General features: G+C 37.9%; 5 protein-coding genes and 1 non-coding gene across 16 annotated transcripts; 5 read left to right on the forward strand and 1 right to left on the reverse strand.

Moving 5' to 3' along the window:
* Positions 1 to 9,705: 9,705 nt before the first annotated feature.
* Positions 9,706 to 43,076, forward strand: FYTTD1 (forty-two-three domain containing 1). Its single transcript, XM_044252129.1, has 9 exons — positions 9,706 to 9,944; positions 15,881 to 16,009; positions 26,437 to 26,585; positions 32,178 to 32,290; positions 33,847 to 33,943; positions 34,378 to 34,439; positions 36,367 to 36,441; positions 37,678 to 37,804; positions 40,634 to 43,076. The coding sequence occupies exons 1-9, from the start codon at positions 9,839 to 9,841 to the stop codon at positions 40,730 to 40,732; spliced, it is 957 nt and encodes a 318-aa protein (XP_044108064.1). The 5' UTR covers positions 9,706 to 9,838; the 3' UTR covers positions 40,733 to 43,076.
* A 4,753-nt stretch (positions 43,077 to 47,829) lies between these two features.
* Positions 47,830 to 168,421, forward strand: LRCH3 (leucine rich repeats and calponin homology domain containing 3). 7 transcript variants are annotated; one of them, XM_044252122.1, is made up of 21 exons: positions 47,830 to 48,108; positions 100,252 to 100,396; positions 102,338 to 102,464; positions 105,755 to 105,860; positions 109,909 to 110,045; positions 111,330 to 111,439; positions 119,975 to 120,068; positions 121,027 to 121,147; positions 125,473 to 125,621; positions 129,598 to 129,674; positions 135,537 to 135,588; positions 135,990 to 136,139; positions 139,096 to 139,146; positions 140,638 to 140,691; positions 145,383 to 145,454; positions 147,361 to 147,409; positions 147,923 to 148,030; positions 149,755 to 149,873; positions 150,517 to 150,654; positions 159,029 to 159,106; positions 162,483 to 164,587. In XM_044252122.1, the coding sequence occupies exons 1-21, from the start codon at positions 47,847 to 47,849 to the stop codon at positions 162,681 to 162,683; spliced, it is 2,400 nt and encodes a 799-aa protein (XP_044108057.1). In that variant the 5' UTR covers positions 47,830 to 47,846; the 3' UTR covers positions 162,684 to 164,587. The 7 variants fall into 7 exon arrangements, with proteins under 7 accessions (XP_044108057.1, XP_044108060.1, XP_044108058.1 ...); XM_044252125.1 differs by lacking the exon at positions 162,483 to 164,587 and adding an exon at positions 165,467 to 168,421 and having other exon boundaries at positions 47,842 to 48,108; XM_044252123.1 differs by having other exon boundaries at positions 47,842 to 48,108; positions 149,806 to 149,873.
* On the forward strand, positions 159,553 to 159,691 carry LOC122910927. The gene has a single exon (XR_006385301.1). It is a non-coding gene; the product is annotated as a U4 spliceosomal RNA (small nuclear RNA).
* Positions 168,422 to 169,359: 938 nt separating the features above from the next.
* On the reverse strand, positions 169,360 to 215,151 carry IQCG (IQ motif containing G). Of its 3 annotated transcripts, none has more exons than XM_044252131.1 (11): positions 214,885 to 215,151; positions 210,038 to 210,106; positions 208,246 to 208,513; positions 202,429 to 202,643; positions 197,776 to 197,904; positions 191,900 to 191,981; positions 182,689 to 182,850; positions 181,630 to 181,704; positions 171,685 to 171,816; positions 170,672 to 170,773; positions 169,360 to 169,821 (listed from the first exon to the last, which is right to left on the reverse strand). In XM_044252131.1, exons 2-11 carry the CDS (start codon positions 210,043 to 210,045, stop codon positions 169,684 to 169,686), a joined length of 1,311 nt encoding a protein of 436 aa, XP_044108066.1. In that variant the 5' UTR covers positions 210,046 to 210,106; positions 214,885 to 215,151; the 3' UTR covers positions 169,360 to 169,683. The 3 variants fall into 3 exon arrangements, with proteins under 3 accessions (XP_044108066.1, XP_044108065.1, XP_044108067.1); XM_044252130.1 differs by having other exon boundaries at positions 214,806 to 215,151; XM_044252132.1 differs by lacking the exons at positions 181,630 to 181,704; positions 182,689 to 182,850 and having other exon boundaries at positions 214,806 to 215,151.
* Positions 198,075 to 199,252, forward strand: LOC122908851 (heterogeneous nuclear ribonucleoprotein A3-like). 2 transcript variants are annotated; one of them, XM_044252135.1, is made up of 2 exons: positions 198,076 to 198,112; positions 198,176 to 199,252. In XM_044252135.1, exons 1-2 carry the CDS (start codon positions 198,107 to 198,109, stop codon positions 199,238 to 199,240), a joined length of 1,071 nt encoding a protein of 356 aa, XP_044108070.1. In that variant the 5' UTR covers positions 198,076 to 198,106; the 3' UTR covers positions 199,241 to 199,252. The 2 variants fall into 2 exon arrangements, with proteins under 2 accessions (XP_044108069.1, XP_044108070.1); XM_044252134.1 differs by having other exon boundaries at positions 198,075 to 199,252.
* Positions 215,152 to 215,242: 91 nt separating the features above from the next.
* Positions 215,243 to 218,549, forward strand: RPL35A (ribosomal protein L35a). Of its 2 annotated transcripts, none has more exons than XM_044252136.1 (5): positions 215,243 to 215,304; positions 216,036 to 216,083; positions 216,488 to 216,640; positions 217,719 to 217,863; positions 218,510 to 218,549. In XM_044252136.1, the coding sequence occupies exons 2-5, from the start codon at positions 216,073 to 216,075 to the stop codon at positions 218,531 to 218,533; spliced, it is 333 nt and encodes a 110-aa protein (XP_044108071.1). In that variant the 5' UTR covers positions 215,243 to 215,304; positions 216,036 to 216,072; the 3' UTR covers positions 218,534 to 218,549. The 2 variants fall into 2 exon arrangements, with proteins under 2 accessions (XP_044108071.1, XP_044108072.1); XM_044252137.1 differs by having other exon boundaries at positions 215,304 to 215,349.
* Positions 218,550 to 220,691: the final 2,142 nt, after the last annotated feature.

Here is a 220,691-nt window from a genome sequence, read left to right on the forward strand (position 1 = left end):
CTCGCTCTCTCTTTCTCTCTGTCAGATAAAAAAATAAAATCTTAAAAAAAATTAACTAACCAAATAAAAATGGGCCATGCATGGAAGATGATGACCAAAGTATGTCATGAACCAAGGATTGTTAGTACAATATTGTGCTTCTGAGGCCCAAATGCAAAAATTTCCAAATATGCAAAAATATCTAGCATGAGTATTCAATAAGTCACATAAATGTAATGGTCTTACTTAGAACTGCTTGCTGAGGTAATATTTTAGAAGTCAAAAAACCTGAAGAAGATTGTTTGATCTTGATCAATGTTTTCAAGATCACCAGGATGCTAGTTTTATACAAACAGTAATAGGTCCTAGAGTACCAATGGCAGAAGGCCAAATTCACTCAGAATCAATTATTCAGGGGGTGTCTGGGTGGCTCAGTGGGTTAAAGCCTCTGCCTTCGGCTCAGGTCATGATCCCAGGGTCCTGGGATCAAGCCCCACATCGGCCTCTCTGCTCAGCAGGAAGTCTCCTTTCTGTCCTCTCTCTGACTGCCTCTCTACCTACTTGTGATCTCTGTCAAATAAATAAATAAAATCTTTTAAAAAATCAATTATTCAAATAATGGATTTTTAAAGCTCATTACATTTACCAATTTGCTAAAATTTGGTTTCAAGTGGTCTTTTTCTAATTTTTTAAGTTTATATTCAATTTAGTTAACATATACTGTATGTTAGTTTTATGGATAGAATTGAGTGATTCATCGTTTGCATATAACATCCTGTGCTTATTACAAGTGTCCTCCTTAATACCCATCACCCAGTTACCCCATCCTCCCACCCATCTCCCCTCCAGCAACCCTTAGTTTGCTTCCTAGAGTTTAGCATCTCTTCTGGTTTGCCTCCCCCTCTGTTTTCATCTCACTTTAAGAAGTAGACTTCTTAGGGGAGCCTGGGTGGCTTAGTGGGTTAAGTATCTGCCTTTGGCTTGAATCATGATCTCAGGGTCCTGGGATTGAGCCCCGCATTGGGCTCTGCTCAGCAGGGAGACTGCTTCCCCTTCTCTCTCTGCCTGCTGCTCTGCCTGCTCTCTCTCTCTCTCTCTCTCTCTCTCTCTCTGTGTCAAATAAATAGTCTTTTAAAAAAAAGTAGTCTTCTTAAATATATTAAATATCAATTAAATTCATGAATATGTTCTTTTCATTATATTCACTAAAATTACTCTTAGCAACATTTTAAAAAATATTTAAATTTTAAAAGCTAAAGAATGGCTCCCACTGGCCAAGTCAAATGAATTTGAGCATCAAAATGAGTTAATCCATGAAATGTATACATATCCACAATATTTTAAAAGGCAAGCATGGCCCTTACACTCTTTACCCCTTTACTTTTCAAAAGAGAATTTTTGAACACAGGATGAGTCTGAATTTCTATGGAAACTTACATGCATTTATAAATAAGTATGCAAATAATAAATAAATAGAAAAGGGAAGAAAGAAAGAGGGGAAGGGAAAACTATTTTCCGCAGTAGAATGTCAAGTAATGAATGCAGATGAATGATAGACTTCGAAAATCACTATTTTGGGGCGCCTGGGTGGCTCAGTGGGTTGAGCCGCTGCCTTCGGCTCAAGTCACGATCTCGGGGTCCTGGGATTGAGTCCCGCATCAGGCTCTCTGCTCAGCGGGGAGCCTGCTTCCTCCTCTCTTTCTGCCTGCCTCTCTGCCTACTTGTAATCTCTCTCTGACAAATAAATAAATAAATAATCTTAAAAAATAAAAAAAAAAGAAAATCACTATTTTGTAGCCATCACTGTAATAATTGGTTCATTCAAGAATTGTGGATGGGGGCGCCTGGGTGGCTCAGTGGGTTGGGCCGCTGCCTTCAGCTCAGGTCATGATCTCAGGGTCCTGGGATCGAGTCCCGCATCGGGCTCTCTGCTCAGCAGGGAGCCTGCTTCCCTTCCTCTCTCTCTCTGCCTGCCTCTCCGTTTCTCTCTGTCAAATAAATAAATAAAATCATTTAAAAAAAAAAAAAGAATTGTGGATGGATGCTAAAGCCATTAGTGAGTTTGCTCTGAAGTAGGATATTTATACAGTCTCAAAGTATCTCCCCACAGATCATTTACTCACTAGAAATGAGGAAAAGAGGTACCTTTACAACGGAGAAATTGGCAGACATAGCCTTAAGTGATCAAAGTTAAAATTACCCATAAGACAAGATGACATCTTGTGCCTCCTAATGTTAAGTCCTGAGGAGGACACAACATCACATACATAGTACTTGTGATAAAAGTGTATAATCTGAATTTAATCACGGGCTAACAATAAGACAAATTAAAATGGAGGACAGTCTAACAAATGCCTTCAATCTTCAAAAATATAAATAACATACAAAACTAAGAAAAGCTGACAAATTTTATGAGATTAAAGGAGACAAAAGAGGCAGGACAAATAAATGCAAAATGTGAACCTGGGTTAGATCTTAGTTTGAAAAAAAAAGCTATAAAGAATAATTATTTATTAGAATAATTGGCAAAATTTAAATATAGACTGTACATCGGAGAATAGAATTGCATCAATGTTCTATTTTCTGAATTTGATCATTTTAGCATGGTTATATAAAAGAATATCCTTAGAGATATATTCTATATGATGTCTGCAATTTACTCTCTTATTGTCCAACAAAAACAAATAAGAATTACAGCCATCTGGGGATGCCTGGGTGACTCAGTCAGTTAAGTGTGTGCCTCAGCTCAGGTCATGATCCTAGGGCCCTGGGATGGAGCCACAAGTCTTTGGACTCCCTGCTCAGAGGGGAGCCTAATTCTCCTTCTCCCTCTTCCCCTCCTCCTGCCCCTGCTCGCTCGCTCTCCCTCTCTCAAATAAATTTTTAAAAATCTTTTTAAAAATTAAAAGAATTACAGCTATCAGTGTATCTGTATACTAATCTGCCTCCCCTTACAATGGGGTTCCATCCTGATAAATCCATTCTGAAATGAAAATATCATTAATTGAAATTGCACTCAATAGACTTCAACTGGGGCACTTGGGTGGCTCAGTTGGTTAAGCATCTGCCTTCAGCTCAGGTCATGATCTCAGGGTCCTCGTATCAAGACCTGCATCATGTTACCTGATCAACAGGGAGTCTGCTTCTCCCTCTGCCTGCCTCTCCACTCCCTGCTCATGCTTACTCTCTCAAATAAATAAAATCTTTTTTAAAAAATGCACTTAACCTACTGAACATCATTGCTTAGCTCAGCTCACCTTAAAAATGCTCAGAACATACCCATTTATTAGCCTACAGCTAGCCAAAATCCTATAACACATTAAGCCTATCTAATAATAAAGGGTTGAAAATCCCATGTAATATATTGAATACTGAAAGTGAGAAACTAAATGGCTGTATAAGTGCAGAACAGACGTAAATGCATCAGTTGTTTACCCTCCAAGTCAACTAGCTGAAAGGGAGCTGTGCTGCTGCCCAGCACCATGAGAGAGTATCTACTGAGAGTATCAATAGCCTGAGAGAAGATCAAAATTTAGAACACTAAGTTCAGTTTCAACTGAATGCATATCACTTTCATACCACCCTAAAGTCAAAAAATTCTGTCAAAACATAAGTTGGGGATTGTCTGTATAGAGAAAGCAAATGTGGCAAAGCTTTAATAACTGGTGAATCTTAGTGAAGGATATAGGGGTATTACACTATGTTTACAACATTTTTCTAGATTTGAAAATAAATATGGATTTTAATATGGTTTTGTTTTCTCGTAACTGCATCCTCAAATCAATGTAATTAAAGTTTTAGTATTTCACATGGAAATTTCTTCATTTATAATGATTAATTTTGAATATCTTTCTAAGTTAATTTCCATTTTTCCCACAGTTTAGCATTTTAAGAAGTCTTTAGCCAATTTTGCCAAAACCAATACACTGACTTTACTGAATTTACTGATTTACCAAAATTCTTTTTTTTTTCCCCCTCTTCTCTTCTTTAATAAAGCTTACAGGGCTGCCAGGCTGACTGGGTCAGTAAAGCATACTACTCTTCATCTCAGGGTTGTGAATTCAAGTCCCCCATTGGCTGTGGAGATAACTTTTTTTTTTTTAAAGAGTTTATTTATTTACTTGACAGAGAGAGATCACAAGTAGGCAGAGAGGCAGGCAGAGAGAGAGAGAGGAAGGGAAGCAGGCTCCCTGCTGAGCAGAGAGCCCGATGCAGTACTCCATCCCAGGACCCTGAGATCATGACCTGAGCCGAAGGCAGCGGCTTAACACACTGAGCCACCCAGGCCCCCCTGGAGATAACTTTTTTAAAAAAGTTTCATTTGATATGAACTGCTATAAGCTTTATTTTTTAGTAAAGATTATATTTTTTTAAAGTAATTTCTACAACCAGTGGGGGGCTCAAACTCACAACCCTAAGGTCAAGAGTCACATGTTCTACCAACTGAGCCAGCCAGGCACCTCTCAAATGGGATGATTTTTAAAGCTTTTGTAGAATTTTGTGAGGTCTTTATTGACTGGTTCTATTCTGTCTTCACAGCAACTTTTCCACCCACTTTAATATTTAGTATTCATTCATTTATTCAATTATATGGGAAAGCTCATTGTCTTCCATGAGTAATACATACAAATTCAGAAATTAAGAAATTACAATGAGGAGCGCCTGGGTGGCTCAGTGGGTTAAAGCCCCTGCCTTCAGCTCAGGTCATGATCTCAGGGTCCTGGGATCGAGCCCTGTGTTGGGCTCTCTGCTCAGCAGGGAGCCTGCTTACTCCTCTCTCTCTGCCTGCCTCTTTGCCTACTTGTGATCTCTATCTGTCAAATGAATAAAATCTTTAAAAAAAAAAAAAAGAAATTACAATGAAATTTTTAAAAATCTTATTTCAGGGCTAAGGAAATCCTTAACACACTTGAAGAATATTCTGTATGTCTCTGTCTCGGCTCTCTGAAACTCTAGCTGAATAAACCTGAGCCAAGAGAATGGATCCTCTCCTGAGGGAAAGAGAAAGTTGAGAGTCCAGCCATGGCTCTTGATCCCAGAAGAAGGAGGCCAAAGTGCAAATGGAGAAGAAGCATGGGGAGAAGAAAGAATGCCTCAAGGCCTCATGACTCTGGAATCCTGAATTTCTAGAGCCTTCCTAGACCACCAAACTGTCTAGTACAAATCAAGGATATACTTTTTAAAGGAAACCATGGTGTTAACAAGGAGAAACTGTGACTTACATAAATATGTGTAGCTTTAGAAAATTCCACAACTAGTCATTCAGTGAACTGACTAGAATTCTTGATTGACAGGATGCCTACCCTGCCCAGAGAAGACAAAGCCTAATAAGGAGTGAACCAGAGATCCAACCCATGAGTCCATGAAGAATCCCCCTTCAAGTTCCCCTGCCCGCCTAGATTAAGTTCTCAAGTCAGAGAAAACTGATGGTCAAGGACATGGAGACCAGTGATGCCTTTGGCTATGCCTGAAACCCAGCCTGTCATGTATCTGCTGTTCTACTCTGTTTTCTCACTGTACTTTAGCAGTATCTGGCACATAGTAGGAACTCAAACTCTGAACATATGAATGAATCCTAAGATTAAAAGGCAGAAGACTAGAACAGCTAGAAAAGCTAGAACAAAGGAAAAGGGCAACACAAGGAGGAACAGGAAGCTATAGCAAAATGACAAAGAAAAAGCTACTGCAGCAGAGACAGTGGCAAATGGGGTAGAATAAAAACTGAGCAGCTATGAGAAGAAAAACTGTACTCTGGATGCAAGTAGCTTAAGGGAGTCAAGTATACTGATAATGATTATACCTACCTAATACATACTATACCTACAGGTGATAAAAATTATACCTAGCTCACTTAATATGCCAGTGTAATATAAATTTTACAAATTTCCAAAAATACAAAAATCCTGTCCTGAAAAGCAAGTGTTGATACCAAAATCAAAATACCTCAGTATCACTCACGAGGGGTGCCCTGGTGGCTCAGTCGGTTGGGTGTCTGCCTTGGGCTCAGGTTATGATCCCAGGGTCCTGGGATCCAGCCCCGAGTCAGGCTGCCTGCACAGCAGGGTATCTGCTTCTCCTTTTCCCTCTGCCCCTCCAGCTCCCACTGCTCTCTCTCAAATACATAAATAAAATCTTTTTTAAAAAATCACTCATGAAAAGAAAAACCATATTCTTGACAAAGCATTAACAAACCAAATCCAGCAATAAATAAAAAGGATAGTACACCAGGACCAAGTAGCTTTCTCCTAGAAATGGAAGGGTAGCTCAACATTTGAAAAAAAAATTCCTTTAAAACCCCATTTGCTCATCTCAATAGATGCAGAAAAATATAGATAAAATTTGATGTTCACTCATGATTAAAACTCTACAAACCAGGAATAGAAGGAAACTTCTCCAACCTGATAAAGGGCATCTACCAAAAAAACCCCTAACTTACTGGTGAAAGATAATGCTTTCCCCCTGAGGTTTGTCATAAGGGAAAGATTGTCACTTTCACCTCTCCTTTTAAATATGGTACTGGAGGGCACCTGGGTGGCTCAGTCGTATAAGTGCCTGCCTTTAGCTCAGGTCATGTTCTCGGGGTCCTGGGATGGAGCCTTCATCAGTCTCCCTGCTAAGCAGGGCGTCCGCTTTTCCCCCTCTCCCTCCCCATGCTCTTTCTCTCTCTTTCTGTCTCAAATAAATAAATAAAATCTTTAAATAAATAAATAAATAAATAAATATGGTACTGGAGTCCCCAGTCAGTGCAATCAGGCAAGCAAAAGAATAAAAGTCATACAGATTGGAAACAATTATGCTGAGTTTAAGAATCCAGTTTTAAAAAAGAGTATATACTGTATGACTCTACTTATATAAAATTCTAGAAAATGCAAATTAATCTGTGGGATCAGTGGTTGCTTAAGTAGTGGTTGGGGAAAGGATTATAAGGGAGCACAGGAAAACTTCTGGAGATGATAGATACATTTATTATTCTTTTTATGGTGGTGTTTTTGCAGGTTTATACACCATACGCCCATATATAAACTGCACACTTTAAATATGTATCTTTTATTGTCTATCAATTACCCCTCAATTAAGCTGAAAAAAGAGGAACTTAGGAGAAATGTAAAACTGATAGAAATTACTTAATGACTGAAACACATGAATTGTGCTTACCTTTGAATAGAATGTAGATTTCCATGCACATTGTGAGAAGAGACTCACAACATGTTGATAGAAAGGTATGATGTTAAGGTTGCTGGATTTAGCGAAAGTAAAAATACAAGACTCCCAGTTAAATTTGAATTTCATATAAATAATGAATAATTGTTTAATATAAATATATCCTAAATATTGCATGCAACACCCTGTAGTAAAGAAATTTGCTGTTTATTCATTGTTTATCTGAAATTTAAATGTAGCCAATCTTGTAGTTTATCTGACAATACTAGATGTTGCCTTATGTGTAGTATATGAAATCAAGCCTCTAAAAAGGGTAGTTACTTGAATTCTGTGTTTATTCTGACTTAAATGAAGCTGCTGAGTTAATGTACTCCAGACAATGGCTATATGTTCAGTGTCTGGCATAGTACTGTACTTATTCCCAGTAGGTGCTCAAAAAATTTTTTTTTGCTCTGCAAGCTGTATGAAGATAGGGGCTGGATCCATCTTCACTTACATTTTATCCCCAGAGCCCATTACAATGTCTGGGGCTCAATGTGTATAATTAAATGAATACCTGCCTCTCATGCCCCAGAAAATGCAGGATTGGCCTTTTACCTCCAGCCCCTGTGGCTGGCAGATAAACTTCTTAGACAATCCCCAGTTCCGATTTCTCAGTTTGTCTTCCACTTCACTTTTGCTGCAGATGTCTCAGCTGCTGTTTTGGTTTCTACTATTTTACGTGTGATTGACCTATCCTTACACAATGCTACTCATTTCCTTGTTTTTCCCTTTGGAATCTGGGTGACTGCTCTGAGATTCAGACCCTCAGCCTGTGGGGGAAATCTCAAAATCTGAAATGCAACAGCTAGGGTTGCTTAATGAAATATTGGGGCATGTTCCCTTTAAAGTTAAGAAGATTTGGAGTTGAGCTTCAGTTTTGGGGAGAAAATCAGGATAAAAGGGAATCTTTATATGAATTGGTGGAGGGTGGGATTTTATACATTTGGGATTTTTCTTATCTGTCTTATCTGAAGTACAAAATGCATCCATATTCTAAATGCATTACTTTTCTTCCACAACATTAAGAACTTAATGTTCTTTCCTGTAGATTACTCCCACAAATTAGCAGAGATTACAGAAATTATTTCTAGGGAGAGAATGATAGTGTGAAGAAAAATGTTTCATGCGTAGAAGATTTTAGAACCATAAGAAATCCAAGAATAATTACCTATAATGCATGTAGTTAGTATAACTACTTGTTTTGCAGATGAGTATGAGACCCAGCTTCCCAAGTTCGTACAGTGAATGACTGAAGTGAGTGAAAAAGGTACCACTCAGTAAAACCTAGATCTCTCATACTTTTCTCTCTAGAACCCATTTTCCCTGGTTTTTAGTAGTTGGGGGAGCGGTGGTGGCTGTTGGGTGGAATAGTAATAAAATCATGCACATTGTTCTAAGAGCATATATGTTACTCTCCTTGACATGCCAAGTATTGTTCTTGGGATTTTTCATCCAAACTTTCCTCTACCATTAAAGTTTCTTGTACCCCCTCGCAGGTGTGTCCTGACCTGATTCACTCACCTATGGTTATAGATTTGGTTTTGGGGGAAAATAATTAAGTACAGGCTACCGTGGTTTTGGGATGCTTAAGGTCACTGGTTCATCTCCATGCAAAAAGAAATTTTAGGAAGAGGACAGGAGGAAGGTGGCAGAGATTTCTAAATGGAGGGAATGCCTGTCCCTGTTTTTTTCCTTAGATGCAAATGTCTTAGATAGTTGTAAACTTTTATGAGGGTGATATAACCTAAATGCTTCCATACAAGCACATTGCTTTGGGGGAAGAGAAAGAGGTAAGAAGAGGGAGAATATCATGTTTTGTAAATAGGAAAAAGAAAGTTATTATGCAGGAATTCATCAAATATTTAGTTTTCCTACAAGGATGATTAGAAAGAAAAGCGAATCCTATCAATTCCCAACGCAAATGAATTAGAGAAAAATGCAGCCAAACAAGCAGAGGTACTTACCCCTCTCCTAAGGGAAGGTGAAGTGTTATTAAGGTATTTTGGGAGTGTCAATTGAGAAGTGGTACAGATGCGGGGGACGTTAGCATTCGCTTTTATTGGTAAGGTGACGCAAGAATTGTAAATGCAGCTTTGCTCTGCACCAGACGTGGAGACTTCGCATGTTGCAGGTGGAGGAGCTGCCTGGGAGAGGGGAGCTGGGATGTAGTTCTGCATTCTAAGCTGTATGGGGTCTCTCCTGCCTCTGAGGCTGCATTGCAATGGGGTGTGAAATTTTCGCGTGTACCAAAGCTTAGGGGGCCTTTCTGAAGCAGGACGAATGGAAGGTGTCGGAGGAACACAATCTCATTTATGGTATGCGATCCCGAGGTGCTCAAGGTCCAGTATCCCCCAGTTGGGGCAGAAAGGCGAATAGCTACAATAGCCGCCTTTGTAAGCGTCCAGAGCCGCGTGTGCAATGTTTCCTCCTGTCCGGGAAGGGCCGCTAGGAGCAAGCCCGGGCGTGGGGCCGCTCTCGCCGGCCGCTCGTCTCTGTAGCCACTCCCCCTGGCCGCAGCCGCGGGTGGGAGAGCGAGGGCTCCGCCAGCACGCGTGCGCGCTCCCTCGGTGCAGCTAGTCTGCGTGCGTGAGTGGGAGGTGGCAGGCCTTGGTCTCCGGCCTTCTCCGCTGACTGTTCCAGCGCGACGTCCCCAGCCATGAACCGGTTTGGTACCCGGTTAGTGGGAGCCACGGCGACCCCGCCGCCGCCGCAGCCGAAAGCCCGCAGCAATGAAAACCTTGACAAAATCGATATGTCTTTGGGTAAGGAGCCGAGTTGGACCGAGTTGGAGTGGGGGGAGGGTGTGGGTGGAACCAAGTACCGCGGTTTGTGGGGGAAGGGGCGGTTGGCCGCAGTTCTCGGTCGAGTTTTTCCTTACGGGTGGGCGGAACCAAGTGAGGGCCCGCGGGGACACGGGGTGCGCCACCTGGTGCGGTGCTTGAGCCAGAGGGACCCGGGCGTCCCCTCGGCGGGGCTGTGTTTGAGGAGGGGCGGTGGGAGTGGGCGGCGCTGCGGGCTGGCGGGGTTTGGAGGGTCGAGGGGCGCTACCTCTTGCGGACGACCCGGGCTCTTTGTGAGGAAAACTCGGCGGCTTTCCCCTCAAGCGTGTTCGTTCGTTGGCGCTGTCGGGATCGAGGGGAGAGGTCCGACCGAGCCATCCTCGCCCAAGAAGCCCTTGGAGAGCCCGGCTGGGTCTGCGTTCGGTTAGAGTCGCTGTTCAGCGGAGGGCTTAGTTGGGCATTTTGTGCGGCCAGGCCTGTACGCCTGGCGCGGTGCGGGCAGCGCAGAGACGCCCCCGAGAGCTGGCCATTTCTGCGGGGCGTCAGACCTCGGGGCCACCTCGGGCGCCCACCCTGGGCGTTTGCCAAAAACCATAAGGCAAGGGCTTCATCGGATGGTGTTTTATTAGGAGGTACCTAGAAAGGCGAGCTCTCCTTACCTAAGCCTCAAAGTTAGCTAATTAGGAAAAAAGAAAAAACTGAAGCAGAGATTGGCAAGGATTAATAGGAAACCGGGTGAAGCATGGGGTCCAGCCCCTGTAAGGAAGAGTGGGGTGGTTTGGGGAGGATTTTGTAAAAGGTAGGAGGGTCGGTGATTCAATTAAGCATACAGATCTAATCCTAGTGAGGCACTAGCCTCTGGATTAGCTGGTTTAAAATTTTTTCTCTTTTTGTCAAGACTCAAGTTACTGTTATCAGATGGGATTCTCTGCCTGCTGTTTCTGTGGGCATTAGTTTTTCGAATAAGTGTTTGAAAAGTACCTGACAGGTGGATACAGAGGTGTTAACTTTTCCAAGGAAGGTATTTTTCTTTTTTGCTGTGGTTTATTTGCGGAGTTTTAAGTAAAAAATCAAGAACTCTTGGATTGCTGCGATTACCGCACTTCAGAATCTAATATATGAATTAAGTAAATCATCAGAAATAGTAGGTTTGGCCTCAAGTCTTGTCTTACTGATTATCGTGAACTCTAAAGAAATGAGAAATCTTTTCAGCCAAGACCAAGAGGAATTTAATAACGAATTTTTATTGAGTGCTTACCATCTTGTAGGCACTGACCTAAACATTTTGTGTGTTAACTCGGTTTAGCTTTGTAATAACTCTGTGAGTTATTAGAGATAACTATGTGCTCCTAGTGATAAAGAGCATGGAATCCAGAACCACACTGTCTTCAATTCAAATCCTCTGCCATTTAATAGCCATGTAGTTACAGGCAGAGTATTTCTCAGTGCTTCATGTGTAAAAAGTGATAACAGTGCTTGTCTGTCTTAGAAGGTTGCCCTATTAAATGAGTCAAAAGGCATGTATAATCTGCTTAGAACAGTACCTGGTATAGAGTAAGCTGTATGTGTGTGTGCGTGTGTGTGTATTTCTTTTCAGTGTTCCACAATTCATTGTTTATACACCACACCCAGTGTTCCATGCAATACAGGCCCTCCATAATACCCACCACCAGGCTCACCCAACCTCCCACCTGCCTCCCCCCAAACCCCTCGGTTTGTATTATATTTACATGAACATGCTAGATAAGCCTTTGCTGTTATTCTTGTTGTATAAAACCTGAGGCATAGAGAAATAACTTGCCCCAAATCATACAAATAAGAAAACCGTATAGATGTCGCAGGGAGTTTTAAACATGTATTATCATAACCAATACATTTCTTAAGTTTCTAGGTTTTTTTGTATGTATTTTGTTTGGTGGTTAGGATGTTCAAGTGAAGAAAAAGGAGGAATAATTGTCCTTGAAGGTAGAAATCAAGCACTATGATAGATAGTTAAAATAGACATCAGTGTCTTTTCTTTCTTCCAATAATATATAGCATTCTTTCAGGTTCCTTTTTTTATTTTTTATTTTTTTAAAAAGATTTTATTTATTTATTTAACAGACAGAGATCATAAGTAGGCAGGCAGAGAGAGAGAGAGGAGGAAGCAGGCTTCCTGCTAAGCAGAGAGCTCAATGCGGGGCTCAATCCCAGGACCCTGGGATCATGACCTGAGCCGAAGGCAGAGACTTTAACCCCTGAGCCACCCAGGTGCCACAGAGGTTCCTTTTTTTTTTTTTTTAACGAGAATTTTACAGAAAAGGGATGAAGAAATGGTACCTGTTTTTTTTTAAGTTTATTTATTTATTTTTTTAGTACTTTCTACACCTGACCTGGGACTCAATTTTTATGACCCTGAGGTTAAGAGTTGCATGCTTTTCTGACTGAATCAACCAGTCATGGTTGATTCATGAGATGATACCTATTTTAGGCAGTTATGCTTTGTGAATATTCCACTTTATCGGGTCTACAGTGGTTTAGAATCTGATTTTTGTTTGTTTTAAATTGTGGCTGTACAAATATATAGAATATCTACCAAGGTTACCAATAGCTGGCCTCATTGGCTCAGTTTCTTAATTTGAAAATGGGTGTTATAATACTTAGTAGAATTATTGTGAGAATTAAATGAGTACTTGTGAGAGCAACACTTCTTAGTTACTACTGTTTTTATTATCATGTATGTATATTCCTAATGTCATGGAAGAAACTTTTTCATAAAATACCTCATCATAATGGTTATTTTGGATTTTTGTTTGTTTTGTTTTTGATACATAATCTCCTACCTGAGCAGGAGAAAGTCATTTTTTTCTTTTAGATTGGAAGAATGCAGTTGATCATTTAACATGAGGATTTAGATAATAAACATTTAAAAATAAAGCAATTTCATATTTTATATGCTTTATTACTTTTAATTTTGTTATGTTTAAACATTTAAAAATAAAGCAATTTCATATTTTATATGCTTTGTTACTTTTAGTTTTGTTATGTTTATTCTTTATAAAATGCTGTTTTAAAATTAACCTGGTTAGTCAAAATTATATTTTGTCTTTTTTTTTTTTTTAAGATTTTATTTATTTATTTGACAGACAAAGGCCACAAGTGGGCAGAGAGACAAGCAGAGAGACGGGGGGGGGGGGGGGGGCGGGGGGGAGAAGCAGGTTCCCTACTGAGCAGAGAGCCCGATGCGGGGCTTGATCCCAGGACCCTGAGATCATGACCTGAGCCAAAGGTAGAGGCTTAACACTGAGCCACCCAGGTGCCCCTGCCCCCCCCCCTTTAAAAAATTTTTTTAAAAATGATTCCCAGAAAATTCATTTTTTTGGTGTACTCTCATGGCTCTGAGGTTTCAGACTTCTGGTGAAGAATAAGTAGCACATGGGCGCCTGGGTGGCTTAGTGGGTTAAAAAGCCTCTGCCTACAAACCATAAGTGACTCTTAATCTCACGAAACAAACTGTGGGTTGCTGGGGGGAGGGGGGTTGGGAGAAGGGGGGAAGGTTATGGACATTGGGGAGGGTATGTGCTTTTGGGTAAATTGGAAGGGGAGATGAACCATGAGAGACTATGGACTCTGAAAAACAGTCTGAGGGGTTTAAAGTGGCGGGGGGGGTGGGAGGTTGGGGTACCAGGTGGTGGGTATTATAGAGGGCACAGCTTGCATGGAGCACTGGGTGTGGTGAAAAAATAATGAATACTGTTTTTCTGAAAATAAATAAATTGGAAAAAATAAATAAATAAATAAAATCTTTAAAAAAAAAAAAAAAAGCCTCTGCCTTCAGCTTGGGTCATTATGCCAAGTCCTGGGATCGAGCCTCCCCCCACTACTCTCTGCTCAGAGGGAGCCTGCTTCCCCCTCTTTCTCTGCCTGTCTCTCTGCTTACTTGTGATCTCTGTCAAATAAATAAATAAAATCTTAAGAAAGCAGTGTTTGAAGAAAGCAGTGTTTCAGAAGTGTTTAAAAGTATTCCCTTTCTGTGCCCCGAGAATATAACACGTTCATATATCTGACTTCATGAAATCTTTTTTTTTTTTTTAAGATTTTATTTCTTTATAAGAAATAAAGAGAGAGAGAGAGTACAAATGGGGGGTGAGGAGGGGCAAGATCTTGGAGAGGGAGAAGCAGATTCCCGGGTGAGCAGGGAGCCCGATGTGGGGATGGGTTCCAGGACCCTGAGATCATGACCTGAGCTGAAGGCAGACGTTTAATTAACTGAGCCACCCAGGGGCCCCAAAACCCTTTTATTTTAAAACAAATCTTTTTGAGTGTCTTTTACTTGGACAAATTTATTTTAGGGGAAGGACTGACCTCAAGAAGACAACAAAGTACTTTGGGGAGATTTCAATTATTCTAATGAATATTTGTGTTAAGAGTCTTAAAGATTACTGGGACGCCTGGGTGGCTCAGTTGGTTGAGCAGTTGCCTTCGGCTTGGGTCATGATCCCAGCCTCCTGGGATCGAGTCCCACATCGGGCTCCTTGCTCGGCGGGGAGCCTGCTTCTCCCTCTGCCACTGCCTGTTACTCTATCTGCCTGTGCTTGCTCACTCTGTCAAATAAATAGATGGAATCTTTGAAAAAAAAAAAAAAAGAGTCTTAAAGATTACTGATGGGTTAGGTAGTGTATTATATAAGAAAGGGGTCCTGTAATATGTAATTCCTTCTTTTACTTCAGAAAAGACTAGTTATATTAATATAATTGTTAGGTTCTTGTGTTTAGAGCAGTTTGGAAAAAATAATTGAGGTTAATTAGTTTTGTGAAATTTTATTAAGTTGTTGACCAGGCTTATTTTCTTTATCAGTCATCAAAATTAATATTGGAGTTGGGACTGTGGACAGAGTATTTGGATATTTCTTAAGTGAGTATTTTTGGCTTCTAGAAATCTTTTAAATTTGTAAATAGAAATCTGAAGTACATTTAGTTTCCTGATCTTCATATTGTTGTGCTGTGGTATTAGAGCAGTGTGATGTTTGTAAATTACTTTGGGAGAGTTTAAAAGTGTTTTTGGAAACAATAAGGATTTGAAAGATCAGGTAGAAAGCAAAGTAAGGTAACCCTGAATTATTTTTCTAGAGGAGTGGATTTTTTTTTGTATTATACCTTTATTATGTACTTATTTTATTTCATATTAGCTATTTACTTGTCTGTTTCCATCAATAATTTTAAACTTAACTGAGGATAGGGACCATATTTTACTTTTGTTTGTTTTCACTGTAGCACAGCCTGTCACATACATTCATTGCACGCAGGTATGCTCAATGCATATTTGCTGAATTGAGGTGGACTTCTTCAGAAGTGTACTCTTAATTGAATGATTTATTTATTTTTTACTGCCTATGGTTTTATTGGAAGGTGGTCTTTAAAAACTAGACACTTCTGTGATTATGGAAAGTAAATATGAGTAATTTTTGTAAATAGGCTTTTGCTTATTTATGTGCATTAGATAAAGAAATGCTGCGGATAGGGGCGCCTGGGTGGCCCAGTGGGTTAAAGCCTCTGCCTCCGGCTTAGGTCATGATCCCAGGATCCTGGGCGGGGCAGGGAGCCTGCTTCCTCCTCTCTCTGTGTTGCCTCTCTGTCTACTTGTGATCTCTGTCTGTCAAATAAATAAATAAAATTAAAAAAAAAAAATACTGTGGATAACAGAAATCTTCATTAATTGGTAGACCTGCTTTGGGTTATAAATTGAACTTTTCCTATAAAACTTCTTTGGTACTGCAAGTATTTTGGCTGATTTGAGTTTTTATCTTATTTTTGTCTTATAAACGTGCTTTCAAAGTAGCAAAGAAGTTAGGGACATAGGACTATTAACTAGAAAATGAGACTGAGTAATTGAGTCATTAGGTTAAAATGAAAATAATCATCACATTTCCTATATCACAGATGATATCATCAAATTGAATCGAAAGGAAGGAAAGAAGCAGAATTTTCCGAGACTAAATAGAAAACTCCAACAAAGTAGTGCCCGGCAATTCAGGATGAGAGTACGATGGGGACTCCAACAGAATTCTGGTAAGTTTTACAAGTAAGCTTTAATAAGGAGCTATTCCTTTGGGTCACAGAATGCTATTTTTAGGACATACTTAAAACATGGAGGAAATACGTTAGTACCCTTTGTGATTTGCATTTTTTCTACTCTCAAGTTTTTGTTTAATCTTGAAATCTGGTAAACATTTTAAGTTGCTTTAAGTAGGTGATAGCCCTATTTCTTAAAAATATTTTTAAGGTACACTCAGTATATAAATAGTGTAAATTATATTTAGGGCTGCAGATTACAAAGGATTTTACATAGCATGAAGTTTTATCTCCTTCCCTGTTAGGTATTTCTATAACAGTCTATCTGGTGGGTAATTACATAACTCCAGCATACATATATCTAGTGAATGAACATACTACTTCATAAGACAACTCCATTATTGGAGACAACTCTATTTACTAGGAAGTTTTCTTAATTTGAATTAAATCTTTCCCAACTGTTAACTCTACATAGAGTTACAGGAAGCAAACTCTCTTTTCTTATAAGAGAACTTTTTAAGTATGTGGAGACAATTCTGCTTGGAAAATACTTTCAGATTCTTTTTATTATCATCTAAGGCTTTAGGATTTGTTATATATTCCAGAGGTAACACTCAGAATTGGATGCCTCAGATGTGACCTAATGATCTTGGAAGTCTTAGTTTTGGCAGTTTGGAGGCTTATTTATTTACAGCCATCTTGTTCCAAAGTGGATTTAAGGTGGTAACAGAACCCTATTAATGACTCATTAATTTTTTTAGCAGTTATATCAGTGTTTTAGAAAAAACCTTAACTCAAAAAACTCTAGCTCTTTTTTACACATGTAAAAAATGTTTGATGAACTAGAGCCTAAGTTGACTTTTATCCTGTATGTTAAAAAGCATAAAAAACAATTATCTGTGGGCTGAGGATGATTATAACTAGTTCTATTATCTAATAGTTAATATGCCATCATACCCTCAAAATATGTCTGTAACTGAGGTTAGACCCTACACAAAATTTTATTGTTCTCTAATGTCTTTCTTTAAAAAAAAAAAAAAAGACAGGGCGCCTGGGTGGCTCAGTGGGTTAAAGCTGCTGCCTTCGGCTCAGGTCATGATCCCAGGGTCCTGGGATCGAGCCCCGCATCGGGCTCTCTGCTCAGGGGGGAGCCTGCTTCCTCCTCTCTTTCTGCCTGCCTCTCTGCCTACTTGTGATCTCTGTCAAATAAATAAATAAAATATTTTTTAAAAAAAGATTTATTCATTTGAGAGAGAGCATACATGTTCTGTGCATGCATGTGTGCACGTGAGTGATGGAGGGGCAGAAGGAGAGAATCCCAGGCAGACTCCCTGCTGAGCACAGAGCCAGATGCACAGCCCGACAAGGAACTCCACCCAGGGCTAAACCCCATGTCACATGAGATCATGACCTGAGCTGAAATCAAGAATTGGATGCTCAAGTGACAGAGTCCCCCCAGGTGCCCCTTCTCTAGTAATTTCTTAAACAGCTCAACATGAACAAGTAAATTTTGGAAAGATACTTAGCTATAGCAAATGAATGTTTAATTCCAGTGATTTATATTTAAAGATTCTTTTTTTTTTTTTAATTTTATTTATTTATTTGACAGACAGAGATCACAAGTAGGCAGAGAGACAGGCAGAGAGAGAGGAGGAAGCAGGCTCCCTGCTGAGCAGAGAGCCCGATGCGGGACTTGATCCCAGGACTCTGGGATCATGACCTGAGCCGAAGGCAGCGGCTTTAACCCACTGAGCCACCCAGGTGCCCTGTTTAAAGATTCTTAAAACTTACTCAGAATACCATATTTTATACGTGATTTGCTTTAAAATAATTTCAGAGTTCACAGAAGCCAGAAATATATTTGTTTACACTAGCCACATGTTAAATACATGATAAATACCCTGAACTGACCAGGTTCTTTGGGTATTTAGAGTTGTGATTCTTTACTTCAAGGAATTTCTAGTAACAGAGATAGGACAAAAAACATGGAGTTGAGAAATGTCATGAGAGAAATTCCAACAGTATTATAGGACTTTAGATAGATTTTGTGCTAAGAAAATCAGTGGTGATTATGGATAAGGTGAAATAGGATCTGGTCCATGAAGGATCAGAAAAGCTTTCCTTTTATGGGGGTTATGATAAATGATACCTAGGGGCAGCTTAGGATCTTATAAGATTAAACTTGTGCTTGTTTGTTCTCCAGTTACATGTGGCAGAGCCTAAAATAGAACATCTGCTTCTGTCATTGAATGTGCAGAGAGATGGAAGATTGTCTCAAACTCTGATTGGTTGAAAGTTCAGATTTCCACATTGTAATGTCAATGAGCATGTTAGCTTGAGGTAAAATAACACATAAGATAGATAGCCTTTAGCAGACTGTCAATAAATTATTTTTATTTATTTATTTATTTATTAAGGTTTTTGTTTTGTTTTGTTTTTTAAGTAGTCTCTGCACCCAACTTTGAGGCTTGAACTTACAACTCCGAGATAAAGAGTCCCATGTTCTACTGATTGAGCCAGCCAGGCGCCCCTCTGAGTCAATTATTTTTGATGGCTGAACAAATAAGTGAATAAAATCTTACAACTCTTGGCCCAAAATGTAACTTAGTCACTTACTTAAATATTTGTATAAACAACCTGAATATTCTTCGGTGGTAGAATAGTATACAGTTTTAGTTCTCAAAGTGTTGTCCAGGGATCCTAGGGAATCCCCAACACTCAAGGGATTCACAAGGTCAAACTATTTTTATAATAGAACTAAGACATTAATTGGGTTTTCACTGTTATCCTCTCACAAATGTTTTCCAGAGTCTACATGACGTGTGATAATTAAATTGAATGTGGCATATATGAGAATCTAGCTGTGTAGACACCAAAGAGATTTTCAAAAGTACAGAACAGTGCTATCATTCCTTTTAAATAGTTTTGGGTTTTTTTTTTTGGAAAGTAATTGTTCTTTTTCTTTAAAAATACGTTATTTGCCCTGTATTGGGTTTATTATTGCTTTAATGAAATAAATAGTTAAATGTTTTAGTTTTCATTTCTAGTATGATAATGTCAATAAATATAAACCCACAGAAATAAAAATTCTGAAGTTCTCAATAACTAAGAGTATAAAGGAGTTGTGAGGGTGCCTTGTTGGCTCAGTCAGTTGAGCGGCTGCCTTTGGCTCAGGTCATAATCTCAGGGTCCTGGGATCCGGCCCCACATCAGGTTCCTTGCTCAGTGGGGAGTCTGCTTCTCCCTCTCTTTCTGCCCTTCCCCCTACTTGTGCACTGTCTTTCTCTTTCTCTCTCAAATAAACACATAAAATCTTAAAAAAAAAAAAAAATCAGAGGTCCTGAGACCAAAAAGTTTGAGAATGGGGTTTATTTTAGAGGTAGAAGAGATTGGGGAATATTTGTATGTTGCTTTGGAAAGGAGCCAGTAATATTGCATTCACTTTGTGATTTGACATTTCCCCAAAACCCCTCAAATCTTTGTGTAAGTGATCAGACTCCATAAACTACTGAGGCAAGTTGATAAGTATATGAGAGAAATTCATGAAGGGATTGGGGTAAGGATTCAAATGTAAAATGAAAATTCCTGTCTCTAGTTTTTCATTGTCACACCTGTGGAGCTTTATAGTATATGTGCTGCTGAAGCGAGCACCCTGTGGAGCTTTATAAACTAGACTGATATTCTGGCTACACTCTGTTTTTACTGAAGCAGAATCTGCAGAAGTTGGGCCTAGGGATTTTATTTATTTATTTATTTATAAAAGATTTTATTTATTTATTTGAGAGAGAGACAGTGAGAGAGAGCATGAGCGAGGAGAAGGTCAGAGAGAGAAGCAGACTCCCCATGGAGCTGGAAGCCCGATGCGGGACTCGATCCCGGGACTCCAGGATCATGACCTGAGCAGAAGGCATTTGTCCAACCAACTGAATCACCCAGGCGTCCCTAGGGATTTTTTTTTTTTAAAGCTCCATACATGGTTCTGATACATGGCTAGGGTTAAACTGCTGCTCTAGTATAGCTGAAAATGTGAAAGAAAGGGTCTTCATAGTGGTAGTAGTTAAAGTAATAAGAATGAAGATGCTCTGAAAAGACGGGAGAGAACTTTCTAGAGGGGCAGGAATGGATGAAAACTAAGAAAAGGTGGGGCTTCTGGCTGGCTGAGTTCATAGAGCATGCTACTCTTTATCTTGGGGTTGTGAGTGCAAGCCCCATGTTGGGCATAGAGCTTACTTAAAAAAATAAAACTAAGAAAGGACTTACTATATTAGATGATGTGTTTAGTACCCCATAATGCTTTTTAGAATATAAGACACAGAAGGTAAGTGGGGAGAGGGGAGAGAATTGGACAGTATGTATAGGTCTGTCTTTATGAAATGTGACAATGAAAGGGTGAAAAATAGAACCATTGCTAAAATTGAGGTACAGCTGGTGAAGTTTGTTTAAAGGTATAAAGGGAGGGAGGGGAAATGGATGATCTAAACTTGCTAGAAGGTAGAGAAGCCACTCATAGAAATAAAAGTGGAAAGGATAATGAGTATGGTAACAATGACTACAGCAGTCAGAAATAGAAGGCAGTCAGGAATAGAATTCTATCTCTTACTTTCTCCTTTTAATCAGTTTCATTCTTGTTAGTGAGACTTTTCTCATGAGTCTTTCTCATCTAAACTGAAAGCTTTGGTATAATAATGGATTCCTTCTCACTTTAATCTTTCTCTTTGCTAATTCATTCATTCTTTTGAAATTTCAGATTTCTTTGTTCCACTCTGCATTTTTTATCATGTCACATTTGAGTACTATAGTAGCATCTGAAATGGTCTCATTGCCTTCTTTCTCCCTCTTTTTTTTTTTTTTGAGAGCTTAAAACAGAAGTTTATTATTTAAAAATATCATTTAAAACCAGAAGAAATTATTGTAGTACATATTTGAAAAAAATAAAGAAGATTATTAATTCTTTTTTTTTAATTTTTAATTTTCTTTCTCCCTCTTTGATTCAAAGATACTGCTTCAAGACTGATGTAACTTGATCATGAATTCTTTGACCCCTCATTACTTGTCACATACATTCTTTATCCCCACATGAAGCCCTCTGATTTGAGGACACAACATTCATTTATTTCTTATTCTTTTCCCTAGACTGTATCTCATTATGTTGTGGTTAACCATGTCTTTGTACTTGTAAGTTTATGTTTATGTTCCTAATCAAATTTTGCTGTTTTATAATGCCTAGCTGAGAGCCCACTTTTTCTATAATAATTGTTTTTTTCTCTTTGGAAATGTATCCTAGCTTATATTTTTTACCTTTTATTCTTTAGTTTTTATATTACAGTTTGGAAAGTTTTCAGGTTTTGGAGCCACACTAACCTAGATTGATGGCTGTGCCATTTTGTAACTGTGACATCTGGGTAGTTACTGTGCTTCACCTCACTTTGCTCTTCTGCACAATTAAGATGTTGTCATCAGCCCATCAAGTTCTTGTTTAAAGTACTCAGCATAGGGGCACCTGGGTGGCTCAGTGGGTTAAAGCCTCTGCCTTTGGCTCAGGTCGTGATCCCAGAGTCCTGGGATCGAGCCCCTTGTTGGGTTCCGTGCTTGGCGGAAAGCCTGCTTCCCCCTCTCTCTCTTCCTGCCTGCCTCTCTGCCTGCTTGTGATCTCTGTCTGTCAAATAAATAAATAAAATCTTAAAAAAAAAAAATACTCAGCACAGTGTGTTAACAGAGTTAATGGTATCTTTCATATTTAATACAGATAAAAATAACAGTAGTTGTAGATTTAATTTAAGTGTACAGGTTCCCTCAACATGCTTAATCTTTATTTGGTTTCAATTCTAGAAGGAAATCACACATAGAATAACAATAATTTGGTTTCAAAGAGCACCTGGCTGGCTCAGTCAGAAGAGTGTGTGATGCTTGATCTCAAGGTCATGAGTTCGAGCCCCACATTGGGTGTAGAGATTACTTAAATAAATACCCAGTAATTTGATTTTACAATTTAAAAAGTTGTGTCTTTATTGCTTTTCCTCTGGTTATAAAAGTAATCAGTACTTTAGGACTGAGGCAGAGTACCCAACAAGGGAACAGATCTGGAAGAACTCTGTCACACGGAGTTGCCGTTCTGGTGGAACTCACTAGGAAGCCACCTGTGGAGGTGATGCAACTTAAATTCAATGAAGGATGAGTAGGGCCAGAACTAGTGATGGCTAGGACTAGATCCGGACAGATGCCTAGGGCCCAGCATTTAAGGTGTAATTCACACTTAGATTTTGTGCCTTTAGTGCTTCTTGTGCCTCACCAGTCTCATCTTACAGGGGAGGGATAATGACTGCCACTAGGTGTTCTGTGTCCTAGAATAAGTCTTTGAGGGGTGCACTGGAAACTGAAAGAAAAAATCCTTTCTCTAGAGTCTCTCCAGTGCCCTCTATTTAGAAAACTTAACACTGTGCCCGCTGGTAAGAGAAATGTTCCTATAATAGAAGCAGGGCAGTAAAAAGTGAATTGGGAGCTGAAGGGCAGTAAATTGGTAAATGGTTCAGCCATTAAAACAAGTTTTCCTGTCTTGTTGAACTCCGTTCTCAAAATATGCACACTACACAAAAGCATTCTGGAGTTAGGTAAGTTTGGGAATACATACCCTATTATCCCCAACTTAGAGATGGAACACACACATTAGTCCTAAGAAATCCTGTAGTAAAGAAAGCCAGTTGTTGTTGTTGTTGTTGTTTTTCCATTTGGCTGTGAAACTTTTCCCTTAGAAGACCTGTTACCATATTGCAGGTGTGTCGTACTATACAGGATACCATTCTAAAGACATTCCCCCCCCAAAATTAGAATTCCAAAATAGAAGTGCACAGGGCATCTGGGTTGCTCAGTTGGTTAAGCCTTTAGTTCAGGTCATAATCCTGGGGTCCTGGGATTGAGTCCTTCATTGGCCTGCCTGCTGAGTGGGGAGTCTGCTTCTCTGTTTCCTTCTGCCTGCAGCTTTCTCTGCTTGTGTTCTCTCTCTGTCAAATAAATAGATAAAATCTTAAGAAAAAAATAAAAATAAAAGTGCCCAATACCACAATTGTTACTTAGTATGGTTCTCTGGAACTTCTGGCCATTGCATTAAGAAATAGAAGAATTTGGGGTGCAATTAGAAAAAAGACTACCATTTGTAGGTGATAACAGTTGTTGCTCAGAAATCCCAAGAAAATAATTCACTTTTCCCCCAAGAAAATAATTTGAAAGACCATAGAACTAAAAATAAGTTCAGTGCAGGGCTCCTGGGTGGCTCAGTCATTGAGTACCTGCCTTTAGCTCAGGTCATGATCCTTGGATCCTGGGATCAAGCCCTGCATCTGGCTTCCTGCTCTGTGGGAAGCCTCCTTCTCCCTCTCCCACTCCCCTGCTTGTGTTCCCTCTCTCGCTGTCTCTCTCTCTGTCAAATAAATAAAATCTTAAAAAAAAATAATAAGTTCAGTAGGATGGCTGATTAAAAGATATTAATTAAAAACTTAATAGCTCTTGGTATCCCAGGAGTGACACTATGAAAATTATTGTTAGAAAAGGGGTCTTTTTGTGATTGACAACAAAATACATAAAATACATAGTAATAAACTCAAGAAAGACATAAGACTTACGTGAGGAAAAGTTTAAAGCTTTACTGAGTTTAGTGATGAGAAGACTTGAATAAAGTGGCAAGACATACTTTGTTCATGAATATTGTAAAGATGTCAATTCCTAAAAAATTAATTATAAATTTAATAAAATTCTTTCCAAGTATCAAAAGATATTGGGGCATCTGGGTGGCTCAGTTGCTTGGGTGTCTGCCTTCGCTCAGGTCATGATCCCAGGTCCTTGGGACTGAGTCATGCATTGGGTTCCTTGCTCGGTGGGGAACCTGCTTCTCCCTTTCCCTCTGTCTGCTCCCACTGGTTGTTCTGTCTCTCCCTCAAATAAATAAATAAAATCTTTAAAAAAAAAACTATCAAAGGATATTAAAACTTGACCCCAGGAAACCTGCTTATGACATGACAGTTCATGGATGGTAGAATAGCAGTAGCCAAAAACACATGGAAAATGTTCATTCTCAATAGTGAACTACCAAAGAAGACAAGATTTTTTTTTTTTTTTCAAATACTAAGTGAGAAAGATTAAAAAGAACATTCAGCATTGTCAGTGATGTGGAAAAAGTTGGCACCCTTATGTTCCTGGTAATATGAATAAATATAGTCATTCTAAAGGAGATTTTTTACTACATGAACCAAATTCCTTAATTTGTTTTACTATTTGATATAGCATTTCAACTTCTAGAAATTTATATCTTGAAGAAATGATCAGATGTGTATGAAAATATTACCTCTAGAAATCTAAAGAAATGTAAATTTGACTAGCTATATAGTATTGATTAAATGTATGTCCTTCTCGGGGCGCCTGGGTGGCTCAGTGAGTTAGAGCTTCTGCCTTCAGCTCAGGTCATGATCCCAGGGTCCTGGAATCGAGCCCCACATCAGGCTCTCCGCTCAGCAGGGAGCCTGCTTCCCTTCCTCTCTCTCTGCCTGCCTCTCTGCCTACTTGTGATCTCTGCCAAATAAATATATAAAATCTTTTTTAAAAAATTTAAAAATTAAAAAAATAAACGTATGTCCTTGTAACAATGTTCTTAGTCCATATTACTGATACTTTGCAACTTTGTAAAGTCAGAGGTAAATATATATATAATTGATAAAGTAGGGTTTTTGAAATTGTCCAGTAGAAAAAATAATCCTGAAAATCATGCTCCCTCCACCCCTGTAAGGCATTTTCCGGTTTTGTGTCTTCTTATAGCTATCTTATTTAAATATTCCTTTTGTCTGCCACTGAATATAAAATCCTTTGGACCTGGATTCGTTTCCCTGCTATGCTTTTATTAATGAGTTAAATAAAAGTTTGTTGCATCTTCACCTCCCCCCAAAAATGTTATTTATAATAATTTAATATTAGAAGTAATTGAAGTGGTCATTGTGAGGTTTTTAGATCAAGTAAGGCACATTGTATTAAAAATAATACAATGAGGGTAGCCTATTGTCTGGCTTAGTTTGTAGAGCATGTGACTCTTGATCTCAGGGTCATGAGTTCAAGCTCCTCATTGGGCTTGGAGCCTACTTAAAAAAATAATACAATGAAAGAATATTAAAAACATGGGATAATATTTACAATGCAGTGTTAATGCACACTACAAAATAATACACAGACTATGAAGTATTGTTGCCAGGAAGATCGATTCAGTGTACCTTCTAGATGGTACTACAAAATTGTGAATTAGCTCCATGATAGTCTTTTGAGTTGCTTAAAAAATAGTTGAAACTGAAAACGTTAATTTTTTAAATGTGTAGGAGTAAAAGAAAAGACTAGCAAGAGCTGGAATGTTAGTGGTTGTCCCAAGATGGTGGGATAATGGGTGACTTTTATTTTCATTTGTACTTTATATTAAGATGTCTGCAATGAACATGTTCATTTTTTTGTAATTAGAAAATACTTAGGGGCACCTGGGTGGCTCAGTCAGTTAAGCAGCTGCCTTTTTGGCTCAGGTCATGTTCCAGGACCCTAGGATAGAACCCCTCTTCGAGCTCCCTGCTCAGTGGGGAGTCTGCTTCTCCCTCTCTCCCCTGTTTGTTCTCTCTCTGGCTGTCTCTCTCTCTCTCAAATAAATAAATAAAATCTTTAAATAATATATTAAAATAAATAAAATATACAGTGGAAAGACAAAGTCAAGTTGTGTCACATGGCTCAGAGATTAAGATATATTCATTGGAACTCAATAGGGTCTTTAACAAAAGTAGTTTAAATACAGTAGAAATGAAAATAAGCCAGATTGCAACATAGTAAATGGGATATGAGATAGTGACCCACTCAAGTTCAGTGTCCTTCAATAGAAGTAAAATGTGAGCCGCATATGAATAATATATTTTATTTAATGCTGTGTATCCAAAATATCTTTGTAGCATATAATTAATACAAAGTTATTAGTGAAATACTGTACCTTTTTATTACATCTTAATTCAGACTAGTCATATTTCAAGTATTTGGTAAGTGCATGGTAGTGGACACCACATTGCCCAGGGAAAGTTGTTCATTGAGAAAGTAACGCAAGAGAGAGGGTAGCTACCAGGGAGATAGGAGAATCTTACAGTCCCTTGCCATCCATTACACCAACAAAACCCTTGCTGGTGCAGTTTATTACCTCTTTAAAAATGAAATATGTAATTTTGAAATTTCAAAAATTTCAAAAGTACTTGTAAATAATGCAATAATATATAATAGTGATATAAGAAATATTATATAAATAATAAATGAAAAATAAAACCCTCATACCTTCCACTCTGCTTAAGAAATAGAATACCCTATGACCTGTGTGCCCTTCAATTGCATTCTTAGATTGATTTTTTTTTTTTTTTCCAAACCTACAGGTTTTGGCAAGAATAGTCTGAACCGTAGAGGAAGAGTAATGCCTGGAAAGAGACGTCCTTATGGAGTTATCACTGGCCTTGCAGCTAGGAAAGCAACTGGAATTCGAAAAGGAATTAGTCCTATGAATCGACCACCTCTAAGTGATAAGGTAGGATGATGGCTTAATCCTGCATCAGGTACCCCTTCCCTTTAGTTGTGTTAATATTTCTGTGAATGAGTGCAATGTTTCCTTGAGAGAGTATTTCATTTGAATATTTTGATTTTTTTTGTCTAGTGCTTTGGATCTTAATGTAAAAAAGAAATCATTGTCATTCATGAAAAATACCTAAATTTCCATGTTCTTATATAAAATCAATGTGAAATTTTTTATAGGTTTCTGATTTCCTTTGCCTGTGTGTGTTTGTGTATGTACAGTTTTTAACAGGTCATTGAGGTTTAATTTTATACTATAAAATGCATCTTTTTAAGTGTATAATTCAGTGAATTTTAGAAAATTTACAGAGTTGTACAATTATCACAACTATCTAACCTTACAATAGTTCTGTCACTCTAAAAAGAAATCTCATGTCCATTTGTAGTCATACCTCATCATTTGCCTCAGGGAACCATTAATGTACGTTCTGTAGGTTTTGTTTTTTTTTTTTTAAGGTTTTATTTATTTATTTGACACAGAGAGAGATCACAAGTAGGCAGAGAGGCAGGCAGAGAGAGAGGAGGAAGCAGGCTCCCTGCTGAGCAGAGAGCCCGATGCGGGACTCGATCCCGGGACGCGAGATCATGACCTGAGCCGAAGGCAGCGGCTTAACCCACTGAGCCACCCAGGCACCCCCGTTCTGTAGGTTTTCTATAAACTTGTCTTTTCTGCACATTTCATATAAAGGGAATCATATGACAATATGTGATCTGGCATTTAGTTATGATGTTTTCCTTTTTGTATTGCTGAATAATACTCTGTTTTATGGATATACCATATTTTATTTATTCATTCACCAGTTTCTGGACATTTTGGTTATTTCCAGTTTTGGGTATTGTGAATAATGCGGCTGTGAATGTAAGTAAGTCTGTATGGTCATAGGTTTTTATTTCTCTGGGATAGATACCAATTTTTAATTAGATTACAATGGTTTACCCATTGTAAGTTAACTAATTTTCAAATTTTTTTTTTTTTTTTAAAGATTTTATTTATTTTGAGAGAGAGAGACAGTGAGAGAGAGCACGAGCGAGGAGAAGGTCAGAGAGCAAAGCTGACTCCCCATGGAGCTGGGAGCCTGATGCGGGACTCGATCCCGGGACTCCAGGATCACGCCCTGAGCCGAAGGCATTTGTCCAACCAACTGAGCCACCCAGGCGTCCCTCAAATTTTTTTTTTAAGATTTTATTTATTTATTTGACAGAGAACACAAGTAGGCAGAGAGGCAGGCAGAGAGAGAGAGAGAGAGAGGAGCAGGCTCCCCACTGAGCAGAGAGCCCGATGCGGGCCTCGATCCCAGGCCCTGGGATCATGACCTGAGCTGAAGGCAGAGGCTTTAACCCACTGAGTCCCCCAGGTGCTCCTACTTTTAAAATTTTAAGTGAAGGTTTATTTACTTCTCAATGAGTAATTTTTGAATTGGCTGAAACATTCCTTCAGATAGTTTCACAAGTATTTTTTTTTTTTTTTTTTTTTTTTTAGTATTTTTTCTTCAATTCTTAAGTTTAGTAAGTCCAAGCCACCAAGGATGTCCATGTTCTGCTCTTCTGTTTTTTAATTTTTTTGGTTTCTCTGATCATGCAGGTGTAATACATACTTGTAAAAAAAAAATCAGGACCTCATTCCTTATATTGTTTTTAATGTGCATATTCTGGTTAAGAACCACAACTGTCTTAGATTCCATAACTTTTCAGTTCTGCCACCACCGGCAGTCGTTTTTGCCTCTAAAACTTTTATCACACAGTTTACTGATTGTTAAAAATAGGAAAATGTTAATGAGATATGGATACTGGAAGGGAGGTTGGGATTAACTGCTATCTAATTACTTTTACCCAGTAAAAATACTAAATTACTACATGTGGTCTTTTTAGTTGTTAGAAAATAGTGAAAATTGAAAATGTTAATTATAGAATATAAGAATGTACTGAATATTAAGATATATTTATTCAAAGTTGAATGATTTTGGCAAAGGTAAAGTTTGAAAAGTGCTGTTTCTTAAAACCCTTTTCAGCCTGAATAAGATTAGTAGTCTGATTAGGATAAAATACAGTACTTGTGAAGCAGATTATTTTATAGCAAATTAGAAACCTTTTTCCATATAAATAACTTATTATCTTTTTCTGTTCTTTAAACATATACCATAATAGCTTAATTGGCCTTGAATTGTTATATGTACTTAGGAATTTTACACCTTAAAAAAGTTCTGACGATAATTAGATGTTGTTACTTTATCTCTCATTTTCCATAGCTTATGTGAATTAGTGAGATTTTATTTTGATAAAAATACATTTTTTAAAAGATTATTTATTTGACAGAGAGAGAGAATGAGATCACAAGTAGGCAGAGAGAGAGGCAGAGAGATAGGGGGAAGCAGGCTCCCTGCTGAGCAGAGAGCCTGATTTGGGGCTCCATCCCAGGACCCTGGGATCATGACCCAAGCCAAAGGCAGAGGCTTTAACCTACTGAACCACCCAGGTGCCCCCAAAATACATTTTCTTATCTGTGAAGGGAATGACTGGGAAGATAGCCTACCATTTATATAACTAGTATTTACTGAGAGCAAGTAGCTGTGCCAACAGGGGAATGGTTGCCTCCAGTAATGAGGTTTTTTTTCCTCTTTGTTGTTTAGAGTCAATTAAAAATAACCCATCAGGTTAAAGTTGTGTTTATGTTCTTTAGAGGTTTTTCCAGTGACATATATAATTTCGTCAGTATCAATTCTGTAATTTTTTTCTGTTTGATTCAGAATTTCCCAAAGCTTGAAGAGTATGTTATGTTCCACAGAACTTTAAAAAAATGTTTTTAAAATTAAATTAAATTTTAAAATTTAATTTTAAAAAATATTTTATTTATTTATTTGAGAGAGAGAGAGAAAACACGTAAGCATGGGGGAGAGGCAGAGAGAGAGGGAGAGGGAGAAGTAGACTCCCCACTGAACAAGGAGCCTGATGCGGGACTTGATCCCAGGACCTGGGGATCATGACCTGAGCTGAAGGCAGACACTTAACCAACTGAGCAACCCAGGTGCCCCTGTTTTGTATTACTTTTAACTTGACTTTGGTAATAGTAAACCATTTAGTACTTCTGTCAACTTAAAAAGTTGTGTTGCTGGGGTGCCTGGGTGGCTCATTGGGTTCAGCTGCTGCCTTCAGCTTGGGTCATGATCTCAGGGTCCTGGGATCGAGTCCCGTGTCAGGCTCTCTGCTCAGGAGGGAGCCTGCTTCCCCCCCTCTCTCTCTGCCTGCCTCTCTACCTACTTGTGATCTTTGTGTGTGTGTGTGTATGTCAAATAAATACATAAAATCTTAAAAAAAAAAAGTTGTGTTGCTGTTGTGTATGTATAGAAGCTATTTCCCACTAATGGGTGGTTTTTTTTGTTTTTTTTTTTTAAGATTTTATGTATTTATTTGACAGAGAGATCACAAGTACACAAGTAGGCAGAGAGAGAGGGGGAAGCAGGTTCTCCGCTGAGCAGAGCCTGATGCGGGGCTCGATCCCAGGACCCTGAGATCCTGACCTGAGCCAAAGGCAGTGGCTTAACCCACTGAGCCACCCAGGCACCCCTTAATGGGTGGTTTTAATCACTTGTCTGGTTTTAACAATGAAAATAAATGTCTCCATACTATGGAATTCTATTTAGCAATAAAAAAGGAATACATCAATGTATATGACAGCACAGATACACCTCAAAACATCATGCTAAGCAAAAGGAAAACATAGTACTATGTTCTCTATGATTCCATTTATTTGAAATTGTAGAAAAGGCTAAACTGTAGTGACAGATCAGTCATTGCCTTGTGGGGAGTAAGGTCATGGAAGGGAATTGACTGCAGAGGGGCACAAGGAAATGTTTTAGGATGAGTGCAGTGTTCTATATCTTGATTTTGATGTCATTACGTGATTATATGTAATAACTAAAATTCATCAAATTGTACACCTAAAATTTTACTGTATGTTAAATAATGCCTTAGTAAAATTGACATAAAATTTGAATACCTTAAAGTTTTTCCACTCAAGGTATAATTTTTTATATCAAAATTATTGTGAAAGAAAAACTTACCTTTTCACATTTATTTATTTATTTTTATTTATCCATTTGAGAGAAAGAGAGCACAAGTAGGGAGAAAGAAAGAGAAGTGGACTCCCCACTGAGCTGGGACATGGGGATCATGATCTGAGCCGAAGGCAGACACTCAACCAACTGAGCCACCTAGGTGCCACCCCCCTTACACTTTTAAAAAAACACATTTATGCATATATACAAACGTTAGATCCATGGAATATGTTCGGCATGTATTAATGGATTGTAATTATCTTAGTCTGTGTTTTTATCATTTAATTAATGTGGTTGGGTACTGACTATGTGCTAGATGTAAGGAATTCTGCAGTAGCTCAGTAGAATATCCCTCATGGAGAGCTGAGATAAACATTAAATAAGTTATCATACAAATAACTGTATGGTTGAATATGGGAGGTATTTTGAAGGAAGAAAACATGTGACAGCAGCATAGAGGGAACTTACATTTACCCATAAAATGATACTTGGTGTTGTTATTAAAGACAGAATACAAAGTTTGAAATGGGTTATTAGTCTAATTTCCTAACATTTCCTCTATACTCTTGATATTCTTTATCCTTGACTTTACATTTACTTCTTTTCCAAATGTTCATGAAAATGAAGACTTACAATTTTTATGTTTTTTTAGTCAGTTGATGTTTTTGAAATACAATAAAGTAATCTAGATTAAGTTTAAGATACTGTTTATAGGTTGCCTGTGTCTGCCTTCGGCTCAGGTTATGGTTCCATGGTCCTGGGATCGAGTCCCACATTGGGCTCCCTGCTTGGCAGGAAGCCTGCTTCTCCCATTCCCTCTGCTTGTGTTCCCTCTCTGGCTGTGTTTCTCTGTCAAATAAATAAATAAAATCTTTAGGAAAAAAAGAGAACATTTTGTATTGCCAAGAACTTTTGAAAAGTCATGGAAAATATGACAATCTGAATTAGGCTTTAATGCTGGATTGAATTTATATATGTAAGGGAGAAAAAGTGTACATTTCACATGCTTATTTTCTTGATTCCTTTTCTTCCTTGTAACTCTCTACTCAGACTTCTTTGCTGAGGTAACCACCTCAGCATATGACCTCCTGTCATAACCTCCTTTTTTTCACACATTTGTTTTGGAACTTGGCCCTCTTATCCTTCACTTGGTAATCAAAAATCATGTTTATAAAAGTGATTCCTTAATTTATGTTTCTGGCTTCCTGATTCTTCTCTTGAGCTCTAGGGCCATGTTTCCCTGTGCATCCCCCAGAATACCTAAGTGAACATATCCAGAATAGAAAAAAGGATTCTTCTTTTGCTGAAAGTATTTTAAGTATGGATGTGGTTGCTATCTTTTTAGTCCCTTAGACTGGAGATTTTCAAGTCATTTTAGCTTCTCTAATAACGTGTACATCTCAGCAGTCTCTGTTTATTCTGCTTGAGAAATGTTTATTGTAGTAGGGTGTATAGCAAAAAGCAATCTCTTAACATAGTTTTTTGCCTTCTGAAAGAATATAGAACGATATTTTCCAGCATTAAAAAGGAAGGCCAGCCTTCTGAGACAAAATGAAGTACAGAGAAAAGCAGTTGCAGTTCTCAAGAGACCTAACCAGTTAAATAGAAAGTAAGTACTCAAATATGGTAATACTGTGTTATCCTGAATAAATAAAGATAACACTTCTTGCACCTAAATGATCAAATGAATATATTTGTAATGGTCATTTTCAAGACACATATTTGGGATGTCTCTTTGAACATCCAATGTGGAAGCATTCAGTAATGGCTTTCTTAATTTCTTAGACCCACTATTATTGATGAATTTAACAAATTATAAACTTAAAGAAGCATCTGTCTGCTTTAATATCTCTGTTTGCATATAGAATAAAATTATAAAATTGATTGCTAGGTAAAAACAACTCTGCAGGAATTATTCAAAATTGGGAATTCTAAAAGTCAAAATTGCTGTTTGGTCTCAAGTACTCTTAAGAGAACAGTGTACTTGTTGAAAAAGCAAACTACAAAGAATTCTTCATGAATGCTTCTTAAGCTGAATTTTTTAAAAAGTAATCTTGATGTGTAATGTGGGGCTCTCAATCACAACCCCAAGCAAGATAAAGAGTTAACATGCTCTATTGAGCCAACCAGGCCCTCCATAGCTGAGATTATTATGTTAAATGGAAAGCATAACAGAAACAAAAATGTGACCTATTGTTATGACATTCTGTTTTCCGTAAGGATAAAATGGGCAGAAAGGAAGTTGATAAACTGCTAAGTGTCTATATTATTTTAGTTTCAAATACCACTTATTCATCTCTTGTGGAAGATAATTCAAAAACAAAAACTAAGTAAAGTGGAATGGCTGGAGTTTCAGTTTCACTTAACTACCATCTCTTTTTCTTTTGAGAATCATTTGGTGTAGTAGCTTTTGGAAAATGGAACTTCTTAAATAAGAACTTGTCCATTACATGAGGCTTTAATGACCCATGTTAATTGTGCTAGCTAGGAAAATTTGAGTCTCTGTAAAATTGGAGATAAGATTAGGCAGTCTGTTAAGTGTTTATAAAAAATACATACCTAGATAAATACGAAAAATTTGTTGCCTCATATTTTACTGACCTCACATAGAGATTAGAAGGGAATTGGCAAAAGTCAAGTCAAACATAATTGAGAGTACATTGCCGTGTGTGAAGGAGCAAGCAGTGGAAGACTGTAAGTTTCTGTGTGATTTATATTAATATATAAAGGTTTCTGAGTGAGAATGGAAAACTGTAGTTGTTATTTTTCAAGATTTTCTCTTTACTTTTGGGTTTCAGCAGTTGACTATGATATGCCTAGCTGTGATTTTCTTTTTACTAATCCTGTAAATAAATCTGTACATATGTTTTTCAGCAAATTTAAGAAGTAGCATTAAAAATGTTATTTTTAATGTCTTCAGAAGAGATATTCTATGTTGGAATATTCAGAATTAACTAGGTTGTTATGTAGCATGCTACAGAAAGATATTTATAAATTGAATCTCAATAGCTTTGTGTAAATAAGAAAATAATTCAGAGTCTTTATGTTTAGTGTACCTCAAATGTCCAACCTATGAATTTAACTATTTTTGCTTGTTTTTTCTCAGGATGTTTGAGAGTTGTTAAATGACTGAGACTATTCACTATGTGTGTGTTTTTATTGCAGAAATAACATTCCAGCCAATTTTACCAGGAGTGGAAATAAATTAAGTCATCAGAAAGATACTCGTCAGGCAACTTTTCTTTTCAGAAGAGGCCTAAAGGTATTAAAAAAAAACCCCTTGCTGGTGCTTTCTTTTTACTCAAGGGATCTTGAATATCTTCCTTTAGTAATAATCCTCAATCATAGGATTGAATAATCCTCAATCATAGCTCATGGTTGAGGTGTAGGGGTTGGGTTTGGGATATGGAGACTATGACAGATTAGTTCTTTTGGTTGTTTATTTTTTCTTTTCTCTCTCTTGTTGTCATCAGTAGCAGCATCTTAGGAGTTTAAGGTGCTACTTAGGTATAAATTTGTTTTACCACTTGTTCTGATATAGGAACCCCAACAAAGAGGTATTGCCAGAATAGTCACATGCCTCTCTTGCATTCATACACACACCACACTGGGTTATAAAGTTACAGAGCAGGATCGCTTTTTGGATTCAAATCCTCTGCTTTCTATGGGATCTACTGCTTTTTTTTTCCCCTTCAGGTTCAGGCCCAGTTGAACACAGAACAACTGCTAGACGATGTAGTAGCAAAGAGAACTCGTCAGTAAGTTTCAATTTGTTTTTCAAGATGTCATTTCAAAATTCCCAGAATACTAGCAATCCAGAAATTAAATGAGACCAAAAGTATATTAACCCTTGACCTGAAATAGATGAATCCATTTTGTTCTTTGTTTTTTTCCCCTAAGAGCCTTTTATATTATCACATGTCCATGTTATGAGTTTTAGCAACAAATACATCACTCTATTTAAAAAAAAAAATAATGACCTATTCCATTTTAATGAAATAGATCTTTATTATCTGTAACTGCCTTTATATAAGTGAACCTATTCAGGGAATAAATATAAGAAAATCCAATCCAATAGAGATTTTAGAAAACTTGTAAACCTTTAATTTTATAATAGGATGTTTTTCCTCCTCACATATTCTTTTTTTATCCCCTAACCCCATAAAAAAATTTTTTTTTTTTCTTTAAAGATTTTATTTATTTATTTGACAGAGAGAGATCACAAGTAGGCAGAGAGAAAGAGAGAGGAGGAAGCAAGCTCCCTGCTGAGCAGAGAGCCCGATGCGGGACGCGATCCCAGGACCCTGAGATCATGACCTGAGCCGAAGGCAGCGGCTTAACCCACTGAGCCACCCAGGCGCCCCCCCCATAAAAATTTTTTAAAAATACATTTTTTGTCTGTTAGAATTGCACTTCTGACGTGTGAGTTGTAATACTCTAATTCCATCAATAAGATCAGGTTTTGAGATTAAATTATTTGGAACTATGGCTACTTTTTGAAAAACAAAATGTATAAAACATGGTGTTAGTCCAGATGTGATGCCAGCTATAAATGAGCAGAGTGTAAGAAAAGAAACTGTTTGAACTTGGTATTCACAATACTCTTTTGCATGGGAGTCATGACATTGGGAACCATAAGGAAAGAAATAATAATAAGCTGTTTGCTTCTGCAATGAACAATGCCTATATAATTGTAATAATATAAATGCTGTTTGTCTTGAACTTTTTTTTTTAAAAGATTTTATTTATTTATTTGACACAGAGAGAGAGATCACAAGTAGGCAGAGAGGCAGGCAGAGAGAGAGGAGGAAGCAGGCTCCCCGCCGAGCAGACAGCCTGATACGGGGCTCAATCCCAGGACCCAGGGATCATGACCTGACCCAAAGGCAGAGGCTTAACCCACTGAGCCACCCAGGCACCCCTGTTTAGAACTTTTGGGAATAAACCTGTAGGGGGAAGAAAGCACATAATACTTTATTTGGTTAACAATATGGTGAAAATGTCTGATTTTGAGTAACATAAATACAAAAGTAGAGCTGATTTAAAAAAATAGGTACCAAGTGGGAGAAGAGGTGGAAGGAAGGAATAGAGGTACCTACTGTTCTTTCATACAAAGTTGGGAGGGGATGGTGTTGAGAGAGATTGAAAGAAAGAGATTTAAGAAACTGAGAGAGATTTAAGTATATATGAAGTTATAATGGAGGTAAAATAGTGATACATAGATATCAAAATGTTCAGAGGTAGGTGGGGAAACTAGAGGATAGTATGATACCTGAAACTTTATCACAGCAAAATATTACATACACATCTTGAACAGTGAACTGGAGGAACTAGCAAACAGTAAAAATAGGAAAGGTTAAAATTCCTGCCATTGGAGATCAGGAAAGGTATACCTCTGGGGAGCAGTAAGTTGGGAGAGAAAACTGGGAACTGTTACTTTTCATTAGAATCTTTTCTGTATTTAATTTAATGTACATATATTTATTACACTGAAAAATACTTAATAAATTTAAGTGTCTGATTCCTATACCCAAGATGCTGATTAATTATATTATTGTGGGGCTTAGTATATTTTAAAAGCTAAGAAAAAGTGATATCTACTTTAAAATGCATGTTTTTATATGAAATACACTACAAGTTTTATAAACTTGCACTTCAATGAAGTTTTTGGTTTTTTGAAACTAGATGGCGGACTTCCACCACAAATGGAGGAATTTTGACTGTCTCTATTGATAATCCTGGAGCAGTGCAGTGTCCAGTGTAAGTCCTCCTTTTATTGTGCAGAAATTATAACCTCTCAGGGGTTACCTATTCAGTAGGTAATAGAAAAGCGTTGGACTTCTGCTCATGATATCCAAGTCAAGATAAACTGAGGCAAAGATAAAAGTAATACTTGTAGTACGGGGTGGAAATAGTATATTATAAAGTTAAAATTTTCTTGATTCCTGGTTCTGTAGCCCCAAAGTAGCCACTTTTAACAGTTTCATGTTTTTATTAAAAAAAAAAAAAGGTGGTGCATGTATACTAAGTAGTATATACATTTCTTTTTTATGTATAATGATAAATGAGGGAATGCTATATATGTATTTGCTATTTTCTCCTGTGTCTTTACTTTTCAGTACCTACAGATCTGCCGCCTTTTTAAAGACTTCCTCGTGTGTTCTTTTATCTGGATGACCTTAATTTAGTTAACCATTCCATTATGTTTATTGCATTATAAACTTTATAGGTTTGTTTTGAATTTGATCTCTTCAGCCATTTTAGTAAATGAAGAAAACAGAGGTTGAGTCCCCAATCATTCCAGATTGTTGAAAGTTTATAATTCTACTTAAAGAGGTATTCTATGAGTGATTATAAATTTTAGTCTCTAGATTAGTCAAGAACCAGGTACAGTAGTACCCCCTTGTCTGTGATTTCACTTCTCATGGTTTCAGTTACCCAGTCAGCCATGCTCTGGAAACAGATGGTCCTCCTTTTGATGTATTGTCAGAAGGTCAGTAGTAGCCTGACAACTACAGCACAATTCCTACATTAATCACCTCACTTCATCTCATCATTTAGGCATTTTATCAGCTCACATGGTGAGTACAATAACATTTTGAGAGAGGAGACCATTTTGAGAGACATTTTCGCACAACTTTTATTACAGTATATTGCTACAGTTGTTCTTTTTTATTATTAGTTATTGTTAATCTCACACCATTCCTAATTTATAAATTAAGCTTTGTCATAGGTATGTATGTATAGGAAAAAAATTACAGTATGTGTAGGGGTTCAGTACTATCTGCAGTTTCAGGTATCTGCCAGTGGGGGTGAGGGGCAGTTCAGGAATGTATACCCTATGGAAAAGGGAGGACTGGTGTACTTTTTTGAGGACACAGAATAGCCCTATCCATTGGTGTGTACAAATCAAGATGTCTTATGTACCAGATAATTTATTTTTCTTTTTTTGATTATTAAGCTTATCTGATTTCATACTAACTTTTTTCCTAACAGAACTCAGAAACCACGGTTAACTCGTGCTGCTGTACCCTCATTCTTGACAAAACGGGAACAATCTGATGTAAAGAAAGTCCCTAAAGGTGTCCCCCTACAATTTGACATAAATAGTGTTGGAAAACAGGTAAATTTTTTTGTTAGTTTGTATTTCTGTGGGCCATTGATTGAGAATATCTTAATTAATTTTAAAAAGTATGTAATGAATTAAATAGGGTGTCCTAAGTCTCTTCAACCCTGGGAAGCCACTGATGGATCTGCTTTCTTTTTTATTATTATTATTATTATTATTATTATTATTTTATTTAACTTTTAAAATTTTGATTTCTTAATTATTTGTGAGAGAGAGCGAGCACAAGTGGGGGTGAGAGGCAGAGGAAGAAGCAGTTTCCCTGCTGAGCAAGGAGCCCAATGTGGGATTCGATCCTGGAACCATGGGATCGTGACCTGAGCCAAAGGCAGATGCTTAACCAACTGAGCCACCCAGGCATCCCTACTTTTTGTTTCCATAGATAAGCCTATTGTATACATTTCATATGAATAGCATCATAAAATATGTGGTCTTTTGTGACTGACTTCTTTTACTTAGCGTAGTATTTTTTTAATTTAATTTAATTTAATTTTTTCAGTGTTGCAACATTCATTGTTTATGCACCATATCCAGTTAACATAGTATTTTCATGTTTCATCCATAGGGTATGATCTTTTTATTACTGAATAATGTTCTACCATATGGATATACTGTATTTAATTTTTCATTCATCAGTTGATAGACACTTGGGCTATTTCCATTCTGTGGCTGTTGTGAATAATGGTCATCTGCACATTGATGTACATTGATGTACAAAGACATTGATGTCTTTTTTTTTTTTTAAGATTTTATTTAAAAGATTTTATTTTAAAGATTTCTTTATTTGACAGAGATCACAAGTAGTCAGAGAGGCAGGCAGAGAGAGAGAGAGAGAGAAGCAGGCTCCCTGCTGAGCAGAGAGCCCAATGTGTGGGGCTCCATCCCAGGACCTTGGGATCATGACCCAAGCCGAAGGCAGAGGCTTTAACCCACTGAGCCACCCAGGTGCCCCGTACATGTCTTTTGTATGAGTAGGTGTTTCCATTTCCCCTGGATAAAAACCTACTAGCAGAATTCCTAGATCCTATCATCTATGAACTGCCAGACTTGTTTTCCAATTTGGCTGCACTGTTTACATTCCTTCCAGCATGTATGAGAGTTCTAAATTTCTCCACATCCTCATCTACACTTGTTATTGCCTGTCATTTGATTATTCCAAGTGCTTGTAGGTGGTGTGTCTCACTGTGGTTTTGACAGTTTTTATATTACATTCAACTTTGTGTCTTGTGATTCTTGCTAAAATTCACTTAACTACTTTAGCAGTTTTGTAGATTCCTTAGGATTTTCTTTGTAAACAATCATGTCATCCTTCAAATTCCTTCTCAGTCTTTAAACCTTTTCTTTTTCTTCTTTATTGTGATGGCTAGAACCTTCTGTACAGTGTCGAATAGAAGTGGTGAGAGTGTGGTATGCTTGCCTTGCAAGTCCCCAGGCATGAGGAGAAAGCATGAAGTATTTCACCATTGTGTATGATGTTAGCAGTGGGTTTTTAGTAGATTCTCTTTATCAGGTTGAGGGAGTTCCCTTTATTCATAATTGACTGAGAATTTTTATCATGAATGGATGTTGGATTTTGTCAAATGCTTTTTTTTTTTTTTTTTGTATCCATTGATATGTGTGGAATTGAAATAGGGTGTATGGACAGAAGTTTGACCAAGTTTGTTTTACTTTTTATTTTTTGTCATGGTTACATTTCTTTCAGAAATGATGACATAGGGGTGCCTGGGTGGCTCAGTTGGTGAAGTGACTGCCTTTGGCTTGGGTCATGATCCCAGGGTCCTGGGACTGAGCCCTGTGTTGGGCTCCCTGCTCAGCAGGGAGCCCACTTCTCCCTCTCCCTCTACCTGCTACTCTGCTTGCTTGTGCACTCTCTCTCTGTCGTTTAAATAAATAAAATTTAAAAATATGTATATATACATACATATTTTTTTAAAAAGAAACAGTGATATATAATTTGGTTGTTAATCAAAAACCAGATGTTGATTGGAATTTCTGTGAGGAACTCACAGAAATCCAAAAACCCATAGAAATTCAAGAAAGTATGTTTCAGGGATGCCTGGGTGGCTCAGTCAGTTAAGCTTCTGCCTTTGGCTAAGGTCATGATCCCAGGGTCCTTAGATCGAGTCCCACACCGAGCTCCTTGCTCAGCAGGGAGCCTGACAAAATCTTTTGAAAAAAAAAAAAAAGATTTCGGGGCACCTGGATGGCTAAGTGGGTTAAGCCTCTGCTTTCAGCTCAGGTCATGATCTCAGGGTCCTGGGATTGAGCCCCACATCAGGCTCTCTGTTTGGCAGGGAGCCTGCTTCCCCCACTCTCTCTCTGCCTGCCTCTCTGCCTACTTGTGGTCTTTCTCTGTGTCAAACAAAAAAATTTAAAAAAAAATTTAAAAAAATAGGTTTCAAATATTCACAAGTAGATTTTGTCTTTTATCAGAGACATCACTAGAATTTGTGGCAATGTTTGTAGAGCCTAAAAACAATTCATATAGAGAAACTCTTGGATGTATGACTTGTAGGCATTATGGTAATGAGTTTTATATAGTGTATAATGTAGGCATTTATAGGGGTTAGGAGGTAGAGATTGTGAGTCAGATCACTAGGTTGAAATTCTGGAGCTGCAAGTAGGCAAGTTAACTAACTTCTCTGAACCTCACTAAATGCACCTATTTCATATATGTGGTTTTTGTTAGAGTTAAATGAGTTTGTATGCATAAATATTTAGGAAATGTTAGTTGTTGCTTTGAATTACCATTATGATCACATTATTGTTCTTAAGCAAATACGGCTAATAGTCAAGTTGTTAATTTTTTTATTTTGTTTTCTCTAGACAGGGATGACTTTGAATGAGCGATTTGGGATCCTGAAGGAACAAAGAGCTACTCTCACATTCAACAAAGGAGGAAGCCGTTTTGTAACTGTGGGATAGATCCATGTCAAAGGGACTTTTGAGTGATGACTCTGTTTTAAAAGTTGAATTGCTTGAAGAGTTCATCACAAAAATTCAAGAAACTTTATTTCAAAATATTCACAAGGCTAAATAACTCTTATTTTTATTTTTGAAGTGTGTTTTTTTTTTTTTAAACATGTATAAATAACTCCCTGAAAGAGTAACAGGGAATATACCTATCTGTTCTTAAGATTTCATGGTCCAGACAGAACAATTCTCTGTTTGACTTCTTTGGTTCCTCATGAAGCAGAAAGAACACAGAATGATAGAAATTAATTATTTTTATGATAGTGGTATTTAGGATCTCATCACTTTTGTTCATTTTTTACACTTTGCCATGGTAAATCTTGGTCTTCAGAGATATGAGTAGGTCCCTTTGTTGCTGTCACCTATCCTTTAATAGTGTTGATGTAATAAGTGCAGTTGACTTTTCTTCATTAGATATATTAAAAAAAAAATCACTAGAATTCCAGTTTTGAGTTTTAAGATTTTGGGGAATATCTGGAATTTGGGTTACTTTTCAGATGACATTAGGTTAATCCTCCAGAGTTGTTAATTTGTAATATTGAACTTTTAACAAGAAATGTGACTCTAGGCATTAGTCTTTGTTTAAAATGTTGATATTTAAAGGCTATAAATAAATGTGTGTTTACAAAATTACCTTGGAAGAGAAGGTCCAATGTAAAAACCTGAAAATTGTGTTTAGAAAATGAAGAAAACAGGAGGAAGTAGCAGGTTGAGGACAGAGAACTGAGGTGAAAAACTTCAAAACCCAGGACACAGATATACTGTTTGAATTTAATGTAGCCTTGCATCTAATGTCCATGAAGAATTCTTCGAATGATATTTAGAAGAATTAAAATTACCAAAATGGATTGATTCTCTTAGATACTTTGATGGTTAAAATCAATAGCCATAAAGTCCTAGACTTACTCAAAAAAGTTAAATTTCATAAGCTTTTTAAGCTTGCTAATGACACAGTATGCAGTTTCAAAATAAAAAACATACTTGTATGTGTCACAAAGAAAAATATCCAAAACGGTAATAGAGTTACATTGTAACCTTGTTTCATACCTTTCTTATATGTATAAAGTTTAGGCATTTATGGTGAGAGGGTTTTTTTTTTTTTTCTCTCCCACACACTAGAGGAGTGGGAGGAATTAATCTCTTGTGCCAAGCTAGGCTGAAAGTCCTCAGATGGTTGTATACTATAAGTTACAGTATAATGCCAAAATGCAGTAACACAGTCCAGCTACAAGTCCAGTCATTTTGAAGCTTAACCTTTTGTTTTGCTATAATGTTAAAACCTCTAAGTATAGGTGTTAGTTTCCCTAGAGTATATTGGTGTTGATTTTCCCTATAGAACAAAACAAAACATTAAGTCATTACTCTTGCCTGCCTTGCATTGTATATTAGATGTCACTGTTTTCTCTCATGCTCCTTGGGTTACTTTGGTTTATGCTAGCCACGGAAAAGTATCACCTAACAGTTTCATGCTTATACCAAAGAATTAAATCTGATCCTTAATACCTGGTATTTTGCCAGTTAAGTCTACTGATAAGGGATTATTGGAAGCCAGTCACACAATTTGAAAATAAACTCTAGTCTCCTTAGGCCAAGGACTCATTGCAAAACATTTTTGCAAGTACAGATGCTTAGATTTCATCCATTAACAGTCCATCTTATTTTAGACTGGTTTAGAATTACTGATAGCTTATTTTAAAGCAAAGGAAAAACAACTGAGCACAGATTTGCTGTCTTTAGAACAGTTCATGAAAATATGGTATAAAGATGCTTTCTTTTTTTTTATTTTAAATACTGTACAGAGCTATTATTAATGCCATTTTTCTTGAAAACCTTAAAAATTGTCCCAAATACTGACATTAATTGCATCAAACAGCAGTGTCTTTGGTATATTAAACTTTTGCTCTTTGTGCATCTCTAATTTCGTTTTCTTTTTAAATATGAAATTTTGCCTTTGTTATAACTAAATTAAAATTCTTGAGTGCTAACATTGTATATAAACAAAAGAATATGGTTTATTGGAGGAAAATTTCCTTTCTTGGGATGTGGTTGTAGTCATCCTTTTTCAGTTCTTAAATTTTTTTTTAAACAGGACAACTTAAAATTTCCTTTGCATCAAGGTGTATGCAAAACATTGATGCAGTGCATCACAAAATGTAAGTTTGTATTTAATGAGGAGATGCTTTACACTGTACTTTATGGTGTTTTTTGGAAAAGTTACAAATTTAGATCTATTCTGAAGCTGTTCATTTTTAACAAATAAAATCTTACAGGTCTCACATTTATTCTTAGCTATAAAGATCGAGTTGTGGTTTTTAGATTGTTCTGTGTTACAAAGAACTTTGTAGTGATTATATTTATAATTTTGGGGGTTTGAAAAACTACCAGTTAAATTGTTAAGTCAGTCTAGACTCCTATTCTGACTGCCTTTTGACCATTTCATCTGTAAGCTCCAAACAGGAAGCCAGGAGGAGTTTAAAATAAAGAATCAAATTTACTTAGAATGCAGAATTTCAGGCTAGATGAACCTTTCAAGATCATCCATTTCAACTTCTCGGTCTGTATCTTAGTTAAGTGAGGCTCAGCTTTTCAAGGCTTACATGTGGCAGAGTCATTTTCTGAGCTCAGGTCTTTTAATTCTCATGTCATAATAAACTGCTTCTGTGACTTGAACATCCAAAGAAAGTAGTGGAATGATGTTTGGTTGTCAGATACCTATAAGAAATGGTAATAGCCATGCTTTAGCATTTGTAGCATGACAAGTAAATCTACTCTACCATGATTTTGAGACTTAATTATTTTGGTATTAAAGTTATGTAAATGTCTTAGAAAAGGCCAGTGTTCCGAATTAGACATTACATATTTTTTTCTAATAGGCATAAATTTCACAATTTAAATTACAAACACATCATAAAATACTTTTAAGTATGAAAAAATTTGTAGGCTGCATTGCCCAATGATAATTTTTTGTTCAAATAAATATGTTTTACTGTCAGCTTTATAATTCACACAGTATACACAGTTTCAGGACAACTTTTAATTTAATTTAATTTTTTAAAAATAGTTTAATCACCTAGTACTCCTCATGACAAGTGCCCTCCTTAATCCCCATCACCTATTTCACCCATCCCTCTACCTATCTCACCTGTGGTAACCATTTCTTTATAGTAAAGGAGTTTGTTTCTTGTTTTTTCTCTTTTCCCTTTGCTCCTTTGTTCTGTTTCTTAATGTGTCTAGATTTACTACTTTAAAGAGATAAAAAAAAATAGCTGACTTTGGACTACAAAGAACGAAAACCATACATTTTGAATACAGGCAGTTATCAGGGCAGAAAATGATTTCTTCATTTCTGATTTTTGAAGTTTCATCAGAATTATTGTTCTGTTGTCACTGTATATAAAAAAGGCAATTTAAGCTTCCTTTTAAAGACAGTTCTTACATAGATCAATTTGAAGCTATTCCCTTTTAAAAGTGAGAACAATAAATCCCAAGCATTTATAACAGGAATTTTATACTATTGTGGGCCATTGAATAGGGATTTAAAGATTTTCTTATAAATGGTTGACTTCTTAACACCTCTTTTTCCCTGCTTTATGTTACTTCTATCTATTACCAAAAAGCTTGGTGAAACCAGGAAGTAATACCATGCTGGAGCTGGAAATCCCTTGTTCTGAGTTGTATTTTGGATGAAGTTTACTGATGTTTAAAGATGAATAGGAAATTATTTCCCTAGTGTGTATGTGTCTGATTTCTACTATTTCCACTTCCCTTTAATGAGAAGAAAATCATACTATCTAAATTTTCTTATATAAGTTTTAAAAAGTCAGTTATTAGCACTGCTTATTAAAGGAGTCAGAAAGGGATTTATAAAATGTATTCATCAAGCCAGTTCCTGTGCTCTACATTTGAAGAGGGTAGGATTGGTCAAGATTTTAATACCACTGCTTTGAGTTTATAAAAATGGAGTCTAAAAGGAGTGACCACAACGTACATCTAGTGAGTAGAAGGGGGAAAAGCCTTTGTTTCTGCATGAGGTAGTGAGATACAGAACTGGAAAACTCTTGAGAGTAGAGTGAAACTATTGCCCCTGGTATTCATTCAATGAGTTAACTTTCAGATAATCAGGAAGTTCTCTGTATCAATTCCTAACATTCATTAACCCTCACTGCCCATTTTTTTCAGCTCCTGCTTCCAAACCACAGAGCAGCTGTAGAATAAGTTAGAGGCCCCTGTAGCCCTTTGCTTTTAGCCTTTTTGCAACTGTTTCTCATCACCTTAATTCATCACTAGACACTTTGGTGAAATCCTCACCATGATTCCATTTCCTGTATCTTATTCTCACAAGATGATGATCTCACTTATTTTCTGGGGAAGACTGAAGGAGTAGGATGAGAATTCCCTCATAATCTACCTTTGTAGATAACTGAAATCCTTATAAGTCTTAAAAATTAACACCTTGATTACTTTTCTTCCAGCCTTTCTTTACCTAGGACTTGTTCTCGTGATATATATAGCATCTTCATTTCTCTTCCTATCCACAGGCTTTTCTTTTGGATTTCAAATACCTATAGGTTTATCTACCCTGTTCTAAAAATTTTTTTTTCTCTCTCTAACCAAGCTGCCATTTTCATAGTAATATATAACCTCTGCTGTATTAGTACCTAACTCATCTGTGTCTGCTTCCATTCATCCTTAGCTCCTATTAAAATACTCAGCTCTGGAGTATGGAAGGTAATTACAGACTTTAATGTATTAATGACCTTAAAATCCAGTTTAATAGACAAAGTAATGTCAGTCTATAAACTTGGTCAGAAGTTTAGAGACCAGGATTAGCATGGATGTTGCAGTTATGAGATACATGTGTAGGTAGGTAGGAAAATGAGGCCATATTATGGAGAACTTGCTAGAAGAATTGAGTGTAAATGTAGAATGTAATAGGTAATCAAATTCAGATGACAATGGTACATTTTCTAAAGATCTGATAACTTTAGCATTGTAGCATTTAATATGGAATATATGATGGTGCTTTAGTCACTGTAGTTGAAACATTTCCTGAGGTTGAAATATTTCTTTAAAAAAAAAATACAAAATGGGGTCCTGTTCTTAAATACCTTAAAATCTTTCTAAGAAGAACAAAACATTTAGAAAGATCAGAATAACGACAACAACAAAAAAATCATACATTGGATTTGTTTTGAGCTGACACATCACTTGCCATTGTAGTAACCCATACTCATAACAGACATTGATAATAGTCATGCAACTTGCTGCTGAAGAACCTGGAGTGTAGTATTAAGAGTTCATAGAACAACTCTCTGAGCAACTGTTACTAACCAACTTTGTTCTCTAAAATTAAGTGTTTTTGCAATCTCTTCCATCTAGTAGTTGGGGGAAGTGCTAATCCAAGTTTCATTGAAGAGTTGGGCTTTGAATGATAGGTAGGCTGTCCAACCCTATTTTCTTCTGCTGGCTCATGAAATTTTTGGCTTTGGCCCTAAATGTTCTCCACATGGACCATTATAAATCTTACCTGTGTGTGTTCATGTTGATACTTCTCCCAATCTGGAATATTGCTCTTACCTTGCCTATTTCATAGTCCTTCAGATTTAATTCAAAAGCATTCATTCATGATAGATTTCCTTTTCTCTGAATTCTGATAGCTTAACCCCACTACCTCTACTTAGCCTTTTGTTTTGTCTTATTCTCTAATTGGTATATTTGCCTGATGATTAGATTGTAATCTCCTAGGGAAAGGGCCCTGACAGCCTCTTTTATTTCCCATAAATACTAGTTGGTTGATTGTAGGGGAATTTACATCATGTAGCAGGAATGGCTTATCCCCAATTTACATATGAAGAGGCACTGGGAATTTACAGATGAGGAATCCCTCAGAGTAAGTCATGTAACTAGTATTAGTGGTAGAATTTCAGCCCAGGTCCATCTAACTCTTTTCTGTCTGCTATACCATAGAACCTCCCTGTGTGCAGATAGATATTAACTGTTGCTGTTTTTATCTGAATTCTGATAGCTTAACCCCACTACCTCTACTTAGCCTTTTGTTTTGTCTTACTCTCAAATTGGTATATTTGTCTGATTATTAGATTGTAATCTCCTAGGGGAAGGGCCCTGACAGCCTCTTTTATTTCCCATAAATACTAGTTAATTCATTGTAGGGGAATTTACATCATGTAGCAGGAATGGCTTAAATGTGTGAAAGAATATGCTAGAGACTGGTTGCAATGTAAATGAGACCTAACTGGTTTAAAGTGAAGTTTCCAGTTTTTCAGTTAACTGTTTTTTTTTTTTTTAATCATTTCTTCCATTCTATTTCTAATTCCCACGTGTAGATTATACTCATATTTTCTTTTCCTCAGTTTTGGTTCCAGACAAAAAATTTAGACATTAATGCTGTTCATCCTGATTTGTTCAACAATAAAATCTCGCCTAAAGGACAAATACTATTTAAAATGTTTGTTTTATTTTTGTTAAGATTTTTTTTTTTTTAAAGGGAGGGAGTACCCAAAACATTTATATAACCCTTTCAATGAGGATCATGAGTTTGGTAGCCAGGTTAGCACTTACTTTTACCTCTGACAATAATAGTTAATAAATCCACGTCTCCATCTAGATCCACCTGGCGTGTAGAATGACAGCAGTTGGGAAAACGTTTTATATGTCGCGTCCCAGGGTTGCCTCTCAATGCGTATGTTTCTGGTAGCAGCAGTGTTGAGAAGCTTTAATTTAATGTTTAATCTAACCCTCCCGTATTGCGGGAGGAAGGCAGAGAAGTTTCTGTGAGGAGCGTTTTCTAAAAGATATTTTCGTAGAGGCATGGTAAAAATGCTACGGGGAGTCTAGAGGAGGGGGCTGGTCCAGATATGTGAGTTCCGCTTTAATTTCCCTTGAAAACCTCGATGTAGGCGGAGGCAAGCGCCTGGATGTGCGGAGGGGCGCTGCAGCCCTGCCCATCAAGAGAACCGTCCGGGGTCTGTCTGCCCCTTTCCCCGCCCACCCATCAGTTCTGGCAGCGCATGCGCTGAGCCGGGGGCTCGAGAGTTGTCGGCTGGAAATGGCGGCCGCGGGCTTGGTTGCTGTGGCCACGGCTCCAGAGTACTCTGGCCCAGTAGCATCGGGAGGTAACCTCTCCGGTGTTAATTGTGGCCCAAGCTCCGGGACAGGCCCTGGTCCTGGCCCGGGTTCGTGGAGCCGCTCCCTCGATCGAGCGCTGGAGGAGGCGGCAGTGACCGGGGTGCTGAGTCTGAGCGGCCGGAAACTGAGGGAGTTTCCCCGGGGAGCGGCCAACCACGACCTGACGGACACCACCCGCGCGGGTGAGTGGGGCATGGGGCATCTCTGCCGACGTGGGGCCCGGGGCGCGGCGGGAGGCCCCCCAGACGGTGGCAGGACTCGGAGATAGTTAGAGCAACCGGTGCCATAGCGCCTGCTTGGGACCCGGGTAACGGGGCGAAGCCGACTGCCCCAACCCGGCCAGCACCCCCGGGCCTGCGGGCCAGACCCCGAGCCTGGGGCGAGGCGGCGGACTGCAGCATCTCTCGGGGAAGAGGACCGTAGGGATAGAGGACTACTGTTTTATTCTCCTAGAAAATTAACTTCTGCCGCTGCTTAAGGTGGACCCTTGCCCCGCCCAGGTTTCTGCAGGCCTTTCAGATTTGGGATTGTTATCTCTCTTAATAGAGCAGAGCAGCGTTGGTCACTGCGTTGTCGGGGAAGCATTGATCTGAGCACTGACGTTTCTTTGAGAGTTGTTTTTAATGTGAACCCTAGGCTGTAACTTTTCTTTCTCTACCTTTATCTAGTTGGCTTAGGAGAGTTGTGAAAATAACTTAAGACTCCCATTACTTTTCTACCTCCTCACGCCTCCCAGAAAAGTTGAGGGAAGAAAAGACACATATTGTTTACCGTATCTGTATTTAATGCTTTTAAAAATAAACATTATTTTGTTTTTTACATGGTTTGAACACAGGAAGGGTAATAAGGAATTGAGTATTATTTGGTTTTCTTAGTTGTAGAGAACAATGTCTGGTGACTGAGGCATTCAACGTGATGTTTTTCTTGTGTTTAAAATATAGCTTCCTTAGGGAGTAGATTAAAAACCGAGTCTATTCATGTTTAACACAAAGGAGGGGAAAAATCCCTTATACAGGTTTGTATAGTATTTGATTTTGATTTAGTGGTTTTTTGATATAGTGAAAGAATGTGTAGTACTTTATGTCTTATTCCATTTTACTTTATTTCAGAAATTTAAAATTTAGAGAAAATTTAATATAAATTTAAATAAAATTTAAAATAAAATTTAAAAATTTATTTTAAAATTTGATTCAATAATTTTCTTTGTGCACTCGTTACAGATTGATGAGTATTACATATGATTTACTCGTGTTAAAAAAAATAAATGTAATCCGTTAAACTACTTCAAGAAACTTCTTTCTAGAGAAATTTTCACTCTAGTGTAAAATGGAAGAAATTAAATGTCTAATTATTTAATCTCTTTCTGGAAACAGTTGTGCTGAAGATAGTTTGTATTTTTAGAGAATGTTACAGAAATTAAACTTTTCTTGCTAAGGTAAATATGAACAGCCTTTTGCATATGTTCTGACAGACAACATCTAAAATTGTCGGTCATCCCCAGATTTCCTGATTCTATTCAGGAGATGGTTATATGGCATATGATTGTTCAGGAGATGGGTAATATAGTGATTTTATATTGGTGTGAGTCATTTCACTATTACTACATTAAGCCTGAAGCTAAAGAACAAGTTGATTACAGGAGTTTATCTGGTTCATTATCTCACCTGCTTTTTTTTTTTTTTTTTAATATTTTTATTTATTTATTTGACAGAGAGAGATCACAAGTAGGCAGAGAGGTAGGCAGAGGGAGAGGAGGAAGCAGGCTCCCTGCTGAGCAGAGAGCCCCAGATGTGGGGCCCGATCCCAGGACTCTGAGATCATGACCTGAGCCAAAGGCAGAGGCTCAACCCACTGAGCCACCCAGGTGCCCCATCTCACCTGCTTTTAAAGAGTTCTAGGACTAACATGTTTTGCTTTGAAGAAATATTTTATTAAAAAAGAAAACCCAAAGCTATTTGTGAAGAAAAATAACTAATCCCAATAAATTTTTCCCTTACTGTGCTCTGAATTATTTTTTTAGTTTTAATTTTCATTTATTTATTTGAGAGAGAGCGAAAGAGAGAGAGAGAGAGCGCATGAGAGGGGAAAGGTCAGAGGGAGAAGCAGGTTCCCCGCTGAGCAGGGAGCCAGATTCGAGACTGGATCCTGGGACTCCAGAATCATGACCTGAGCAGAAGGCAGTTGTTCAACCAACTGAGCTACTCAGGTGCCCCGAATTATTTTATTTTTAAAATTTTTTATTTTTTATTTTTGGAGAGGGAGAGGGGGAGAGAACATCTTAAGCAGGGTCCACACCCAGTATGGAGCTGACAGGCTTGATCTCAACAACCCTGAGATCATGACCGGAGCCAAAATCAAGAATTGGTTGCTTAACTGACTGAGTCACCCAGGCGCCCCTTAAATGTTTTAATATTAAATAATCTCTACACCCAATGTGGCCTTAACTCACAACCTTAAGATCGAGTCATGTGCGACTGAGCCAGCCAGGTGGCCCTTTGAATTATTGTAAACAGATAATTTAATGTGGATATCATCATTTATTGAGTATACACTGTTTGCTCTTCCTGGTTAGGTGTTTTAAAATACATTGCCTTGTTAAATGCTCAAAATAACCAATGGACTAAGCATTATTATCCCCAATTTACATATGAAGAGGCACTCGGAATTTACAGATGAGGAATCCCTCAGAGTAAGTCTTGTAACTAGTATTAGTGGTAGAATTTCAGCCCAGATCCATCTAACTCTTTTCTGTCTCCTGTACCATATAGCCTCCCTGTGTGCAGGTAGATACTACTGTTGCTGTTTAAGGTTTGGAGATGTTAGATAATTTGCTTGAAGACCTGTAGTTAAAGGCCAGGAGAGGCAGTATTAGCCAGGATTTGATCCTAGTGTGAGGTAACTCCAAAACCATAGTGTACCTGTAGTATTAGGTACTTTGATAAATTCAGATATAATTTAAGTTAGCTAAAATATTTTGTTTACATTCTTTAAAATTTAAAACCAGGAAAATTATTTGAATATTCTATCTATATATAAATATATAGAGAGATATATAGGTAGATACAGGTATAGGTAAATATTATAATATCTAGTATTAATATAGATAGTATAATACCTATAATTATAATATATATTTATATATAATGTATGTATCTGATATATATGTATAATATATAGAGATACAGATATATATCAAAGTTGCCATGCATTCTGTTCTCTCATAATGTATAGACTATATCTGATAAGCCTGCTGTCCTTCAAGAGTTTACCTTCTAAGAAAACAGCATATATTAGCCATACCATTTATAACTTGACATGATTAGAATTCATCAGGAACATTTTCTTGAGGTTTTTCACTCATTTGTTTTTTTTTTTTAAAGATTTTATTTATTTATTTGATAGAGAGAAATCACAAGTAGACTGAGAGGCAGGCAGAGAGAGAGAGGGAAGCAGGCTCCCTGCTGAGCAGAGAGCCCGATGCAGGACTCGATCCCACAACCCTGAGATATGACCTGAGCCGAAGGCAGCGGCTTAACCCACTGAGCCACCCAGGCGCCCTTCACTCTTGTTTGTTAAAAAAACAAATAGCTCTTTAGGAAAAAGGAAATATTTATTTGGGAATAGGTAATTTGATCCAGTGGATAAGGAAAATCTTGGAGATCACCGAAGATTTTTTAGGGCAGAAGGGATGTAGCTTAGATTTGGATAGGCAGGAATAAGAAGGAAAGCCATTGCAGGCAGTCGTGGACAACATGCAAAATAAATCCTGGAGTATATAGCACATAAGTTAATTTTGCCAGTCCATTATGCATTCCCCTTTCATTTGATAACAATACTCCAGTTTTCCTAGGAAATCACCCCTCTCAGTTTTATGGGTGCCCTGCCTTAACACAAAGGTGTGGACATGACTGAGGCAGGCCTCACCAGTCAATGTAGGCCATCCTTCTGGCCATAGTGATTGTTCAGAGATGGGCACATTTCCAGTCACTGCACATGTCTGTTAATTGTGAATGATTTATTGAAACTATTGAGAAAGAGGCATGCTTTGGACTCTGCAGTTGCTGAGAGAATACAGTGTAAGCCTGGAACTTAGAAGGCAGAGCCAAAAGATGGAAAGAATGAGACCAAGTTCTGATGATAATGTTTGAATCTTTGGATCAGTAGTCAGGCCTTAAGTTAATGCTGTCCTTGAGCTTTCAAATTATGCTGACTAATAAATTCCCTTTTCTGCTTAATTTGAGCAGAATTTTTTGATACAAAATCAAGAGTCCTGACTGATACTATGAGACTGCTCTTGGTAATATTGTGGTCAGGCCAGTTTGGTCAGAATAAATGGTTGGATTTGAGAGTGTATGGGCTACCTTCTGTATGTGTGGAAGCTAAATTGAGGATAGGTTTATTGGGATTGAGATAGGGAGACTAATCAATATTCATTCGTTGAACAGACATTTGCTAAGGAATTTGGCAGGTGCAGATAGACAAAAAAGAACAACACTTTCTGCCCTCAGTGAACTCAAGGGATCTAATGGAGGAATATGTAAATAAATGTAAAGATTATGTGACCTGTCTAGTAACAGCAAAACTTTTATGTGTAAGGCATTGTACTAGCTAATATAAAGGAAAAATAAGAAGAGGGTTTAACTTATAAGAGTTAAGAAATCTAGTAATCTAGTTGGATGGCTGCAATAATAATTAAATCTTTGAAGGAATGAAAAATAGAGATCATATTGGAAAATGAAAATATACAAATGCTGATTGAATTTTTTTTTTTAATGACAGAATGCACCAAAAATGACTGAGTTGTTAAATCTGGAGAACTAGGAAGATGGTGATGCTATTGATAATAATAGCTAATATTTATTGAGCTGTTAGCATATTTCAGGTGTTGTTCTAAGCTGTATATATAAAATGTGCACATACAACAACAATATGAGTTGTAAGTACTATTTTAAACCCCATTTTACATAAAAAATGGAGACTTGACATTAATTTGATCAAGTTACACAGCTAATAAGTGACAAAACTGGAATTCATATTCAGATACATCTAATCCTAAAACTTGGTTTTTTGTTTTTTTTTTTTAAAGATTTTATTTATTTATTTACAGAGAGAGATACAAGTAGGCAGAGAGGCAAGCAGAGAGAGAGAGGGGGAAGCAGGCTCCCTGCTGAGCAGAGAGCCCGATGTGGGACTCGATCCCAGGACCCTGAGATCATGACCTGAGCCGAAGGCAGCGGCTTAACCCACTGAGCCACCCAGGCGCCCCTAAAACTTGGTTTTTGATCACTAAGCCATACTGACAAGTTTGCTACACAGAATTTCTTTGATTTGTTTGACACCTTTAAAGGGGTTGTAGCATATCTAGTTAATTCTGTGCAATGAATAGAAATGTACATCTGGAGCTTTTTAAAAAAAAAATCTTTAAGTAAATTCTTTGCCCAATGTGGGGCTTGAACTCATAACCCCAAGAAAGTCACATGCTCTACCAAAGGAGCCAACCAGGTGCCCCTAAATCTGGAGCTTTAAGAGTGAAGTCCTGGCTACCCCATTTATTTCAGAGACTCCTAATGAAGAGTTATGAGATTCTTGGAGAAGGAGTGTGGAGAATGGAAAAGTTGGTCACTCTTCAGTCATGGGATACACCAGCATTTAAAAAGGGAAGAAATAGAATCTGCCTGAGAAAAGAAACCCAGAAATAAAGTGCCATAACTAGACCTTTACTAGAATTCAAAGACTCCTAAAGCTGAAGGAACCATAATAACCATTTAAGTTATTTTACAAATGAGAAGTTTATAAAAAAGTTTGTAAAGTTTGTATCTCAGAGGTTAAATGATGTTTTTAAGATTATATAGTGACATGGTATTTCATGGTATTTCATGATATTTCACAGAAGGCAAAAAGTGGTCATTGTTGAAGCTGTGAAAAATCTCTTCTGAGTAGAAGACAGAAAACAAGAAATTAAGGACTCAGCTTTGGGGAACAGCCTGTAGTGGAAGGCAGGAGGGAGAGACTAAGATTACACCACAAAAGAAAACAAATTTTAGATGTAGTGGGTGAGCCAAGATAATGCAGTGTTACTAATGCCACAAGAATTGAGACTTTTAAGAAACGGATGCTTATTTCCTAGGTAAAGAAGAATGAGGATTGTTAAAAGACAATTTAATTTTACAGGAAGCAGCCTATAATTTTTCAAGGTGGTAATCTGTAAAATTATGGTTTCATTAGTTTTTGAAATATGTACTGGAGTGTAGGTCTTTTTCTTTTTTTAAAAAAAAGATTTTATTTATTTATTTGATAGAGATCACAAGTAGGCAGAGAACAGGCACAGAGAGAGGGGAAAGCAGGCTCCCTGAGCAGAGACCCTCCCCCGCCAAGGCAGTCATGGGATCATGACCTGAGCCGAAGGCAGAAGCTTTAACCCACTGAGCCACCAAGGCGCCTCTGGAGTGGAGGTCTTAAGTGGAAATCATATTGCTCTTGGATTCTTACATATATCTTTATTGACCACAGTATGTACTGTGAACTTTTCTGGAATAGTGCTATTCAGTTGGGTAGCTACTAGCTATAGGTGGTTATTAAAATTAAAGTTAAAAATTTAGGGGTGCCTGAGTGGCTCAGTCAGTTAAGCGTCTGCCTTCAGTGCAGGTCATGTTGAGCCCCACCCACATCAGGCTCCTTGCTCAGCGGGGAGTCTCCTCCCTCCCGCTCTGCCTGCTGTTCCCTGCCCTTGGGCCCTTTATGTCTCTGTCTCTCTCTCTCTCTCTCTCTGTCGAATAGATAGATAAAATCTTTAAAAAAAAAAAAAAGGTTAAAAATTTAAATTTGGTTTCTCTGTCACTCTAGCCACATTTCAAGTGCTTAGTAGCCACGTGTATCATTGGACACAGCATATTAGACAGATCCACTTCCTGTCATATTGGACAGCACAGACAGTAGAACCTTTCCATCATTACAGAAAGTTATATTAGATAGTGATGTCGGGGCACTGCTTTGACGGGAATTGAAATTTGTTTTCTGTGTCATTTATTTTCTAATCATATTTCTTTTGGCAAAGTTTTTCTATATCCACAAAGACAGTAAGACATCCTGGTGTGTACAGCTAAAAACACTGTGCAGTAATGATGAGAAGGCAGAGGCAAAGAGAGGAGGTGGTAGCAAATGACATCAAATCATACTTACATGATACTTGAGAGCATCTCAATGTTGGGGGGATATATAATTTTTTCTTTCAGAAATAAGATCTTGTTCATGGAGACTGCCATTTTTAAGCATGTCATTTTTGTTAATGGCGGCATTAATATATATTTGACACATTTGCCACCCACTGAGCATTAGTTGTTCAAATCGGAAGAATATTCTAAGAGCCTCAGAAATGAAGAAAGAGTAGAAAAGAGTAAAACTAATTTTATTTGATTAATCAGACTGGTTCAGTTTAGTAGACTTTAAAAATCATTTCTGATTTTACAGGTTTTACATGTTCATTGTGATATGAAAAGTTTTAAGTAGGACATTAAAGATCATTTGTAATTCCACTTACCAGAGATGAATTTAGTAGTGAACACTGGTTGGAATGCTGCCAAACATTTTCTTCATAAATGTACGCATTCTTGAGCATCAGACTCTTAGTCTCAGCTCTATTCATGATCTCCAGGGTCGTGGGGTGGAGCCCTGCATTAGGGCTTTGCCCTCGGCAAGGGGGTGCTCAGCTTATCCCTCTTCATTCCCCTCTGCCCTTCCCCCTGCTTGTGCTCACTCTTTCTGTCTAGAATAAATAAAAAAAATCTTTTTTAAAAATGTATATGCATTGTTACTTTTTAAAATATAAAAATGGGATCACAAAAGGCTCTTTTATCATCTATATATTTTTTTACTATATGAGATACAATACCAGAAAATAGAGACCTGTAACATAATTTTTATTTTTAAGATTATTTATTTGTTTGAGAGAGGGAGCATGTGCACACACACAGGAGCAGAGGGATGGGCAGAGAAAGAGAGAGAGAACAAATCTTTAGCAGACTCTGCCCTGAGCTCCCTGAGTGTGGAGCGGACAGGCCTAGATCTTGGCCCTGGGATCATGACCTGAGCCAAAACTAAGAGTCCCTCACTTAACTGATGGAGCCACCCAGGTGCCCCCAGTACATAATTTTTAATGGTAGTACACTGTATGATATGCTGTCTTTTAATTTATCCTCTTGATGCACATGTGATTATTTTTTCATGTAACCTTTGTTACATGTGATATTCCTGAGAACAGCCTAGTAGGTATATATTTGCATACTTGTCCAATTATTTCTTCAGGATAAATTCCTAGAAATAGAATTGATTGGCTAAAATGTATGCACAATTTAGGTTTTCTGAAAAATACACATTGTAAAATTGTCCTTCTAGGATTGTTCAGCTTTGATTTGTATCAACAATGCATGAGTTGTCTTTACTTTGCACCCGCTGATCTTCTCATTCCTTTTGTTCTGTTTCATTCTGATAGATGAGAGATGATATCTCTTCATTCTGTACTCAGTGCATCTTGAGGAGTGTAGTTTTTTCTACAAGAAGAAAATAAATTCAGGGAGAAAAGATTTACTTTTTCTGTTTCTACCTTGTGTCATAGAACCAGCTGGTAGCAAAGAATTAGGAGCTCTTTGTGTTTATATATAACTATATATTAATTTAACTCTTATAATTGTAATACATGTTTACTGTAGAAAATCTGATAAAACAATACACAAGGGAGAGAAAGGGAAAAAAGGGAATGGTACTACTGTATGGATAACCACTATGGACATTCTGACATATTCTTCTAGGCTTTTGTTTGTTTCTTCTTGTAGGGTTTTTTGTTTTTTTTTTTTAAGATTTATTTATTTAAGAGACAGATCACAAGTAGGCAGAGAGAGAGAGGAAGAAGCAGGCTCCCTGTTGAGCAGAGAGCCCGATGCGGGGCTCGATCCCAGGATGCTGGGATCATGACCTGAGCCGAAGGCAGAGGCTTTAACCCACTGAGCCACCCAGGCACCCCTGTTTTTGTTGTTGTTGTTTTTTAATGCATGTACATATATATATTGAAGAAGATGGTATCAGCTTTTTGTAGTTTTTTTTTTTTCCATCTTATAGCATATTAGAAATACTGTGTCACATCTGTTAACATTTTCTTATTAATAGCTGTGGCGTATTTAATTAAATCTTTGTACTTAGCCAGACCCTTTTTATTGGGCATTTAAGCTATTTTCAGATTTTTCATTATTATAAATAACACTATGAACATTTTAAAATATAATTCTTTGCTTATATCTCTTATTATTTCCTTTGGGTTAATTCCTAGAAGTGGAATTTTTCTAACAAATTATATGTAACTTTAAAAACTTAAGCAGTTTACTGGGGCACCTGGGTGGCTCAGTGGGTTAAGCCGCTGCCTTCGGCTCAGGTCATGATCTCAGGGTCCTGGGATCAAGTCCCGCATCGGGCTCTCTGCTCGGCAGGGAGCCTGCTTCCCCCTCTCTCTCTCTCTCTCTGACTGCCTCTCTCTCCATCTACTTGTGATCTCTCTCTGTCAAATAAATAAATAAATAATCTTTTTATTTTTATTTATTATTTTTTTTAAGATTTTATTTATTTATTTGACAGAGAGAGATCACAGTAGACAGAGAGGCAGGCAGAGAGAGAGAGAGAGGGAAGCAGGCTCCCTGCTGAGCAGAGAGCCCGATGCGGGACTCGATCCCAGGACCCTGAGATCATGACCTGAGCCGAAGGCAGCGGCTTAACCCACTGAGCCACCCAGGCGCCCCATAAATAAATAATCCTTTAAAAAAAAATACTTAAGCAGTTTACAAACAAATTCAAAAGCAGAAATAGTGTTATTTCTCATAGAAATAGTGTTACATATTGTATGTAGCCTGGATAGGTTTATCGGTCACACACACAAACCTAGTATTTTTTTTCCTAAACATGAAAGTTGGCTTAACTCACATTTCAAACTTGTTTATACCTAATAGCGATGGTCTCCCACGTATCTCTCTGTGTATAAAGATGGGACTACTTCTAACCTTAGAGAAGGTCTGGGGTGCAGAGCTTGAAATTGCCTCACTAGGGACCTTGAAATTTGAAGTCTTAGAATTTTCTTAAGAATTCCACTCTAGGGGTACCTGGGTGGCTCAGTGGGTTCGGCTCAGGTCATGGTTCCAGGGTCCTGGGATCTAGGGTTGGGCTCTCTGCTCAGCGGGGAGCCTGCTCTTCCCCCCACGCCCCCACCCGCCTATCTCTCTGCCTACTTGGAGCTCTGTCTATCAAATAAATAAATAAATAAATAAATAACTCTTGAAGAATTCCACTCTATATTTTTCCTCCTTCCTTCCTTCCTTCCTCTCTCCCTCTCCCCCTCCCTTCCTTTCTTTCTTTCTGGATTTTATTTATTTATTTATTTGACAGAGAGAGAGAGAGAGAGAGAGCAAGAGAAGGAGCACAAGCAGAGGGAGTGGGAGAGGATGATGTGGGGCTTGATCCCAGTATCCTGGGATCATGACCTGAGCCAAAGGAAGATGCTTAACAACTGAGCCACCCAGGTGCTCCTCCACTCTATATTTTCATGCTTGTTTTAATGACAAATCTATGGCTTCAAATTACCAGCTATTAGGATAAACCAAACCTAGTAAGTTTCTGTGTTTATTTTGTTACTTTTCTGTAACACTGCCCCCCTTGCCAATTCATATCCCAGTTTCAGATATATATATGGATATAATATTTTTTTTAAAGATTTTATTTATTTATTTGACAGAGATCACAAGTAGGCAGAGAGGCAGGCAGAGAGAGAGTGAGAGAGGGAAGCAGGCTCCCTGCTGAGCAGAGAGCCCGATGTGGGACTCGATCCCAGGACCCTGAGATCATGACCTGAGCCGAAGGCAGTGGCTTAACCCACTGAGCCACCCAGGCACCCTATGGATATAATATTATATATACTATTATTCTTTGTAACAAAGTTGCTGTGAAAATATGCGTATTGAATTGGAATGTGGGATACAGACTACTTCTCAGAAAATAACATTCATATCCCTCTTACAACTTACCCTCCATTTGAAATGAGAAATCCTATAGCTCTAATATATTCTCATCCACATGCTTCTTCCTTTCTCTTCTGCCTGACAAGCAGCACAATTCTATATTATACCAACACAGTAGGGAAGACTGAAGGAAGACCTGGTGTCCAAATTGATTACTCGTGGAACCCTTGGTTTCTGCTTAGGTTGTGATCTCAGGGTCACAAGATTGAGCCCTGCATGGAGCTCTGTCCTCAGCATGGAGTCTGCTTGAGATTCCTTTCCCTCTTTTTCCCCTTCGTCCCCTTCCCCTGCTCATGCACTTGTGCTCCTTCTCTCTGAAATAAATAAATAAATAAATAAATAAATTCTTTAAAAAAACAAAACAAAACAAAACAAAAAACAACCAATAGGGGGACGCCTGGGTGGCTCAGTTGGTTAAGCAGCTGCCTGTGGCTCAGGTCATGATCTCAGCGTCCTGGGATCGAGTCCCACATCGGGCTTCTTGCTCGGCAGGGAGCCTGCTTCTCCCTTTGCCTCTGCCTGCCTCTCTGCCTGTGCTCGCTCGCTCTCCCTCTCTCTCTGACAAATAAATAAATAAAATCTTAAAAAAAAAAAAAAAACACACAACCAATAGGGAACACTGAGGTAAAAAGACCCGTTATTTATCAATGCACACACGTACACAGGCATGTGTGCTTTATATAGTTAGGCAGAGACCATGGGGAAATCACGACTGTTAGGTATAAAGGCACCTGAAATAAGACTTGAATTTGTTTCAGGGGGAAATCTGGACTCAATTGTACTGGCATTTTTTAGAAATATGAAAGGTGAATTTTAAGATGGCACCTTCAGATGGGTTCAGAAGATTTGTCTTGGATCACCACTAAATGTTAAGACTAGAGGAATGGCAGCAATATTGGGGTCAAGGATTTCCTAGGCTCCATTTCTTTTTACTATGGTTGTATTTATGGGCTGGACGGTTAATGTTATAAAATATTATAAAATGAATGAACATGTTCATTATTTTTTTCAGTTTACTTGTGAAACAGTTATTCCATTCAAGCTGACAAAAAAATATGGTAAATATGGTAATTCACACAAAGGAACATTATTTTGAGTTCCTGAAGTAGCCAGCAATATCAAATGCAATGTAGCTAATTTTAGAATCATAACTAGTCCTAAAAATTTAAGGTATTTCTTTATTCACTTTTAGCTTTCTTCCTTGCTCTTTTAAATTTCTAGAGTTTTATTTTTCGAAGAAAGTATTTTTTTCCCTCTTTTTTTTTTTTTTTTTAAAGTAGGTGCCACACCCAGCATCAAGTTGATGCTGGGGCTTGATCTCACAATCCTGAGATCAAGACCTGAGTTGAAATGAGGAGCCACATGCTTAACCTACTGAGCCACCCAGGTGTCCCTGAAGAAATTCTTAAGCCATGGATTTTAACTGATTTATTAAACTTATTTCTTGCAAAAACTAAGTAATAGATTTTTTCCATTAAAAACAGGTTTTAAACTTTTTTTAAAAAATATTTATTTATTTGAGAGAGAACATGAGGAGGAAGGAGGAGCAGAGCGAGAAGCAAACACCCCACTGAGTAGAGAGCCCTATGTGGGGCTCCATCCCAGGACTCCAGGATCACAACCTGAGCCAAAGGCAGATACTTAACCAACTGAGTCATCCAGGCACCCCTAAATACAGGTTTTTAAAAAAATGATCTCACATCAGAGAGAGTGAGAAGATAAACCACAGAGTAAGCAAAAGATTTCAAGTAGACACACCAAACAAACGATATCTGGAATATGTATAGAATTTCTGCAAACAAGAAGACAAATCAGTAGAAAATTGAGGAGAGATTTAAACTAGTACTTACTAAAGGGGAATCCTAAATGACTGATAAATATGTGAAAAAAGTACTCAACCTCATTTATAATCAGAGGAATGGAGAATAAGACCAAACCTAGGTACTGCTTAAAAAACTGACAATACCAAATACTGGAAATATGTGAAGCATTGGGGACACACATACAAGGCTGATGAGAATGTTAATTGATATGTTGACTTTGGAAAATACTTAGGAAAATTAAAAATACACATACTCAATACTCAGAAATTCCAGATTCTGAGATGTATATGTCAAAGAAATTGTGTATAAGTGTACCAGGATATATTAGCTTAAAACAACACCGATTTACTATCTTTCAGTTTATAGATCAGAAGACTGGACTCAGCTGAGTTATCTACTCAGGGTCTCACAAGGCCAAAATTAGTATGTTGGTCAATCTGGGGACTTTGGAGAAAGTATTTCTTCCAGCATCCTTCAGAATTTGGCAAAATTCATTCAGTTCTTCACAGTTATAAAACTGAGGTCTCCATTTTCTTGCTGGTTGTCGGCTTCAGGTCACTCTGCGTCTTGGAGGCTACCTGCATTCCTTACAGTGGCACTCTTCACGTTCAGGCCAGCAGTGGTATGTCAAATTCTCATGCTTAGAATCATTGACTTCTGCTACCAGCCAGAGGACTTGTGTGATGAGACTGGGTCTAGCCAGATCATCTCTCCTTAGTTTAATTCAAAGTGAACTGATTAGTAACTTTGATTATATCTACAAAATCCCTTCTGCCATGTATGGACAAAATCAGAGTATATTTTGTATGTATAGTCCCAGGGAATCGGGCAGGAAATCTTGGAGGACCATTTTAGGATTCTGCCTACCATAGAGAGTTCTGTCTTTTTCTCTTTTTATTGTACAACATGTAGTACAATGTCAGATGCCCTTTAAGAATTTTTTGAGAGGGTGAGTGGATGGATTAATGGATAAGTGAGTGAATGAGAAAGTGAAAACAGGAATGATTTAGTCTATTCACTTTCTTAGCTTTGAAAGTGACAACTTGGGGTGCCTGGGTGGCTCAGTGGGTTAGCCTCTGCCTTCGGCTCAGGTCATGATCTCAGGGTCCTGGGATCGAGTCCCGCATCGGGCTCTCTGCTCAGCAGGGAGCCTGCTTCCCTTCCTCTCTCTCTGCCTGCCTCTCTGCCTACTTGTGATCTCTCTCTGTCAAATAAATAAATAAAATCTTAAAAAAAAAAAAAAGAAAGTGACAACTTGACTTCTGTGTGACTAGGTTTAGTGGACACCCTTGGGACTTCAGTGATAAAGTAGAATTCAGTCAAAACATTCTTAAGGGGGCACCTGGGTGGCTCAGTGGGTTAAAGCCTCTGCCTTCGGCTCAGGTCATGATTCCAGGGTCCTGGGATCAAGCCCCGCATCAGGCTCTCTGCTCAGCAGGGAGCCTGCTTTCCCCTCTCTCTCTCTGCCTGCTTCTCTGCCTACTTGTGATTTCTGTCAAATAAATAAATAAAATCTTTTAAAAAAAAAAACATTCTTAAGGATAATACCAGTGAATATATTTCCCTTTGATGTCTAAAAGTCAAGCATTCAGACCCTCTTTAATTGGTGTCATAGAGGGTAAGAAAGATAATGCATGTGCTAGAAGTCAGTCTCTTGGGGCGCCTGGGTGACTCAGTTAACCATCCAGCTCTTGATTTCAGCTTGGTTCATGATATCAGGGGCCTGGTCTTTCATCCATTTTTAGTCTATTTTTGTGTATGGTGTAAGGAAATGGTCCAGTTTCATTCTTCTGCATGTGGCTGTCCAGTTTTCCCAACACCATTTGTTGAAGAGACTTTTTTCCATTGGGTGTTCTTTCCTACTTTGTCAAAGATTAGTTGACCATATCAATTATCATATGGTTTCACTTACATGTGAAGCATAAGGAATAACATGGAGGACATTAGGTGAAGGAAAGGAAAACTGAATTGGGAAAACCAGACGCGGAGACAAAGCATGAGAGACTGTGGACTCTGAGAAACAAACTGAGGGTTTTGGAAGGGGGGGGTGGAGGGATGGGTGAGCCTGGTGGTAGTTATTACAGAGGGCACATATTGCATGGAGCACTGGGTGTGGTACATAAACAATGTATCTTGGAATACTGAAAAAAATAAAATTAAGATGTTAAAAAAAATTAGTAAGCCATAGGTTTGAGGGTCTATTTCTGGGATCTCTGTTCTGTTTCATTATTCTATGTGTCTGTTTTTGTGCCAGTACCATACTGTCTTGATGATTACAGCTTTGTAATAAGGCTTGAAGTCCAGAATTGTGATGCCACCAGCTTTGTTTTTCTGTTTCCTTTGCCTCTTTTTAATCAGATTATTTGTTTTTTCGGTGTTGAGTTGTAGAATTTCTTTAAATATTTTGGATGTTAACCCCTTATCAGATATATTGTTTGTGAATATTTTCCATTCAATAGGTTGCCTTTTTATTTTGTTGGTGGTTTCCTTGGCTGTGCAAAATCTTTTTATTTTGGTGTAGTCCTTATAGTTGATTTTTGGTTTTATTTCCCTTGTCTGAGGAGACATCCATAAATATGTTGCTAAGGCCAAATGTCCAGGAGATTACTGCCTATGTTTTCTTTAAGAAGTTTTATACTTTCAGGTCTTAAACAAGTTGGGGGAAATCAGAGGGGGAGTCAAACCATGAGAGACTGTGGACTCTGAGAAACAAACTGAGGCTTTTGGAGGGGGGAGGGGTAGGGAATTGGGTGAGCCTGGTGATGGGTATTAAGGAGGGCACGTATTGCATGGAGCACTGGGTGTGGTGCATAAACAATGAATTTTGGAACACTGAAAAAAAAATTAAAGTGAAAAAAAGGCATTTCATCCATTTTGAGTATGGTATAAGAAAGTGGTCCAATTTCCCTAGCGCCATTTATTGAAGAGACTTTTTTCCCACTGTATAGTCTTTCTTCCTTTGTCATAGATTAATTGACCATTAAAGTGTAAGGGCTCTCCAACCTATTCCATTGATTTCTGCGTCTGTTCTTGTGCCAGTACCATGCTGTTTTTATTACTGTAGCTTTCTAGTGTATCTTTTAATCTGGGATTGTGAGAATGTCAGCTTTGTTCTTCTCTCAAGATTGCTTTGGCTAGTTGGGGTCTTTTCTGGTTCCATACAAATTTTGGGATTATTTATTCTAGTTCTATGAAAAATACTATTGGTATTTTTTATAGGGATTGCATTGAATCTGTACATCGCTTTGAATAGTATGGTCATTTGAACAATATTAATTCTTCCAATCCATGAGCATAGTATATCTTTCTATTTGTTAATGTCATCTTCAATTTCTTTCATCAATGTGTTGTAGTTTTCAGAGAATGGGTCTTTCACCTCCTTGCTTAAATTTATTCTTAGGTATTTTATTATTTTTGGTGCAATTATAAATAGGATTTTCTTAATTTCTCTTTCAGGTATAGAAACTAAACAGATTTTTATATATTAATTTTGTATCCTGAAACTACTGAATTCATTTATTCTAATAGGTCTTTGTAGAGTTTTTAGGGTTTTCTGTACATAAGTATCATGTCATCTGCAAATAGTTTTACTTCTTCCTTACCAGTATGGATGCCTTTTTTTGTTTTGTTTTGTTAATCTCCATGCCCCTTATGCGGCTTAGACTCATCACCTCAGTATCAAGAGTCACATGCTGTAGCAACTGAGCCAGCCAGGAGCCCCCAGCATGTAATTTTTCATAGTATTCTTTTATAGTCCTTTAAATTTTTGTGGTGCTGTTTGTATTTCTACTTTTCTCATTTCTGATTTTATTTGAGTCCTCTCTCTTTCTTTTCCTGAGTAAGCCTGGCTAAAAGTTTATCAGTTTTGTTTATTGTTTCAAAGAACTAGCTCTTAGTTTCATTGTTTGTTTTTGCATTTTTAGTCTCTATTTCATTTATTTTCACTTTAATCTTAATTATTTCCCCACTTCTACTAATTTTGGGCTTCGTTCTTCTTTTTCTAGTTCCTATAGGTGTAAGGTTAGACTGGAATTTTTCTTGTTAATTGAGGTACTTCTCTTTTGTAACTTCCCCCTATAACAGCTTTTGCTGCATCATATAAAGATTTTGGACCATCATTATGTTTCCATTTTTGTTTTTCTCCATGTATTTTTTAAAATTTTCTCTATTTTTTGGAACAGTAATTTTTCTAAAAGTGTAAAACACATCATTTTGCAGCATTGGGCACTTTAGTATAGAATAAATACTTGAAAGACTGATTTGTTTTAACGGAAGTGTCACTGAAAAACTTTGTTGACAAAATCAAATTACATGAGATGTAAACTGTTAAAATTGAGCATTAATGGTTACTTAGCATTCTTAGTTATAAGGAACAGAAATCAACTGTGGTCGTGAGTAGCCTACCAAATCTGTGGAAGGATTGGGGAACCAAGCTGGAAGAATAGGTAGCCAGAAATAATACCCAAAATCATATGGCAGAGGTTGCCCTTGGAAGATACCACCAGCAGTGGTATCTTAACTGTGATAGTCCCCAGCTACTATGATAGACCCCTCAGTTTGCATTACCAACACCAGGGATAATGGACAGACACCACATACCAGCACTGGAACTTTTGCTGCCACTGCCTCTGGATACTGGGATGTATTATTACTATTCTTCTTTCAATTCAAAGTTGGGGAAGGATGTGTCTGTTTGGGGTAACCTAGGTTATATAGCCATATCTCTCGGCCCAAGAGAGGCTGAGAAAGCAACTATACTGTGTGGCTGATTTCAGCTTCTGTTGAGGAAAGAACTCTATTTGATAAAGTCTTGCTTGGATTGCCCAAACATAATAATAATGTTTAGAATCTGGGTAGCCTTAAAAAATGGCATGTGTCTACTACAAGTTGTATTTACTACTAAAATCAAGTAACCAAGTAAGCCTTTAATAGAGTATATAATTATTATAATGAACACTAAACAAGCTTTAAATGATAAGCAGTTTACTGACTGTAATTATAATGATTTTTCTATAGCCAGACTTTATTTCTTGGTCCAACTGGAAGAGGAGGAAAGATTTAATAATTAGATTTTTTTCTAGGAGTACCTTCAGTTTTTCTTTTCTTTTTTTTTTTAATTTGAGAGTATCCTGAATATCTTTTTAGCCTGCATTAACTTGGGGAGACAAAAGATGAACAATGTTGCCTAGCTCTTTTTTTTTTGGTTTGTTTTTGTTTTTGTTGCCTAGCTATTATCCTTACAGATGTCTGCAGTGTCCCTAATCCCAATACCTCGGGATAGTATGCTGTCATTTTAGCCAGTGGTCCCTATAGTAAAAAAATTTTTGACAACAAATTGTGTGTGTGTGTGTGTGTGTGTAAATAATATGTATGTACTAAAGTACTAAAATTATATGTGTTATAAAATATACATAAAATACAAAATTTTAAAGGAAAAATTAAATATAAATAGAAATGAAAGTTCTTATGTTTTTCCTTCATACTCCAGGGGGAATCATTTTGTGTATCCTCTGGATAATAGTCTCACTTTCCTCCCTTAGAGACTACTGATTCAAACAGTGGTTAGCCTCTTACTGATCTTTGAAAACATCATAGGCACTACTTTGAGGCAGTTTGGGAAAGGGGAGATAGTCTGAGATATGGAGTCCAAGAATAGAGAGCTATTACCTGCTCAAAAGAAAAGGATGTGGGACTCCTGGGTGGCTCGGTTGAACGGCTGCCTTTGGCTCGGGTCTTTATCCCAGCGTCCTGGAATCGAGTCCCACATGGGGCTCCTTGCTCAGCGGGGAGCCTGCTTCTCCCTCTGCCTCTGTTGCCACTTGGCCTGCCTGTGCTCACTCTCTCTCTCTCTCTCTGGCAAATAAATAAATAAAATCTTTATTAAAAAAAAAAAAAAGAAAAGGATGTAAGAAGATAAAGATTGAAGAAATGTCCTGAAGCAATGCTGTACATGAGGATGGACTCCTTGCATAGCACAGGTGAAACAAACCAATGTGTAAATGAAGTGGGGGATGAGATATTTAGTAATGGCTGAGCTGCTTATGTAGATTTGATGGGGGGATGGGGCAATGTTACTTCGGAAATAAGGTGATTTACATGTTTTAGCCTTGATTCATTACTGTTAATTGTTTGGTTTAAGACAGTCTTTTATTATCTTTCCTCATTTAGAAAATAAAAAGGTAGGTTGGATTGGAGTTCTTAAGATTTAGGAGGCCTAGGGGTTTTGGGGAATCTCCTCAGAGGTTGTGCTTTGGCCTGGGTGTGAGTTAGGTTGTGCCCTATCCCCCAGACTGACTTCAGCTAGTCAACTTTGAATCTGTGTTGTATTCATTTAACAAATAATTTTAGTCTTGACCTTGTGCCTGAGCCCCAGACTTAACATATTTAGTTGCCTACTTGATATTTGCACTAGATGTTTTAAGAGGCCTCTCAGATTTACCTTGAACAGAAATAACTCTTTTTTTTTTTTTAAGATTTTATTTATTTATTTAACAGACAGAGATCACAAGTAGGCAGAGAGGCAGGCAGAGAGAGAGGAGGAAGCAGGCTCCCTGCTGAGCGGAGAGCCCGATGTGGGGCTCGATCCCAGGACCCTGGGATCATGACCTGAGCCGAAGGCAGAGGCTTTAACCCACTGAGCCGCCCAGGCGCCCCCAGAAATAACTCTTGATTTGCTGCTCCTACTTTCTCCCCCGCCAAAAAAACCAAAAGAGAAAGAGAGATGGAGTGAAGAAACTAACATCAACACCCTGTTCTCCTTGTAAATGACACTACTATCCATTTCTTGAAGTAGGAACTCATGTCTGAGTGTTACCACCATTTGTGCTCAGGCCCTATTATACTTTATTCTCTATTTCTCCTTCCCTTTTCAATCTAATAACAAAACCTATTTACCTCAGTGGATCCTAAATCTGTCCACCTATGTGTTTCCCCTGCTTAAGTTTTAGCGCAAGCCCTATCATTGTTGCCATCAACTGCTGTAGTTGCCTCCTAACTCCTCTTCCAGTTTCTACTCTCACCTCTCGAAAGCACTCTACATACAACAGCCAAAAATGATACTTTTGAAATGTCAATCAGATCATGTCACTTCCCTATAAAATCAAACAAAATTCTGTAGTAGTTATCTGCTGCCATATGTATAAAATGCAGATGCTTTACTGGGGCCTGAAAGGCTTTATGTGTGACCTCTGCCTATTTCATAAGCCTTAAGTTGATTCATTTTTGGGCCTAGCTCAGTATATTTTAGTTCACTTACACTTCTTCCTTTTCATCAAACTTATTTTCCATCCGTGTCCTTTGTACTTGCTATCAGATCTTCATGGAATGCCCTTCTTCCAAATCTTTGTGTGACTGGATGCTTCTCATCCTTGGATTTTTAGCTCAAACATGAATAAATACATATAAAGTATTTAGAGTTAATTCTTAGCCCATAGTAAATGAACAATAACTGTTATGAGTCCCTTACCCTCAAAACTCACCTCTTTGTAAAGGTTAATGATAAGCCCTATTTAGATGTCCTGAACCACTTTCCCTCTAGTGCTGCTCTTTATTTCCTTCTTAGTATGTCCCTATTTGGGGATGTTTTATTAAGTTGATTGATTACTCCATTTTATTTTATTTATTTTTATTAATTTTTTTAAAAGATTTTATTTATTTATTTATTTATCGGGGCGGGGGGGCACAAAAGCAGGCATGCCGAGTGGCAGGCAGAGGCTGAGAAAGAAGCCTGCTCTCTACTGAGCAAGGAGCCTAATGCAGGATTCGATCCCAATTCCTGGGATCATGACCTGAGTCGAAGATAGCAACTTACTGACTGAGCCACCCAGGCGGCCCTGCTTACTCCATTTTAATGTAAGCTTCCTTAGAATAACAGCCTGGTCTGTCTGTAGCCCTAGCATTTATAGTAGTGTGTGCCACACAGTAGACTAGACTTTTTTTTTTTAAGATTTTACTTATTTATTTGTCAGAGAGCAAGAGAGAGAGCATAAGTAGGGGGAGCTGCAAGCAGAGGGAGAAGCAAGCAAGAAGCCTGATGTGGGACTTGATCCCAGGACCCTGGGATTATTGCTTAAGCGCCTGAGCCTCCCAGGCATCCCTAGATTTTTGAATAAATAAATGATTGACCCCTTACTTGATGTATCATAAACTTGTCTAGGTCTGTTGGCATTGAATTCATTCAGAATTTTTGTTTCATTTTGTCTGAAAAAACACAATTTTCTTTTTTTTTCCTCTGTTGCAGAATTCTTGCTTTGCAGGGCTTTCACCCTTCCCCATTTCAGCACCTTAGAAGTATCAGTATGGGATGCTCAGGTGGCTTAGTCAGTTAAGCATCGGCCTTGGGCTCAGGTCATGATCCTAGAGTCCTGGGATTGAGTTCCTCCTCAGGTTCCTTGGTCAGCAGGGAGCCTTCTCATGTCTGCGTTTCCCTCTGCCTGGCATTCTCCCTACTTAAGTGTGTTCTCTCTTTCTCTCCTCTCTCTCAAATAATAGGATCTTTAAAAGAAAAAAATAGCAATACATCATCTTCTGACTTGCATCATTTCTTTTGAAAAATCAGCTTTCAGTTTATTTTGTTAATGATAGATTTAAGATAACATGTTTCTTCTCTTGCTGCTTATAAGATTTTTTTTTTTCTTTGTCTTTGACTTTCTTTGTATTTATCCTACTTGAGGATTGATGAGCCTTTTACATCTGTGGTCTGAATAATTCTTAGTCATTATTTGGTTTCAGTAATAGAAGTTTTTCTGTTTTCTTTGTTGATAAATATTGTTCAAAGTCATGATTATTCTTTTAAATTGTTCTGCCTTGCTTTTCCTGGGATACTACTACATAATGTTTTCTTCTGAAATTTTCAGGAAGCTCTGTGGTCTTTTAAAGTTTTGTTATTCAAAGTATGGTCTAAGGACCAGAGACATGGCATCACCTAGGATCTTATAAGAATGCAGAATTTAGGAGTACCTGGGGTGGCTCAGTTGGTTGAGCGTCGGATTTCAATCTGAGAGTGGTAAGTTCATACCCTGAGTTGGTCTCCATGCTGGGCTTGGAGCTTTCCTGAAAAGAGAGAGAGAGAGAAATGCAGAATTTCAGACCCTATTGTAGAATTAGAATCTGCATTTCAATAAGATCTTCTAAAAACAGTACAGTTTGAGGGGCACCTGGGTGGCTCAGTTGGTTAACTGACTGCCTTTGGCTCAGGTCATCATTCCAGAGTCCTAGGATCAAGTCCTGCATCAGGCTTCCAGCTCCATGGGGAGTGTGCTTCTCCTTCTGACCTTCTCCCCTCTCATGCTCTCTCTTGCGCGCTCTCTCTCTCTCAAATAAATAAATAAAATTTAAAAAAAATAATAAAAAAATTAAAACAGCACAGTTTGAGAAGCACTGCTCTAAAGTTAATCAGGTAATCGAGGTTGCTGTCTTTTCCCAGAGGTTCTCTAGGCCCCAATTATTCTAACCCTATGCCACAAATACTGACTAAATTGAGCCCTTTAACACCAGTCTATTTAAAAAAAAAAAGAAGAGGGGCGCCATAGGTGGCTCAGTGGGTTAAAGCCTCTGCTCTGCATCAGGCTCTGCTCAGCAGGAGCCTGCTTCCTCCCCTTTCTCTACCTGCTTCTCTGCCTACTTGTGATCTCTGTCTGTCAAATAAATAAATAAAATCTTAAAAAAAATTTTTTTTTTTTTAAAGAGAAAAGACTGTTTGGGGAAGTACAGTAGTCAGAGAACAAAGTTATGACACTAGTTACCTTTTCCTAGGATATGATATATATGCTTATCATTGGTCATATCATGGATATGTATTTGGCTGGAGTTAATTGTGATATCAGCAAATCCTTTTGAACTGTGCCTTGGCTTAGCTGGGCTCCTGCCAAAGTTTATGCTGAAAAGGTAAAAAAGCCTTTGTATGTCATCTTAGTAGGTGAAAACACCCCAGCCTGTGTCCAGAGCTCAATCTCCTTGTGTTATTTTGTCCCTACTTCTATTATGAGAATTGGGGCTTTCTATCAGAATTGTTATACTATAAGCAGGCCTTTAATTCTCATTGGTATGTTTGTTTCTGATATTTGCTTTAAAAAAAAAATTTTTTTTTTAAAGATTTTATTTATTTATTTGTCAGAGAGAAATCACAAGTACGCAGAGAGGCAGGCAGAGAGAGAGAGGAGGAAGCAGGCTCCCTGCTGAGCAGAGAGCCCGATGCGGGACTCGATCCCAGGACCCTGAGATCATGACCTGAGCCAAAGGCAGCGGCTTAACCCACTGAGCCACCCAGGCGCCCTAAAAAAATTTTTTTTAAGATTATATTTATTTATTTGTGAGAGAGAGAGCACAGCAGGGGGAGCAGGAGAGGGAGAAGCAGCCCATATCTTAGGACCCTGGGATCATGACCTGAGCCAAAGGCTGACCCTTAACCGGATGAGCCACCCAGGTGCCCTGATAACTGCTTTTTAGAGGCCTTATCATTACTAGCTCAATTGTTTGATTTGTTTAATGACAAATTGTTTATCGTTGTTTAATAACAATAGGAACTGAACATTCCTCAGATGAACAGATCAACAATGACCAGCATAGGTTTATTAAATTTTCTGTCTTATCATAGAACATACAGTTTGTAAACACTTCTTTATTTTACAACATAAGGTAATGACAAATAGAACCTAAAAATATTTTCTGTAGAACGTATGTCTTGATTATCCTCTTCTTTTGTCACAAAAGAATAGGTACTGATTTCTTTACAGCTCCCTGCATGTTATCTTTCCTTTTCAGGATCCTTCTGGACTTACGGTCTCTTAGAGATTGAAGATGTTTACATGGGGCTGTTTCTAACTCTTGTATTCTGTATATTAGTGTTACTGCCTGCATCCTTCATGTGTGGTGACCTTCCTCTTGGACAGGCCTCTTTCCCCATGCCAGCCAGCACTGCTGCTGAGAACTTAAAACTTGTGTTTCAAGAATAGAAAGATATTCTAGATCCATCCTGTTTCCCCCTCCCCTAGGGAAGGCATTTATTATCCTTAAGGAGCCATGACTTCTTTTAATGAAAAGTAGGGTACAGGATTATATAGCCTGTCTCCTGGAACCTTGTTTTGTATCATTTCACATGACAACTGATACTAGATAGGATGGCATCAGGGACAGCTTAGATAATTTATGTGAAGGAGCAGGAGCCTTTCAAAGTCATGGATATGGACAATTTTAACCCTCATCTGACCGAATCCTCTTCTTACTCTAACATTAAAGCTTTTTGGTTGATTCTTACTTATGTTTCATCTGAGTTAACAGCCTTTCCTATCTTTCATACCAGTATAGTCAAATTTTACTGTGTTAGTTATTAGTACTGTGTTACTGTTTATTACTATACCAAACTATATTTTGAATTAAAATACTATCAAAGGTTTTAGATGAGGACCTGGGTAGCTCAATCGGTTAAGCATCTGCCTTTGGCTCAGATCATGATCCCAGGGTCCTAAGATCAAACCCCATATCTGCATCACATGGGGACTCCCTGTTCAGCAGGGAACCTCCTTCTCCCTCTCCCTCTGCTCCCCACCCTGTCTTATGTTCTCACACACTCTGCTTTCTCCCTCAATACTTTATTATAAGTAAATAAATAATCTTAAAAGTTTTAGAAATACCAACATCTAAATGCCAACTTGTGGCTGCTCATTTTCAGTAAATCTCATTTATGTGATGACACTGAAACTATATTTTTGAAGTTTCCTGAGCTTAATTTCCTTTCCTCAACACTAAGTCAAATTTTACATGTGTTTCCAGCAGTTTAATCAAGACCAATTTCATTAAAGATTTAATATCTTTCTTTAAGCAAAAGGAGTATTTATAGTCCATATGCATAATGACTTTATAGAAAAAGATATTTAAACAATAAGTAATTTAACAATGCTTACTTAAATTAGTATAAAATAATATTATTATCCAGAATAAATAGTACTGAATTACTTCATATTATCTGTTCCTCTGTGAGCAATTACAGTTTTAGCAGAATACAATATATTCTTTGCTATCATATGTTATGCTGTCTTGTCCCAAAAGCAGTTTTTTACTCTTCCAGGTTCTTGGTATGACTCATAACTTTCCATTTCTCTCTAACTCTTTGTATTGCTATTACCATTAGAGTATCTAAAGTTTGAATTATTTTTATTCTCATATGTTTCTGGAGTAAGAAACCTACTGCCACAAACAGTTACAGCTTTGTAGTAATACGTGTTCGTTTCTTGATATATTTCTTAATGTGGGCAAATACAGAAACAAAAATAATTATAGAATTCCAATCTTTTAGCTTTTCTCAGAAAAGAAAAAAAAACTATTGCTCTTGGTTGCAGATATTCAAATAACATGCAAATATGCATATTGCAAATATTCAGATAATACTAAAATTATTGTCTTGGGCTAGAAATTGGATTCTTTTTTTTTTTTTTTTTTTAAGATAGATTTATTGGACAGAGAGAGACCACAAGTAGGCAGAGAGGCAGGCAGAAAGAGAGGGGAAAGCAGGCTCCCCGCTGAGCAGAGAGCCCAATGCAGGGCTCAAGACCAGCAAGCAACAGCATCACCTGGGAAATTGTTAGAAATACATATTACTGGGTTCTGTCCCGGACCTATGTATACCAGGATTAAATTGGTACATTGTATTGCCATGGTTCGGAATTGACATACCCACCCCCGCCCCCGCCCCAAGGGGTAAGATGATTGATTGTTAGCACTGGTAATTGGTATCATATTTTCCCCAAGGTTTTTTTTTTTTTTTAAGCAATTTTTTTTTTTTTTTTTTAAGATTTTATTTATTTGTCAGAGAGAGAGGGAGCGAGAGCGAGCACAGGCAGACAGAATGGCAGGCAGAGTCAGGGAGGAGCAGGCTCCCTGCCGAGCAAGGAGCCCGATGTGGGACTCAATCCCAGGATGCTGGGATCATGACCTGAGCCGAAGGCAGCTGCTTAACCAACTGAGCCACCCAGGTGTCCCTCCCCAAGTTTTTTGTTGGTCATTTTTTGTAATGTATGATTTAATTTCCTCCTGAATTTACTTTAAGAGTTGTATTTTACTTTGTACTTTTTGATTATCATTTTAAGGTTTTCTTTTAAAACTTTCTGGAAAAAATCATTATCTTAGTTATCTTTAGAATTTTCATTATTTAAAATGAGAAGTTATCAAATAGTAATTTTATGCTGGCAACAAGGTTTCTATCATTAATAATAATGCCTTGTGTTTATATAATAACTTTTTCTAAAAATGGAGTTCTTATCCTTTTTCATTACCTAATTTCTGCATTTCACAGTTAAGTGATTTGTGTATCATCCTAGTCCAGCCTATGTCACCAGCAAAACAAGAGTAGAACACAGGTCTCCAAAATACAAGGATAGCTTTCTTAGATAAATTAACATACAGTTCAAAGTTTGTTTTTTCATTCCTCTTGTTAAATTTCTTTAATATTTTTCTCACAGCACAGCTTTAGAACTATGTACCAAAATTTTGTCAGCCTACATGCATTTTTCAGCATCCCACTCTTCTAGGATATGTGAAAAACATAACTGTGGAAAAAAAGCTGCTTTTTCAAGTTATTCGGTGTACATTATTTTCCTGAGAAAATGTATGAAAACTGATAAAACATGATGCATGGGCCTTCTTGGACTTAGACACTGTTAATAGCTCTTCCAGTAAGCCCTTTTTTGTGTTTATTAAGTACCCAGCTCCAAACTTTGACTGCTCACAGGCAGGTATTAGCTCTTGGACCTGGTGCATCCTCCAGATGGTGGACAGCAATTGGATGGAAGTGTCCAAAGAAATACAGTGCTTCATGGTGTTACAAAAACGAAACCGTTACTCTGGCAATAAGAATTCACATATCAAAAGTGACAGTTGTCAATGTGACCTAAAGATTTTATGAGCATGCAGAAACAGTTGCTTCTTTTTAAAAAACTTTCCATTTCTACATTTCTCCAAAGAAGACACCCAGATGGCCAATAGACATACGAAAAGATGCTCAACATCACTCATTGTCAGGGCACTACAAATCAGAACTATAATGAGATCACCTCACACCTGTAGGAATGGGTAAAATAAAAAACACAAGGAGCAAAAAGTGTTGGTGAGGATGTGGAGCAAAAGGAACCTTTGTGTACTCTCGGTAGAAATGCAAATTGATGCAGCCACTCTGGAACACTATGGAGTTTCCCAAAAAGTTAAAAATAGAACTACTGTACCATCTGGTAATCATACTACTGGGTATTTACCCCAAAAATACAAAACACCAATTCAAAGGAATGCCATGCACCCCTGTGTTTATAGCAGCATTATTTACAATAGTCAAGATATGGAAGCAGCCCATGTCCATATGGATAAAAAAGATGTGGTGTATATACAGTGAAATATTATTTGGCCATAAAAAAGAATGAAATCTTGCCATTTTCAACAGCATGAACGGAGCTAGAGAGTATAATGCTAATAATCAGTCAGAGAAAGATAAATACCGTATGATTTCACTCATGTGGAATTTGAGAAAACAAATGAGCAAAGGGGAAAAGAGAGAGAAAAACCAAGAAACAGGTGCTTAATTATAAAGAACAAACTGATGGTTACCAGAGAAAACATGGTGGGAGGATGGATGAAATAGGTGATGGGGTTTAAGAAGTATACATTGTGATAAGCAGTGCGTGATGTATGGAGTTGAATGGCTGTATTGTACACCTGAAACTAATATACTACTTATGTTAACTATACTGGAATAAAAAAAATTGGCCAGTCAAGAAAAGATCAGAAGACATGAACAGACATTTCTGCAAAGAAGACATCTAAATGGCCAACCAACACATGAAAAAAATGCTCAACATCACTTGGCATCAGGGAGAATGTAACATGCACAAATCAAAACCACAACAAAATACCACCTCACACTGGTCAGAATGGCTAAAGTGAACAACTTTTAGGAAACGAGATGTTGGTGAGGATACAGAGAAAAAGGAACCCTCTTACACTATTGGTGAGAATGCAAACTGGTACAGCCACTGTTGAAAGCAATATGGAGGTTTCTCAAAAGACTAAAAATAGAACTACCCTAAGACCCAGAAATTGCACTACTAGGTATTTATCCAAAGGATACAAACACAGTGATTTGAAGGGGGCACATGCACCCCAATGTTTGTAGCAGCAATGTCCAAAATAGCCAAAATACTAAAATATTTTTTACTTCCAGTATAGTTAACATACAATGTTACATTACTTTTGGCTATACAGCAGAGTGATTAAACAAGTCTATACATTATTTTATGCTTACCACAAGTGCAGCTACCATCTGTTACCATACAACCCTTTTATAATACCATTGAATGTATACATTGGGCTACACATTTCATCCCTATGATTTATTCATTCCACAACTGGAAGCCTCCCTTTACCCATTTTCCCATCCCCCACCCCCTCCCTTCTGACAAATCTCAATTTATTCTCTGTATTTATGGGTCTGTTTCTGCTTTTTGTTTGTTTTGTTTCTGCTTTTTGTTTTGTTTTGGTATTTGTCTTTGTCTGATTTATTTCACTTAGGATAATGCCCTCTGGATCCATGTTGTCAGTGTTGACAAGATCTCATTCTTTTTTATGGTTGAGTAGTATTCCATCGTGTGTGTGTGTGTGTGTGTGTGTGTGTGTCTCACATCATCTTTATCCATTCATCTATCGTTGGACATTATTGGTAGCTTCCATATCTTGGCTATTGTAAACAATAGGGGTACACACATCTTTTCAAATTACAGTGTTTTCATTTTCTTTGGGTAAATACCCAATTGTGGAATTATTGGGATATATGGTATTTCTATTTTTAATTTTTTGAGGAACCTCCATACTGTTTTCCACAGTGGCTTGTACCAGTTTGCATTCCCACCAACATGCACAAGGGTTCCTTTTTCTCCCCATCCTCACCAACACTTGTTATTTCTTCTGTTTTTATTTAAGCTATTCTGCCAATTGTGGGGTAATGTCTTGTTATTGATTTGCATTTCCCTGATGATCTGTGCTGTTAAGCATCTTTTCATGTGTCTGTTGGCCGAGGTGCTCAGTTTGATTTCACAATTATATTACGAAGAAATCATTTCTGGAAAACCGATTAAAATTATAAAGAAGGTAGTAATAATACATTTAGCCAAGAGAGAAATTCTGCATACATTTCAGAGAGAGTTTTACATGGATGTTGTTCTAAACAAATGTTTATTTCATGCAGTTAAAATAAATTTAGGCCAAATATTTAAAAACCAATGTGGGGCCTGGGTAGGGGGAAATATATATTCAAATTAAATACTGTACCAGAATACTAATACCATTATGAAAGAAGACTGTTGATACAATATCAAGTACTAGACCAAAGTTAATCCAGTCATAGTAAATTATAAATTCAAGTTTGAAATTCTTTCATTAAACTGAAATGTCAAAATTTTGCATAAAATAGTCTAAAGTGAGAGTTAAATATTTTCATTTTATGGTATTTATTGAGGATATAACATATCCAATAAGAAATTTCTGTGAAATTAAGTGTAAATATAGGACTTGAAAATAGGTTTTAAACATTTAATTAAAGATAAACCCTATGCACCTAAATATATTACCAGTTTATTGTAAATTCTTCCCTTTCTTACCTGCACTAGTAACAAGATACTGGTATCAGTATTTTAGATGAAAGTATACCATAAACAGAGCAAAGGATTACAGACTCTATGGCTTAGAAATATGATAGTTTATGCTAAGAAAAAGGTAATACTGGTAACAACAAAAACCTTTTTCTTCTTTTTAAAAAAATTTTATACTTATTTGAGAAAGTGAGCATGAGTAGGGGGAAGGAGAGAGGGAGAGGGACAAGCAAAGTCCCCACTGAGCAGGAGCCCCAAGCAGGGCTCAGTTTGGGTGCCTGACCCCAGGACCCTGAGATCATGACCTCGGCCGAAGTCAGACACTTGACTGACTGAGCCATCCAGGTGCTGCATCAAAGCCTTTTTTTTCCCCTAGAGATTTTATCCATTTATTTGACAGAGATCACAAGTAGGCAGAGAGGCAGGCAGGGGTGGGGGGGAAGCAGGCTCCCTGCTGAGCAGAGAGCCCATTTTGGGGCTCAATCCCAGGACCGTTGGATCATGACCTGAGTCGAAGGCAGAGGCTTTAACCCACTGAGCCACCCAGGTGCCCCTACCAAAGTCTTTTTTTGGTTAAAGCAGACATGCAACCACAAACCGATTAATAATCTGTTTTGCTGATTGATTACTGATTAGTAATCAATAATCTAGACAGTCAGTCTTTTTTTTTTTTTTTTAAAGATTTGATTTATTTATTTAAAGCAGAGGCTTTAACCCATTGAGCCACCCAGGTTCCCCTACCAAAGCCTTTTTTTTTTTTTTTTTTAAAGCAGACATGCAACCACAAACATATCTCAAGTAATCTAGATACTTGGTCAGCCTTTTTTTTTTTTTTTTAAAGATTTTATTTATTTGACAGACAGAGATTACAAGCAGGCAGAGAGAGAGAGGAGGAAGGTGGCTCCCTGCAGAGGAGAGAGCCCGATGTGGGGCTCGATCCCAGGACCCTGGGATCATGATCTCTGAGCCAAAGGTAGAGACTTTAACCCACCGAGCCACCCAGGTGCCCCTTGGTCAGTCTTTATACCAAAAAGTACGTATTAGTCTTTAATGAAAAAGGGATATGTAGAAATCTTTATTATATATATATTATATAATATATATAATCTATATTATACTTTTTCAGATGTACATGTGCAAGTCATATACTAATACTAATATTCACAGATATTTTAAAATGGGAGGACCGGTTGCCTCTGTTTTTCTGATAATATCTTACTTACTCTGTTAAAAAGATTTGACAGCAGATTCATTTAATGTGATGATCTTAATTTCAACAAATACCTGCTAACAACAAATTGAACCTCCTTGCAAAGAAATTTTTTTATAGAATCATGGCCAGATTTTCTAATCCTAGCAAAGGCCACAGTGAAGTAGGCCAGACTTGCTGCCATTAATTCGTTGTGATGAGATTGTAATATTTTTGTTCAAAGCATTCATAAAGTTCTGAGTTAGAACTGTTAAACATGAAACTATGTCATTATATCATTTAAAAACATGACTGTTATGATCATAAGATATACTTTTTATTTTCCAACTGGTTAAAAGTAAGACCTGCCACATAATGAGGCAGAGTTTGGTATCTCTGTAAATACTACATGAAAATAAAACAAGGAAGATAAATTGTGATAGTTAAATTCATAGCTTTCACAGAAAAATAGATATTCCCTGAACTGGTCATATCAAGTGGTCATCATTCAGTATGAATTCCAATATTATAAGTAAAGTAAGACATTAATGGATTTTCTCTAATTCCCTGTTCTGATACTCTGCTTCAAAATGTGATTATCAGCATCTCCATCATTGAATTCCTGGGTCCTTCTAGTTCAAGTTGTTTTTGACTTTTTGGGGTTATGACTTACAGGGACTGGATCTTGTTAAAGTACTTGCTTCACTCAAAAGTCAAATAGGCTCAGTGGTACTTTCTCTTGGAATATGCCTCTCTCATTTTTTCACACTATCTCAGTAATGACACCATAGTCATGGTGGTCTGAATTTTTAAACTCTAATGCAGAACACTTAAAATTAGCATCATGTTGAGATTTTGAAAATTTTTCAGTCCTTGACATTTTAACTACATACCCTGTATACTTCCCAGTCTTTTTTTTCCTCTGAGGAACTGAGATTTCTTCATGGCCCTTACTTTCTGAAAAGGAATGGTAATCTTAGAAGAAGCCATTTGTCTTTTCTTTCTGCCTCTCCAACTCCTGGACAATGGTCAAAGTCCTGACTCTACTAGTCCTCCTCTGACATCACACCAGTAGAAGTTGGAGGGTGCATCATTATTGCTGGGTAGGGGTGGATGTCCAGGTTCATGTGGTCTCCACTGACTCTGCATGGTGGGGAGGGGGGGCCACATGACCTTCTGGCAGGAGTGAAAGTCCCAGCTCCCTACCAGACCTTTGCCCATACCAGTGGAGACTGGGGAGGAGCCACAGAAATCCTGAGTTATCTAGTCCTGCAAGGCTGGAAAATCAAATTTAGGTTCCCCACTCAGCCTTTTTTGGCATAGGTGAGGGTGAGACCGCAATTTTTTTGAGCTATTTGGCTGGAGTAGGGCAGTTATTGTTTAATTTGCCCCTTTCATGGTCCTTTGGCTAGAGAGAGTAGGCTTTTGTTGGGACCTTTTAGCTTCTTCTTCTTCTTTTTTGGGTCTCTGCCCGTGGATATTTTTGGGCTGCCAACTTGGAGACAACAACTCCAAGTCTAGGATAAATGAGGCAAAAAGAAAACCCAGGGAACTGATCACTATGTTGTTCCTTGGGTCTTGAAGTTCCTTCTTTTAACCCTTTAGAGTCTTCTTATGTTTATGTTAGAGACAATGGTCACTGTTTAACTTGCACTTAACAGGTGGAATAGGGAACAATATATCTGTTCTGTCTTACTGGAAGCAGAAATCTACTTGGCATTTAAAATTGTATAAATTTACTGCCTTTGATAAAAAGTTAAAAACAATTTAAAAAAGAAAACCTGGGGTGCCTGGGTGGCTCAGTTGTTAGGTGTCTACTTTCTGCTCAGGTCATGATCCCAGCGTCCTGGGATCAAGCCCCACATCAGGCTCCCTGCTCAGCGGAAAGCCTGCTTCTCCCTTCCTCCACTCCCACTGCTTGTATTCCCTCTTTTGCTGTCTCTTTGTCAAATAAATAAATAAAACCTTAAAGAAAAGAAAAGAAAACCCAAGAATTATATACAAATATTGTGACTTTAGAATGAAAAACATTAGAAAATATTCTCATTTCTGACCTCCCTGGGTTACATAATTTTATTAATAGTTAAGATAAAATGATTTTTATTGCATTATCTTTCAGTAAAATTTTCACGGGAATGACATAGCAGTTGAAAACAAAGGAAAAATACCTGAGTATAGGGTGTGTGTTTTTTTTTTAATGTGGCAAATTTAAAAGAAGTTTTCAGAAGTGTAACAAACTTTTTATCAGGTATCACAGTATCTTCAGTTAATGGACAACTGTGTATGGTCTTTCTCCTTGGTATTTGTTAGTCTGTGGGAAACACCATGGACAGACAGTATCATTGTGGTTTGTTAAATGGTTATCAAATCACATTTAAAATTAATACTTTTACATAATTCTTTAGGGACTTGATCTTATATTTTATCTTGAATATGTATTTTAGAATTTTTTAAGAAATTTTTCTTATTAAAGGATATTATTATTATATTATGTTAAAGCTTACATTGTTCAGCGTTAAAAATCTCTTAACAGAGAATATTTGTCATAGTCTTTTTAACATTCATGACAGCAACTGTTCTCATAGAAAGTGATAGTACTGTATATGTGGGTATTGCAGAATGGGCTTTATCTGGTAAGGATGATGTCATTGCGTGGAATGGCCTGAAGGAATTATTAGAAGAACATAGAACTTTTGACTGCTAACGTTTCTTAATAAATGCCATACTGTTGAAAACATTCGTGTTTGGACTAGAATGAACTTAGGTTATCCTGGCTTGACTCTAAAGATTTAAAGAGATAAATTCTGTCATAATTACGTAACTGAATACAATGAAATGTTGGACATTTTTCTCTCTGGGAAAGAGAAGTGGAATTAGGAAGGAAAGAAGTTAATAAACAACTGACATTCTCTTACACAGTTGTGAGACTAACTTTTGAGATTTGATGTTCAAGGATTTTGGAATTTGCGTTTCTGTCATTTCTGTATTATTTAGTTTATTGCTGAGTTGTAAGATATCATTATTAGAAAAGTTCATGGTTTTATAAAGAGATTTTTAAGGTAGATTTTTAAATATAGGCAGATTACATTGATTTTGTTACTTTGAGTACTAAACATTCAACCTGTTAGTGTGGTAAGATGTACATAACCTAAAATTTATTACCATCTTAACTATTTTTAAAAGGTACAGTTAAGTACATTCATATTGCTTTCCAACCATCACCACTATAGCTATCTCTAGAACTTTTTCATCTTCCCAAACTGAAACTGTATCTGTTAAACAGTAACTCTTACCTCCCCTCCCAGCCTGTGGTAACCACCCTCCTTTTCTGTCTCTATGGGTCTGACTGTCCTAGGTACCTCATATGAGTGAAATACACTATTTGGCCTTTTGTGTCTAGTCTTTTTCACTTAGCACATATTTTCAAGGTTGATTTACATTGTAGCATGTATCAGAATTTCATTCCTCTTTAATGCTGAATATTATTCTGTTGCATGCATTTACTACATTTTGTTTATCCATTCATCTTTAATGGACATTTGGGTTGTTTCTACCTTTTGTCTCTTGTGAATAATGCTGGTACAAATATTGGGGTGCAAATTCCTATTCAAGTCCCTGCCTTTAGTTCTTTGGGATATAGTACTCAGAAATGTAATTGCTAGATAATTTTATGTTTAATTTTTTGAAGAACCACCATACTGTGTTTTTTTTTTTTTTTTTTTTTAGATTTTATTTATTTGTTTGTTAGAGAGAGTGTGTGCGAGCACAGGCAGCAGACAGAGTGGTAGGCAGAGGCAGAGGGAGAAGCAGGCTCCCCGCCGAGCAAGGATCCCGATGCGGGACTCAATCCCAATCATGACCTGAGCTGAAGGCAGCTGCCTAACCACCTGAGCCACCCAGGCGTCCCCACCATATTGTTTTTGTAGCAGCTGTATGTACCATTTTACCTTCTTACCAGCAAGAACAAGGGTTACAGTTAACCCCATCCTCATTAATACTTGTTATTTTCAAGCTTTTTTAAAAAAAAAATACCCATTCTAATTAAGGAGTCAATCCCATTTACAATTGCACCCAAAACCGTAAGATACCTAGGAATAAACCTATCCAAAAAGGCAAAGAATCTGTACTCTGGAAACTATAAAGTACTCATGAAAGATATTGAGGAAGACACAAAGAAATGGAAAAATGTTCCATGCTCCTGGACTGGAAGAATAAATATTGTGAAAATGTCTATGCTACCTAAAGCAATCTACACATTTAATGCAATTCCTATCAAAGTACCATCCATCCTTTTCAAAGAAATGGAACAAATAATCCTAAAATTTATATGGAACCAGAAAAGACCTCGAATAGCCAAAGGAATATTGAAAAAGAAAGCCAAAGTTGGTGGCATCACAATTCCGGACTTCAAGCTCTATTTCAAAGCTGTCATCATCAAGACAGCATGGTACTGGCACAAAAACAGACACATAGATTAATGGAACAGAATAGAGAGCCCAGAAATAGACCCTCAACTCTATGGTCAACTAATCTTCGACAAAGCAGGAAAGAATGTCCAATGGAAAAAAGACAATCTCTTCAATAAATGGTGTTGGGAAAATTGGACAGCCACATGCAGAAAAATGAAATTGGACCATTTCCTTACACCACACACGAAAATAGACTCAAAATGGTCGAAGGACCTCAGTGTGAGAAAGGAATCCATCAAAATCCTTGAGGAGAACACAGGCAGCAACCTCTTCGACCTCAGCTGCAGCAACATCTTCCTAGGAACATCGCCAAAGGCAAGGGAAGCAAGGGCAAAAATGAACTATTGGGATTTTATCAAGATCAAAAGCTTTTACACAGCAAAGGAAACAGTTAACAAAACCAAAAGATAACTGACAGAATGGAAGAAGATATTTGCAAACGACATATCAAATAAAGGGCTAGTGTCCAAAATCTATTAAGAGCTTAGCAAACTCAACAACCAAAGAACAAATAATCCAATCAAGAAATGGGCAGAGGACATGAACAGACATTTCTGCAAAGAATACATCCAGATGGCCAACAGACACATGAAAAAGTGCTCCATATCACTTGGCATCAGGGAAATACAAATTAAAACCACAATGAGATAATCACCTTAAAACAGTCAGGATGGCTAAAATTAACAAGTCAGGAAATGACAGATGCTGGCGAGGATGTGGAGAAAGGGGAACCCTCCTACACTGTTGGTGGGAATGCAAGCTGGTGCAACCACTCTGGAAAACAGCATGGAGGTTCCTTAAAATGTTGAAAATAGAACTACCCTATGACCCAGCAATTGCACTACTGGCTATCACAAATGTCGTGATCTGAAGGGGCATGTGCACCCAAATCTTTATAGCAGCAATGTCCACAATAGCCAAACTATGGAAAGAACCTAGATGTCCATCAACAGATGAATGGATAAAGAAGATGTGATATTTATACACAATGGAATACTATGCAGCCATCAAAAGAAATGAAATCTTGCCATTTGTGACGACATGGATGGAACTAGAGGGTATCATGCTTAGCGAAATAAGTCAAGCAGAGAAAGACAACTATCATATGATCTCCCTAATGAGAAAGTGGAGATGCAACGGGGGTGGGGGTTAAGGGGGTAGGAGAAGAATAAATGAAACAAGATGGGATTGGGAGGGAGACAAACCATAAGTGACTCTTAATCTCACAAAACAAACTGAGGGTTACTGGGGAGAGGGGGGTTGGGGGAAGCGGGGTGGGGTTATGGACATTGGGGAGGGTATGTGCTATGGTGAGTGCTGTGAAGTGTGTAAACCTGGTGATTCACGTACCTGTACCCCAGGGGATAAAAATATATTATATGTTTATAAAAAATTTAAAAATACCCATTCTAATTGATGTGAAGTGGAATCTCATTTTGGTTTTGATTTGCAATTCTTTAATGAATAGTGATGTTGACTGTCTCGTTTTGTGCTTATTGGCCGCTCGTGTATCTTCTGTTTGACTCCTTTGCCCAATTTTTAAATTGTGGTGTTGTTTTGTTGTTGAGTTTTAGGATTTTTAAAAATAATATGTCTGGAATATTAATCTCTTATCAGATAATCCATTCATTTTTAAGTTGTGTTGCAGAGAGTTGGTAGTGATGTGGTTGGAATCTGACCTGGTCTGTAGGTATGTCTCCTACATTTCCTCTACTAAAGATCCTTTCTTATAAATCCCTTCATGGAGCCCACATTTTAAAAATTAACTGGTTACCCACCAAGTAATTTTTTTTTTATTTAGAAAAGATTAGTTTTTCAGTTTTTAATAAAAAACTAGGTAGGTTAGGTAGGTAGAGATTTGTTCAGCATGAAATAACTGATGTTAGCAGGTTGAGTTACCTTACTTCTAGCAATTAAAATTGACCTTTTAATAAGTTAGATGTTGTGTTAGATGCAAAAGACACAAAGATCTTCGTCTCAAAGAACTTAAATTCTAATGAAGAATTAGCAGTACCATGTGGTGATTACTGTAGTGGGGTAATAGAAACAGAAAATAGAAACATGAATGCCTAGACAAGTCAAGGAAGGTATAAGGAAATTATGTTTGAGATAGCTCTTGAAGGAGGGACAGGAGTTACCAGGGTATAGAGATTGACAAGATCCCAAAGTTCAGTGACTTCCTTTGAGACTGTTTTTAGGATTAAGAATGACTGGTCTATATAATTCTGAAAAGGAGGAGCCAGCCCCTGTGAATGAGACGAATTAGGAACATTGTGAACTAAGCAAACACCCTAAAAAATGTCTTACTGTATGTGTGTATGCTAATAAGCAGTACACAATGGCCAAAGCATCTAATTTTTTTAGATTTTATTTATTTATTTGAGAGAGACAGAGAGAGAATGTGAGCAGAGGGGAGAGTAAGCAGAGGGGCGAGGAAGAGGAAGAAGCAGGCTCCCCACTGAGCAGGGAGCCTCTGCTGGATTCCAGGGGCTGGATTCCAGGGTCCAGGATCATGACCTGAGCGGAAGGCAGACAGACACTTAATCAACTGAGCCCCCCAGATACCCCCAAAGCATCTTTTTTAAAAGAGAAGTTTGGGAAAGATACTCCTTGGTCCATCTTCCCTGTGTGCTTTTTTTTTTTTTTTTTAAGATTTATCTATTTATTTGAGGGATGCCTGAATGGCTCAGTCATTTAAGCATCTGCCTTCAGCTTGGTCATGGCCCTGGGGTCCTGGGATATAGCCCCACATCAGGCTTCCTGCTCAGCAGATAGTCTGCTTCTCCCTCTCCCTCTGCTTCTGATGCTCTCCCTGCATGTGCTCGCTCTCTGTTAAATAAATGAATAAGATCTTTTTTTTTTTTAAGATTTTATTATTTATTTATTTGACAGAGAGAGATCACAAGTAGGCAGAGAGGCAGGCAGAGAGAGAGGAAGGGAAGCAGGCTCCCTGCTGAGCAGAGAGCCGGATGCGGGACTCGATCCCAGGACCCTGAGATCATGACCTGAGCCGAAGGCAGTGGCTTAACCCACTGAGCCACCCAGGCGCCCCATGAATAAGATCTTTAAAAAAATATATTTATTGAAGAAACCACCTATTAACCCACTGAGCTATCCAGGCATTCCCCTTTTCCCCCTGTATGCTTTAGGTAACCTGTTCATGCATAAGAGCTAGAAACACTTGAAAAAGTTCTTTATAGATGAGTAGGTTCAAGCCCATCTGTCATGATATGGAAAACTTAAGTTTAAGTTCAAGATATTTGTATTAATTGATTCAACTGAATTTAGCTTACTCTGATTGTGATTCAAATAAGTGGCTCCTATTAACAGATACACCATCACATTATTTCTTCTGATAGCTTACATGAGAATAGGAAGAAAAACAGAGGGTCAGAAGAGAGATTGAATTAGATCTGGTGTCAAAGGAAATGATCCCAGTCAGTTTAGTATAGAAGTCGGACACTGAGAAAAGTCTGAGAAAAAACAAGGTTGTGTCGGGCTTTGGGCTGTCCTAGGAGTTGTTCTCTGTGGAGAATGGCAATTGTAACAGTTTGAAAGAAGGAGCAACACTGAGCAGATTCCTAAGAACAGAGAAAGAATTTGTTGAATTAAATGTTTGAAATACCACTTAGATGTTTATAATTGTTTTCTTTTAAGAGATTTAAGTTATTAACAAGTTTTTAGATTAGGGATTTTTCTTTTTTTGCTATCTTATCAGAAGTGAGCAATAAATACTGTATTAGTAAAATGATTATGTTCTTTTTTCTAGATCTTGTGACTTTCATAGTCTCAAACATTCTCATTTTACATTAATGAAAAGTTAATAAATTAGCTGGGAGGAAAATAGATAAATGTTGTTTAAGGAACCATACTACTGTTAGGTCTTTGGGCTCTAAGTTTGTCCCCTGAAAGTAGGAATTAACCACTTCTAATTCATAAAATCATAAGTTTCTTAAACAGATAATGGAAAAGATAGACTTGGGAGAAAGTACCTCTTAGTATGCTTCTTACCTGCAAAAAAAGGTAAAATAATTGAAAGCATCTCAGTGAAAGTGTAGAGTAAGAGATTCTGAGATGTTCTAGAGATTAAGATGGTAAAAAAATGGTAGAACTAGGACTAAAATCTGACTAGATTATGTCTCATTTAAGATAGTAGTGTTTCTCTAAATTTTATTGTTTCTGGGTATGGTTTTTTTTTTTTAAGATTTTATTTATTTATTTAACAGAGAAATCACATGTAGGCAGAGATAGGCGGCGGGGGGGGGGGGGGGTAGCAGGCTCCCTGCTGAGCAGAGAGCCTGATGCAGAGCTCAATCCCAGGACCCTGAGATCATGACCTGAGCCAGATGCAGAGGCTTAACCCACAGAGCCACCCAGGCACCCCTCTGGGTAAGGTTTTGAAAACTTTTTTTTTTTTTTTTTAAGATTTTATTTATTTATTTGACAGAGAGAGATCACAGGTAGGCAGAGAGGCAGGCAGACAGAGAGGGGGATGCGGGCTCAATCCCAGGACCCTGAGATCATGACCGGAGCTGAAGGCAGAGGCTTTAACCCACTGAGCCACCCAGGCGCCCCTGGTTTTGAAAACTTTTATTGGCAGAGTATGTGATAAACACTATTTCAAGATGGAAGCAAATACAGTTGGCCCTTGAACGACATGGAGGTTAAGAAAACTGACCCCCAGCACAATTGAAAATCTATGTCTAACTTTTGACTCCCCGCAGTATTTAACTACTAATCCTCTACTGTTGATGGAAGGTCTTACTGATAATATAAATGTGTTAACACATATTTTATATGTTATGTGTATTATATACAGTATTTTTACAATAAATCTAGGGGAAAGAAAATGTTAAAATCATAAGAGGAGATACATTTTCTACATTTGTAAAAAAAATCTCTGCATTAGTGGACTTGCACAGTTCAAACCCAAGTTGGTCAGGGGTACACTGTGTTATAAGAATTCAGTCACAGTTAGGGATGGTCTTTATAGACTAAATAATTGAGTTTGTTTCTAATACTATGTGAAACTGAAATCCATTCTAGGCAGAAATTCATGTTCTTTACTATGCGAGCAAAAAGGATCTTTTAAGTTGCTTAATGTTTTTTGCTTTCTCTACATTATTTGAAAAGGAAAAATGTGTAATATATTTCTAAAAATAAGGGAGGGTAATTAGTAAATTGCAGGAATATATTTATATGTGTGTTGTAAATATATGTACATCCTTTCTCATTAAGATTTAATTATACTTTGTTGTCATCTATTTTTTTTTTAAGATTTTATTTATTCATTTGAGAGATAGAGAGCAAGAGAGCACAAGCAGGGGGAGAGGCAGAAGCAGGCTCCCATCTGAGCAAGGAACCCCATGTAGGACTCGATCCCAGAACCCAGAAATCATGACCTGAGCCAAAGGCAGATGCTTAACCACTGAGCCACCTAGGTGCGCTTGTTGTCATATATTTCTTTTTTTTTTTTTTTGAAGATTTTTATTTATTTATTGGACAGAGAGAGAGATCACAAGTAGGCAGAGAGGCAGGCAGAGAGAGAGAGGAGGAAGCAGGCTCCTCACTGAGCAGAGGGCCCGATGTGGGGCTCGATCCCAGCACCCTGGGATCATGACCTGAGCCGAAGGCAGAGGCTTAACCCACTGAGCCACCCAGGCGCCCCTATTTCTTAACTCTAATGTGTTTCACTAGAGATAGCCACATGTATTTATGGTGATTTAAACCCATTAGGTACCCTTTCTACCTACCAAATTACGGCAGGTTCTAGTTTCTTTAATTGTTCTCCCAGAATTGTTATGCTGGGACAGAACTAGGGTGCCCTTTTCTCCAGTCTTCAGTAGCATTTTTTTCATTGCCCTTCCTGCATCACTAACATGCTCTGTGAGGCCCTTAGGGCCACTTCTTGATGCCTTCTTTCTCTTTCATTTTTTTTTTTAAAGATTTTATTCATTTATTTGACAGAGATCACAAGTAGGCAGAGAGGCAGGCAGAGAGAGAGAAAGGAGGAAACAGGCTTCCCACTGAGCACAGAGCCCTGATCCTAGGCTTGATCCTAGGACCCTGGGATAATGACCAGAGCCAAAGGCAGAGGCTTTAACCCACTGAGCCACCCAGGTGCCCCCCTGATGCCTTCTTTTAAGCCAACAGCAGGTGTTCTAAGTTTTTGTTAGAGCACACTTCAGTTCCAGGTACCAATTTCTGTTTTCTTGGTTATTGCTGTGTAACCGACCACTATAAAGCTTAGTGGCTTACAAAAAACCCCAACAACCATTTATTCTGTAACTTTCCTAGGGGTTGGAGGCTTTCCCTTCTGTCTCCTACCCCCATCCTCCAAATGTAACTTGCCACAGAAGTTTGTTACACAAGAGTGAAAGAGAAATCGCTGATTGCAGAACTGGGACATGGAAGCTTACAAGATAAACCTGGAACATCTTGTTGTGTTAGAATATGAGGAAATGCTCAAAAAAATGAAGATGGGGGGCAGCTGGGTGGCTCAGTGGATTAAAGCCTCTGCCTTCCGCTCAGGTCATGGTCCCAGGGTCCTGGGATCTAGCCCCCCATCGAGCTCTCTGCTCAGCGGGGTACCTGCTTCCTCCTCTCTCTGCCTACTTGTGATCTCTGTCTGTCAAATAAATAAAATCTTAAAAACAAAAGCAAAAGCAAAAAAATGAAGATGGCATATCAAAAAGATACAGGGGTTCTCATAATCAAATCTGGCTCATAATGGATTATAACCCTTTAAATAAGATGAAAATCTGCGTCCATGTAGCAAATAGGACTACAAATCAATGTGCAAATTTTTATAAATAGGAAGAAAGGGAATATCATAAGTTAAAAACATTTTATATTTCAAAATGGAACAAAGGTCCAGTGTTATTATTTTATATACCTAAAGCAGTCTTTTATAGCTGTAACCTATTTCAGCCTTTTTAAAAAATTATAAAATATTTGGGGCACCTAGGTATCCGACTTTGATTTCAACTCAGGTCATGATCTTGGGGTCCTGGGATTGAGTCCCATGTCAGGCTCCACAGTCAGCTGGGAGTCTGTTCCACAATTTCTCTCCCTCTTCTTTTGCCCCTCCCCCCACTATCTGTCTCTCTCTCTGTCTTTCTCTCTCTCTCAAATAAATAAATCTAAGATGCTTATCTGTAGTTGATAGACATAACAGTTTTTCCCTGTAAAGTTGAATTTGCTTCATTTTATGTAAGTACTTGTTTATTTATTTATTTTTTAAAAGATTTTATTTGTTTATCTGACAGACAGAGATCACAAGTAGGCAGAGAGGCAGGCAGAAAGAGAGAGAAGGGGAAGCAGGCTCCCCAATGAGCAGAGAGCCCGATGTGGGGCTCGATCCCAGGACCCCTGGGATCATGACCTGAGCTGAAGGCAGAGGCTTTAACCCACTGAGCCACTCAGGCGCCCCCAAGTACTTGTTTAGAAGTAAGTTATTTTCAATCCAGGTTATGTAATACTTCTTAAAACAGCAAAAAAATTAAGGAAGATCAAATTGTGATTTGGCCTTTCTTAGCTATGTTAATCATGTTACAGTCTTACTGTAGCTGAAGCTCTATAGATAAGGGAGGACAGGATTTTTACTCATTTCTGAGTTGACAGTTTTTGTTTTATCCATTTATTTGCTCATATTTTGAACGAATATTTTATTGAGCTCCATACTATGTGCAGTGGAACTACTAAGTGCCAATTGTATGGAGTCGAACAAAGCAGACATAGTTCCTACCCTTATAACGTAAGAGGCTCACTGAATATTTGGTGTATGAATCTAGATTCTTATATCATAAGAATGATATAAGATGCTTTTTACTATTTTTTAGGATTTTTTCTTTAACATATTATTTTAAAACTCAGCAGTATCTCTGAGTTGAATTTGACATTGAGGGTAAGACTTTCATAAATATGGAAAATAATTGGGCATTTTATTACAAACATAATACACTAGAAATTTTTTATTGAAACATTTAGTTATTTAGTTTAGTTTAGTTATTTAGTTTAGTTATTGAGACTTCATGATTTATCCTTTAGCCAAAACTTTCCTCATATTTTTATCAGGCCAAAGTGGGTTTTTTATGCTTTGTTTAATTGAATAATACATCCAAGGTCTTTGCCAAAGAGTGGTATAGTTGTTGGCTCATGTCACTAGCATTAGAAGAAAAGATAATGGCTAGTGAAAGACCAAGGCCACGTGGAGGATATGATACATAGGAGTAACTTAATAACTTAATTGCAAAGTTTTTTATTATCCAGTTTGTGGCTTTTTGTAGTACTTGGCAAATCTCAATTGAATTAGTAGTCTAGAAAACAAGCTAAAATGGATTACACAGACACAGAGTTGGAATATTAGGAGGTTTGTGTGACAATAACTAGTCTTGTGAGTATGTGTGAAATCAAAAGCTTACTCCAGTAACACAAAGATACACAAACCTTTGTGCTTATTTAACCTCACTGAAAGATAAGGAAATTGTTTTAAACATTTTAATGTAAATCATTAAGTAAATGTTTTCTGCATTTTTGTCTTTTAGAAGTAGGGTATACTGAATGCAATATTGCTTCATTTTGGTGACCAAAGATCATAAATTTTTTTTTTTTTTTTTTTTTTTTTTTTTTTTTTTTTTAGATCATAAATTTTTATATTGCACTCTGACCTTGCACAATTCCATATAATTTGGGGAGTTTTGTTACTTGTTTTTGTTGTATTGCTCTCAACCCTAGGAAGCTGGCTTTATGTGTGCCTTTTTGTGTTTTATAGTTTATGAAATAATTTTCTACGTGTTGTTTTATTTGAATCTTAGATTAGGCAATGACAGAGGAGATAAAGAGAAATGAATGGGTTCAAGATACATTTGGACCAATAAACTGATAGTGTTTGTTGATGGGTTTAGATTAGAAAAAAGTGATTCCAGAATTCTGTCCTAAAGAACTGAATAGACAAAAGCATTTCCATCATGAGATAGAAAATACTGGAAAACTGATATATTTGCAAATATATAGCATTTCTTTGGCATTATTGTGTAAAGATAGTTCTCAAAGCTGAAAAGTCTTTTTCCCTCTTCAGAAAAACATGAGGTCTTGGGGCACCTGGGTGGCTCAGGGGGTTAAAGCCTCTGCCTTCAGCTCAGGTCATGATTCCAGAGTCCTGGGATCAAGCCCCACATCAGGCTCTTTCCTCAGTGGGGAGCCTGCTTCCTCCTCTCTCTCTGCCTGCCTCTCTGCCTCCCTGTGATCTCTGTCTGTCAAATCAATAAATAAAATCTTGAAAAAAAAAAAAAAAGAAAAACATGAGGTCTTTTGAAGCATTTGGTTTATATACAGGACTCAGGACACTGCCTGTAAATGATATTTTCATACATTAATTAGTCACTAAGTCAAATGTAGTTAAATTCTATATCCATATTACACTAGTTTGAACTTGAGTGATTAAAAAAATTGGAAACTGAGTCTGTGTTCTAGCTGAGTACCTCACTGTTTTGAACATAATTGAGATTTTAGCAATAAAGAAAAGAGCATAGATAATCAAAGAGCTGGAAATAACATGACTGTTTTAAAAATACAAATACACTGGGTAATTATGTTAAATATAGAGTGTTTCAGTTGAAAGATAAAGATTGTTGGGCAATAAAAAGAAAGCAAAATCTGTATGCTGTTTATAAGAGACACATTCAAAACATAATGATTGAGAAGTGTTGAAAGATATTCAATAGATAAATTAACTATATTGTTCCCTGTGCTTTAACAAACTATCATAAACTTAGCAGTTAAAGAGCTTAATGGTTCCTTTGGATCAGGAGTCTGATCAGGTGTCCAGGCACAGCTTAGCTAAGTCTGCAGCAGGGTTCCAATCAAGGTGTTGACAGGGGCTGTGTTTTCATCAAGAGGCTTGACTGGGGAAGGGTCTGCTTCCAGTCCCTTCAGGTTGTTGGCAGAATTTGTTTCCTTTCAGGGGTAGAATTCATGATAGCTTGATTCTTCAAAGCTGCAACAGAGAGAAACAGATAGATATAACCACAGGAATGACATACATTTCCTTTGCAATCTTCTTTTGGTTAAAGACAAGTCTAAGTTGATTTTTAACAATAAAGGTTTGCACTGCATGGGTCCACTTAAGTGCAGATTTTTTATAGTATGGTACTATAAATATATTTTCCATAAGATATTCTAAACATTTTCTTTCTTCTAGATTACTTTATAGTGAGAATACAGTATATAATACATATAACATACAAGGTGTATGTTAATTGACTGTTTCTGCTGTTGGTAAGGCTTCTGATCAACAGTAGAGTATTAGTAGTTCAGTTTTGAGGGAGTCAAAAGTTATACCCAGTTTTCAGCTGTGTTGGGGGATGGCACTCCTAACTCACCCACATTGTTCAAGGGTCAAATGTATATTGGCTACTTATGAAGTCCCACCCATACTCAGTTAGAGGGGTTGTAATACAAGGGCATGAACAGGTTGGTTTGGGGGACTGATTTTAATGGGAGTCACATTAAAATCAGTCCACCAAACCAACCAAATGAAGAAATTTCAAAGCAAAGAACAATACTAGAAATAAAAGAGGTAACTTAAAGGGGCACCTGGATGGCTTAGTCAGTTAAGTGTCTATATTTGGCTCAGGTCATGATCCCAGGGTCCTGGGATCAAACTCCACATCAGGTTCCCTGCTCGTGGGGAAGCCTGCTTCTCCCTCTCCCACTCTTCCTCCTTGTGTTCCCTTTTTCACTGTTTCTCTTTCTGACAAATAAATAAAGAAAAATCTTTAAAAAAAAAAAAAAGAATAACTTAATTATAAAAATTTGATTTATCAGAAAAATTCAATAATTTAAAATATCATAGGAACACAGTAACAAAATCCCAAAATATATAATGAAGAGGCTAAAGAATTACAGAGAGAAATAGACAAGATAGCAATAGTAATAGTAACAGAAGACTGTAATATACCTTTGTCAGCAATTGATATAAAAAAACTGCCCCAAAAAAGTAAAGATGAGCCTTAAACAATGCAGTCAAACAAATAGGACCTAATAGACCTAACTAAAATACTATGTGCAATGTAGAAATGTAGAATACACATTCTTTTCAGACTCACACAGAATATTTATTAAAGTGGACCATATGCTGATCCATAAAGAAAATGCAGATAAATATCAAAGGATTGAAATAACATAAGGAGTCTTTTCAGACTCACAGAATATTTATTAAAATGGACCATATGCTGATCCATAAAGAAAATGCAGATAAATATCAAAGGATTGAAATAACATAACATTTTAAGATTTTTATTTATTTATTTGACAGACAGAGATTACAAGAAGGCAGAGAGGCAGACAGAAGGAGGAGGAAGCGGGCTCCCCACTGAGCAGAGAGCCAGATGCAGGGCTCAATCCCAGGACCCTGAGATCATGACCTGAGCTGAAGGCAGAGGCTTTAACCCACTGAGCCACCCAGGCGCCCCAAGAGTATTCTTTTACTATAATAAAGTTGTTAGAAATCAACAAAAAGGTAATTAGAGTGTCCTTACATGTTCAGAAATTAAAGAATACATTTCTGACAGAATAAGACAGAAATCATAATGGAAACTAGATAATATTTCTAATCTAATATACTTATAAAACATTAATATAAGTAAAGATAAAAATTTATGATCATCTCAGTAGAACTGGGGATAAAGCAAGTAAACAATGTGTAAAGCCCTCCTGAGGAAAATTATTAAACTTTATTAATAGGTAAATTAAAGGTGTCTTTTATTAATTAGTGGAGATGTTCGTGGATTGAAAAATTCAATATTGTAAAGGTGTTATTTCTTCTCAAATTGATATTTGACTCACTGCAATCTCCAGCAAGTGTTTTCATGAAATTAAGCCCATTCTGAAGTTTAAAAGGAGATGCAGAGGACCTAGAAAGCCAAGAAATACTTGAAGAATGATGAGGTAGGAATACCTTAGCAGTTTAGGAACACATCACTCTGCTAGATGGCAAGAATTCTTATCCTGCTATAGTAATTAAGATTGAGTAATACTGACAATAGTGCAGTGTATTAGCCTTCAAGTAGACCCATACAAATATAGATACTTGGTATATGACAAAGGTGTTATTGGCAAATAATAGGAGGGAAGATGATCTTTTCAATAGTGGTCACTGGGATAAATGGATATCCCTGTAGGAAAAATTGAAATTGGCCTCCTAACTTCATATCATACTAGAAAAACAATACCTGGTATGGTAAATGTGATGGTCAAACTATAAAACTTTCAGAAGAATCTATCTTTTTATAAACTTAAGGGAAGGTTTTCCTTTAAAACTGTAAAAACCACTAACCATAAAGGAAAAGATTAATAAGACATTTTACTGTATTAAAGACTGTCATCAGAGATACCACAAAGAGTGTGGAACTTCAAACCACAAAGTGAGGGAAGAGATTTGCAGCAGATATAATTGATACCAGATTCATATTCAGAATTTATAAAGATCTCCAACAAATCAAAAGACTTTATAAGAAAGGAAATCTATGGCCAATAAACAAATGAAAACTGTAGAACCTCATTAATAATAAAGGAAATGAAAATTAAAATCACAATGAAATGCCACTGTATGAAAATCTTTAAAACAAAATGAACATATTAAGACATCTCATAATAACAAGTATTGGAAAAGATGTGAAACCATAAGAAGTCTTCCACACTGCTAGTAGATGTGTAAATTGGTGCAACCACTTTGGAAAACCATTTGTCATTCTCTTGTGAAGTTGAAGATCCCTACATCTTATTATGGAATTTTCACTCCTAGATATTCATCTAGATCAATGTGTAATTGAAGTGTTCATCATTAGTAGGATAAGCAAATAAACGGTGGCATGTTTATATAAAAGAGAACTATGAAGACAGTGAAAATGAAGGAACTATTGCATGATACACCTTACATGAAAATAGAAGGAAACAAATTCTCCCCTAAATCTCCAAAAGAAATGTAGCCCTGCCAACACACCTTTATTTTAACCCAATGAGATTTATTTCTGACTTCTGATCTCCAAAACAATAGGTAGTTAGTACTAAAAATTATAAAGTGTTAAAACTATCAAGGAAATGATTATCACTAAAATCAGTAGATTAGTTTCTCTTTTGGCAAGGGAAAAGATTATGATCAGGAACAGCTACATTGGAGCTTCTAGGGTACTGGCAATATTTTTATTTCTTTGAATGCGTATATGTTTTATGCAGTCTTCTCTCCATATGAAGTTAGCATCATTGCTTTTATAACCAGAAAAAGAGGTTTTTTTTTTTTTTTTTTTTTTTCAGAAAAAGAGTTTTAAGAATACTACATACCATAGTTTTTTAAACTGAAGGTTATTTCTTAAAGGCTTTTTAAAAAATTTATTTATTTATTTGAGAGAGAGAGTGAGAGAGCACACAAGTGGGTGTAAGGGCAGAGGGAGAGAATCTTGAAGCCGACTCCTTGCTGAGCTGGATTTCACAACCCATGAGATCATGACCTGAACTGAAACCAAGAGTCATACTTAACCAACTGAGCTACCCAGGCACCCATGAAGGCTTTTTAAAACACATTTCTTTGATTATAAAATTATTTCTTCCTTGAGGGAGTGTGACAAAAAATATTTTTTATAAACTGTTAGCACTTTGCAGTATTTTCTGTAATATGATCATAGATTTATAGCCTGTAAAAAATTACTTAGTTAACATAAGGAAGTAGCTACTTGTCTTCTCAAATTGAAATAAAAATACAATTTAAGTGGAAGAATTTGTAAGAACCCTTATCCAAAACTCTGGTTTCAAAAATAGATTATATCTTAAATTTGCTAAATATTAAAAAATTAAGGAGTACCATTTATTGAAATGCGTCTAAGCCTAGTGTATATCTTGCTGTTATTTTTTCCCTGCTTAACATGGGGATAAAAAAATGTTGGAAGTTATTTGTTTCATTTTTCTGGATTTTAAGTAATTTAAAGATTTATTTATTTATTTATTTATTTATTTATTTGAGAGAGAGCACTTGAGTGGGGAGGGAGGTAGAAACTGACTCAGCAGATTTCCTGCTGAGCATGGAGCCTGATGCAGGGCTGGATGCCAGGACCTGCCAAAGGCAGATGCTTAACAGACTGAGCTTAAATTATGGTTAAGGTTCAATTTAAGCTTAAATCAATTAGGCAGCGTAATCCCTGCCTAAATTGAATCTGTTGCCTGGAGCTGTCATCTTGGAGGGTTAAATTTAAATAAGGAGCAGTTTGCAATGAATTTAATGTCTTTAATTTCTTCAACTTTTTTTAAAGTTTATGTATTTGTTTAAATAATCTCTGCACCCAATGTGGGACTCAAACTCATGATCCCGAGATCAAGAGTCACATGTTCCTCCAACTGAGCCAAACAGGCACTCCTCATTTCTTCAACTTTTAAAATTATATTAATAAAATTTAAATAGGAATTGATAAAAAAAAAAGAATTCTTACTGCATTTAGTATGAAAGAAACTATTTATAATGCGATTTTTTAGGAAATTTTTAGTCTTAAGTATTTGATGGTCTCTGTTAACTAGGGCATTAAAACTTTTTCCTAATGAATACAATATGGGGAGGCATTTTGGCAAGATAGTGATCTGTTTCCCAACTTCAGTTATAACTATCACTTGAGAATGAAACAGCTCTGAGGCATGTAGGCTGGAGGGGCCTAGAGGGAATATGTGAGTTTGGGGAATATAATGTGATCCAAATGAAAACAAGAGGCAAAAAGCCTGTGGGGCAATTATCAAAATTTTTGAGTCCTCAGAATGAACTCTGCACTTGAGTAAAAGCTTACTTCCATCCCATTGTAGAGGTTGCTTCTACAATTTTGGTGTTAACTGCCTTTCAAGGGACTCCAAGCAGCTTGAAGGATGATGAAGCACGATGATGCAAGCCATGAATGGCAAACGAAAACAGTTCACTTAAAGGAACACCAGCGGCCAGAGACAGGATGAACAAAGATTGCATCTGGAACAAGTGATTTCAGTGAAATAGAACAGTAGAAACTTCTGTTCTATTGACAGATTTAACAGGCAGAACAAAATAAATTATCTTAGATTTTCAAGAGAAACAGAGAGACATGCTTCTAATCAGAGGATAAAAGAAAACAAAAAGCGGGGAGCTTTTTTATATATTAACTTGTGGAAAGGGTGATTATTGGTGAGACTCAAATTCCTGGTCTGATACATTGAGTAGAAGAGTATAGCCAAATGGGGTAATCAGTGGGGGTATAGATATAGATATAGATATAGATATAGATATAATGTGTCTATGAAAGGAGAGAGAACAAATGGAGGAGGTGCAGTAACTAAAGCTATACTAGGCAAGCATGTCTCTGGTTTGAAGAAAAACTGAAAGAGCCTGCTGAGTTCCAGACCAAACTGTTGAGGATGGTGGGGAGACAAGAAAAATAAGCTGTTTACTAAGGAAAAAATCATCGTATATGTGCCAGACTACTCCATGTGATCCTGGAAGCTAGACGGTAGTAAAATAACATCTACAGGTTCCTAAGAAAGGACCTGTGCCTATACCTAAGCAGGTATTATTCACATGTTGTGGTGAAAGCAAGATATTTGTGGACACACAGTAATTCAAGTCCTCCATTTAGGAGACGTTCTCAGTAAATGATTCTCACCAATAATTGCCAACAGAGACTTTGAGATCGGGCAGAAGAAGAGAGAAAACAGTGGTAAGCAAGTGAATCTCACAGTATATTTAACTAGATCTAAATGGATAATGATAGAGTGACTTTATTTCAGCAGATGCCTTTGTCTTCTCCATTTCCTGAAAGTTAGCAAAAGCTTCAGTAGATGTGGGTTCTGTCCCTCTGGCAAGACCATAAGTGATTTTCTATTCTTCCAGAGGGAGGCATACAATTTCTGATTGTCTTGTTGTTTAAAAAAACGGGCGCCTGGGTGGCTCAGTGGGTTAAGCCTCTGCCTTCAGCTCAGGTCATGATCTCGGGACTGAATCTTCGCATCGGGCTCTCTGCTCTGCAGGAAGCCTGTTTCCTCCTCTCTCTCTCTCTCTCTGCCTGCCTCTCTGCCTTCTTGTGATCTCTGTCTGTCAAATAAATTAAAAATTTAAAAAAATTATTAAAAAACTGTTAATACTCAATTCTAGATCCATTAATTCATTGAAGGTTGCAAAATGGTGACATTCTATCATTTTTTATTTATAAGGCGAACACTTTTACAGACACTTCATCTGTTTGGTTACTCAGTGATACAGTTCATATAGGAAAGGCAAGTTAAATGTTTTCCCCTTACTTTATCAGTTTATGAGATAATGAATGGGTTCTCTATCATCTTTTGGGGGAAAGGGCTAGATGTCATTATAAACTAATATAATTCAACGTATGTGATACATTGGAGTCCTTTGCAGTTATTGTCTCCATTGAAGCTGAGATTTTTCTCATCTTTGGCCTAGAAGTAGAATGGTTCCTGACTCCTTTTGACATGACCCTGATAATCTTTGACGATAAAGAAAGGGGCAGTATAAAGGGGCACCTGGATCGCTCAGTCAGTTAACCATCTGCCTTCAGCTCAGATCATGATCCAGGGTTCCTGGGTTTGAGGCCCATGTCAGGCACCCAGCTTAGCAGGGAGTGTGCTTTTCCCTCTCCCTCTGACCATCTCCTTTACTCATGCTCTTGCTTGTTCTCTGTCGCTCTCAAATGAATAAATAAAAAAAACCTTAAGGGGGGGGCAGTTTTTTTTTTTTTTTTTAAGTTTTGTTTTGTTTAAAATCCCAGAATGTTGTCTATGCTTTTGGGAAGGTGGTTTTTAGGATCTATTTGTTTCCTAGGATATTTGATACTTAGTATGATCTTTGGTGTAATTGTAGACAGATATGCCTTAGAATTTGTGTTACTTACAAAAAATACTGGTTTTATTTTTTAAGTATATGTGGGTACTCAGAGAAGGAATAAGTATTTCCCAGCAAAAAGATGGAGAGGAGTATGTTAAAATGTTTTTTTCAGTTGAATAATAAATATTTGAATGTTTACTCTAGACCATTCTTCACAATGGAAACTCTTGGGAATTCAGACAGTCATGAAACCTGCTTATTTATCTAACATTTTGGTAAAATAAGTTCTAATGTTTGACCTTAAAACTTAATTTATTTTTTCTTTCAGATCTGTCACGAAATCGTCTCTCAGAGATTCCCATAGAAGCATGTCATTTTGTTTCTCTCGAGAATCTCAACTTATACCAAAATTGTATTCGGTATATACCAGAGGCAATTCTAAACCTACAAGCTCTAACATTCTTAAATATTAGGTAAGGATGCTGTTTCTTTCTTTTTTTTTAATTTTTAGTTTTATATGGTATTTTCAGTTCTCTCTTCCCTTTCACTGAAATTTATATTATCTATTCATATCTGCAGTATCACTGAAATTTACATTATCTATTCATATTTACATTATCTATTCATATTCATTCTTAGGCTGAATTAACAATATTTCCTATGTGCTTCTAGTTTTCTCCCTTGGCCTTTAGCTTTGCAATAATTAACAAACTGTAAGGGTCATTGGCCTGATAGGCTTACAGTAGTCTTGTAGTGATTCTTCAATTACATTTTCAAATAAGCTTTCTCAAATGAGAATAGATCTGAAAGTACTTTCATTGTTGTGATTTTGCATTTTTGTGTACTAAGTTCTGAATGTGTGAATGCATTTATTTAACTCCTTTCTATTTTTTCATTTCTTGGAATACTTCTTTCACTATTTTTTTTGGTTATAAAAGTTATATTCACTGGAAAAAATGAGCAAATGTAGAAAAGTATGAAGAAAATTCATCAAAATGTTGTATCTGAGTTATAATTATAGGTGATGTTTTCCTTTTTCTCTAGGCTTTCAATCAAATTTCTAAATGAGATTTTTCCCCTTGGCATGATATACTCTTTGGAAGTATTTTTGTATGTGAAGATTTTATTCTATAGTTTATATACTTCTAAAACTCATTTTCTCTCTCAGATATTTAGTTTATTTCAGGTTTTTGCCATGATAAAAGTAATACTGGCAGAGACTCTTGTATGTAAATGTTTATCTTTCTCTTTCCTTAAGATAAATGTCTAGGAATAGAATTGTTTCAATATTATTATTATTACTAAGATTTTATTTGAGAGAAAGACAGCGACAGAGATAGTGAGAGAGCATAAGTGGGGAGGAGAGGGAGAAGCAGGCTCCCTGCACTTGATCCCACGGCCCCAGGATCGTGATCTGAGCCAAAGGCAGATGCTAACTGACTGAGGCACCCAGGCATCCCGGAATAGAATGACTGATTGAAAAAGTTTTAAAGGCTCGTGATCTATATTAGTCAAATCAGCAAAAGGTCTTGGAAATGGGGTGAACTGACCCTAGAGATGAAAAGGTTAAATCTATATAAGTAAAATTTTAACTTATTTTTATCCTAATGATAGATGTGTATTTTCAGTACTGATTTCACATATTTTTATATATATAAAAGATTTTTTTTTTAAGATTTTATTTATTTATTTGAGAGAAAGACTGAGAGAGAGCATGAGAGGGGAGAGGGTCAGAGGGAGAAGCGGATTCCGCTTGGAGCTGGGAGCCCAGTGTGGAACTCGATCCTGGGACTCCCAGATCATGACCTGGGCCGAAGGCAGTTGCTTAACCAACTGAGCCACCCAAGTCCCCCATAAAACATTTATATACCTATACTTCAGCTGGTGTGACATATTTGAAATCACAGCCTGTCACTTGTTTTCCATAGAACTATATTTGGATCATTTATATGCATTTGATTATAATGTATGTAATGGTGAGGGAGTAGATACAACTACTTTTATGTTTATAACTCTTGTTTGGAAGACAGGAGAGGATAACAGTCATCTACTGTATTTTTAAATCACTTTATCATTCATAACAGTAATTTAAATAAATAATATATGCTGTGTTTATATAGCACATCATTATTTACAAAGGAATTTTATGGTACAGTGTCCTGTAGGATAGGTAGAAGAGTTATCAAGATCCTCAATTTATATATGAGGAATCTGTGTAAAAAATGAATAATGCTGTGCTTAAAATCACAAAGGTGATACGTGAGGAAATGGAGGCCAGAATCCAAATCTGATATCCTGTTTGTTCCTTCCAAGACTTAGGTTTGTCACTTTACTGAGTGTAGAATAGGAAAGATGGAAATTTCTTTCTTGAGTGGTGGGTTCTTACTCCTCTCTTTTCCTATTTATCCATTTAGTCGGAACCAACTGTCAACGTTACCAGTGCACTTGTGTAATTTACCACTGAAAGTCTTAATTGCTAGTAATAACAAATTGGTGTCACTTCCAGAGGAAATTGGACATCTCAGACATTTAACAGAACTTGTAAGTTAATGTTTTACTTTTTCACTGTCCCACATGTATGTATATCCATAGTCATACCATAATCTGTCATGTGATAAAGACCCATTATTAAGGTGTGTTGTTTAGTTTTCTTCAGGTATGAATAGTGAAGTTTTGCTGGTTGATCAGTACTGAAGTGCTTCAGGACAGAGTTAAAGTACTTAAAGTGCAAGTCTAATAGGCCCACGTGGACTGGGAGAAAGTCATTAGAATTAAATTTTAACCAGTATTCATTGATTTCCACGTTACTAAACTTTTGAGATATAAGTTAATCATGCATTTGAATTTTTCCAAATCTTTTTTTTTTTTTTTTTTTAAAGATTTTATTTATTTATTTGACAGAGAGAGAGAGATCACAAGCAGGCGGTGAGTCAGGCAGAGAGAGAGAGAGAAGCAGGCTCCCGCCAAGCAAAGAGCCCGATGCGGGGCTCGATCCCAGGACCCTGAGATCATGACCTGAGCCGAAGGCAGCGGCTTAATCCACTGAGCCACCCAGGCGCCCCAGAATTTTTCCAAATCTTAATAGTGTCAGTGTTCTGATTTTTGGTTAGCCCCTACAGGGAAACAGGCACTACAAAGATCAGGCTTATTTTTTTTGTCTTACGTGCTATCTCTAGCACCCCTCTCCTTCCATAAAGTAAGCTATTCTTTACTGCCTTATAGTTTCTGAGAAGCTTGACTTTCATTTACTACTCCTTGTTACTCTTTAGTACTTATGTTCTGGGCATGGGAATGGAACTTTTCCAGTTAAACACCACAGTAACATTATGAATTAAGTATTATAATTATCATATTAAAGCCGAGGAAAGTAGCACTTAGATAATTTGCCCAAGGTTCCATAACTGAAATAGAATTTGAAATCAACCTACCTTAACTTCAGAACCCATGTTTGTATTTCTGAAATGCTCAAATACAATTTTATCCATTGAGATTTGGAAGGATAGTTTCATGTAGGTTTATTAACAAAGATATACATCATAAACAAAAAATGCACATGTAATTTAACTGGACCACACATTAGCTGTCTCTTTTTTTCGGGTGGATTATAAATATAAAAGGTCACATGTAAAAATACACAAATATATTAAATCTGGAGTATTTAGACTATTTATTTAGAGACAATAAGATCTAGGAAATAAAGTCCAAAATACAGGTTTGTTGACATTTCTTCAGAGCTTGGGTTATTAACATGAACTAACAGTAAATTTTGCTTGTGATTCAGATTCTGATTTTTCAAACCAGAACTTTCTGTATCTGCTTATTGAATCCTAAATACCTAAGCTATATCTTGTAGAAGGAGCTTTTAGCTTTCTACAGAAGAGGTAAATTGATACCCTCAGTTGTATAGTTTGTGCCAGAGTGAGAATTATTATTATTTTTTTATTTGAGAGAGAGAGAGAGAACATAAGAAGAGGGAGGGTCAGAGAGAGAAGCAGACTCTCTGCCAAGCAGGGAACCCGATGCAGGACTTGATCCAGGGACTCCAGGATCATGACCTGAGTCGAAGGCAGTCGCTTAACCAGCTGAGCCACCCAGGCGCCCCAGAGTGAGAATTAATAATCCCAAAGCTCCTGATTTCTACTTGATAAAACATGTTTTCACAACATCCTTATTGCTTTTTTCCTTTATTTCCCTTTTTTTTTTTTAAAGTTTATTTATTTAAGTAGTCTCTATAGCCAACATGAGGCTTAAACTAAAGACCCCAAGATCAAAAGTCACATACTTCTCCAGCTGAGCCAGCCAGGTGCCGCTATTTCTCTTCGTTTTTTGTTTTTTGGTTTTTTCCTTAAAGATTTTATCCATTTATTAGAGCAAGAGAGTGAGAGAAAGCACAATCAGGGGGAAGGGCAGAAGCAGAGGGACAAGCAGACTTCCCACTAAGTGGGGAGTCCCATGCGGGGCTGAAGGCAGAGGCTTAACTGATTGAGCCACCCTTCCCTTCATTTTTAAGTGAAAGTAAACTTCAGTCTTTCAAGATATACATTTTCCAAGAGAAATATTATAAATTACTATTACCTTCTGGCTCAGGTTTAGTTTTCCCTATCCTTTCAACTTCTCTTCCTTTTAACTTTGATGCCCAGAGCATTGGACTAAAAAGTATAGCTACTGATTCTACTTCAGTCATTAATTGGTAGGAAAAGTAAAGTAATATTTTCTCTAAGAGTATTATGGGAAAATATAAAAATAATGTTTGAAGATTATTGAAGTTTTGGTAAGTGGTCTTTTCAAATAGTAAGTCTATTAATATTGTCTTTTTACTCATATTCTAAAGGAGTTCTAAGTGTTAATGTGGCATCTTGGAGCTTTTATTAACCTAGACAACTTCCTGCTGTTATACATGGAAAAATGCTATACATTTTTCTGGCTGGTCTCAGAATTAGGGAATTCTGAATTTGTCAGTCTTGGAATCTCTAGTCAGCCTCTTCTCAGAACTAGTGGCATCAAGATGTTGACCAATATACCAGAAGGCCCACATAATACTTGTGTTGGTACCAGCTTGATCAGATGCCAATAGAGCAGTGCCTATTTTTTCCATGGCCTATGAGTTTTGTGTACTTCAGTATTTTTTTCCCTCACTTTCAGTTTGATAAAGAATTTTTTGAGCTGTCTTCAATGCATTTTTTTAAAGATTTTATTTATTTATTTGAGAAAGAAGGAGCATGAGAGGGAAAGGGGCAGAGGGAGAAGCAGATTCCCTGCTGAGCAGGGAGACTGATGGGGGACTCAATCTCAGGACTCCAGGATCATGACCTAAGCCAAAGGCAATTGCTCACCCAACTGAGCCACCCACATGCCCCTCTTCAGTGCATTTTTATTTTACATTCTTGAGCAGGTGAGCTGGTATTTTGAAAATAGGAGTTCCTTTCAATTAATTTTATCATTATAATTTTTATTATTATTTTGTTTTTTTCTTCTAATTTCATTAAAACACATATAAAATATTGCCCTAAATAGATCTGTTGATATACTTTTTTCTAATTTACCTTTTCACTAGAATTTTCATTTGATTTGATCCTAGGCCTTCTGTCCATATCGTGTCATTTAATTTTTGTTCTGCCTTATAAAATTGGTGTAGATCCATGTAAAGTGTGTAAAATCAGTCAGAGGCCTTTACGGTTTTAGAATTAACAAGGGGACACAGAATTTTTTTTTTTTTTTACAGTTAAGACAGATCATAGTATTACTTTATCAAACCTCATTTTACACATGGTTTAAAGTGGACAAATGTGTAATATTAGAACAACTCTTTACCTTATATCTTTTTGAGATAGGATGTGAGCTGCAATGAAATTCAAACAATACCTTCCCAAATTGGTAATTTGGAGGCCTTGAGAGACCTTAATGTAAGAAGAAACCACTTAGTACGTTTGCCTGAAGGTAAGAAACTGAAATAATTGTTTTGTTATTTCTTGTTTTATTTTGAAGATCTCTCAGACTGATAGGTACAAGACAAAAATGTATACGAGTTATAGGCAACGTTGGAGATACAGTAGTTCAGCTACTTTATAGATTTTAAAGTTGGAGTCTTCAGTGAAAAACTCCAATAGCTATTAACCAGTGATTGTATTTTTAGATCGTGTCAGAATTAATTAATAATGCAAGGTGGGGTCCCTGAAAGTTTTAGTACTTGCAACTATTGGGAGAAATAGATCATGTTTTTGATTAGGAAATAGTTTAGTGTAATGAAAAATATTCCTGCAATTTGCACTGACTTAAAATAGACTTAACTTGAACTTAATCTTCCCTGGAAATGTTCAGATAGAGGCTAATTAATGGTTGTGGCTAGTTAATGAGGTGATGTGTAGAATGAATAATGAATGCAGTGAGAGACTGCACTGGGAGGCTGGTTCTCTTGGGCTTACTATAGGCTCTGGTATATGTATCTAAATGATAAAAACGATTAAACAAATTAAGAATAATTTATCAATCCTTCAAAATATGAATTCATGAAAGAAGCCATAAAAAGAAATGAAAAATGGGGAGAACTTAGATCAGAGTATATATTTCTTTAATTTTATTATGGAAAATTTCATATGTAGATGAGAGCAATGAATATCCAGCCAAAGTAGTGATCAGCTCCGGGAAACTTCATCTGTACTCCCATCCACTTTCCCTTACCTTTGTTCTTTAGAAGGTATATTCATGACTATGATGCTGTAGGTTCTACGAAAATCGACTTGTATAGTAAATAATGAAATAACTAATGAAACTTTTGCTTCACTGTGGAATCCAAATGTTAACACCAGTTTAATCCAGTATGATTTTTAGTTCTAACAAATTTTTAGTTCATACAAGTATGACTTTGACATTTTGGATGTCAAACTGTCTCAGTAAGTGACCTTTTAGTCCACTTTTATACACTTAGTGCGGTCAGACTAGCCAAAATCCTGCATAACTTTCATCTTACTCACTCAGTAACCTCTACACCTTTTATTTTTAGAGCCCTTCCTCATTTCCTTCTGGGTCTACTTTTACCCCCTCAGGAATATGAATGAAGGCCCCCAGCAGAACTGATCAACATCATGCCATAAGTCTCATAACCCAAAATTTCTATCCAAGATTACCCTTCTACTCAGGACCCACTTACGGTGATTGATCTTTAAAGGCTTATTAATATAATAATATGGACTTACTACAAAATCAATTAATGAAAACATTGGGATTTTAGTGAAAATGAAAATTCAGAGTTTTAAATGACAGTTACAGTCTAATAGTTTTATCATCTAATTGATTTCTCTATCAAAATTTAAATATATGTTACAAGAAAATGGTGAGTCACACATATAATTTTAAATGGCTTTAAAGCTTATCTTGTAATCTCAGCATATTCAGCTAAACTGAGATGGGAAGAAAGCTTTATTCCAGTAGCTATATATGTTAGTGTGTGAGTTCATGTTCATTAATTGGTGGTTTGGTAGGTAAGATGTATGTCTCTTATTGCCATTTTGATTTTAAATTTTAATTGTTATAAAGTAACAATTTAAAGTTTGTGCCAGAGTGAGAAACTGGCACAAATATATTGCTCAGAAAGTCAAATAATATAAAAATATATATAGTATAAAATAGTATAAAAATATATCATTCAGAAAGTTGAGTATAAAAAGCTCAAAATCAATAATGGCATGGGGCACCTGGGTGGCTCAGTGGGTTAAGCCACTGCCTTCGGCTCAGGTCATGATGTCAGGGTCCTGGGATTGAGCCCCGCATCGGGCTCTCTGCTCAGCAGGGAGCCTGCTTCCTCCTCTCTGTCTGCCTCTCTGCCTACTTGTGATCTCTGTCTGTCAAATAAATAAATAAAATCTTAAAAAAAAAATAATAGCATTCTGCTGCCTCAACCATCTCCCTCCCCAGTTGTTGTTGTTGTTGTTGTTGTTGTTTAAAGATTTTTTATGTATTTATTTGACAGAGAGAAATCACAAGTAGATGGAGAGGCAGGCAGAGAGAGAGAGAGAGGGAAGCAGGCTCCCTGCCAAGCAGAGAGCCCGATGCGGGACTCGATCCCAGGACCCTGAGATCATAACCTGAGCCGAAGGCAGCGGCCTAACCCACTGAGCCACCCAGGCGCCCCCAGTTGTTGTTTTTTAAGATTTTATTTATTAGAGAGAGTGTGCTTGCACGTGCACATGGAGGAGGGGAAGAGGGAGGGAGAGAGAGAGAGAGAGAGAGAATCTCAAGCAGACTCCCTGCTGAGTGCTGAGTGTGGAGCTGCCACATGACTCGATCTCATGACCCTGAGATCATGACCTGAGCTGAAATCATGAGTTGGACCTTTAACCAACTAAGCCACCAGGCATCCCTCCACCTCCCCAGTTTTAATGTCTGGAAGCATTTACCTTTTCTGCCTTTGACTATTTCCACTAGCATTTGCTGACAAAATAGCGGGCTTTAACAGCTTTACTGGATTTATCAGTCTTGACATTTATTTATGTCAGCTCCTGTTATGGTAGATGACTTTATTTTTTTTATTTTTATTTTTATTTTTATTTTTTAAGATTGTATTTATTTATTAGAGAGAGAGAATGCACAGAAGTAGGCAGAGCGGCAGGCTGAGGGAGAGGGACAATCAGGCTTCCTGCTAAGCAGGGAGCCTGATGTGGGGCTCAATACCAGGACCCTGGGATCATGACTTGAGCCATAGGCAGATGCTTAACTGACTGAGCCATCCAGGGAATCTGATAGACGATGGTTTAACTTTCTTACACACTATCACGATCATAGCTTTACTTCCCTCCTACTGTCTTCCCAGTGTAGTTTTATCACAACTTTTGATCCAAGTATTATTGTTTATGTTACTACAACTATATAAATGTTGTTCCCTGCCAATTCAGTTGATATACTCTGATTTTATTTCTTTTTTCTACATCTTATTTTTGTTGCTGTTTTCATCTTTTTTTGTTTTGTGTTTGCTTAGTTTTTTTATGTGCCTATGGCTAATTCCTCCCTCCTTTTCTAGCAGAGAGACCACATTCATGTAATTTTTATTACACTATTGTAATTGTTCTATTTTATTATTAGTTATTGTTGTTAATTTCTTAACATACCTAATTCATAAATTAAACTTTATCATGTATATGTATACAGGTATGTATGTCTAGGAAAAATCATAGTATATATCAGATTTGGTACTATCTGCAGTTGCTGCATCGCTGGGGGTTTTGAAACATATCCCCCATAGATAAGAGGGGAATGACTACAGGCATTCAAGAGCTAAGGATGGGATGGGGTTGGGTAGGAAAGTGCTGAGGTCTCTTCACTGCGTAGTCTTCCTCTTTTTTTTTTTTTTTTTTATTAAATTTTTTTTTTTTTTTTAATTTGACAGAGAGAAATCACAAGTAGATGGAGAGGCAGGTAGAGAGAGAGAGGGAAGCAGGCTCCCTGCTGAGCAGAGAGCCCGATGCGGGACTCGATCCCAGGACCCTAAGATCATGACCTGAGCTGAAGGCAGTGGCTTAACCCACTGAGCCACCCAGGCGCCCCTGTAGTTTTCCTCTTAAATCCTCTGTTTTCAACTGGCAGCTCATCCTGACTTTCCACTGTGCTTGAGATTCCTGAATTCAAAGGCTTTTGATTCAGTTTCACTAGAGAATAACTTATTGACCCCTGTGGTGATTGGAGAGAGGTTGTGCTGCATGAGTTGAGATTGGACTCTTAGGCATTTAACTTGTTCTTTGTACACACTATCATCTAATCCATTGGTTATGCCTACGTTTCTGTGGTATCAGGCCTCTGGTTTCTGTAGTTCTGTGAGAGCTTTTCACTAGTATTCCCATCTGTGAGCAACTAGATTTCATTTTACAATATCAGTTCATTATTAGGAAAGGAGATAAGTACATTAAGTTTGTTATTATTTAACTAGAAGCTCCTGTAAAAATTGTCTAGCTTTGAAATATCATGAATTGTTCATTTCCTTCTTATCACCCTGCAGAGCTGGCAGAACTGCCATTGATACGATTAGACTTCTCCTGCAATAAAATAACAGCAATCCCTGTTTGTTATCGGAACCTCAGGCACCTACAGATAATCACCCTAGATAACAATCCACTACAGTCTCCTCCCGCACAGGTAAACTCTAGTGGGTCTGAAGTATGTTGGAAACTTTTTCAACAAAGGGTGAATTTACAAATTGAAGTTCTATGCATTTATCTTTTTGTTGGAAATGAAATTCTTTTAAAATAAACTCACACACATATGTATTCTTTAGAAGCCCTGAATAAATGGGATGAAGGGCAGGTAATATTTCCAGAAGTGTTTCGGCTTTCATTAAATTGACTTACTTTTTTAGGCTGAAGGGTTCTTCTTGAAGTTTCTCTAATATAATTTGAGTTAATTTCTTTCTAGTAAAATTTTCATGTAGGCAATGTAAACATGAGAGACACGTAAAAATACTTGGTTTTCAGAATTAAAGATTATCAGTGCATTTCTTCTGACCATTGTTTTTGTCCCTTTTTATTTCTAAAATCTTAAGTTCCTCGTTTAGTTAATTTGGTCATTTGTTTATCAGTGACAGATACGAAACTATTTAATAATAATTATAAGGTAACTTTACATATAGATTCCAGCCATCCCATGATCTGAAAAAATTTGCCAGTCTGTATATTTTTGAATTTAATTTAATTTATTCTTTTATTACGTTCAGTTAGCCAACATATAGTACATTATTAGTTTTGATACAGTGTTCAGTGATTCATTCGTTGTATATAACACCCATTGCTCATCACAGCACGTGCCAGCCTGTATTTTTCACTGTAGCATTTGAACTCTATAGTTGATGATGGTCTTGTTCAGACCTCTAGATGGCAACTATAAAGCTTTATGAGTAACCTTCATTCCTATAGAAGGATCTCATAATCCTAAAGAATTTGTATTTTGACTTCCATCAACAGAAATAGAATTTTAATAATTAATCATTCTGCTTTTCTCTCTTACAGAAAGTAGGATTCAAAACATAATTGTGCATGATTGTTGAATTTCTAAAAGCAAAAGTTACCAGTGTAATCCGTGGGGTACAATGCTTTAAATCCCTGACTATGCCTAACTAGTCAGGATGATAAGTTTATTTAGTATTCTCTCAGTGTTTATAATCATAAGTTACTTATTTTATATGTTACTGAAAACTTTTCTTGACCAGAAAACAAAAAATCTGTATTTATATCACTTAAACACATAGAATAACTAAAAATATGTTATAATGAGTATTTGATTTCTAATATCGCTATATGTAGTTGATAGAAATGCCTGCTGTTTCTAATATATAATAAATAAAAAGCTGATTGTGATTGTTAACAGGGAACACCTACATTTCGGATGAGTAATAATTTGGTTGTGTGTATATGTTACTTTTTTTAGATATGTATTAAAGGCAAAATTCACATATTTAAGTACCTGAACATACAAGCATGTAAGATTGCTCCAGATCTGCCAGATTATGATAGGAGACCCTTGGGTTTTGGCTCCTGGTGAGTATATTTTATTTTTTTTTTTTATTTAATGTAGTCCATCTTATAGGGAGTCAAACTGGACCCTTAAATCTGCCTGAATTTTTAACTAAAGAGAAATAACCTATTTTGACACTGCTTTTCTCAGAATGTTTGTATTAAGTAAACAGTTGATTACAGATATCTGACAAAGTGTAGTTCTAAGTTAGGGTTTCTCCACCTCACACCTGTTGATATTTTGGGCAAGATAACTCTGTTTTGGGAAGCTGTCTTGTACATCAGAAGATGTTTATCAGTATTCCTGGCTTCTGTAGCACCTTCCCAGTGTGACAAACAAAAATGACTCCAGACATTGCCAAATACCTGCTGAGGGGTCCCTACTTGAAAACCTACTTGAAGTCTCAGTGACTTGAATGCCAACCTTGGCTCTTTTTTAATTCTGTGTTAATTCTGTGACTTAAAACACGTCACTCAAACTTTTGGGGGTTCATTTTTTCTTTAGGGAGTGGAGAGGTTGGATTTGATGACCATTAATGTCACTTCAGGATCTTTTAGTTGATGAATCCTTCAGCTATATAACACTTGAATTACAGGGTTATCTCTTTGGCATTCCCATCCATCTGGAACAATCTTAAGCAGCAGTAAATAAATTCAAAAGGCCTTTTAACAGACAAAATAGATGTCTCAGTGAAGGTGCCATAATGCATATAGGCCTTATTCAAAAGAGAACCCTTCTGGCCTTCTCTTCAAACCTGTCACATTTTACGTAAGAGCACAGTCCTAATGAGCTTGCTTCTCAGTATTCTAGTCTAAAACAGATCAACAGATTTCTCTTTAGGTAGAGTTTCTAAAAGCAGACATATTAAAAGCACAAATAATAATTTGAAAGGAAAAATAAAACTATAAAAAGCAGACACATATCAAAAAATTCAAGTTAGTGGTTAACTCTGAGAGGAAGGAAGATTCAGTCTGAGAGATGCATAAGGGGGCTTTAAAGGTATTAATATCTCATAATGTTTTAAAAGCTATGCCTGTTTTATTCATTTTTTATCTGTATGACATATTTCATAATTTTAACAAGATGTTTAAAAGCAGTAACACTCTAAAAACAGTGCCTTGATGCCATTAGGCATATATGCAAAGAACCTTCCATATTTCAGTAATATTTTAAGTTACTGCCATGTTAGAGCATAGTACCATAATTGATGCTCACCATGTAAATGCTAAGGTATGTTAGATATATCATTTCCAATAAAGGGAAATGTGCATTATGTTTAAATTTTAAATTTAGTTTAAATTGTTTTCATCAGAAATTGTTAGAATTAAATAAGTGCTTATGGTATAAAGGAGTAATTTCAAGCTGTCTGAAAATACAGAACCTTTTTTTTTTTTTCCTTAAAGATTTTATTTATTAGAGAAAAATGAGTGAGAAAACGAGCACAAGCTGGAGTGGGGGGGCAGGCAGAGGGAGAAGCAGGCTCTCCACTGAGCAGGGAGCCCAACACAGGGTTCCATCCTACGACTCCGGGATCATGACCTGAGCCAAAGTCAGATGTGTAACTGACTGAGCCACCCCACCCAGGTGCCCCCAGAACCAAGAAAATTAAGTATTACTCCAAAAGAACTTGACTTCTGCCCTTTGCCACAGACCATTTTCTTCACCACTGTATCCCTTAGTTCAGCTGAATGTTTGGCATACACAGTAGATACTCAACAAGTATTTATTAAAGGAATAAACAGTGAGTTTGGTCACACAAATGTTATTTACCTCCTAACTTTCCTCTGCTTAAAAGTTATCAGAACAACTTTGTAATGACATTCTGGGGGTTTTTTGGTCTGTCTATTAGATTGAAAAGTTTCATAGACAGAATGAAGGATGTTTAAAATACTAGTTCTAATCTGGTGGTTTAAGCATACAGTAATACAAGTTTTAGTGTATTCATACAAATACACAAGGAGAAATTAACCAATGTTATACATACCATAAAGGATTCCTACAAGAATATCTCAGTTCTAATACTTTTTTAATTCTGAAAAGACTAAAAGCAGGTATGTGATGTTTAAGGTTAAGAAATAAAAGGTTTTGACAGATGGTAGGGATTAGCTCTGGTATACTCTGTGCTAGTTCTAGGCCTCTGTTGGAGAATGGACTTTGACAGTGGAGAGAATTTGAAGGGATCCAGACCATTATATTGCCAAGAATTTTTAAATTTTCTCTATTCATTATATCCTTTTCTTTCTACAAGTCTTTTTCCCCTTACCTTGGTAAATGGCTTATAATATAGAACTGTTGTCTTATTTGTTGAAAAAATTTTGTTTTTTTCTATTCAAAATTTTCATTAAATGTGTTCTAGTCCTGTGCTCTTGAAAAATGTACAGCAAATAAACATAGGGACACTTGGGTGGCTCGGTTGGTTAAGGGTCTGCCTTCGGCTCAGGTCCTGGGATCAAGTCCTGCATTGGGCTCCTTGCTCAGCATGGTCCCTGCTTCTCCCTCTGCCTGCTTTTCCTTTGCTTGTACTTTCTCTCTCTGTCTGTCAAATACATAAATAAAACCTTTAAAAAAAAAAAAAGGTAGCTTTTATTTTACATATACACTAATTGACTTTTCCCCTTGGAGTTAATCATCTTTGTTAAGAAAATGTTTTCCTCTCCTGAAATAGAGGAGTAGGAACACAAACTGCCAATGCGGCCTTTGAGATTTGAGTGTCCGTCATTTCATGAAGACTTCTGGGGACATGTATGTGAGGGTATGTCCAAAGACTAAAGAGGAAGCCCTAGCCCGTATTTGGATAATGAGCTTTGATTAAGGCCAGTGGTGCTAATTGCAGAGCCTGTTTTTTTTTTCTGTCATGCTCTCCTTAGTCTTGAGAAGTAATTGGTCTTGGCCTAATTTTTTTTTAATATAGAAATCCTCATCACAATACTTGAAAAACATAAAACTTCTCAAAATAGCCTGGTAAGAGACATGTGTATTTCCTAAGACAAAAAGGCTTGAATCCGTGGAGAAGTATATCCTAAAAGGAAAGTCTAAATAGCATAAACATGTTGTATCTCTCCAGAGGAATTAGTAATTATAGATCTGATGTCTTTCAGTCCCTATAGTAATACCTCACCGTGCTTACTAGATTAATCTGTATTCTGTATTTCCCATTTTTTTGGAGTTATATTATTTGTAATTGTTTCAGAATGTGCTAGATAATATTTTTATATATAATACAAATAAAACATTTCCTTCAACTCCTCATGCAGTGGTGAATGGTATATTGTACCTTCATGTCTTTTTTACTGAGATACTGATTCATGAAATTGCACTATAGTTAGCAGTATCTTTATTCAAAATGCCACCATGGAGTGAGACTCTCTGTACTATTGGGCAGTCCATTTAACCTCTCTGGACTTCAGTTTCTTCAACATGATCTTTATTTACCCCAGTTATAACCTAACAGTAGTTATAGGATTGAATGACTTGTTTCTGAAAATGCTTGGCTGACCATAAAGTCCTATGTAAATATTAGGCTTTATAGTTTCTAGCTATCCGTGGTGATCTAGAACCAGTTTAGTCCTAAGAGTCCTGTCTTGGCTAAAGAGAATTTTTCTTAATCCTGTAGCTCTTCAGGTGTTCAGTGCAAATTAGGTGGTACTTTCTTTCATTCCTTACATGTAACTTCCTAATGACTTTTGCATAATAAATAAACTACAACCAGTCTTCCTTATTTTATAAAGGTCACAAATGTTTTATTTATTTCTAGATATGTTTCTAACTCCTTTAGCAAGTTGCACTTTTGTGATAACTTTTAAGTTTTACACCGTGGACATCTGTTTTTCAGTAGTCATCTGTAATGACCTATGCTTTTTTGCTGACTGGCTATATATTACAGACTAAATATATTCATGTATGGTAGTGTGGCAGTGAACCAAATCTGAGGAAAGACTAAGCCACTAGTAAGAAAAGCCCTGCTTCTGCAATCTGAGTAACAGAATTAATTCTCTCCAGCAAGCTCGAGCCTGTGAAAGCAATGATCATCCTTTACTCATATTTTTATTCTTAGCGTCTAGAATACTGTGTGACATTTGGTAAATGTTTGGTGAACTAAACCCAACATTTGGTGAACTAAATGTTTGGTAAACTAAATGAAGCAGATATAGTGACTTGTTGTAACGGCAAATGCTCTCTTTAGGGTACATTTTTTATAGAAACAATAATAATGAGTTTTATTTAGTCCTTTGTAATAGTATTTGTGGAAATCCGTAGCCTGTATTTTCTCAGTCTTTATAGCAAATCTGTGAGGTAGGTGTTACTAATCTTTTTTTTTTTTCCTTTAACTTACAAGGAAACAAGTTGAGAGAAGTTAAGCAAGTTAATTGACGTCACAAAGCTAGTAAATGATGGTGCCATGTCATCGGTCCAGATCTGTTAAACCATGAAAATAGCCATGTTTTATGCTCCTCACTGTACTCTACTGACTGACTTGCAGTGCAAGTTCCTGCTACAGAAAAGGCACTTACACATCTGAGTCCATGTTATGCTAGGTAGTTTATTAAGGAGTTTGGACTTTCAGATAGGGCATAGCTGGAGCCTGGCTGGCAGAACTCTGCCAGGCCTCCTGAGGGCCACATTTATTCATTGGGTGACCTCTGTCCTGATTTGCTTGTGACTAAGGGTTTTTCTGGGACACAGGACTTCAAGTTCTAAAACCAAGAAAACCCTGAGCAAATTCAGGGATTTGTAAACCTGCATATCCCATTTTAATCTTATCAGTTTAAACTCTGAATAAGAGTATGTGGAGAAGCTAAAAGTAACAAATAAAGGAGATAAATGAAATGATAGCTAATGCAGAGATTCTATTAATTCTGTTTATGTTACCCACTTGAAAAATACTGCAGTAAATTGAGGCTTATCTCAGTCGGCCACTTGATAGAATAATTGTTATATAGAACAGTGTCCTCTAGAAATTGGAAAATCTTTACTTGGAAAAAACACATAATATTTTAAAATACTTTTCAGTAAATCTTGAAATATACATACATCTTTTCGCAGCTGCAGAATTTTAAGTGTGGCTTAATGTATAATTTCATTAGAAAGCTTTTAAAATTGGGTACCTCGGCCTGCCTTTGCTATGATAAAACATATATAGTACCTATGTGAAAGATCTGGACTCTAAAATAAGCATAAAAGCAGACCTATCACATAGACGCTATAAATAAGACATTTTACTTCACTACTAACAATTAGGAAATATAGATGAAGGGCAAATGGATATTCATTGTATTGCTCTCCTAACTCTTGTATAGATACGAATTTTTCCAAAGTAAAAAGTAGGGAGAAATTAACTACTTTCTTTTAGAAAAGTAAATTTTTGTTTGTTTGTTTTTAAGTAATCTCTACATCCAACATGGGGCTCAGACTCATGACCCTGAGATCAAGAGTCACATGTTCTTCCAACTGAGCCATCCAGACACTGCTAGAAAAATAATTTTAGAATTCTGCTAAGAGACTTTCTTTTGCTAAATTATCTCAATGGGGGAGGGTGGAAAAATGAGGAAGATAACCAGAAGGTACCTGTATTTTTGGATCTTCATAATCAGAGCATATTTAGTACATTGGACAAATAGATGTATATATTAATTACTACATTAAAAGTAGAATCTTTATCCGTAAAGTGATGTTACAAAGACTGTCTTTTGTTCACATAGGGTTTTTTTGTTTTGTTTTTAGTTGACATAAAGCTTTCATTTATATAAAGGCATGTGAGTAGAAATGGTTAACCTCCTTTTAAAAAAATTAAGGTTTTTGAACTATGTAAGAATATGCGGAATACAAAATTCAGTACCAGAAGAACATAATTTTAAATTTGTACTTTTGAAAATTGCTTTTCAACCCCATGCTTATAAAATAAAATGCTAATAGACCATTTTTTAAAAATAAGCCTGTTGTGTTTTAGATTTCTAATTCATCTAACTTTTAAAAGTATGTTTAAGAATAAGCAAAAACTACAGCTATAAAACTTTTCAAAGAAAGTGTAAAAGAATATCATTGTGACATGGGATAGGCAGTGATTTCTGAGGATACAGAAAGCAATAACCATTAAAAAAAATGATAAATTAGAGTTCAGCAAAATGAAAAGTGTATCCTCATGAAAGAAAATACTAAGAAAATGAGTACACAAACCACAAACTGGGAGAAAATTTTGCAATATATGTATATGACACATACATATGACAGAGGACTTATATCCAAACTATAAAGGGTATCTGCAACTTAATGCTAAAAAGACAAACAACCCAATTAAAAATTGGACAAAAGACTTGATTAGATATTTAACAAAGATATACAAATGACTAATAAGCACCCAGAAAAGTGCTCAGTATCATTAATCATCATGGAAATGTAAATTAAGGCACAAGACTTTATTACAGTCCTACTAGAATGACTAAAAACTGACAACACCAGATGTTTAGTGGGGGTGTGGAGCAATGAGTGCTCTCATACACTGCTTGCAAAATTGTAAAATGGCACATCCCCTTTGACAAGAGAATTTGAAGATTTTTAAACAGCTTTATTGAGATATAATGTACAAATCATAACATTTATCTATTAAGTGTGCAGTTCAGTGTATTTTGGTAAATGATGCTGTCATGAGACTACCAACACTATCAAGACAGCTATCATTTCCATCATCTGTGGGCCCCTTTACAGTAGATAAGTCCTTTCCCCTTCACTCAGCCCCAGGCAGCTACTGATCTGCTCTCAATCAGTACAGTTTTACTCTTTTAGAGTTTCATATAAATGAAATCAAACATTATGTAGTGTTTTGTGGCTGACTTTTTAGCAGACTATTTTTGAGATTACTGGTATATTTAGAAATGGGCAAAAGAATGGACCTTTCACAAAAAGAAGATAAATGAATGGCCAACAACCCACACAAAATTAGACTCAATATCATCAGTCATCAGAAAAATACTAATTAAAACAACAGTGAGATGCCACTTTTCGCTCACCAGAAGAGCTGAGAGGAACGACTGACAACACAAGTGTTGGCAGCTGGAACTCAGATACATTGCTGGTGTGAGTGCAAAATGGTACAGCTACTTTCAAAAGCAGATTGGGAGTTTTTTTTTTGTTTTTGTTTTTAAGTGATGCCTACACTTAAATAATTTATCTATTCTACTTGAAGGTATTAAAACCATCAAGAATTTCACTGACAGAGTGCTTAACACAAAAAGCCAGATTAGAAAAAAATTATATATGATTCTATTTTTTGAGTTCCAGAATAAGCAAAACTAATTGTATTACTTTTTCATTGCTGCCATAACAAATTACCACAAACTAAGATTTTTAAACGCAAATTTATTATCTTATGGTTTTGTTAGGTCACAAGTCTAAGTCTTGGTCTCATTGGGCTAAAATCAAGATGCTGGCAGAGCTTTGTTCTTTTCTGTAGGCTCTGAGTATAGGATACATTTCCTTGCATTTTTCAGCTACTGGAGAGAAGCTGTCCACATTCCTTGTCTCTTAACCAGAAGTCATCTTCAGGCCATCATTTTCCTCTTCCACTTTTAAGGACCCTTTTGATTACATTATGTCCATTCAGATAATTTAAAATAATCGCCCTATTTTAAGATCACTGACTAGCAGTCTTATTTTTACTTTCAACCTTAGTTCCCCTTTGCCATGTAAAGAAACATATTTATAGGTTCCAGGGGTTAGATCTTAGACATCTTTGGGGATTGTTATTTTGCCTTTCATCCTAATTTAATGTGAAAAAATCAGAAGAGTGGTTATCTCTTAAGAGCACACTATAGCATGATGAGGGGAACTGACTGTGGAAAGGGATGTGTGGGGATTTTCAGGCAAAGTAGAAATGTCCTACATCATGAGAGAAGTGTATATTACAAAGATGAATTCATTTATCAAGTATGTAGCTAAGGTGTATACATTTCAGTGGATATGAATTTTATCTTTAAAAAGCACTATTGAGGGGTGCCTAGGTGGTTCAGTCAGTTAAGTGTCTGACTCTTGATTTCAGCTCAAGTCACAATCTCAGGGTCATGAGATTGAGCCTTGTGTCAGATTCCATGCTGGGTGTGGAGTCTGCTTAAAATTCTCCCTCCCTCCCTCTGCCCTTCCCCACTCATTCTCTCTCTCTTAAAAAAATAAATAAAAGGAATTGAAGGGGGCACTTGGGTGGTCAGTTGGTTAAGTGTCTGACTCTTGATTTCAGCTCAGGTCTTTGTCTCAGGGCAGTGAGCTCAAGCCCTGCATTGGGGGACATGGTAAATGGGTTAGAAGCATAGATGAAACAAGAATGGCACTGTTGACATTTTTGAAAACTGAATGAATGCTGTTATATTGGTATACTGGTATACATTATACTGTTTATTTTAGTTTGGAATTTTTAGTATTAAGTCAAAAGAATGCCCATTTAATTCTAAGTGAATTAAATCAATAAATGCCATGGTAATGTTTATTAGTAAAATTGCATTTAATTTATTTCAAATGTTAATTTTAAAACCTCAAACTACCCAGTAACAACTAGAGTCTCTCTTTGGCAGCCATGAAGAACTGTACTCAGGTCGCCCTTATGGAGCCCTTGATTCAGGTTTCAATAGTGTGGACAGTGGTGATAAGAGATGGTCAGGGAATGAAGTAAGTTGTTTCTTTTATTCTGCATGTTGTAACACCTGATTAAGAGACAATAAAATGATGAAAATGAAAAGTATCTTAATTGGATTCAGTTTCTCATTACATAAAATATGGAAAACCCAAGGAAGATATAAAACCACAGAGTACTGCCATCCAGAAATGATGCTCTGTTTCTTTGCCATCTTTTTACCACGCATTTTACATGTTTGTTACCTTACTGTCTTGTATAAATAGTTTAATATCCTAGAAAGCCAAATGGGAATTGAGCCAATTATAACCGAAGCCTTAAGTTTGTAGGGCTGGGTGACCTTGAGCAGAGGTTGCAAAAGGGGTGCTTCAAGGTGACAGGATAGGACTATAGGCTGATGGGTAATAGGACAGGAACCTTAGCGAAGACTATTAACATGATCAAGATAAATAATTGTCTAATTAATTATATCTTTTTTCTCTTGTGTTTAGTTATTGTTATGCTTTCTTTTTTTGCTCTCAGTTGGGTTAAATGATGAAATAAGCTTTTATTAGCAAGACTGATAACCTCCCATTTGTAGCACTATTTCATTCTTTCCAAAGCAAATGAACTTAAGACCACAGCCCATTTGTAATTTGGAATTGCTTGTGTATGTACCAGGAGATGTGTTCATAATCATATCTGTATCGATGCAGATACGTAGATAATTTAAATTCATGTTTATTTGTAAAGTGATGTATAACCCTCCATCGCTTTTTTAAATTATGTAAAATAAATATACATAACATAAAATATACCATTTTATTCTTAAGTGTACATATCAGTGACATTAAGTACACTCACATTGTTGAGACAGTGTTACTACTGTACTATTCATTTCCAGGAGTTTTTTGCTATTTCTTCTTAAGTATAAATTCATATCCATGCTTTCAGTACTGTGTTGTCTAAAGTTTGAAATGATGTTTTTAAACAGTACCACTTTTTTTTTTTAAGCCTACAGATGAATTTTCAGATCTGCCTCTTCGAGTAGCAGAAATAACTAAGGAACAAAGACTGCGAAGAGAAAGCCAGTACCAGGAGACTCGGAGCAGTTTAATAGTAACAAATGGTGGAGGTGAGTGGAACTCCTGACCACAGCCAGTCTTTACAGTCACTGGCATTTTTAAGTGGTCATTTTCACATTCATTTCTTTTGTTTGTATATCTGTAGCTTCTCCAGCTCTTACTTAATTTTATTTATTTATTTGAGAGAGAGCACGAGCCAGGGGAGGAGCTGAGGGAGGAGAAGCAGATTCCCCACTGAGAGGGGAGCCCAACGTGGGGCTCAATCCCAGGACCCCAAGATCATGACGTGAGCCGAAAGCAGGCGCTTAAGTGACTGAGCCACTTAGGTGCCCCTGCAGCTCTTCTTTTAAAGACTTCCTCATATGATTGGAAAAAAGTTGTTTTCCATTGGTATTAAATTTTAATTTCTCTAAGTTTTCAGGCTTGCAGTTAAAATACAGTATTTCTTGCGCCTGAGTGGCTCAGTGGGTTAAGCCTCTAACTTCAGCTCAGGTCATGATCTCAGGGTCCTGGGATCGAGCCCCACATTGGGCTCTCTGCTTGGCAGGGAGCCTGCTTCCCCCCTCTCTGCCTGCGTCTGCCAACTTGTGATTTCTCTCTCTCTGTCAAATAAATAAACAAAATCTTTAAAAAAAAAATACAGTGTTTCTCACTTATTTTTATCTTGGAAGGAAACTTCATTAAAGACTATTTACCTGGAATAGATCTTTGTTAATCCTGATTTCATCATGATTCTCTTTTAAAGTACTATTTCCCCTTTTTTTTGTTTTTAAGATTTTATTTATTTATTTGACAGATCACAAGTAGGCAGAGAGGCAGGCAGAGAGAGAGAGAGGGGGAAGCAGGCTCTCTGCAGAGCAGAGAGCCCAATGTGGGGCTCGATCCCAGGACCCTGGGATCATGACCTAAACTGAAGGCAGAGGCTTTAACCCACTGAGCCACCCAGGCGACCCACTATTCTCCCTTTTTAAGATTCTCCCTTTGGTCATTCTTTGACCACTTCCAGGAATTCAGTGCATTTCTTAATATTCACCTTTTCATTCATCTTAGATTGTATTCTTCAACAGCATCTGAATCTAAGTTTTATTTATTTTGATATTTAAAATCGTGTAATTTAGGGACATCTGGGTAGCTCAGTCATTAAGTGTCTGCCTTTGGCTCAGGTCATGATCCCAGTGTCCTGGGATTGAGCCCCACGTTGGGCTCCCTGCTCAGGGGGAAGCCTGCTTCTCCCTCTCCCTCTCCCCTGGCTTGTGTTCCCCTCTCTCTCTCTCTCTCTTTCTCTCTCTCTCTCTCTGTGTCAAATAAATAAATAAAATCTTTAAAAAATAAAAAAATGAATAAAAATGTGTAATTTAAATTAAAAAATTCTTTTTTAAAAAAAATATTTATTTATTTATTTGCCAAATCACAAGTAGGCAGAGCAGCAGGCAGAGAGAGAGGAGGAAGCAGGCTCCCTTCGGGGCTTGATCCCAGGACCTCGAGATCATGGCCTGAGCCGAAGGCGAGGCTTAACCCACTGAGCCACCCTATACTCATCACAAGTGCATTCCTTTAACTCCCATCACCTATTTAACCCATCCCCCATCCAACTTCCCCTCTGGTAACCATCACTTTATTCTTTGTAGTTAAGTCCTTTTCTTGGGCCTGGGTGGCTCAGTTGGTTAAGCATCTGCCTTCAGCTCGGGTCATGATCTCGGGGTCCTGAAATTGAGCCCCACATCAGGCTCTCTGCTCAGCAGACACACACACACATGCACACACACACACACACCACATCTTCTTTATCCATTCATCTGTTGGTGGGCACCTAGCTGCTTCCATAATTTGGCCATTGTAAACAATGCTGCAAAAACATGGGGTGCATATGTCCCTTTGACTTAGTGTTTTTGTACTCTTTGGGTAAATACCTAGTAGTGGGATTGCAGAATAGTAAGATAGTTCTATCTTTAACTTTTTGAGGAGCCACCATACTATTTTCCACAGTGACTATACCAGTTTGCATTCCAACCAGTCGTGCATAAGAGTTCATTTTCTCCACATCCTCGCCAACACCTGTTGTTTCTTGTGTTGTTGATTTTAGCCATTCTGATAGGTATGAGGTGCTATCTCATTGTATTTTTGATATGCATTTCCCTGATGATGAGCATTTTTCATGTGTCTGTTGGCCACCTGGATGTCTTCTTAAGAGCTTTCATCCTTGAATGATGATTTCAATTAAGTGACTTGCTCTCTTTTTTTTCCTTACCATTTTATATTCTGTACTCCTGTTACTTACCATTCCATGCACATTTTAGTGGTTTTCTTTTTAATCTTGCTTTAATATGAGATATGTTTCCCCTTAGTTTCAGACTTAAAATACTTTTGTTCTGATCAGTGCTGTCTAGTATGGTAGCCACTAGAAACGTGGTTATTGAGCATTTGACATGAGCCTTTCTAACTTCTTTTTTTTTTTTTTTTTTTTTTTTTTTACTTTTCTTTATTGAAGTAATCTTCACACCTGACCTGGGACTTGAACTCACAACCCTGAGATCAAGAGTTGCTTGTTCTTCTTACTGAGCCAGCCAGGCGCCCCTGAAATGAGGCCTTTCTAAATTAAGATGTACTATAACTGTAAAATACACATGGAGTTTTGAAGAATTTAACATGGCGGGGAAGAATGTATAATATCAGTAATACTTTATATTACTTACATGCTATAATGACACTATTTTAGATATATTAGACAAAGTAAAATCTATTATTAAAATGAGTGTCACATTTTCTTTTGACTTTTTTTAAGGTGGCTACTAGATAATTTTTATTACTTATATGGTTCACTTTTATGGCTTGCATTCTGTTTCTCTTGGACTGTACTGATCTAGATATTGTGTAAAGGTGATGTTGCTTTCTTGGGAAGTAGTCCTAAAATGAACCATTAATTATTTAGTCACACAAATTGTAGCTCATTGAAAAAGATGGATTTATGTACCTGGTTTCTAATGTGGATATAGATTTATAACCTTTGTATCCTTTTACCTGTTATTATTAACTCTGGTAACTCAAAATTCATTTTTTTATTAATGGCCAATATGGAAATTTTTAGAAATAAGTAAATCTGAGGGTTTACTTATGGTTAGGTGGTTAGGTGTCCGACTCTTGATTTCAGCTGAGGTCATGATCTTAGGGTTGTGAGATTGAGCCTCATTTGGTCTGTATTCTCAACACGGAATCTGCTTGAGAGTCTCTCTCTCCTTTTCCCTCTGCTCCTCCCCCTGCTCTTTCTCTCTCTCCCTCTCAAATAAATAAAAACTTGTTTTAAAGAGGAAAGAAATAATTAAATCTGAAAACAGAAAAATAAACTTCTCTGAGTTCTTTATTCCCAGCAACTGTCACTTATAAGTAGTCTGATGAACATCATACAATAATGGTTGGGGTTTAGTCTCTGGAGAAACCTTAGAAAGCTTAGTAGCAAGGTTTTTGCCCCTACTATGCCATTTTAGCCAGCTTTTAAATATAGTTACTCTTGGGAGCTCCTGGCTGCCACAGTTGATGGAGCATGCAACTCTTGATCTTAGGATTGTGTGTTCGAGCCCCAGGTTGAGTATGGAGATTGCTTAAAATTAAAATCTTAAAAAAGAAAAATGTTACTTTTTAAACGTAATAGAAAACTCCCAAACATATTAGAATAATGATATGGCTATATCTTACTCATAGGCCTTTTACCCCAAAGCATTTTGAGAAGCAAAAATTCTCAAATGATTCCCTCTGTCTCCAAACTGCTACAAAATATCTACACTGCTGACCTCTAGAAAATAAATTTTTAAATAAGAAAATCATTGTTCTAAGTATGGACAACAGTTACAGGAAGAGAAACAGTGGTCAACAGCTGTTTCTTTATTTCTGAGTCCACTTTCCTCCTGTCCTTTCTCTTTCATTTTGACTTGACTATGTTAGGTTTCCTGCCTCCCAGTTCCTTGAAGGGTAGGATTAAGCCCTTAAACTAAAACGGGGGGAAGGGGGCAATTTAAAAGAATATGTACTCCCCAATGTTTAAAAATTATTCTTCCTCTCTTTGTCTCACAAACTCAAACTGTCTGGTTTAAAACAGTAAAGAGCTATCCAAAGAAAAAAGAAATATTAAAGGTCTATAATTCCATAATTAGTATCAATTACTGCATTCTTTAGTGAATTAGGACTAAGATTTTTCTAGAACTTATTTTTGTGAGTGGCCATGGACTTAAAAAGAAAGGCTTACCTAATTTACACTTCTTCTCACTCCTCCCACTTTCAGAATAGAAAATATTAGGGAAAAGGAAAGAATGCAACTGAATGTGTTTATTGGCTGTTGAATTTGACTATTCTTTTCTGGTGTGTGTTTGTGTGTTATGGACAGTGGACCATGATCTGGACCAGATCGACTACATCGATAGCTGTACTGCGGAGGAGGAAGAGGATGAGATCAGACAGCCCAAAGGCCTGGAACCAGACAGCCTCAGTTCTCAGTTTATGGCGTACATTGAACAACGGCGAATCTCTCATGAGGTAGTACACACTTTTAAGCCTAAATATGTTGCTGTCCCCTAGTAAAAACAGTTCATGATGGTATAAATTTCTGTCATATTAGTGATTTATTGGTTTAGGCCCAATTATTTGTTTTATAAAGTTCAGTCCCAATTTCATGACTGAATTTTTCAGATTTATTGTAAAAAGTCACCCTACTTAATAGGGTTTAACTTTTTTTTTTTTTTTTTTTTTTTTTTTTTTTTTTTTTATTTATTTGAGAGAGAGAGAGACAGTGAGAGAGAGCACGAGCGAGGAGAAGGTCAGAGAGCGAAGCAGACTCCCCATGGAGCTGGGAGCCTGATGTGGGACTCGATCCCGGGACTCCAGGATCACGCCCTGAGCTGAAGGCAGTCGTCCAACCAACTGCGCCACCCAGGCGTCCCAGGGTTTAACTTTATTTTTCAAACAAAAAAACAGATTTCAGAATCTTGGAGAAGGAATAGGAGGAGTCCTAAGAGTATTCTATACCCTTGAAGAAAATGCAAATGAATGTAATGCTTTTCATTCACCTTGTTCTTACTGCCTTTTTATTGTTACCAACTGGTACATCATAGCTTCATTAGTAATTACAAGGATCAAACTAAACTGCAGACTTTGGAGCAACATACAAACTTAACCATAGAATTTCTATAATGCACTTAATTATATTGGATCTTTTATGCTAAGTCACACAGAATATAAATTGTTTGCCATTATAGTTCTTGGGTATCTCTTATAGTAGAGCATTGAGTTGCCTTAGAAAACAAATGAGCATTCAGCCCACAGTAGAATCACTGCCAATCCCCCAAGGGGCTCCAGTGGAAATTGCATTCTTCAGCGTATCTAGTCAGCATAATGAAACGGCTCCACTTCAGTGTGTGTAATGTTAATGTCTGGAGTTGGTCCCAAGCTCTGAGCAGGGGTTATTTGAGAAACACTCGGGGCCTTTTTAGAGAGTGATGTATTTAGCCTTTTAGAAATAGAGGATAATCACTCAAGTGGGATGTGTTGTGGAACGATATTAATCATTCTTTAAAAAAAAAAAAAAATCCTTCAGTTTCCCTGTCTGAAGACTTTTGAACAGTATTTTTTGTTGGTGTTCAGAAGACACTCTTATATTTAAAGTTGGATAAAGATATTTAAATCGAAGTCCTGCAGCCCAGCAATAGTGTACCAGGAAATTAATGAAACTACATGTGACTCAGGATATGAACATTCTTACTAGAACAAAGGGTGACTACTTTGCCAAAAAATGAAGATTAACAATGCACATTGTAATCTTAAAGGGAGTTTTTTTCCTTGTGGTCTTTCTCTTTGATTATTTTATGGGTAGTTATTTTTTTATGTATAGATGAGGTTTTCTACTAAAAATAAAAATGCCTGTTATCTACTACTGAAAAATTGTATCTTTTTTTTAATCCATTGTTTTTGCTGTTTTATAATATATATTTTTTTAATTCCAGCTATATTTGTGTGGTAGTCTTTATGATTCTCAGTCATAACGCTCTTTATGACTTCTGTTTCATAAGGTTTTCTAAAATTTGGCATCTATAAAAATGTGATGAAGCAGTATTCTTTATTTATTATTTTTTTAAAAGATTTTATTTATTTGACAGAGATCACAAGTAGGCAGAGGCAGGCAGAGAGTGGCGGGGGGTGGGGGGGGGAGCAGGCTCCCTGCTGAGCAGAGAGCCTGATGCAGGCCTTGATCCCAGGACCCTGAGATCATGACCTGAGCAGAAGGCAGAGACTTAACCCACTGAGCCACCCAGGTACATTATTTTAGATGGTTTAACAACCACCTAAAGTGTTGTATTTTTTTTTTTTTTTTAAGATTTTATATATTTATTTGACACAGAGAGAGACAGCGAGAGGGGAACACAAGCCGGGGAGAGAGAGAGGGAGAAGCAGGCTTCCCCCGAGCAGGGAGCCGAATGTGGGGCTCAATCCCAGGACCCTGGGATCATGACCTGAGCCAAAGGCAGGTGCTTAATGACTGAGCCACCCAGGCACCCCTAAAGTGTTACATTCTTGATTACTATCTAAGAATGGGTTGCTACAAAAAAGGATCTATTTGAGATTTTAAACAGTCTGCTATTATGTAATTCTGTTACAGTACTTCTCATACTTAGAGGTATTATGATGAAATAGGGTATAACGTGTTTATAGGGCACATTTACTTTTTTTTTCAAAGATTTTATTTATTTATTAGAGCATGTAGTGGGGAGGGTCAGAGGAAGAAGCAGACTCCCCACTGAGCAGGTATTCCCATTATGGGACTCGATCCTGGGACTCCAGGACCATGACCCAAGCTGAAGGCAGTTGCTTAACCAACTAAGCCACCCAAGAGGCCCGGTATTACATTTACTTTTAAAATTAAGCCAATGTCACATTCGTCATGAAAATTTCATGTACCTCTTGCAATAATTTTAGATAATGGCAGTATGTAAAACCAGTGTGTTGAGTCACTGATGTTAACATACTAGGAGAGATTTTTGTTTATTTAAGAAGGCATATTCACTTAAATTAGAGTAATTATTGTTTGATCAGAGTTCTCTCATTATATCTCATTTTATATGATCCTAATGCCTGACTTTAAAACAGTTCTCTTTAGCCCTTTGCAGGGCTCACCAAAGAAGATTTTCTAGTTCTATATGATTACCTAGATTTCTTGGAGATAGACTCTAAATAGTTTTACATTTGATTTTTATTTTTTGTTTTTTAAGATTTTATTTATTTATTTGTCAGAGAGAACAAGCAGGGGGCGCGGCAGGCAGAAAGAGAAGCAGGCTCCCCGCTGACCAAGGAGCCTGATATGGAACTCGATTCCAGGATCTTGAGATCATGACCTGAGCCAAAGGCAGATGTTTAACTGACTGAGCAACCCGGGCATCCCTTACATTTGATTTTTTTTAGATACTTTTTTGGATAAGTTGTTTTCTTTCCCTTAAAGAATACCCATTTTAATGTTTATTTTTGGTGTTGAAATCAGATTTTATTGTTTCTATCCATTCTTTGACAAAATAAATGCTGTGATTACCTATAAGCCTCTTTGTAATTTTATTTCTCAATATGTGGTCCATATCACTGAGGACAGTTCAGTTTTCCTCAGTCATGTCTTTTTGAAATGACCTTAATTCTTTAGTTTATAAATAAATTAAATTGTCAATATTCTTCTTTTTGTTAACACCCTATTTTACCATAAATAGAAATTACTTTTTGCTGTATCTTAATATTCCACCAATATCCCCAGGACTATTTGTATGACTAACATAAGTAACAATTTGTGATGATATGTAAAGAAATGTAAATAAATAAAGAAGTAAAGAAATGTAATCTGCCCGGAGTGCCTGGGTGGCTCAATCAGTTAAGTGTCTGCCCTTGGCTCACTTCATAATCTCAGAGTCCTGGGATCGAGCCCCATGTCGGGCTCCCTACTCAGCAGGACATCTGCTTCTTCTCTGTCCACCCTGGCTTGTGCTCTCTCACTCTGTCAGATAAATCCTTTTTTTTTTTTTTTTAAATGTAATCCATCCAGTGATCTCCTTATTACTAGAAATACACAAGTGAGGTCGAGCACAAGTCAGGGAAGGGCAGGTGGGAATTCCTGTCTGGATGGAAGTTTATACTAGATGACCCCTAAGATCCTCTCCAAGCTCTAGCATCTTAGCATATAGTAGATATTACTGTATGGTCAGTGTAATTTATATAATAGAGTGAGAAGGAAATCTTTTTTAAAGAGTATTTTGAGATTATGAATAGTGTTTTGTTTACCAAAGCAGTAACATAGCCTATAATGAATATTTTAAACATAAAAATTTCACATTAAAAAAAAAATTCACATTTGAAAATTTTTTAAAAATATTTTTTTAGTGTAATCTGTAGATCCCTAAATGCCAAGTCAGATGTGGATTATGCAGCGACAATGTTTTAAATACGTCTGTTAAATTGATTTATTTCTGCTTTTTTGGCCTAGGGGTCACCCATAAAGCCAGTACCTCTGAGGGAGTTTCAAAAAACAGAGGACATGAGAAGATACTCACATCAAAACAGGTTTGAAAAAACCAATTCTCGCTTGTTTCAATCTTTAAAAACTCATTAGTAAGAGCATTGAAATGGTTTTGGTTTTGTGCAGATGTATGTATGTTGAAGATATTTAGACTCTGTTTTAGATACCGTGTTTGTAGAGCTGAGTGAAAGTTTGCTTTGTGCTCATGTAATAGAAAAAGAAGTAAAATTGATTTATTGATTCTAAATTCAGGTTGCCTAAACCATTACGTGTATAATTATGTGATTTGAAGGTACTTAATGGCAGTGAGATTTTATGGTGATATGTCTGAATTTATGCATAAAGAAGACTAAATGAGTTTCAGGAGACCTGAAAAAATTTTTTTTTCTCTTAAAGATTTTATTGTCAGAGAGAGAGAGAGTGAGCACAGGCAGACAGAATGGTAGGCAGAGGCAGAGGGAAAAGCAGGCTCCCCCGCTGAGCAAGGAGCCTGATGTGGGAATCGATCCCAGGACGCTGGGATCATGACCTGAGCCAAAGGCAGACGCTTAACCAACTGAGCCACCCAGGCGTCCCATGAGTCCTGAATTTTTTATTTTTCATTTTTTGCTTAAACTTTGGACTAGAAATGGGGAGCCAGACAGAGACATCAGTATGCTTCCTCCTTCCTATCTCAATTGATACGATCTTCTCTCTACACTTAGTACCTCACAGAATATTTCTGATAATAACTTGACCAGTTAGAGCACTGCTGCTTATTCTTGAATTCCAAACGTTTCTTGCATACACCATATCACAGTAGTTGAAAAATTCACAGCCTTTGGGTCTTTGCTTCCTCTCTCTTTTTATGAAGTCTTAAAGCAGTAGACTTGATAAACTTGTTCTTAAACAACAGTAAATTTCCTCTGTAGAAAGTGTCATTCATAGATCTTCACTTATACTTGATGGGATATTAAAGTTGTTTAGGAAACCGAGATACAGATGAGTAAAGAAAATGTGGGGAGAAGAATGAAAGAAAAATCTCTTAATTGGCCTTCTTTAGTCTTATCAGTTAGTTCTTGGGGATTTACTTGAATTTCATATCTTTGAAATTTATCTCAGAATGGCTTTTTAGTTGCCTTGAATCCTTATATTGAGGGGGGTTTGCTATTGTGTTTTTCCACTTTGCGAGGTTCCTGTCCCTCTTACCTCCTGCATCCATCATAAGTAAAGTTCAAGATTTCTAGAATTTAATAGAAACTCACAAGGTAAAAGCCAGCTTTTTTTTTCCTTAGTTACCTTATATATTAGTTTTCTAATATTCATGTAACAAATTACCACATATTTAGTGGCTTAAGACATAATATTTCAGTTTATAATGTTTCAGTTCTATAGGATAGAAGTGTGGGCAGACCTTCATTCTTGCCTTCATTTTCTCCTTAGGGTTTCATAAAGGCATGGCACTGGCTGGCCTAGATTCTTACCTGCAGACCCTGGGGGAGAAGCCACTTTCAGGCTCATGCATGTTGTTGGCAGAATTCAGTTGCATATAGTTTTATCACTGAGGTCCCTCTTACTTTGCTGACTATCAGCTGAGACTCCATTTTTAGCTTCTGGAGTCTGCCCACATTCCTTGATTCCTAGCTCCCTCCATCTTCAGGTCAGCAATGGTAAGCCATTTTGAATCTCTTCTCACATTTTCAGTCTCTGATTTCCCTTTCTGTCACATCGCAAACTCTCTTGCTTTCTTCTTCTGTTTTTTCCCCAGTTTTATTGAAAAATAATTGACATAAGTCACTGCATAAGTTTTTTTTTTTTTTTTAAAGATTTTATTTATTTATTTGACAGAGAGAGACCACAAGTAGGCAGAGAAGCAGGCAGAGAGAGAGAGGAGGAAGCAGGCTCCCCGCTGAGCAGAGAGCCCGACGTGGGACTCGATCCCAGGACCCTGAGATCACGACCCGAGCTGAAGGCAGCGGCCCAACCCACTGAGCCACCCAGGCGCCCCAATCACTGCATAAGTTTAAGGCATACAACATGATAGTTTGATTTACATATGTTATGAAGTGATCACGATAGGTTTAGTTAATAGTCATCATCTCATATAAATAGAATAACAAATTTTCTTTCTCCATGTGATAAGAACTTTCAGGGTTTACTCTCTTAACAACTTTCCTGTATATCATACAGCAATGCTAACTATAGTCATCATGTTATACATTACATCCCTAGTACTCCTTTATCTTATAGCTGAAGTTTATAGCTTAGACCACCTCCCTCCAGTTGCCCCCACCTTCTGCTTTTAAGAGTTCCCATGATTACATTAGACCCATCTGGATAATTTTTCCACTTCAAGGTCAACCAGTTAGGAACCTTAATTTCATCGGCAAAGTCCTTTTTGGCATTTAACACATTTACTGGAGTAACACCAGGGGGTGGAAATCATAGGGGCCAAAAATCTGCCTATCTAACCTTAACCCAGTGTTCTTAGTTTTATGACTTTCTTAGAAATTCTTGCTCTGCCAGCACTGAGGGAATCTTCCCTTATTGGAGCCTGTGCTTCCAGACCTATATTCATTTATATCACCCTCTATTAAGGGACAGACCCTGGTGGTGCCTGGGTGGCTCAGTCAGTTTAGCCTCTCCCTTTGGCTCAGGTCATGATCCCAGAGTCCTGGGATTGAGCCCCATGTCGGGCTCCCTGCTCAGTGGGGAGCCTGCTTCTCCCCCTCTCTCTGCACCTCTCCCCACTTGTGCTCTCTCTCGAATAAATAAAATCATTAAAAAATTTAAAAAGTGACAGATCCTGGATTCAAACTAGGTCACAGTTAATTCTAAAGTCCATAATTTTAACAATTACCCCATGTTGCTTCTCCCAGACTAGTCACAGTACCGGACTCACTTGTGTCTCATTCTTTATTGGTTATATTTCAGCCAGAAATCTTACCCTACCAACCTACTCTTCTCTTGAAAATTTTTGACTAAGAGTGTACTGCCTGGGAGTGCTAATAAGATAAATGTTGGGAAGGATTAGTAAAAGAAAAAATTAAGGAAGTTTTTTTTTTTCCCCAACTTCAGTGTTATTTTAAACCTTGTCTAAGGGAGTTATTAAGTAATTTGTTCTATAACTTAGAAAAAAATTATGATGTATTCCATCAAAGCTTTTTAGGTTTTTTTTTTTTAAGATTTTATTTGCTTGACAGAGAGACAGGGAGAGAGGGAATACAAGCAGGGGGAGTGGGAGAGGTAGAAGCAGGCCCCTCGCTGAGCAGGGAGCCTGATGCAGGGCTCATCCCAGGACCCTGGGATCATGACCCGAGCCAAAGGTGGACACTTGACAGCTAAGCCACCGAGGCACCCCTAGGGGGTGGTATTTTAATTATTTTAGTAAAGGTAAGAAATATGGCTATCCTCTTGAAGTCATATGAAACAGGTTTTTTTAGGGGCGCCTAGGTGGCTCAGTCAGTTAGGCGGGTGCCTTTGGCTCGGGTCATGATCCCAGCCAGGGTCCTGGGATCGAGCCCTGCATTGGGCTCCTTGCTCAGTGGAGAGCATGCATGCTTCTCCCTTTCCCTTTGCCTGCTGCTCTGCCTGCTCGTGCTCTCTCTTTCTGTCAAATAAATAAAATCTTTAAAAAACAAATACAAAAAACAGATTTTTTTAAACTTATTTTTTAATATCTGGAAATTTAAAAAAAATTTTTTTGTGAATACTTCAAAGATGTGGAACCAATATAGGAAAAGAAATGTGAAGAGAAAGAGAACAAGAGTATGGCTTAAGTTTTACTTTTTTACGTATTACCTTTTTTTAAATTTAGGGAAGTATAATGTAGGCCAGTGTTTCTCAATAGGTTCTAGCACCACTCTTAGTGGATATTTGAAATGTATTTATTTGATTTGGGAAGTTGCCAAAATGATTATAGGTGTTACTAGCAGGCATTAAGGCTAAACTGCCTATAATGTGCAGAACAATCTTGTGCAACAAAAAAATTATCTGAAATGTTGTGACACTCCTATTGAGAACCATATTCATAGATAAAAAGGCCATATGGAAGTAGCATGGTGGCACCAAGGTTGGTGCCAGTGTTGGCTCTAAGGTTGCTTCTTGGAGCAGCCAAGTTTGACGAGCCCACCTTAGCACCTGGTGATTGGCTTGAGGAAGCTGTCCATTCTCACTGCCACTTTTATTCTCCCATATGCCATGCTTCACTCTTTGCCACCATCTTTAACTTTTCACAGCTTAGTTTTTGCCATTGCAGGTAATTGTTTTCTGTATGTGTGCCCATATGCTTTTAGGTCTCCATGCTTTTCGCTTTCTCCTTCCTACACTTTGCCACTGTAAAGTGGGGAAGTGTGGAATAGTAGAAGCCACTAATCTCCAAGTCAGGGGGCTTGAATTCTGACCTAGGCTCTGGCCCTAGTAGCTATCGTTGAACTTCTGAGGGCCTTAGTTTTCTCTTTTGTAAAGTTAGTGGCATGGACTCCATGATTTCTGAGGTACCTCCAGTTCTTGTAGGCAGCATACATAGAAGAAGAAAAATCAGACTACCACTTAGTCAGATAAGAATTCAAATCAGGTAGATAAGGATTACTGGCTGTATCACCTTGGGAAAGTTACTTAACTTCCATGCTTCATCTTCTCAACTGTATAATGAGGATTATAATAGTTCTATTCCTAAAATTGCATGAAGAATAATTGAGAAACACTGTGTATCAAATATATAGTACATGGTAGGAGCTCAAAGATTGTTAGTTTCTATGTGCCTCTGAAGAACTTTGCCCAAAAAATGACACGAATCGTAGATGACAAATGCAGAAGAAGTATTGATTACACATGTACATCAAGAGGAAAAGTCCCAATTCTAAAGAACAAGAAGGTTCTAAAAAACACCTTTTCTAAGAAGTTCACTATAGGTTGGAATCTATAGAAAAGGCTTGAAGTAAGGAATTAGTGTATGATAAGTGAAGAGATCTTATTAGAGAAAAGATTCCATGGTGGGTGTGTTTCTGAAATGGGCTAAGAGTCCTGAAATCAAGGTTGAAGAATTTGTTTTTTTTATTAGTTGGTAATAAGAAACTACTAGAGCTTTCGGAGTTTCGTTTTTATTTCCCTAGTAACACACTGTTTTAATGCATTTAAGTCAACCTGACACGCTAATAATCATAGTTTAAAATTTCAGGTCCTTAAAAAAAAAAAAAAAAAAAAAATTTCAGGTCCTAAATGTCACAGTCACTGTTCCCAACATTGTTAGGTGAGACACAAATGAGTAACAGACTCTTGAAACACTAAATCCAATTCAGGAAAAAGATAAATACCAAACTGTAAGATTTAGTACTAATAAAACAGAAGCAACTTTTGCTGGTTTTTTTAAAGCATCAAGTCAGGTTTTATCTCTTAAAAATAAAAATCAGAATATTTACTTTTATTATTAAAATTGCTGCATCAGTTGAAAATGGGAATAGGAGTGCTTTACAAGAACAGTTGCCAGATTCTGTCATCTTCCAGAATCCTATGGGTAAAATGACTTTGTATATAAAATGATCTCATTTACATGTGTCTTGTTTCAATCATGGTAATGAGATGATAATTATGTATGCTATATAGAAATGATACTGTTTGAAAAGTGATCTCAAATATCTGTCTGGTCAGCACTGGCTGACATAGACTGCTGTTAGCTGTCTGTAGACTGATCAATGATACCGTCACATGAAATGTGAGTTGGAGGCATCTCATATTCCTGTAGCTTCATGTAATGACTTGGGCTCAGGTTTACAAAATGCATTCAGTCTTTCATTGCTGACGAGACAGTTTGCCTATTGATTAATAGTATGCTACATTAACAATAAAATTTTACTTAGCTTTTATATATCTGCCTATCTTATCAAAGAGTTTCTTCTGTCTTTTTTTCCCCCCCTTTTTTGGGTCAGGGTGCCAGTTGAGCCATCTTCTGTCATGTCACTATCACCAAGTCACAATCAGGTAAAAAAAAAAAATTCTATTTCAGTTTTGATTTTTTTTTAAACTAAGATGATTTTCTATTTTTGTAACACTTAAGTTACCCTTGATTGCCAGATATGTGTAAATTTCAGTACCTGTCTCCTCCAAAATACAGTCAATACAACATGTGCAGCTAATACTTGCTAGCAGTGTTTTTTAGACACCAGACAGAAGGTAAATCTTTACTGACATGATGGCTTTATAGCACATACAAGAACACAGTGCAAAGATGGGAAAAGATGTGCAGTAAACACATTTAAGGAAATTCTAGGCAACTGCAAAGTAGAAATTGTTTGGGTCAGCAGTAGTTTCCTGAATTGCTTAGGAATATTGACAAGTGGACCTTTATCCCCACTTGCATGTGCAAAATACTTTTGTTCCAGTTATCACATACAGACTTGGAACTTCATCGGAGAAGAGAACAGTTAGTAGAACGAACTCGGAGAGAGGCCCAGCTTGCCGCCCTACAGTATGAGGAGGAGAAAATAAGGACCAAGCAGATCCAGAGAGATGCTGTCCTGGACTTTGTCAAGGTGAGATTTTTGCCATATTTCATTGAAATTCCTAAAGTGTTTTAGAAGTAAGTGCTTATTTGTTTTGCTGAGGCTATCAGTGTTTGTCTTAAAGTGTCAGCTTCCTTTTATGTCACTATAAGGAATCTTGAGTAAGTAGTGTAATTGTCTCCTACTTGTCCTGAATGAATTGTCCTCCTGTAGGTAGGCTGAGAAGTGATCATTTTGTTCTTGGGACAGTAGTCTCTTCCTCTTCATTAGCAGTCTGTCTTCAGACATCTCACTTTGCTGTCCAGCTGCCACTTCCTCAATCACTAATACATTAATAAAGAACAATAAGACAGGAAAGTGCCACATAAACTGTAAAGTGCCATGCACATGTAAACTCTTGTTATCCAAGCCCGTCTCTGACTTCCTTTGCTGAGTACCAAACTTTTGGAGGTTAACAGGCTTAATACTTCAGAGTCATCTTTGAGGCTTTCCCTTCTTTTCTCTCTGCACCTATTTGGGCAACAACCCTTGTTAATACTTCTTTCTTTTTTTTAAATTTACAGCCTCTATAGTTGCATCTAAACCTGTTTCTTTTCTTTTCTTTTTTCTTTTTTTTCTCTTGCCTGTATCACTTAAAGTCTTTTTGTTCAGAAATCACCTTGGATTTTTCTCATCATTTTCTGTTTGTCTGTTTGAGATCTGTCTCTCCATTTGTCTGTAAGCCCCATGAAGACAGGGGCCATGTTTGTCTTATTTATTCACTGCTACATTCCTAGATCTTAGCAGGTCTTACCCACAGTAAAGATCAGTAAATATTTGTTAAAGGAATGATTGAATGAATGAATACTCTTGGCCTCTAGAGCTTTCTCTCTTGTGTTTCATAACTCTAGCCAAAGACCCTCTTTGTAAGTACCATACACATGAGTGAAAGTACCATAACTTACACATGGTATAAGTACCATACACATGATAAAATTCTTTTATTTTTTTCCAAATGTATCAAACCCAGGATAATCTTTGAGAGGATGACAATTTGCCTGGATTAAATACTCAGCTAGTTAGTGGCAGAGCACTGTTTTGATCAAGACAGGTTGAACAGAAAATGGAAATTAGGTTGGCAGAAGATGAAAACCTTCTTTAAAAAAAAAAAAGAAAAAGGGTGGCTCCAAATCCTTGATAATCTGTGATCACAATGCTATACTGACTGTCCGTAAGTAATGACAGCTGACACATACTGTATCCTAAGCACTGTTCTGTGTATTCTAGGATTTTTTTTTTTTAAGATTTTTTATTTATTTATTTGACAGACAGAGATCACAAGTAGGCAGAGAGGCAGGCAGAGAGAGAGAGAGAGAGGAAAGCAGGCTCTCCGCTCAGCAGAGAGCCCGATGCGGGACTCGATCCCAGGACCCTAGGACCATGACCTGAGCCGAAGGCAGCAGCTTAACCCATTGAGCCACCCAGGCGCCCTGTTCTGTGTATTCTAATTAATAATTCACTTAGCTTGCCTTCTCTAAAAGCAACATGGCTAGTAAGAGACAATCACATTGTAGATGGTCTTGATTAAATGCTAAATTAGGGTTTGATCTTGATCTATTAGATAGAAGAGAACAATTAGAAGTTCTAAAACAGGAGAAAAAGAAAAGATACTTCCAAAAAACTAATCTACTTGAGTTAGAATATGTTAGAAAGAAAGATGAGGTAAATGAAATAGAGAGTAATTGGCAATAATTAGGGTGCAAAATGAAGGCGTAGAACCACATGATTTCTGAGGTTCCTCAAGAGAGGCAGTGTTACACAGTGGTAAGAGCTTAGCCTCAAAAATAATCTGAATTTGAATCCAGCTTAGCTACTCAGTATGTGCTTGACTTTGGGAAAGAATGGTTCTGTGCCTTTAATTTCCCCATAGGTATAGTATTTAATTTTTAAATATTAACTCAGAATTATTATGGGTGCACCTAGAACTTTTACTAGTGTGGTGAGTGCCGCACCCCTGACCACCACAAGAGGAGCATCTGTATGTTTTATACATAAATGTAGTGAATGTTGAATAAATCATTGAAGATGAATGAAAAAAAAAAGAAGATTCCAAAGCAAGATTTTGAGTTAAAAGAATAGTTTGAATAGGAGGCTAGCTTTGTGGAAAGAATATAGGATTCAGAGTCAAAGATGTAGGTGCATTCTCAGGCTGCTTGCCAACTTTGTGACTTATCTTGCACATATCATTTAACCTCTCTTGTCCTCAGTTCTTTTGTCTTTGAGTAAGTATGATTATGGTGTTCATTTATCTCCGAGAGTAAAAAGAATCACTTAAGATAATGTGTATAAGAATGAATACTGTGAAGTGTATAAGCCTGATGATTCACAGACCTGTACCCCTGGGGCAAATAATACATTATATGTTAATTTAAAAAGAAGAATACATTGTTAAACAGTGACTATAGAGATGGTATATAGTATTTTTATTTGACATAGTAACAGAAATTAGCAAATTGGGGGAAGAGCCAGTTAGTATGGGAAACTGGGTTTGTTTTTGAGCATGTTGAACATAACATGACAGTGGGTTTACAAACAGAATATCCACAGGTGGATGAAAATGCAAACCTGAAGACTGGCTGAAGGAGAGAGCTAGAGATGTTAACACTAGACAAAGAGAGAATGGTTTCACTGAGAGAATAGAGTGAGAGATCACCATTCTGGTTGTGAACGTGTGTGTGCATGTATATATGAAAAACACACTTTTTCTATTTCTGTTTATAGATGCTTATAGATCTGTGAAATACTGTCAGTTTATTGCCTTCCTTGTTTAAATTATAAGCTGTTTAAGGGAAAGGGCAGCATCTTCTAACCAGCAAATCTAGGAAAGTGCTACATGTGAGAGATATGGAAGTTAATGTGGGTGATTATCTTGGTAAATAGAATTTATCATTTCCAGTGTTCCAGATTCTAACCAACTTCCCTTTCTTGGGGGCTTGGGGGTGTGTAGCACAAAGCATCACAAAGTCCACAAAAACAACAACCCCCCTTAGATGGTGAGGTAAGTCTATATAATCACCTTTTCTTTGGAATTTTTTATTATTGCAATGGAAATGAAATGTTCTGTATGTGATTATCATGTGTTTCAGTGGTCGAAATATTCCCATTTTCCTTACCCCTCACAAAATTCTACTTATTCGGGAGGAGGTGACATGGGCCAGGGAGTTTATCCAAGTCTATAGATCGAGGTTTTTTAATCTAGACTAATGCATCTGGAGATTATTTATTCCCTTCCCATATGCCCACCAGAAGTATCATCTCCCTCATCCATTTCAAAGCAGAGTGTGTAGTGAGAGAGAGACCTGAGAGCTGTGTGTGACAGGCATCAATGCTATTGGTATTGAAGTAAAAGATACTACGTAGATTTCAGCTCCAGGGCTCACTTCCCGAATGTGTATGTTATTGATTATATGGCATACAGTTTTATAATATTAAGTAGTACATTTTCATTATAAGTAAACATGTAAAATTAATTGCTTAACCTTTTAAAAATGTACCTGTTTTGATCTGTTAAAATAAACTGACTGAATATTTTATTGTAGTTGGCTTTTTTATTAAAAGCCATTTTTCTCTCTCTTTGCCTTCTTGTTTTTTTCAGTTTACGATCATTGTTTCCTTAAAAATGCATAAAGGCATTGTTTAATATGACTTTTGAATCTGCTTTCTATAAAGTAAACTACTTAAAAACCTAACAGGGGGCTTTATAAGTTTCAGCACAGAGGTTTTTAAAGCACAGGTGTTACTGGAATGGTAAAATGCATTGTTTGAAATGTTTTTAATTATCCATTATAAAGGTGTTTTTTTTTTTCTTTATCTCAGTGGACATATAGTCACTACTACTGGTTATCTCAGAACTTAGCCATTGGTATAATACCTGAAAGAGTAACTCAGCTTTTTCAGTAGTCTTTTCTTCACAAGGTAATAATAAAGGTACAAACCTTTCACAGACAAAGTTAATACCGTCTTCTTTTTTTACCCCCAAATTTCCTTCTTAATGGTCATTCTGGAGTAAAGTCATTATTTAAAAATTTAAACTTCTCCGGAAAATAAGGTACAGTTTTTAAGTTTTCCAGGTGTACTCTTACTTTGTCTGAGAAAAATAATGAAGAGATGCATAGACTAGAACTCATGACTATTGGGTTTATTGTTTTTGTTACTGACTGATTAAGTGACTGCTAATTCTTTGTTACTGCTACAACTATATTTCAGCTTTCTCTTCTGTGAATAGAAAATAACCCCTGTTCCCTCCTTGCTTTAGTCAGTTTTTAAGCAATAAGATCATATTTGAAATTGTTGAAGCTCTTTAAAAGAGAATCATGATTCAGAATCAGTTTATTAGCTGTTAGGATACATGAATTCAAAATGATTGTGAATGTGATCCCATATGTTAGTATCTTCAGTGTAGATCTCTTTGCTTGTGTATTTTGTGAAATATGTCACATGTGTGCATAGTTTGTTTTTGACATTGCTCCATTTCTCTCCACCTCTCCAGTGTCCCTTCCCATCCAGAAGGTCTCAGCACACTGATGATAGTGCCTTGTTAGTGGTAAGAGCCTTGCACGAAATGGAGTTATATATTGCTGTGTCTAGAAATTGGAGAACAGTCATTATACTTCTCATTTAGAAAGCATCTAAATATCATAAAACATGATGAGCATCATTACTAAATGCTTTACAAATAGAACAGTTTCCTACATTACTGTTCATGATTTACCCAGTGTTTCAGCAATCTGCCTCTCTGATTCAGATACCTTTGTTAGTGTTTCCAAAAGTAAAATGTTCACGTTGCGATCCATGTTGGCTTTGTATGTGGGTTAGGAGGAGGGGGCATAATTTGTTTTATAAATGTCATTTCTAATTCCAGGTGCATTTACTTTATTAATCATTAATTTGGTTGGTGAATCACCTGTGTGTCAAGTGATTAACTTACTCCATGACTAATTACACAACTGTGTATTTGCCGTGCTATTTTATTATCTATTTTAAGCTACTGAAAACCCCAAACTTACATCTCAGGATTACCCCTCCACGCCCCTTTTTAAATTCTGGGAAAACATTAACTTGGAATGTTACCTACTGATCATTTTTAACACTGGTTTACTTTTAGTGCCTTTCATCAACTGAAAATGAGTATAACATAAGAGCTGTATTGAAGATCTTAGAAAGTTTTATCAGCCTTGCAAGAGAACCCTAACATTTACAAAACTGCTTTCCCCATCATGTTTTATGATATTCTTTACAGTATGTTAAAAACTAGCAGTTCAAAAGTGCAGTGTGTGTAGGCATTCGCTTCCGTGCTGGTATGTGCTGCCGTTGTGCGCACCGCTGCGTGGGCTACAGACTAGGGTGTGAGCATCTTCTTACATAGACTTCCATTGCCATTGCTTCTGTGTGTTCTGCAATGATAAGTTCCTTTGAGATGGATAAAGCACATTTTAACTGGGCAGTCTTAGAGCGAAATAAAATCACCACCCTCTGGAGTTTTAGTGGAAATTAATTGTCATGAGAAGCAAGTAACTTAAATTAATGCAGAAAAATATTGAGAGACACTACCGGAATTTATCTTTTACTCCTCACAGCAGTCTTAACAGGGAAGGTTAAATGTGTCACATTTTACAAACTGTTAATGAGGCACAGAATGTTTTGTCCAGAATGCAATTTGTTCAAGGTCACATCTCTTAAGTAAGTAAGTGCAAGACTGGGTTCAAATCTTGATCTGGCTGACTTGAGAACCTGCATTAAACACCACGGTGTATTGCCTCTCGTACTGTAATTGAAAACAACTTAGGAGACTGAGGTGAGATTTAATAACACCTATAGGAAGTGAAAGAAGTCTGAGTGCCCACGCTTCTTTGTGAAGGAAAAAGTGGAACTTGGAAAAGCAACTGAATTCCCTCAGTGTGAAATTTAAAGTGAATTTTAGCCATGTATAGACCACACACACTTGTATTTTTCTCATCAGTATTCTTGTTTGACCTAAATGAGATGGCCTTGAAAAGAAAGCACCACATCTCATGTACTTTTGTATGCCAAATAATGGCCAACGCTATGCAAAAAAGTGTTTCAAAGCATACCTCTGATTTTCTCAAGACTACTCTTCGATGACTTTATATGATAGAATTAAGTCCTAACTTTTCCTTTTTTTTAGAGAGGGAGCTGGGGAGGGACAGAGGTTGAAGGAGAGAGAGAATCTTAAGCTGACTCTACTAGCATGGAACCCAACTTTGGCCTCGACGCAGGGCTCAATCTTGTGACCCTGAGATCATGATGTGAGCCGAAATCAAGAGCTGGACACTTAACCGACTGAGCCACCCAGGCACCCCAAGTCCTAACTTCTTAACATGGCCTACAAGTTCCTGCACACTCGGTCTCATCTCTCTAGGCTTATGCTATACCAGCATTTTTTCAGCTTTTCAGATAAGGCCAGCCCATTTCTACCTCACAACCTTTGGCAGATGCAGTTTCCCTCAGCATGGACTACATCTCCCTCCCTGCATATATCCATTGGGTAATTCCTACTCGTTTGTCAGGTATCAGCTTAAATGTCACACTTTTAAAATGGTTTTTCTGCAACCTACAACCCCCAAACCGCCACGGTCATTTTTCTCATCCTTGTACTTTTAGGTCGGCATTTATTGTTTTATATCTCTTCCCTCTTAGACTACAGGCTGTAGGTTTCCTGGGCACAGGGATGTTCTCTGTTGCAATTACCTGTATATACTCAGTCCCTATCATTGTCCCTGGGATGTGTTAAGTGCTCAATAAATATTTCCTCAGTGAACACATAAATGCTATGTAATAATCACTCATTAAATTGTTTCATGATGAAAAGGTCTGCTGATACAGCAAGGTGTAAATGTTAAATTTGATTTAAAGACCTTGAAGTATAGGATTTGAAAGAACTATCAGTGGTGTTTAATATCCATGACATAAACCTTCTCTTAGGGCTGCCCTTCAGGCATCTGTTGCTTTCATCTCTATCCCATCTGCATCTATGTCTCATCTCAGAAACTAGAGACTATCCTAGGCTCATTTCACTTCCTCTTCCTCTTCCTCCACTCCTTTTGTCCTCTGACAATGTAGTGGCTTTTAGCCTTTTCATGTTTGAGATTGACAGTAATCCCAGTACATTTGATTATAAAGAGGCCCAGAAAATTGAAGAGGTGAAGCATACACAGTGTTAACTGTTTTCACAATCCTGTTCTTTGGTACATTTCCTTCATTTTTTTTCTGCCTTAAGATAGATTAGGCTGCAGTGTTACTTTTCTTTGTTTGTTTATTTCTTTGTTTCTTTCTTTTTTTGCCCACCTTCCATGAAAGAAACCTTGCTATCAACTGTCTTTAAAAATAATTCTATTTTATTGATAATCTACATACCTTTTCCTAAACATCCACATGTGTTTAAGTTGATTTACTCCATGATTCACATATTTGTGATCCTAGTTTACATATTTCAAAGTTATTTAACTTATAAAAGCTTTAATATATTTAAGCCTTTGGCATTTTGTTGTTTTAATAGGTATGGTCTTACCAATGCCCATTCTTTATAATGCTGTCTTCCTTGATTTCTGTTCTTTGCCAGATTAAAAAACTGTCACGTTTTGAGCAGTTTTATCTGTAATCAAAATTCTGTGCAGTAGATTCTAACAACATTGTCTCTAATTATGCCTCTAATTTACCTAATAGATATAGCGAATATTGCTGGTTGTGTGTAGGTTGGTGAAGAAATAAAGGATTCAAAGAGAAAGAAAATTCCACTCACCCTCTTATAGGTCATTTGGACACAGAGGCAGAAATGAAATTCACCTTAAGGTGTGACACAGAATCCTCGTATCCTATTTTCTCACATCAGAGCTGTTACATTGAATTATAATATATGTAATTTGGATTAACATTGAAAAAATATTGTTCTTACTCATGCCAGTTCTGCTCAGTTAAAATGAGCTCTTTGACTGAATTCGTTTCCCCATCATAGGAAGAACACAGGACTTAATAGTTCAGTTTCTAAGGTGACTGCTCAAAAATTTTGATGTTCTCAGTTTTAGTTCTGCATAAAACCACTTTTAATAACTCGTGCCTGATTTGGGGTGTTTTTTTTTTTTCGGGGCGGGTTTGGTTGTCACATAATCATTTATGAAAATATTTTCCTTTGTGGTTCTTAACTAGTTGGGCATTTTGCTGCACCATTGTTTTTTTTTTGTTTTTTGTTTTTTTGTTTTTTTTTAAAGATTTTATTTATTTATTTGACAGACAGAGATCACAAGTAGGCAGAGAGGCAGGCAGAGAGAGAGAGAGAGGAGGAAGCAGGCTCCCTGCTGAGCAGAGAGCGCGATGTGGGACTCGATCCCAGGACCCTGAGATCATGACCTGAGCCGAAGGCAGCGGCTTAACCCACTGAGCCACCCAGGCGCCCTTGCTGCACCATTGTTAATGTCATCTATGATGTCCTGAGGGCGGCGGCCATCAACATTGTATCCCAGAGACTAAGCAGTCCCCAGGATTTCCTTAATGGCTCCAGAGAGTTCTGTGGCTAAAGATCAGTGCCACATCAGTTAGGCAGTATTGACATCCTCATTGAAAGTGATACCCACTGTGCTTTTTATTATTCTGCTTGTTTCTGTCTCTTGATGGTTCCTTGAGGGATTTAATAATCAGGACAGAGGCAAAAGGTGCCACTTCACACTCAGCCTGTCCGTGCTGAATGGCCAGTTGGTCGGTTGCGCTATAATCCTCAGATCCTTCCAGTCACTGGTCACCTTGGTATTTTCATCACCAACCTTTTTTGGGAGACAGACCCAGAGGGCTGCCTTTGGGGGCCAGGGCAGATGGGGCACTGACTTCCCCAGCGATGTCCCTCAGGTATGAAGTCCTTGAGGTTGCGCTTAGGCGGCATGGTGGAGGCAGCTGGTATTGGATGAACCCAGATTCAAGATGACCGAAAAGAGTGCACCTTGGCCTCCTGCAAGCTGACAGCCGAAAGCCCTTTCATTTCTTGATTCATATGTTATAAAGTACTGAAATAGTTTAAATTATACAAGAGGGAAAACCATTTTATAAGTTATGGGTTTTCCCCCCAAAATATTCTTTCTGCCTTATCAAAATCTTAGTAAACCATTTGTAAGTTTGTCCGTGACCTTTCCTTTTCTAATTTCATTGACCAGGTTTGCCCTGCCTGGCTGATGTTTTGCTAACATAAATGCTGCCTTCTTTTTCTTCTCTTTCTCTTTTAAAATTTAGTCGCTGTCAGGGTTGAATCAAGCAGGCTGTGCTGCTGCCCTGCCTCATTCTTCTGCCTTCATGCCTATCAAGGTATCTTGTTCCTGTAATGCACCAGGAGCTTTAGGGAGGGGTTGTGCATGGGAGGTCTTAAGTTTTCCAACAGATTGGTCCAATGGCAATATAAAATACAGGAATGCATGAAATATCTGTAAGCTTATGAAACTGTTTGTGAATTTAACATTAATTCCACTTGAAATTTTTGAAAGATTTACTGTACTAGATAACTCACAGAGGCCTGCAGTTATTCTTTATATTGAGATTCTGTTTGAAATGTCACTCTGATTTTCCTATCAGAGGTTATTTTTTTGTCATTAGTTATTTTACTTTGGCTGATAAATAATGTCAACTCAACTTGGCTGTCTGATGTGATAATGCAAAATAATTTCAGTCCCAGTCCCCAAAAGTGTCACCACTCAAAACCTCACGTAGTAGAAATCAACAAGGTATGGCACTTAGGCCACCTATTTATGCAAAGAGTTTTATTGGCACAGCCACTTCCATTTGTTCATGTGTGATCTGTGGTTGTTTTCGAGCTTATTAGCAGAGCTGGAATAGGGCCTGCAAGCCTATATAAAGAGCTTGTGGTGTTTTATTTCTTGAAGACCCCTAGGAATGGTAATTCCACATTTGTTATCATATGATACATAAGAAATTATTGATAATCTTCACTGTTAGAAAGTTCTCACCTTGTCTGATTTAGTACGTCTGCCTCCCTGTGGTATATACTTATTTCTTTTTTTCTTTCCATTGTGGAGATTTTCTAGTCCCTTAGCATTTTTTATGTAAGAATCGTTATATTTGAAAACTTACAATGCTGCCTTTGTCTTCTCACTACAGAAATTCTAGTTATTTTATGTGCCTTTCTCAGTCTCTTAATTCTTTTGAGCTTTCTCAAGTTCTCTGCCTTCCATTTTGGCTCCACAGTCCCCAACCAGAAACATATCCTTCACTCGAGCCCACGTGGTGCTGAGCATGAAACAAGGTTTTTCACGTCTTAGCATTAGGTGGGCTCTTCTCATTTTGTTCAGTATCCACTGTAATTCTCATGTTTCCGTTACATTCCCAGATGATCATTAACTCCCATATCTTGTACCTTGTTTTTCTAAATACTTAATTTTGCTTTTTGAACATTTTTACTTCTCTGATTTAGCAGAATACTTTCACATTCTTGTGTCATGTCTTTCTAAATGCTGGCCCTGACTTTATAACATCTGTAAACCTGAGAAGCCTTCTCTCTAGTTATTATTGAAAATGCTCCACCTACCTGGAGGGCTTTGGAAGAAACTTTAGAATTTTTCTTCGATGTTGACCCTGTGCTAGACTTTCTCAGCTAGGTTCCTTTTTGAATAACAACACGGAAAATTAAGGGATTCTTCTCAAAATTCTCAAGGAAGGTGTATAACTAGTATAGGAGATGTATAGGAGAGAAGCTAATTCATTACACTCCATTCATTACCTCGTGCTTATTCTCACCCAGAATCATAGTTGAAAGAGGCCCAATCTGAATGTGCCAGCTGTTGTATGTTAAGTCTACCTTTCTGTCTGTCAAGACCTGCTGCAGTGTAAATGGTTAGTTTGAAAAGACTATTTCTTTTGTATCCCAGTTACTTTACAGCAGGTAAATATGTAGGCATGGGTTTATTTCTTTATTGCTTAACCAGGCAAGTAAAAGTCGAGTTCCTGCCAATTTCTCTTTTTTTGGTCCAGTTCTCCAAGAGTTCTCAAATATAGTTCATGGGCTTGAAGTGATTTGAACTAATTATGTCCATATCCTAGAATGCAAGTCACTTAGATTTTAAAAATCTTTACACCAGATTCTCATTTCTAGACCTGATTTTGAAGGAAAGTTGCATGTTTTTCTTTTATTCCAGGTAATCATAAATGTGGAAAGTACCCTTTCTTGAATAATTATTGGCATATCTCTGTTTCTCCACAGAATGATGACAGATCTAATGCCATAACAAGTTCACCTACAACAGAAACAGGTAATAGACACAAAGGTACAGTTAGCCACACGAAGAATAATTCTTTACCAAGACTTTCTTGATAAATTACCTCTTAGCTAGCTGTGGCTTCCTTTTCTGAGAGGAGAAACCAGACCCCAAATTGGGAACTTCCTGCACATTTTCCATTTTTTAATTCAACTGGTTTTTTAACTACTCAGCCATATGATATGAATGTATGAGCATGAGCTAGCAGGGCTATCACTCGCAACAAGAGAATCTGTTCAATATCGTAACATTCATTCTGCCTCGATTGATAACAGCAAAAATAACATGACAGTTAAATATATATATATAAGCAGCCTTCCTGATTTCAAGGTTACTTTTCTGTACCGGATTTTGTATTAATAAACAAAATTACCATCTTATTTCATTACTGGGTTTGATTCGATCTTTGTACCATTTATTGAACTTCTGTGACATGTGTGTCTGTTGTTATATTTATTTTTTTTTCCATCTCCTTTAATCTTATTTTGCTTTTCCATGCTGATGTAGTTCATCATTCCCCTGCATATTCTTTTCCTGCTGCTATTCAGAGAAACCAGGCCCAGCGCCCTGAAAGCTTCCTTTTCCGAGCAGCTGTCAGGGCAGAAGCAAATAAAGGTAGGTCACAGTGACTGGGGGGGGGGCTTTATATAATAACATTAACTATTATATATAACTTTTCAACTTTTACTGTGAGATGTCACTTTGGCAAAAGCTTTAAACTCTGCATTTGTCTGTGATCTCACTAATATTAAAGCAGGAGAATCTTGTTTGAATTTAACTAGTTTCTTGGTAACACCCAAAGGAGATTATAGGTTTGAAAAAAATTAAATACTCATTCAGGGCTTTAGGGAATGTTCCTCTTTTCTGTAATGAGCTCCTTTTCAGATTTTTCTGGTGATAAAAGCTGTTTTATCTGCTCTTAAAGAAATGAATCAGTACTTTTTTAAAAAGACTTTATTCATTTGTTTTTTGAGAGAGAGATCACGAGCAGGGACAGGGGAGGGGGCACTGAGAGAGAGGGAGAGAGAGACAAGCAGACTCCCTGTTCAGAGGTGAGCCTGACATGGGGCTCGATCCCAGGACCCTGAGATCATGACCTGAGCCAAAGGCAGATGCTTAACTGAATGAACCACTAAGGTGCCCAAGTAATTCTTCTTTTAAATCTACTCAGTCTGATGTTTTTTAGTTAATATGACATAGATCCGCCTGGCCTCCAAAAAGGTTACCTGGAAGTAGGAACAAACATTTCAAATCTAAAATAACTACTTTTGGGTACCTGGGTGGCTCAGTTGGTTGAGCGACTCCCTTCGGCTCAGGTTATGACCCCGGACTTCCAGGATCGAGTCCCACATCGGGCTCCCAGCTCCTTGGGGAGTCTGCTTCTCCCTCTGACCTTCTCCTCTCTCATACTCTCTCTCACTCATTCTCTCTCAAATAAATAAATAAAATATTTTTTTAAAAAAAGAAAAATAACTACTTTTGGTGTAACTGATAGGTGCCCTAACAGTGAGATTTATAATCAAACCAGAGTTGCACTGCATGTGGGATTGTAAATTAGTATGGAAAACTATTTACGTTATCTAATAATGTTGATATTTGTATATCTTGTGACCAGTAGTTTTGCTTTCTGAAAAATGTAAACATGCTTACCAGAAGATAGGTACAAAAATATTTATAGCAATGTTATTCATAATAGCCCCAAACAGAATATCCATTAATAATAGAGTGGATGAATAATTGTGGCATATCCATATAATAGGATACCATGTAAGCCATAAAAGTGAACAGATTAATGTATACAGCAACATGGATAAATTTTATAAACATTGTCATTCAGATGAAGCCAAGCACAGAAACCATACATATATACACTATAGCTTCATTTATAGAAAGCTCAAAACTAATCCTGGTATTACAAGTCATAGTTAAAGCCTGTGTCATTAGAAGTAACCTTTAGGTACTGATGGGCAGGGAGCATAAGAGGGACTTCTGGGTGTTGGTAATGTTGCATTTATTGACCTGATTGTGTCCACTTTGTGATAATAATTTATTGAGCTGTTTGCTAATGATTTGCATAGTTGTCTGTATGTTATTTTTCAATAAAAACATTTTAATCAGGCAAAAATAGTTGAACTAAATGGGTAATATACATTTGGTAATTTTTAACACAGTTTTCTCCCTGTTATTATGTATATTTGAAACCTTTCATTATAAAAACTTTTTTAAGAGTCCAGAAGTGGGAATCACTGTGCTTGTGTGGAACCTATGACCGCGTGGATCTAAGTGTCTTTCCATCACTAGGATTGGTCGTTCTGTCTTACATATTCATATTTTTTTAGGTCATGCTTCACCCCTTCTTTCATCTTCTGCTCCTACCACTGATTCTGCAGATCCCATAATGAGACTGAATTCAAGACAGAGAGAAGAAGAGCTGGAATTAATAGATCAACTTCGAAAAGTGTGTACCTTAACTTTCAGTTACACTTGTGCAGTGTTATTGCTAGAGCCCATAACCCTGCAATCACCTGTTTGTTGGCTTACAATTTTTAATAGAATCAATAAGTGCCTATTGTGTACTGTGCTGGCCATTGTGTGATAAACGTAAAAGAGATTTCGCTATGAAGGATATTCTTTTCAGCTTTTACTAGGAAAATGAGATGAGTTATTCTATAAAGCTCAATTCCTGGCCCTACCCACTTAAAAGTTTTTTCTGCCTCATGTAAGGACATTTTTTAAGAGTAATAATAATTTGTTTTTATGGACAACACAAGCACGTATACATACCACATCACTGAGGTGTTTATTTTGGAATTGAAAGAAAATCTAGTTCTGTTGTATTTTTAATTGTAATTACAGAAAATTATAAATGAATTTCTCCTGTATTTTGCCCATACTGTGGCCTGGCTGCTGTATATATGTATTAGATCCCTTCTTAAGTTACTGACTTGACGTAGAAGGATAAAATAGGGATTGTGGTACTTAAGTTAATTTGCTTTTTATCTTGATTCCTAATTAAATATATTTCACTGTAACTCCATTATGTCCTCTGTGTCAGCCACTCTTCAGTTAACATGTTACACATTCTCCTGCTGTTTTTTTAGCATATCGAGTACCGGCTGAAAGTATCACTGCCTTGTGACCTTGGAGCAGCTCTAACCGATGGTGTTGTTCTTTGCCACTTGGCCAATCATGTGCGGCCTCGATCTGTCCCCAGCATCCACGTCCCCTCACCAGCCGTGGTAAGTACATCATGCTTTAAATAAATAAATAAATAAATGGCTATTCATCAGATACTTATTATATACAATGGCAAGCATTGTGCAGAATGCCCAGGATACAAATGGGAATAGTCCTGTCCCTGTCTTCCCAAGTCTCACTTCTATGAGAGAAAAGATCAGCATGGTAACAACATTTAGTAGCAGTTGTTATAAGAGAGCCATGTAAGAGGTTGCTGTAGGAATACAAAAACGGACCACTTAACTCTGCCTGGAGAGTTCAGGCAAACCTGCCCAGAGGGGGTAAAATTTGAATTTGTTCTTAAAAGTGTGAGTAGGAATTTGCCAGCATAGGGGCGCCTCACTGGCTCAGTCAGTACTGAGCTGCCCATGTTGGGCATAATGGTATTGAGAAAACTGGACCTCTTTCTTATACCATACATTCAGAATACACTCAAAATGGATGAAAGATGTAAATTTGAGACAGGAATCCACTCAGAACTTAGAGGAGAACACAGGCAGCAGCGTCTTTGACCTCAGTCACTGCGTCTTCTTACTAGACATGTTTCCAGAGGCAAGGGAAGCAAAAGCAAAAATAAACTATTGGGACTTCATCAAGATGGAGATTACTTTTTAAAGAACAGACAAATCCATGAGAGAGTGTGGACTCTGAGAAACAAACTGAGGGTTTTAAAGGGGAGGGGGCTGGGGGTTAGGTGAGCCTGGTGGTGGTATTAAGGAGGGCACGTATTGCATGGAGCACTGGGTGTGGTGCATAAACAATGAATCTTGGGACACACGCAAAAAATTAAAAATAAAAAACAAAAAACAAATAAAATGACTCAGATTTTTTTTTTAAAAAAGGAATTTGCCAGCGTAACAGGATAAAGGCATCCTTGGCATAATATGCCTAGATTCAAAGGATAGGGACAGTCATGACATATTCAAGGAATTCCTAAGTTGTTTAGAGTAGGTGATACACACAGTGTGTTTACAAATGGTAGGAGATGTAGCTAAAGAGGTAAGCCAAGGGCCATGTGATAAGGGTGTTATGTCCCATGTCGGGGGGTTAGAAGTTTATCTTAGTGGAGACAATGAAGAAACAATGAAAGAATTTGAGGGGGAAAATGTAATTATAATTATAGTTTAGAATGATGAATCTATTTTGGGAGTTGAATTGGCATGATCTAGTGACCAACCTTGGGTGGAAAAGGAGGGAAAATACGCATTCAGGATGACTGGGAGGTTTTTTTTTAGACCACCGGTCAGATCTGGAAGTCAGGCTGGTAATCCACAACAGGAGCAAGTTTAGGGTTGACACACTCTCCTTTTTTTCCCCCTTCAAATTTTCATAAAGATTTCAAACCTTCAGAAAAATTGAAACTAATATGAGAAACACTCTTAAAGCATCTATCTAGATCTGACACTCATTTTGTTTTGCAGTCTTGCGTTGTGTGTGTATGTGTGTGGTGTGTTTCAATCATACTATTTGAAAGTTGCAGATAGGGACACCTGGCTGGGTTAGTTGGTTAAGTGTCTGCCTTCGGCTCAGGTCATGGATGCCAGGGCCCTGCATCCAGCTCCTTGCTCAGTCGGGGAGCCTGCATCTCCCTCTACCTGCCACTGCCCCTGCTTGTGCTCTATTGCTCTCTGACAAATAAATAAATAAAATCTTAAAATAAAAGTTGCAGATAATATAAAACTTTACCCCCAAAATATTTCAGAGAATTGTCCTAGGCCATCTTGCTCTTTTCTGTAGCCTATAGCCAATGACTGTCTGACATGGAGGCCAAGTTCTTCTGCCTTAAGGTGGAAGAGAAGCTTCCTATGGGAACAGGCTGAAAGAGGAGGGAATATAGGGAGCCACTAGCAGCCAGTGGGAGTCGGGGTATAAGGTAAGATGAAGTGTTATTGCATAAAACACCAACAGCATCCATAAGCTATATTCACATTTCCCCAGTTCTAAGAATATCTTTCTTTGACAGAGAGAGAGATCGCAAGTAGGCAGAGAGGCAGGCAGAGAGAGAGGAGGAAGCAGGATCCCTGCTGAGCAGAGGACCCTGAGACCACGACCTGAGCGGAAAGCAGAGGCTTAACCCACTGAGCCACCCAGGCGCCCCTCTAAGAATATCCTCCACAGCTGTGCTCCCTCCTCTCCCCCTTCGCAGCATGTGCGCGTGCGTGCGCACACACACACACCTACACCCACACCCACACCCACCCACCAGAATATAATCAAGGTTCCCAAGGATGCTATTCATTTGTAACATGCTTAAAACATTGTCTGACCTTTCAGAAGGTTTGACCTCATCTCATTTCCGGTCATTTGTTATTATTTAGCAGGCACTTCCTGTTACAGATTCTTGACTCTTCTATATAGGCCTGTAGATGGCCTCTTTCGGACACTCAGCTTGCTGCCCCCCCAGATACAAAATCATTTATCCCTCCCAAGGACCTTATATTCTTCTAATTATAAAAGCTGCTTTGTTACCAAGGTCCCGGGGGTGATGATGTGGCCCTGTCCCCTCTGGCACATCTACAAATAGAGAGTTGCATTTGCTTCTAAGGAAAACTGGTAGCCACATTTTTTTTATTCAGTGACCTCTGAAAACAGGCCTTCAGCTTTGTGTAGGAGAGGCAAAGAGGAACAGTAGTCCTACCAAAGTCAGCTGTGCTCCCAGAGATTGGAAGGACCTGGTTTTGGTCCTAAAGGTGATTCTAGAATAGGCATTGACGGGCTATTTCACAACACTAGTAAGGAAAGGGTTTATACCTACTTGGCGTTCTTCCCCATTTCTGTCAACTGAGTTAGGGGTGAGAATTTGTTTTAATAATCGAAAAAGGGCAAACCTGTTATTTTTCATTTCCAGAGGGGATGCCTAGGATGTAGCAAAGAGCTAATACAGAAAGTAGAATTTGAGAGTAAGGGTGACTGAGGTTCTTTGCGTTGATTACCAGAAAACTGCCTTCCGTGTAAGAGTGTAAAGTACACAGAGGAAGAGTAAAACTGTTTTACAAATACTTAACTGCCTAATGAAATAAAACACGTGGATATTCTTGTTAGTCAGAAATATGGGTATAACATGAGATGAGAGAATTTAAAACTTACTACTGAAGTCAACAACAAAACTTAACTCCTATTTATGAGTACCTATCCAGTGCCAGGCATTCAGCCAGGACAGAAGGTACAGAGATGAGATACAAGTGGTGCAGTCTCCCAAGAACATTAAGTTCTCTTTTAGAAACCAAAAACAAAAGAAGTCTTTCATGAAATATCTTTGACATTTAAAAGCAAGTAGGCCTATTAAAGAGTCCCTGGCTGGCTCAGTCAGTAGAGCACACAACTCTTGATCTCGGGGTTATGAGTTCAATTCCCACACTGGGTGTAGAGATTACTTTAAAAAAAGAAAAATTCAAGGAGGCCTATTAAATAAAACTGTTCAAGAGGGGATCTTTTTGATTAATAAATGACATACACAGCTAAGAGAAATATAAATACTAACACTTCCCAAATTACAATATTTGGGAGTTAAAAACAAATGGACTCTGAGTCAACCGGTTGAAAATTATCCAGCATTTTAATTAAACAAGCAAACAAAAAATACCTCAGACCAAAAACCCTACTTTGAAATTGTGATAATTATTTTATAAATAAGTTAATATTGTGTTAATGAGGTTTCTCTTCTAATACTCTATTTCAGTATAAATATTTGCATCTGTTTTTCCTTGCTGTGGATTGCCTTCCTTTGTCTTAGACTATATACTATATTGCTTATTTTGTTCTTCTGGCCATACAGAGAGCTTTGTAACTTACTTTCTTAGTAGAAGTTATTTTGTGAGGGGACTATAAAATTAAAGCCATATACAAATGGAAAACCGTAGAAGTTTCTTTATGGCTCGTTAAAGCATGGGGATTTATTGTAATTCTTTGAAAAGTGGCTAATTACAACGCTGAGTATATAACTCAAAAAAAAAAAAAAAACACTTTGTTGATATATTGTAAGAACCAGGATTTCTTTTCCCTAATTAAAAAAAAAAAATGGTACCTCATTATAAGGGGAGGTCTCATGTCCAAGCATTTCAAAAGAAACTCAGAAAGGCATAATAGGTTATAATTCATCATTCTTTGCTATTTTGGGAGAGGGTCAATGATGTTTGCTGAACTGCTGTTTGGTTTAATAGGCATAGGTGTTATGTAGTATGGTTCACATTCTTAGAAATGTACTAGTGAATCCTATCAAAAAATCATCAACAACTCACTGAATGAACCACATCTCCAAGGTAAATGACCTGAAAAACTCTTGAATCATTTCAAATTTCAGAGAAGTGGAAAATAGATTTCTTATTCAGATCAGGCTGTACATTAGAGAATTAGAACAGGCTATACACAACTGACATATCACCCAAACTTGTGGAAAACCTTTTGGGGGTAGCAGGTTCTCTGAGACTTGACTTAAAGCAAAATCATGAGTCCTGCATTCCATGGTGATGGGGAGTCTACAGCATGGGTCCTTTGGACTAGCCATTCTGTTGGACACATTTGTAGCCTGGGATCTGGCATTCCTAGGGCTCTTCAGGCTCCATGAACTCCGTAATTTGCATACATTTGTATTTTTCTCAAGATTAGATTCACAGCTTTCACCAGACTATAAGGAGTTTAATCCCATTTATGAAATACTGTCCTGTATCCCTGGAATTTGGATAAATGCTAAAGGAAGAAATGACTGGGGAGAGAGCTGATTGTTCCTCCTTCCTCTTCACCTTCATCAGTCAGAACCGTGCTGCTGTTTGGTTCAAACAGGGGAAATCTCAAAGGACATTTTCTCTTTTGCTGCCTCCCCCACGTCCCCACCCCAGCAAACAGAGACATCTTTTATGTCTTCGGGTGCTAGTAGCCTTCAGGGAGGTAATGTTTGGTTAGTTTCCATGATCACTATTCTGAGTCTTCTTTTTTTTTTTTTTCTGAATTGGTGGTGATTCCTGGACCAGTTTTAACTTAGCAACATGAACTCTTCATCCCTTTAGCCTTTTGTTTACATAGGAACCTTGTTCTTCCATCTAGATAGTCGGACCTGTTTCACTCTCCCTTCCCATGGATGTTGATATCTGAATGGTAGAGTTTCAGAAATTTAGGGTTTTTTTTTTTTTAAGATTTTTATTTATTTATTTGACAGAGAGAGAGAGATCACAGGTAGGCTGAGCAGCAGGCAGAGAGACTGAGGGGGAAGCAGGCTCCCCAGTGAACAGAGAGCCCGATGCAGGGCCCGATCCCAGGACCCTGAGATCATAACCTAAGCCGAAGGCAGGGTTTTAACCCACTGAGCCACCCAGGCACCCCTTTTTAAATATATATATATTTACATATAAATGTGTGTATGTGTATATATATATATACATATATATGTATATATATATATACATTTTTTTTTTTTTTGGACAGACAGAGATCACAAGTAGGCAGAGAGGCAGGCAGAGAGAAAGAAGGAAGCAAACTCCCTGCAGAGCAGAGAGCCCGTTGTGGGGCTCGGTCCCAGGACCCTGGGATCATGACCCGAGCCGAAAGCAGAGGATTTAACCCGCTGAGCCACCCAGGTGCCCCTAAATATCTTTTTAAAGGGGGTTCTTATTTTGTAGAATGAAATGCCCAGTTCCTTTCTTCTGCTAAAGTCCATGGTTCCCTGTTGACACACCCTTGGCCTTCTCTGCAAACCCAGACCAACATCCTGGTTTGCTTAGCTAAGGTCTTTTTATAATAAGAGAAGCTAGTTACATGTTTCTATTCCATTTTTAAAGGCAGAAAGGGAAACTGGTATAGGGAGAGGGAATGTCTAGCCAGTTAAAAGCATTTGTAAAAAGCATTTGTCTTGTGTTTACTTGCCCAGCTTCCCTTAAAGTTAAGCCCTTGTCCTAATAGCTTTCACCACAGTGATTTTTCTTTTGTTGTCTCAGTTTACCTTATGTCTCCCTCTTTAGCCAGGAGTTGAGAAGACCACATCACTTATCCAATGAACACCTGCTCTTTCACATGTAAAAAGTGGAAGAGAAGGAGCCCAACTCCAGTGTGAATTAACCAGTGTGAACCCCCATGGTGTTTTTCCTCCTCCTGTTAAGATCATGATTCTACCATTAATGTTTCTGCCATTAATATTTCACTCTCTTTTATAAAACAAAACAAAACAAACAAAAAACCTTTTTTACCTCAATAATGAAACAACTTGGCAGAGGCAAGAATGGGTACTGTCCTAGAAATTTAATTCCTATCCACTTTCAGGACCTTTTGGAAAGTGCTTCGATTTGAAATTCAAAAATTATTATTGGGGTGCCTGGCTGGCTGGCAGTGGAACATGCAGCTCTTGATTTCAGTGTTGTGAGCTCAAGCCCCACATTTGGGTGTAGAGATTATTTTAAAAATAAAATTTTTAGGGCACCCAGCTGGCTCAATTGGTTAAGCGTCTGTCTCTTGGCCCAGGTCATGATTCCAGGGTCCTGAGATCGAGTTCCACATCAGACTCCCTGCTGAGCAGTGGCGTCTGCTTCTCCTTCTCCCTCTGCTGCTGCTGTCTTTCTCTCTGTCAAGTAAATAAATAAAATCTTCTAAAAAATAAAATAAAATCTTAAAAATAATTTTAAATTTATTTTCAGTTACACTGGTTTTGTTTTTTTTTTTTTTAAGATTTTGTTTGACAGACAGAGATCACAAGTAGGCAGAGAGGCAGAGAGAGAGGGGGAAGTAGGCTCCCTGCCGAGCAGAGAGCCTGATGCGGGGCTCGAATCCAGGACCCTGGGATCATGACCTGAGCTGAAGGCAGAGGCTTTAACCCACTGAACCACCCAGGTGCCCCTAAACTTTTTTTTAAAGATTTTTTTAAAGATTTATTTAGAGAGGGTGCACGAAAGCAGGGCAGCGGGGAGGGGCAGAGGGAGTGGGAGAGAGAATCTCAAGCAGACTGCTTTCTGAACGCAGAGCTCAATGCTTAATCTCATGACCTGAGATCATGACCTGAGCCAAAATGAAGAGTCAGTTGGACACTTAACCAACTGAGCCACCCAAGTACTCCTTTAAAAAATTTAAAATTATTTTCCTTTCATCCCACATTCTTATTTGTTATAATAAAGCCAGTCCTAGATAGCCCCTGCTCCCTTTCTCAGGCTGAGATTATAGTTCTTCAGACACTATTTTATACTTATTTAATATCCCCTCTGCTCGTGATGGAGTATCATATTCCATCTTCGAAGAAAAACCCAGGTATTCACAAGTGAAACCTTTGTTTTCTGGAGGTGGTACAGGCTTCCATCTGCTTACGTGTGTAAAAACGCTAAGGCAGGGACGCCTGGGTGGCTCAGTTGGTTGGACGACTGCCTTCGGCTCAGGGCGTGATCCTGGAGTCCCGGGATCGAGTCCCACATCGGGCTCCCAGCTCCATGGGGAGTCTGCTTCGCTCTCTGACCTTCTCCTCGCTCATTCTCTCTCTCACTGTCTCTCTTTCTCAAATAAATAAATAAAATCTTTAAAAAAAAAAAAAAAACGCTAAGGCAGAGTTCGTGCAGACATTTGGCTTCTGTGCCTAATGCTTAAACATGTTGGAGAACAGCCAATGAATTTGAACATTTGAATTTGTTAATCATTCTGGGAAATGGAATTCATATTTCTACCTTATATCATAATCTATACATAACCCACTAGGTTAAAAACTTTTTTTCACAACTTTAGGTCATGTGATAACACTTTGTTGTTAGTAAGAGACCTTTCCAGAAACAAGCTTACTAAGTAGAAGTTAGGGAAATTAACTTTGGGAAATCTGCATCCTTTGGAAAACAGGTTCTTTAATCCAGTCTTTTAAAACTCATATGTTTAAAAACACTCCAGGATTATCACTGAGTAGAGACGTGCTGCACCCATAGTATATTTATGAGCAAAAGATGTTGATTTTTTTTAAAATAATCTTCTTTCATGAAGACTGCAAGGAAATAAAGTTTGGCTGTGATTATATTTGAATGATAGGGTTGTGGGTAATTTCTTTGCTGTAGCTTTGCTACAAATTTTCTTCAGTCAATATTATTTTAAAATGGATAAGATTAAATAGCTGTCTCTAAAATTTTTCTTGCCTTACAAAAAATCAAAGTAAAATGTCTAAAGTAGGCAGTGGCAAACTATGGCCCAAGGCTAGCCCTCATTTTTGTAAATGAAGTTTTACTGGAATACCCATTGCTTATATATTGCCTGTGGTTGCTTTCAAGCTCTTAGCAGATCTCCTGTCTCCTTGAAGACTAACATTTATTATCTGATCCTTTAAGAAAAAGTTTGCTGACCCTGTATTCTAGAATGTTGAATTTACAAAGCAACTGGCAAGAGTATTTTTAAACTTTAGAGTAACACCACATTTTCCTTCCTTTGTAGCCTAAGTTAACCATGGCGAAATGCAGGCGGAATGTGGAGAATTTCCTAGAAGCTTGCAGAAAAATTGGTGTACCTCAGGTAATAAATTTATCATTTTTTATGTTGCCTAAAGAGACTTAGTTATTATTTTTCTAAAATTTTTCGGAAATGAGAGTATCTAAAATCGTACAGGACTCACTTTAAATGAAGTTGGTAATTACTAACACAATGTTGTGTTACAATAGAGTCAGTCAGTATACTGGTGAGCGGTTTTCCTTAATTATTTCCAAGGACCAAGCAAAAAAAGTAATATACATATAAATTTAAATATATTGTAATACTTAAAGCTAAGTAATCAAAAATAGATATTTTGACATTTTCTGAAACATTCCTGCTTGCTTGTATACATCTTCATACATAAGACCCCGGGCTTCAGAATGAGTGCATCTCAGATTGAGAATACTTCCTTTGGTTTCAAGTTTTTTGACATTTACTTTAATATAATACATTTTTAAAATGTTTATTTTAAAATAATTTTAGACTTAAGCTTTGCGCAGTGGCAGTATCGTAGCCAATGAGGTTTATCCAAGGCGCGATTATTGCTAATTAAAATAATTTTAGACTTAGAAAAGTGTAAAAATAGGACAGATCTAGAATAGTCACTCTCTGTGCTGCTGTTCCGGTCCTGTTAACATCATCTACATAAACACAGTATGTCATCCAAACTGACAAACGCTGGGACAGTGCTGTTAACCACATTAGAAACCACACTCAGATTTCACTAGCTGTTTTCACTAAGCTCTGATACTTTGGAATTGAGCATACAGGAGGCCATTTCTAGGCATTTGTCCTGCTCTTAGATTTATTGTCTCTAGGTTCCTCAGTTACAACTTTCTTGCCCTTTATTATACAAATAGTTAAACTTTATAGATGCAATTTAGAGACATGAACTTGATGCACTTTATATTCCGTTATCCTTTTAAAAACAATGATGTTAAACCAACTAAGCATGGTACTCTTAAAAAAAAATACTATATTTAATGACACGAGACACACATCCGCTTAAAGAAATAACCACTTGGTGCTATTTGATACTTTGTTCCATTATCCATAACCCTAACAGTTCTTGTCATATTTGGTGTCCAACCTTCAAGAAGAAAATCATGACTCTTCTCTGTCACCTTCCTGTCAGAACCCCAGGACTGGCCTGGACTTAACCCCAGTGTTGCTCTTGAACTTAAGCCCTTGTCCTAACAGCTTTCACGCCAGTGATTCTCCCTTTTCGTGGCTCCCTGGTCCTCTCGCAGCTAACCTTGCCTTGAGGAGGTCACCGCACCACTTGTCCCATGGGCAGCCTTCCCGTTGCAGCTCATATGTGCTGCAAAAGGTGGAAAAGAACAAGTCCAGTTCCGTAGAGCATCTGTGAGCCACAGTGAATTTCCAGCATTGTTTTTTCCCCTTTTATTAAGTAGGTTATAAATCTATTTTTCACTGTTTTCTTTTGTGTTTTATTTTTTCAAATCTGAGTTATAAAAATAACTGAAATTTACATTTGTGGTATTAGCAAGGACCTTTTTATGTTTGTTTCTGTGGACAAATCCAGAGAAGATTTTTCACTTTTATATCCTGCTGTTTTCTAAAGACTGATCTTATCATTTAGAACAAACCACTTTTAACCATAGAGAGCCTTAATAAGGTTTCTAATCAAATAGCATGCATTTTCTCCATACTGATAAGCAGGTTCTGATATTCATAGGTACACACTAACATCAGTCAGTACTTCCTTCCATCTGTTGAAGGTGTTCCTACATGATCATCACATCACACACACATGCGCACAGCCTGCCCCAAACAGCACGACACGGGAGCACGCCTGGCAAATGTCAGACTCATGCAAAGTACTGTTCACCAGCTTTACAGTCATTGTACTTGCACTCTGGGCTTTAGAGAACCATCATCTGTCTCAGACTTAAACTCTGTACACTGAAGTTCTTTCCAAAGGTACCTGCCAACAATTGGCAAAATACAGTCTACCTTAAAATGTGCATTTGATTCAGCATTTGCCACGCGATGGTTATTAGGGATGATTATGGGCTAGCCTGTCCCTGTTCCTACCAGAGCCACGCTATTTGAAGGCAGGAAACAGAAAAAAAAAAAATTCAAATTTAAAAGACGGGTATTTTTCTAGGGTGGTTAGACTGGGGTTCTTAACACCTCCTTCCTTCCTCTCAGTCTTCCTGATCTGAAAGAGGAAGTGGACAATCCCTGGAGGCCCCCTCTGCCTCTCCCCTTCTGCCTTCCACCTGAGTCTCTACCGCTGTCACCATCACCACCACCACTTTTAGACAGGTTCCTCGTACGCTGCTACTTCTGCTAAAAAGTTAGTTATTTGCTTAGAACGAAGTGAAGGAAAATGAATGAATACATCAACTCATAGATTCTCAATGGCCTTCTCAGGTCCCTCTGACCTTTACCTAAACACCCCCACTTCTCTTTGACTTATAAAGAAAATCAGGGATATAATAATGGTCACTTTTGAAAATGTGTAACATTAAACTTAATATTTTAAATATTTGTCAGAATTCTGTCCAGAAACTAGAAAGGTGAACAGTTTCCCTTCTCAACACAAGTTCTGAAGTGTTTTATAAGTTCTGAATGAAACACTGAAGAATAAGATGACTCTTGAAAACCTCTGATAAGGCTGGGCATGTGGGTATTTTTTATTAAGTATGTTACATTCAGAAAACTGTAATGGGTGACAAAAACGTCTGTTTGAGTCCAGCATCTCATGTCCTAGTTATTGTATGTTATGTGTTGAAGAATATTTTCTTGTTCTCCAGTCCGATTGTGTTTTTATTTACTTATTTAATTTCTTTGTCTGTGAGCTGGAGGGTCTGGGTGGTCTATTAGGCCCCTTACCCTCTAGATTCATTTCGTACCTCAAATCAGTTGGTACACCTGGCCTCCAGGGAGTAAGTTTCCTCGGTCATTGGGCTCTCCCCTTCTGGGACCGCCCTGATTTACGTGGCTTTCTCCAAATACTTCCCTCTCTTCAGCGCGCCCCCCCCCCCCCAGCTTTTGTCCTGGTTTCTGGCCCATTCTTTTTTTGTTAATAGGAAAGAATGAGCCTTGGGAAAGAAGCTGTTGCCTGGCGCAGACCTCACCACTTAGAGACCTCCCACAACCCTGAGCCAGCACCCAGCCTGTTCTCTGCATGCTGAGTGTGTGTACTGGTCACCAACAAGCCAGTTTCATCCTGTTTAATAGTAAAATCAAGCTCAGCACACAGAGGGAGTCTTTTTGTAGTTCTCTTTTTCAGTATTTTATTTTCATTCCTCATAGTAAACAAATGTTGCTAGGATGTCTTTCTCTGAGTATGATTGAGATGATCGTGTTGGATTCTGTACTCAAATCTGTGTTTCCAATCCACTAACTTTGTTTTTCTGTTTTCCTTTTCTGCTCACACTTTGGACAGGACAATCTTTGTTCCACTTCTGACATCCTTCAGCTAAACCTCCGTGTTAAAAGAACTGTTGAAACCCTACTTTCTTTGGGGGCACATTCAGAAGAATCCAGTTTTATCTCTCTGTCTATCCAGCTTTTGGGTTTTGTGGCATTTTATTGTACTTTAATGTTAACTCTCTGTCTGCTTTATTACTGGATCTTCCCCCTCTAGCTGAAAGATCGTATCCAGCGATTTCCCACCTCATTCCTGTGCTTGGTGAAGGAGGTTTGTTTCTTGTTACAAAGTACTTACATATGTGCTTTATTTACGACCATCAAAGAGCAAACCAGTAAAGTAGATAATGTGCTCATATGTCCAGATGAACAGCCCATCACATTAGTAATCATTAGTGATTGTTCACAAAGACTAAAAGACCAGCATTTTTTTTCTCCTGGTCATTTGTCCATTTTCCTGGCTTGTGGCCTTGTTTCTCTTATCAAAAGTGCTGAGGTATCTCTCAAAGAATACTGGACCTGTTCTTAGACGTGACTTAGAACTTTATTTCCAAATGACTTAATAAAATTCCCATGTGGCCGTTTTTCCAGCGTTTTAAACACATAAGGAACATATTTGTACCCTTTCTGGTTGGGAAGGCACCTGGTCACTTAGATCTCTGCATTGAGCTTTGCCCTAAACTCCTGAGATGTCCCTGTATTGGAAGGCGCGGGTCCACCTAAGCATTTACTGTCTGCGTCTGGAAGCATTGGCCATTTAATCAGTAATTTTAATTTGATCAGGATGTTTGGTTCAAAGATCAGGCAGGTTCCTTAGATTGCTGTTCGGAGCCCAGTGTGCATGTAAAATGGTCCGTGACAAGCAGATGATCTGGAGCTGACCTTTCAGGAGTAGGTGCCTGTCCAGATTTACTACGCTTGTTATCATTAACTGAGCTTCACCTCTAGAGTCCTATTGAGAATTTAAAAGTGAAATTTATGTAATTTCCAATATACTTGAACCATCTTAGTAGGTGAGCTGGTATTGAATTAAGCTATTGAGGAGGTTATGTCTGAACAACGGTAGCAGGTTAAGGACCAGGCAGCAGTCTCTGTCCTGTCCCCAAGGGTATGAGTGGGTATTGTCTTCTTCAGAATGTTCAGTATGTGAGCTGCTGGTCTTAATACTTGCAACTACTTAATGATTGCATTCAGATTCTACTGCTCATAGATAGGGTTTCTGAACATTCAGGAATCTACTGAACTCAAAGCAGGGAACAGAACACCCTGTTGTGGAAGTGATAAGCCTAAGGGTGTGATTGCTTTGGTTTTCTTCCATATCAAATGCGACAGTTATTTAACACAGTAAAAACCTCTATCTCCTGTTAATGCTGAAACACTGAACACTGTGTTGAAAGTCAGTTTTATACATTAGTAGTACCTTCCAGAGTTTGGGAGGTTTGCTTTGTTTTGATTTTAAGATGTCTTGAGTCAAAGATCATTCAGTTTTGTGGAGTTTTGTCCCTTTAGGAAATAAAAAAACATGTGGTCTGGTGTGTGGTTTGGAGGAAGTAGTTGTACATTCTCTTCAGAGCACATGGCGTTCCCTGTAAGGCGCCTGGAAGGTAAATGTACGTCTGGAAAACATAAGCCTCGGGAGGAATGGCTAAACCACACGCAGGGCAGGGCGCTCTGGAGAAGAGACCAGGGAATTGGCCTCAGAGAAAATACGGCTCTCCCAAGAGCAAAACACCCTGCAGGTCCACGTTGGGGTAGTTCTTGGGGTAGTTCATCTGCATGGACAAAGTACTCAAAGTATTTATACAAGGTTGCTAGTTTTAAGGTCAGAAGATCATAATTACATTGTTTTATCAAGATAATATTTTTTTTAATTTTTTATTTTTTATAAACATATATTTTTATCCCCCAGGGGTACAGGTCTGTGAATTGCCAGGTTTACACACTTCATAGCTCAAGATAATATTTTGAGTAAGAGGCACAAGTACTACTAACTGTTCAAAATAAATGTTATATTTTTTATTGCAACTAATTTTGTAAAACTTCCTAATAATAAGGTTAAGTGCCAATGAAGAGTCCAGCTGTCTTCTTTAATAAACATGTGTAGTCTCCTTTTTACTGGAACCAGAATTCTACTTTCTGTCCCTTATGAGTAGCGTCTGTTTTTATGAATATTTAGTCTTAAAAGAAAAACCAATGATAGGTGCTGTTCTTGAGCTCTGCCTTTTTCTTTTTCAAGAAAGGATTAACCAAACATTAATGAGGCAAACACAATAGAAGTATTTTGACTTCCTTTAGGAAACTTCTAAACACCTTTTACATATATGGTAATTAAGACATTCCTGACTAAACTCACGTCATTGTTCTCCAACATAATTCAATCCATTCAGTACGAGAATATGAAATAGTGGCTTTTTCCCTGTGTCCCCTACTTGGCACGAGAGCCCTGATTTTCACAATCAGGATTATAATGGCAGCTGGAGGGCATCCCTCCCTCCCTCGTGCATCTGGCTTATGGCATGAATCCATCTCGCATTTCCGTGTTATGTAATTTCTGGAGCACTTTCTCTTACAATGTTAGATCTTTTGGGCTTGAGCTGTCTGGTAACTTGGAACTGCTTTTCCGTTTTCCCTGCCTCATTTTATTGATCTGCATTGCTCTTTTATTTATTGGGGATGAAAGATGTTTCTTTGACCGCATAGGATTCTGTTATCCTCTGTTGTATGTATTATGTCTGTAACTTGTCCTTATTCCAGTTTTCCAAATGACCTGTATGTATGTTTTACTTGTTCTAATAAAGTGACAGTGTCAGATGCCATCTCCATGTAACTCGTATGAACAGAGGTCAGTTCCCCAGGTGCTGACCTGTCCTATCTCAGTTGACCTTTAGGAAAGAGAGAAGAGGTGCTTATGTTTTTGTTTTTGTTTTTGCTTTTTCAGTTCATTGATGTTCATCCTGTTTTCTCTTTTGTTTGTTTTTATGTTACGTTGTCCCATTTCAGGAGCAATTGTGTTTGCCTCTGCACATTTTAGAAGAGAAAGGTTTGAGCCAGGTCGCAGTGACGGTGCAGGCTCTCCTGGAGCTTGCCCCGCCCAAGCAGCAGCACCACTTGTCTGCTGCGTGAGGACCCTGCGCGCGGGCCCTGGCCCGGCCACCCTGGAGCAGGACGCGAGCGCCGCTGCCAGCTGGCTGCTTCCACAAAGCTCTTACATGTTCTTAAAAAGGACTGTTTCCATGATTCCTGACAGGAATATTTTGCTTCATTTCTCCATTTTAGGGGAGGTTATATCCGTTTCCATTGAATTGTTTTAGGAAGACACGGTTGGTTTTCGCAGGTGAAACTTCGTTCTTTCGTCACTGAGAACCTGACACCGAAGCCTAAACGGGCTGGGCTTTCCTAGAGAGCAGGCTTGTCTCCCATTCCAGAAAGACAGCCTGTCAGAGGGATAGTTAGCTTTCCTGAAAGCACAGACATGCTACTATCTTTACCCGTTTCCTGTTTCTGGAACTGGTGACTCATTAGATTCTCCTAGAACATTTGTTAAAGCGTAGATTCTCATTCCAGGAGGTCTAGAGCCGGGCCTGGGTATCTGCATTTTCAACAGACATAGTGAGACCACTTTCCCAAGCTGGGTATTTTTTGTATGATGTGGAGAGCAATGACTCCACTGTGTTTATCAGCCGCATTTAAAACCAGAAGCTATATTACTTTGGACTGTCTGTCCAAGACAAAACAAAAAATAACAGAACAAAAAAACTTATGTCTAAAGCAAACCAGATATGATGTAGAAGGCCTAGATTTTTGCACGGTAAAGCAATGAGAGAGGTAAGTTGTATTTAAGGCCAGTGTCCTAGGCCTTCTCCCAACTTCTGTCCACCACTACCTAAAGCTTGGTTCTCATCTGTGACATTCTGCTATTACCTGAACATTGTAAACAAGCACTCTACACAAGGGTTCCAAATCCTTAGGATGGTAACATGCACTACTCAGCATCGTTTGCATTGAGCTCCCCCACCACCTCCCCCAGCACTGCTTGCAGGATACCAGGGCCTGCAGATACCTTCCACTCACGGCCGATATACTTCTAGCTCCCTGACTAATGGAAGATTATGAAAACAGAGCAAAAGGAATAAAAGAGTAGCCAACTTTCTTAATTTCTTTCAAGTAACTGCCAGTTTACATGCCTGAAATAAGGCACTTGAGGCTTCTTTAAAAAACCATGTGCTGTCTCTGTATCTAGCTCGTCAAATTCTACCATTGGTGCCTTCACTCATTTGTGGGCCAGGTAGGAGGGCCCAAGGCTCATGAAACACAAAGCCAGGAGCCTTTGTTCAAGCTTAAACCACGAAAGTCTCTCTTATCCTATTTTTTGAACCCCTTTTAGTTGTTAGTGTATCTTTTGGTATTCACTGCCTTTATAAATCAAGTAAATAGAGTAACTGAAGATAGTAGTTAATCTGAGGTTTTTTGGGTTGTAAACTGTTCTGGACTTTCTTTACCAATGCATGCATTTGAGCAAATGTTCACTCTTTATCATGTAAGTGCAACATCTAAAATCATGTGACATCTGGTCAAAATAATGTTTTCTCCCTGTTCTCACTGGGAAACAAGTTGAGCAGAACATTACCACTTTGTCAAAGTTTAAAATTAAGGAACATAAAACATTTGATCTCAAAGCCCACTGACCTTCACTGACCTTTCAGAACAAAAGTAAAATGTTTTTTAAGTGCTTAGAGCCAGACCCCATTAAATTTACAGTTCTAAACAGACCCACCAATCAGAGCGACTTGTTTAGAATTTAGCTGTGTACATTTTTAAACTATAAGGATTTTTCCTTCTACTCAACATTAAACCTCAGTACAATTTCCAAATAATAGAAGCCATTTGAAATGAAACTCAGCAAAGAAGAGGACTGCTTATCACCTATTATGTAAGGAATAATCCCAGAAGACATACATAATGCAACATTTGGAACATCTGCAACTAATTATCCCATAAGACTAAGTGGAAGTTACCACTTATTTCACAACTGACACATAACGTGCAACCTTATTCACATATTTTCATCAAACTAATGCAAATTTATATTTGAATTACTAGGAAAAATTGTGTACAGTTTTGGCTTAATAAAGAAAAAATATCAAATATATTGAATTTCTTTCCTAAATCAAGATGTTTTTGCTAGAAAATTTTTATATTCATTGTTCTGTACGTACCATTTTTTTGTTTTGTTTTTTAATAAACTGGAAAGAAAATGTAACATTTAGCCTTGCTAGACTCCAGTGTAAGACAAAGACCCTGTAGGGGTTCCACTGAGCGTTGATGAGTTTCCTTCCTACTGAAGCAGTGGCTGACCAGTGAACAGGAGGTGGCTAAGTGCCCACCCACTAGGGGCCCCGACAGCCCTGAAGACTGGCAGTCAGCAGGTTCTCTGCAGACAGCTGCTGGGCGCAGGAGCCTTTCTTTGTCTGGCTAGAAGAGAATAGGGAGCTTATTAGGAGGTCACTCTCTTTAATAGCTTACTTAAATACAGCCTCATAGCTAACCGAGGAGTCGATGATTTCTCTTACTTGCTACAGCTTAGCAGTGACTAATGATGTGTGACTCTGCTGATGAGTAGGACAGATTTTTAGCAACCAAGTACTTAAAATGGTTATAGAAATGAAGGAAAACATGGATATTTAGAAACCTTTTTATATATGTATTGCAGTGAGATGGTTTACAGCAGATTTCATTTTATTTCTGACATGTTGTAAACATGTAATTAGTAAAAGATTTTGTAAAACATTGTCCTATATTTGTATGTCTGTAAATATAATGCATAAGTTCTAAGTATAAATATGTCAGTATCATGTATGTTATTTTAAATTGCCTGTACGCCACCTTACATGTTCACATTAAAATAAAAGCCAGCACTTCAATCGCATGAAATAAAGGCTGAATTGAAAATGTTCATACCTAGGCGCACCTGGGTGGCTCAGTGGGTTAAAGCCTCTGCCTTCTGCTCAGGTCATGATCTCAGGGTCCTGGGATCAAGCCCCACATTGGGCTTTCTGCTCAGTGGGGGGCCTGCTTCCTCCTCTCTCTGCCTGCCTCTCTGCCTACTTGTGTTCTCTCTCGTTCAAATAAATAAGATCTTTAGGGGGGGAAAAAAAAGAAAAGAAAATGTTCATACTTAAAGCATGGTTTCCTTGGCAAAAAATGAAAGGTTATTTATTTAGTTCCCTGAAAGAACATCAGGAGAAACGGGGTCCTCATAACAGGCCCTTGAGATAAATTTTTTTTTTTAAACTTTTCCAAGGAAGTATAGATAACCGTATTGCCCTGCATTTGGGATTACATATAAGGCTTAATTCATGAAATACACATGATGCATTTGGACACTTTTCTCTCAGAAACTGTGCAATAGGGAAAGCTTTAGCTTCCCAAGACATTCTGCTTGGATTATCTGTACTCTTTTAGCCATAATATCCTGAAGGTGAGAATTGTTGAGTGAGCAAAACAGGCATAGATCCCGGTGTCTCACTAATCAAAACTCCCTGCAGGCTAGTTTTCCAGCAGGCCTGGGTCCCCGCCTTTACTATACTATCATACGTCCTAACATTTCCGTTGGTTCCAATTTATTATTTTTTTAATTTATAATTTGTATGCCTACCTGTTTCCCAGAAAAAGAGCTGAAGCAACTTAAGATATGTATTCCATGCCCCGCCACCCAAAAAAAACACTCAGGTGATACTAACCTAAAAGGCAGGAAGGAACCAATGTTTGGACCTTACAGGGTCTGTATTCTGCCACACACTTTATAAACATCATCTTGTAGTTCTGAATGAACACTTGACTTTTGCTCAGGAGTTTTTTCACTGTAGTCAAAATATAGAATTGGAGACATTACAGAAATTATTGAAGTTTTAATGCATCACAACTAATAAGCCCATGAACTTTTTTCTGGTAAGAAAAAGCAGCAGGAATCTTCACAAGACTCCTAGAAATACTTCTTCCCAGTGAAAGTTTTTCAAAATACGAAGAAGCCCTAAGCTGATGGTATACCTAATTCAGGGTTTGAAAACTAATACAACAGGCAATGGGAGAGAACAGGCAGCGCCTGGGAATGCTCAATAAGAAACGACCTGTAGATACAAGTTGTCTGTGCGCTAAAATGTTTCTTCCTCCAAGTCCTCCCCATCGCCAGAAGACCAGAGGAAAAGATGAGAACTCTGTCACTTTTTCTTGCCTCTCCGCTTGTCCTTGTCTTTGCCTTTACGTTTAGAATCCTTGCCATCATCTTTCTCCTTCTTAGGCAGTCTGAAGCCACCAATTTCCCTCCGTACCATAGTGCCTCGCCACCAGGCCTGGAGCTGGAAGAGAAAGGGGGAGTGAATACGATAGAACAGGCCTGCCAATCCCCATCCTTTCTGCATAAGGGAATTGTCTTGTCATAAAGTAACTTACGTCTGAAGAATGGTGTGTGTCTGAAGCATGGAAGCCGCCATGCATGCTAAACTCTATTTATTCCATCCCCTTTTTTTTCCCCCTTTTTTTGAAAACAGGTCTTGTCAGAACCTAGCAGATAGCCTGGGATAACTTAGATAAATAGGATTCTAAGAAGATCATCTGGGGTGTCCGGCTGGCTCAGTTGGTAGAACATTTGACCTTGCTCTTGGGGCCATGATTCAAGCCCTACATTGGGGATAGAGTTAATTTTAAAAAAAAGAAGCTTCTCCAAGAGCTGTTCTTACTATAAATAATATTCTTAAATATGACCTACGGGCATAAATTCTAGGTCCCGCTTCCTCTGCTGACCACCACGTTCCCCTGGATTAAGAGTTAGGGATATGCCCCTTGCTATGTGAACCATCTCCCTGCACCAAGGACTACAGGCAAATTCCAGTAATAACAAAAGGCCATCCTTCCTTACCGATCTGTTTCATGCTTCATAATAAATGAAAAAGAGACTTTGTGTTGCTCAGTGTTAGGCCAGCTATTGAATTGAACGTGCCCTCAGATGCCAACTGTAGGACGCCTGGCTGGCTCCGTTGGGTGAGTGACTACCTTAGGCTCAGGTCATGATTCTGGATTCCCAGGATCAGGCCCCTGCTTTGGGCTCCCTGCTCCTTTCTCTCTCTGATCCTCCCCTCTCTTGTGTTCTCTCTCAAATAAAAATAAAATCTTAAAAAAAAAAAAAAGATGCCAACTCTGGCTTTCTACCTTTATGATGCTCTTCAACTCCAAGTCATCCTGTTCTCTCTTCTTCCTGGTCTTCTCCTTTTCTAACCGATCTTCAATGATGACCTGTTCATATTCCCTTATCTGTAGAAGTAAACATGGACCCTAGGTTATAAGACTGTCCTGGCAAGGTATAGCCAGCCAGCCTTGCACTTTTAATATAAAATTTGAAAATAAAGCCTGCCAAACCTAAAGATAAACCAACGAAAAGAAAAACTAAGTGGATTCCTATGGTATAAATATTCATATACTAACTATATAAAAATGTTTCAGTTTGGAGCAAATTTGCTGTAAAATCTTGCATAAAAATGAACTAGTAGCTTGTGTGCTTAATGACCTCAAAGTACTGTTTCTTAAACTCATACAAAGTACACATACAGGGCGCCTGGGTGGCTCAGTGGGTTAAGCCGCTGCCTTCGGCTCAGGTCATGATCTCAGGGTCCTGGGATCAAGACCCACATCGGGCTCTCTGCTCAGCAGGGAGCCTGCTTCCCTGCCTCTCTCTCTGCCTACTTGTGATCTCTCTCTGTCAAATAAATAAATAAAAATCTTTAAAAAAAAAAAAAAAGAAGAAAGTACACATACAAATAGCAGTCATCTTTTAAAAGAGATATTTGAGAAGTTTTACAGTTACTCAATGATGAAACAATAATCAGAAGCTTTTTAAAATTCATAATTTACAGATTAGCTTCAGAGACCATAAAGTAGAAATAGTAATGGTATCTATCTCAAGAGGTGGTGAGGGTGAAGTAAGTCCTTTGGAATGTTAATAAGTGCCTGGGACAGAACGAGCACAATGGAGGCTTGTCAGATGCCACTAATACTGTCCCCATCGTGGATGTCGTCATCCTCGTCATCATCCTCATCATCATCATGCGAGAAGAGGCTCAGTAGTTTACAGGCACACCTCCACTTTGTCACGCAGCTACTGTAGCTCAGCTACCGCCCATTCCTCAGGCGTGCTCAGCCTTAGACTGTGAAGACTGCTTCCTTACCGTCCTTGCAAGTTCTTGAAGGTGTGCTAAGTCACTGGCCTTAGCAGCTTTGAGAGCATTTAGTTCATTCTGTTTCATTTCCGTGTCCTTATCAAATTTCTCCATCCAGAACTCTAGCTTTTCCTCAAGTTTCTGTTTGGAAAGAACATTAAAACATGGTTCCATCAGACACAAAGCCTTATTATGAAATCATTTATATAAGGTTCGAGAACCAGCAAAACTTCCCTATAGTGAAAAAAGGCAGAATCATGGCTACCTCTAGGGGCAGGTTGCTTGATTGGATCAGGAAGGGACACGAGGGAGACTCTGGGATGTTGTAAACGTGTTCTCTATGTGGGTAGTGGTTACAGGAGTGTGTATGTGTGTGTGTGTGTGTGTTCATCAAACTATATGCTTAATGTTTGTATACTTAATATTATTACTCAATTTAAAAACAGAAGGGGGCGCCTGGGTGGCTCAGTGGGTTAAGCCGCTGCCTTCGGCTCAGGTCATGATCTCAGGGTCCTGGGATCGAGGCCCGCATCGGGCTCTCTGCTCAGCAGGGAGCCTGCTTCCTCCTCTCTCTCTGCCTGCCTCTCTGCCTGCTTGTGATCTCTCTCTGTCAAATAAATAAATAAAATCTTTTTTAAAAAATAAGTAAATAAATAAATAAAAACAGAAGGAAGAAGGCCTTCCAAGGGGTCTGGATAAGGGAAATTGGAAGGAATAAAGGGTAGGTAGAAAATTCTAAAGGATAAGGAATGGCATCAGATAGTTCTTTGATTAATAACAGTAAATACCAGGGCTGCCTGGTGGCTCAGTCAGATGGGTGTATGCCTTCGGCTCGGGTCATTATTGGGTCATTATTGGGTCCTGGGATGGAGCCCTGCGTCGTCGGACTCCCTGTTCAGCAGGGAATCTGCTTCTCCCATTCCTCTGCCCCTTCCCCCTTCTCATGCTCTCTTTCTCTCAAATAAATAAATAAATCTTTAAAAAAAAAAAAAAAAGTAGATGCCAATTGAGAAGGGTACAATTTCTTCAAAATCCTAGAAAATAATAAATGTGAATCTAAGATTCTGTACTTAGCTAACCTAGCATTCAAATGTGAGGAAAGAAAGACTATACCTGGTCTTTCCAAAAGAGTTACTCAAAAGTGTATTTTAGCAATGAAATCTAAAATTTCATTTAAGAAAGAGATAGTACATGTGAGAAACGACAGCATGTATATTTAAGCTACATAAAATACTTTTTTTTTAAAGTAAACCATAATCTGGAACTAAAATCCCAAATTAGGCACTATGTCTCCTGGAAAAAACAGATAGGCTCTGAAGACAGTATGCCTAGGTTTCGCTCCTAAGCTCTGGCACTCAAGTATGTTAACTTAAATTCTTTAAGCCTCAGTTCCCTCATTTATAAAATGGAAATACGTAATGAATGATTTCAATATGGGATGTAAGAGAGGAAGAGAAGAGGTAAAACTTTGCTTTATTAAAGACAAGAAGATATAAGTATTGATTAACTCTAGACTTAAGATGAACAGAGTATACATATATATGTTAAAGTACAGAACAAAGTATAAAGAATATACTTTGAACAAAGTATAAATATGTTAAAATGTGAAGGGTTACCACTTCAAGAATATAATGCATAACTTCCAAACTCCTAGATCATGTATCTCAAGAATGAAACCTCAAGAGGAGTCTTTAGCCTCTAATTCTGAAACTAATAACACATTATATGTTAACTGAATTTAAATTTAAAAAAATAGAACAAGTGGAATATAAGAAAGAACAGAAGCATAACACAAGGAAAACAACACAAGCTTCAGAGCCTATCAGAGGCCTGTTCAGATCTTCAGTCTCCCATTTTCTAGCTGTATATATTGGACATGTTAATTAATACCTCTGAGGCTTTGTTTCTTCTTTTGTAAAATGGGAATATTACTACTTATGTCCTGGGAATGTTATGAAGAATAGATATAATGTATACGGTGCCTGGCACTAAAAGGCTTTCAATAAATGGTGCTTATTTTAATTATCAATCAATAAATAATCAAAAGTTTAAAAAAAAGAGGAGTCTTTAGGTTGTACATTGACATGGAATTTTTTAAAAACGTGAGTCAATTATTCTGATCAAGTTAAAGAGAACATATCAGTTTGGTGCAATCATGTCTTTAACATCTCTAAGTCTTGTTAACATTTTTTTCTTAAAAAAAAAAAAAAAAAGAGAGAGAGAGAACAGTCTCCAGGCAGGTAAAAAGAAATGGCTAAAATGTAGTAACATCATTTGATATTTATTGAACTTCTAGATATATTAATTTCTATTTATGGCAAATGATACTGGTTTTTATTTTACAGTAAATAAAAAATTTTGTTGAAGTGAGTATATACAAAATAATAACACAAGTGGTATGCTGATATTACAAAACTAAGAAAGTGGTAAGCAAATGATGAATTTGCACTAGACAGCAAGAAACCAAACAATATGGGACACCTGGGTGGCTCAGTCAGTTAAGCATCTGCCTTCAGCTCAGGTCAGGATCCCTGCTCAGCAGGGAGGGAGCCTGCTTCTCCCCGAGCCTCCCGCTCCCCCTGCTTGTTCACACACTCTCTCTCTCTGACAAACAAAATCTTTAAAACAATTAACTAAGAAAAGAAAAAAAAACAAACAATAAAAATTCCATCAATCCAACAGAAGGAGGAAAGAAACACCAAAAAGCTTGAAAAGCAGGAAATATAAAATAAGATGAAAAAAGTAAATACAAATAAATTAAAAATCACAATAAAAATAAACTGAGGTAAATTTCCGTATCAAAATAGGGGCGCCTGGGTGGCTCAGTGGGTTAAAGCCTCCACCTTCGGCTCAGGTCATGTGGGATCGATCCCTACCTACATTGGGCTCTCTGCTCAGCAGGGAGCCTGCTTCCTTCCTCTTTTCTCTGTCTGCCTCTCTGCCTACTTGTGTTCTCTGTCTGTCAAATAAATAAAATATTTTTTAAAAATTTTCCTATCAAAATAGTCTCCAATTTTTTTAAAAAAAGTCAATCTATGAACGATTTATAAAAATCACAGCTAAAACAATATAATCATAGCAAAAAGAAAGCAGGTTTGGCAAGTAGTATCTGGCAAAACAGAATTCAAGCCAAAAATAATTAAATGAGACAAAAAGGGATATTTTATCCTGAGAAAAGTCATGTTCTATTAAAAAGATATTGTAGTTATGAAGTTTTATATTCTAATGCCATTTTAGAATATATAAATCAAAAATTATTAGAAATATAAGAAATTGACAGATTCAAAATCATCTTGGGAGGCTCTCATACTTCTCTGAAATTAACAGCTTAGGTAGATCAAAATAAATAACATGAAGAATCTGACAGACTATTAGACCTTTTTTTTTTTAAAGATTTTATTTTATTTATTTATTTGAGAGCAAGCAAGAGAGAGCATGAGCCAGGGGAGAATGGGGCAGAAGCAGACTCCCTGCCGAGCAGGGAGCCCGACATGGACCTTGATCCTAGAACCCAGAGATCATGACCTGATCCGAAGGCAGACACTCAACCAACTGAGCCACTCAGGCACCCCAGACTATTACACATTTGTACAGATTTGTACCTAACAGAGAATACAAATTCTTTTCAAATACCCATGGAATATTCACATAATCTGAGCATATATGAAGCCCAAATGAGGGCTCAACAAATGCCAAAAGGCTTAAGTCTTACATTTCACATAACGACACCACAATGGAAGACAGTGTAGACGTCAAAGGGTTGTCAGCAATAGAAAGCCTACACATTTCTTCTCCAACTCCAGCTACCTGGACATTTAAGAAATACACTTTTAAGGGCACCTGGGTGGCTCAGACGGTTAAGAGTCTGCCTTCGGCTCAGGTTGTGATCTCAGGGTCCTGGGATCAAGCCCCACATCAGGGGAGCTTGTTCAGCGGGGAGCCAGTTTTCCCCTCTCTCTCTGCCCTTCCCTCTGCTTGTGTTCGCTTGTACACACTCTCCCACTCTATCTCTAAATAAATAAATAAAAGTCTTTAAAATAAAGAAAAAGGGATGATAACTTAAGCATTATGTATCAAGGGCGCCTGAGTGGCTCAGTGGGTTAAAGCCTCTGCCTTCAGCTCGGGTCATGATCTCAGGGTCCTGGGATGGAACCCTGCAGCCGGCTCGCTGCTCAGCAGGGAGCCTGCTTCCCCTCCTTCTCTCTCTGCCTGCCTCTCTGCCTACTTGTGATCTCTGTCTGTCAAATAAATAAAAATATTTTTTAAAAAAGCATTATGTATCAAAACCTGTATACTGCAGCCAAACAGTACCCAGAAAAATATGTCGGGTTACATGCATATAGTAGAAAATAATAAAATTCAAAAGTCAATGAACAGACCATTTAAAAAACTAGACAACGATTAACAACATAAGCTCAAAGGAAGTATAAATAATTACTCAAAACTGAAGAAAAAACCAATGTGAAAATGAAAAAAAAAAGTATTTGCTCAATAAAGCCAAAAGATGGTTTTTGCAAAGACCAATAAAATGGTCAAAACTTTGACAAATTGTTTACGCAAGAAAAAGGGAGAGAAGACACAAATTTTTTAAAATAAAGATGAGGGGCGCCTGGGTGACTCAGTCAGTTAGGCTGCTGCCTTTGTCATAATCCTAGGGTCCTGGGAGAGAGCCCCGTATTGGGCTCCCTGCTCAGCCGGGGGGCCTGCTTCCCCCCCCCCACCGCCTTCTGCTCTACCTGCTTGTGCTCTCTCTCAATCTCTCCATCAAATAAATAAATAAAATCTTTAAAAAATAAAGATGAAAACAATAACGACATAAATAAAGGAACTTTTAAGTTGTGAGAGACTGTGGAGCACATCTTTATATTAATAAATTTGAAATGAATGTTTTAGATGAAATGAGTTCTTTCTAGGAAGAAATTACCAAAAATGACTCAAAAAGATTATTTAAATGAAGACATCAATAATAATTTAAAAAATTGAAAAAGTAGCTAACCATCTCCCCTTGAAAATGGTACTCAAAAAGATTGTCTATGACTAAATTTTAGTAAAGTTTCAAGGAACAGATAATAATCTATTTTTTCTATTGGTATTTTTAGGTTTCAGAGCATAAAAAGACGGAAAGCTTCCCAACTCAAGCTGCTAAGCTACCATAACTGTTACAATACAAAGAACACTAAAAAATAAATCTATAGGTTAAACTTGTTTATGGAATATATAAATACAAAAAAAATCTATAAATCAATCTAGCAGTCTGTTAAAAGAATAATGTATTATGAACAAGCAGGGTTTATCCCAAGAATTTAAAGATGATTCATCAATAAATGATTACTATATTTTACTTTATTAGCATATTAAAAAATAAAAGGCCTATATCTCAATGGATGGAAAAAATCTATCTCATAAAACATCAAAACTCATTCCAGATTAAAAACGAAAAACAAAAAAAAAAACGAAAAACAAAAAACAAAAAACTCAGCAAGACCGAAAGGAAACTTATTTAACTTGATAAAAGTTTATCTACCGTAAACCTATGTAGTAAACCTCATACAACCCCCATTTGTGCTGGTTATCAATTTATTGCCTCTCTAAATGAATCCTTCACCGGCCAACTTTGTCAACCAGGATGCTTGCTCTAACTTGGTTCTTTTGCCACTTGGCACAGTGATAAGCCTTGTCAGTAGAGGGCACTAAAGGGACATGACAGGAGAGCGTCTCTCCTTTGTTCAAGTCCTTCCTCTTTTGTTCCTGGGGCACAGGGCTGACAGTGGCCTGTGTGTGGGACACTGATGCCACTTATTCACCAACTACTAGTAGGACTAGTAGTAGGACTACTACTACTCCTGACGTAACAGGAGGATTCTTGCTTACCAAAGAACCCATCATTCCCAATTTGTCCACTTTATCCCACTACCTATGAACTTGCTCTGACCCAGGGCAATGAAGCAAACATCTCTGTTCCTCCCTCCCTTGGATACCATCCTTTGACCCTAGGGTGTTTCTTTAGAGTTCTCTTTTATCCTTTCTTTGTAGCCAATCCCTTACTCTTAATGATTCTTTTGCTAAACATTCCCTGCTGAAAGAACGGTTGTGTTTTCTGTCACCTAACTGAACAGTGATTCAAAACTGGTACCAAAAGTAGCTTCTGACCCACCTTCTCATTCATAAGTCCTACTAAGGCACCCAAAGTCCTTGCTTTGTCCTGTTCAGCAGATAGAATCAGCAAGGGGACTACTACAATGTTTTTGTTTTTTTTTTTTAAGATTTTATGTATTTATTTGACAGAGAGAAATCACAAGTAGATGGAGAGGCAGGCAGAGAGAGAGAGGGAAGCAGGCTCCCTGCTGAGCAGAGAGCCCGATGCGGGACTCCATCCCAGGACCCTGAGATCATGACCTGAGCCGAAGGCAGCGGCTTAACCCACTGAGCCACCCAGGCGCCCCTACTACAATGTTTTGTAGAAAGTCAAAGCAAGCAAGATCTCTGCAGACCATATTATGGCAGAAAGAACAGAAGGGACACAGCCCTGATGCGAGCCTGTGAGGATGTACGGTTGACCCTGCCAGGTAAAAGCTAACTGCTTCTGGAGGTTCTTCCACATTGGGTTGGAGACACAGACTTTGGTCAGCCGCCTACCGATTGCCAGTGGCCTCTGAAGAATTTCTCCAGTCAAGATACTACACCTAGAACTGTAGCTGCAATTGGAGTCATCACCTGATTGCATTTACAATAGTCCACAGTCATTATCCAAGATCATTCAACTCAACAGGTCACACTGCTTAGCTAAATGGGGATGTGGTAAGTATCACTACCTCTGCTGCTTTATTTTTTGTTGGCACTGATCTCTGTCTTTGCAGTATGGGTGCAGCATCTGCTTATGATTTACTATGTTGGTAGGAAGGGGAAGTTCCAGAGACTTCTACTTGTCCTTACTACCATAATGGCCCTCACTCCATAAGTCAGAGAATCAATGTGGAAATTCTGTCTGTTGCCGAGTATGTCTATTCCAACTCTATGTTCAGTAATGGGAAATAACTACAGGGTGGGTCCACAAAGCAAGTGGGCCTGGAGTAAAGCAGATCTGCTGATCACCTGACCACTATAATCCCTCATTTTGAATAGGGATGACCATGGTATTGTTTCAGGTCCCTAGGAATTAATATTAAATCAGAGCCAATGTTTAGTAATCTGAAAGGGTCTGGATATTTTCTGTTTTCCAGCGTACAGTAACTCTAATAATAGCCACAGGTCCCTTTGAGTAGGCTTAGGGGAAGATTCACAGTATATACCTTCCATAATAATGTAGAGTTCATCCTCAGGGGGACCTGGCCCTTCCACTTAAGGGGATTTGGTCTTTGAATTGATTTATTCTGGAAATTGGAGGAGAAACCATGACTCTTTATTGTGATTTTGGCTTCCAGACCTGGACTTTCTTCTGTTACATACATCAAGTAATTCTTTATCAGGCTGCTCATGAATTTTGTTCATAGGGGTACCATGATAAATTAGCCATTGTCAAATATCACTAAGAGCAAAGGCACTCTGATTTCTGGTACATCCCTGCTGTCCTTCATGGTAAATGTGTTCACCTTTATTTGGCAGTTAAGTGCTGCCTCCTGTCCTCTGGCTCTGCAGGATCCCATCACCACCACTGAAAGCAGGGAAGCCATTTCAATTATGATGTCACCCATGATCTTACCTGGCCTACCTAGGAAAGCAACCAAAGACCTTTTTGAGGATGTGAGTGCTCCCCTCACGAACAAATTTCTCAATGTCTTATTATGGGAGTGTCCTCTGGGAAGAAATGTCTAACACTAACTCATTACATGTAGGTGTTCAGCAGCAGATCTGTAGGTCACACAAATTCACTCTGATATTCCCATTTCCCTAAGTCTTTAGATTCTCTCCACCAAATCCTACTAGGGAAGCTGTGGCATATCCACCTCATTAAATGTGGGCCACTGCCGAGTCGCTGAGTCCAGTTTCAAGTGAACCGTTAGAGTCCAGCTTCACAAGCTATCACATGGGATCCAGCATCTCCAGTAAGTATGTCCATATCAATGAACGTGACTTAGTCTAGCATTACATTCCACCCTCGTTAGTCTATCACCCTTAGAATCCATTCCCACACATGTCTCCCAATTACAAGCAAAGTCTTGTAATTCTTTAGGTTTATAAGCTATTTCCCTCTGAATTATAGATATCTGAATTACCTGTACCCTGAAGCTTGCTGAGATTTGACTCTAGTTATGGGTCCAGGGACAAGAGGACTGATTGTGCTGGGTGTTGAGAGTGAGCATCTGACTTAGATGAAATTATTACTATGGCATTTTCACAGAAAGTAAGACTAATCTCCCAGACCCACAAAGGCATACTACTTCCACTGGGAAGGGAGGCTCAGAGTTACTTGGGAGTTGAATATTATCAATTACTACTGAATCCATTGAGATATTCCTATTATGAGTTTCAGCGTCCCATTATTTCCCAATGAATGCCCTAACCTGCACATGAGAACCTGGGCTAGACTATGAATTCATGTGTAATACTGACTGAAATACCACTAAAATGAAAAACAGAACAATGGTGCCCCATTATCACTACTACTGGCCAAGATTACACTTGACACTCAAGCTATACAATAAGCCACAAAATGGAAACAGACATACAAATAACAAAAACGAAAATGTAAAATTGTCTGCAGTTGAAAAGATTTTCTGGATAGCAAATCTAAATGAATTAACTGAAAAACATTAAAACTAATATGAGAGGGCATAAGGCATCTACAGTGATATGCAAAAATGAATAGACTTTCCATATACCATGCATTTACAGACATAGCTAAGAATGTTTAGCATTGTTATACTAGCAAAATTGGAAACAACCTGAATGTCCAGTGGCAGAAGAATGGCTAACTAAATTTTGGTCTACCCCTCAATGGGATATTATATAGCAGTTGTATTGCTATTGGAAACAGTAAGACAAAGTATATTTTTAAAAAAAGAGTCTGGAATAATATATGTGGTATGATCCTATTTATGTCAGAAATATTAACAAATAAATAAATAGATGGATAGATAAATACTAAAAATTTAAGTATTTAGGTACATAAACCAGTATGTATATCAAGAAAAAGATGTGGAAGAACTACTGGAATAATTTGGGGTGATTATGAGAGCTTTCACTCTTTCTTTTCAAAATCTATGTCTTTCTGGGGGTGCCTGGGTGGCTCAGTGGGTTAAGCCTCTGCTTTCAGCTCAGGTCATGATCCCAGGGTCCTGGGATCGAGCCCCACATCTGGCTCTCTGCTCCGGGGGGAGCCTACTTCCTCCTCTGCCTCTCTGCCTACTTGTGATCTCTGACTCTCAAATAATAAAATCTTTTTTAAAAAATCTATGTCTTTCTGTGCTGTCTCAAATTTTTCATTGAAAAATATTTATGTATTGCTTGTGTTACTGGGCTGACAATCGGGGAAACACTGACTTCATCCATCCATTATCCATTCACCCACCAACTAACTCATCGGATTGTTATTAAACACGTGCTAACTAGGCATCTAACACTGAACAAGGAACATGATACATCATCCCTAAACTGCCTGGGTATAAGATCCCATTCCTTATTAGGAATTTAGATTTTGGTTTTAGTAAAGCCCTGTGAGATAGCAGGTATAAATTATTTTCTTTAACCACAAATTTGGAACTGTTTACTGAAAATTTATTAGCTTTCTCAAAGGTAAGCTGAATTCTAAGCTAGAGATTTTTTCCTTATTCATCCAACAGGGATATTTTTTTAAAACTCCTCTCAGCTTAGTTTGTTATTAGTTTTAGAAATACTAATTAAAACCACTTCAGTCACATATAATTCACACAAGAAGAAATAAGATGAATAAAGAAATATGTATTTTGTAAGTGAAACACAAACCCATCAGAGCATGGAAAAGTTTTGGGGACCCACCTGCTGCTCTTTTCTAAGGAACGTTTCAATCTCCAGATGAATCCTGTTCTCTTCTTCAGTTTTCAACCTTAGTTTCTGTGACAACAATAAACCTGTATCAGGAAATCTTGCCAGCAGGGTTCAGAATGAGAAATTCTCAAGATTAGAGATCTGTGGCCAGATCTCAATTTTCATTACCAGCTGAGATCCCAAGAATCCTGCCATATTGCTCTAGGGCTGGGAAATCATTCTCTTCAACCCAGTTCATGTTCACAAATGTCGCTAGGCCATTTGCCAGGCAGTGTAGGGGACACATGCCAGTGCCCAGGACAAAAGGACCATGATCCGCTCGCCTGGATAAAGTGATGTCAATTGAAGGAGAGAAACCATGCTTCAAGGGCACAAGGTTCTTAGGTCTAGAAAAGGAAATTCCAGAGTGCAAGTAAAGTTTGTAGTCAGGGTTGTCTAACTAACCCAGGGGAGTAAGCTTTCAAATGAGTGGGGGCCCAGGGAAAGCAGTCCTCCTCCCCAGGGATGACATGTTTGTTCCTTCCCACCTACCTACTGTTCATTTAGCCACTGGAGCCTTCCTTTTCTAGTGAGGGTCTGCCCCTTGTTTCTTTCTCCTACTCTTTTCCGCGGTGACTTTCCAGCTATATAAATTTAGGTTTGAATGAAATTCAGCTCTTTTGATTTTATATTTCTTAATGGAGGGATAAAAGGTACCAGCTGGGCAGCAGCAAAAACCCACACTTAATAAGCATCTTGTTTTGCCCGCGTTACCAGGAGAAATGGCAAGAGGTTTTATAAAATAAGGATAAAGTGACCAAGGGAAGAAAGTACAACTGACTTTCAAAGTCGTCACAAAAAAACAGTGGATGTCGGCTACAGCCCGTCAGAATCTCTGCCTGCAAATACACAAGACTTCATTCTGTTTTTACTTCTGGTCTCAAATGTGAGAGCTGCAGGAGAGCTGAAGCAAAGATCAAGATACTCTCCTTCTCCTTCCTCCTCTGTTAGCTGAAGCAATATGAAGAGTGACAGCTCGAATGTGTTCATTCCTCAAGCAGCAGTGATTACCTCTATCTCTTCCAGCAAAAGCTCCTCAGTTCTGTTACATTTCTTCTGGGTCTGGGAGATCTGCAGCTCAGTGTTTTTCTTCATATAGCGATTTTCCATGTTGGTTTTTGCCTTCATCTCTTGCAACTGGTCCCTGAGGTGAGCAATATATTCATTCCGACTCTGTAGAGGTAAGACCAAGTTTCTAAATTAAAATACATGCAGGGGGTGCCTGGGTGGCTCAGTTCCTTGGGTATTCAACTCTTGATTTCGGCTCAGGTCATGTTCTCAGGGTCATAAGATGGAGCCTGGCATTGGGCTCTCTGCTCAGTAGGGAATCTGCTTGAGATTCTCTCTCTCTCCCCCTCCCTTCCCACTGCCCCTCCCTTTAGCCCCCTCCCTCTCTAAAATAAATAAATCAGGGGCACCTGGGTGGCTCAATGGGTTAAGCATCTGCCTTTGGCTCAGATCATGATCTCAGGGTCCTGGGATCAAGCCCCACATTGAGCTCCCTGCTCAGTATGGAGCCTGCTTCCCTCTCTCTCTCTGCCTGCCTCTCTGCCTACTTGTGATTTCTCTCTCTGTCAAATAAATAAATAAAATCTTTTAATAAAATAAATAAAAATAAATAAATAATTTTTAAAATAATAAAGTAAAAAAAATATTCTACTTCCATTCAGTTCATCCAGTGGCTAAAGCCTACCTTTTGTATCTATAAATCAACAAGAAAATGGATCTATTTTACTATTATTGCACTACAGGAAAGTTAGCCAATAATCATGGACAGTATACGTGAAAACGAAGGCTAATTAGTTCTAAGCATCAAGAATGGGAGATTTTTTTCCTAGTACATTATTTGGATAGTCTGTATACACAAAGATTTCTCATTACCATCTCATTTTGGTAGAAAAAGTACTGCTCTAAATGATCAAAAGACCTGTCTTCTCACCCAAGCCCCCAATAGCTGTGTCAGCCTGACCAAGTCAGTTAAACTCTGCACGTTTTACCTGCTATAAAATAAAAACATTAATATCTGCCCTATCTGGAATATCTCAGCAAGTGATTATAAGGAGTTAATTAAGAATATGTAAAAACTCTTTGCAGGTCCCAAAGTGCTTGGCAATTTTAAGGTTTCAATATTCATTTAAAAACTATTCATTCAGTACCATACTAAGCTAAATAGTGGAGACCTAATAGACATGGTCTTTGCCCTATAGAGCTTACAGTCTAGTGATAGAGATGTGATTAAAATAAAACAAACTTTTTGAGGCACCTGGCTGGCTCAGTTGGTGGAATGTGCACCTCTTGATCTCAGGGTAATGAGTTCGAGCCCACGTTGGGTGTAGAGATTACTTAAAAATAAGATCTTAAGGGGTGCATGGGTGGCTCAGTCAGTTGGGCATTTGACGCTTGATTTCAGCTCAGGTCATGATCTCAGGCTTGTGAGAGGGAGCCCCATGTTGGGCTCTCTGCTCAACAGGGAGCCTGCTTCAGGATTCTCCCTCCCTCTGCCCTTCTGCCCACTTGCTCTCTCTCTCTCTCTCAAATAAGATAAATCTTTTGAAAAATTAACTAAGTAAATAAAGTCTTAAAAAAGAAAGCAAACTTTTTTAAAGGCACAAAACACTCTTAAAGACAACACTCAATAGGACAACAGGCCATGGGAGAGAGTAACAAGGGAGGCCCACATTAGATCAGGTAGTCTATGAAGGATTCTCTGAGAAGGGAATGTTAAATCTGACACCTAAAGGGTAAGTATGGATGTCACATGAAAAGTGGGATCAAGGAGGAGTCTAAGAAAGAGGAAAAATAAGTACCCAAGTCCTGAAGCCGCAAAAACTGGATACATTCCAGGAACTGAAAGAAAACTCTGGAGACTATCCCAGCGAGGATTGAGAGTGGGACAAGATGAGGCTGGAGAGGGAGGTAGGACGGACCGGGTAGGCCCTCCGAGGCACTAATATGGGGCCTGAATTATAATCCAAGGGCCATGGGAAGCCTCAGAAGGGTTTTAGTCGGGGAGATAACATCTGATCATTTGAGAAGAACAGACGCAGCAGGAGTAATTTCACAGAGAGATGATTGGTTAGCTGACAGCATGACAAGCAAACACAATTAATAATGAAAACACACTGCTTTAGTCAGAGATCTCCGTTTCTCTAAATACCAACCAACTTTAGTTCTGCCGTGTAAGCTGGATGGAGTTAGTTCTAAGCATTAGAAGAAACAGCAGAAATCCGTCAGGATTATCCACAATGAAAAGCAAATATGGTTTAAAGGATCATAGGCCCTTAAACTTAGTCAGACTTCCTTCAACTCATTTTGTCTGACTTCTTGGTGTAACTCTATGGAATCATTCCAATTATTCAGTTGTTCCGCCAGTACCAGAGCCCTCCAAGGAGATGAGTATCTCTGGCCGAGAACATGTTACCAGTCCAGCTGGCTAATACATTGCAGTAGTTCTTAACCTCTTAAAAGCTGTAGGATTGTGGGCAATTTACTTAACCTAAGACCTTTCTCAACTGTAAAATCTTGCCATGTCTTGCACAACTTAGCTACTCAATAAATGTTCATTAAATGCATTTTAAGAAAGGTCTTTTTTGGCTCACTTTTCCCCTTCTTTCTACACTCTATTTCCTTTTTCCATCTCTTTCCATTTTGCTTCCCTCCTCCCTTCTGATTCAAGCTGTATGGTGGTCAGTGATAAAGTCTGGATTTCTAGGAAGACTTGAGTTAGAGCGAAATGTGACAGCTTTACTTCCTCATCGGCTGGAATCTTTATACCTATCTAACCATGTAGTCTTTCTTTGACACCCTGCTTATGTACCACTTAAGCTCAGAAAACCTTTTCCAGAAAACCTCAGCCCATATAAATAACTGCAGTTTTGTTTCTCACAGAATCTAACAGTGTTGAACAGTTAGGTATTCATTAAATAGCATCAACACACAGATATACTTTCAAAGACTCAAGAAAATGTTCTGGTCAGTTTTCTTTATCAAACCAAATATTGAGTCTTTTGGAGTAAAAATATGAAGATCATAAATGCAGACTTAAAACTCTATGAGTTTCCGCCTCTGGCAAGAAAAAGATATTACGTTATGTAACCTAATAAGATCTTAAAACATTGGCCTACAATTTCCCGACTGAGCTGCCCAGGCGTCCCCATAGCAACAGCATTTTTTTAAAAAAGATTTTTTTATTTATTTATTTTATTTATTATTTGACAGAGAGAGATCACAAGCAGACCAAACCTGACTTATAAATCACCAAACTGTCTTCAGATCTGTACTCGTTATTTGAATTCAGAGGAACACAATTTAGTAATGGAAACAAGCAGCCAACCAATTACAGTTAATAAGGCTCCAACAGCTGCCACAAAAGTTTGAGCCAAAGGATTTTAATGGTGGTGTCTGTTTTCATAATTGAACACAAAGTAGAGATGAGGGTTTGGTTGGAGGGAAAAAGGAAAATGGGAATGTGGTCTATTTAAGTGGCAAAAGCCACAAGAAAAAATACAATTCTGTATTAAGTTAACATCTGTATTTGTCTATGACTAACAGTGGCAGCTTCTAGAATACTCTCTGAATAAAATCTGAGCTACACAGTCCCCCATTCTAAGATGCAGATAAAACAGATCCAGATTTCTAAAGTTTCAGGCTCCAATTCCACCCATTCCTTCATTTCCATTTGAACTATTTCCTTTCCAATTGTACCAATTTCCTCTTCCCTTTTGCGATAAAGTTTCCTACACCTCACTCTCTTGACTGATCTCCTCTGAGTAAACTGTTTTAAATGTAATGCCTAATACTATACACAATATTATACATGTCTAACTACAACAGAGGACAAGGAAGTATTTTTTTCCCTGTTGTATAAACACAATAGAGTGCCACAAAATGCACTCTATGAGGAAGCACTTCAGATGTTTTTCACAAGACTGATCATGATTGTCAGGCTTCTGAGGACAATCCAGTAGAAGGAGCACTGTAAAAGGGAGACTCTGCGAAGTCTACACATGATGCGAAGGCAGACAGCTTTTTAAAATGCTGTTACTGGGCACCTGGGTGGCTCAGTGGGTTAAAGCCTCTGCCTTTGGCTCAGGTCATGATCCCAGGGTCCTGGGATTGAGCCCCACATCAGGCTCTCTGCTCAGTGGGGAGCCTGCTTCCTCCTCTCTCTCTGCCTGCCTCTCTGCATACTTGTGATCTCTGTCTGTTCAATAAATAAATAAAATCTTTAAAAAAAAATGCTGTTACTGGGCACCTGGGTGGCTCAGTAGTTTAAGCCTCTGCCTTTGGCTCAAGTCATGATCTCAGGGTCCTGGGGTAGAGCCCTGCATCAGGCTCTCTGCTCTGCTCTGCCTGCCTCTCTGCCTACTTGTGATCTATCAAGTAAATAAATAAAATCTTTTTTTTTTTTTAAATGCTGTTACTACCACGAAAGTGATAAGACACTAATCTCAGGGATTCATGTTAAAACCTGGCTAAGCCTCTAATGAAACTACTAAAGACAAGTTAGGTCTTCACAATTCTCAATTTACAGGAGTCTTCTAAACAAAATGAGACCTTTCATTTCACTTTTGCCTCCTCTTGGAGTCAGTTCAGGCTCTAATAACAGGCTTTTGAATTCTGATGTCTATTGCTTATCATATACCGGCTTTGAGTTGCTTGCAAATTAGCAAAAGTGCCTTCTATATCTTCATTTACTTCCTTAACCCATTTTGGAGCCTAAAGTTCATCAGAGTCAGCTCAACCTGTTGTCTTAGGTACTCAACTCTATATCCAGTCCCCCCCAAAAGGAAATTAGTGTCATCAAAGAGTGTACAAAAAGCTGAGAGGCTAAGTGAAGAAAAGAACTGGGTAACATGCAAAAGTTAGTAATAGTGTGGCCAGAGAAAAACCAAAGTATGGTTTGGAGGATGGAGTAGTTCAGGCCTGTTTTAAAATAAGAAGCAGGGGTGCCTGGGTGGCTCAGTTGGTTAAGTGTCTGACTTTTGATTTCAGCTCAGGTCATGATCTCAGGGTCGTGAGATTGAGCCCCAGAGTCAGGCTCTGTACTCAGCAGGGAGTCTGCTTGAGATTCTCTCTCTCCTTCTGCCCCTGCCCTCACCCCAAGAGCACGTACTCTCTCTCTCAAATAAATAAATCTTAAAAAAAAATTTTTGTGCAAAGCTTCTGCATAGCACTGAGCTTTCCAAAGTATAGTCAGTAACCATGGATGGCAATGCGATTGCTGAATAAAGAACCAAAAGCTGAGGAATTAGTGGTGCTACCATTGGCATAGGGCCACCCAGTCTAGACATTCATGTGAATCTGGATCCAAGAAACTTTAGGGTTACAGGGCATCCAGCTTTGTGCCCTTTGGCTCCTTCTGTAATCAGTCAAAATGAGTTGGAATGAGTTCATATCCTTCACTGTTACCTCATTTAACCTCAATAATCAGGGCAAAGCTGAAGTAAGTGAAGGACTCTTCTTTATCAGCCAACCTTCTCCTTGAAGATACACACACACACACACACACACACGTATATATATATAACTTTGTAAACTGCTAAGTGTGTTAGAAATCCTAATAGAACTAATTTCTAACTGCCTACAGTGTATCCCAAGCACTGATATATATATAATCTCCTTGAAGGAATGTGTATATATATGTAATATATGTATGTACATATATGTATTTATATATAATTATAAATAAATACTATATAATATATATGTTATAGATTATATATAATTATATTTTTATATATTTACATAAATATATAAATTTAAGGGAAATGAGAAACCCTAGGCCCAGGAGAAAAATAAATCCTCTGTGGCATTCTGTTTTGAGAATATCTCCTCAATGCTTAAAACCTTAGTGGCAGCTCCAGCACTGGAAAGGTTTATGGTATGTTCTAGAAGCTGCAGGATGAGGTAAGGGTAATTGCTTAAAGAAACTCCTGGTCAACCTAAAGCCACAGGTCTGGAGCAGATTAGATATAGCCCTAAGAAACACAACAACAAAGATTACAGACCCAGAACTTCAACATGGTCCAAACCCTGACCCCCAGGGACAAGGCAGATATCTTACATGATGAGCCTCCCCCATGTACAGGACACCCATTGATGGTGTTTCCCCAGAGAAGCATGGCTTACAAGGCCCTCCATAATTTGTTGCCATCTCCCATTCTAAGTTCATCTATGTTATCCTCTCCGTTTCTCTTCAAACTTCAGCAGCTATAAACTGGCCTTCTTCTAGTTCCTTATAAATCCCAAGTTCTGTCTCCTAACTGAATATTTAGAAGTTTAACTTTCACTATTGCCAATAAGTTCCTACCAGTATGACCCTCACACAGCTAGTATCTATAAACTCTGGGCTCAATACAAAAGGCAATTACATAAAAACATTGGAGTGTACAAAATCAGGCAGAATCTGGAAGGAGACACTTGTAAGAGAGGTACAGCATGTGCTGAGTTTCCAACTTTCCATGACCTTGATTAGACCATAGTCAGCACTACAGAGTGGAGGGTAGCAGTGGATTGTGTAAAGCAGTGAGAACCCTCATTCAAAACATCACAGTCTTTTCAGACTGAAGAACCAGAAAACAGATTTTTGGACAACTAGAGCCAAATAGTTTCCAATAATGCTGAAAAGGAGAGAAAAAGCTTCACATTTGTTGTATAAATTTTGTGCATATCTTTGGCTCACTCCTGAGGCACAATTGTGCCAGGAAGAACATAGGCAGCCTTGCCAAGGAGAAAAGGAAATGAACTGAAGTGAGCTACTGCCCAATGTCGGTGAGAGTTTTTAGTTTTAATTTAATGGAGTTAACTGACCACTAAAACAAAAATGTCAGTACACTTTTGGGGATAGAACAGAATGCAGAGCCTCTACAACATAATATTCACACTGTCCAGGACACATTCCAAAATGATTCCATACTGAAGAAAAAGAAAACTATGAACCATTCTCAAGGGAGATTAACCTTAAGATGCCAAAGGTTGGAACTAGCAGACAAGGATTTTTTTTTAAGATTTTCTTTTTAAGTAATACCTATACCCAACGTGGGGCTTAAACTCACAACCCTGTTGGTAGGCTCTACCAACTGAGCCAATCAGGCATCCCAATAGATAAGGATTTTAAACAAAGCTCAATAAAGAGCAATATGCTCATAATAAATAAAAAACAAGAAACCTCAGCAGAGAAATAGAACTATAAAAAAAGAACTAAATGGAAATTCTAAAACTAATTTTCTAAATTTTAAAACAAAAAAAGTACTACAAGGGCTTCATAGTAGAATGGAGATGATGGAAAGTCAGTGAAATTGAAGACAGACAAACAGAGATTATTCAATCACATGAACAAAGAGAAAAATTTTTTTAAGAAACAGAGAGACCTAAAGGTCACTATCAAAAAGTCTAAATAGGAATAATTGGAATTCTAGTAGGAAGAGTGCAACCAAATGGAACTTTAAAACTATCTGAAAACAGGGCGCCTGGGTGGCTCAGTGGGTTAAGCCGCTGCCTTCGGCTCAGGTCATGATCTCAGGGTCCTGGGATCGAGTCCCGCATTGGGCTCTCTGCTCAGCAGGGAGCCTGCTTCCCTCTCTCTCTCTCTGCCTGCCTCTCTGCCTACTTGTGATTTCTCTCTGTCAAATAAATAAATAAAATCTTGGGTGCCTGGGTGGCTCAGTGGGTTAAGCCGCTGCCTTCGGCTCAGGTCATGATCTCAGGGTCCTGGGATCGAGTCCCGCATCGGGCTCTCTGCTCTGCAGGGGGCCTGCTTCCTCCTCTCTCTCTCTCTGCCTGCCTCTCTGCCTACTTGTGATCTCTGTCAAATAAATAAATAAAATCTTTAAAAATAAATAAATAAATAAATAAATAAATAAATAAAATCTTAAAAAAAAAAAAAAAAACTATCTGAAAACATACTGGCTGGGGCACCTGGGTGGCTCAGTTGGTTAAGTGCCTGCCTTTGGCTTAGATCATGATCCCAGGGTCTTGGGTCAAGACCTGCATTTTGCTCTCTGCTCAGCGGAAGTCTCCCTCTGCCACTCTCCCTGTTCATGGTCTCTCCGTCTTAATAAAATCTTTTTTTTAAAAAGTCTTCTAACTTCTTGGGTGCCTGGGTGGCTCAGTGGGTTAAGCCGCTCCCTTTAGCTCAGGTCATGATCTCAGGGTCCTGGAATCGAGTCCTGCATCGGGCTCTCTGCTTGGCGGGGAGCCTGCTTCCCTCTTACTCTCTCTGCCTGCCTCTCGGCCTACTTGTGATCTCTGTCTGTCAAATAAATAAATAAAATCTTAAAAAAAAAAAAGAGTTAAAAAAAAAAAAGTCTTCTAACTTCTATATAAGAAATAATGAAGACTCCCTGATCTGAAGCATAAACTTGTTCAAATAGCTAGGCAAAAGCTGACATTAAGCCCTATTTTATAACTTTCTAAACTGCTAAGTGTATTAGAAATCCTAATAGAGCTAATTTCTAACTGTGTATCCCAAGCATTGTTTTCTAAAGTTATTGCTTAAAACTTGGGATGCATTTTCTTATAGAGGTAAATGAGATAACAGATTAGGTCCTAATGACCATAAAAGCCCACCAAATCCACTCTGTACTTGAAATATAATACAGATGACAATATCAAACCTAACCATCATGTATAAGGAGGTTTCTAATGTGCTTAATGTCCCATCTGGGACTAGTCTCGCATCTGGGATGCTAGAATACAGGAGACCGCCCGAGATAAGGTCTCCTGTAGGAAGGGGTCAGTGGTATGCCTGAGTGTGGTGGGAAGAATAAGAACAAACTGAGCATTCCCGAGTGCTGTGGTCTCCCCGAGTTCTACTGGGGACTTACTTACATATCCCAGACAGCTCTCTAGTTACTCTCTTTAGTAAAGGCATCCCAGGAGAAACAACCATTTCTCATTTGTAGTTTTTCTTTGCTTAAGAAAGATGGCTTCTTGGGACGCCTGGGTGGCTCAGTTGGTTAAGCAGCTGCCTTCGGCTCAGGTCATGATCCCAGTGTCCTGGGATCGAGTCCCACAACGGGCTCCTTGCTCGGCAGGGAGCCTGCTTCTCCCTCTGCTTCTGCCTGCCTCTCTGTCTGCCTGTGCTCGCTCTCTCTCCCTCTCTCTCTGACAAATAAATAAATAAAATATTTAAAAAAAAAAAAAAAGAAAGAAAGAAAGATGGTTTCTTACATGGCCGTTTTGGCTCAGTAACTTCCGGTGTTGGCCAGGTGATTCTTACCTGCACTTCAGCTTGCCGTTCTCTTTTGACATTAAGTAGCTGTTTTTGAAGAGATCTTATCTGTTTTTTTCCTTTTTCCTCCCTAGAAGAAGTGAGAATGATTTGTTTAGAGGGGTGTTTCTCAAACTCTAGCATGCACGAGGCTCACCCCCACTGTTAAAAAACAGATTCCTGGGCTCTACCCCCAGAGATTCTGATTTGGTAGGTCTAGGCCCGGGCCCTGGAATTCACATTTCTAACAAGTTCTCAGATGTTGCCAGTGGTGCTGGTTCATGGAACACACTTTTAGTCATACTTTACAGATCACTGCAATTTAAGTAAACCAGAAGGGAGATTTTGGTGTATGGGTTGTATCTCAAAAAACTGCTGCTGAGAAAAAGCGAAGAGGAGGAACAGGAGTGGGGAAAGGGCGGGCAGGACATTCTCTTCCACCTAACCTTCCCTCTCCCACTTGGGGTCGGTTCAGCATTGAGTCCAAAGGTTCCCTCCACCTTTTCTCTCACATGGGTGTTTCCATTGATAAAAATCTTTGCATGAATAATCTCATCTTGGTGGCTCTCAGAACACATGACTTAACACACTTGCCATGGGCACACAAGCATTAAATGGCAGGGCAAGATTCAAATTCAGTGCTATCTGAAGGAGAACGTTAACTACTTTAGGTTTCTATTTGTACTTAGAAACAGAATTCTGCTTACCTCTAGTAATGCCATTATCTAGTTTTAAAGAAAAACAAAATAACGAAGCCATATAATAAATATAATAATGTAATAATAAACAAAACAAGGGGCGCCTGGGTGGCTCAGTGGGTTATAGCCTCTGCCTTCGACTCAGATCGTGATCCCGGGGTTCTGGGATGGAGCCCCATATCGGGCTCTCTGCTCAGCGGGGAGCCTGCTTCCTTTCCTCTTTCTCCTCCTGCCTCTCTGCCTGCTTGTGATCTGTCAAATAAATAAATAAAACCTTTAAAGAAAAAAAAAAGAATAAACAAAACAAAATAAAAACTATCTTAGCTTAGGCTGCCATTACAAAAATATCAGATTGGGTAGTATATAAGTAACAGAATTCATTTCTCACAGTTTGGAAGCTGTGACCAAGATTTGGGTGCCATCAGATTCAGTGTCTGGTAAGAAAATGCTTCCTGGCTCACAGATGGTTCTTTTCACTTGCATCTTTACATGATGGACTGAGTTATCTTTTATATGGGCGTTAATCTCATTCCTGAGGCCTCCACCTTCATGACCTCATCACTTCTTAAAGGTCCCACCTTCTAATACCATCACATTAAGGTTTAGGATTTCAACATATAAATTGGAGGTGGGGTGGGGTACATAGAACATTCAGTCTATAGCAACAACCAAAACACCTTACCACTAAGTAGCTCCTAGATAAGTACTGCCATTCAGGAATGTTTAGTAAGCATATACTTAACTAGAATCTTGAGATTGAGATTGTCATTGCCAAACTATAGATGATGTAATTCCCATCTATAGATTATCAAGAAATAGGTAAGAAAGATGTAAAATATTTATCTCATAATAAATTCAGAACCCTAGGGTCAATTCAGTTACATAAATAAGTGAAAAAGAACAGAACAAAGTCTCAAAAGGAAAGAAATTAAAAAAGAAAGAAAGAAAGAGGAAGGAAGGGAGGGAGGGAAGGAAAGGGAGGAAGGGGAGGAAGGGGAGAAAGAAAGGGAGGAAGGAAGGGGAAAAGGCTTAATATGTATGACTATCCTTAAGGAGTTCCAGGGCTCTGGTGAAGAGCTGGGTGCTGGATTTGGAACAGAAATGTCAGAACAGACAAACAAAAAATTGGCAAGATCTAACTCTAGGAAGAAAAAAAGCTGTTCAAGAAAGGAAATTTAATAATTATATACTGTATATCTCATCTCTGAACTATTCACACATAATAATAATCAAAATACTAAGTATTAATTTAACCAAAAATGATGCTCTAACTATACTAGGGGCATGGAAAAAAAACCACTAGATTACATCTAAGACTATATTCCCACTGGTGTTGTTTGCCATAAAGAAGAAAACTGGCCAGTGTGAGAAATGAAAAATGGTATACTTTTTTTTTAAGATTTTATTTATTTATTTGTCAGAGAGAGAGAGAGAAAGCACAAACAGAGGGAGAAGCAGGTTCCCTGCTGAGCAAGGAGCCCGCCCAAGGTGGGGCTCAATCCCAGGACCCTGCGATCATGACTTGAGCCAAAGGCAGACACTTAACCAGCTGAGCCACCTAGGTGCCCCATGTACTATTGATTTGAAGGTAAACATTTCTTATATGTTTATTGGCCCATCATATGTCCCCTTTAGTGAACTGTCTTTTCCTATCATTTTTAGATATGCCAAATCAAAAGATGTCTCATCTCTCTGGATCTGACTACACTTTGATTCATCATCACAATGAATGGAAATTTCAGCACATTAAGAGATAAAGGCCAGTCAGATCACTTTTTATTCTCTATGAAAAGCAATGCCCAATTAAAACAGCAATGAAGCACAGCTGGGCGGCTCAGTTGGATAAGTGTCTACCTTCCACTCAGCTCATGATTCCGTTCCTTGCTCAGCAGGGAGCCTGCTTCTCCCTCTGCTTGTGTTCTCTCTCTGTCTGACAAATAAATAAAAGCTTAAAAAAAAATAGGGGTTCCTGGGTGGCTCAGTCGTTAAGTGTCTGCCTTCAGCTCAGGTCATGATCCCAGGGTCTGGGATCAAGCCCCGTGTCCAGCTCCCTGCTCAGCGGGAAGCCAGCTTCTCGCTCTTCCTCTCCCCCTGCTGTGTCCCCTGTCTCACTCTCTCTCTCTGTCAAATAAATGAACAAAAGCTTTAAAAATAAAAAAAAAAATAAAACAGCAATGAGACCACTATAAACTGAATAGAACGGCAGAAATCCCAAAGATTGACACCACCAAATGCTGCCAAAGATGTGGAGCAACAGGAACTCTCGTTCATTGTTGGCAGGAATGCAAAATTGGTTTGGCAACTTCTTAAAAAACTAAACATACTCTTTTACCATAACAATTTGGCAATTACGCTCCTTGGTCTTTCCTCAAATGAGTTAAAATTTACATCCACACAAAAACCTGTACATAGAGGGGTGCCTGGGTGGCATGCTGAAGGTGGTTAAAGTGTCTGACTCTTAGTTTGGGCTCAGGTCTGATCACAGAGTCATGAGATTGAGCCACGCATTATGCTCCATAATCAGGATGGAGTCTGCTTGAGTTTCTCTCTCTCTCTCTCTCCTTCTGCCCCTCTCCTCCCCACTCTCTTTCTCTCTCTCTAACAAATAAGTCTTTAAAAAAACAAACAAACCTGTACATAGATGTTTAAAGTAGTTTTATTCAACAATAGCCAAAACTTGAAAACAACCAAGTTGTCCTACAATATGTGAATAAACTGTGGTTTATCCAGACAATAAAATATTATTCTGTGCTAACAAAGAAATGAACTGTCAAGCATGAAAAGACATGGAAGCTACTTAAACACATAATACTAAGTGAAAGAAGCTAATTCAGGAAAGCTATGTACTATATGATTCCAACTACATGACAATCTGTCATAATCAAAATAGGATGGTTGTGGCACAAAAACAGACAGATAGATCAATGTCACAGAATAAAAAATTCAGAAATAAATCCATAAATATACGGTCAGTCTTTGACAAAGCATGAAAAAATACCCAATGGGAAAAACATAGTTTCTTTAACAAATGTTGGAAAAACTGGACAGCAACATGCAAAAGGAAGAAACTGGACCACTTTCTTATATCATCTACAAAAATAAATTCAAAATGGATTAAAGACCTAAATATAAGGCCTAAAACCATAAAAATCCTAGAAGAAAGCATAGGCAGTAACTTCTCTGACATTGACACTGATATGGCACCTTTTTCTAGATAGGTCTCCTGAGGCAAGGGAAACAAAACCAAAAATGAACTATTGGGACTGCATTAAAAAAAAAATCTTCACAGTGATGGAAACAATCTAGAAAACTAAAAGGCAATCTATATAATGGGAGAAGATATTCGCAAATGACCTGATAAATGGTTGATACCCATAACAAAGAACTTACAAAACTTAACACCCAAAAAAATAATCCAGTTAAAAAATGGGCAGAAGAGGGATGCCTGGGTGGCTCAGTCTGTTAAGCGTCTGCCTTCAGCTCAGGTTCTGATCCCAGGGTCCTGGGATATTTATTTAAAATATTTACATATTTATTATAACATTATTATTATATATAAAATACATATTATATATCATTATAAATAATGTTGTTATAATATTATATTATATATAAATATAAAATATTTAAAAATAAATATTTTTCTTAAAATGAGCCGAAGACATGAACAGGCATTTCTCCAAAGACATACAGATGGCCAACAGACACTTGAAAAGATGTTCATCAAATTTCATCATTACTTACCATCAGTGAAATGCAATTCAAAACTATAATGAGGTATCACTTCATACCTGTCAGTATGGCTAAAATCAACAACACAAGAAACAATAGGTGTTGGTTGAGGATGTGGAGAAAAAAGGAACCACTTGTACTCTTGGGGGGAATGCAAACTGATGCAGCCACAGAAAACAGTATCGAGTTTCCTCAAAAAGTTAAAAATAGAACTACCGTATGATCCAGTAATTGCACTACTAGGTTTTTATCCAAAGAACACAAAAACACTAATTCAGAGGGATACATCCACCTCTATGTTTATAGCAGCATTATTTACAATAGTCAAGATATGGAAGCAGCCCAAGTGAACACTGATTGAAGAATGGGGTTAGAAGATGTGGTATAGGGGTGCCTGGGTGGCTCAGTGGGTTAAGCCACTGCCTTCGGCTCAGGTCATGATCTCAGGGTCCTGGGATCAAGTCCTGCATCGGGCTCTCTGCTCGGCAGGGAGCCTGCTACCCTTCCTCTCTCTCTGCCTGCCTCTCTGCTTACTTGTGATCTCTCTCTGTCAAATGAATAAATAAAATCTTTAAAAAAAAAAAAAAGAAGATGTGGTATATATACAATGGACTATTATTCAGCCATAAAAAGAATGAAATCTTGCCATTTGCAACAACATGGATGGAGCTAGAGAGTATCAAACTAATAAGCAAAATAAGTCAGTCAGAGAAAGACAGATACCATAGGATTTCATTCATATGTGGAATTTAATAAAACAAGCAAGCAAAGAAAAAAAGAGAGATAAACTAGGACACAGACTCTTAAATACAGAGAACAAATGGATGGTAATCAGAGGGTGGGTATGAGTTAATTAGATGATGGGGAATAAGGAGTGCAATTGTCATAATGAGCACTGGGTATTGTACAGAAGTAATGAATCACTGTATTGTACACCTGAAACTAATATTACACTGTATGTTAAGTAACTGGAATTAACAACAACAACAAAAAAGATTACTGTACAGTAGGAAGACTGTTCTTGACATACTGTAGATACACATAACTGGAGCCCAGAAATCTGAATTATTGTCCCAGCAGAACTAGGATTAGCACTTAAATTTCTGAGTTCTATTTATCTTCCCTGGAAGGCACAAATTTGATTTGCTTTAGAAATCAAGAACTTCTGGTAAAAGTTTTATGGCACTTTAAAATACAACACAGCAGGGGCACCTGGGTCTGCCTTCAGCTAAGGTCATAATCATGGAGTCCTGATAGTGAACCCCACATTGGGCTCCCTACCTAAGGAGGAATCTGTTTCTCCCTCTGCCCCACCCCAACTTGTACGTGCTCTCTTGCTTGCTTGCTCTCTCATTCTCTCTCTCTCTCAAACTCTTGCTCACTTTCCCTCTCAAATAAATAAAAATCTTTAGAAAAAAAATACAACACAACTAATAAGCCTAATATTACTCAGACCTGGCAATGACATCATAGAAATGCATTTTGTTTTCCCTCTCTTTGCCCAGGGCTTTCTTGAGACTGGTGAAAGTGCCTGACTCTTCCAACTCCTGCCTGGTATCTGTAATTATATCACTGAGAAATTGCCTGTAAGGAGACACAAAAAGGATGAGTTAATAAGGTATATTTTCTTACATTTACAAAGGGCTACAGAAGTCACACAGGTTAAGACCCTGGATGAAAAACCATGACTAAGCTGGAATTGCCCCTGGAATGCAAGAATTGTTTAGCATTAGAAAGTCTAATAGTAGATTGAACTCGAGTTGGAAGAGGCGAGTCCGGTCTCAAAATGGAGGTAAAACCACCGCCCGGTCGCCCCCAGCCTGACTCCGGCTGTCACCGCCGCCAGGGGGAGGAGGGCCATGATCAAAATGAACCAGAGCAGTTGAGAAAACTGTTTATTGGTGGTTTGAGCTTTGAAACTACAGATGATAGTTTAAGAGAACATTTTGAAAAATGGGGTACACTTACAGATTGTGTGGTGATGAGAGACCCCCAAACAAAACGTTCCGGGGGTTTTGGTTTTGTGACTTACTCTTGTGTTGAAGAGGTGGATGCAGCAATGTGTGCCCGACCACACAAGGTTGATGGGGGTGTAGTGGAACCAAAGAGAGCTGTTTCTAGAGAGGATTCTATAAAGCCTGGTGCCCATCTAACAGTGAAGAAAATTTTTGTTGGTGGTATTAAAGAAGATACAGAAGAGTATAATTTGAGAGACTACTTTGAAAAGTATGGCAAGATTGAAACCATAGAAGTTATGGAAGACAGGCAGAGTGGAAAAAAGAGAGGATTTGCTTTTGTAACTTTTGATGATCATGATACGGTTGATAAAATTGTTGTTCAGAAATATCACACTATTAATGGGCATAACTGTAAAGTGAAAAAGGCCCTTTCTAAACAAGAAATGCAGTCTGCTGGATCACAAAGAGGTCGTGAAGGTGGATCTGACAACTTCATGGGTCGTGGAGGGAACTTTGGAGGTGGTGGTAACTTTGGCCGTGGTGGAAACTTTGGTGGAAGAGGAGGCTATGGTGGTGGTGGTGGTGGCAGCACAGGTAGTTATGGAGGAGGTGATGGTGGATATAATGGATTTGGAGGTGATGGTGGCAACTATGGTGGTGGTCCTGGTTACAGTAGTAGAGGAGGCTATGGTGGTGGTGGACCAGGATATGGGAACCAAGGAGGTGGATATGGAGGTGGTGGTGGAGGATATGATGGTTACAGTGAAGGAGGAAATTTTGGAGGTGGGAACTATGGTGGTGGTGGGAACTATAATGATTTTGGAAATTACAGTGGACAACAGCAATCAAATTATGGACCCATGAAAGGGGGCAGTTTTGGTGGAAGAAGCTCGGGCAGTCCCTATGGTGGTGGCTATGGCTCTGGTGGTGGAAGTGGTGGATATGGTAGCAGAAGGTTCTAAAAAATTTTCAGAGGAAAAGGGCTACAGTTCTTAGCAGGAGAGAGAGCGAGGAGTTGTCAGGAAAGCTGCAGGTTACTTTGAGACAGTCGTCCCAAATGCATTAGAGGAACTGTAAAAATCTGCCACAGAAGGAACGATGATCCATAGTCAGAAAAGTTACTGCAGCTTAAACAGGAAACCCTTCTTGTTCAGGACTGTCATAGCCACAGTTTGCAAAAAGTGCAGCTATTGATTAATGCAATGTAGTGTCAATTAGATGTACATTCCTGAGGTCTTTTATCTGTTGTAGCTTTGTCTTTTTCTTTTTCTTTTCATTACATCAGGTATCTTGCCCTGTAAATTGTGGTAGTGGTACCAGGAATAAAAATTTAAGGAATTTTTAACTTTAAAAAAAAAAAAGAAAAGAAAGTCTAATAGTATGCAACACCTAAACAAAAGCAAAGGAGAAAAAACATATGGCCATCACAACAGATTCAGAAAAGACATTTGGCAAAATTCAATGTCCACTCATTTGAAAATAAACAACAAAAACTCCTAGCAAACTAAAAATAAAAGAGAACTTCCTTAACCTTACATACCAAGGACTAACAAACCCTGGATGTATAGTATGATATTATGTATATAATATTTAAAAACATATAAAACTGTATTTTTAAATAAGACCCATACATACCTAATAAAAGCGTCACAAGAGAACGTAAGAGAATAATAAACACCAAATTCAGAAGACAGTTTGTCTTTGAGGGAAGATACAATTGAAGATGCTCCAACTGTATCTTAAATATTTTACTAAAAAAAAAACAACAAAAAACCTCTAAAGTAATTATGGTAAAATGTTAAGATTTGGTGTTTACATACCTAAGTATTCATTATTTCATTCTTTATATTTTTCTGCATTTTTTTTAAAAGATTTTATTTATTTATTTGACAGAGATCACAAGTAGGCAGAGAGGCAGGCAGAGAGAGAGAGAGGAGGAAGCAGGCTCCCTGCTGAGCAGAGAGCCCGATGCAGGCCTCGATCCCGGACCCTGAGATCATGACCTGAGCCGAAGGCAGCGGCTTAACCCACTGAGCCACCCAGGCACCCTATTTTTCTGCATTTTAAAAATATTTTGTAACTTTGCAAAATTTAAATCATTTTTTAAAAAATTTTAAAGAGTTAATAGGGGCATCTGGGTGCCTCAATCGGTGAAGTGCCTGCCTTTGGCTCAGGTCATGATCTCAGGGTCCTGGGATCAAGCCCTGTGTCAGGCTCCCTGCTCAGCAGGCAGTTTGCTTCTTTCTCTGTCCCTCCCCTCTTTTTCTCTCTCCCATAAATAAATAAAATCTAAAAAAAAAAAAAAAAAAAAAAGAGCTACTCACATTTTAGAGATGAGTAAACTCAGTCTCAGGAAGGTTAAATGACTTGTCCAAGGTCACATAACTAATTTGAGAAAAGGTAGAACTATAATTCAGGTGTCCTGACTCATAGTCTGTTACTTTTCATTTTCTTTTATTTTTTAAAGGTTTTTATTTATTTATTTGAGGGACAGAGCAAGAGAGCACAGGCAGGGAGAGTCGCAGGGAGAGGGGAAGCAGGCTCTCCACTGAGCTGGGAGCCCAACTCAGGGCTCCATCCAGGACCTTGGGATCATGACCAGAGCCAAAGGCAGATGCTTAACCAACTGAGCCACCCAGGTGGCTCCATTACTTTTTATAATACTCTAGTGGGTACAGAATTTTAAAAACTGCTATTTAATGTTTTCATATAGAGTCAGAAAGAATTACACTCACTATTATACATAATAATTTACTGACAATAGTTCAAATGGAAAGATTCAATAACTATATTAAGAAAAAAGTACACTGAAGTAAAAAAAAAAAAAAATTGAAAAGATATGAGCCATCCCACAAAGAATGAAAAGGACATTAACTAGATTGGTATTTATAAGCAGGACACCTTTCTGTCATGTATGCAAATCTGAACCAGTGCAGCGTTGGTGGTATAGTGGTGAGCATAGCTGCCTTCCAAATCTGAACCAGACTGATTTCACAAGAAACATTAGCCCTCTGATGCAGGAGTTGGCAAACTTTTCCTATAAAGGGGGAAACTGTAAATATTTTTGGCTTTGCAGGCCATAAATTCTCTGTTGCAACTACTCAGCTTTGCTACTCACCAAAGCAGCAAGAAACATGTAAACAAACGGGTAATGCTGTACTCAAATAAAATTTATTTTCAAAAACAGACTACAGGCTGGATATGGCTAGTGGCCCTGGGTCATTACTATAAACATTCATTTACTAACAATTCTTAGCATAATGTTACATCCTCTTTTAAACTTAACAGACTTCCTTGTCAGCAAGCCTGATAAAAAACTGATTAATGAGACAGTGGAAACCGAGACTGCCTTTAAGAAATTCTCAGGATTAAAACTCAGCTTAAAAGTTGGGCTACTTAGGGGCGCCTGGGTGGCTCAGTGGGTTAAAGCCTCTGCCTTCCGCTCAGGTTGTGATCCCAGGGTCCTGGGATCAAGCGCCCCCCTCAGGCTCTCTGCTCAGCGGGGAGCCTGCTTCCCACCCCCACCCCCCTAGGCCTGCCTCTCTGCCTGCTTGTGATCTCTGTCAAATAAATAAAATAGGGGCGCCTGGGTGGCTCAGTGGGTTAAAGCCTCTGCCTTTGGCTCAGGTCATGATCCCAGGGTCCTGGGATGGAGCCCTACATTGGGCTTTCTGCTCAGCAGGGAGCATGCTTCCCTCTCTCTGTCTCTGCCTGCCTCTCTGCCTACTTGTGATCTCTGTCAAATAAATAAATAAAATCTTTTAAAAAAATAAAATAAAATCTTAAAAAAAAAAGTGGGCTACTTGAATGGCATCTCTTACTCGTGGATAAGCCATCATAACAGCTAATTTGTGCCAGGCACTTGGCTGCAGCCTTATTTCTAATCCTCACACTGATGTTGCAAAGTTGCTATAATTATTTTCACTTTTAAAAACTGGACGCAAAGTCTCAACAACTTGCCTATGATCATATAGCCACCATACCTGTACCAGACTCTCTCCAGGCAGTCTTTAGCTAATCCTGTTATCAGCAGTACCTTTGCATCTAATTACCAATCCCTAAGAGAAGACAGCAGTCAGCCACCCCTGCACCCATTTTTCATCCATCATAAATATACTATTACATTTCCAAATATGCATGCCTTCTTTACCTATCAATCTGAATTTTCTTCAGTATCTCCACAGACATTATGGTTTGTCTTGTAGGTGTTTTGAAGACAAGATCTTGCATTTTGTTAAACTCGTTGGTAAATTGGCTTCCTTTTTGGATTTCTGGCAACTTGGTTTCTTCTTTAGGTAAGAATGGACTGGTTATTTTTAAGGGTCTTGAAGCCTCTGGAAGTTTTTCTAAGCTCTTGTTTTTCTTCTAGAAAGAAATGATGTTCTGTGTAAGACAGATTTTAAAAATAAAGAAACAATGCTATACCAGGGCTTCTGCCTACATTTTTCAACCTCACCTTCTGCCACTTGTACTCAACACACAAGAAAATTACCCTTGTCTTCAGCAACTCAGATCACGTCCTGCTATTTTGTGCCTTCCTGCCTTGAGACAACATTCCTTTTGCCTGTCTTTCCTCATCTTACCACTTGGTAAACTTTAAGACTAAGATCAAAAGTAAAGTTCTTTGTGAAATATCTCACGAGCAGATATTTACCATGTTGTAATTATTTGTATTTATGTCTCCATTAGATTGTAAATTCTGTGAGGGGAGGGGCAGTGTCTTAGAGATCTTGGTTCACCTCAAATTCTTTTTGGAACAAGATGGCATAAGAAATACAGCCATCTTGGGATGCCTGGGTGGCTCAGTTGGTTAAGCGGCTGCCTTTGGTTCAGGTCATGATCCCAGAGTCCTGGGATCGAGCCCATATTGGGCACCTTGCTCAGCAGGGAGCCTGCTCCTCCCTCTGCCTCTGCCTGTGCTCATTCTCTCTGACAAATAAATAAAGTCTTTAAAAAAAAAAAAAAAAGAAGGGCGCCTAAGTGGCTCAGTGGGTTAAGCCGCTGCCTTCGGCTCAGGTCATGATCTCAGGGTCCTGGGATCGAGCCTCGCATCAGGCTCTCTGCTCAGCAGGGAGCCTGCTTCCCCTCTTTCTCTGCCTGCCTCTCTGCCTACTTGTGATCTTTCTCTCTGTCAAATAAATAAATAAAATCTTCAAAAAAAAAAAAGAAATGCAGCCATCTTTATAGTCTCATTGCCTAGAACAATGCCTAGGGTATAGAAAACTCGAGTGTTCATTGAACACATGAATATGAAACAGAAAGAATGAAAAGAATATCATACCAAAGAGCATAAACTGATAACATTAGTGGTGCACTATAGATTTCAAAGGTCATGTGGGTAAAGGCTAAAATAATTCATTGAAGAACCAAACTTGAACATTAAGGGGTAGACATCAACCTGAGGAACAGTACATGTCTTTTAATTGATGATTCCTATTTAATCTGTTGCTAAAAGCTTTAGCTATTGAGAAGCCATATAACATAGTGATTATGCCTATAGACTCTGAAACCAAACTTCCTTGTTTGAATCCTGCCTTTATTTCTTACTAAGCCAGATTGATTTAGACAACTATTTCATATCGCTATGCCTCCATTTTCCCATTGGTAAAAAACAGCGATACTAATACCTGCCCTCATAGTTATTATGAGGATTAAATAAATATACATAAAGCACTTAGAAAAGCACACAGAATTATTTCAGTTCTGCACTTATGATTAGTTAAATTCTTGTGCTGACCCGATGCACAGAAGGAAGGTTTATCTGCATATTGATAAAGCCTCAATCTTCCTTAGCTAAACTTCAACTAGCCCAGAAATGTTAAAAAAAAAAAATCCATGAAAGGTTAATAAACAGACTCAACTGCATTTTTCTTTACATCAACAATAAGCAAAGATTCAGATCCAGGGAAAACATCTGTAGGCAAGAACAAAACAAAATGCTGCCTCTGCCTACCTCTTTGTCTGCCTGTGCTCGCTCGCTCTCTCTCCCTCTGTCTCTGGCAAATAAATAAATAAAATCTTTAAAAAAAAAAAAATGCTGCCTTAAGAATTATTTTTATTTTTATTTTTAAAGATTTTATTCATTTATTTGACAGACAGAGATCACAATTAGGCAGAGAGGCAAGCAAAGAGAGACAGGGGAAGCAGGCTCCCTGCTGAGCAGAGCGCCTGATGTGGGGCTTGATCCCAGGAACCTGGGATCATGACCTGAGCCAAAGGCAGAGGCTTTAACCCACTGAGCCACCCAGGCACCCCAAGAATTATATTTTAAAGTACTCTTTTAAATTAAAATTAATTTGACTGGCTACAAAGAGTACAGAAAAGTAGAATTTTAACAGTTAAGCTGAAATTAACCTGGACACAAGAAAACCTTAAGGATGGTTATTATTTCAGATTTTACTTAGATAGGAAAGGAAAAGTATAAGACCTTGGAAGCTGTTTCTATTTCTCTATTTTCCCTCTGCCTTTATACTTGGGCATCTGGAAAAGGAGACAACTATGTCAGGCAGCCTGATTTACTGATTACTACAAATAAGTATGAATTTTTTAAAGAGAGAACTTAAAGAACTAGCTAAATGTTTTAGTCCACTCACTAAAAAACATTTTTGTATAGTATATACTATGTACAGGGTAGGGTATTAGACCCTAAGGGAAAAGGTAAGAGAAACAGTAGCTCTTCATGGGAGCTCTTCTCAAATCTTGGTCAAATTACTCCCACTTGTGGTAGAATCTGGTATATTAGTATTTTTTTTTCCATCATTCCATCAAATCCATGATTTTACCATTGCAAATCTATTTGGAGATGTCCTTAGCTATAAAAATAGTTATAAAGGAGGCATAAAGCTAACTAACCTTTCATCCCAAGGTTGTTCTAAGGCTAAACAATATGAATGAAGCCTTTGGAGAAAGAAAACATCCACATACATACTAAGGATTTAAAATATATATCCTATGTACTTACAGAGCAATGGCATTGTAAAATTTGTAAGTTAGAACTAGTATTATGAAGTAAAAAAACAAAAAGTTATTTTATTTATTTATTTATTTATTTATTTTTAAAAGATTTATTTTATTTATTTATTTGACAGACAGAGATCACAATTTGGCAAGAGGCAGACAGAGAGAGAGGAGGAAGCAGGCTCCCTGCAGAGCAGAGAGCCGGATGCGGAGCTCGATCCCAGAACCCTGGGATCATGACCTGAGCTGAAGGCAGTGGCTTAATCCACTGAGCCACCCAGGTGCCCCAAAAAGTTATTTTAAAAGGCTCACAATTTTATAAGGTTGTGGAATTAAATTACATTGAGGAAAGGGCTGTTAGGCTTCTATTAATCAAGATAAGAGTGGATGGGGGGTAAAAACAAAAAAAAGGTAAGAATGTAAGTCTTTATTATATACACTACTATGAAATCATAAGCAGGGCCTCTGTTAAAGTGGAAAATTTTGTGGGTTAAGATCACTATCATAAACCAGAATAAAACAGTGCAAAATTTTTGTTCTTTAATTTACTGAAGTGGTGATCATTGCTGAATTGTTTATAAATTTGGGTTTTCCATCCTCTCCTGAGTTTCTCTGAAGGCGAATTACCCTTTTTTAGCCTGACACAGTAACTATCATTGATAAGTATCATAAAACTTTATCTTGTTAACTATCTTTTTATTTTTGATTCCTACTGAGGGAGACAATAAATAGGAAGGAAACACTAGACTCTTCTTTACTATTTGTTTACTCGATTAATGTATGAATTAGACTCTTATTTTAAATGCACTGAAAGCCTTAGTTCTTGGGTTTCCAATCTCTTTACCTTTCATAAATTGATAAAAAAATTAATTTGTTATAAAATTCTTGATATACCCATTAATGTCATTTTAAAACTACCCAAAAACTCATAGAATGTTAGCACTGGAAGGGATGATATGGATCATTTAGTTAAAATTCCATTATACTTTAGGAACCCCTGATTTGCACAGTCAGTGGAGCATGAGACTCTAGATCTTGGGGTTGTGAGTTCAAGTCCCATGTTGGGTATGGAGGTACTTAAAAATAAAATCTTAAAAAAAAGAAACACAAAAAGTTCCATCACATTTTACAAATAAGAACATGAAAACCCAGAAAGTGAAATGAACTGCACATAGTATACAACTAAACTGCAAAGACCGCCTGACTCAAAATCTAGTGTCCTTTTAAAATTTTGTTTAATTTTTAAACTTTAATAAAAGCTTTACAAAAAATTAAAAAAGCAAAGCTTTACACCTAGACTATACATATAACAACAACAACAATTTAAAAGTGGTAAGGAGCAATGAAAGGGAAATTTATCTCGTTACAATAAATATAAACTTCTTTTCTGTTAGATGTGGGAAGCAATTTACTCTTGTTTATATAGCAACTTTCATTTGTTAGAGAATCAGAAACAATGTATGCTGTACAAAGTATATAATGTAATTTTGCTGAACGTAATAAATGTGTATTTGTACTTATAAGTTCTTTTCTGGGGTGCCTGAGTGGCTCAGTCGGTTAAGCATATGATTCTTTTTTTTTTTTTTTTTAAAGATTTTATTTATTTATTTGACAGAGAGGGATCACAAGTAGATGGAGAGGCAGGCAGAGAGGAAGGGAAGCAGGCTCCCTGCTGAGCAGAGAGCCCGATGCGGGACTCGATCCCAGGACCCTGAGATCATGACCTGAGGCGAAGGCAGCGGCTTAACACACTGAGCCACCCAGGCGCCCCTAAGCATATGATTCTTGATTTCAGCTCGGTTATGATTTCAACGTTGTGAGATCAAGCCCCACGTCCAGCTCTGTACTGGGAATGAAGCCTGCTTGGGATTCTCCCTCTCCCTCTCCTGCCCCTCTGTCCCCTGCTTGCTCTCACACTCTCTCAAAAAAAAATAATAATAATAATAATGATAATAATAATAAGTTCTTTTCATTTTATATCTATAACCTAAGTTTTAAAAATTTACAAGAGCTTGGGGTGCCTGGGTGGTTCAATCAGCTGAGGGACGGACTCTTGGTTTTGGCTCAGGTCATGATCTCAGGGTCCTGGGATCAAGCCTGTGTAGGGCCCTGCGCTCAGCAGGGAATCTGCTTGAGGAGTTTCTCTCCCTCTTCTTTTACCCCTCCCATGGCTCATATGCACTCTCTCTCTCAAATAAATACACACACACAAATCTTAAAAGAAAATTTAAAAGAGTTAAAAATTTATAAAGATTTTGCTCACTACCAAGCTGAGTTTTTTGATAACTCAAATAGCATTTTGAGGAGGAGTCCATAACATCACTGAAAATGGAAAGGCTGACATAATGACCTGGCTGGCTATTCACAAAACCAGGTTGTAACATATTCAACAGTACCACAGTCTTTTTGGAATAAGGAAACATGGGGCGCCTGGGTGGCTCGATGGGTTAAGCCTCTGCCTTTGGTTCAGGTCATGATCTCAGGGTCCTGGGATAGAGCCCCACATTGGGCTCTCTGCTCAGCAGAGAGCCTGCTTCCCTTATCTCTCTGCCTGTCTCTCTGCCTACTTGTGATCTCTGTCAAATAAATAAATAAAATCTTAAAAAAAAAAAAAAAAAAAGAATAAAGAAACATTGAGAAGGTCTAGCTGAATTTCTTCCCCAGAGGGTTCAGTTAGCTTTCAGCAGCTGAGAAATATAAGACAGGTGGGGCAATTCGGTAAACTAGCTACTCTCAGTACATGTATTATATTTATATTGATTTATTATAGGCCTTTTTGAATAATGCCAACATACTGGAAGAAAAGTATATTCTGACTGGCAATGTATCTTGAGCTATAGTTATTTTACTCCATCAGTTCAGAGTACATATCTCGGGTAATTATTATAGTCCTTTTTATTTGAGATAAAGGTGCTATGTCCCATGTTAAATTTGATAGCATAAGTACTCTAAGTGATAGAGAAATAAAAAGACAAGAAAGCAAAAGTTATATAATGGTGAGTGTATATACCATGCTGATGCTTTGTCTTCCTTCATACTGAACTGGCATGATATAGTTTAGAATGGAGAGCTGGTCTGTGGTATCTTCCAGAACTGCAGAGATCCTCAGTACATCTAGAATGGAGAGTGGCTCTATGATTTCCGGAATGACTTCTCTGTCTGTTTCTTCAGCTGTTTCTTTTTCTTCTTCTACAGCACTGGGTGGCTCGCCTATTACTGACACTGTCACCTCAGAATGCCAGACATTTGCTGGAAGATTTGAGCCTTCTAGTTGGCCTCTTTAAAAAAAAAAAGGAAAGAAAGAAAGAAAGAAAAAAGTAAATCAGTCATCAAATGTTTAAAAGTTGCTTCAACTCAAATGCATAGGCAGCATATAGATTGGTCTCTGTGACATCCATATTGTCATATAACCAAGATAAATAATGAAAGTAGGAGTTTACATGTGGTTCTGCTAAATATCTCCCTTTGACATCCTGACCAACCAAAGGCAAGCCACTTACTGTTTAATAACTCTATGTAACCCATACTATGGGTTAACCAATTTGAATTTGGGCCAAATCAACTTTTTTTTTTTTTGCAACATCTTTAAATGCTAATCATAAGTGGCTCATGATTCTTTTTTTAAAATATTTTATTTATTTATTTGTCAGAGACAGAGGGAGAGAGAGCAAGCGAGCACAGGCAGACAAAGAGGCAGGCAGAGGCAGAGGGAGAAGCAGGCTCCCTGCCAAGGAAGGAGCCCGACGTGGGACTTGATCCCAGGACCCTGGGATCATGACCTGAGCCAAAGGCAGCTGCTTAACCAACTGAGCCACCCAGGCGTCCCATAAGTGGCTCATGATTAATGAAAAGCAGAATTTGGCAGGAGTGCCTGGCTGGCTCCGTCAATGTAGCATGTGACTCTTGATCTTGGGATTATGAGTTTGAACCCTACATCGGGCACAGAGATTACTTAAAATAAATACATTAAAAACAAAAACAGTGGGGCGCCTGGGTGGCTCAGTGGGTTAAGCCGCTGCCTTCGGCTCAGGTCATGATCTCAGGGTCCTGGGATCAAGTCCCGCATCGGGCTCTCTGCTCAGCAGGGAGCCTGCTTCCCTCTCTCTTTCTGCCTGCCTCTCCGTCTACTTGTGATTTCTCTCTGTCAAATAAATAAATAAAAACATCTTTAAAAAAACAAAAACAAAAACAAAAGCAAAAACAGTATGTAGTAGCCAGTCTCAAAAATGGGTCCATAGGATTCTCACCTTCTTGTATCCATACCCTTTTGTAGTCTCCCCCACATTAATAGGACCACCTAACCTATGTAACCAGGAGGATACTGTGGGTTCTAAGGTTAGGTGATAAAAGACATTGCAGCTTCTCCCTTACTCTTTCTCTCCTATCTCTCAGTCTGTAAGAAGTTGGCTGCCTTGCCATGGGGACACTTAAGCAGCTCTTTGGAGAAGTTTGTGAGGGTGTAGATCTAAGGCCTCTTGTCCACAGCCAGCATCAACTCCCCAGCTCTGTAAATGAACCATGTTGGACATGGATCTTCCAGCCCATCAAATTTTCAGATGATTGCAGCCCTGGCCAACTTCAATCTTATGAGAGACCCTAAAGCTAGAATCATCCAGCAAAGCTGTTTCCAAACGCTTGACCTACAGAAACTATGTGAAATAATAAATGTTGATATTTTAAGTTACTAAGCTTTGGGGTAATTTGTTCATAGCAATAGATAAATAAATTCAAGATAAGGCATAATTTAAATAAATAGATAATAAAGAAATAGGTAACAAAATAAATTGGAATTTTGAACATACTCTTCCATTCTTCTCAAATTAATTGTAACTTCTGTGGTACATTTATAATCTCACAAAAAACCCAGTCACCTAAAATGAGAAGAAAACATTGAGATTAGTTTAAGGGAGTGTTGAATGACAATTAAATTACTCCTATGCCCTTTTAATAAGAGAAAATTAAAGAATTATAAGAGCTGCAGCTGATCTCTTTTCTTTGCTTATTAGAGCAGCCCCAGAGATGGAAGAACCCCTGACATCATGTGATGCAGAACTATTAAGTAGTCAGCTTAAATACTGACAAAAGCAACTATTGATAAATACAATTTTTGAATCTCTTCTTTTTTTTTTTTAAAGATTTTATTTATTTATTTATTTGACAGAGATCACAAGTAGGCAGAGAGGCAGGCAGAGAGAGAGGAGGAAGCAGGCTCCCCACTAAGCTCCTGTGGGGCTTAATCCCAGGACCCTGGGACCATGACCTGAGCCAAAGGCAGAGGCTTTAACCTACTGAGCCACCCAGGCACCCCTTGAATCTCTTCTTATGGTAAATTAATATACAACATGGTTTTCATACTTTATTATATTCTGATTTTTAAACTGGCAATATCTATGTAATAGATTTACTTTTCTGTTATTCTGATTATTAAAATATTTGACTTGATCATTCCATCTCACTGACCTGCCAGATAACAAAATTTATTGTATCTGGACTTAGAAGAACACTTGAGATTTTATTTAGAAAAGCTGTATTTCTCCTTAAAATCAGTTTACTATGACTACTATCAAGACATTACCCCTCCATAAGCCAAAATCTGTTCTGCTTAAACAAGCTTTACAAGGAGAACACCCTATGGAGAATTTTGTTCTATGCTAAATGAATAATGGTAAATTTCCAGTATGATTTTGTCCACAACAAAGTGACTCTAAGAAGGAGGATACAAATATATCTCCTACAAGAGAAGTATCATATGTAAAAATGAAAACATATAAAACAGAATCTTTATGTAAATTGAAAAAAAGATACTCCAAACTAGCCCAATTTTCTGGTACAAGGGCGGTCTTAAGAGGAAGTATCATGGTGTAAAGAACGTTTTGTCCTTTTGATGTGTCGTTGTTGTTTCTCTATTTTTCCTTTTTTTTAGGCTTGGGGCATAGATAAATGTGCTTCATGTAGGTAAGATAGGGCTTGCTGATGCGACATCCATTGTGCTCACACTGTTATGCCTTTTCATTCCTCAATGTTAGAAATCTAAGAATCATTCCTCCTTCATCTTTTTTATTGTTTTTTTTTAAAGGTTTTATTTCTTTATTTGTGAGAGAGAAGTAGCAGGGGGAGAGCTATGGGGAGAGGGAGGAGCAGACTCCTAGATGAGCAGGGAGTTGAGCTCAGGGTTCCATCCCAGGACCCTGGGATCATGACCTGATCCAAGATGCAGAGGCTCAACTGATTAAGCCACCCAGGCACCCCCATTCATCCTTCATCTAACACCAGCATTTCTTAATCCAAACCATCACAGAGAACTGTGGTTTTATCTTCTATTTCCATGTTCCCCAATGCCATGCTGGAACTGACACTGTTACTTACTGGAACAACTCTAATAGCCTCCAAGTTGGAAGTGATCTTTTTTTCTTTTTAAAGAATGATTATATATTATTTTTAATTTTGTAGATGGAAATACAAGTGATGATGTAAAGGAGCTGGAGATAAGTTATAATAAGGAAGCAAGAGTTACCTATGAAAATCAACAGGAAGGCCTAGCAAATAGCATTTCACAGCAAGTTTCTTATGGTCTAGAAGGTGGAAAAATAACATTTCTTTGTTTTCTAAGGAGATGGCTGGTCTATCAATACCAGAGACAGCTTATTATTTAATCTAGAGTATTCCTGCTCTAACTTTGTAATGGGCTGTTAGGCTTCTCATGATTCTCAGAAAAACTGTCATTTCCCAAATATGCAATTACCTTGATATCCTCTTCTAAAAATCAGTATTTAAAAAAAACAAAAAAACAAAATCCACACACAAAAAAACTATTACTTCAAAGGGAAAAATATGTAATCAAATTTCCAAATGTTTCATTTTAGTCTATTTAAACAGTTGGCACATTTAAACTGAAATTACACTTCTAATGGTTTTCATTTCTCTTAAATCCAGCTCCAAACTGTTTTTTCTCCCCCCATTGTAAAAATTTAAATTCAATTAACATATATTACTGGCTTCTCAGGTAGAGGTCAGTGATTCATCAGTCTTATATAAAACCCAGTGCTTATTACATCACATGCCCTCCCCAAAGTCCATTACCGGGTCATCCCATCCCTCCACCTGCCTACATTCCAGCAACCCTCAAGTTTGTTTCCTATGATTAAGAGTCTCTTATGGTTTGTCTCCCTCCCTGATTTCATCTTGTTTTATTTTTAAAATAAAAAATAGAAAACCAATTTTTTAAAGCTGAAAATCTAATCATGTCTTTCCTTAGAACCTTTCCGTGGTTTCTCATGGCCTTATGACAAAAGCCAAAATTCTAAACTTGGCCCATAAGGCCTGCATGATCTGGCCTGCTCTATTCCTCTTCAGATACCCACTTGGCACTGCCCTTTTCTTGTTCTCCTGGCTCCAGGCTTAAGGGGCTTCTTTCAGTTCTTCTATGGAATCATGACCCTTTCTAACTCAGGGTCTTTGCACATGCTATTTCTTCTAGTTGAACCATTCTTCCCCTCATTCTTCAACTTGTAAGGTCCCACTGATCCATCAGGTACCAACCTAAATTAGTGGCATCTGGCTAGTCATCTGTCATTTGCTCTAAATCCAGTCTCCACCATTTCTTTCGCCCTGAAAGACTGACCCAAATGGAACGCATCAACAGGAGACTCGGTAAGTGTAGAAGAGTGAGACCAGGTGTTTATCCTCTCAGCTCCCTCCCTGCCAGATCACCATGGGTTGGCTATGTTTCTATCAAAGGCCATGGCAACTGGCAGGCAATCTTCTCCACATTGCTCTTTCTTGGGAGCTTGGGTAACTATTTCTGCTCCATTTCCCTGGACACTATGTCATCCCTTATAGTTTCACTCCTGCCTACATTTTTGTAAGCAAACCCTTTATGAAATTCTGAACTCAGGGCGCCTGGGTGGCTCAGTCATTAAGTGTCTGCCTTTGGTTCAAGTCATGATCCCAGTGTTCTGGGATTGAGCCCCTCATTGGGCTCTCTGCTCAACAGGAAGAATGGTTCTTCCTCTCCCACTCCCCCTGCTTGTGTTCCCTATCTCACTGTATCTCTCTCTGTCAAATAATAAGTAAAATCTTTAAAAAAAAAAAAAAAGAAATTCTGAACTCTATCACTGTTTTCATCCAGGGCAACAGTGACTACATAGATTTTTTTATATATAGTGTGCATATGCATACATATATATAAATATATATACATGTAAATAACTGAAACAAGTTTCACATAACAATTTACCCTTAATATGTATGATACTCTGATAATTTTGATTCTATCATATTTTGCCTATAATACTATGAAGTATTATAATCACAATCTACTACTGGCCCTCACCTGCAGTTTGAAAAATGCCCTAAATGACCCTTCTGTAAGTGACACTTTACTTAACTCAACAGGCTGGATCAGGACTCCACTCTTCAAACACTCATTGCACTCCTATTTGTCATTTTTCCCCTATTAAACTGTTAAGTGTCATGAAAGCAGGAGGATGATAGAGACGCTCACTGTTATATTGTTTCAGGCACTGTGCTCAAGAAGTATTTATAGAGTGAATGAAAGAACAAAGAAACAAAACTCACATTTAATGCATTATTCCTCCCAGGACTACTTACATTTGGATTTCTAGTACATTTAATAGCAGGATTTTTAGTGTGTTTCTGGGACAGAGAAAACTGGATAGACCACAGAGTGGGTTATAAGGTATGAACATTCCATTCTGATGTATTTAAGAAAGGACTTCAAATATGAATTATAGATATCTCATAAAATTTGGAGCCATCCTTTATTCCTCTCTCCCATTTCTTATCCATCAGCGAAACATGTCAGGGTTACACTGAAAATATATTCAGAATTCCAGTATTTATCAACTCTGTCTACATGCCATCATCTATCAGGTTCATTACAGTAGTCTCCTAATTGATCTCCCTGCTGGTGTTCTTGCTCCCTTCAGTCTCAACAGAGGGACCCTGTTAAAATGGAAGTCAAATTGAGTCACTCCTCCACACAGAACACACAGATGGTTCTTTTTTTTTTTTTTTTTTTTTAAATAGTGGCCTCCCTCCCTGCTTAATTTTTTTTTTCTCCATAGAGAAAATTTTCCTCACGTCACCTTCTAATGTGCCATATAATTTGCTTGCTTATTGTCTTGCTCCCCCTACTAGGATGTAAGCAAGCTCTATGAGTGCAGAGACTTCTGTGGTTCTTCGTTTACAGCAGTGTCCTCCGAGCCAAGAACAAAGCTTGGTACATGGTAATTCATCAATAAATTGCTGAATAAATGAACGAGCCCATAGAGAAACCCAAATAAATGTGCAATAATCAGGCAACGTAAATCTGATATCTACTAATCCATCTCGTCTGCAAGTATTTACCGAAGACCTATTTCTTGTAGGCACGGTGCGGGACGCCCCGCGAGTTTGTCTGGCAGAGGAATGAGTTATCTTTAAAAGGCATTAAAGCCTTTTCAGGGCAGTCCTATTTACTCTGGAGTAAAATCGAAGGATGCAGGTAAGAACTTAGGTCACTTCTTGAAAGAGATAAAGGAGCAGGAGGAAAGGAGTAAGAGGGAAAACCTTAAAGGAAGAACTCCTCCTGCCTTCGTGCTCTTGGCCTTTCTCTTCCACGCTAGGATCGGAGTCTCGGTTCACCTACTTCTCTGTAGTAGCAGGGAAAGATACCCCCATGCCGGCGAATCAAATCTGGGTTACCCGAGGCGGGGAGATATCCTCCAGTCGGCTTCAGTTTTTTTCCACCTAAGAAACCAAGCTCTGGTGTTTCCCGGGCAACGCTCAGCCTCTAGCTGGCTACCATATTGCCTCCCTCTGTTTCAAAATAATACGCGTTAAAGCTCAAAAAGACGAAAGAACTTGGAGAAAGAGCTGTTAGAGTGCTTCTGAATATGGTTTGTTTCAGTCAAAAAAGACATGCGAGGCTCCTTTTTTTTTTTTTTTTCCCCCTTCTGGCGATTGCGGAAGATGCCTAAACTTGGGGCGGGGCTGAGAGGTGTTTATCCCACAAGGCCACGCGGGGGGTCTCCGCCTTTCTTTTTCCGCCATCTTGGGCCCTGTGGAGGTGAGTGGGTTTTTTGTTGCTGAACTTTGGGCGTAAGTAAGTGAGGTGAGCTCAGCAATATGCCTCGGCGGGGCAGTGGTGCGGTTCGGAGGCCGTGTCGGCGAGTGATTTTTATGGATTCCAGCAACAGGAAGGACAGGATTGAGGAGATGGGGGACTGATTGTGCTGGTCCCCGCACGCCCGGAGAACGGGAGCTCCCGTAATCGGTGTTGCTTCCTGGGCCTTGGCGGACTCATAGATACATTTTGCCTGTATGTAGTACCCCTTTGGAAGCAGTGGCTCCTTTAGGATGAGTTCTTTTTCTGTGTGTTCCCACTCCAGACCTGGCTGTATCTACGGTCTCCGTTTCCTCAGCATTTCCTTTCCCACTCAGTGCTTCAGTCTTACTTCCTGCGCGCTTCTCGGATTCCTCGCTCTTCATTTTTTTCCTGCTGTCCTGGTATGAATTTTCTCAGGACTTCCTTTTGGGGCAACTACTCTTACTGTGGAATCTTGACACTTTCGTTGTAGCTTTCGTTTTGGAGTTAGCTGGTGTCAGGCTTTTTTCTGAGGTTGGGAAGTGTTGCCCGACTGTGTTTCATGTAGATGTCACGGGATAATTAGGTCTCCCCGTACTCTTAAAGTGAAATGCCGAGCAAAAAGGAATGTTCCTGACAGTTTAAGAAACGTAGAGAGGACCCCGTGAGAAACGTGCTTTGAAACATTTTAAACTGGTTCTTTTTGTTTTAAGGCCTGCTGGGAACAGGACTCCTCTAAAACGCCGAATAATGTCTGGAAGGTAGGGGTTTTAAATATAATTGCATTGTATTTGTTGTTTTTTGTTTGTCTGTCTGTCAAGCATGAACATAAATGTGAGCTTAAAGCTGGTGGGAGGGCGCCTGGGTGGCTCCGTTGGTTGAGCGACTGCCTTGGGCTCAGGTCATGATCCCAGACTTCCAGGATCAAGTCCCGCATAGGGCTCCCAGCTCTTTGGGGAGTCTGCTTCTCCCTCTGATCTTCTCCTCTCTCACGCTCTCTCTCACTCATTCTCTCTCAAATAAAAAAAAAAAAAAGGCTGGTGGGAAAAACTTAGATGTTTCTGCAGATAACCTTTGAGTAGAGCTCATTGCAAGTCACATCTTTACCAGTGAAGGGAAACGAGATCCTTTAACAACTTTACGGTTACCGTCTATTTTGTCTTAGGCTGTGGTCCAAGGCCATTTTTGCTGGCTATAAGCGGGGTCTCCGCAACCAGAGGGAGCACACAGCTCTTCTTAAAATCGAAGGTGTATATGCTCGAGATGAAACGGAATTCTATCTAGGCAAGAGATGTGCTTACGTGTACAAAGCAAAGAAGTAAGTTTTTAGTACTAATAATGACTTAAATTTTTAGTTAAGATGTGTCTCATTTTCCTATTCAAAGAGTAATCGTCAAAAGATACTGGTAAAGTAATTGATACTGTTGTGTTTTCTACTTTGGATCTTTAAGAAGCTTCGTGGAAGGTTATGGAAGGATGTTAATTTGTGTGGGCAGTGTTGATTTTAGGTATCTTAATGCTTTTAGAAAGATGACAGCTATTAATTGTTTAAAGGAAGCCACCAACTCCTTCAACTCTCTTCTTAATAGAGCAGTTTTTCGTGTACTTGAACTCATTTTGTTGCTCTCTTGAAATTATGTTGTATACATGCTTAAAAATGTATCTGGATCGTTGATTCTCAAACTCACTGAACCAGTTAAAATCTCTGGACATGGCTTTTATCTTTGCTACCCATTCCTCCTCCAACAAGACCTTTAAAATTATAATTCAGGGGGCACCTGGGTGGCTCAGAGAGTTAAAGCCTCGGCCTTCCCCTCAGGTCATGGTCCCTCTCTCCTGCTTCTCTGCCTGCTTGTCATCTCTGTCAAATAAATACATAAAGTCTTCTAAAAAATAAAAATTATAACTCAAATCACCTGTCCATTTCTCAGGTACCAATTTCCCCCCCATCTTTAGTAAAAACAAAGGTCTTTAAGGAGGCTTTAAGACATTTAAGGCATTCAGGGCTCTCTATTTCTACTCTTAGCCCATCTAGGATTCATTCCATGATACCTTCTGCTTTTCCATAATTTTTTTTAAAAAATATTGCATCTATTAGCATCTGATATTAGTATGTTTTACTTAACTATTTGGTTATCTGAAAGGGATTTTTTTTGTAAATTGCAATTTTGTGCTTTACAGACTTAACAAAAAATACATTATTAAAGTGTCTGGCATACAGTAGGTACTCAGATACTTGTTGAATGAATGATGCCCCAGACTTTAATTTCTCAGGTGACTTAGTGGTTAATTACAATTGTTGAGTTGGTAACCATTGGTCTCGGTCACCTTGAATTTGTATCACCCTACGCTTGTTGCCATGTTCTCATAACTCTTTTATCCCCTTTTAAAACCAGCAACACAGTGACTCCTGGTGGCAAACCAAACAAAACCAGAGTAATCTGGGGAAAAGTAACTCGTGCTCATGGAAACAGCGGCATGGTTCGTGCCAAATTCCGAAGCAACCTTCCTGCTAAAGCCATTGGCCACAGAATCCGTGTGGTAAGTAAAATTATTAGCAATATGACACTCTGGGGTCAGACTAAGCTCAGAGGTCTGGACTCTGACCTCTAAAGATTATTGTGATTTTTAAAATCACCCCATGAGTTGTGCTTCAAAATCGTCCACTGCTGTGTAGATGTATTATGAAACACCAGATTTCCTGGCATTAGGGGGAAAGTGAAGGCAAAGTGTTCAAATGGATTGTATCTAGATTGCAGATTTTGCTAAAGCTTCGGGTGGGGAGGATAGTATATAAAGAACAATTTTCTGAGAAAGATTTATTGAACACAGAAGTGGTTATTGGAAAAAATTCACCTTCACCTGGCATAATTCATGATAGTCCCATCTCTTCATTGTGACAGTTTTGTTAGAAGAGGTGTTGTTAATAGCTGTATTTTATATAAGAAAACATACTCATGTGAAGCAAAATTAAATGGATTTTCAGTGTTCCCTGTACTGGTTCTTAAAGTGTGCTCATGTAGATACTATAAGAACTTAGTCTCCCTGGTAGGATATGAGTAGTCATTGGATCCCTTTTAGAGATGAGTAATGTGACAGTGGGAGCAGATCCATATTGTACGCACTGACATTTTCAGATTTGTGTGTAACATGCATCTAATTACACCGTGTTTTTTTTTCTTCCTAGATGCTGTACCCCTCAAGGATTTAAATTTAATGAAAAGTAAATAAAGGTGTAGATTTGTTCTCTTGTATTTTTGTTAAATGGCTTACCATTTTCTTTTTCCTAAATACAAGTTGCTATATTTAAATGGTGGCGATTATCCAGATTTTCAGGGTACAAGGAAGCCAGGGAGCTATATGTAATGGAAGTTAAAACAATTTAGATAGTAGGAGGGTTTTAATGAGGGTAGGGAGGTTAGAGTATCTTAATACAAAGCGTCACGTGATGGGGGAGGGAAACAAGCTTTGATTGGAGGCAGTGGGAAGGAGTATGTTGGAAGTTTTTAAAGCGATGGAGCACATGTTCTCTGAAAAGCTTTTGGTCAGGTGGAGACCATGTATTCCAGGAAGGATAGAAGCCAATACAAATACATAACACTTTCCCAGGTTCCCACATCAAAATGTATCTATAACTTAAGTTTCTTTGAACTCTGTACTGTGGTTTATTACATGTGATTGCCTTCTTTAGACTGAGAGTCAGTGAAAGAAACTTAAGATTCTTGACAACCTCCTTAATTACCTTGCATGTATGCACTTGTTCAATATAGATTGGTTAGGAAACTTGATACTTGTGAGAACTTAAAATGAGGATTGTATTGATGGTTTTTTTTTTTTTAAGATTATTTATTTATTTATTTGACAGAGAGAGATCACAAGTAGGCAGAGAGAGAGAGAGAGGAAAGCAGGCTCTCCGCTCAGCAGAGAGCCCCATGTGGGACTCGATCCCAGGACCCTGGGATCATGACCTGAGCCGAATGCAGCAGCTTAACCCACTGAGCCACCTAGGCGCCCCATATTGATGGTATTTGGCAGCTTGTTTAGATAGGCAAGGATGAGATTATTCTTGGGGTGTGTTACTGGACAAAGCATGCCAGTATAAAACACTTGGCTGCTAATAATATGTAAGTTGAAAATAGCAAAATAATACATGCCTCAAGAAAAAGTTATAGTGAGTTGGGGTAGGGGGAGATTGCCTAGATAGTGTAGCTTGGTTCCATGTTTTAATGTAGTAGAGTACAGGATTGAGATACTTTAGTGTAAGACGAAACTAAAGCTGGGCTGTAGGGTATTTCAGTTCTCTGAATTGTTGAAATAAAGTTTAAACCAAGTCCTCAGGTTGCAGTATGGTGGCTATAGATACTTGATTGTTGCAGTAGCAGCCAGCCAGTCCTTTTATTAACCACCAAATCTTGACACTCCACTGAAGATACCAACATGAAACCTGGGAATTGGTCAAACTGAGCCCTTTCACAGTTTTTAATTACATTTAGAGTAGCATACAGCAGTTCTAAGAAAGGTGTGCTAAGCCCAATGGTGGTCCTCAAGCCAAAGTTGTTAGAAGGAAAAATACCAGGTATCACAGAAATGGCGTTGTATTTGTACTGTAGTCTCATTTGGGCTTACTTGAGAAGAATGACTTAAAGGAAAAAGAGGTGGTTGGGTCAGATGCAGCTTTGGTCCAGTGTTAATGTTTTCTTCACAAGGTCTAAGCAGTGTATTTGAGGGCCACAATTTGCATATTAGAATCCTAAGGAAATTGACATTGATAAATTGGGTCACTGGCAAGAAGTACCAATCCTCAGACGTACTCCAGTGAGATTTAGTTATTGAGAAACAGCATAATCTAATAGTACCTTCACTAACATGTCCTTTAAGTAGATGTTTTGGTACTTTTTAAAAATTTGTGAGTGCATGAGTTGGGTGAGGGGCAGAGGGAAAGAATCTGACGCCCTGCAGAGCTCATAGCTGGATTTGGGGTTCCCATCTCAACCCTGAGATGGCCTGAACCAAAAGTCAAGTGGACTGCTTAACAGACTGACCCACCCAGTTGCCCCAAAGATGTATCGGTACTCTTAGAGTGATTAGGAATAGAGAAAAATGCTTAGGGAGGTATTTCATAAAAATTGACTTTTATGTGAAAGAAGGCATTTAAGGAACTGTTCAACTGGGTTGTGTAGTGTAACTGGAACCTAATTGTGGGCAATAATTGGAAAATAAGTAGAAATGGCCGGATTATGCCAGGCCTTACAAACTGTACTAAGGATTAAGAGAATTCAAAGACCAACTAAGTCTTCAATGGTAACATTACTACCTTTGGTTGTGGGTGGGTAATAGTGAGTTCATTTACAAAGTTGGGTAACTAGAAG

Source organism: Neovison vison, chromosome 6 (genome assembly GCF_020171115.1).
Source record: "Neovison vison isolate M4711 chromosome 6, ASM_NN_V1, whole genome shotgun sequence".
Taxonomy (NCBI): domain Eukaryota; kingdom Metazoa; phylum Chordata; class Mammalia; order Carnivora; family Mustelidae; genus Neogale; species Neogale vison.

Bases quoted from the DNA above. Each gene is read 5' to 3' on its own strand.
- FYTTD1 (XM_044252129.1), top strand. From the start codon at position 9,839: ATGAACCGGTTTGGTACCCGGTTAGTGGGAGCCACGGCGACCCCGCCG. The intron at 9,945-15,880 runs GTAAGGAGCCGA...CCTATATCACAG, and splicing joins CAAAATCGATATGTCTTTGG to ATGATATCATCAAATTGAAT. The intron at 33,944-34,377 runs GTATTAAAAAAA...TTTCCCCTTCAG, and splicing joins TTTTCAGAAGAGGCCTAAAG to GTTCAGGCCCAGTTGAACAC.
- LOC122908851 (XM_044252134.1), top strand. From the start codon at position 198,107: ATGGAGGTAAAACCACCGCCCGGTCGCCCCCAGCCTGACTCCGGCTGT.
- LRCH3 (XM_044252122.1), top strand. From the start codon at position 47,847: ATGGCGGCCGCGGGCTTGGTTGCTGTGGCCACGGCTCCAGAGTACTCT. The intron at 111,440-119,974 runs GTGAGTATATTT...TCTCTTTGGCAG, and splicing joins CCCTTGGGTTTTGGCTCCTG to CCATGAAGAACTGTACTCAG. The intron at 125,622-129,597 runs GTAGTACACACT...TTTTTGGCCTAG, and splicing joins AACGGCGAATCTCTCATGAG to GGGTCACCCATAAAGCCAGT.
- RPL35A (XM_044252136.1), top strand. The intron at 216,641-217,718 runs GTAAGTTTTTAG...TTTTAAAACCAG, and splicing joins TACGTGTACAAAGCAAAGAA to CAACACAGTGACTCCTGGTG. The intron at 217,864-218,509 runs GTAAGTAAAATT...TTTTCTTCCTAG, and splicing joins TTGGCCACAGAATCCGTGTG to ATGCTGTACCCCTCAAGGAT.
- IQCG (XM_044252131.1), bottom strand. The intron at 171,817-181,629 runs GTGGGTCCCCAA...CTTTCCAAACAG, and splicing joins TCCTTAGAAAAGAGCAGCAG to AAACTTGAGGAAAAGCTAGA. The intron at 169,822-170,671 runs GTAGAAAGCCAG...TTTCTCTTCCAG, and splicing joins AGTTGAAGAGCATCATAAAG to CTCCAGGCCTGGTGGCGAGG.